Source organism: Antedon bifida, chromosome 11, assembly GCF_963402885.1.
Source record: "Antedon bifida chromosome 11, ecAntBifi1.1, whole genome shotgun sequence".
NCBI lineage: Eukaryota > Metazoa > Echinodermata > Crinoidea > Comatulida > Antedonidae > Antedon > Antedon bifida.
Window position 1 is genome coordinate 2,078,708 of NC_136236.1, and position 240,168 is coordinate 2,318,875.

Genomic DNA, 240,168 nt, shown 5'->3' on the forward strand with positions numbered 1-240,168 from the left:
TAACCGGGATTGTAGACTAATGGCCAATTTTCACAGTAACGGTGATAAAAATATAGAATCTATGTTATTCCTTATACAAGGTACAAGATAACTTTATTGTCAAAACGAAATATTTGAAATTGGTTTTTCTCATGGCAACTTAATACAAAAATAGATAAAGACCTACACACAACGCGGAGCGGACGGGCGGTTTCTGCTCAGGATAGATACAGATCGTACGTAGGACAAACTACGCGGTTTCCGCTTACTGTTACCGCTCGTCTGTGTAAATTGGCATTAAGCATGATACGAGACCACTTAATATTGAATGCAATTTATGTGGAAATAAACTGTACGAAAGATACTGATATATAAAGTACCTGCTATAATTATAATTAAGGTCACAACTATTAAATACAGGTCAATTCCTTACTGCATCTTTCAACATGACGTCGTCCTACGCGCGTGAATCAGCCGGTTGCTGCGGAAGCTTTCGTAATTCAAAGGGACTCCACCGCCGCGGTACTAATCTCCGATGCGACGATTGAATACTCTACTCAGCACCGTAATGCACGACCTATAGTAACCCGTATTTACTAATAGGCCTTTTATTTATTTGCTGGTATATAACCAAATCAGCAGAAAAATAATCACTTTTCCTAACAGAATGCTACAAATATTTATTGGATTTTGTAAATAAGTCGTCGCAAGTTTTCAGTTCAGTTAGTTCTAGTCTTGATTCGCTCTCCAAATGCTTATTTTATAGGCTAGTAGAAGACTAATCAGTTAGTGTTTCAGACCCTGTTCCCGAAACGCGTCCTTTCCTAGTAGTAGTCGATATTTACCCAAAATCAGTCCAAGCAGTACTATAACAAACTATCTACAGGTGTATAGTAATGTTCTACACATACGTATAATGAGGCCTATAAGATCTTTGATACAGTTAGTACTTCATGAGTTGTTTGAGGGCGGTATTATTAGGTCACTCGAATGGTCGATCGTCTGCTGTGTGTTGATAGAAAAATACAACTTCATTCATTGTCAAGTTTTACTGAAGACTGTTTGGTTATAAAATCGTTTTTTCTCGGACCTATTATTTATCCAAGAATTTATTGAGTGTTTTGTTAACGCAATCAAGGTTAACATTTTTGGAACTATAAGCCTATACTGGATATTTTATGGATTTTAGAAATTAACTGTTTGTGTTAGAAATGGATATAACGTGGAAGTTAGGTTTCGTTTGCTTGTTTATGTGTTTATCTGTGCATGGGTGTAATCCTTCACAGAGATTGAAGATCCACCCACAGACACAATACTGTGATGGGCAATTTGGTAAGTTATGTTTACTTTAAGTATGTAAATTTCAAATTGTAGATACATTTAATTACTCACGAGTCTAAGGAAGAAGAAGAAGAATTAAATATAAGTAGTATAGCATCATGCTTAACCTAAAATCCCGGTTATTAAAACAAAATCCGGAGATTTGAACCCTTCTCGCGCGGATTACGAGCAATTATGGTGTCGTGCTACTGTGCCACATTTTTAATACTATAAGGTGTCGTAAAGTGTAGCATGTTGACATAAAAGTAATTAAGTAAAAACGTATCAATTTAAACAACTGCAATGTTAAAAAGAAGAATTATTGGAAAATCACAGTTTGGTTAGTAAAACCTGAATATTATGTAGAAGGTATTACTGTAGTATATAAAGAAGAATAAAACGGAATACCCTTTTATCTCCCAATGGAATTAAAGTAGTTAGTCTTTTGAACAATAACAATATTGAGATAACAACGCTTGTTTGGGAGCAGGTTTTGTGAATTACCGATACTCCTTAAAAAAAAAAGAAGAATTATTGGAAAATCACAGTTTGGTTAGTAAAACCTGAATATATGTAGAAGGTATTACTGTAGTATAAAGAAGAATAAAACGGAATACCTTTTTATCTCTCAATGGAGTCTTTTGAACAATAACAATATTGAGATAACAACGCTTGTTTGGGAGCAGGTTTTGTGAATTACCGATACTCCTCCTTTAAACCAGAGTATGATATCTAAATGATGACCTCCGAATTGGCCAAAGGACCATCAGTTAGAAAGGTATTACGTAATAAATGTATTCCTCGTTATAAAAGATTATTTTATTATAAACATTTGAAGCACTCTTTCCTGGCCTTATTTTGAAGTGGATTTAAACTTCCTTACTTTTAAGTATATACTTAAGTATCTATTATCAATATCAAACTTTTGTAACTAATTATTCCCTTGTTACCAAACCAATGAAATGGTTTTATTTTTATTTTATTTTTTTTCAATTTTACGAACGAACTAATTTGATCAATGTACTTTCACACGGTGGTGCCACTTGGCAAATACTTGTATTCCTATAGCGATTGTTAGGGTTAATCAAAAACTCGTTAAACTTTGGAATGCAACTAAACTCCTTTGATTGCTACCGCCAATGAAGATGCGTTCAAACAAGTCCTAACGCAAATATTTGTGGTCCCAAAACGCTGAAATTGAGCTTGTCTGCTGGAGTCTGTACCGACCGAAAGTATAGGTTGCATATGCATTCCTACGCGATTCTAGTATCGTTGTATTAAGTTGCTGTTTCGTATTCATGATATTCGTGATGAAATCCCTATTTACTATAGTACTTTCTCAAAACATGCTTTGGTCTCACCATCAGGTGAAACTTAACCCATATTAAGAGATATAAATAAATAACCACCAGGATTTTGGCTCAACTTTAATAAGTAAAGTTATATTCAGGCATATTAGACGAGGAGTTTTGATAAACATGATCAACTTGGGAAACAATAATTTGCTAGTTGTTAATGGTTATGCAATGAAGTAAACGGTTATAGTTAAAACAGTTATTTAATATTTTTATTTATTTCATATCATGCATCAGACCTTGGGCAAACACATGTGGTCAGTCTATGCCCAAATGGAAACAGTTTTTTGGGATACAAAGAGGGTTACTTTAGAGTGTTTTGACGCACTATGAATCTATTGAAACGAGCATTTCACCCATATTGAAACTCTTAATTTTAAAATGCCTATATACAAAATAAATCTACGAGGGTAAAAAGAGCGATTTGATATTGGAGGAATGTTTTCCTCGCCACCTGTCGTCGATGTGAATCAGTCTTTGTAGATTTAGTGTTGCTGATGATTGAATACGATACGCCAGAACATCTTTAATGAGTTTTTGTCCCTAATAAACACCTTTATTTATAAGTCAAGGGTGACTTAAGACCTCTTTAAAAGTTGTGTGGTTTCAATTGAAAGGGTAATTTCTTTTACCATCAGTTTGAAGGTAAATTGAAATGCGCAAGAGCGTGTCGTATAAAGCCACCGCATTTTCTATAATTTATAAAACAGATTATTCACGTCCATCATCTCAGTATACACGGAATGATTGAGCAGTGATCATACGCGTTTTTAATTGGTCAATTTACGGTGCGCGTAAGCTACGTCATTCTTGCGTTGTGTCATAGTGTGAATTGAGCTTTACGTCACATTTTCCATCCATGCGTCACTCATGTTTGTTTAAAAACGAGTTAAAGAGATTCATTAGTTTTATAAGAGTCATCGTATCATTAATCAAAATGAAATGTATTTTGATTTAGTTAATAGTAACAACTGAATTCACTAATGATCAGACACTTGACATTAAAGCTTACATTGCGTTTATTTTCCTATACTTTAATCTGCTTTCATAATTCCATTAACCTTTATTAACAAAACAACAAAATAATTGTTGTTATTTTGTCTTTTTTTTTAAGTTCGCAACTGTCACAATTATTATAGCCTACCAAACAAAACTTCTTCGTAAGTAAGTTATTATAGGCCTATGGATTTTATATTAATTCATGTACTTTGATTCGGTTTTTGCTTATTTTGTTCTTTGATTTTTTGTTATAAATGTAATGGTAGGTAGTGACACTATATCTGTATTCCTTTGTTTATTACACTTAATTCGTACTTCTCCCTGTAATGTGAACTTACAACAAACTTCACTATTTAAACAGTATTCAAAATGACAAACAATCCGAGACCTAACATCGTTACCTACCAGGTTGTTAGCAGTTGCAAACGGTAATTAAGTTATTATGGCATGATGGCTTATTGAGTCCAATATAATGTTAGTTCTGCCCTGCTGTTACTCGGTCTCACATTGCCAAAAAGCCTCTGAACATGTGGCGTGCTGAACCACGGACAAAAAATCAAATCACTTTTCACTTCTAAAAGTGCAACTGGCGTACGGAACGCCGAATTAATAAATTTGTAAAATATTCTATAGACGATCGTTAAATATTATGTACCATTGCACGCCATGTGACCCACAATCGTCTAATCAAATGACATATTTGCCACGAGCAACATGCGTCAACAATGTTCTCCAATGCACGGTGTAAACATTTTACGATACAAATTCGAGATTCGAGCCGTGTGTTTAAAAGAGGCATTAAACTGCTTATACTCAAAATTAGTCGTGTTTATCATGTCTTTAATATTCAATTATCAATGCAGATATGATTTCCCTTATCATCTGTGATCTAAATCGATATTTGGCGTACCATAGTCTGTATACTCAACTCTGGTGGTCTATAACGCGTTTAATATGACGTGACATGACGTGTGTCATTCAGATGTACACCCGCAAATAGTTTTATTACGTCCCTGTGATTTAGACCTATGTCAGTAACTAACTTCATTACGCCTTTTTAGTTCGGGATCTGAACAATATGAAACCTTTATTGGTAAACACTAAATTATGTTAAGATCGCATAATGTTACAACTAAGTCTCTATCGTGGGTGGTTTTCAGTAACATTAGTAAATAAAACGTTTTAATGTAAATCAATGGGTTATATTACCAACCCACCTTCAGTTGATGATTTACGGACCAGCTAACTTTATCAACAATGTCGATACCAACATAGAAATTGTTCTTAACTGTGTATATTGTTTTATACAATCGTCTACCATACAAAACACAACCAACCTTGGTTGAGCAAAAATATAACTTGCATAGTCATCTTAATAAAGGAAAAGAAGATAATGTATAATATTATGGTTTTAAAATAACAGTGACGTCACTATGTGTACGTACAAAGTAGTGCCGATGTCATCAACGTTTGTACGCGCGCGTACCGTCAATGCATGTAATTCTTTGTGGCGTAAACGTGTCGCGCGCGTGAAATTTGTAGTCTTTTAACTATTTTAAAACTAATTCGTTAGATGCATCTTCCCTTCTAGATATTTACTTAGTTTTTAATGCCTGTTCAATCGATAACAATCGATGTACATGATGTTTCACGTCACAAAATAATAACATCATTAGTACGGCTATTCACCTACTGATCCCATAGAATAAGTGCTTCCTTACACCTAATGACCAGAACGTTCGCACTTCCCTTGGCGAGAACAACATAACTTGGTGGAATTCTCCCGTTTTGCATGAAATACTAACAATAAAATGTTACTGTCTGCCTCTATGATTTAACACTATTTATTTACGATTGATGTCATCGTACTCAACACGTCAATGGCTAAATCGCCTTTGAATGTTTTAACCGCGCTCGTCTTCCGAGAAGATCTGGTGCCGCTCGCGTCAATCGACATTTTTTATCTTCTGAAATTTAACTTTTTACTTTCTTTTTTTCTTTTGTTGTTTGTATACAGTGTTGCCCTGAATCACTTTTATATATAAATATTATCATTTTTTCATTCCGAAACTATCAATATTAATTTGCAGATGTTGGGTGTCAAACTTGGTCGGGTCAGTAGGCCACCTATGTGTTAATGGAATTGGATTAGCTCCGAGTTATGATATGTGATATACTGTTAGAGAAAAACATGTTTTCCATTGCTCAACGTTACGATACAATTGGCCTACGTACATACATACTGTACAAAAGTGGTCTTATTTTAAACATTATATTATGATGGCTAATTTGTCAGTTAACGCAAAGTGTGTTGATTGCTTCAACAATTCTCGTGTCTTGTGACTTTTGAAGAGATATTATGCTATATTTCAAGTAATGGCTCCAAATGTATATTAGTAATACGCCTATGACTGTATTATCTGAGGTGGTAATACAGTACAATAGTTATAAGAAGTTTCACATTCTCTATATTCTTTATCACAGTTCACAGTAGAAACTTTTTTTTTCGAAATTGTTAAGGAATTTTATAATCATTGAATAAACAATAAAACAAACTTTCTCTTCAATACATATAGTCATCGATTCAACCTATGCTCTCTGTTGTTGACTGATGTTGAACAAAATGTGTGCCTTTCTAGATCTTTATCACAATTCACACTTTTCATTTTTTTCGACGGTTGGGTAAATATGGAAAGTATTACGCAATTTTAGAATCATTGAGTATATAAACTTAAAAAAAAACTTTCTCTTCAGTACACTATACACGTACAGTCACCGATACAATCCGTTGACGGATAGTGAACAAATGTGTGTATGTCTGTTACTTATTTCCTCCACACAAGTACTGCATTCTATTCACGTGAAAGAAGGCCAATTGGTATATTTTATTACATCGAGCATTTTCAATATAAGTTTAAATTAATTCGGTGAGTTTGATAAAGCACAGAGTGTCAACTCATTTTCTTGTAATAACTTTGATACTACAAATGCGAGGTGTTATTTCCTTTCATAACGTGTTTAAGCAATACATTTAACAACTTTAAATTTCTGTCGGAAATATTAAACGAATATATTTGCTTGTTGTATACCAATACAAAAAGGAATACAACACACATCAACAAGTCAAACAAACAAATTTAATTAAGCAAAATACAAGTTAGCATTATAGTTATAGAAGGTATAACCAAATTAAATTAAAACTAATTATATTAGGGCCTAACCGAACTGTGATACACTTTCAATTTCAATATATTCTCAGATAGTTGTCGCGAGGTGTCGAAATATCGACCTCAAGTTTACACAACAATTATTCTTAATACTGAATCATAACTGTATTATATACAATATTGTGTTATTAATCGATTTGAGGTTAAGTGTGAATAGTGTGGACGTGTTTGTCATCGCCTGCGCACCTTGCCAATGTATCACACCTCATATCCCCAGTTCTATTCCCAAATCACAGTTTCAACTTTCGTTCACGCGTTCACATAGCCCAAAGGTGCAATATTGTTGTCTCGACTCTACAGATATATATTTTTATTTTTACTTTAAGCAGAATTGTATTGTAAGCATTGGGCGAGTAACGGGTTTAATGCGTACAATAAATGAAAAACATATAAACAAACCGTCTCCAATAATAGCAAAATTGTATTGGTGTTTTTTAGTAATTTTTTTTTTATACTTTAAGCAGAATTGTATTGTAAGCATTGGGTGAGTAACGGGTTTAATGCGTACCATAAATGAACAACAAATAAACACACCGTCTCCAATAAAGTATTATTTATGATCGGTTAGATTTTATTTGGTGTTTGCTAACATTTCAATTTGTTTTAATTTTTTTTCCCCATGCGTACAGAATTTTTTTTTTAGTTTAGGCCTAGGCCTATAAGAAAAACAAGCAATGCAAAACTGTTTTATTATCTATCGTTGAAATTAAATATATTCATTTTTTGTTCTTTACAGTAATACGAGCTAAAATACTAAAGACAACATCATTGTATGACTACATTCTGAGGCACTGCATAGAGAAGGACACACCCACAACATCAGACGACATGTGGGCCAAGTTAGACGAAGCGGGAAACTCATTTTTAGATTCCCGCGCAAAATCATGTCCTCTGAGCAAAAAATACATCAGAAAGTTTCTCGATAATTTCAAAGAGTTTGGTTTTGATGAAAATACCGAACAGGAAACTTTTGAGGAAGACGCCATGTTGAGTTCTGTAATGGCGGCAACAGAAGAAGGTGTTGATGATGATGACAAGGTTGCCAGGGAAAGTAAACTTTTGGATCGCGTTTTTTCCAAATTTGGAAAGTATGGAAAAGAAGGTTCGTCTGTACATTTGGCGCGTATCATATATATCTACAAAGGTGATGAATTACTGACAACCTCTAAGCTGGTAGAAATATTCTCTACAGACTATAACTTGGATGTAAACAGTATCTATGTTTTATCAGGTGAGAATTATTTTTATTTGTGTAGGAATGACTTCACGTCAAATCTTACTAATTACTGAAACAGTACCAAACAAATTTGGGCAGAACCTAGAAACTCGACCAAAAAAATTACTTTATGGATTAATTCATTTTTATTGTCTGAAGAAACTTTCCAAAAGTTTGTAAACAACTATTTATGATAACTCTATTTAATTAACATAATATAATTGTTTGATTATGATATTTTTCTTTTTAATGCTTCCTTGTTCGAAGAAACTTTCCAAAAAGTTTCATCAACGTTCGTAAAAAGAAAAAGATGATAACTTTATTCAAAATAATATAATGTTTGATGAAGATTTTTTTTCTTTTTATTGCTTCATATTAACGAATATTTAGTTCTCATGTACAGTACTTTTTAAAATGAGCGTTAAAACATTTTATACATATCAAGTTATGTTTATAATAACTATTTTATTTATTCTTTAAATTTAATTTTAAAGGTCACATCGACAGTGACAGTGTTCCAGATTCCAAGTATGCAAATGTACTTCGTACCAAGATGTTCGAAGGACGATTAAACGTTCTCAATGAACATTGGGTCGTCAAATATCCGGAGATAACCCGGCAACAATTTAGAGGATTGAAAGGAATTTATTCGAGTAATTGTAATTGCAAAGTAAGTACACTTATACCGCAGCGGTAGAAAAGTACACAAACGTTTTTCTCAAGTTCATCAATTATAAAAAGTATTGCGTGCATGACTTTTGGTTGATAACAGGTAATGCTTCCGCTCTGAAATTATTAATACTGTAATTGATTTTAGGGTGGTCTCACAATATTAGATTAAGTACATACCACCTGTGAATAAAACTTGAAAACAACATATGCAAAAAGATAGGCCTATATCAACAACTTAAAGATCTGTCCACACTATCAAACTTTATGTGACAAAAAATGTTATGTGCTCATATATGGACATGATGATGTCATATCCCTACCATATTTGGGCATATCTCTACCATATTGGGCACATCACACTTTTTTGTCACATTAGTTTGATAGTATAGACAGAACTTAATCGTCAAATCACAAGTTTTATTTACTTGTTTTTCAGGTTAACGAATATGAAGAAAAGAAAGAATATAATCAAAAATCAAAACAGAAGAAAAAGAACAAAAAAAGCAAGAAAAACAAAAACAAGAAATCAAAATTAAGGTTGCTGAAAACATTCAACCAGACTGAGTTTAGCACGCAGTGTGAATGGACGCCATCTCGTAACACGTGCGCGTACTATTTTGGAACTTGCGTCTACAGAGAAATGGAAGGCTGCGTATGGAAACGACCCCGCGCGTTCAAATCGTGTGAAAGGATGTTTGGACGAGTCCAACCGTACGGCCTGTAGGTTGTGGGCATTTTTCCAATATGGTATGTTTGCTGTAAAAAAAAAAGATACACATACACCATTTGATGTAAATAATGAATCAATCTTCTTTTTTTTTCAATGTTTAAATCTAATTTATCCAAGAAACGGTTTATTTATTTAGTAAAGATATTGTGATCGTGGTAGTATGAGGTTCGAATCGAAAAATTAAGACAGTGCATTTACTTAGGAGTTGAAACACATGAAACACTGACCAGGACCACCGGTTTAAGGTCTCATCCCAAATGCAATGCACAATTAAGCTACCTTAACCCTAGACATTTTAAAATTGAATGAAGAAACTATAGGCTTAATTACCTAACCGTGTAAGATCCTGACCTACGTAAATGTGAGTCTTGCCCAGGCTATTACGTCAGCTGTTACGCCATTAACTTTCTCCAGTGGTATTGACGTAATCGTGTGACATCATGGACTCACTGATTATCTTCAGCTGCAGTTGCAACCACATACAGCGACGCCAAATTACAACATATGTAATAATAACAATAATGTTCTCTTAGGTCGAGCGACAAACTGGTATGAAATTAAGATACAACTTATGATAAAATATTTAATTTAAAAAAAGGTGTAAACTCGATTAAGATATTGAGATAGTGAGTACATTCTGCTATGTAGTTCAAACGTCACTATTTACATTATTATTATTAATCAATATCTCCGTGATGTAAATATGAATCGAGGATTCATAATCAGTAATTCAAAGTACAGAGTCATCAACGATTGAACGCGCGCGTAACTTTTGTGTATATCGTGACGTCACTTGCGAATTAGTAGATGACCTGTAATTATGCTAATTATTCTGGATATTGGTGATGAACCTACAATAAATCTACATATATTTTAATCCGTATAAATTAATGAAATGTATAATATTGTAGAGAATGATTGTGAATATTGTTAATAGATTTGTAATCAGATACGATGATTTATCATCATTATACTTAAGTGAATTTAATAATATATCTATATGTATATGTCTGTTGGTAGTTAAAATGTGACCATCTCAGGAGTACCGGTACAGTACGGTATAAGTGGTAGTGAAGGTAGATTTTGACAGTAGCGGTATGCGGCGTCGAAATTGTTCCAAAAGTCATCTTTGCATTTATTAATCTATTCAAAGTGAAGGTAACACATTTAATATGTGGTACCATTTAAAAAAACAAGATGTTACATTGAGAGCATTCCGCTAACGTGTACCAGCGCCGCTGAAGTCAAAATTTACTGTTAAATATTTGAAATATAATTGTAAACTTTGTTGAAAGATATAATATTATGACAAGAATGCAGCGTTGAAATTAAATACGTTAGCGCATCATAATTCTGTCTGTTCATCTTTGTCAGAGAGCCGTCACAAATGTTTTACTACAGGTATTGACAACGAATTAGAAGACGATAATGGTGATGATGATGTATATGGCCCTGTTTCTGTTGCATATCCTTAAAATACGGTATATTTAATACCGTATATTTTCTGTACCACTGTTTCTGCTAGAAGTAGTTTTTAGGTGGTACTGTTAAAATTTTTCTTTTCTTTGTTTTTACCCAAACTGCAGTTCGTGAATTTTAAAGTTATTTCTCAATAATAATCTGCACAGTAGCACAGTTTAAGACTAACTTCGAAATCTCATGATTTGAGAAGGTATGGTATACTTTCACCATATGTCTTAATGAAATTACTAATAATACTAATTATTCCATATTAGCAGACAGTCAGCAGAGGCATCGGCGAATTCCGAACTCTTCAATATATTGTAAGGTAATAATGTTTGCACAATAGATCTTAATGAAGTTACTAATTTATTAATTATTCCATATTATCAGAGGCAGCAACGAATTCTGAACGCTTCAAGATATTGTAAGGTAATGTTTGTACAATAGATCTTAATGAAGTTACTAATGTATTAATTATTACAGAGTATTGATTGATTGACAGGCTTCTTAAGCGATGCCATAAGGTTAAATGTCTTCGGAAGTAAAGTTCCATGTTTGTTGATGTAAGTGTTTAGAAAGATTACTTGTGAAAAGACACCAGAGGCGAATTCTAGTATCCATTTTCAAATGCTTCACACGTTGTTCGTAATGATGATTATTTTAATACAGAATTCCTAAACTGAATAAACATTGCATTTTATAATGGTGGTTGAATTTGTAATAGTACCATAAACATTAACATTATTCTTACAATTTTATTGTATGTGTGACATCTTGAAGTGAAATTATACGAGGTTTCCAAACATATCCAATTTGATTTTTGATTTTACAGTCAGCAAAAAAGGTGACAGGTATAACTTGGATACGCTCTACGTATGCCTACATAGTTTTGTTTTAAGAATGTCCGTGGGGACATAGTTTTAGTTACTAGACACCAAATTATAATGTAATTATTTAAATTTTAAAAGAAACCATCAAAAACGTTGAACTATACGCGAGATAAAAACAATCGTGATAAATTGTGCTGTGCAGATTTTATAGTCAGCAAAAAAATGTGACAGGTACTTGGATACGCCCTACGTATGCCTACACTGTTTTGTTTTAAGAATGATATATCCTAGGGGGACCTATACGCCTAATTACAATGTAGTTGTATAAATTTAAGAAACCACCAAGAAGAAAATATATGCGAAATAACAACAATCGTGATACATTGTGCTGTCAGGTTATCGTACTTTCTCCTTATTGTTGTTTCCGTTTGAAACCAACTTGTACTATTTCTACTCGACCCGATAATTCAATGGCTTTTTCTTACTGGCCGTACCTACCTGAAACGTTGAGTAAACGTGTGCTAACTTAATAGATAGGTATTGGCCATCAGTATGTAAACGTCTAGCTTATATGAATTCTGCAGTTTAAGTTTTACTTCTCAAATGGCTACCTGTCCGTGTACGTTGCATGTGCAGTAGGTAACGGTCAGTATACCATTGAGTTTTGTAAAGTAATTGTATGATATACAACGTTTGCTTTTCACATTTAAGAATGTTAATATTGATATCTTTATTTTTTGTCATATTTTCTTTCACCCAGGTCTTTACTTCCTGTTTGTTTGATATTTCAAATGACTCAAATGTTAATTTTTTAACCATGCATCTTATTTTTACCCATCTTATTGCTATATCCAGCCCTGTACTGAATATTATATCACCAATGACTCAAAAACGTTTAATAAGACAGGCGCCTGCTACTATGCTTCCGTGGTGTTGATATATACAGTATAAGTTGATGAAAAACAGATTGTTGGCGTGGAGAAGTCATACTCTTACTGAGTACCATTGACGATTAGGATTATTATGAACTAGTTTAGCTAGGCCCTAGATTATTTCCATCAATATGGTAATCGTAACATATTAGCGCAACATATTATCAAAGTTAAACGCAACAATGAACCGGTCGTACTTTCAACTACATTTATACGCGCACGGAAAAGTGTTTACTTTGTTTGCAAGTTATTGTAATATGCATAATCATATTCATAATGTTTGAACTATTGACCAATCAGAAACAACCGTCCATCCATCATGCACCGCGCGGCGGCAGCCCGCCCCCACATGAAAATCAGACGATACACGAGGTGTACGCGCGCTACGATTCAAAAAGAAGTGGAAGAAATTTTTTTATAAAGTTTTAACTTAGTAAGTATGCCTTTTTGTTATACATTTACTAATTATTACTTGTCTAACTTATGATGAGAAATATTTGATTTACTTCTATAGCGTCAGGCATACGTAAATGTTGATATAATCTATTCAATTTCTGGTCTATTTATGTATGGACCTAGGGCCTAGGCCTTAGCCTAGACTTAGTCCATCCGAAGAATACTTACGTACGCGCGAGTACGTTTTAGAGGCGCGAGTGAGCAAGGAACAAGGCACAGACTTAGGCCTAGATCTTAAGCAAACTTTATCGTTTCAAATATAACGAAAACTCACTGAATTAATGTTATCACAACAGTAGACATTTTTAGAAGAAAATAATAAGACTTCTGAGAAATGCAATTAGGCCTACGTAATTGCTTTTTAGTATTAAAATAATGTCTTCTCAGACAACACATAAACTAAAACAATGCAACAAATTAATAATTACTGTATATATTTTATTCAACCAAATTACATGCAGTCAGAACATTGTAGTCAAATTATATATACTTTAAACAAGAGATTTGCATTGTTAATAATTATATTAATTAATTGTTGTTACTGTATCATTGAGAAATACATTACAAAAGAACAGGTGAACAGGGAGGTATAACAATTATGTTTATACCTCTCTGATTTGAATCTGACATTCTCACCACATCATGTATTCAAGTAATTTTGTATTGCACACATATTAAACAAGTTTATCCCACAGGATGTACTAGTATTATAGTTATTAATTAGGCCTAGAAGTTTATTTAAATTTTAACTCAACAAAATAACTTTACTAATTATCAAACTAAATGCTGCAAATAGCATGTAGCAATTACATATTTCTGTAGTGTGAACAGAGGCAATTTGTAAATTGCAAGGTTGAATCAATAATAATATAATAATAATACTATTCCATTAACTACTATAAAATAATTTAATGTAATCAATACATAAACATTAATTAAATAAAATTAATTTTGAATCTTTTTGATTAAAATGAGTTGGCATATAATAAACTATAATTAATCAGGAGAGTGAAATTATAATCTTCCAAAGATTGAAACTACACTCATCCATGATTGTATAGATTAAAATCATCATCATCATCATCAAGTATTGCAAATACAATTTTTAAAAGCACAATAATTTTTACAAAATAAAATAATTTTGGTCTGAAATAAATAAGAAAGTTGTTGACAGTTCCATATATTATTCTAATTATAATTCCACCATTCCTGATGGCAAAGCAATTCTTAGTAATGTGAACACACAGTTGTGGCTTGGTGGTTATGATGCTTGGCTACCACTCAAGGGTCCTGGGTTCAAGTCCCGTCACATGTCAGGATCTAAGAACAAAATTACAACTCCACTCCCAAAGACTTGTAATAAGACTTTGTTCATATAGAGCATCTTGTGTATATGTTTATCGTGTAAACCTCTGAGGGTCCCTAATGATCAGCAATTGCTGGATGGATCACCCTCATTAAATATGGTAAAAAAAAAATATGGTGTCTCTAAAATAGTGACCCAATACTTATGCAATAATAATCCAACAAATCAAAGGTGGATGGAACAGTGGACCAGCCAGAGAAAATAAGACATCAGATTAAGGGCATCATATTAAGTTCAGCACTTAATTTCACCACTTTTGCCCTTGATACCCACATTTCAAAATCCTGGACCCGCCACTGCATGCAAGTCGTTACACAAATGAAACATTATTACTTTTGATTGAATACCACCAACGTGGGTGTGTCCTGTTGTTATTTTTCAGGAAAGGACTAACTGTGGATTTGAAAATGAAGTCAAGGTCACCGAATGTTACAACAGACATCCATGGCGTAAGTCCAACTTTTTAAAACTAACTATTTTGATTGCATCTGACATGTTTTCTTTAGATCACCTTGGCCTGATAATATTTAACATTTATAGTTTTAAAAATAATGAGTAATCAATTTCTTTATCATTAACTTTTATATTAATGACACCTTTGTTAAGAATTTAGTTTTTATGTTTACAATACAACAAAAAAGACTTAATTTTCTATGTGCTTTCATACTTCAGTACAATATTTACAGTTTAAATTTATAACAATATAGATGAAATTTCAACATTTTTTTTTAAGTTAGCAGAATAAATGTTGAATAAAAAGTACTGTACAACTAGTAAATCCATCATTTCGGCAATAATATTTGTGCAAACACCCTTAGGGTGTCCGGACATATAGAAACGTGTAGGCTTCTGACCTACATAAAAAAGTTGACCCTCTAGCCCTGATTACTACACCATTCAATGGTCACTACACAATGCCTGGAAACCCAGGAATTTCCCTCTGGGGCAAACAACCTGTGAAGTTATGTACCATGGCTAGTATCAATATTTACACTTTCAACCACTGATATTTTGTTGAAAGGTATGATAGCTAAAAACAATTACTTTTTGACCATAGGAGTGCAATATTAAACATTTTGGCAGTGACTGTACTGTACTTGTTTGTAGCTGGTGATATTGGTTGACCCAAACAATTTGACACATTCCTAACATTTGTACATTTTATTATTTAATTTTTTAGGAAATATTTTGTCTTTTTGTTAATTATATAACATACAATTGGATGGCAATAATAGAATATGACACAATCAATACCACATCCACATTTTGAAACGTGAAATTCTTGTTTTAAGCTTCTTCTAACTCTGAAAATGATGGTTGCAGGTCGTTCACCTCTTTAGTCTTTAGTACTGAATCCTCACCTAAGATCCTACACAACTCATTTAAGCGTTGCTGCATCCGTGGTATACCAGCTAGTTGCACCTCTAATTTTTGTTTCTCTTCGTTCAGGCCTAGTCTTGTAGCGGTATCAAGCTGTTCTACCCTCCATCCTCCCTCCCCATCAAATTGCAGCAAGTGAGTGTGAAATTTCCTACATGAATAAAAGAATATTTGCAGTAAAAGAGTAAGTTCCTATTTAGGACAATAGTTAGGGCTTTAAATTGAACATGCATAACTGCATTTTGTGCATACGTTAACAATGAATTTGTGGAAAATTGTTTTTGTAAAATGTCTCAAGACTTGTCCTAAAACTTAACCAAAATTATCTTAATCTTGTTTTCATGCTCATCAATCATTCAATCTACCAATCCATAATAATCAATCCCTATGGATCCATATCACACATTTTATATTCAATAACATACTAGCTTCCATATTTAGAATGTACCACACAGATCAAGAAAAGTGATGATTCGACAAGACCATTTCCCAAGAGAATAAATTTATGTACAATTTTAAACAAGCATATATCAATGTAAACTTAGTCACTGACAAGTTCATGACAATATAATATTTTTAACGCCCGTTTAGCAAGTATTAAGTTGGCAACTTAATAATATATAATGAATTGTCGTATTTTGTTGGTCAATTCTAAAGATAGGTCTAGTTTATTTTAGAAGCGGGATTTGATAGATATATTACCATCATTCACTGTCTACAAATAAACACATTTGTCAGGAATTTTTTGACTTATTTGTTGTACAGAGAGATGAAGAATACAATTACAGGTTAGAGAGACCCTACAAATGTTTCACTTGTAATTGTCTGGTATGTTTTATTTTATTAAACAAGAAAGATATAACTTATTTATAAAAATGACTTAATTTTATTTTATTTAGCAATACAATGAAAAAGTTGAACAAGTACAAGTACTTAAAACATTCTACCTACCAGAGTGATGGCCTGTGAGTGATGGTAAGCATAATGATACCAATGTCCTTTGCGGCCTGAAATATTTTACCCTCAACATCAATGCTAACAGCGCTTGTACACTCATCAAGCAATGCTACCTTTGGCCTAGAAAATAAAGAAAAATAAAATAAATAAATATAAATAATAAAGGAAATTAATACATTTATGTACACAAGTAAAGGAAAGTAAGGTAAAAAAGTAGGACAGAGTATTAATAATGGTTTTACTATTAGCCTACAATAAACACTAGGCCTAAGTTTGTCTCAACTTTTATATTAACATCTAGTAGGCTTCTAATTTATTTCTATTTAATTTTATGAATAAAATTCAATAAAAAGGAATAATAGTCAATAAAAATGAATTAAAAGAAAAACAATTACTTTTGATAAAACAGCCTAGCCATTCCCATTCTTTGTTTTTCCCCTCCAGATAAAACGTCTTTCCAGTCACGTACTGCCTCCCAGCCTACAGTTATAAAAGAATACATAACTTTAGCCTATGTACAAACACATGCATTGTATATGAATCAAAGAACTGCATAGGCAGGGTAGATAGACAAAATCACATGCATTGTGTAGCTTTGCACTCAAACGCTGGCCTCCCATTAAATCAACTATCAAATTAGTTGAAATGAAATAATTTAAATACAATACATGTTTACATTATATATAATAAAACATAATAAAGGATAAAATGAAAAAGACATTAAAAAAACAGCTAGTTAGGGTATCTATAATTAGGATAACCCTCACCCTAATTAAAACCAGCCCATTGATACATTTTAATCTGCATCCTATCAAATAGATATCAAAATGATAATCTAATTAATATATTGATGACCAATATCATTAAGGTAAAGTACTCAGGGAAATAATACAGAAAATTAGAATTGATAAGATACTGAGTATGACCTTGGATTGGGAACAATTTTCCTGTCGCTTCCACTTTGTGACCCTGACCAGGAAGATGGAAATAAGTTACAGATGTGGATGACAAATATATCGGGTCATTAACATTAGAAATATTGTGAAAATATTAGAAATTTATTTTATAAATTTATTTATAATTTTACATATGCTGTACAGTAACACAGTCTTATCTCATTCATCATGAATAAAATTGTTAAACTTCAATTTATTGAAAAAACAACTTTATATACAAACTAGTATCTATCAGTCACTACATGGAGTATACTCCATGGTCACTATCATTAACATTATAAATATTGTGAAAATATTATACATTTATATTATAAATTCTGTTTATAGTTTTACACATAACACAAAATGATCTCTTTCATCATGAATAAAATTGTTAAAGTTTATTAAAATAAAAAACAACTTTATATTACCATGGAGGAAAAAAATAATTTTAATTGAATTTTTTCCTCCATGATATTACAAACTAGTATCTATCGTTTATTATTTAAACTACATTATTTGTACTCTACATATACTTTTGCCTCAATAAAGAAATAAAAGTATTTTAAACGAAATAAAAACTAGTGCAAAAAGAAAGAAGACAAAAATCTGGCCGTTTAAAACCTGTTTTCATTGACATAGCCTCTGTTTAATTCTAGGGCATCTGTTTCCTATTTATTATCTTTTTTTTTATGATGATTAACATTTAAAACAATATTTTGATATTAAATGTGTTGAGTGAGTACCATACCCCTCTTTTTGTCCAATTTATTTTCCCATGCTTCTAATGTATGAATAACATATTTAATAATACATTAATAGTTTGAACATTTTTATTTGAACTTTTAAAAGCTGTCTAAAACTTCAGAAATTTATACTGACATTAAGGAACTTGGCTAGCCCCTGCAGACAGCTTTACAAAACATATGGGATGTTTCAGATCTGAAAACTATTAAAATTGAATTGACTTGTTATGAAATAAGCCATTAAAACTTAATTTAAATGAAGGTGGTCTTAAACTGCCATGTAAAGTTATTAACACTAAATGACTTATAAGCCTGTGCTTAGTTTTGTATCCTTGTTATATGTCATCAACCTATAAAATAACAACAGCGCACTGATCTGTATGTCCTTTACCAAAGACACTACATTTATTTCAAGTTACTCTGAAGCATACATACAGAAGTTGTGCCGTTCTTAAACCAATAATCTGATAAGTAAGAGTATTGGACAACCATGGACAATTCCTAGTACTTTACATTGAAATCTGCATGCTAACAATTTATGTTAAGACCACAATTATTAAGCTTAATACTTTGCAATGTGTAACTATTGTAAGTGAGTAGGTGTTTTCCGGTGTACATCTATTCAAGGCCCACCCCACAGACTTGACCTTAGTGCCTACTTGACACTTAGTGGCATAAAAGTAGAGTAGGGATTTCCATAGTTTTTTTTGGTCTAGTCTTCGATGTTGTCAACTCTACATCAAGAATAGCTCTGTCTACACTATCAAATTAGTTTGACAAAAAAAGTGTGATGTGCCCAAATATGGTAGTAATAAGTTCAAATATGGTAGTGATATGACATCATCATGTCCATATATGGGAACATCACATTTTTATGTCACATAAATTGTGATAGTGTAGATAGGGGTAAGAGGGTTGACACAGTCTTTAATTGATCCAAATCATTATGGTATAAAAACAAATAAGGTTTAACAAATTTAAAGTTTACCTCCTTCTCTGGCTACGATATGTTGCAGATGAACCAATGATAAGATAGCATATAAGTCTTTGTATGTAACTTTCTTGTTTTCCATATCTTCCACAGTGTCTGGATATATTACCTGGTCAGCTAGCGTACCCAGTGACATATATGGTCTGCAGAAGTCACAGGTAAAAAAAACTATGTATTCATTTTCATTTCATATTAATTTGGTTCAAGGATTTGGCATGAAACACACTAGTGCTGTTTGACCGTACCACATTGAGCATGAAAATATCTGTTGTCCAGTCAGACCATAGAGATATTTATCTCTATGGTCAAACAATGGATTATATAAAGCCCCGGCTAGAGCATTATCAAAAGAGCAAACAGATTGAAGAAACAAGTTTGAGACTAGAGTGGGAAATAAATCATCTTTTTTAATACTCAATTAATGTTAATAATACATACAGTACAGTACTTTTTCCCTAAAGAGATTGGATGGTTGCAATGCAAGTTTAACTAACCTTTGTGGAATGAAAAGCATGTGCTTAGGGCTAGGCCTGGTCAATTTACCCACATAAACAGGCCAAAGCTCACATAGCATTCGGAACAGAGAACTTTTTCCACATCCATTTGGCCCAGTAATTAACAAATGCATGCCTTCCTCTACCTGACATAAAAAGACAATTCATCAGTCAAACAACTCTTGAAAAAGTTGGCAAACACATAGATAATTAAATTCATATTTTAACTTGAAAAACATCAGTCAGACATTCTCAAGGGACACAATGACAGGAGCTCATACAATTGATTAATAAATCTGCCATTTCAAACTCATGTCCTAAAGTTTTTATGGGCTGAACTCTGACCTAAAGAAAAATTCAATTTAGAATCTATCCCCATCCCTTCAAGATCATAAACAGTCGAGACACAGAGATTGTGACGGTCTAAGATTACAGGAGAAAAATGAGTGATTTAATGGCCATTTTTGCTTCATCTGTGTCAGATGGTATTCAATAGCAATACTACATTGATTATTCAACTTGAGCCACTATTTGATTGGATGGTTCACATCATGTGTTCTCTTTTGGTCCATCTAGCAAAGAACTCGAAATATGGCCCAACATTTGGAATTTCCAATTGCACAAAAAATCTGTATCATCATTGTGTATTTTTTTTAAATATTTTTTCCGATACTGTACATTGGCCCCCTTTTTTTATAAGGTTAACATGACAATCAGCCCCTACCTTAAATGTCAGATTTGACACGACTACATCCCGATTGGGTGTGATGATTGACAGTTTCTCAACCTCTATTATTGACATGTCAGTGTTGAGCACCTCACCTGTAACACATCATATCAAACTTATTAATCATGACATTTAGTAATTAACACCTTCATATTTTAATTAATTTTATTCCACATTTTTAAAAAAAGGAATTCATATGATAAACATCTGTGAGAATGCCATACTTGTGAATTGCTGATACTTGTATACATCAAGTTATTTTGCATAGTGCAACAGAAATTGAGTAAAAACTGATGAAATTTCAAAATAAATGTTAATGATATTTTGGAGCTGTCTATAAACCACGCCCTTCCACATACTACCATCGTCATCATATCTTTTATTAATAATTTTATAACATGTTTGCTTTATTTTCTATCTAGATAAATATTTATGGGCTTAAACATATTGTTAATCTTCTCTATAAACTTGTCATTGTTTCAAGAAAAATCTGTAGAAAGTGCAGTTTATGTGGGAGTCTGTGAGAAATATAGAAAGTGCAGTTTTTGTGGGAGTGAGTGAGCAATATTTTTCTTGGTGTGTATTGTAGAATACAATCATCACTTGCTGGAGAACTGAGCAGTAAGGAACTTGGTCAATTAAAAGATGGAAAATGATTTGTAAGATTTTGTCAAAATATAGTGAAATATTTAGACAGAAGTCAGAATATTCTTGTTTCTATAATTGCATGAAGGAAATGAGTTCAATAAATTAAAGACATACACTTCCCGTCTACTATGATACAATTATCACCTGCCAGACTAATGATGTCATACTTGGCCAAGCCTTAGAAAAACATTGGGCAACACCCTAGAACTGCCCTTGTGCTGTCAGGGGGACACCTTGGGTTGCAAATATAGAGATATATATTAACCATTTTTTGTCTGTTTAGTTTAGTATAAAAACTAACCTTTTATTTCCAATGGACCTTCTATTTTGCCTAATGATGCATGTTCCAACATTGACTTAGTGGCACCTGTCACACTCGTTCTGACGTATGTACCCTCGGACATATCATTGAATACGGTCAACATGTCCGAAACTCTCGCTGTGTACCCTGCCAGTTCAGTAACCTTGAGAAATTAATAATTTTGTTAAACCTTGTTTTGTATAAAAATCAGTATTTAACTAATATTGATAACCATCGTACAGTAGGTAGTCTATGGTATTGTGGCAGGAAAGTAGGATTTGAACCCAGTACTCAACAAGCTAAAGTGCATGTACAAATGTACCTCTTTGTATGATGATAGAATTCTTTCAACTGCATCAGCTGTCGATAGCAACAGTCCCTTAGCAACAGTAAACGCTTCTGTTCTTAAGCTGATCTCTTCAGAACCTGTTATTTCTTCACCATCTGCAAAATAATAGATTTAAAATGTTTAAAATTTAAAAATAGTGCGTACTATTCCACGCCATGTGACCCACAATTGTCCAATCAAATTTATTTAAATGTTATATAATCAATATTATTACATACCTGGCATGTCTGGGGCTGTAGCAGTGATAATAGGAATAGCAACCATTACCAGACCAGTAGCACTCCACACATACTTCATTAGAAACTGTTCCAACATGACATACCAAAGACGTTTACTAAATATTAAACGCATTTGAGATGCCAAAGAATTAAATGCTTTTCTTAGTTGGCTGTGTTCAATCTGAATAAAACAATAATTATTTGTCTTTCATAAAGTTAGTTAAAATGTTTAATTAGAAGTGTTTACTGTTAATCAATGAAACTTGTAATAATCAGGAATTGTAATTTTTTTTTTCATTTCTTTATTCGAATTCAAAACAATATAACATTAAAAACAGTACAGGAACTGATATATTTTTACCTTTTACAGTACAAAAACACTCTTGCCATACAGATACAGATAGTATGAGGATAATCATCATATTAATCAGGTTATTGCAATGTAAATTTATAAATATAAAAACATTGATAATGCTAACCTCATGACCACCATAGAATGCAATCTCTTCAGCATTCGTGATAACACGAGAATGAATAAACCGCAGATGGCCTTTGCGATGAGCTTCCTCAGAAACAAGTCGACCAAATTTCGGGGATGCCATTCGCAGGATTTGAGCAGTGGCTATCAGGTTAGTAACGCCAAGGATACGAGACATACTGGTATGTGCATTGCCTTCCTCCGCCATTCGCATCAAAGCTCCCGACATCAAAATAACATCCAATATCGGTTTGGTTAGATGCGAATAAAGATGCGCCACGGATTGGCAGAACATCGTCACATCCTCTGTTAAATTTTGATCAGCATTTACAAGACGGCTATCTAAATTACTAACGCGATAGTACGTCTGATTTTTAAAGTACATTTTATAAGAATGCGCAACAAGTCGTGCACGAAATGCCAAACTTAAATGATTTTCTAAAAACCGTATTGAACTGTTTATAAAGGTCGCGGGAACGGCCAATAGAAGCCATTTTATAAGGCTGACAGCGAACTCTGTTACATTTGTTTTTACGATAGATTTGACAATGGTTCCATCTAAATTAGCAACGTAAATAGAGAGAAATGTTCTTGTAACCAGGGCAGCAGTATGAAGTACTAAAATACCAAATTCTTTGGTCCACACTCCGGGAATAATAATTCTTAATAATTTTAATAAACGTGAATAAAATAACCGTCCAACAGTTGTTGAAGATATATACCTATTTCCTGTAATTTTACTCTCAGCATTCGATTCATTTTCTGTATCTTTAACACCCTTTTCTTCGGATTTTTTGCCTAGGCCTCCTACAGTAGTCTTTGTTTTCGAAGTGTCCGCGGAGAAAATGTATTTGCTGAGGCTGCCCAAGTCTTCTCTGTTTCGATATCGCTGAACACCGAAGCCTACAGCCAGTGCAATTGCTACTCCTCCAGCTAATTTAGGATTATTTATATGCTTTTTAAACACAGAATTTAACATTCGAGACATTATTTTTAATTTCAGACACAGCTTAGTTTAAATAATTGATAAATACGAATTTATTACGACATTTTTCGTTGACCTTGTGTATCGTGTAGGCTACCACCTACTCGTCTCGCGGAAAAAGTAATAAATATAGAGGGCGCTAAACAATAATAAAGATTCACGCCATCTATCGGCTGGTTCTCGCACACATAACAAACATGGAGTTTGTGAAGCATTTCGAGGTACAAACATTTGCTGATTCTATGGTTTCCTTGGCATTATTTGGAAATGTTGAAAATGCAGAAGAAGTAAAGAAACATATTGGTAGTGGTAATATTGACGCTGCAATTTTATCTCCAGATTTGGTGAGTTTTTATCGGCCTTTTTGATAAGCTAGCTAAGCCCATGCCCGTCCGCAATAACAGAAAACATGTCACAGTCCAGAGGGTAAAAACTGCCCACGTCGGGTGATGAATCAGGCGATTAGCAGTGCTAGGCTTAACTTACTTTGTAAATGTTTAATAATTCAATAATAATAACTGACAACAATTATTTAAACTTGACAGCACTTAAGTCATGACATGTGTAATTTATTTTAGTTTTTAAACTTTTTTTTAACTCAGTAAATATGAATGACTGGTGGTGGTGGTGGTGGGATGGGGTAGTGTTGTTAAACCATGAATGGAGAAACATTTGTTTTTATTTTTTTCTCTCAAGGTGGCAGATTCATTTCAAGTATTAGTGGCTACGAACAAAGCAATTTACAATCAAAAGAATGGCAAGTTAAAAACAAGATCAGTAAATTCTGAGATATTGTACAACATTTCACCAAGTAAAAATGTATGTATAAGCATGGAGGAAATAGGTATAAGTGGCTAACTAAAGCTCTGTCCACACTATCAAACTAGTTTGACAAAAAAAGTATGCCAAAATATGGTAGTGATATACTTAAATATTGTAGTGATATGACATCATGTCCATATATGGGCACCACATCCCATTTTTGTTCACATAAAGTTTGATAGTGTAGACAGAGCTTTAAAGTGATACAGTGAATTACAAAACATGATGAATATAACCACATTACATCTAATACTTTTTTTGTTTCAGATTGGTGAATCCTTCAAACTATTCAGCTTTCAAAATAATGCCAAGTATCTTCTAGTAGTTGTATTAGATGATAAAGAAAATGAAAAACTAGGCATTTTGAAAACAAGGATTGTTGGTGACTTAATTTCTCTTGAAAACCTTGCAAATATTTCCGATACTGACAGAATTAAAAAGGTAAGACTAGTAACTACTGTATTATTAAAATAAAATATGAATTCTATGAATGAAAAGGGAAAAAAAATCTAAAACCACCCAAGAAGACTGGAATAAATAGTAGTATACAATTATTATCCTCTTGTAAGCTTTTGGACTTAAAGAGTAGTTTTAGACCTGAACATAGAATCCTGGGAATTTAGCAAGAACTTTAACCACCAAGATACATTGCCACAAGTTGTAATTGCACAATACAAATCCAATTCAACAAATAGCTTTTGATTTTCATTTATTGCAGATTTACAAGATCCAAGAGGAAGAGTTACAATGTAGTACTTTAGTTGATTCTATAGTGTCAAGAATTGCAACAAAGGAAGTGACATAACATTCATCCACCATCATTCTAAACTTTTTAAACCTAATTATGTTGGTTGGTCAGATTTAAATTTAAATAAAAAATGCTTTTGTTTAAATACCAACATCGATAATTAAAATGACTATTAGAACATAAAATATAAAGTGTACATCATATGACATTTCCAAACAGTGAATATAACTATTAAGTTTTAAGTTTATTTATTTACCAAACATTAGTTGATCATAAACTGTAATGTACTTTTATATTAACATATATTGCTAAATAAACATTTGTTTATCTCATTATTTTAAATTATATAAAAATTACCACACACTACATAATGAAGTACCAAGTCAAGTGACCAGTATAATTATATACATTTTAACATTGAATTTAAATTATAGCAGGTTTTTCCCAAATTATTAAAAAAATATTGGATACAAATTGTACTCATGGTTGAGAAATTATTTAGTATCAAAGAAAGTTCAAATACATAACACTATCAGCTAATTTTGTCGTCAGTTCTCCGTCTTTTTGTTGGGTAATCTATGACAAAAATAAAAATTTATAAAGTAAAAATTCTCAAAAAAAGATAAAACAATAAAAGTAGCATTGTAGAGTGATTGACTTACTACTTTGTAACCTTGATCCTTCTCTACTACTTTGATTCCAGTTAAAATTAGAACGTCTGGAATAGTGTTCTTGTTGTCCCCCATTAATGTTACCTTTCATTTCTATAGCATTCGAGTCTTCCATGGCATCACGGCATGCCTGCGACGCTATCCAGAATTCAGGGTCATCTAAAAATACAATTTTTTGTTTCAGAAATAAATTTCAGTGTAGTGAGCAGTTGATTACCTTATCAAACTTTATGTGACAAACAAATGTGATGTGCCCATATATGGACATCATGATATCATATCACTACCATATTTAAGCATATCACTCCCATATTTGGGCATATCACACTGTTTTTGTCAAACTAGTTTGATAGTGTAAACAGAGCTTAAGAGAGACAAGGAATACCTTCTGCAAGTAAGAGTTCTTCGACTGTAAACCCACCATCAACAACCTTCTCTGTTCTCATTGGAGTTGATGTTGCAACTGGTGACATATTCTCCAAAGGGAGTAACGGAGACTTCACTTCATCTCCATTTTGCTTTTGTTTCAATTTTTCTCTGAACTGTTGTTGCTTCTGTTGCTGTCTTAGCTTCCTCTGTAACAAGTCTTTGTCTCCAGAGGGCGGTACACTAAAAAATAGACAATCACCTTATTAAAAATTGGCTTACTTTGACTTATTTTGTCATTGTCCCACAGATGAAAAGGGATTTTTTTTTCCCTGTATAAACAATTTAAATCTCTCAAAACCTACTTTTCTGACGGTATTGGAGAAGTTGATCTCCTTTCGTTCTGTTGTATTGGCATTGTTCTGCTGGTCACTTTACCAGTATCAACAACAGAGCTGCTATTTACACTGTTCCTCACGACATCCATACTATTTGGTAGTGATATATTTGGTTTTCTTTCAGCACCAGATGTTTGTCTACTAGCAGTGCTTGGTGCTAACTTAGGTGTGATCACTTTGGCTCCACATTCCACTACACTTCTTTTACTTTCTAAATCTCCACTTCCGGAAACTTTTGAAATATCTGTACTTTTAGGCTCTATTTTTTGTTCGGTTATTTTAACGACGTGATTGCTGAGTTTTGAAGTAGCTAGGACCGGCGTGGTAGGTGGCGGCATTGTGTCCGTTGAAGTGCGTCTTTGTAAACATTTCCTCATGTTATTGTATCTAGCCTCGGAAACGTTGGGGTCTTTCTCGGTTCTCTTCATGTTATCAATATCATAAGTTTCTGATACCTAACAAGGTAGAAAAAAATGTTAGTAAAATATAAATAGTCAAGAAAAATAATATAACATTTTGACTGATAATTGACTTACTGGTTTAGGAGCTTTTCCTATACATTTTAAGTAGTTGCGATCGCCAAGACAATTCCCTAAACTGTGTCCAAAACTTCTATAAAGTTGAAAAAGAGAAAGATTTGATTTGATTTAAAGTATGTCATCTTATTTTCATGCATTAAAGTACTCATATCATCGTTTAGGTATTTAAACATTTTTTCTAAATACATACTCTAAAATATATTGCTCCTACATGTAGGAACATAAAATTATGTAATATCTTTTAATGTTATATAAAGCATTAGTATAATTCTCCATTTGGTTACAGTTCATTGCTGTATTCACAAGCACTTAAAAAAAAAAAAAACCATGTGGTTAATGACATTAATGATGTTTCTTACTTTAGCGCTCGTTTGATCCCATCAGTAACTGCCTCTTTACGAGCTTTCTCAATTGACAGAGCTTTTGACCTCATGCCCTCGCTTACGCCGTACCCAACATCCTCATGGTAGACTCCATCCTGTATATAACAGTGTTGCATTGAATGTGTATACATTTTCTCAACATTTTTTAAAACGTATTATCATGAACCTTCAACTTTACTACAGCATTTGTATTATGTTATTGAAAATATTAAATTACACTGGCCCACTTGAGACACACCCTGCCCCACTTGAGACACACCCTGCCCCACTTGAGACACACCCTGCCCATGACTGGAATAAATGGCACAAAATAGTAGGACGCACCATAATGATGATGAAGCGTGTTAATAAATATATATTGAAAGTATTCAGTACTAACTTTTAATTGAACGCGTATGACGGCAGTCACTCCAACATAAAACTTGTTGTTGAATTGGTCTACAAAATCTACTCATAAAAAAATGCAATGATTGTAATTAAAATAACTTTGAAATAAACTAAAATGGTAATGTTATTGTAAGTAGGGCTGAAAATTTATATTTTTTCACCAAGCAAAGAATTTATAATCATAATGTAACCCAAACTTGCAGTAAAGGATAGTAAAAATGACATTCAATATTGATTACCAATGTTTTGACTTGTGATGGAATGTGACCATCCATTGAAACCAAATGTTTCATTAGCCAATGACACAATTCTCCAACCTTCAATATAAGCTAGCTGAAATTAAAAAAAAAACATTAATAATTTATTTCTTTGAGTAGTTTGAAAACAAATGAAAACTATTTTAATAAACTTTGTCTGATAAGTTGATAGATTAGTTATGCATTATGCATTAGTATAGTTACCTTTTGGCCACCTGCGCCAGATCTTTGACTTATAAATTCCGGTCCAAGTTTCTGTGAAAGTGCAGACTGGATGGCCCTGTGCTCATCTTCACTAAAACTTGTCTATAAAATAAAGAATGTATGTCTGAATGTCTAATTTAAAACATAATTCAGTTTCCTTTTTTTTAAAAATAGTTATTTTGGTGGAAAGTAACCAAAGTATTGATAGATGTAAATCTAGGCTTAGGCATAGCTAGGCAGTAGCCAGTACGTAGTCAGTAGGTCACACACACTCCCGGCACAACGCCGTTCATTGTATTGGGCTTGGCTAGCCTAGACAGGCCTACATTTTTAATAAAATATTTAGCGGCGTGCCTATTTAGTTATCATAGTACGAACCTGGCCAAATATTATTGGATTTGATATCTTCATTTTATTCATCGATGATAATAAATCAACATCATTCAAACAATGTTTAAAATACTCTTTGTTGAGCTTGAATTGTTTTGTTTACCTCGTTGTTTTTTAAATTTAAAAATTCCGCCCTCTACATTTACTATAACTTCTCGATTCCGGTAGCCAATCAAAAGTTGTGTAGACGTTTGACAGCCAACACGTGGGTATTTGTTTACCGTCTGGAAAATAAGGCCATCATCACCGTCCATTTTTCAGGGATTGGCTTATGAGGTCCTTTTCATCGATAAATTTCACGGTTTTCTGCTTCAGGTAACAGACAGGTCTTTTAACAATGAAAGACAAGCATAAATAGATTAAAAAGTAATAGTGATTATCTATTGTCTTGCAAATAAGTCTGTTTGATTGAGTATATTAATATCCACAAATGCATAGTCCACGGCACTCGCCTAGAAACTCGAAAGTAAAGCAATCGTCGGCTGGTGTCAGTGAGGCACATCAGGTAAATTCAGTTTCTGCTTCCGGCGGCGGCGGAGGAGCATCATCTTCATCATCTCCTTCTCCTCCACGCACATCTAGAAGCCAAGTGCATAGAACAGATTTAGGTTCATCTTTGCCTATGGAAAATATTCAATCTTTAAATGCTGCTTATAATGCTGGACCTGTGTATATTGCGGAAGGAATAGTGAGTGCCGTGCCTAGTAATTTAATAGGAGGTGGTCGAGCATCTCCAAACTCAAGTGGTCGTTCAAATTCTATGTCCCCTAAAAACTCTCCGTCGAATAGTCGCTCAAGTAGTTTTGGTTCAAGTCAAGGATTTGTTTCGCCAATAATTGAACAGGGTCAAGAAATTCCAACCAACATGGCTTTTTATCCTCCCGGAGAAGAGCTGCGGCAAGTACGCGATTCAATGTTGTTGGATCTCCAAGCGCAGTTGCGAGAGATGCAGCGTGAAAATGGTATCCTAAAACAAGATTTAGAAACTAAAGAAGCTAAATTAAGTTCTAGTATGAACAGTATTAAGACATTTTGGAGTCCGGAATTGAAAAAAGAAAGGGCGTTGCGTAAAGACGAAAGTAATAAACTTGTTACGCTTAAGGAACAATGTCGCACCTCTGTCGATGAGAAGCAGGTTTGTAATATTTTGTTTTTATTCATCATTGTTTTTGTTCTTAACATTGTTTATCTGTTTGTTTATTATTTATTGTTCTAATTCAATACATAACCAACAATACACCATGGAGTAATACTCCATGAATATGTTATGCGCGATTTGAACGATTTGCGCAATTTGAAATTGCGCAAAAAAATCCTTGCGCAATTTGAAATTGCGCAAAGAATTCTTGCGCAATTTGAAATTGCGCAAAGATTTTCTTGCGCAATATTAAATTGCGCAATCAACTTGCGCAATTTCAAATTGCGCAAGAAAATCTTTGCGCAATTTCAAATTGCGCTGCACAATTTGTAAAATTTTCAAATTGCGCAGCAGAATTCTACAAGAATGCGTGCCAACGTCGACGATCGGTTAACAATAATAATTTATTGGAAACTAATAAAATGAAACATAATAAATGCGAAGATAACATGTGTATAATACACAGCATAAATGGTATACACAATTAAATAATATTATCACTCATTGTAACTTGAAATAAATCATAATAAATGTAAAAATAACAAAAATTAATGTAGTGAGTAATACACAACAGAGCCATATATAGAGAGAGTTACGACTTCGAATGGATTAGAAGCCATGTTTGTGTCCAACTATTCCTATGTAGCGTATGGAGTTGAGTCTTTTGTTATCAAAACAATCAATTTGATTAAAGGTTTTTGTTAAAATAATAAAAAATTTATAAAGTTACTGCGAACATGATTTAAAACAACAAAAATAGCAATTTCGGAACGGCTCTGGTTGTGCGCTCCATGCACGCTCTACGCGTGCGCGTTTAGTTTGTACAGCGATTCTCTATAGTAATGCATTGTTTTTACATTTTGTTGTTTAAAATCATGTTCGCAGTAACTTTATGATTTCGTTATTATCTTAACAAAAACCTTTAAACAAATTGATTGTTTTGATATTAAATTCGATATTTAAAGCCTTGTGAATGTTATACATTTTCGAAGCAAATGACTCGACTCCATACGCTACATAGTCATAGTTGGACACAAACATGGCCGGCGTGCACACCACGTGACTTTCTAAAATCCGTGAACGCAATGCCGTAACTCTCTCTATATATATGGCTCTGATACACAACATAGTCTAACGCCACCAACGTTTAGACTTGCTATCAAACATAGCCAGTAGGCTCAAAGGTCTATCTTTGGTAGGCTAGAGTAGTATTAGCCGCCCGCCGTGCCCGCCGGGAACACCACCGCTTCGTTTTCATTCGTCGGGTCTTCGACGGTATGCTAACAATAACAATATTTTCACTACTAAAATAAGGAAATGCGATATTATCTTTAATTTTGAATCATTCTTAGAAATTACTATAAAAATATGAGTGTGCATGATTTCACAATCTGTCGAAAAACCTTGCGCAATTTGCAGATTACTTGCGCAATTTAATACGTTGCTTGCGCAATTTGAAACACATGTTTGAATTCAAATTGCGCAAGGAATTGTTTGCGCAATTTTAAATTGCGCAAATCGTTCAAATCGCGCATAACAAATACACTAATACAAAAAAAACATTGCCATTTAAACTGATATCTCTAGTCATAATAGCTGTTTTGCATAGTGGTTCTGTAATTCGCTTTAATTATAGTACATTATATGTATTTTTAATTAATTTTCTTCCTATTATTAATTATTACTCATACAAAGAAAATTCATCATTGCCATGATCCTAAACCACTATGAAAACAAAAATACTGTATTGTTAATTTTGCTGAGGTTACATCATCAAAGTGTGCATTGTTTTAATTACAAAAACCATTCACTTTCAAACTCGATATGGTTTTGTCACCTGATTGTTAGATCTTATTTCATCCCATGTGATTTGTGTGGTGCAGACCAAAACACTACTACACTAGTCATTTATAAGACAGTTTCACTCTGTATTCTGGTTTTCTAGTGTTGGAAATTCAATTTATAATATCCTATTCCTTTTGTTGTCATTTGTCAATGAATATAACATGCAGTCTGAATTTAATGCAGCATTCATACCATCGTACAACAAAAATGTTTTTAAAAAAGAGTTGAAATAAAAAGGCTCTCCATCATTTAAATTATTCAGAATATCAATCAGAATTATCAATTTATTTTTTTTAAATCCAATAAACACGTATGGAATTCTTTATTAAATTGTTATCATGTTTTAACCAACAGATTAAATTTGTATCTAATTATGATTAGTCTAATGAGAGATGATGTCAAGGCGATGAAATTGACCCTGAGTGGTTACTCAGCTTCCATGACGATGATGATATTTAATTTGAGCTTCTAGTAATGTAATTATTGTGCAAAATCAGACCTCACTAAATCAATGTTTAATCAGTCTCATCACACATCAATACTATTTGAAAATCTACTTTGACTTCAACACATTCTGAGAAATCTTATTTCTTCAGATTGATAACGTGTCTTCCTCTTCTGTTCTTGACATAAAAACTGCCCTTAAGATGTGACCTTTAATAATATTTATAGTAATGATAACTACAATTTTAAATGTAAATATGTATTTGTATGATGTAGTATGTTTAAGCGGATATTGGCCCTTGATAGCATTTGCAGCAATAAAGAAATTAAATTGAATTGAATTGAATACTGTATGTCAACATTTTAAAAGAAAATTCCTTCTTAAATCTTCCAGGAATTGCTTTAGTTTTTATTTGGGTTACCGTTTGTCAAAATTTGCTTTTTAACAGACTAGATTATCTGGGGTATTTTAGATTAGAGAAGATATTTAATTGTTTTTTATTTCTATAAAAGTGAATGTATAGGATTGACATTACTAATCGATTAGAATAACATATCAGAGATAGATCTCCAAGTATAATACTATAACATTTCTCTGTACTGTCCTTCTATGCCACTAACAAAATAAAATTCAATAGAATATAAAGTTAGGATTTCTATGTTTCTGACATGACAGATGATACCAACATACAGTGGGTGGTGTACTATACTTTACTGTACACATCAGACGACACAAATCACTGCATGCCATCATTTTGATGTAGCTTGATTCAAATTGATTAAATAAAGACACATTCCTAAGTTCGCTTGGAAGATTCCATTCTTATCACATGATACATGACCTTGAGGCTTATGAGAGGCTGCCATATAATTTTGAAGTAGGCCGATTAATAATTGAATTGATTATGTAGCACAGTCCTAGTCTATGTTATCATCAGTGTTTTCTTTCGACATTTAATTTCAGCATGGAGCAACTTATTTTGTTACTCCATGATACAGAATAGGCAAGTCAATTTAGTATTAAATCCTACACTGCTGTATGTATACACAGGGTAAATGTCAGTATTAAAAAACAAATGGTTCCAATAAAATGTTAGGATAATAAAAAATTAAACAAATATTTTTACTATTATAATTTCAATACAAAATGTAATGATAAAAGAGCTACAGTATTGTTCACATTTCCTGTCAACAACAACAATTAGCATTTTTCATGGGCAGAATACATCATCATATCTCATGGTCAAATAGCTTATTTAAAAATAGGATGCATAATGATGATAATGGCCATAAAAAATGTTACATGTAATGCTTAAGACAACTTAAGTATGGCATACCAAACTCAAAACAAACATGTTCTAATGTTCAATTGAATAAACATGTATACTTTAATAATACCTCAGTTCCTGCAGCAGCATATATCAAGAATAAAACATTAAAAAATCTGTTATAATACTATATTAAATGTAACATTTAGGAATGTTGCATACCTACCTACCTACCAACCTTAAAACATAAAATAATGCTTGATTTAAGTGTCATAATATTTCTTGCATACCACCAAGCTCAAGAGTTTTTTTAAAACCTGTTATAATGCTTGGTTAAAAGTATAGTAGTATGCTTGTATTCTAAGCTCAAAACCTCATGCTTATTAAAAGTGTAATATTTATTAATGTACTTGCATTCAAAACTGAAAACATTTTTGTTTGGGGCTAGCAATATGGTTTGGTGTTCATCATCTTCATCCAACTAGTAATAATAAGCCCAGTCAGCTACTACTGTATAAAAAAGAAATTAAGAGTTGAGCCTTCCATACATATATATGTTCATGTAGTTAACCGATCAATAGGGAGTGAAACATAAAGAGTTAATCATTCGGAAACCTGGCGTACTCAGCAGCAGTATGCATGCGTAATAAGTGGTAGCATTCAAGTTTAATTTGAAGTATGTTAAATTATTTAAGAATTCACATCCTAAATTTACTTCTATTTGAAGGCCTGGACATTTTTTTTTGTAACTAAACCATGATTCTAGCATGACTTTACGAGCCCATATCATATAGAAAACAGATACTTGTAATATTATTAATTTACTTAATAAACGAATCGTTTGAGTACTTTCAATCTCATCTTTTATTTTGGTTTTAACGACAGTTATCAACAAATACAATACATGTTTCGAGAAGCACTTTGTATCATCAGTGTGAAACTACACTCGGTGCATTTATTTACTCTTTTGCACCGGTATTTAAATATTATATTGCACTGCTGTTCCAGTACATTATTAAGTACTGTAAACTTGTTTAAATACAATTATTTTCAGCAATATTTTTTTTTAACATAACACTGTTTTTTTGCAATTACTGCCTCATAAATTGATCCTGAAACAAATTAAAATCATATGTTTTTGCAGTAAAAAAAAGAATATACTGATAGTTACTGCAGTAACTGGAAACATAATTTTGACATGATGATTCCTAATTCCTAAAACCTGAGCATTATAGTATATTAATCCTAGATTTATAATGTGTGATGCAATTTCATCTGTCAAACATATTGTACATTAGAAAGTATGCTGTTGTTATTAGTAGTACAGTATTACCTATACCTTTCCAACGACCAGATTTTCTATCAGTCTCTGATTAAAATAGGCACTTTATAGTAGGATCTTCTTTCCACTTTAAGCCTTCCTTTAAGTGCTAATTCAAGAGCATGTGAACATGATACTATTAGTCTCAGAGATAGATTTAAAATGTTTATACTTCTACACCCCTATAACAACAATGGATTGGTCCATATGATTCACTATTAATATTTTATACCATTGATTAGATACATTTTCTAATTTAAATTGTACTGTCCTAGATTAGAAAATATATCATCAGTAGTGCACAAGTACTTCTACACCCCTATTTAACAATAGACTGGTCCATATGATTTCAATATTAATATTTTATACCATTGATTAGATACATTTTTTAATTTAAATTGTATTGTCCTATTAGTAGATTAGAAAATATATCAATAGTGTATAGTAGTACTTTTACACCCCTATAACAAAAATAGATTGGTCCATGATTCACTATTAATATTTTATACCATTGATTATTATACATTTTTAAAATTAAATTGTACTGTCCTACAGTAGTTAGATTAGAAAATATATTGATATAGTGTAATATGTACAGTAAACAGATTCATTGAGCAAAAATTGTTGTTGTAAATAAGATTTATACTGATGCATGTTATAAACTATTTTTGATTGCAATTTGCAAAATCAATGCTATTTCCATGGAAATAGGTGATTATTATTATGATCATTGGATTCTTCTGGTCTAACTCAATAAATATTATACAAATATATATTTTAATCTAGTAGAAGACTATATCAAATATTAGAAAGTATATTATATGTTTTTATTTTTTATTATAAATACAATTATTTTGGATCTTGATGGATTGATTCATTCATTCATCAGTGAAAAATTGCTTCCATTATTATTAATATAAATTATATTATATATTATTAACTATATAAATTTATAGTAAATAATTAATAAATTCAAAGGCAAATTACTGAAAAAAGGACAATACTGTGGGTATAATTTTATTATACCAATTTATTTTGATTTGATCAATATTCAATTCAACAAATATCTTCTAAAGTTCAAGATTAATTCAATTTTAGACAAGGTGTTGTTGGGGTTGAGCGAGGCGATATCCAACTCCTTGATGGGTTCCTCAGTGTTGGAATACACAGCTTACACTTATCTACCTATATCAAATTTATTTTCTTCAATTACTAAACCATTTTGAAAAGTGCTTTAGGTTGAATCAGGGATTACGACGTCGTCTCTGATTGCTTGTTAATGTAAATATTCTAGGTTGTCCTGATTTCTTGTTTTTAAGTGATTGTGTGATGCTGATGCAACTACCGTAAATGCATTCTAAGCACGTGTCTATTGGGTGACTTAGCCTAATTCTTTCTAGCACCTATCATAAGAAGCTCAATTTATTTAATTTTTTTTTATTTAAAGACTTATTCTAGGTGATCTTCTATTTTCACTGAGCAGAATACAACTTACAAAAAAAAAACAAAAAGAACACAACACCATTTGCCAGCATTCCAAATCATAATAAATAGTCCCTTGAATTATTATCTCCTACCTGAGCTTAGTAAAACTGAATATTATTTATAACAGCAACCTAAAAATATTTCTGCTTTCAGTCTTTTTAGGACACTGTACAAACTGTGACAAGAAATATCTTTGACTTTAATATTAAATATTATATATTATAATGCTTCATATTCTCACTTGTTCTTATAATTTTTTGTAACTGTGTTAAAGGGCCAACTGAGACAAGTTTACTTCTAGATGTGTTATTTGTATGGCATTTGATGAAAATAAATGTTTGTTGAATTTGACTGAGAAACAAAGTTTTGTCTAACAAACTCTTTTTGCATGAAGGATTGTCAGTGAAGTGAAATACAATCTTGAATTGAAATAAATAAATAATAAAAAAAAATTGTTTTTTTAGCAACTTTCAAGATCTATTCAACAGCTCCAAGAAGAGCTACAGAAACAGCAGTCTGCCTCACAAGTTCTAAACCCTGCGCAGCGACAAGAACTCGAATCGTTACGTTTAGAAAAAGAAAGGCAATCAAAAGAACTCTTCCTCTTGCGTAAAACGCTTGAGGAGATGGAAATTAGAATAGATACGCAAAAGCAAACGCTTGCGTCACGTGACGAAAGCATTAAGAAACTGTTGGAAATGTTGCAAAGTAAAGGGTTAGCTGTTAAGGGTATTGAAGCTAACCATGAGGAGATGGACCATCTTAGAACCAGGCTTCTTGAAGCAGAAACTAAAGTTATACAAGTTACAGGCACTCTAGAACAAAAAGAAGCTGAGATTTCTAGTCTTAATGATGTAAGTATAAGAGTAAGTGTAAACTAATGTCTGTCTACACTCTCAAACTAGTTTGACAAAAAGTTTGATGCGGCCAAATATGGTAGTGATATACCAAAATATGGTAGTGACATCATTTCCATATATGGGCACATCACATTTTGTTGTCACATAATGTTTGATAGTGTAGACAGAGCTTTAGTTAGGATCTAGTCTTCATATTGAACTTAATTATGTTAAGTCTAGTCTGAAAGGAGTATAATGATTTAAACATAGAGACGTTTTAGGTACTGTAACTACTAACTGATTGTACCGCCCACATTTTTTTTTATAACACATCGTTAATTATTTCAGTTAAAATTATTTTTGTCAGTTGTTTTCAACAGCAAATTTAAAATTATTAGTGACCTATATAGTTTATAACCTTCTACACGGAATACAAGAACAAATTTTAGGTCCGCGTTAAATTCTTTCTGAATTCAAACACGACAGTTTTACATCCATGAGTCATTTGCAATTTTAAATTGCTGACATAAATTACCATTCAGCCATTCGAGAAGTATATTTTCCAATTTCTAACAGCACCCGTTAATGAACCGCTGAATGCGTTATTAGTTTTACTAATCCCTGTGAAAGTGTCCTAGTGCTAATTATTGTATTTTGGACACAACATGGCTTCCATCTCATCATGTGATCAAATCCTCTCAGTGTGAAGTCAGTGTCATCACCAATTAAAATGCTCATTAATTATTCACTAGTATTACTGTACACATTTGATTTTTTTATGGATGATTGTCAGAATTTTAATGAAATAGTCAATGTTTATAGACTCATCATTTCTAAACACAAAATGTAGAAAGTAATCAGTAGAGTTAGAAATTACGTTTTAGAAAGTACTACTAATAATAATTGAGTACAGTGTGTACCTGATGAGTAGTTTACATTATTGATGGTTGTGTTTAAAGTAGTGTGCAATTTGATTAGTATTCAAACATACTATAATTTTTGCAATGTTTTACAGCATTTCTAACTCTGCATATGATTTGCATACAAAAACACTTAACTAAGTAAAGTAATGATGTGTAAACTTAAACTGATGAATTTGGAATATTATGCTAAAATGTGCAAATTAGGAATCAAACCACAAATTAGAGCGATCCGAAACAATTTTGGATTTTCTTTTTTCCAATGAAATGGGCAAAATGTGTTAGGCTAAAGCTCTTGTTAGTCTTCAGGTTGAAAAGTGCACTTTAACAAAAATGGCCCAAGAGTGCAAATTAAATGGTATCGGTATGAGCTAAATTAAGTACCATCCCTCCCCTGCTAGGGGGACTTTAGGAAAAGGGAGATTGCAAAGTAATGTAAATTGGTATTTAAAATTTAACGCTAGTACCCACTCTTTGTTAATGCTGCTTCGTCGATACATCAGGATCTGAGAAGGAATACAAACCGCACTGACCGCCTTGAGCGTCAGTTGGGATCTGCTATACATTCAGATTCGGATTCATCTCGTGGCTTGGCTCTGAAGGCGGTTGTTGAAATGAAGGTACAGTATACAGGGGGAGCCGTTCATACTTAATATTTACAGTACATTCCAAGTTTAGTTTAGTTCTACCCAGCAGCGGTAAATCTAACTCTAAGCTTGAACGGCCCCTATCATTATTATTTTATCATTGGCCTATAGCGTTTTGTATTTTTCTTGTAGTCTTCTTGTCTTAATTATGCCGAGCAAAATGAATTTCCATTTTAAAGTGGACCAATAACATTTTTTGAATCTTATATTGTTTAAGATTACAGATATATTAATCATTGTTTATTTAGTGAAATGTAAAATTATTTTCTGTCTCTGCACATTTACAGCATTTTTATTTTGTTGATGATAAATGAAAGAGTATCTAGGTTAAAGGCAAATGTGAATGGCTTTTAACTTTTAACTTTAATCAAACCATGAAATGCATGAAACATGTCCTTTCTTTGTAGTTGAGATAAATTTAATATCCGAAAGTGGATAAATTATTTATAAAAGCTGATTTAATTTCTTTTATAAAATAATTTTTACTTCTGCAAATTATTTCTGACATTTCTTTGCTATAATGTTCCTTAATTTATAAATATAGTGCATTTTCCTTTATAGTACTTTCTTTATTTTTAAGTTCTGCATGTTTTCCTTCATAAGTTTTTTTCTTCTTTGATGTTGCATTTTAAGTTTGTTTAATGTTGATATATTTCCCATTGTTAGTGATATCATTTTTTTAGATATTTACTGTATTATAAATGACCTTCATTTTTTTTTTCAAAACATTTCACATTCCTTTTTTGAATGTATTCTACTAACACTTTAAATTTATGTACATACTTTAATATAACAAATTTATGTTTTAAAATATTTTAGTATTCTACCTACAAAATGTTCCTTAAATCATTCAGTTAACATATTACTAAGTAATCTTACCCATTTTCTTTTCTAATGGATGATACATTAAATTATCTCCTTTTCGTAGCTTAGTTTTGGCGCCGTAAGTCCACAATTCCAGCGCCATTATTTCATTATTTTTATTGTATATAGGACAATAAGATAGCCATTCTGGAACAGAGGTTGAGGGATCAAGAAGAAGAGATAAGTCGATATCGTGCGAACCATAATCTAAGCTCTGATGATTCTGGTAACTATTCCCGGGAGGCTGATGAGTTCAAAGGTCAAGCCAGGCATTTTAAGATTAAGGTAATTTGCATACTGATGTAAATGCTATTGTTAATAATGCATTTATTTTTTTATATTGTTTTTATTTTATTTCAACATCACCATACAGTGACCAAACGTCAACATTAAAAGAGTACCCTTTTTCTATATGTATTCATCTTTAATACCAATATTCTATCAGTACCTGATGATGACCTATGGTCGAAAGTACTCATACAATAAATATTTTATTTTGAGGCAGAAACAAGAAATTTCTTGCTGCCTATGCAGCACCTATTTCTTTCCTAAAATATAATATAATATACAAGCAAAAATTAACACTGTAGGATAACAATATGCCATCATACCAACAATAATATTCATATTAACTTTTTCTCCTTCTTAATTAAATGACATCCAAATGACCTTAAGAAAGACAAAACAGTTATCTTCAATTTAGCTGTGCATTTGGTTTACTCAATAATGCACTGAGATAGTGGTTGTTGTAATCTCACCCTATCAACTGGTCAAAGCTCTAAAGTAAACAGTTACAGTTTTTGTCAACCTCTTTACCTTTGGGCATCGCTTCTAGATAGCGTTCCCGTTAAGGTTTAATTAATCAGAACACATCTTACGATATATTTCATTTGAAATCCAAATTAGAACTTTTGTTTAATTAACCCTTTGCATATTTGTTTGAACTCGCCAGCATCGTGAACTTAGACATATGTACTTTCAATTTCAAAATTAATTTTATTTCTTTTTCTTAATAATGAACAAATAAACAATAAAAATCGTAAAGATATAGAAGTCTACAATATAGAGTTCAAGAATTAGTTTGTTTATGAATACCAAAGCTTAAATAAATTGCTTTAAACTCTATTTAATGTTGATAAATTATATTGACATAAAGATCCTGAGAAAGATCAAAGTATATTGTATTGATCAAAACATCGAGAAATTCAACGGTTCAACGGTCAGAACTAAATATATGTGGTGTACTGCAAACTTTTTATCTACTTATTGATTTGCCATCCAAACTTTCAAACAATATATTTTAATAAACTACTTTTACACTTGTTTTTTCATGAAGGTTGATAAAATGAAGGTTGAGATGACAAAGAAAGATTCCGAGATCCAGGGACTGCAGACACGACTTGATACGCTAAACCACCAAGATCAAGACAGTCAAGCCCACATCCAACTACTTAAGGAATCACTGTCAGCAAAAGAGCAACGTATAGTCATTATGCAGGCAGATGTAAGTTACTGCAGTAATGTTGCTATCTATTGCAACAATGCATTTAGCTCTTAGGTCTGTATTGGTTGAAGGTTGAGATTTAGTAACTAAAACTGGTGGCACCTTGACATGAAAGGAACTTGTGATTTGAGCAATTGGTCATTCGCGGTTTACGTTGTGTCATTTCATTTATTTATTTGCCCAACAAATCATAAATGTAAAATATACAGATTTGGTCAAAGACTGCTATTATGTAAATGAGATTACTATAACTCCAAGAGTCAGCAGTCCCATGTCCATGTCCTAGTGGGAACCAAGCTTAAAGGGAGATGAAATGTTGTATGTATGACCAGAAACTGCAAGACACATGCTATTTCCCCATATCTTTTATTGGATTAGTATTTCTCTTTTGTGGTAGATCGAGGCTTTGCGAGGACGTCTTGAAGAAAAGGAATCTTTAATACAACAGAAGAATGATCAATTGTCCAACATGTCAACAAGTAAGAACAAACACTCGAGTGAAGTCACTGAGTTACGTGAGATGGTGGACATCAAGGACAGGAAAGCGAACGTACTTCAACGCAAGGTTAGTTACGCATCTTATGTGATGTTATAGCCTTGAAATTTATCATTAAATTATCATTTTTTATATCATTTCATCTTTATTATAAATTCCTAGTCCTCCCAAACCCACCCCTCTTTTCACCTTTCCCTTTACTATGGGATATGACTACAAGTTTGCTTGGATTTTATACATGAATGACATTATTTATGCCTGCTATGTACTATTTGCCTTTTTATAGCATGTCCCCATAAAATACCACCATCCTCTATAATCTATTATAAATTCAAGTATCAGATTAATGGAAAAGATCGCTCAAGTTTGAGTACTCTGACGAACAATTTGTAATTGTTTATTTTAACTGGAGTGAAACTTTTTAAATTTTAAAATACTTTAATTTTCACACACAATTGCTTTACAAAAACAACACCATTTCTTTGATAAGTACAACAGCTTCTTTGTACTATTGTTTGTCTCTTCACATGAGCGATTTAAAAACAAAAATGCACTTATCTTTCATCTAAAACATATTTATTAACTATCAAATGTTTCAACCAGCAAATTTTTATTTTTAGAAATTTGTTTTATAATACTGCCTATTCCTGACCTGGAAAAAAAACATTGCTTATCAAATAATAAGAATTTCTGGCACCATTTTTCGACATACCGTAAATTAAAAATAAAAATTGATAATTATTTTTAACAATTTCACGTCCTCCCAGGTCAACAACACTGCATCACTTATTTCAAAAACTACTTGTATTTATTGCATAACTTTTGAGGAATGCAGAATACCCACTAAATACTGTTATACATTGTGTCTATTATTCACTATGCTAATCATTTAAACTTTAATAATATATTCATTTTATAATTCATCATATTCAAAATATATATTATTTATTTATTATTATGCATTATCAATTATGTGTGACATTAATATGCATGGGTTATAAAAACATTTATATAATCTCTATTTACAATTTTTAAATAATTAAATTGCAATTGTTTTTATTTTATGAGTCAATTAAAAAAAAAATATTTCTATACGATAATTTTCTTGTTTTTAAAACGTTTTTTTCTGTTTCTGTGTTCTGAGTACTTTGTCTATGTTTACTTTGTTTTTCACATTTTATGTGTTATCATTAATCGATAAAATATACATGCACATTTTAATATTAATTTTCATCATCATTATTCCAAATTATTGAAATATTTAAACTGTTAATATCTCGCTACATTTTCCTAATATATAATTTAAGTCACATTAATTTTTCCCAATCTCATGTGTACATTATACAATAATATGATACATAAATTAACCACTTACTAAACACGTACCATTTAACCTTTGACCTCTATATTCAACCCCAATAGCTAGCCGACTACACGAATGCATTGGAACTCAAAGATGGAAAACTAGAGTTCTTACAGATCAAGGTGACCTTTGACCTACTATCTCGTTGTTTGTCTAGTGAAACTGCTATGTATATTATAAAACCTATACCTCAGTTTTCTCTTATTGCTTGAGATTCTTAATAGATTTAAGTTTTCTGAATATTTTTGTTTATTCTTCTGTTTTGAATGTTTTTTTTCTGCATCAATGAATGTTCCAACCATCTAATGTTTTGTTTTTTTTTAAAACTAAATATTGCATTTTATTGCAGAATTGAAATTGCAACGCTCTTGAAATTAAATAATTTCCAAATGTCAAAAGGCAGCAACCTCAGTTTCCTCTTTTACCTGGAATTTTGGAATTTTCGCCAACCAACCCACAACAACTGCACCCATGTTAAACGCTACCATCTTCATAATATTCAAGTTGCATTCGGTTACGCAAACTGAATTTGTAAAATATATTTTAATTATAATCCTGATGTATAATTTAACAACTGGTTTGCCTTAAGCTTTGCTCATTCATCAAAGTCATGCTACATTTTCTGAGCATTGAAATATTCCCTATTTAAAAATGGTATAGGAAAAACGCCATGCGCCCATCCATACCAATTCCTAACGCTCAGTTTAAACTGATTTTTAATCTATCTATAATTATTATTATTCTTTCTAATGCATCTTGTATGTTTTTCACATAAAGCAGATTTATTACTAAAATGCATTTGTTTGGAGGATATTAAAAACTAAGAATGCTCCACGAAAAAAGTTTTTAAAAACTATTGGGGGCTTTTGATTTGCGACGACACAGAGGACCTCCTATTGATATTATCATTGGTTGTCGTCTGGGCCTAGAATCTGCCTGGACCTAGAATCTACCTGGACCTAGAATCCGCCTTACTAAAACTTTTGAGGAATCACAGAAGGAAGTCTGTCCCAATGCTTTCACATGTGTACAATGAATTAATGTAAATAGGTCATAGGTCATTGCAATTTGAAAGCTCCGTATACTGCAGATAAAGACAGCGAAGGCAACCTGAGAAAGTTTTCTGTAATATCTAGTAAATCTTCTGTGTCTTTATTTGAAGTAACCAGTTTCTTATTTTAATCAAAATCTTCATCGTTTTCTATACTTCTGTATTTCTATATGTATGTATAGCTAGATTTCCCACTAGGACGCAAATAAATTGACCAATCACAGGTGACAGATCTTCTGAACTATCCTCTGTGATTGGTCAATTTATTTCTTGCGTTGCGTCCTAGTAGGAACCAAGCTGTACTATTGCTTCTACTTAATAATAATCTTTAATACTTTAATATCTTGTTTTGTATTGCTTTGTGATGACAGAGTCTGTTATTGGTTAATGTCAAGATTTTATTTCTTATTCTGTAAAACTTCTTGTCTAATTATTTAGAAAAATATTTTGCTAATTTTCTTTTTCTTCAGATTGATAATTTGACAGAACAGCTAAGTGAGAAAGAAACGGAGAATAACGGAATTAAAGCGAAACTAAGTGCGGTACAAGCGGACCAGACATCAACGGACAGCGCCGTCACAAGCTTGGAAGAAGCGTTGGCCGAGAAGGAACGAATGATCGCACGACTGAAAGATCAGAAAACGAAGGAAGATACGAATAGATCGGATGAAACGGTGAAATATCAGAAGCAAGTGAAAGAATTGAAGTCAAAAGTTGATTCACTTAATCGAGCGTTATCGGACAAAGATGTAAGTTTATGGTAAAACAGGAACAACTTTCATTTTGTGTAAAAGGTGTATCCCTATGGTGAAACTGTCCTTTGCTGTGGTCAGCTTTATATTTGACCTAGGCATATGAAAATTGAATGACATGTTCCCTTTCAGCTATGAAACCATCCTTTAAAATCTTATGAAAATCGGGCATTAACTTTTTGAGTAATCCTGCTAACTAACAAAGAAACAAACAAACACACATGATCGACCACATAACCTCTCTGACAGAGATAAAAAGTTCCTTATACTAAAAATTACAATATTGTCATTTTGTAAACATGAACATAATAGACATCTCAATAATGTATTACATTACCTATTTTAATAGCATTAGATTATACTTAGAAAGCATTAAGTATAGTAATACTATACTTATTGTTACTATTTATGGATTTTTATTGTAAAACTACATTACAAGTAACATTAAATCCTCATATAGCTATTTCCATACAAGTCGTAATCACCAGCTTGCAAGATCATTAATATTACTGAATATGGTCATTGGCGTCACGCTCCAATTCATTTGTTTATTTAGGAGCATACTATCAATAAAGGATGCAACCTGTGTACATTCGTGTTAAGTAGAAATTCATTGATTTATTTATTTGGTTAGAATAACATCAAACAAATTAAACAGAACAGATTATAACTCATTGCATTTTTCAGCAAATGTACATTGAGTATAAATTAAAAATCAATTTAATTATTATTTTCTGATATTATCAATAATAGATATACAGAAAACAATAATAAATATACAGAAAAAATAGTATTTTATCATGGTAGAAAAAGAGAGTAATGGGCATGGATTCTAGTTTGGTGGCCGGATGAAAAATTGTACTGTAGTAGTAGCATTGTAAAGCCTTGTCTACACTATCAAATTAGTTTGACCAAAAAATTGTGATGTGCCCATATTTGGGCATATGGTAGTGATATGACATCATTATGTCATTATATAGGCACATCACATTTTTTTGTCGCATAAAGTTTGAAAGTGTAGACAGAGCTTTAGATTGTTTACATATAAAGCTATGTCAGGTAGAAAAGAATAAGAAATCTGTCCATTTAATACAATCTAGAATCTATCTTTTTTCACGACACATTTAACAAGTTTTATACGCAAGATGTACACCTGTCGGCCTATAGCTAATCAATTCACACACCGTAAACAATTAAGTGTTTCTTCTTCACTCCATTTGACGTCAAATCTACCACAATAGCCACTCACCTGCTCTGTGTGAGTGATGTCATCAAGACAAGAATAGAAATTAATTTTTCATCGGTTTTATTGTGATTAATTATTGTTTTTAACTGTCAAAGATTTTAGATTTGCCTGGTAGCACAGTTATTAGTGTAATTGACTGCTATTCATGAATTACCTTATTTTGCAAGAGAGTTTGAAAACTACTCCTATTGTACTACGACAATAATTTTACAAAATTTGACAAAGTCAACAACCACATGTGACCTGCCAAATTACTTGGATCGGTCATTTTCTTAAATTACAAGAAAACACCTAAGGAACTAATAATAATCATTTCTCTATCATTTTCTCCTTTTCTTTTAGGCCAACTTGATGGACATGAAAGAGCACGCTTCAACAATGGTATCAACAAGTTTAAAGAAAGAATCTAAAATCACAACTCTTGAAATTAACTTAGCGCAGAAAACAGAGGAGCTTGTGCAGCTTGAAAGTGAACTTGAAAAGGTACTTATAATCAATAACTTGTTTCTCAGAATCAGTCACATGCCGTGCAATAATACGGACTATTTAACAATCGGAAACAAGAGCATGGCAGGCATGGCCCGCTTTACAAATAAATTGTATATTTATTCATAAGATGTAGATCTCCTCTAGTTTTATCTGTCTACTGCCCTCTATGTTGTAATCACATTATTAGTGACCTTTATGTCTCAATAGAGTCGAAGGCACCACTGATTATTATAAAAATAAGAAACAGGCAACACACAGAATAATATGTGCAGTGACCAATGTGCTGTATAATGTCCAATGTATACCTACTACTCTTGAAGAGTAGAGGGGCCACCTTCGTTTACTAGCCCTGTCGTAAATAGATAGAGTAGTGCGGGTGGTATACTGTCATGGATAGATGCATGAAATTGCTACATTATAGATGAGAGTGGTAAAAGTGACTGCAGGATGGAAGCATGACATTCATTATATGTTATATTATAATGAGGAGCACTCAATAAATCAATCAACAAATATTATAAAATTTGCAACACAAGCAGATTAATTATTCAAATTATGAATCATGAAATTAAACAAATCTTAAACTTTTACACTAGCTGGAGGGGACATTACAAGTGGTAAGATAAATCAGTTATAATAATCAAATTTGGTATTTTTAATTTGATCATCTTTTCTTCAAAAAGCATATTTTGTTTATCACTCACTAATTGTTGTATTTATTCATGTTGATATGTTTCTTACTGAAAAGTGTTCCATTCATATTTCAAATCATTAATTTTTTTCTATCACTTTTTTTTAAACTTCACTTATAGCTAACAAGTTTAAATGTTGTACTATCCTCTTAAATATAATTTAAATGGAATTTAAACATTATAATTTCTTTAAATGCATGCAATGATATTGTGCACACCTACGCAATTACATATTTCAATACTATTAATATGTAACTTATTATATAAAGTTTATACACTATTTTTTAAATTGCTATCCACTATGAAAAATTGGGAAATTATATTTCATCTATTCTTCTACTTTTCCTTCCTTAAAATTATTTACAAAAACATGTTTTATAAGTGTCTAAATTTTCCCTAAAGCTAATCATTTCTGTGGCAATGTTAAACTTCCAAGCCAAGGTTTTGGATTCCACTCCCATGTACACTCCCAATATTTTTCATACCTAATCAAAAGATAAATTTATTGTAAAAAAATAACCTTTTAATTGTTACTTAAGAATAATTTCACTTATTGCATGTCTTCCTTGTAAATTTTACACTTTATAAAATTATTTTTGCGTGAAAATGTTACAGATGTCCGCTTTTCATTGGTCTTTTATTAGTTTTTTTTAAAGGGTTAATCTGTAATTTTATTTTTATTATTAATTGTGCCAAACATTAACAAAAAATGGGTTTTTAAGCAGTGACAACTCCTTTACTTTTGAACAGTCCATTTATTTACCTATTAGTATTATTTTTTGTAAACAAGTTAGCAATTTAGTAAAAGAATTGTCATCATTTTAGTTTAAACTTTTATACCTTCTTCTCAATTTTACCAATTCCAAATCAGAAATTGCGTAGACTTCACCGGGTAAGTTCTCAAATAACAAACGCTACTTAACAAACGCCCTCTATAATATGCTGCCTGGCTTTTAATACTTCTGAAATGTACACAAGTTGCAGCTTAATTTGCACATGAAAGAGTTTGTGGTATGATGGTCGTTGTACTAGCTTTGTAATATGAAAGTTTGTGTTCGATCTTTATGAATACAAACGTCATTTTGGAAGTTGGGAAAAGATTGTCTATTTATGTAATATAAATGTTAGTTTATAATTATTTATTATAATTTAAAAGTTTTGAATTTGAATAGGCCTCTTGATTATGTTTTTATGTGTCAGTATTTTTTATTAATATCATTGTTGTTTTAATATTTTATATTGTTTTTGTTAAAGTAATAATTTTAACTTGAGAAATATGATGGTTGTTACAGTTCTTGTTATGTTTTATTTGTTTGATTATTGTTTTTTACTTTTTTATGTTAGTTCAGACAAATTAACAAATACATTTTTAAAAAAGATATTACTAATACTGTTTGTATAAATAGCTGGATGCATATAATTCCAGTCAACTAATTTGTTATATTTGGTTTTTAAAAGGAAAAAGTGCAAAAAATAAATCATTATTTCAGTCATTTCAAAACAAAATAACTTGTACTTAAAGATACCGACTGTACCTTCTGTAAAAACCCTCTTATTGAATATCAGATAGGATGGCGATATCAGAGTCTATAGACATACTCTAATACCAAAACATAGTGCATGGCCTGTTGAACCCACAAAATGTAAAGATGCCCACAAATGTGCGTGTTTTCACATTTGTGGGTTTAACAGCAAGCCCTGTAACATGTATCCACAACTTAACCAAGTTGTCTAATAACACTCCTAGTTGACATAATTGTTGTCAATTCTTGTTTTGTAATGTTGCAATATATTTCTTTATTATAGATTAAAAGTAGTAGAGATCACGATGACCGACAGAAGGTTCATGTTTATGAGAATCAAATAGCAAATCACAAGGAAGACTTAAAGAAAACGAAAGCAGAGGTTGACAGATTGCTAACTGTCATTAAAGATTTAGAATCAGAGAAAAACGGAAAAGACGTTAGAATATCAGAATTAGATTTGTAAGTAATACCAAGAGTGTTGATGATGATGATGATGACATCATTATCGTTGATGATGACATCATTATCATTGTCATTATCTTAATCTCCCATCAGTTGTCAACAGACATGTATTTAGGACTACTTATTCTTTTATATTAATACAATATATTCACTTTTCTACTCTTCTGGAACATCTTCTTATCATACAAAGCAGCAGTGAATCCTCAGGGTGAGTATGATGTGTCTTCTTCCCATCCTTACATATGCAGTAACAATGTCTTCTGCCCATCCTTGCAGTAATCACTTTTATTTTACACAGTATAATATGCAACCATTGTATTTCAGCTTTGTGAATAGTTGTTGTACATCATATTGTTTTATTGTGGTAGTATGACGTATTATTTATTTTTTTGTTTTTAATAAATAGCAACGTTTTAATAAACAATTTATTTTGTCATGAAAGATCCAGGACATTTTAATAGCATATCATAATCGCCAACTCCTAGCCTAATTCAAGTCTTTTAGTCTAATATTAATTTTATTTAAGCTTTTCTATTTATATTTTCTTTGTTTAGTATCAAGTACATCTATATTTATATATATTTGTCTTTTTAAAGAAAGTTATATATTATTATTTCTTATTTTAAAGTTGTTGTAGTTTGTATTTGATGTATGTATATTGTACCAAACAGTAAAGTATACATTAGTTGTGATTTCTGTTTTTAACTGTGTATTTACAATACAGATTTACAATTGCAATTTTACAATATTCTTCCAACATTATATACTTCATTTAATTTATCCTAAATAATACAGTAGATGATTGCCGATGGCTTCCATTGTACCGGTTTTATGTTCAGTTGAATTTTATGATTCATTTTTATATAAATCAACAGCATAGTTTTGTGTTTGTGGCATCCCCCTACTAAATGCAGTGCATTGCCAAGGGAAAGTATATTTTGTTTTGGGGAATTCCGCTTTGTTTGGGAAATTCCACCTTCCTTCCACAATGTGGTAGAGATATAACAATATAATTAATTCATCAACAATGTTCATATGAATGATAATAATCTTTCAGGCAATTGAAAGATTTAAATCGTAAGTTCAACGCAATGAAACGAGAACAACAAATGCAGAGGAAGAAGAATGCGCAATTATTGGAAGCGGCAAACAAGCGCGAGGGAGAACTAACGAGTGACTCGCAAGAATTACAGGTAATTTTCATCAAATTCATTGTGTTATTGCTTTGTATGTTATTATCTTTTATGTCAGTATGTAAATTAATGTTATGAAACTTGAAATATAAATACGCTGCAGAAAAGGATGATTTATAATATACTTTAGTACATTTTTTTTTTCTTTTTGTTAGCAATTGATGCGACATAAAGAAGACAGAATAGAAGAATTGGAAGAAGCGTTGAAGGAGAGTGTTCACATTACAGCTGATAGAGAAATAATGATAGAACAACAACAGTATAATATTAGGCATTTAGAAAAACAGGTAAAAAGAAAAGCAATCAGTACAAGCTACTGTATGTGCGGACATGTGTGTGATATATTCTTCACACACATTATCTACAGTCATATTCAAAATTATATAGCAGAAGACTCACTTAAAATCAGCCTACCCTTAAGATCAATCAATCATCATCATCATCAATTCACAATAAAAATAATATGTACAGTGTTTAAAAAAAGGATGAAATGGGGTCTCAGGAAACCAGGAGGTTTGTATGAGCCCCCAAATTAAATTCATAAATTCTTGTCAATTCTTTATGAAAATCTAAAGTTGACTCTATAAAAAAAAGACACATTTTATTGGTACAGTAAAACACAAATATATTTGAATGTATACTCAGAAATGTTGATTCGTTTGATGATCAAAGTTTATCCCTGAAAACGTTTCATACATAATGACACTTTTGATCTGTCTGCAATAACACAGACGTGGGCACATAGCGTACTGTCAACAGCCGTTTCTGCTTGACAAATGTTTGTGCGGTGACTGTACACATCTTTCAATCATGTGGTAACATCCGCCACATACTTTACAACATATTTCTAAAGTAGCAAACGATACTCGTGCCAAATAATTTTGTATGTCCCTCAAACGTTCCCAACTTTATTAATTATTTTGACTTTTATTGTACGTTTTTGTATCGTTTATTTCCTGGCCCTGACTTTAAGGTCTCTCTGTGCGTATTTGTTCCTCTGTCACCCATACATTTCCTGCCTGACTTTTAAGGCCTCCATGTACATCATTATATCAGCCTTTAAGTCATATTATATCAGCCCTGACTTATAAGGCCTCCATGTACATCATTATATCAGCCTAAGTCATATTATATTAGCCCTGACTTTTGCCTCAGTGTACATTTTTAAGCCTCTATCATTCATTTATTTCCTGCTCCAATTTTTAAATTTAAAAATCTAAAGAAATTGTAAAGAAATTAAACATGGCATGTCAATTTAAGTTAAAATATTAACATTTATTGGCGATGTCCTTAGCCCTGTCAGCAGTCCTTTTCCTGTGATCATATCAGTTTGATGTATGATCTTGCCAAATCTATTTTTTTGATATTTAGAATTAATCTCATCTTAACAGGTTAAAAACAAATTTGAATTATGATTTCTGTTGAGACTTCTGGTAGTGGATGTATAAGTATAGTGGAGAGGTCATCTAGTATAGATTACCTCCATCAAAAGAAACTTGGATCATACAGTACCAAAAAATTTAATGGCAGTCTGCTTATAAACCAAATGTTTAAAAAAGTTTAGAAACTTTAAATTTAACATCAATTATGTACCTATATATGGTGATGACAGGTTTCTGATAAGACAAGAAAATAATTATTACAAAAAAAATTATATTGCACTCTCCAGGCCTATACCTATTGCTTGCTCCTGGCAAGATAGTGCTTAATATGTCAAATAGATATTATTCTGGGACAAAATGTGTACCACTGGTAGAATAAGAAGTTAAATTGAATTAATGTACTTTTGTTGTTGTGTAGGTTGATGGTTACATAAAAGAATTAGAAAAATCACGTAAACAGTTATCAAATGTCGATAATGAGTTGCATATGACCAGGGGAAACATGCGTGATAAGGACATTCGGTTAGCAGCGCTGATGTCTGAAAGAAAGAAGCAAGTTAAAGAAATAATGGATATTAAGTAAGTATTAAACAAGGTGCTACTTGTAGGATCCTTAGTCCAAGTATTAATTTTATAAAAGATAGTAATCAATTAATGGAATACGTTGCCTTACATTTATTAAACACAACATCTATATAAGTAGATTGGACAAATTATTTGTCAAGTATTGGTCAAACAAAGACTTGAATACCATTGAGCCATAACTTGTTTATGAGTTTCACAAGATGAACTAGCCTAATTTGTATATACCCATGCCCAATAAATGTTGGTTTATTTGTCCCATACTCTATTTAGTAAGCCTCTCCCCCCCCCCTATTTCAGTGTACTTGTAACCATGTGTACAAAAAATGTTTCGTAATTTCTAATTTAAATTTCTTTTAAATTAAACATTGACGTATTCAATTGATTTTTATTATTGTCCCCTTTCATGTTAAAATTTAATTTTAGTTTGACACGAATACGATGTCCTCAGGGAGATAAGGGGTGCAACTAGCAAGGCCATCTAATTTAAATATTTTCTGAAAGAAAGTTCCAAGGGCAAATATTAAAATATATTTTGAACATTTCAGATACAGGAAATTTCAATCTATGTCATTTCCACATTGCATATAGCGTATGCTTTACATCTGAGACATAAAACATAAATGCACCCCTTCTACCCTCTTTTTATTGATAGTTGAGATTTGTGAATCATAACATTCAAATATTAAATGTATATTGGCAAAAGTTTATCATTACATACAGGACATGTTTTTATAAAGATTATTATTGATATTCAATACCTTTCACAAGCTTCACATTTTTTGTTTTTACAATCTTTGTATTAATAGCAACTTTTCGTTTTGTACAATGCGCCACGTATCAAGTAAAAAAATTATTCTACGTATGCTCATGTGAGAACTTGCGCAGAATTACCTTTTTATTCGATAGACACATAGGCGCATGGCGCGTCATGAATACCAAAAGTCACCAATGACAATTCTTGTACCAACTAAAAGTGAATGCTATAAAAATAATGTTCAAAAGTATGACTGTACTGAACTCATGGCCTTAAATCCCATATGTACAAAGTTGACAGTTGAATCCAAATCCCTTTTTTATTAGAACCATCTACTACGCATTACCCAAGCAGCATTGTTTTACTGTAGGTAGTTTTATTTATGTAGTTATTTCAAGCTTAGTGTTGAATTCACTGTCAACCTTACAGTTGATTGCAATGCAATAGTACCTAACCTGGCGTTTTCCATCTGCATTATGGAGAAATGTTGGAGAAATATTGCTGCTGTCCCTTACTGTTGAATAAAAACACAGAAAGGTTGAACACAGTAAAAATGAACACATTGAATGAACACATTGAATGAACATAAAAAAAATGAACACAGAAAAAATAAACTCATTGAATGAATACAGTAACAATGAACTTAGTAACAATGAACACAGAAAAAATGAACATAGTGAATGAACACATCAAGTATGAACATGGTGAATGAACTTATAAAGAATGAACACAGACACAAATGAACAGAGTGAATGAACACAGAGGAAATGAACACATAAAGTATGAACACAGAAAATGAACACATAAAGTATGAACACAGAAAATGAACACAGAGAAAATGAACACATAAAGTATGAACACAGAAAATGAACACATAAAGTATGAACAGAGTGAATGAACACAGAGAAAATGAACACATAAAGTATGAACACAGAAAATGAACACATAAAGAATAAACAGAGTGAATTAACACAGAGAAAATGAACACATAAAGTATGAACACAGAAAATGAACACATAAAGTATGAACACAGTGAATGAACACAGAAACAATGAAGACATACTGAAGCAACATTAGATTACTGCATTAATATTTTTGACAAACACAAGAAGAATCATTTTATTATTCAATGAATGAACTGCAGACAGAAATTATTAAAATCAATAAATCTGTCATTAAACATAATCCGCAAGGAAATCAATGTAGAAAGGATACTTCCTTTAGGATTATACGGGATCAGACCTATCCAAACACGCGCTTTATTTTATCATCAAAAGTTGTCAATTTTACTAAAAGTTCACTTTCAAATAAATCATGAAAATGTGCTATTTCATAGGCCATAGAGTTAATTAGTCCCTGGTGTAGTTTTAGTTTAATTTAAAATATGGTTTTAATTTACAAAAATAACACCACTTTATCATGTGAAATTAAACAATAGATTGATTTCTCTGACATGTCATCATGCATAAATGTCTAAAGCTCTGTCTACACTCTCAAAGTTTATGTGACAACAAAATCTGATGTGCTTATAGTTCGATAGTGTAGACAGAGCTTTAGACTTGGTGTAGATTTGTTGAATGTTGCTTGGATAAAATAATGCTTTAAAATTCTATTGATTCTTTTAAACTTGATATCCAGAGGGGAGGGCAATGGCATATGTAAATGTCAAATTTCAATTCAGAAACTTGCAGCAAGGTTCGAACCGCATGGAAAGATAAGCATAGAATCAGATTTTCTACAAACATGGAAGATTGTACTGACTTGCTTAAAGCTCTGTCTACACTTTCAAACTAGTTTTACTAAAAAAGTGTGATGTACCCAAATATGGTAGTCATATTCCAAAATATGGTACTGATATGAAATCATCATGTCCATATATGGGCACATCACAATATTTGTCACATAAAGTTTGATAGTGTAGACAGAGCTTAAGGAAGAATAGATTTATTTTCTTGTTCTCCCACACGATTTAAATAAATCTGTCTGCAGCTTGTGATTTACCTGTTGCTTATAATTGAAATTTAAAAAAAAAAGGAGCATGAGAAATTACTTTGATACATAAAAATAAAGTACAGTAATAATTTGTCAAACGTTTTTTGTCCAAGGAATGCTAATTTAAATTCTCTGTGAATGATGGATAATGTTAATGATAGAATAATGAAGAACATTCAGTACAAGTTCATGAGAACTTTCAATACAAGTGTATTGTATTACACAATACACTATGTAGGACATAGAACATAGGAACCCTTTTGCGACAATGTCATAAATTGTTTCATTTTTCAACGTTCATTTATCTTAATTATAATTGCAGTACAGTAGAGGATCAATCAAAACATTCCAGTGCTACAAAACTTTTAAACATTCATTCATCTTATAAGTGTCATTAAAGTTTGATGCTATGCTTATAATGTACAACATTATCCCATAAATATCGTGGACAACGCGCCTGTTCTTGGTCAGCTGTCGTTTTTTAGAATGCCCTTCCAAACTCAGGATTACCGAATCGCTTACCACATTCAAACAACTCCTCAAATCCCACCTTTTTAATTTGCACTTTCTTCATTTATCTTTTGCTCTTTTAATAACATTTTCTGTTGATTTTCAGCGCTTAGCGGCGGCCTGCATTTTGCGCTATATTAAAGTGAACATTATTATTATATTCAACTTTAATTCAAATAAAATTCTTCAGAAAAAAAAAGTATGAGAGGCAGTTATATAGATTAGGTGAATTAGAATGAATGAATTCTCGTGAACAAATGAATGCTTTTTGGTGGTCCTTTAAAAGGGAGATGAAAGTTCACATCTGCACTTAAAACGATTATGAGATTATGATGGTTATATAAATTGTAAAAATGGTTTAATTTTGTTTTTCAGACAGGAGGCGCTCTCTGCTGCCATTGCTGAGAAAGACACCAATATGGCATTTCTTGAAATGCACAAGAAGAATCCAAAGGTGGCGGAAGACATCCGTAAACTCAGTTGGGAGAAGGAAGCACTCGTGAAGCAGTTGAAGGAAGAGGTAATCGGGACATCTCATTTCACTTACTTTTTCTCTCTTTCTCCTCACATCCTTGTGGCCACATTTTCCAAAGTTGGAAAGCTCTGTTTTATTCAACCCCATTTTATTTCTTCTTTTTTTCCCTTAATTCTCAATGTGTTTTACTTCTTCTCCCTTTTTCCTCACATCACTTGTGGCCCCATTTTCCAAAGTTGTAAGGCAGTAGCCTTCAACTATGAAGTTTGCTCCTTAAAATTGAAGAAGAAGAGAAGAAGGCCTGTTTTATCAATCCCATGTCCATTTATTTATTTTTTTTTTAATAAATGACCTCAATTTTGATGGATTTAGGTGGAGGTTGACTTGCAACACTTTTTTTTAACTTGTCTGATTTCTAGCACAGTTCACAAACCCGAAATATATCCAATATTATCCACACAAAATAATAAGAAACATTTGTATAGTCTGTTACTAGGGTATTGTAACATCTGTTACAAACTTGACGTAACTGGTTCAGTCATTTGAATTTGCCAATTTAGGATTCATGTACAACATTATTCTAATGTTCAGGTTGGAATGTTGGGAACAAAACAGGTTTTATTTTACTCTTTATTAGGTTTCGGCTTGTTTGACTGCATAAATGATGTTAATTTTACTTGTTTTATGTCATATTGTATGACAGTAATTTATTTTTGGACATATGTTGGTACATATTTCAAGCACCTGTTAATTCTGAACAGTACTTTCTAATTTATCAAAGTTTTCAATTACTGAATAATTGTACTAATTGCATTGTAAGTCTCTTGCCTAATGACATTTTTCAAATCCATTGGTTTCTGTCTGACTGTGGTTCAAATAATTGTCCAAATTCTTGCAATAATTTGGTTTTACTTTTAATCAATCTTAATCAATCTCTGTGAATTCAATTTCTTTTATACTTTCTTTTAATCAATTCTTTTCAATCAATCTCTTTAAAATCAATTCATTTCAATCAATATCTTTCAATCAATCAATCTCTTTCAATCAATGTACAGAAATGAAAATGGAAGTAATTTTATGTATAAATGTTTTATTTTAGCAAACTTGTTTGAATCTTGTCCAATGACATGTCTTCTTTAATTACATACATTTCAAGGTATTGACAGTGATTTATATAGTTGTGTCTCAGTCACAGAACCACACCTATACACTTGACAGATTAAGTAGATTAACTTGTCACTCAAGTAGGATTAACTTTTAAGATTAGCTCATTGGACAAAAGTCGTTGACCAGAAGGTCAGGCAGAGTTCATGATTGAGAGGACTTAATTCAGCATTAATGAGGTAATTAAGATGATTCCTAATTGGCTAATTAATTAACAAATCAGAAGGGACTAATACCAGATTAAAATCTTGTTAATATAGAGTTCGGTTAAACCCTCCCAGACGTTTATGAATCATAGCCCGCGCCCCTTAGCAAAGGAAATGCACAAAGATGAAAAGTGAAAATATTTCTGACATTATCTAATGATTTACTGATATGTAATATAAATGGATAGAAAAGAATAAACTATACCAACGGCCAGAAACTTGCAAAACTGTAGAGAAAATGAAAAAATGCACTATTTTCTAGAGTGAACACATAAAGTTAACTTAACATCAAGCATTATCTCAATTTTGTTTTCCTTGCATTGAAAGATAGGAGGTGGAGGGGGGGACCAGCTTTTGAATATTTCATTAACAAGTTTGCTGGGTGGGACACAATGAAAAAACAACATGCACTATTTTCTAGAACAAATTAACCTGGTTTTTGTATAATGTCAAGTAATATCTCAAATTGTTTTCTTTCCTCATATTTGGAAAGAGGGAGAGGACATACTTGTTTGAATATTTCATATAATAGACTTATTAGAGTGAATCTTACATTTTCTATCTAACAGTTGATTTATTATGTACATTTACCTTCCTGTCGTAAAACTGATTACCCTATTACATTTATTGTTCACTTATTTTTTTTATTATCAAAATATTTGCAAAATAAAATGTATTGGGTTTTTGACAAGTTTGATAGCATTGTAGGGGGTAACTTCTACTTATAGCATAGAAAGGTATTCAACCATATTATAGTTTATACAGAGTATAGGAATTTCTGAAACATTAATAGACTACCAGGATAATATTTATACAATTTTTTTTTATCAAAATATGTCCAGTGAGATATCAGCCCAGCATTCTCATATGAGTACCCCCTCTATGTATGGCCAATCCGATGGCCTAAACCTCAAAATACTTCAGTATGTTGGCTACAATACAATTACAAATAACACATCATGTTGGTGTTGCTATAGTAATTTATATTGTAGATTTACCCTGCTTCGTTGACCTGAACCTGACCTCTAATATCAAGCAGTCCACACTTTTTGTTGTCACCAATATACAAATATGTTGTAGCACTATTTTACATCATTCCTTGGAAATATGTTGTTGTTGTGTCTGATTAAATTAGAAACAACATTTAATGTGCTAGCCTAATAGGCACCATGCTTGATACATTCAAGATCACAAAAGCCATCAATAACCATAACTTAAGTTCTAAATCATAACTTTCACATATTTATTTCAATATGTAGGAGGAAGTAACCCTAGATTACTCTCATGGGGTCTTTTCTAGCATTTGACTCAAATTCAAATTTACTTTCTATTTTAATCGGCGACCATTATAACCTTGTTGTCTTGTTCGGCTTGATAAAAACGAAAATTAAATGAAATTATTATTCAATAAGATGTTATCAGAGTAGTTTCAGTTAAGATAAAATAAAAAAAAGTAATTTAATCAAATGTAGTTCTTATTTACAAAGAAAAACTTTTGATTTTGCGTACATGCATCTAGTCATACCAATTCAGCTGTAGGTACTAATAATAACATTAATAGATCAAACACAGTCCCAATAATTAACTGAATGGTGCATGCTAGACTTGTCCTCATGTACAGATTTCACAGCTTGCTGTTATACTGTATAGAACATAAGATATTTTTAGAAGTAAATGGATTATTAGAACTTTGAATTCCCATTTTAACTTAATAGATATCAGTAGTACATAGTGTTTAAATAATGTCAATCAATCAATCAATGTTGCCAGTTAACAGCAGGTAATAGATTATATACAAGTGTTGACTTGGCTGGCATGTTCTATCTACAGGTCGAGCCTTTTGACATGTACAGGATGGTAGATTGTGGGACACTGACCAATTAGTAAGATTAGACAACATAAAATGGAAAAGGAAGTGTAAATACTATACTTATTTATTTACTTGACAATTTAAATGGAGACGATTTATAGGGTGTCTGTCACTATAATAGTAATATAAATATTGATTTGATTGTATGAATGAATGATTTAAGCCTATAACATGAGGCCCAGTAAGGTTTATAAGTAATTTTGGATCAAAAGTTACCCTTATGACAGATGTCAGTGGGGAAGGTGTGACATTATTTGCGTAAATTGGTAAATTATTTTGGTGAATTTGAAAAAGAATCACATTTGAAAAGAAAGAGACAACTTTCCAAACTCAACCAAATCTAGTAGGTAGCGTACTGTACAGACTCACCTTCATTTTGTCTTGGTGCATTCAACATCATTTTTGGGATTATTTTTCTCTCCCACCCAGCCTCAAAATTTAATAATTTGTTGTACCATAATAAACCACTAAATCATATTGATACATTCTGTAAACCCACAACATTCAATTCCTCTAAATTAGAACTTTTGAAGATGCCGCTCTGTAGCTATTGTTTATCCTATCTCTGCATACCTATCCCCATCTGCAACTTAAAATAAATCATTGACCTGACCGTGACCTTTCATTCATTTTTAACTACCATCTACTCATAATTTATAAGGCATGCATCTGCTTCTGTTTAGACTAACACCATGCTTACATGATATACAGTTGCTTATTAATGTGTGAAGATAACCATTAAACACTCATCTTAACTTCCTCATAAAAGGTTTGCTTTCTCCTGATGGAATGTCTGGGTCAGGACATAGAATGAATGCTAGGATATGTATTCCTTGTCATTGTCTGGGTCAGTTGGTTGATGGTCAAAGATTGTGTTTATTAATGTCATTAAACACTAATCATCTATCTCATCATTAACTTAATTTGTTATCTTTTATGGATTGTCATTTTTTTATCTGTTTTATAATCTTATTGTAAATTATAATGCATGATATGTATCATCAATCAATCAATCAATTTCTTTTTATCTTCTAACCGGTCCATTGAGAACTTCTGCCTGCTCCGCCGTGAGATAATTTCCCACATGATCGCAATCAAAAACAGTACTGGGTTTGGTCTACTAGTGTTCCTGCTTTGCTGTTTCGGATGGTCAGATTTTGTGCAATTTTTGTCGTGATATAAAGTCTTTAATTGTTTTAAATTTCAAAGGACAGTTAACATTTATGCATTCTGTATTAGCTATTAAACCATACTTAAAATTGTTTAACTGTGATTGGCAGTAATGTGACCTTAATCTGATTCGAGAGGCAATTTTATATCTGGCATTATCAATTAAAAATCAATGATAAATAATAAATAAGATTTATTGAAATGCAGAGGTCAGATAATAAATTAGATGAATTAGAAATTTGTTGTTAGGGTTGTTTTTTAGGGCAAAGATCGTGTCCTAAAACAGACAGGTTAAAAGCATGACAGTGTTTCCTGCTGTTGTATGCTGTGTTGTCCTACATCAATCAACACATCTACTGACAGGTATGTCAGTCTCAGCACAGATGATTGTAATTGATTTGTTGACGTCCAACTGGTCACTTGGGTCATTTAGCAGACCACTTACATATGGATGCAGCTAATTCTCACACAAGTTACCAAAAATGCATCAAATGGTATAATTTGTGGGTTGTAATATTAAAATAAACCTTTGTGATAGGAAGGATGTTACTAAACCAAGCAATAATAACATTTATCTTTTTAAAAAAAGAGTACTTGATCTGAAGTGACTTGATACATACTCTGTACATCTTCTTCATCAATTTACAAAATACATTAGTAGAAGATAGATGTTTTATTTTGCTTATATCGCCCTCTATAATTATGTGGAGTAAATAAGTTAACAATATAAATAACAGAATTTAAATTTATTTAGATTCAAATTATTAAATATAACAATCAGTACAAATTAAAATAATTTATTGATTTTATTAAAACTTTATTAATATAATAATAAAAAGTTTGTTCTTTAATTTTAAATCAAACTACAGAAAAAGTATCAAAGTCTCAAGTTACGAAATTCAACCCCAAAATATTCCTGCTAGTAATATACTTAGCTTAGTTATGGTAAGATTTATTGAGTTACAGTGTGCAATTTCACTCTACAATTTGTTGCATTCCTGTAAAAATTAACTACAATTTGTAACAATATGCAACAAAAAACAATAATTCCCAGTGGATATATGCAATCAAAAATCTTTGATTTTCCTTCCCCCTGTTGAGAAATCATTTTCAGTTGTTTGTTTTGACTGGCCTTCTAGCGTAGCATCGCCGCCATTTTGGACCACCCCATTGAAACCTGCTACAGTACACCTGTACATTGGTTTCCTTCCCAGGTGTTACTGGAAATTGAGTTGCGTTACGGTAAACTCAATTTGAAATTATGTTACTTAGATTACAGGGTTTATACCAGGGGTTGAAAGAATATGATTGAATGTGTAACATTCTGTGTTATATAAATAAACTATGGGTGTAAAAATAGGTTTTATATTCCAGAAATGTTACAAGTTACAAGTAGAATGCCCTTTAGCTGTTGTATTTTAATCAAATAAAAAATGTTGAAAATGAAGAATAAATTATGCTGTTTGATGAGGTATATGAATAACAAATAAAACAAACAAACGGTAAAGAGAAGCATAATAGCTATTAAGTTTAAGATCTTCTTAAAAATTGTCATGTACCGTAACCTAATGTCTTATTTGTCTAGAATTTAGGAAAGTTTATTAATAGTATGCGATAATGATTAATTTTTGAACTAATATTCCTATAGCTTATTCCTATAGTTGTGGACAATTGATCACCGTTTTTAGCAACTCGACACAAAGCCATATGAAAGTTATTGTATGTGACTTCTATTTAATCCATATCTTATGAAAAAGTCCTCTATCTTTCCAAACAATTTTGACAAATTCATCTAGTACTTCGTCATTAAACTCCACCTTAAATTGCACTAGTGAAACATACAAACTATGAATAAATGACTCAGATAATATACAGAATGTTGTTTTATTATAATTTATTATGTACTACATCAAATGTACTACCAAATATATTGTGTGTAGTGAACCAAGTCATCTGAAATGAATTATTTAATTTTATTTATCAGCCAGGATATTTCAGTATCCCCAATTGACCCCATGCATAATATCCGGTACAGGTTCACATGACAACAAGCTGCAACATGGTTGACCTGCAGTACATCTATCTGCTGACAACTCAATCTCTTATTTATTATCTAAGACATGATAATAAACTATCATGTCCGATTTAATGATTAAGTGACATTTTTTAGTGGTAAAGTGACATTTCTGGAAATGTTGTTAGTGATGCATGATAGTGTTGATGTGCTTGGGTACAAATGTCAATTGACTTTATCATTAGTATTCTGACAATATAACTGGTCTTGTCATCATATATAACCGTCAAGAGAGCTTTTTTTTTCTATAAATGGCTGGAATTTTAATCCTTATTTCTATAACCTATCTATTATATTAAAGTAAATAAAACTTGTTGGATCTGGGTGTATACAGCTTTATAGTGAATTGATTGATTGATTGATTGATTGATTGATTGACAATAACAAAAACAATCATCAGAAGACCATTTAAGGACACTTGAATTTTATACTGTATTAAACTACTGCCCCTGTTAACACTTTTCATTGATATATTATACTTTATTTCATCTGTCCTCAACCTTGATGTTGCCTTTATACAAAATCTACTAAATCTTAGATCATGGTTTACTTAACAGATCTGTCATCATAGCATTAATAAGGTATCTATAACCAAACTGATCATGTCAGGAATCACTTGAAATATAAACCTAAACATACAATATTGGCTTGAAAGTAACAGGCCACACTCTATCACTTTACTTTGATTTTATACAGTATGTCTCTTGGTGATCTTATGGTTGTCTCTTGGCCCTTAAAATGACCCCATCAAATGTCATTGTAAAACAGTGCTAATTTTGACATCTCACTGTATAAAATGACAGTTTCATTTCCATTATTTGCTTTGGTAGCAAATCTATGCCAATATATTCATTGTAAATGTATTATTGTTATATGCGACACAAAATATCATTCCAGACTTGATTTATTCACATGAAAATAACAGTTTAATTTGATTAATCTCTAAAGATCTGTATGCACTATCAAACTACTTTGACAAAAAAAAGTGTTATGTGCCCAAATATGGTAGTGATATGCTCAAATATGGTAGTGATATGACATCGTCATGTCCATATATGGGCACATCACATTTTGTTGTCACATATAGTTTGATTCAAACACGTCATATCATAAGTCATAGTGCTTTATTAGATTTGGTATCACGGTGAAATCTGATTTATTAAACCAGAATTTTTTTAATTTTTTTTCCCGTTGCCAATGGTTTTATTTGGAATGCCCACAGTACTTCCTCGTAGTACAAACATTGTCATGAACAATGTTCATAAACATAATTACATTACTTTCAAATGACGAGCACATCACGTTGGGATGATAGATAAAAGTACAATATACTTCAGAGTAATCTCTTGACCATGTGCCAACAAAATATTCATTAATGATTAATTGGCAGGAAAGAATTCTTGGATCCTTCTGTTTACCTTGAAACTCACTCAGATAGCAACAAGTAATTAGTCGAAAGTTTTTTTTATTGCGCTTAGAAAGAAAACGAAACTCGTTTGGCGGTCAGAGAAAAGGGTCGCCTTGAGGGAGAGATGAGTTTCGGCTTATGCCTACAGCTAGAAACTTAGACCGTGATATGTTTCATGATTTGTAAATGCGATACCAAGAACCAGTGTATTTTCTCACCCAATATAAAACTACTAGCACTTTGGTAATATTTCAAAAAGGAGTTTTTATTGTTATTATTAAATTATCTAATTAGATGGTTTTCAATGGTTTTCTTACATTACAAATAATGGCATACTTCATTAAGCTAAAACCTGTTTAGCAAACGTTTCTATACTAATACCAATGTTTAAATCTATTTAAAAGTTATTGCTATAGCCAACACCGTAAACTGACCTTTTCATTCAGTACCATAATATCTAGGCCTATACAACCTGTATTTATAAAAAAAAACGTGCTACTGAACGAGGCCTATTTCCAGGGTGTGCAACACAGTATTTTCTCACAGACTAGGCCAACTCCTCTGGGTTTACATTGGGGTTCGCAGGAGGAAGTTGAAGGAAAGGAAGTCATGTTTTGTTGAAATTGCTTGCTGAAGGATTCGAGTAGACATGAGAGAGCGAAAGAATGTTGTTCATAAATACCGCCATTCCTCGCAATAATTATCAACATTTTCGATTCACCTCGATCAGTATTTTTACATGATTGCTAATTTATCCCATCATCCTTTCCAAAAAGTGGTTAATTTAGTGGGGACGGGATTTCTTTCCTGCAGGCACTCCCTTATGTGTGTATTATATAAAGAAAACATGTTTGACAAATAACAAATTGTAGAACATGATACACTGCGTTTAATCTCTAATTTCATCAAGATGATCTTAGCGTAGCTAGAGACTTGTAAACTGGAATAGCAGGAAACGTGGATGCTGCTATGAAACTAGTGCAGTGAATGTTTTTACCATTTCAGTTGTTTTAGTTTTTGGAGAACAAATTGTTTTCATTCTAAACATACAACTTATTTTATTATTGTATTACTTTTAATTATATCAATAGTAATCAGAATAATCTCAGGAAGTTAAGTTAATAAATTAGACATTTTACTCTGATGTAGGCCTAGAAATATATCCTCAGTGAAAGTATGCTTTAGAAAATATTTTGTTCTTATTTCACTGTTCCATGGTAAGGTGTCTGTATATGCAAGCAGAAAAGTCTGTGTTCGATTCATAAATTTTTCTCTTGCACATTTACACATAATTAATGATTATTATAAAGATATTTTAGCCAATTGTTCCATCTGTTGTACAAAAATGTATAATTTGAGAATCAGGAACTGACTCGCTAATTTTAAAACAATTTTTGATAGCGACAACTGCTTTGAAATGTCAATTGAGTATTATAATTTAGTGAACATCATCGGCCATGTCTCCCCGCGGTCCAGCGCCATTGCCAAATCTCTCCGTCCCTCAGGGTCCAGTTCTTATGAAACCGAAAGTTTTAGCCTGTGATGGGAAGACCCTGTAACTGTCAAAATGTTGTTATCATAAACATTTTTTTTTTTTGGTTGTCTTAGCTTTTTCATGAATGATTCACCACATCACTTTATACTGTCAAGACCAGAGATTTATCAGGGTCTTCAGTCCGTAGAGATTCCTGGTTCGTATCCCATAGGAGTATGTGTTTCCTTCCGTTTTACCATTGGTCGTTATTAGTTTATTAAAGTACATTGGTTTGTGACTTATTTTCTGAACAGCAAAGCGGATATTTGTCCACAAGGGCCATCTAAGTCTTCCCTGTTTATCATGCTTCCCTACCTACTTTTTAACTTTACTGTCTTAAGTTCTGTTTACACTATCAAACTAGTTTGATGTGCCCAAATATTGTAGTGATATGCCCAAATATGTCCATATGGACACATCACATTTTGTTGTCACATAGAGTTTGTAGAGTGTAAAGTGTAGACAGAGCTTAATAGTATGATAGTTTGAAATTCAGAAACTTTAGTGAAAATAAGTGGTTGATTGTTTCTTACTTTAAATTGTCAAAATATCAATAAAGATTCTTGTCTTCAATTTCTAATTTTAAAATAATATTGTATTTTTATTTGCCCCAACTATATTCATTACTTTGACAGAATTGGTAAGTTTGAGGTTACTAACCAAACTATTTATATTCTATAATTTACTATTACTAATATTTTTGGATTTTTTTTTTTATTACTTTTTTCCTATAGACCCAGCGATGTGTTAAACGTTTACATTCCCTGAATGAAAGTGAGAACTTAATTGCACAAGATTTGAAATCATTATCACCAGAACAGGTTTGTACATTTTATTTTATTTTTTAAATAAACATTTATTATTCATTCTTTAAGATGAACAAATAAATGTTGAAATATTGAATCATAATGGCTTGCCTCACTTTTTTCAGAGTTTGTTATAAATATATTTAAATGTATTTATTGCTCTAAAGGTAACACAGCACTGGTATTACACACAACTTTAAAATAAATAGATCAAATGCACAATATTAAGTTGCAGAAGAATTTTGAAAATTCCATATTTTTCGTAAGTTTTGGAAAATGTACTATAAAAGTTTTTACTATTAGTCTCTGATTGAGATAATAATATATAATTTGGCACTCTTGTTTATAACCAGCTTGACTGGATTGTCTTAATCCCACAAAGACTGTAGTATGGTGCGCACAAGAGAAACACAATAGTTTCCATGTTATAAAGTTTTAACATTGTTGCTTGTATTGTATGTTTAGTTTGGGCTATAGCTGTTAGAAGATAAATCATGTAGAAAACAGATGCTATAGGCACTGTGACATTGAATCCCTTGTACCAAACATCAACGTCAATTTGTTCAAGTCTTTATTCTGTTTTTTCATTACACCATACTATGACATATGACCCCTAGAGCAAGTTATCAAGTTTCAAGATTTTGTGTTTATGTTGCCCATGAGAATCAGAAATATGTAAAATAACAGACTTTAAATTTAGCGTTTACAATTTTATATTTTAATTTATATAATATTTTGATCCCTTTCTTTTACGACAAGAACATTTTGTGGTTTATTGTTTAATTGTCACTCGTAAAAAATACTTTATTTCTGTCCATATTCAGTGTTCCATACAAGACATAAAAATCAGATGGTTTAATTGAATTGATTATAATATTTCCGAGTGTCAAATTAGAAAACAGGCCATGTTTGCCAAGCATTATACTGGTGCTAAAGTATATTACTATGTATTTAAATGATGTGTAACAAAAATACTTATGGGTGATTTAAGAGTGAGAAATAAGATCTTTCAACGATACTTTCCGGTTACACTACATGGTTGATAGTACAAAGTACCGCTCGAACGCACCCTTAAAAATGTGGTTTCAAATTGAGCTTAGTAGGCCTACTGGTAAGTAGAAGGCCTTGGAAAAAATATTAAATACAATATCTGTATCTTACAATCGAATTTGATCTAGGATTTCTTACAGGGGTAGTCTGTCAAAATACATCAAACATATTTAATACTGTTATTCCATTTTTTAGCTGTCAAAAAGAGAAAAGCGCTCACCCATAGCATGCTCCCTTCGATTTCATGCTGGATAAAAACAATCAATCATAAATTGATTATACACTTTACAGTAATATTTGCCAGTAGAAACTGTTTTGAAGCCACAAGAATATTATCGTAAATCTACTAATTGTTTGAACTAGTTTAAAATGGCATTGAATAAAACAACAAAGGCATTACGACAGGTATCATTTCAAACTGTTCCCTTACAGCTATAAATGATTTTTAAAAATCTTTGTATATGAGAAAATGCCAATAGGCGAACATCAAAATGACGGCGATAAATGACATGTTTAATAGTCCCTCAGAGGAAGGTAAATGTTCCATTTAATTCCAGTTAACACGATTTCTACCTTGCATTGGCCTATATAATTCCTTTAAAGTAATCTATCAACAGGGCTCTGTAATTACAGTCTTAAATTCTTCTATTCTTTTTATTTACATTGACACAGTTTCAGTTGTAATTTTATTAACATTGTGACCAATTTTTTTTACGCATTTTGTTGTTATTATATTTTTCATTTTTTCTTGCAATATTAATTTTCACAGGTTATTGAATAATAGTTTCAAATGATTATAAATTACAATTTAAATACAATAACAACTACATATTTTGTATGTTACCATTTATATTTACCATATTTTTTCTTTGTTACGCATCTGAACTTTGACCTTCAGGATGACGAAGAAGGCGTATGGGCCTAAACTACTAGAATATCCACAACAGTGCTTCCACTCATGGTACGAATTAGCGATTTTTTGCTTCGCTGTTTTTTCCTTCCCCACCCCACCTGTATGCAAATGTTTTATTATTATTACTATTATTGATTTTAGTCTTTGCTACTTTTGCATTCGCATGTATGCAAATTTTTTACTTTAATATGTAAATTTTGTAGTTTACCTTGACACTATTTTAAACAATTTTCCTGTATGCAAATTTGTCAGTATATTGTACATGTACATTCTGATTTTTGTCGTACATGAATTTTAAGTAGTTTGAGCAGCTTTATTTATGCCCTGTAGGTAAATTGTGTACTGTCTTTTTGCTATAGTTTATGTGTTTGAAAATGTTTTTCTATGCAAATTTTGATGTTCCTTTTGTAACTTTCCAATATAGTGCCTATACTAAAAAAAATAGATGATGCTTGAATTTTAGTTTTGATATAAACATTAATTTTTATTCAAAATGTTTTTAATTTATAATACAAGACTCGCAGTCTGCCTCATTTTTATATTTTACTGACAAACAATCTATCATTTCCACCATATAAATAATTTTGAAATGAGACATTTTAGTTGATTTTAACTAATGTTGAATTCTAATAAAAGACAGATTATGTAGGTCTACTGACTTTTGCAAACCATTCAATTTGGACTCTAGTTATAAGTATGGTAGAATAATAATAATATAATATCTCTCAGCTTAATGTCTTTCAAATGAGACATAAGCTAACCAACATGACAAAAAAAACAAATTTTTTTAGACTTGTTGTACCAAAATCAGCAACATCGACGACATGTCTTAATCCACCTCTATCACAATTCACTGCTATTAAGCACCACTCAATTTAGTTGATTGGTTTAATTTAATTGATCTATTATCCTTGATATGTCATTCATTAAATAAATAAGATTCATTTGTATTATAGATATTAAATAACAATAATAAAGGATAGCCCTGCCATGTTGATAAGAACAGGTTCTTAAAATCATACCAAAGGTCTATAACTTTACCCAATTACGCATAGTGATGTTGCAATTTACATAGGTTAATTACCTTTATGTAGAATGAGAAGAAGTGTTGACCTTGGTTTTGACTTATTCACGCCTGCATGTAACCTTGTATCAATATTAATATAGTTACTCATCATAATATGTAGTGTGCATGTTTATTGTTGTTTGTTATGTGTCAGTGTCACCTCCTTATATGGTATTTATTCTCAAAGTTGCCAGTTTCATACCTTCTGTTTTATATTATGATATTGCTATTTGTTATATTTTGTGGTTTTACTGAGAAAGTTGTATCCTTTGCAGTAATATTGATTTGTTGCATGTTGACAGTTGATGGTCATCTGATTATCTCATTAATTCACATGTTTAGAATTTGATGATGAGGTTATCGTTAACCGAATTGCGAAGAACGAACATTTACCGATTCATCTAAAACAATATACGGGTTAAGTTACAAGTACATTGTCACGGTTCTTGAGCCATGCCTACCTATTTCAATTTTAATTCATTTTGTGGTAAATTGAGAGACAATTTGTGTAGGCAAGGCAGTCCATTTAGACTTTTTAAATTTATTAGCATACATACAGTACATATAGTAGTTGGCACTATTTTTAGCCATAAGAAAAATCCTGGAACTCAACAAGATTCGAACATTGGAATTTCTAAGCCCCAAGCAACTGCACCATTCTTATTGAAATGTATAACAAAGGAGTATAGTTTAACTTTCTGTGTACCAAACAGTTTTAAATTGTACAGCTTTCCTGTGTCTATTTTCACATTCTCAAGACAATGAATTGAAATTCTTTAATTGCAATAAATGTATTTGACAGTACATGTCCTAGTAAATCAATATAAAGGTGCCAAGTATGCATGTTTAGTCCCAGCAGAACACCAACTTTTATTGACTACAATCTTTGCTTGTGAATGGCCAGGAAATTAGGCTACACTTCAGCGCTAACTTTTGACAAATTTAGAACATGAAACCTCGCAATACCGGTAAATGAAACTGACAGTTTTAAAAGCTAAAATCGGTCAATTTGCTGTCTAGATGTAGGCCATACTTTAGAGTTTTCTTCTATAAGATCAAATACAATAAATATAACATCATAACCCATTACACTTTCTGTCCATAAAATATAGATTATAATATATAAATATTGCTGTATTTCTTTGTAAGTAGGGGAATAACGGTTTGTTTGTTCTTGTCTGTATGTAGGCCTACTGTACTTCAGAGTTTTCTTCTATAAGATCAAATACAATAAATTTAATACCATGATCCCAACAAACTGTCTGTCCATAAAGTTATATAGATTATAATATTGCTGGGGAATATTGGTTTGTTTGTTCTTGTCTGTATGTTGGCCATGTATGTTTTCTTCCTTAAGATTTAATACAATAAACAAAACACCATGATCCCAATAAACTGTGTCTGTCCATACAGTTATATATATTTCTTTGTAAGTAGGAGAGTACCGTTTGTTTTGATAATGTATATTTTAAAAGGCAGCTGTCAATTTATTGTACATTTTCAACGGGAAGTTATCACTTGTTATGAAATGTATAAGGAGTGCTTTCTATTAGTCCATATTTACATTATTCTCCGTTGATACTATATATGTATATCCTAATAATGATTGATGCCTGTTGTTTTTGTACTCAGACAATGATTCATAGAATTGCTTTGTTTTACTTGACTTTGTTTCATTCCTGGCAAATGCTTCATGCAGAGGAATAAATTACGACTTTAGCGTTCCCAAATATCTTCTTCATAGAGCATATATTGTAAGCCATACAGTAATATGCAAGGGCAGAATGATATAGCTCTCTGATTTGTTGTGCAATGTCCACATAATTTCACAAGCTGCTATATTATATTGAAAATATAAAGACACTTCACTTGCATTTGCTTCTCTCTACCCAGGTGTACAAATGGGTACTTGATAAGGTCAAAACACAACTGCCATGATTACTGGCTGCAACATTCTAAGAGTATGTTTCCATACGTGTTTGATTCAATGCGGTAATAATGTGAAGCACTTGCAGGATTTATATAAGAACAACATATTATTTACTAATTTTATTAAGTTGTCTTTCAGCAAAAATGCATATAAAGAAATCTGTTTTGTAATTATTGAAAACTCTTTGGTTCGAAACAAGAATATTATTTCAAAACGTATACTTGTTCTATTAATAGATTGTGATTCATACTTTCATTTGGTTAAGATCAATAACTGTTTAGACTAGACCAAGTCCCAGGGAGTGTCCCGTATAGATTGTTCAACCTATCGCTGTTCGTCAACGTTTTACGAGTTGGCGTCTTTTGTCGCGAGTTTTTTAAGCAGCACAGATGTAAGAACATGTACAGCAAGCTCTTTACATGAACTTTAGCATGGTTGTACTGAATCTAACATGTTTTAATCAGGAAATTGGATAAAGCATAAGAGCAGCTGGTTGTGGACAGGAATTGGTGTTTAGCAATGAGCGATGATAGTGTGGATATGAGATATGAATTATGTTTCGGATACAACTTTTAAAACACTCTCTTTTAATGTGTCCTTGTCTTGCCGTCGTGACCACTAGCTGTTTTCTGTTTTGTATACAAAATCATTTCAATTGTTTTTATATTTTAAAAAGTAGACCTTTTTCTTTCTTTTTTTTTATTTACTTTATATTAGTAATCTCATTGAGGCAGGAACACGTTCCTATCACCTGTCATGGCAAATTCACCAACACAAAATAATATTTTACAACCTGTACTGTATAAAGTATCAGTATCTCATTCAATTTGGAATGTCAAATTTATAGGGTTATGATAAGAATGTTAAAAATGTAAAACATATTTGAACTCTGCCTATCATTTACATAGTGTGGTATTAATTATGTTATCGTATTGAGTATCAAAAATTAACATTTGCTAATATTCTGCTCTAGTATCAATACAACTTTATACAAGTCAAGCTAATTAAACTCTTGTCACTTCTATTTTGTCAAGAGTAGAACCTCTCTACACTGCAGAGTTCATGCAATATCTTTGGTATATCTGTAATATTGATAAATTCAATCCCGTTTTATTTATTTGATAATACAGTAATGTGTTTAGCTTTTTTACTTGAATTATGTGTGAAAGAAATAGCTAATTTTGTCCATCTCCACTTTATTACGCTGATTATTGCATGCTATAGGAGTTTTGATGAATGAAATGTTTAGTATGTTTTAATATTGATTCCTTAGATAGCCATCCACCTTTTAAATTATATCATGGATATTTAACCCTTGTTAAGTATTAATCAGGAATGTCCTGTCAGCATCAGATACCACCATTAACGTTATCTAGTATCGCTTTATAAAAAATGATGATGGTACTGATATCGATATTTGCTAGTGTTGATTTTACACAATTATCCAACTCTCTTGAAGATTCCTAACATTCTGATGGTCAATCATGATAAGATGGTCATCTGTTGTTGGACCTTAGGGCATGCAGGTGGACAAAGCGAAGTTTTACTGTCCACTTATGTGGTATAAAGGCTATCTCATTTGCCCTGTGTACTTCACCCTCGCTAGGGAATATTTATTCAAATTAAAGAAATAATAGCAACACTTGTGATAGATGGAGTGAGTTATCCAAGCTGTAGTAAGATTCCTTATTAAGGACAGAGTCTAATTGATAATAATACTGTTCTAGGTCACGAGATAGCGTATCCCCTCTGGTCATTTGGTCAATTCTTAATTGTGGACAGTCCTGTGCTTAAAAGGTAGTTCCGGGTCTAAAATTTATATTGCTTATTACAAAATATAAACCTTCTTTATACCCCACTTATTTTTAGAATGAGCATGAAATTTGGTAAGTTACTAGTAACCCATAACGTGTTTAACATAACATGCTAAAATTGAAACTGATTTATTTCAATTTTATAAGTTACTGGTAACCGGTAATGTGCATATCATAACATGCTAGACTTTGCATTTAATAGTACAACTTCTATGATTAGTTTTACCAGTAACCCATCAAAACCCCATGATTTACCCTATCAGCACCTGTTTTATTAGATTGAAACCATTCTCTCTCTCTACGCCCATGTACGAGTGCCATCTCATTACCCATGTCAAACCTCATAATTGGGTCATTCGCAGCTGTTTACTGTATTGTATTTGTTATCCACCTCTGATGATCTTCAACATCACACTGTCATCACCTGCTGCCATAGCATGTGTGTGAATTACTCCAATGGTATTGAACCCAAAAGCTACACATCAATGTTACTCTATCCTCCTCATCTCCGGCATGATGATGTTACTACTGTAACAGTAACAACTGTTACTTTGCTGTTTTCAGTTTTTGTTTAAACTTTGTTCCCACTTTGACACAACTATGCAACGACGTAGGCGCTATGCAACGGCGTAGGTACAATGCAACTTGGTTGGCCAAGGGACAGTTTGTGTAATCCATCATGTTATGATTGGTCAGATTACTTTAATTGTGGGCTTACGTCCTTGCATTGCATCCAAGTTGGAACTAGGCATTAGTTCAACAAAAAAGAGTTTGCCAATGAGACCGCATATTGCAAAAAATAATATTCTTTAATAATTCTTGTTAAATATTTATTGAAATTTAAAACAAAGTCTGTGTTTTCTTTCTCTTTTTAGAGTGTAGTCACAGTAGGAGATATCCAGAGCGTTACGCTTTAGGCGTGAAGAACTTATCACATAGATAGTAACAAAGTGATGCGGTATCAGCCAGATCACCTGACGCAACATACCTAGGAATAATAATCGCCAACTTGCTTTACGAGAGCTTGATGTTTTGCGATTAAAGGGCAACGGTGTGCATTCAATTGTTCAGTTTTTTTTTACTGTTTTCTCAGACATTTTCATTCATTGTAAATACATTCTAATGTGAATGAATTATGTGCTGATATTATGATGTGATGTGTAAGTGAGAAACAGGGTTTAGAGTGTATGTATCAGTGACTGAAATTCCAAGATAAATTAAGTAAAGTATGGTTGAAATGCTAAATGTGATCCAAAGTCTACTAATTCCTTGGCTTCACAATATCAAGTATGTTTATAACTTGAAAGAAGTATTTTTAAAAAAGCTGGTTTATTACAGGAACATTATTGATGTTAATATTGATGAAAATTATGATTATTATTAATAACTGTCAGCGCAAAAAAACTTTGTTGTATATCAAACAGCAGTTAATCGTAGACTTGTATTTAAAAAAAAAGAAGTAGAAAGAGAATCGAATTCAGCGAAATAAATAAATCATAGTATTTACATCCATACATTACCATATCTCATTTAGTAGTTGTTTGGCTAAGGTTATAAATGGGCAATGTGAAACTCAGGTTGAAATGATGTTCTCTTCCAAAGCATTAATAGCATGTTTCTTATAATTGCATGATGTATTTATCGTTTTAAATATGACACAATCTGGATATTCCCTTACATTGTCACCAATCTGGATAGTCCCTTACATTGTCCCCAGTCTGGATATTCCCATACATTGTCCCCAATCTGGATAGTCCCTTACATTGTCCCCAATCTGGATAATCCCTTACAATGTCCCCAATCTGGATAGTCCCATACATTGTCTCCAATCTGGATAGTCCCTTACATTGTCCCCAATCTAGATAGTCCCATACATTGTCCCCAATCTGGGTAGTCCCTTACATTGTCCCCAATCTGAATAGTCCCATACATTGTCCCAAATCTTGATAGTTCCTTACGTTTTCCCCAATCTGGATAGTCCCATACATTGTCCCCAATCTGGATAGTCCCATACATTGTCTCCAATCTGGATAGTCCCATACATTGTCCCCAAATCTGGGTAGTCCCATACATTGTCCCCAATCTGGGTAGTCCCATACATTGTCTCCAATCTTGATAGTCCCATACATTGTCTCCAATCTTGATAGTCCCATTCATTGTCTCAAATCTGGATAATCCCATACATTGTCTCCAATCTGGATAGTCCCATTCATTGTCCCCAAATCTTGATAGTCCCATACATTGTCCCCAATCTGGGTAGTCGTTACATTGTTCCCAATCTGGATAGTCCCATACATTGTCCCCAATCTGGATAGTCCCGTACATTGTCCCCAATCTGTATAGTCACATACATTGTCCCCAATCTGGATAGTCCCATACATTGTCTCTAATCTGGATAATCCCATACATTTTCTCCAAATCTGGTTAGTCCCATACATTGTCTCCAAATCTGGATAGTCCCTTAAATTGTCCCCAATCTGGATAGTCCCTTACATTGTCCCCATCTCGATAGTCCCATACATTGTCTCCAATCTGGATAGTCCCATACATTGTCCCCAATCTGGATAGTCCCATACATTGTCCCCAGTCTGGATAGTCCCATACATTGTCCCCAATCTGGATAGTCCCATACATTGTCCCCAGTCTGGATAGTCCCATACATTGTCCCCAATCTGGATAGTCCCATACATTGTCCCCAGTCTGGATAGTCCCATACATTGTCCCCAATCTGGATAGTCCCTTACATTGTCTCCAATCTGGATAGTCCCATACATTGTCTCCAATCTGGATAATCCCATACATTGTCCCCAATCTGGATAGTCCCATACATTGTCCCCAGTCTGGATAGTCCCATACATTGTCCCCAATCTGGATAGTCCCATACATTGTTCCCAGTCTGGATAGTCCCATACATTGTCCCCAATCTGGATAGTCCCATACATTGTCCCCAATCTGGATAGTCCCATACATTGTCCCCAATCTGGATAGTCCCATACATTGTCCCCAGTCTGGATAGTCCCTAACATGTTACTCGATACCCTTATGCCCTCTATCACAATATAGATTGTAGCCGTAGTAGTAAAAGTACTAAAGTAACTACAGTATAATAGAATACTATTTACAAAATCCAATTTACATAATACAGGAAGTTATTATTTATGCGAGTATAAATAAAATAATGATTTTGTTTATTGTGTATAAGGTGTGCCTTATAATGTGATCTAGATTGAAATTGTTAATTAGTTGTAGATACTAGGATTGAGAAATGACAACTCTTTATTTTCCTATTTATTTTTATTACAGTATTTGACCTAAGATAATCCTATGCTAAAAAATAATCCCACCCCTAATTTAGATTAAATTCAGAGAGATGATTTAGATATCCATGATAATTTCAGCCCTCTTGTTTATTCCATAGCCAGACCCTATGGCATTTCACTCAATACAATAGTGTAGTTTTATTTCAGTTTAGATGTATCTTTATGTATAGTTGTCTATTTTAATAAATGTAATAAAGATTTGAGATACCAAAGTTTATTCTAAATGTTAAACTAGCAGTATTGTTTAAGTTAGAAGTGCAATTGATTACGGTTCTAACATTGTTGCTATTAACATGAATTTATACCTAGTGTGCTTTTAATTTTAACAAAATAATGTTTTTGTCCTTGTTTAGAACATAGATAAACTGTATAAATGTGCTAAACATGTTTTAACTGAAAAAATAAATTAAGTGTCCCCATACTGGGGATGTCCCCTTAGCCCTTACTGGGGATGTCCCCTTACTGGAGATGTCCCCTTAGCCCTTACTGGGGATGTCCCCTTATTGGAGATGTCCCCTTAGCCCTTACTGGGGATGTCCCCTTACTGGAGATGTGCCCTTACTGGAGATGTCCCCTTAGCCCTTACTGGAGATGTCCCCTTACTGGGGATGTCCCCTTAGCCCTTACTGGGGATGTCCCCTTACTGGAGATGTCCCCTTACTGGAGATGTCCCCTTACTGGAGATGTCCCCTTAGCCCTTACTGGGGATGTCCCCTTACTGGAGATGTCCCCTTACTGGGGATGTCCCCTTACTGGAGATGTCCCCTTGATAGGAGTTGTTCATAGTGCCATGTTATATATTTTCCTTCTTTGTTTATCAGAAAAGTGGCCCTCAATAGAGGTAAAGGTTTTACTGTATGTATTTATTTATTTTGAAGAAAAATGAAACGGATGCCATGGTTGAACAACCAGGAATATGATCTTTACCGGTGTGTGTGTGTGGTTTAAGAAGATAGATACCACCACACTACAGAGTAAGGACTGTGTTAAGAAAGATTAATTACTAATAACTACAGTATAACACACAATTTAAATTACCCGGTATATTTAAACCACAAATAACTAATATCACAACTCTTACAGTTCAAAACACTTTGTGGGTATAGTATTTAAACAACTCAAATTTAAGAATTATATATTTTCAACGATTATACATTTTTGTATGTTTCTCTACATTGTGTTGACTGTCTACTGTTGAAATATCAGTATTATATAATCGAGAAATTAAAATTATATGTACCTTTACAACAAATACTACAGTATATAACATTGGTGGTTTAAATGTATTGACAAGCGTCCTATTCATGTTCCGAATTTTGTAAATTAATTCTACTACTCTGGTATATCTAGAATATATGTTTTTTAATAATTATCTTGCATTTATGTATGGAGCCTACATATATATATATATACCTGAGCTGCACTGACGAGATCTACTAAGATCGAAACAGTACTGTCTGCAGATTGGATATATATATATATATATATATATGACATATATACATGAACTACAACAATATGCATACCTGTAACTATAGGCCTATACTATACATAGTTTTATTTCTACGTCAGTGATTGGTAGATGGTAGGTATATAAAAATGATTGTCATTTTAGATATGTAGCAATACTAAAACATGGTATCTTTTTTATTTTCAAGCTAAATTGGTAAACCAGTTATTAAACTGATTATAAATTGATAAAAACAATAAACTACAGTATATGAATGTTTAATACCTTTCAGTTGCATTATACTTATTTCTCCAATCACCCACAATTTTGTATATAAAAAAACCCCATACTTTTTTTAGTAAGATGTAGGGTCGCGTTGCACGCAACTCTACACATCACTATGTCGGTCGGTCGGTAGGTTGGTCGGTAAATACTAACTTGAGCACAGGAATATTTTTGCACTTCTGCGCATATATGTGGGAATATTTTTGCATATATTTATTCAGCATCATCATATTTATCTATATATGAACATATTTCTACATATAATTCAGGGATTTCCTAAAAATTCAGCAAAAATAATGCCGATATTTGATCAGTCTTTGATTATGCGCAAAAATCGCTATATTTTCGCACTTCTGCGCATATATGTGGGAATATTTTTGCATATATTTATTCAGCATCATCATATCTATCTATATATGAACATATTTCTACATATAATAATAAAAATACAAGTAGCCTACATCCAAGTACAAGTAGCCTATGTCCAAGTACAAGTAGCCTATGTCCAAGTACAAGTAGCCTATGTCCAAGTACAAGTAGCCTACAGTATGTCCAAGTACAAGTAGCCTATGTTCAAGTACAAGTAGCCTATGTCCAAGTACAAGTAGCCTATGTCCAAGTACAAGTAGCCTATGTCCAAGTACAAGTAGCCTATGTCCAAGTACAAGTAGCCTATGTCCAAGTACAAGTAGCCTATGTCCAAGTACAAGTAGCCTATGTCCAAGTACAAGTAGCCTATGTCCAAGTACAAGTAGCCTATGTCCAAGTACAAGTAGCCTACATCCAAGTACAAGTAGCCTATGTCCAAGTACAAGTAGCCTATGTCCAAGTACAAGTAGCCTACATCCAAGTACAAGTAGCCTATGTCCAAGTACAAGTAGCCTACGTCCAAGTACAAGTAGCCTATGTCCAAGTACATCCAAGTACAAGTAGCCTATGTCCAAGTACAAGTGGCCTATGTCCAAGTACAAGTAGCCTATGTCCAAGTACAAGTGGCCTATGTCCAAGTACAAGTAGCCTATGTCCAAGTACAAGTAGCCTATGTCCAAGTACAAGTAGCCTACATCCAAGTACAAGTAGCCTACGTCCAAGTACAAGTAGCCTATGTCCAAGTACAAGTAGCCTATGTCCAAGTACAAGTAGCCTATGTCCAAGTACAAGTAGCCTATGTCCAAGTACAAGTAGCCTATGTCCAAGTACAAGTAGCCTATGTCCAAGTACAAGTAGCCTACGTCCAAGTACAAGTAGCCTACGTCCAAGTACAAGTAGCCTACGTCCAAGTACAAGTAGCCTATGTCCAAGTACAAGTAGCCTATGTCCAAGTACAAGTAGCCTATGTCCAAGTACAAGTAGCCTACGTCCAAGTACAAGTAGCCTACGTCCAAGTACAAGTAGCCTACGTCCAAGTACAAGTAGCCTACGTCCAAGTACAAGTAGCCTACGTCCAAGTACAAGTAGCCTATGTCCAAGTACAAGTAGCCTACATCCAAGTACAAGTAGCCTATGTCCAAGTACAAGTAGCCTATGTCCAAGTACAAGTAGCCTATGTCCAAGTACAAGTAGCCTATGTCCAAGTACAAGTAGCCTATGTCCAAGTACAAGTAGCCTATGTCCAAGTACAAGTAGCCTACGTCCAAGTACAAGTAGCCTACGTCCAAGTACAAGTAGCCTACGTCCAAGTACAAGTAGCCTACGTCCAAGTACAAGTAGCCTACGTCCAAGTACAAGTAGCCTATGTCCAAGTACAAGTAGCCTATGTCCAAGTAGCCTATGTCCAAGTACAAGTAGCCTATGTCCAAGTACAAGTAGCCTATGTCCAAGTACAAGTAGCCTATGTCCAAGTACAAGTAGCCTATGTCCAAGTACAAGTAGCCTACGTCCAAGTACAAGTAGCCTATGTCCAAGTACAAGTAGCCTATGTCCAAGTACAAGTAGCCTACGTCCAAGTACAAGTAGCCTATGTCCAAGTAGCCTACATCCAAGTACAAGTAGCCTATGTCCAAGTACAAGTAGCCTATGTCCAAGTACAAGTGGCCTATGTCCAAGTACAAGTAGCCTATGTCCAAGTACAAGTAGCCTATGTCCAAGTACAAGTAGCCTATGTCCAAGTACAAGTAGCCTATGTCCAAGTACAAGTAGCCTATGTCCAAGTACAAGTAGCCTATGTCCAAGTAGCTCACATCTTAGAATTTGCGGCGATCCATCGAAATCCCAAGTGGCTCAGGTGGTTAAGACCACTGCACTTGGATCTAAAACTTTGTCTGTTTAGAAGGGGTTCGAATCCAACCAGGTACATTTAAATTTATATATAAATTGGGTCAATTACAATGTATAAAGTATCTTAGAATTTGCGGCGATCCATCGAAATCCCAAGTGGCTCAGGTGGTTAAGACCACTGCACTTGGATCTAAACCTTTGTCCGTTTAGAAGGGGTTCGAATCCAACCAGGTACATTTAAATTTATATATAAATTGGGTCAATTACAATGTATAAAGTATCTTAGAATTTGCGGCGATCCATCGAAATCCCAAGTGGCTCAGGTGGTTAAGACCACTGCACTTGGATCTAAACCTTTGTCCGCTTAGAAGGGGTTCGAATCCAACCAGGTACATTTAAATTTATATATAAATTGGGTCAATTACAATGTATAAAGTATCTTAGAATTTGCGGCGATCCATCGAAATCCCAAGTGGCTCAGGTGGTTAAGACCACTGCACTTGGATCTAAAACTTTGTCTGTTTAGAAGGGGTTCGAATCCAACCAGGGACATTTAAATTTATATATAAATTGGGTCAATTACAATGTATAAAGTATCTTAGAATTTGCGGCGATCCATCGAAATCCCAAGTAGCTCAGGTGGTTAAGACCACTTCACTTGGATCTAAACCTTTGTCCGTTTAGAAGGGGTTCGAATCCAACCAGGTACATTTAAATTTATATATAAATTGGGTCAATTACAATGTATAAAGTATCTTAGAATTTGCGGCGATCCATCGAAATTCCAAGTGGCTCAGGTGGTTAAGACCACTGCACTTGGATCTAAACCTTTGTCCGTTTAGAAGGGGTTCGAATCCAACCAGGTACATTTAAATTTATATAAAAATTGTGTCAATTACAATGTATAAAGTATCTTAGAATTTGCGGCGATCCATCGAAATCCCAAGTGGCTCAGGTGGTTAAGACCACTGCACTTGGATCTAAACCTTTGTCCGTTTAGAAGGGGTTCGAATCCAACCAGGTACATTTAAATTTATATATAAATTGGGTCAATTACAATGTATAAAGTATCTTAGAATTTGCGGCGATCCATCGAAATCCCAAGTGGCTCAGGTGGTTAAGACCACTGCACTTGGATCTAAACCTTTGTCCGTTTAGAAGGGGTTCGAATCCAACCAGGTACATTTAAATTTATATATAAATTGGGTCAATTACAATGTATAAAGTATCTTAGAATTTGCGGCGATCCATCGAAATCCCAAGTGGCTCAGGTGGTTAAGACCACTGCACTTGGATCTAAACCTTTGTCCGTTTAGAAGGGGTTCGAATCCAACCAGGTACATTTAAATTTATATATAAATTGGGTCAATTACAATGTATAAAGTATCTTAGAATTTGCGGCGATCCATCGAAATCCCAAGTGGCTCAGGTGGTTAAGACCACTTCACTTGGATCTAAACCTTTGTCCGTTTAGAAGGGGTTCGAATCCAACCAGGTACATTTAAATTTATATATAAATTGGGTCAATTACAATGTATAAAGTATCTTAGAATTTGCGGCGATCCATCGAAATCCCAAGTGGCTCAGGTGGTTAAGACCACTGCACTTGGATCTAAACCTTTGTCCGCTTAGAAGGGGTTCGAATCCAACCAGGTACATTTAAATTTATATATAAATTGGGTCAATTACAATGTATAAAGTATCTTAGAATTTGCGGCGATCCATCGAAATCCCAAGTGGCTCAGGTGGTTAAGACCACTGCACTTGGATCTAAACCTTTGTCCGCTTAGAAGGGGTTCGAATCCAACCAGGTACATTTAAATTTATATATAAATTGGGTCAATTACAATGTATAAAGTATCTTAGAATTTGCGGCGATCCATCGAAATCCCAAGTGGCTCAGGTGGTTAAGACCACTGCACTTGGATCTAAACCTTTGTCCGTTTAGAAGGGGTTCGAATCCAACCAGGTACATTTAAATTTATATATAAATTGGGTCAATTACAATGTATAAAGTATCTTAGAATTTGCGGCGATCCATCGAAATCCCAAGTGGCTCAGGTGGTTAAGACCACTGCACTTGGATCTAAACCTTTGTCCGTTTAGAAGGGGTTCGAATCCAACCAGGTACATTTAAATTTATATATAAATTGGGTCAATTACAATGTATAAAGTATCTTAGAATTTGCGGCGATCCATCGAAATCCCAAGTGGCTCAGGTGGTTAAGACCACTTCACTTGGATCTAAACCTTTGTCCGTTTAGAAGGGGTTCGAATCCAACCAGGTACATTTAAATTTATATATAAATTGGGTCAATTACAATGTATAAAGTATCTTAGAATTTGCGGCGATCCATCGAAATCCCAAGTGGCTCAGGTGGTTAAGACCACTGCACTTGGATCTAAACCTTTGTCCGCTTAGAAGGGGTTCGAATCCAACCAGGTACATTTAAATTTATATATAAATTGGGTCAATTACAATGTATAAAGTATCTTAGAATTTGCGGCGATCCATCGAAATCCCAAGTGGCTCAGGTGGTTAAGACCACTGCACTTGGATCTAAACCTTTGTCCGCTTAGAAGGGGTTCGAATCCAACCAGGTACATTTAAATTTATATATAAATTGGGTCAATTACAATGTATAAAGTATCTTAGAATTTGCGGCGATCCATCGAAATCCCAAGTGGCTCAGGTGGTTAAGACCACTGCACTTGGATCTAAACCTTTGTCCGTTTAGAAGGGGTTCGAATCCAACCAGGTACATTTAAATTTATATATAAATTGGGTCAATTACAATGTATAAAGTATCTTAGAATTTGCGGCGATCCATCGAAATCCCAAGTGGCTCAGGTGGTTAAGACCACTGCACTTGGATCTAAACCTTTGTCCGTTTAGAAGGGGTTCGAATCCAACCAGGTACATTTAAATTTATATATAAATTGGGTCAATTACAATGTATAAAGTATCTTAGAATTTGCGGCGATCCATCGAAATTCCAAGTGGCTCAGGTGGTTAAGACCACTGCACTTGGATCTAAACCATTGTCCGTTTAGAAGGGGTTCGAATCCAACCAGGTACATTTTTATTATATTGAATTGAATTTAATTAAAAATATAAAAATACTGTGGTTCGAACCAGCAACCCTTTAGTCGTTAGACTATGGCACTACCCGTTGCACCACACAAGTTAACTTTCAAACACCTAAAAAAAAAAAATTAAGAACATTTGTATGAATTTAAATGTATAAAATATAAAGTATTTTAGAATCTTTAGTTTGTCATCAAATCCTCAAGTAGCTCGTTGGAGAGTACTAATGTAATTGGATCTGAACATGTGTGCTTTGGCGAGGGTTCAAACCCGACAAAGTACATTTTTTTTATATAAATTGAATTTAATTTACAACAATAAAAGTAAAAAGTGTGGTATCACTGGGACTCGAACCCGTGAACCTCTGATCACTATACTGTAGCACTAACCGCTGCGCTACACAAGTGAACATATTAACTTAAAAAAAAAAAAAAATAAGAACCTTCGTGTTTCGATTGATGCTTATAAAGTTTATGGCGTACAAATTACCTTACACTTTCAGTAAGTTCCTAGGTAGCTCAGAGGGACAGACGTATGGCTGACGTGGTCGGTGGTTCGAGAGCTGTGTTGGGCAAGACGGACAGGCAATCGGATACGGACAGGCAATCGGATACGGACAGGCAATCGGATACGGACAGGCAATCGGATACGGACAGGCAATCGGATACGGACAGGCAATCGGATACGGACAGGCAATCGGATACGGACAGGCAATCGGATACGGACAGGCAATCGGATACGGACAGGCAATCGGATACGGACAGGCAATCGGATACGGACAGGCAACCGGACAGGCAATCGACACGGACAGGCATCGTAAACGGACATGGAAACGGACAGGCAATCGGATACGGACAGGCAACCGGACAGGCAATCGACACGGACAGGCATCGCAAACGGACAGGCATCGCAAACGGACAGGCAATCGGATACGGACAGGCAACCGGACAGGCAATCGGATACGGACAGGCATCGAATACACATCGGAAACGGACACGGACAGGGAAAGAAGATGAGGAAAAAATAATTTAATTTAATTTTTTTTTTTTTTTTTTTTTTTTATAATTTTTTTTTTTTTTGCCCATAGCGGGAATCGATCCCGCGATCTCTAGATCCATAGCCGGTAGCATAGCACGTTAAGCCAAAAATCAACCTGGAATGAAAAAAAAAAATTTTCGAAGTGTTAAACCTTCGGTCAAAAATCAAAAAATTTTAAAAATGTCGGTCCAAACCGCAAATTTTCCATGTTTTACCATCTCTTTTTGGTAAAACATGGAAAATTTGCGGTTTGGACCGACATGTAAATGGTAAAATACGGAAAATAGGCGGTTTGGACTGACATGTTTTTAAAATGAGAAAATGGTAAAACACGGAATACTTATGGTTTGGAACGACATATAAATGGTAAAACACAGAAAAATGGCGGTTTAGACTGACATATTTTCAAAAGTTTTGATTAATCAGGCAAAGACAACGATTTAGACTAACATTTGGACATTAATTTGTATTTAATTTTCAATTTAAATCAAAAAGTATTAAATATATGTATGTCAATTTGTCAATTTCAAATGGGACGGGGTAGGGCCAGAGTAATGGGGGGAGGAGAAACATTATTATATGTATGTTAAATGTTAAATTAGTTAGTTTAATATTCTACGTTTGAAATCTAAATATATTTGAAAATGTTTATTTAAAATATATCATGGCCTATCTTCTTTAACAATTTGTCAGTAGTTAATAAAGTCAATAGTAAAGTAAAGTAAATAAAGTGCGAATTATAAAATAAATGTACATGCAATCATAGGAAAAGCAAGCCACAATGACCAAACAATAATGATAATAAGTTTTTGTAATTGCTAGTGCTTGTACCCAATGAAGGTTCCAATGAAGCCTCTGAAACCTACCAGTAAAATTGCCTGTACCCTATACAAAGTTATACTACGTGAACGAATTAAAAATAGGAACAATGGGGGCACAATGTCGCGACCAAACAGAGGTAATAAATCAAAAATAAAAAAGTTTCCTGACCTACAAATTAAGCTGAATAAGGTCAGTATTATTAAAGTCACGTATACGTGTATGAATTAATAATGGGGCCCTATTTAACATTCTAAGACACAGCTAGAGCCACAATGTCACAAAATAAAAATGATATTAATAATAATATTTAAGTTGCCCTTACAACTAAGTAAGCTAATAAAGTTGCTTGTACCATATAAACCTGTATAAATGCGTGAACGAATCATTAATAGTGCACTATTTACATTCTAAGACACAACTAGAGCCACAATGTCACAAAACAATAATGATATTAATAATAGTTAAGTTGCCCAACTAAAGTAAGCACCTGTACCGTACTAATAAAGTTGCCTGTACCATATAAACCTGTATAAAAGGATGCGTGTGCGAATTATTAATGTTGCCTGAACTGGTACGTGCCTGTACCAAAGCTCCTGTACTAATAAAGTGGCTTGTACTATACCCAATGTGATACCTGTACCAGAGCTCCTGTACTAATACAGTTGGTTGTACCCAATGAAGGTGCCTGTACCAAAGCTCCTGTACTAATAAAGTTGCCTGTACTCAATAAAGCGCCTGTACTAATAAAGTTTGTTGTACCCAGTGAAGGTGCCTGTACCAATTAAGATCCTGTACTAATAAAGTTGCTTGTACCCAATGAAGGTGCCTGTACCAAAGCTCCTGTACTAATAAAGTTTGTTGTACCCATCGAAGGTGCCTGTACCAATTAAGATCCTGTACTAATAAAGTTGCTTGTACCCAATGAAGGTGCCTGTACCAAAGCTCATGTACCAATAAAGTTGAATGTACCCAATGAGTACTTATACCAATGAAGCCCCTGTACAAATTCATCTGTACTACGTGTACGAATTACGGATGAAACCTGCAGTACTACTACCACCAATTAAGCTGTACTAAAAACGTTGCTTGTACTCAACGAAGGTACCTGAGACCAAACGTTAATGATAATATCGTAATTAGTTGCTTGTACCCAATGAAGGTACCTGTACCAATAAAGCTCCTGTACTAATAAAGTTGCTTGTACCCAATGAAGGTACCTGTACCAAAGCTCCTGTACTAATAAAGTTGCGTGTACCCAACGAAGGTACCTGTACCAAAGCTCCTGTACTAATAAAGTTGCTTGTACCCAATGGAGATACCTGTACCAGAGCTCGTGTACTAATACAGTTGGTTGTACCAAATGAAGGTACCTGTACCAAAGCTCCTGTACTAACAAAGTTGCCTGTACTCAACTAAGATCCTGTACTAATAAAGTGGCTTGTACCCAATGAAGGTACCTGTACCAATAAAGCTCCTGTACTAATAAAGTTGCGTGTACCCAATGAAGGTACCTGTACTAAAGCTCCTGTACTAATAAAGTTGCGTGTACCCAACGAAGGTACCTGTACTAAAGCTCCTGTACTAATAAAGTTGCGTGTACCCAATAAAGGTACCTGTACCAATAAATCTCCTGTACTAATAAAGTTGCTTGTACCCAATGAAGGTACCTGTACCAGAGCTCCTGTACTAATACAGTTGGTTGTACCCAATGAAGGTGCCTGTACCAAAGCTCCTGTACTAATAAAGTTGCCTGTACTCAATTAAGATCCTGTACTAATAAAGTTGGTTGTACCCAATGAAGGTACCTGTACCAATAAAGCTCCTGTACTAATAAAGTTGCCTGTACTCAATTAAGATCCTGTACTAATAAAGTTGGTTGTACCCAACGAAGGTGCCTGTACCAAAGCTCATGTACAAATAAAGTTGAGTGTACCCAATGAGTACTTATACCAATGAAGCCCCTGTACAAATTCATCTGTATGATCACTACGTGTACGAATTACGGATGAAACTTGCAGTACTACTACCACCAATTAAGCTGTACTAAAAAACGTTGCTTGTACTCAACGAAGGTACCTGAGACCAAACGTTAATTATAATATCGTAATTAGTTACTTGTACCCAACGAAGGTACTTGTACCAATAAAGCTCCTGTACTAAAAAAGTTGCGTGTACTCAATTAAGATCCTGTACTAATAAAGTTGCTTGTACCCAATGGAGATACCTGTACTAAAGCTCCTGTACTAATAAAGTTGCCTGTACTCAATTAAGATACTGTACTAATAAAGTTGGTTGTACCCAATGAAGGTGCCTGTACCAAAGCTCATGTACCAATAAAGTTGAGTGTACCCAATGAGTACCTATACCAATGAAGCCCCTGTACAAATTCATCTGTATGATCACTACGTGTACGAATTACGGATGAAACCTGCAGTACTACTACCACCAATTAAGCTGTACTAAAAAAGTTGCGTGTACCCAACGAAGGTACCTGTACCAAAGCTCCTGTACTAATAAAGTTGCGTGTACCCAATAAAGGTACCTGTAGCAATAAAGCTCCTGTACTAATAAAATTGCTTGTACCCAATGAAGGTACCTGTACCAAAGCTCCTGTACTAATAAAGTTGGTTGTACCCAATGAAGGTGCCTGTACCAAAGCTCATGTACCAATAAAGTTGAGTGTACCCAATGAGTACCTATACCAATGAAGCCCCTGTACAAATTCATCTGTATGATCACTACGTGTACGAATTACGGATGAAACCTGCAGTACTACTACCACCAATTAAGCTGTACTAAAAACGTTGCTTGTACTCAACGAAGGTACCTGAGACCAAACGTTAATGATAATATCGTAATTAGTTGCTTGTACCCAATGAAGGTACCTGTACCAATAAAGCTCCTGTACTAATAAAGTTGCTTGTACCCAATGAAGGTACCTGTACCAAAGCTCCTGTACTAATAAAGTTGCGTGTACCCAACGAAGGTACCTGTACCAAAGCTCCTGTACTAATAAAGTTGCTTGTACCCAATGGAGATACCTGTACCAGAGCTCGTGTACTAATACAGTTGGTTGTACCAAATGAAGGTACCTGTACCAAAGCTCCTGTACTAACAAAGTTGCCTGTACTCAATTAAGATCCTGTACTAATAAAGTGGCTTGTACCCAATGAAGGTACCTGTACCAATAAAGCTCCTGTACTAATAAAGTTGCGTGTACCCAATGAAGGTACCTGTACCAAAGCTCCTGTACTAATACAGTTGGTTGTACCCAATGAAGGTACCTGTACCAATAAAGCTCCTGTACTAATAAAGTTGCGTGTACCCAACGAAGGTACCTGTACTAAAGCTCCTGTACTAATAAAGTTGCGTGTACCCAATAAAGGTACCTGTACCAATAAATCTCCTGTACTAATAAAGTTGCTTGTACCCAATGAAGGTACCTGTACCAGAGCTCCTGTACTAATACAGTTGGTTGTACCCAATGAAGGTGCCTGTACCAAAGCTCCTGTACTAATAAAGTTGCCTGTACTCAATTAAGATCCTGTACTAATAAAGTTGGTTGTACCCAATGAAGGTACCTGTACCAATAAAGCTCCTGTACTAATAAAGTTGCCTGTACTCAATTAAGATACTGTACTAATAAAGTTGGTTGTACCCAACGAAGGTGCCTGTACCAAAGCTCATGTACAAATAAAGTTGAGTGTACCCAATGAGTACTTATACCAATGAAGCCCCTGTACAAATTCATCTGTATGATCACTACGTGTACGAATTACGGATGAAACTTGCAGTACTACTACCACCAATTAAGCTGTACTAAAAAACGTTGCTTGTACTCAACGAAGGTACCTGAGACCAAACGTTAATTATAATATCGTAATTAGTTACTTGTACCCAACGAAGGTACTTGTACCAATAAAGCTCCTGTACTAAAAAAGTTGCGTGTACTCAATTAAGATCCTGTACTAATAAAGTTGCTTGTACCCAATGGAGATACCTGTACTAAAGCTCCTGTACTAATAAAGTTGCCTGTACTCAATTAAGATACTGTACTAATAAAGTTGGTTGTACCCAATGAAGGTGCCTGTACCAAAGCTCATGTACCAATAAAGTTGAGTGTACCCAATGAGTACTTATACCAATGAAGCCCCTGTACAAATTCATCTGTATGATCACTACGTGTACGAATTACGGATGAAACCTGCAGTACTACTACCACCAATTAAGCTGTACTAAAAAAGTTGCGTGTACCCAACGAAGGTACCTGAGACCAAACGTTAATGATAATATCGTAATTAGTTGCGTGTACCCAACGAAGGAACCTGTACCAATAAAGCTCCTGTACTAATAAAGTTGCTTGTACCCAATGAAGGTGCCTGTACCAAAGCTCATGTACCAATAAAATTGAGTGTACCCAATGAGTACCTATACCAATGAAGCCTGTACACGTTCATATGTATGATCACTACGTGTACGAATTACGGATGAGACCTGTAGTACCACTACCACCAATTAAGCTGTACTAAAAACGTTTGGAAGGTAGACCTGTACCAATTAAGCTCCTTTACTAATAAAGTTACCTGAACTCAATTGAGCTACCCGTACCAATTAAGCTCCTATATCAAATAAGCTGTACTAATAAAGCTTGTACTAATAAAGTTGGTTGTACCAAGTTAGCTACTGTACTAATAAAGACAACGTTTACCAATTAAGCTACATATATACCAATTAAGTTGTACTAATACCCGTAACACTACGTGTACGAATTAATAATAGGGCCCTGTTGAAATGAAATTCACAATGCTAGCTTCAATGTGACCAACAATAATTATAATAATAATAATAGTTAATTGCCTGTGCAGTACAAATAAAGTGGCTTAGGTGACCCGTACCAATTCAGTTCCCTCTACCCTACAATGTAATTAAGTTGCCTGCACGAATTTACCAATAAGTTAACTTTACCAAATAAAAACCATTTTGCATTATGGAAATATGAAACTTTAAAAATTGATTGATTGATGAGATTTAATTGCAATCCACACATTAAATCTACTCAAAAAACTTCTTAAATAAAGACAGATTGCTAAAGAAGATGTCTAATTAAACAATGTTTAATCTCCAAATAAATCCGTATTAAGACCAATTTGTTTGACTATACCTATGTTACCCCAATATTAAGCTATATCAACCACGTGCTTCCTATTGGGAGGAGTTGAGGCTAGTTTGACTCGATGCTATAGGCCTAGCCAACTACCGGGCTTTTATTAATAACATCTAAATCTATATTGTTTAAAACTATTGCTTACCTTTAAAACATCATTGTTTCACGTCCTAAGATTTTACGCTAGCAAATGTCCTTAAATTTCTGTTGTCGACGACGTGCAGAGCCAATATTATTCCATGTTTGTTGTTATTGTGTGCGGTGATGCATTGATATTTAAATGAGCTATTCCCAGACAGACGTGACGCGGCAATCTTGAATATGCATGTGCTGCTGCAGAAAATACTATTACGATCATCATTACCGGTGTAATATTAATGTGATATCGCCTTGTATCCCTTGTCGACCGGTCGACTGCTGACATTACAATTAACTCTTTCAATAATAGAAAATAAACACACAAATGCAAAACAAACAAAAGATCTTATTTTATCATTACAAAATTAACATTCGGTAAAAACAGTAATTGATAGGTGAAATAAAAAAGGTCTGTAAACGGAATCATTTTCTTATCTCCGCAAAACATTATTTTGTTTTTGACTCGATTTCGATTCGATTTGTTATTTGTAACTTATAAATAACAAAATATGTATTGGTGTTTTTTTTTCATTTTGTATCGGGAGACAAATAAAAGAAATGATGTTTCTTGGATTTCACTTCAAGATATATACAAGATTCATTTTTTGTACAATATCACTGAAAAACGGAAAATATTTAATTTAATTTATACTTAATTCTAACAGTATATTCTTTAAAACATTTTAAAAAGACAATTCGTCAAATAAAGTATTGATTCAGTATTATGGAAGGCAAAATTCGTCAAACAAAGTTTCAGTAACGATTGATGCTTATGTTTATCGGGTACAAATTAACTTAGACTTCCAGTAAGTTGTTATGTGGCTCGGAGAGTCAGACGTACGTAGGTTTGCTGTAGTGGTTGGTGGTTCGAGAGCTGTGCTGGTACCTGACGACATGGACTTGATGATGATGGAAGCGCGCGATTTTAATCGGACAGGCGTCGAAACGTACATGGATTTAAATCGCCATGTAAATGGTAAAACATGGAAAAATATAAACTCAGATTGTGAATAATTTAATATTTTTATCATTTTTAAATATAAAATAAATAGTGTTAACTGTTTAGTAGAGTAAATAAAATATGCATTCAGAATTTAATTTTACCGGAATTGACTAGGCCTATACACAGAAAGCACGGGAGCGATATTTATTTTTACTTAAACGACATAGTGAAAAATTAGTTTGTAGATAAATAGATTGAATTTAACATAATAATAAAGCATCGTAACCAGTGATTTTAAAGTGATCTTTAAAACTTACTTAATAAGAATAGAATTATGTACAAGCGGTTGTCTGTAGCGTTTGATTTAGAGTGATCATAATATCATTACAGAAAGACGGATTATTTTAATTTGTATTAACTACTAAAGTAATATAACGACAATAACGATATTAAATTATAGTTAAACATCACATCATTTAGACATAAATATACGTTAAATTAGTTACTTTAACTACGTCGAAAAAATAATCTGTAAATAAACGTTCAATTAATCATTTTAAATAGAATGAATGCCTCATTGTGAAGACAAAACAAGCTTCCCAACTTTTAATTTATGATTATTTTATCTTGATATTAATTAATTTTAAACTTAATTGATGTTTACATTTTAAAATAATCAATCAAATAAGTTCATTTGAAGAGTGGAAAATAAACGAAATGAAAATAAGTGTATGAATTTATACGTGAATAATGTCGATGATTGTCTGTAATATTCTTTAAATAATTTAAATAATATTTTGGATTGCAAAGTGTTCAATGTTATTGTCTTCTTTGTATGCATTGATACATTGATTTAAATGATTTTGATGATGAAGGAAATATAAAAACCACAATTCAATTCTTACAGACTCACTATAAATAACATTTAAAACACATCAATGGAGAATGGAGATTTCAATAAAAGATAAATTATTTTATTGACGTTAGCAAGTGTTTATGAACGAGTTATTAGAATGTATTATTATTTTCTTTTATATTGTAGTTTAATCTTCTATGGCAACAGATCTTTTCATCTGCTCGTCTTTGGAATAATAATTAAAGAGGCAACATCAATCGATTATTTAGTGGTTAAGCAACATCTCCTTCCTTCTTTTTGAATTTGAATACTTGTTTCGGCGAGCTTTAAAGTGCTCTGCTTTACTTATTTTTTTTTTGTCGTTATTTTGGGATATTTTATGGATCATTTTTGTTTGTGTATAGCACATAGAAACATTGTATTAGGCGCTATATACTAAAAGGGCTCTTATATTTTAATTTACCGATGTAAATACTCTACTACCTGTCTTTTCAGTTTCTGGAATTACTCTACTACCTGTAGTAATAAATGTAATGTGATATTACATGGAGGTAAATTGAGGTACATACAATAAAACAAACCGGCCTTACAATAATTATGTAGGCCTACTTATACACTTTTTAAAATTGGTTCTTTATTTATAATATGAAATCATTTCGGTTCTAAACAAATGGACAACTTTTACCAGACATTCACACTGGATATTTTTTATTAAAATAATTTACAAATATGAAATAATGATAATAATATTGTGATTTTACAAACGTTGATTTATAAATCAATTTTTGAGCAAATCTTGCAGTTAACATTGTCAACAATTTAATCTCAATTATAAATGGAAATATTTGGAAAATATTAAATATAGGCCTATAATAAATAATGTTAGAATAAATTTTTATTTTATTAAAAAATAAAAACAGCAATAGGCATAAAGTATTCATAATGATATTGGATAATATTTATTAATATCAATCAACAAGTATAAATATATTTATGTTTAGTTTCCCTGATCAATAGACAATAGTTATTATAATAGTTATCAATATTACAGTGCTGTTAATATGAAGAAGATATAAAGTGAAATGATAGTAAAAAATTAGCTGGTAACACACAAGTTTAAACAATAAGCGGACATGTAATGGTATCCTCCCCTATTTTACCTGGACTTACTTACATAGGACTTACATACATGATCTACTTACATAGGACTTACATACATGATCTATTACATACATGATCTACCTACCTACCTGGACTTACTTTCTTACTTACACTTACATACCTGGACTTACTTAAACTTGCATACATAGGACTTATTTACATATCTAGCCTACTTACATACCTTACCCACAAGCTAAGAAAGGTGATATGGAGAGGGATATAAAATAAGAAGAGGGATACCATTACATGAAAGCCAACAATAACAAGTAGTAAAAACGAATTAGTGAATTAGAAAAAATGGAGGAAAAAATGGTTAAGCAAGTTAGTATAGTTGTATTGATGAATTATTGACATTTTAAAGTGTTTACTTCGATTAAAATAAGATATATTTTTATTTTATCATAATTGCAAAATTAGAACACAATATATTTGTCATCGTCTGCCTCATTGACCGTCAATGCTGTCTCGTACTTTGTCCGCTTCTTGCCGTACTTTTCCGGTGTTGTCCGGTTCTTGTCACGCGTTGTCCGGTTCTTGTCGCGCCGTTGTTCGGTTCTTGTCGCGCCGTTGTCCGGTTCTTGTCGCGCCGTTGTCCGGTTCTTGTCGCGCCGTTGTCCGGTTCTTGTCGCGCGTTGTCCGGTTCTTGTCGCGCCGTTGTCCGGTTCTTGTCGCGCCGTTGTCCGGTTCTTGTCGCGCCGTTGTCCGGTTCTTGTCGCGCCGTTGTTCGGTTCTTGTCGCGCGTTGTCCGGTTCTTGTCACGCGCTGTCCAAGTTCTCAATCTATACAAAAATATAATAAAATACAGCAATTATATGCCTAATGTCCACATTTCCTATGCATTGTAGATCACAAATGTCTCAAAACATTAAAAACAAAATTGTTTATTATAAAAGTGGACTCTACATTGTTGGTCTTATTATTATATTGTCTTAGTTTGCAAGATATTAAATGTTTTAGTAAGACGTACCTACCTATGGTATAATGTATTTACGTGGAAACGTTAAATTTTATTGGTACAAAAAATATCTTCAATCTCTGAAAAGATAAAAATACATTTGATTAACCTGAAAAGAATAAATATTGTTAGTCGCACATTATGATAACTGGTTTGGGTTGGAAATTATAAAATATAATTAATTTTATTTGCACCATCATCAAATTGATTTAGGCCTACGAAGAATTTCTACGTAAATGGAAATAACATCAAAATGGGTCCAGTTACGTTTCTTTTAAACGGTTACCAGATTAAAATAAATAGGCCTACAAGTAAGGTAACCAATACTATGAACATTTATAATTGCATTTTTATAAGTTGTTTATTTAAATGTAAAAAAGAAAATCTCTAAAAGCAAAACTCCAATCTCTGAAAAGATAAAAATACATTTGATTAACATGAAAAAGAATAAATATTGTTAGTTGCACATTTATGGGAACTGATTAGGGTTGGAAATAATTCATTTCTACGTAAATGGAAATAATATTTTTATGGTACAATCGAAATGGGTCCATGCCAGTTATGTTTTGTTTTTAAATGGTTACCGTTTATTAAAATAATTAGACCTACAAGTAAGGTAACCAATTTATAATTGCGTGTTTATAAGTTATTTATTTAAAGGTATGAAAAGAAAATCTCCAAAAGAAAAATAGAAAAACTCCAATCTCTGCAAAGATAAAAATACATTTGATTAACCTGAAAAAGAATAAATATTATTAGTTGCACATGATAACTGGCTGTGTTGGTAATTATGAAATAGAATTATTTTATTTGCACCATCATCAAATTAATTTAGGCCTACGTAAATGGAAATAATATATAGATGGTACAATCAAAATGGGTCCAGTTATGTTTCTTTTAAACGGTTACCATTTATTAAAATAAAGAGGCCTACAAGTAAGGTAACCAATACTAAGTTATTTATTGAAAAATATAAAAAGAAAATCTCCAAAAGAAAAATAGAAAAACTCCAATCTCTGAAAAGATAAAAATACATTTGATTAACCTGAAAAAGAATATTGTTAGGTGGGTCCAGTTACGGTACGTTTCTTTTAAATGGTTACCGATTAATAAAATAAAGAGGCCTACAAGTAAGGTAACCAATACGGTACTAAGTTATTTATTGACAAATATAAAAAAAAAGAAAATCTCCAAAAGAAAAATAGAAAAACTCCAATCTCTGAAAAGATAAAAATACATTTGATTAACCTGAAAAAGAATATTGTTAGGTGGGTCCAGTTACGTTTCTTTTAAACGGTTACCGATTAATAAAATAAAGATAAATAAAAAGAAAAAAATAAAGCCTGCAAGTAGGGTAACAGATACTACATGACAATTGTAAATTTATAATAGCGTTTTTATCAGTTATTTATTGAAAGATAAAAAAATAAAATCTCCAAAAGCAAAACTCCAATCTCTGAAAAGATAAAAATACATCTGATTAACCTGAAAAAGAATAAATTTTGTTAGTTGCACATTTATGGGAACTGGTTGGGGTTGGAAATTACGACATAGAATTAATTTCTACGTAAATGGAAATAATATTTTTATGGTACAATCAAAATGGGTCCAGTTATGTTTCTTTTAAACGGTTACCAGATTAAAATAAATAGACCTACAAGTAAGGTAATCAATACTAAGACAATTTATAATTGCATTTTTATAAGTTATTTATTTAAAGGTATAAAAAGAAAATCTCCAAAAGAAAAATTCAAGAGTCTCTGAAAAGATAAAAATACATTTGATTAACCTGAAAAAGAATAAATATTGTTAGTTGCATATTATGATAACTGGTTGGGGTTGGAAATTAATCCATCGTAAAATAGATTTAGGCCAACGTAAAATTTCGCCACGTAAATCAAAATATTATTTATATTAATCAACAAAAATGGGCACAGTTAGGCCCATGTTTCTTTTAAACTGATACCAGTTATTAAAATAAATAGGCCTACAACTAAGGTAACCAATACTAAGTTATTTATTGACAAATATAAAAAGAAAATCTCAAAAAGAAAAATAGAAAAACTCCATTATCTGAAAAAATAAAAATATATTTGATTAACAAGAAAAAAGAATAAAATTATTAGTTGCACATTATGATAACTGGTTTGGGTTTGAAATTAAGAAATAGAATTTTATTTTATTTGCACCATCATCAAATTGATTTAGGCCTACGTAGAATTTCGTCATTAAATGGAAATAATATTTGTATGGTCCAGTTATGTTTATTTTAAACGGTTACCAGTTATCAATACAAGGCCATATACATGGCTGCAGTCGCGTGCTCAGGTTAGTGTTTACCGACCGACCGACCGACCGACATAGTGAGCTGTAGAGTCGCGTTGCAAGCGACTAATAAATAGACCTGCAAGTAAGGTAACGCAATACTAACTTTATAAATGCGTTTTTATAATAGTTATTTATCGAAAGGTATTAAAAGAAAAGCACGTAAAATCGATAAAACATAAATACCTTACCTCGACATTATCGTGTTTTAGTCTCTGTATCGTTTATGCTGTACAGTATTACGATGACGTAGACTACGATGACCTACGATGACGTAGACTACGATGACCTACGATGACGTAGACTACGATGACGTATGATGACGTAGACTACGTTGATAATCATTCACAAACAAGAATAATATAATCATTCAATGTAGCAGGTTAATATTTTTTTAATTTACGCTAAAAAATGATTTATTTATATTGATGGCTTCCGTACCCCTGAGTTTGTTAATAATTATTATATTATGTAAAAATGTGAATAAAAATGTGAATAAAAAGAATGAACGCGCGCGGTGCACCTCTTCTGAACCTGAAAAACAAACCAATATTATTAGATGACGTCATGATTGATGAAAGTTAGGCCGGCTATGATTGGAAAAAAAAAAAAAAAAAAAAAAAAGGGTACGGAAGCCATTCAAGTCACGCTGCGTTTATATTTTTAGTTTTCAAGTTACAAAATCTAAATTTGCTAAAATCTCTGCTTTGCTAATCAATCTCTGGAAAGACAAAAATACATTGATTACCCTTAAAAAGAATATTTATTGTTAATGTACCGTACATGTGTGACTGTGGCTTAAGAATTACTGGAAAATGGATTTACTTAAAATCTAAATAATGTTTAAATAGGCCTACATATATTTTGGTAAAGCTTTGCCTACAATATCAAACTTTATGTGACAAAATATGTGATGTGCTCATGGACCTCATGATGATCACTACAAAACTTAGGAATATCACTACCATAATTGGGCACATCACACTTTTTTTGTCAAACTAGTTTGATAATGTAGTGGACCGGAAATTGATAATTATTCGCCTCTTGGATTAAATGGTGGTCAAAATGGCGACTACATTTTCCACCATTTCATTCGATATACAACTTTTATAATAAGATATCAAATAACTGGAATTGTATTGGGAAACGTGTCCTTGTTGGCTTAGGCCCTTACATATCAAAGATAACCGCCGACGACGACGGGAGACCAAACAGAGTGAATTCCAAAACAAGCAATAGTCCTAGCTACTGATAGTGTAGACTATTAGTAATAGAGGTGGTTAGAGGCTTCAATATATTCTTAATTCGATTCAGGGAGTGAATATAGACTATTAAAATTAAAAAGTGGATTATTTAGATTAATATAATTTATCTAAATGTACAAAATGATGTTCTGTTACTTACCCACACTGCAAATCCCGTTCCGCTAGACCGGTGAATGACGTAGCCTACAGGTGCACGTACGTCACGCGGCTATTCAAAAACTGAATTGTTAACGATTTCATTGGATCCTTCGCTAATATATGCAACTATTTTAATTGTGCGGCATATTTTGTTTGCAAGGTTTGAGTTGTGTTGTGTTTTTAACGAACGGCCATTTTATATATTATCCATTACCACTAACTTCATTTATTTTGCTTCAACTAATTTGTCCTATTAGAAGAGGCGCCTAAATCTCTTAACACGCTGGCTTATTTTATCTATTCATTTGTTTAATAAAACAATCAAATAGTAGTTTTATTGTGGAAAGTAATAACAATAATACTCACAGTTTTACCAAATGATATTTTACATTAATTTTCACAGTTATTATTTAGTATAGAGAATGCGTTCATCTATATCGGTTGATTTTACTGTTTATTTTTTCTGGAAATAAGCCTACGGTTAATCTTGGATCTCTGCAGGGTGAAGTAGTGTTTATTATTGTGCAAACTCAACACGTTAGTAGTAACAGTATATAATATCATTACTATGTGATCCTCTTAATACATCTTGACTTTATAAATACACCCAACCCAATGGCACGTACATTATTTTATGTACTGGTTCTCACTTTGATGTTACATCATCCTGAAATAAAAAAATTAGTAAAACACTTTCTCTAAAAAGATAAAATACACATAATAATATTAATAATAACATAATAATATTAATAATAACATAATAATATTAATAATAACATAATAATATTAATAATAACATAATAATATTAATTTCAACCGTACTCAACTACACTAAAGAGGACAACACTACAAAGACGCGCGCGTAGAAAAGCTGTACAATTATTATCGTATACCTATTTAAGCAAAGAATGTTTATTCCAGATGTTGTAAAAATGTAAACAGAAATTACAATTGTATTTCTTTGTTTTTCTAGTTTTTTTTCACGTTAATGTAAATAATTACTTTCAGCATGAACTCAGGTGGCACGTACATCAGTCTCCAGGCGTTAATCGTAGATAACTCATGCCTCCTTCCTTGCCTTGTTGTCAAACGGATATACAAAATCATCTTTGTTCACATTTATTTTTGGTTTGTTACGATAACAGATACATTTTAAAGAAATCAACATAAAAAAAGGCGATTCTCGTACGGTACGTCAAACGTTTATAGAGATAATAAGCGGATGCTTATTTACATTCGCACGACCCATCACCCACAATACCCCACCCCCTTAAAAATTTCTATCCCATCAAATTTCATACAAAAATAAGTGTGAAACGGATTCAACTATTGTCATGTAAAAGAAATGTTTCGATGACGTAATATACAAGGGTCGTTCCATTGATACTTCAGAATGTCCCTCCTCATTGAATATCTTGTGACCAATCAGAGCCAAGCAACAGACACGCGCGTCTTACTGAGGCAGACGACAGTATTCACTTGACAGCAGCTAGCTTCCACCTCACTCAGCTCTGGACTTACTCGGTTTCGTGCTTTTTATTTTAATTTACTTCGAGTTACGTAAGTATTCGTATTATAGATATGTTCTTGTGATATTTAATCATTATCTCCTCTATAAATTCTAAACATATAAATGTCTTAATTACCTATATATTATAAACATTGGTGGCGTTTAACTGCAATTTCGTTTAAAAAAACTTGTGTTATTGAGACTACTGATGCGTAAGGCTGTGTGTTCTCAATTAAAAATAATAAAGTTATAGCACGGTGCGTATGGTTATTGAACCTTCCAATTTCCATGGCCCTCGTCTCATCTTACTCCAATTTGTTGTATTTAGTACTTATTAATTTGGCTCTTGTTTCTTTACCACTAGGAAGTAGGCCGCTACCAATTTTAACCTGGACGATACCGATGCGTTTTAAAGTCATGCTGCGGTACTCAACATAACTTTGGACACTGAAGCTGAAACTGTTGATATATACTGCTGTTGGGGGATGCGAGTATATTGACAAATCAAACGTCTATTTGCCTAATCATTCACCTCACAAAAGCCTCAATTTAAACGTGTGTGCATACGTGTCTGACAAGGTACAATTTCGGGGATATTACGCTTTTGTGCCAACTTGTTTTTGTGGACTAGAACCTATCTACTACTCACTTATTAGTGGAATATATTATAATTAACATCATATCTACAGGTAAGTTAGTTAAGTTTAGAACAACACCTAGTTTAACAGTTGTCTATTCCTACCATATAATTCGATGGGGGAGGGGTTTCAGAATCTGTAAGGAGAAATACAGTTTAATTATTATGTACATGTGTACATTTTAGTAGAAATTATTTAGTATTATTCCGTCACAATATACGGTACCATACAATATTCAACAACAACAATATAGGCCTACCTATACTTCGAATAAACAGACAGAAATGATATTTTTGTTTTTCCCCATAATGTGCTAGGTCTACTAATATTCAGTTTCCAAGTATAACTGAGTTATAAAACCTAATCTAATACTTAAGTATAACTAATCCTTTATAGGTTAATTGTACATTTTTTAGCCGTTGATAGAATAGCTGATGAGTTCATACTTAACCCTAAAAACAATTTCTTCAAATGATTGACAGAAATGATAGTTTAACATGTTAATAGAGAAGGAAGACTGGCGACTTGTTGCCGATTGTTAGCTAAATGTTCACGAGCTGTCGAACGAATTAAAAACCATAAAAAATGCGCGTTTATTTTAAAAATCATACAAGTAATGACTTCCTCTGGTTATCAAAAAAATACATAATTTTCCTATCAAATCAAATCTATATAATACCAACAACAATTTACCACAAAGTGTTGCTGCAAACTTATTTAAATCCAACAGTTTTTATGCTACATTTACAATTGTCTTTGGAGATTAAAGGGGTTAGGATGCCTTAGGAATTGCATGACCCCGGCCCGTGCAGCGTGTCATATTTGAATAATCAAATTTCCTCTACGGTTTACTTGAAGGAGTGGGCATATACATAAGTATATTTACTGTAGGCATAAGCCTTCAAACTGGGAACATTCATCATGTTAGATTTGCGCACTATTTATGCTTTATGTTTTGGTAATTGGTTGTAGGCATAAACAGGCCCACAGAGCCATGGTACCCCGTCAATATTGTTAATATTAAGTACGTGCTTAATACACTGGGTCAATAGTAACTTCAATGATTGTAAATTTATGACCCGAGATTTACCCCCTCTCAAATAATATAAATTACGTACTGATGCGTTGGTTTAGAAATAGGATATAAGTCCACGTGATACCGACGACGGCTTAAGCTCTGTTTACACTATCACACTTTATGTGGCAAAAATGTGATGTGCACGGACACGATGTCATATCACTACCATATTTTAGTATATGACTGCCATATATGGGCACATCACACTATTTTGTTAAACTAGTTTGATAGTGTAGACAGAGCTTTACAAAAACAAACCAGTCTTAAGTTAAAGGACCGTTGGTGAATTGAGCCCTGTGACGACAGAACTCACGTTATCTGTTACTTTAGAAACTTGAGACCTTTTAATTACTTTCAATTTTACGTTCAGCGTGACGTAATTCATATCTTGGTGTGTGAATGCCAAATTCAATATTCGAGAAATCTTTTATGAAATTACCTTAAAGAACAATTTAAATTTAAGCGAAATTACAAATTGAAATCATAAAGTGAGGGCGCCTGGCATTTAAAATAAAATAACTGTAAAAACATTTGAGCATATTATAGGAAATCTCGTTGTTTCTTTCTTATGTAATCCGGTTGCGTGTTAGGGTGGTCCAATTAACTTGCCTTGATGTTAATATCGTGTTTCTCTCCATTTATAATACTCGATTAACAGTTAATTGATAATTTGATCAAGTAGAACGACACATTAATAGACCGTGCTAAAGTCTTCCCTACTGGAATGTCTTTACGATAATTATTTTACTGCGGCCACCACGGAAAATCAATTTCCATTACCCTTAGCCTATTCTATGCGTGTTTTTCACGTTTCATATTGGTCATTAAATAAACCTTTGGAAAAAGAACAAAATATCTATATTAACAGTATTACTTACTATGTCTTTATAACATCATAATACGCAGAAAGACACACAAAACGCAACATATTCTATTTATAATTATATATAAATTAGCAATTGTCGCTTTGAATGTGCGTAGTTCGCAACAAAACATAAAAAGAGGGGAAACCCCTAATGTTATGCTAAGTGGTGATAAGCGCAACAAGTTGCAATACGTCATCTTGATAACGCAACTAATATTGTCAAGTTCCATTATCCAAAATGCCATCGTACTACACAATACCTATTTAACGTCTGATAAACTAGATCAACTGGAGAATCTATATTATGCAATATTTAATAATATTTTCTATAGTTACTTTTGAGTGAAAGTAGCGTCGTGTCAAACTCTCAGTCAGTGAAGAGACAGGAATAGCACGCGAGCGTGTAAAAACCATCGCGTCATTATTATCAAAATTTGAACGCGCAATTGCTCGTGGTGTCACATTGAAAATGTTACGTATAACAAGCCTTAAACAACTATAGGCCTATGTACTACAGTGATGCATGTTGTTATGTTGCTAACGAAAAAAAACTCCCTTCGATAATCACTCATCACATAATAATTATATCATAAAAATTGACTTGGATTTACATGTTACAAATATTAAATTTCTGTGTATTTTGGAACGGCTGGCCAAGTGTAGACAGGTGAACTTAAATTAGGAATGTTTCCGGCGTCATAGTGTTTGCGAAACTTTCTCATGTACGTCACAAAGCGCATGCTCAAATTGTTGTAATTTCCAAATTAATGCAATGCACGCACCGATTGTCCTAATTTCAAAATGATACCCGTTGTGACGTCATTGACCCGACTGGATTGTGTCTTCTTCGTACGACATGAGTGACCTACGTATTATCTATATACAAGGTACAAAACAAAAAAATATATAAAATAAATGAAAGTTGACGCGAGTGGGTATTTTTATCAACTTTTAAACGCGCGCGTCAAAAGTGACATCTCGGTGTAAATGACAAACTATATTCGTCAGTATTATTGCATTTTAAATGTCATGTCAACGTTGTTTATTGAATTTGTGACCGTCACTTAAACTGTTCGCCATCGGCGGTAAATCCTCAAAGAATATAAGACAAATTAGCAATATTGCATCCCTTGTGATTCTTCTGTGTACCTCCCACCCTGTTGCTGGATATAGGCAAAGTGTTGTTGAAGCTGGCTCGGCGCAGATCAGTTTTAATCGGGCGTCAGTAGCCCGTCGTGATAGCTCATTAATCAAGGCCTAAGGCGTAGCATTCCTATCACCATTGAGATGTGGCTAACCTGTGCTTCGATTCACAACCAGGGTCGCTCGTATCTGATACACTATTGAATCTCAGTAGTAATCTCGATTCTTAGATAGCAATCCTAGATCAGATATTTGATCACATTTTGACAAATTTACCTGTTAAAGTTTTCTACTGGGATGCAACGAAAAGGCGCGTAAGCGCAACGCAAGTGAGATGACCAATCTCAAGCGACAGTTCGGATAATCCATCGCTTGTGATTGGTTAAATTGATTACGTTGCGTTTACGTCGCTGCATTACGCCCTAATGGGAACCAAGCTTTAACCATGGACCTATAAATTAGGTCCATGCTTTAACTGCCTTTGATGATTACCCAGAAACAACATCTAAGTGGCAATTCAATTAACGGAAAATATATATTAAACCCGCTTGTGGCATGAATAAGAGAAAATCATAAAAAGATAACAGAGATAAGTGTTCTGAGGGCGAAGGGGGTAGTAAAGGAGATAAGTAAAGCGAACAAATGTAAAATGCCATATAATAACAGACAATATAAGGATATATCATTTTCTACTGTAGGTCTGATGTTGTTAGAAAGAAATCACGCTGCGAAAAGTGAAACCATTGTTGACAATGTGTATTAATTATTTTGAGTCATAAGTGAATTTGTTAAGCAGGTGTTCATCTCCAAGACCTCAATGTAAAGTTCACTTTCCTTTTGCTGTTTTCTAAACCAGTCCTACCAACAGTATGCTGCGTTTAAATCAGTTACAAACTTTTATGTTTTGTGGTTCCCGTTTGACCACCAAAGCTTGATTCTCACTAGAACGCAACACAAGGACGAAAGCGCAACGCAATAAAAATGACAAACAAACTAGTAAATTGTAAATGGTCAACTGACTTGTAATGTGCATGCATAGGCTACATCGTTAATTTTGCGTCCACGTAGTTAACTTTATCAGTTATATAACGAGATTCAGTACTTTTTTTTAACTACGAGAACACTTATTTTCCACATTTCCCTAGTGTCCCAAATTGTCCAATTTGTCGTCATTTGCTGTTCCGTATCTAGTCTTCTTATCCGGTACTAGTCTACCATGGAGTAATTACTTCATAGTAAGTACCGGTACTATTTTCACGGGCCGTTTAACAACAGTACAGTACATTGATACTGTATGGGTGGCCTGCATTAGTTTTTAAATTGTACGGTACTGAACGAGAATTCATCTTTAAATTTTCGTCTGTATGCATGTGTGAGATATGTTCGAAATTGTTTTCGCTTGGGGTACCGTAGTTTATCATATTACTAGAGTTACATCTGAGGTACATACCTATGTTTGAACACATGTAACATAGGCCTAGCTAGCAATTGTGCGTCGCAACAGTTACTGTTTTAGCCACTGGGAATGCTGCTAAGTACCACCGCTGTTTGTCAAAATATGTTGCCTAAGAAAGAACAATATTATTTGTAGGCACGAACGTGCTTTCCAAAGCCAGATTCAAAAATATTTACGTAACCTCACTGCGCGTCTGAGAACTGGAAGGAAGCTATGTATAATTATGCTTCAAGTGAGATTTGAAGAAATACGGTTAAAAAACGATCAAGATTCTTTAGCTTTGAAAAATTCTGTTGTGACGTATGTTGTTAAAGATGATGGTGCCTTGCTTATAAGTTGGTTATGGTTGCTTCTGTTTGTTATAAGGGTTGCTTCTGTATGTAGTGGTTGATTCCGTTGATGGTGGTTGATTCTGTTGGATGTGTGGTTGTCTGTTGGTTGTGGTTGCTTCTGTTAATTGGTGGCGGTTGCTTATATTGGTGGTGGTTGCTTATGTTGTGGCGTTTGCCTCTGTTTAAGGTAGTTTCCTCTGTTGTTGTTGTTGGTGGTGGTTGCTTATGTTCATTATGGTTTATTCTGTTGGTTGTGGTTGCTTCTGTTATTGGTGGTGGTTGCTTATGTTCGTTGTGGTTGTTTATGTTGGTTGTGTGGTTGGTTGTTTTTGTTGTGGGTCCGTTAATGTTGCTGTCGACGATTATCATTATTATTATTATACATTATTATGTCGTACCGTCTGTTGGTGGTGGTAGCGTTTGTTGGTAGTGGTTGCCTCTGATGGTGGACGTTACTTTAGTAGTTGGTGGTATTAGTTTCTGTTGTACGTTTGATTATGTTCCCGAGTATAACATTAGAAAACAGATAATATGAATCTATCGTCATTCAGGTTATGTGAATTGAATGAGAAAAGTTATAAGAAACTGACACACTAGAGGGCGGACTTCATATATATCTAAGTGACTTCAGATTAAGGATGAACCTTTTCGGATAAGAATATTTGTGTTTAACTATGATAGAGTGCAATATATTTATGTCATGAGGTAGTTTCCATTACTGATAACCATGCTGTTATGCCAGTATAAAACACATATGCTTATTCTAGCTTATACCCAAGTCATATATATATTATACAGATATTGCCTGCTTAAATGTTAAATATAAGATTTGACATCCCCGAGGGAATGATATTTTGTTCGAGGGAATATATATTTCCCGAAGAGCTAGCTGAGTGAAATATATTTCTCGAGAACAAGTAAAGCCTTAGTGTTGCTTTACTTACCTATTAAATAGGTTCCATAGATAATTAAATTTTATTATATAATAAGTATATTATATTTACTTTTATACTTCTTTATGATTAGGAATTTAAAGGTTTGTTTCGATAAACTAGGGTAGCACTGGGTAATAATTCTCCACGAGGCTTAGTTTAGGCGTACGTCGTAACTTTTACTATGGTGTGTGTAGGTATTACCACAATATACAACCCGCTCTCTCATCACCACATATTATTTTACAAAACCTATAGATGCAAAAAAACTGTTTTTCCTGGTGGAACCAGTGTTAAAGCTACCTGAGCTTATTTGGTTTCTCCAGATACAACGCATAAACAATTTGCTACATATTATGATATCATATTTTGAATTTTGCTTTGTGTACATACAATGAATGTACAACGTGTAACTACATTATATAGATATAAGGTTTCTGCCACCAAAGCAATGTAAATAAACATAATGATATATTTGTATAAAATTCTATTCAAATCAGAAAATATCATAGATTCATCAACGAACTGAGCCACAGCTACCAAATGAATAACAACATTTGCTTTACTTATGTTGGACTTTAAAATACTAATACAGTATGTAGTAAAAATATCTCTGCTCAAAGTATTTAACAGCAGTGCGCCCTCATAATATGAATCTTTTTTTATTAATCCAATTTCTGTACAGTAAGTCAATCAAGCAACTGTTACCCCGGTTACAATTAAGTAATGAATCCCTCAGAGACGATAGATTAATTTCACATCCTGTATGAGGCTGTGGATACAATTTTTTTTCTTTCGCTGAATGACCGAATTTAAAACGAAAACCGCAATACGGAACAAAATACAGAACCATGGAGTTCTTAAACTAAAAATGCATATTAGGTTTCTAAAACTTTAAAAGCTTCTAATTTAAAGGCATTTAATGACCAGTTATGCTATGGGAAATTCCCCATTTCAGAATAATATAATACAACATGTTGTTTAAAAATATTATTATCCTTAGCCTGCCAAAAAAGTCACCGTATAAAAATGGCTAAAAAATCCGTATATACCGCTAACTTAAAGGGATATATATAGCGATTAATTTATAACCCCTACTCCTTTACGAGTTATAGATCCCTATATTATAAACGTCATGTATGTTGTTATCACAAGTACATTACAAGTGAAGGTGTCACTTATTCGTGTAAACGAATAATATTTTGTTATAAAAGTCCAAAACTAATGCAAAGCGGCTTTTAAAAAACGAAATCGCGATATTTTGACAACCTTTGTGTGTTATTAACCGTATTCCTATTATTAATAGTTTTGACCAATATCTAAGATTTTTTAACAATTTAGATCTATTAAATGTGCATAATACTAGATGGAGACAGCTTAGAGAGTGCGTGTTTGATAGTAAAATCATGACTAATTTCTAAAAATTAATGTCAAATCTAAAAGATTTTTCCAAATTTATCATCATGTCTCTTTATCACTTCATCATACGAATAAACAATCAATAATGTTACGTTTTAAACTGGGAATAGACATGTTAACACAAGTTTATACCTACCTTTTGTTTTACTGTTTAAGGGCCCCCATTCGACAGTGATTTGTTAATTTTATTATATATATTTTTTCATTTTGTTATTGAAATGTGTATACATAAACACAACAACATACATAATATACTAGGCCTACACAAGACATAATTACAAGCCTCGTATATTCATAGTTTTGTTTTTAGTATGTAACTCAAACAAAATGTAGGCCTGATGCTAATTGTAATATTACGGTTTATGTATTTACGGTTTATGCCTACAGATTTAAAATATAAATGAAATCTGCAACAACTCGCATTGTTAAAGTGTTAGCAGTGAGTGCCCATGAGAGAAACACATCTCCCCTTCTAATGGACTCTACGCATACAACCATCAAAACTTTTAAAGAGAATATTAGAATCTAGCCTAACAAGATAATTGTGTACAGATAAAAGCACTCAAATGTTATGGACACACATTACAGCTTCAAGCGGCTGATAATATTATAATGGCGGCGGCGGCTCACATGTACCGCCAAGTATTATGTTTTATTATAGTCAAGTAAAATATTATATTGTGTATTTTATGGATACAAGAGATTTTTAAAGTCGCTGTCTGACATTTTTTTTAAACCAATTGATAGTGATACCTTCAATAAACATACAGTTACAAACACAGAATTCATATGCTAAACCGAACGTTTAGTAAGTCCAACATTTTTTTTCTTCTTCTTGACAAAATACATTATTATTATTTCACCATTAATCTTGTTTGTTATTTTTAGTCTTCTTTACTAAATTTTATGAAAATATTTATCATAAAACACGGTGTTGCACGTAAGCGATGACGTAAGTAAAGGTCCAATTTTTCAAGTCCTCTGATGTCGTATGTTTTCTGTTATTAAGAGTTGTGAGTCAACAGTCAGTTAGGACAAAAGAAATTAAAAGGGCCTGACTTGGCTAGTGAGGCCCAGTGTATAATTCTATAGTTGGATTTACTGAAATCATGCCAATTTCCGTTTCTTATACGATTAGGTATTAGGCCTATATGTAGTGTTGTGGTGTTTGTGTATCAATATGTTATATATAGTATTATCTCTATATGACAGTTTTCTTATTTTGGCCCTAATTGCTGCCCATAGTGTCCTGTATAAATTGGCACTAATGGTTACCAATATAACTTTTCTGTATAATTTGGCCTTAAATGCTGCCCATACTCTCCTGTACATCAGTGGACACGTTTTCCAAAATCTGGGGTGTCTACTCTCCTGTATATACTCATATTTGTTGACGAATATAACTTTTCTGTATATTTCATAATATAATGGCTGCCCATACTTTCCTATATAGTTTGGCCTTGACGGCTGCCCATACAAATTTCTTTCTACTACAGATTGTGATTGACGCAACTAGAAAAAAAAAGTCGAATGATTTATTCCCCAAACGTTGTTCTTTTCTCTTTAAAACGAGTACAAACATGTACGAGTTATTAGTTTAAAATTAAATTTGACATATCTGACACTCAATGTGTAAGAATAGACTACTTCAACACCTCAGCGACGAACGTGGAAATATATTAGCAATCGAAATAACAGCGATTGGTTAATGTTGTAGTACTTCAACCCACGTCTATCTGAAGCCATAGGGCTAAAGCTCTGTCTACAATATCAAAAACAAAAAAGTGTACCCAAATATGGTACTGATATGCCCAAGTATGGTAGTGATATGACATCATCATGTCCATATATGGGCACGTCAGATTTTTTGTCACATAAAGCGTAGACAGAGCTTTACACTAATGTACAAAATACATTTTCATTGTTTTTAATTTTTGTGAAATAAACTTTAAAAATCTTGTTCCGGATGTTTTCTTAATAGGACCCCTAATACCTATAAAACTTATTTTTAGCAAACCCATTCTATTTTGGAATGTCCAAAACCAAACTAACAGATGTGTAAAAGTATTTTAAACCGCATTTTTTTTTTCAAACGGAAATGTAATGTATAGGTTTATTCTAAATTAATTAATGGAAAAAGAGGCATAGCACATTACAATTTGTGGACATCATCAAGATAACGCACCGCGCGTTATATTGTTGATAAGAATTACACGACTTCAGTACGCGTATCTGATATCTGCACTAAAGGATATTCTATGCTATGCTTACACCTGCTTCAAAATTCGTAACAACCTCTGAAAATTGCCAAAATAATCGGGTCAATATTATGTATCGATGACCTAACGTCACCGCTGGTGCTTGGGTAATATCAAACTTATTCTGGAGTAATGAACGTTATCTGTGAGACCAGGTGTACGAAGGCCTGCCTAGAATACTCTACCACACTAGACACGCCAGCAGGAAAGGCTTGTCATCCTCCATTTACTCCGGTATCTACCTACATTTTGCAAGGATGTTCTGTGGCCTACAACTGTTTAACATTTACGTTGTTATAATGATATCTGTACATTTTGAATAGAAACTCAATTTCTGTATTGAAATAATATATGACTATATGTATACAATACTAGTTATAGGCTTACTGTACTGTAGCATTATTCAGACTAGAGTACAATAGAACACCTATTAAAGGGACACATTTGGGACCCACAAAGTGCCTCATAAAATCATGTTTCGCCTGAAAAATAAATAATAATAATATCCTAGATTTATAAAGCGCCTTGTGAAACCTTTAAGCGCTGTACAAAACAATTTAAAAAGCTAAACCCACACACCCTCGTCGCTAACCAGGGGTGACGTTCCAAGAAGGAATTCAATCTTCTTATTTTACTCTCAATATAGGTTGAAGTGTATGCAGAAAGAATTGAAAGAGGGTATGGCAGGCCCACACAAACAACATTATAGGCCTACATTGTGGGCCGTAATCACTTCGTTCACGCACACGTTCAAAAAAAGGCGCTGCGTTTGCACGCACGCGTTTAACGTTTCGTTTGTGACGGTGCTATTGACCGGTGAATGAGCGACGTGAGTTTTTGATAAAACATGATCCAGCAACGACGCCGTGATTTCTAGACGGATTCATAGAATATTTAAATATCATTTCTTAGTGGACATTTACAACACATCTAAGTTATAATTTCGTATCTGAGATATTAAATCATCCGTATATTAAATGATAACAATCATGCCATCTAGTCGGATTACAAACTCATAGATTCATCTTACGTAACATATCTCTTATACTCGCCACTATTTTACAAAAACGTCATCCGACTAAATGCACACGTATCTCAAGTTACTTTTCAAAAAACATTTCGACTCTGTTTTCAATTCACCGTTTCACTTCTCAATGTTTCAGTTCATTTTTTTATGTTATTTATTAATTTTTTTTTTTGGTGTGTTGTTTTTTTGTTTGTTATTTGTTATTAAAATAATATTATATTTGTATTTATAAAATAAATATTGTTTTCATTAATGACGAGTTGGAACAACAACTGATGTATCTATTTCTGATGCACATAGTCTTATTACGGTGGTTAGAACAACAGTGACGTACCGGGCGCGTTTTCATAAACAACTCTCTCTATTTAAAGCAGCTAATATGGTTAAGCTTATTGACGTCGTCGTGATTTTGATAAACCACATAGAACATCATGGATAAATAATACAGTATTTAAAATACACCGCAAGAGTAGACTATATATCGCGACTCTGATCATGCTTCTCATTCATTCTAATATAATTACGATATACGAGTATGAACCCCGTGCCTACGTAGTACGATACATTACCTATCAGACTTGTTTACGTCGGGTATAAAGCTTGGTTCCCATTTGGACGCAACGCAACGACGTATCGACGCAAAGTGTTGTATTGCGTAATCACAAGTGGGAACCGACGACGCAACAGTACTGCGAACATCGCAGGTTTGATTTCACGCAGGCAAGGGCAAACACAATTATTAGAAGGGCATTTTCGTACTTTGCGCATTGCGTTACGTTGCGTTGCTAGTGGGAACCAAGCTTAAGATACCGTGATTTCTTGTCCACTTACTATACACATGGTATACGATCGTGATATCGTGCACGAACACGTATGATACCCGTATACGATATGTGGCGTCTACGATACGGTATGGTGTTTATATCGTACGGTATACGACGGACGCTATCGTGCACGAATATAATAATGATAATACGATATCGTGGCTACCGTGCATGCGTAGTACGATATTTGCATTATTTTACAGCAAACGATTTTCAATGAGCAGACAGCGGTCGTTGTCTGTCTAAGCGTGCGTTGATAGATTTACAGCGAGTGGATTTAGCAAACGTCCTTCGAGCTAATGACATGCAAAGGGTTTTGCTACAACCGTACTAATATCATGTATGAATATTATAACCGAAAAATACATTAAAACACATGATTCAGATGACTGTATTCTGTGAGAAAAGGCCACGTCGGATACGGATTTCCGACGGTCCCCTGTAGTTAGAGGAATGTGTGGGCCCCTCTCTCCACGGGAACCGTCAATGAAGAGAAACAGAAATGTATACGGCTATCAATAAAATATTCCGATATAAAACATTAAATTATAATGTACGGAATAGTTATTAAACTACAATATCTATATACTATATATCTTATCAGAAACTATATACAATATATGCGCATATCAATATGTATTTCGATACAAGGCCTACGTATGTACGATATTACCGTACAGTATACAGTACATGCACACGCAATGCGCGTTGATGCTATAATGATGGCGTTACTGTGGACTTACGTTATTACCATCTCTAATAATATTATCATTTAGGCATATCTCAGAGACATATACTTTATCAAAACATGTAGGCCTATAACACTATATCGTATGTACATTTTTGTATATAGGCCTAACATTAAGTCTACTATAACATTCAGTACATCATGTTATTAGAATGCTCACATATGACGTAATAATATAAGCAAAATTATGCTTAATAGTTCAATAATCGATGCATTGACTGGGGAAAGGGAATGTTACCCTTGTGATCGTGTGGCGTAGTGCGCGCTGGTTCCAGTTAAGTTGCTTACCTTCAATGAATGCTAGGCCTATTCCCTATAGTAACTATTTAAATGAAAACTATGCGGTTAGTGGAGTGAATGTACTATAAATTAGGCTAAATCATATCGAAACTGCAAGTTTTGTAACTTTATATATAGATTTAATATCAAATCTTCGTGTTGGGGCAAACCACAATGTATTTGGTGAAATTTAAAAAATACAATCAATATACAATATCGGCTATCCAATCCGTAATTATTAGCATATTTAAACCGACTACATCATAATAATAAACGTAGGCCTGATACTGACTCAGCCCACGATATGGCTAATCCATTTACTAAAAGTAAAACAACAGTTTGGCCTAAGTCACAAACGGCCGGCCATGAATACAAATATTAATATTGTAACAAAGGCATATTATCAAATGACCGATGACGTTTGGTCAGACGCTCTGAAACAACAGATGATAATATGAATATCGATGGGAATAATATTTCTCCATAACAAAACATGAAAAATAAAGATAAATATATCAAGCTTGTATACAATATATACCATTAAAATAAATTGAATCTTTTTTGGCCAAAAATTGTAATGATTTCGCTTATAAAAAAGACTAAATAAACAGCTAAATTCAACCAAAACTACCTTGTTTTCAGACTATATGCTTTTTAAAAAAAATTACGGTAAATAGCACATTAATGTTTGGTTGATTTCACAGAATTCCACAAAATTAAAGCAACTAAAAAAACGAAACTAAATTGTGAAAAGTACCTTGACACTTACTTGTGAATAATCGAGGTCAAAGGTTACCCCATTCATTGTCTAACAATGTGGCGATTACAAACTTATTGGTGTGTTAATTACAACAAAAGTCTTTAATAATGCGAACAAAACTTAGAATAATAGCAGAGGGAATTTCAAAATTGAGAACGTTTAGTTCAAACAAAACCTATTTTATTTCGTCAATACACCCTACCCTACGCCTTTTATATTGAAAAAAAAACAGGCCTATAGCTAGCCAGCGTAGCTATAAATAATCTAAAACATGGAATTTCGTTTTTAAAAATTATATTGTTTTATAATTTCTATTTCAAATAATAGCAATTCATTTTAAAATTAATCATTATTTCAGATATACAAAATGGTTCAAACAGAGCCTAATATTATTTCTTTGTAAAATGATGATACTCGAATTACTACTACAGTATGGAGGCCGATTGTGCTGACGTCACAATAATATCATTTTTCCTAAAGAGCTTCAAATCTCTGACCTCGACGAATTAACAAAACTCGACCTAACATCATCAAGAATTTTAAATTCAATTTCGTTCAGGTTACCAGGATTTGTCAACAACTTCCTGCCTTGGATATGATTAACATTTTTTCCAAAAATCAAAGGGGGTAAAAAAACCTTCGTCATTCGTCATAAGTAGATCATGGAATTATCTCCATGTTCTGGGGAAAAGAAAAACACGAATTGGAGGCGCGTTGAAAAGTTGAAGTTAAACGCGCGCGTGCAATAATGATGTAATAACCACGTAGATAGAATTTTGATAAGACACATCTTATTCCTAGTGTACAGTCGGCTAATAAAGCATACAATCGAGAAATGTGTTAATCTTACTGAATCTCCACATGATGCTGTAGCATGTGATACATAGGTGATACTGTATTACAGAATGTTCCTATGATACTGCACAAATTATATATACAGTACCAACTATTCATTGTTACTTTAAATGAAGCAGAATTTAACTGAATGTTGAAAGGCGACGATATTACCCAATGTTTCACTAGGACCCATGGCACACACATGAATATCATATATAATAACGAATATTATCTGTATATTTGAAAGCAGATGTTACATAGATATCACACAAAATTGAGAATTAATGGAGCCAAGCCTGTCCGTTTCATAAAACGTTTACAACACTGTAGAATACAGCTTGTTACTAATTTATATTAACCACCAACCAGTGTAATATTTTTGTTTGGCTTAGCGGCCTACGACCAATACCATACACAACTTGTTATGATAATAATCATAATCGAGAAAATCTCCTTCTTTAAAAATATTAAAAATAGAACCAGTAGGTGGTCTACTATAAATATCCATTTTAAATCTCCGCCGATAACTACGTAAAAATACGTTATCAAATACAGCGTATTTATTACAGAATTTGATATGCTAAGTTTACGAATTATAAAATTATTTCTCGCAAACTGTATTAAAGAATCTCCCACCGAATATTGTCAAGCAGTAAAGTCAAGTTTGAGGAAAAAATCTCGTGCACACTGCATTTGTCGATTTTTTTTTTTAAAAAAAGCATAGTATATGCATATCTAAATACGAAGTTTCTTTTATACAAATTATGTTAGTAAGCCGATAGATACACCAACAAAATACTAACGCAATACTTGTCTCATTTTTGGTTGTCACAGACGATAAGAACATTAAAACGTTCAATAGGCAATTATAACTATTGAAATGCACGAAAACCCTAAAAAGGTCAGCCATGTTACTCCATTTGTTGATTTTAAGTTTTAGCCCTATTGACCTGACAGTTGTACAGGAATGTTATCGTGCTTGACGCGTATGGGGCTTGGTATGTTGTCTCATTTAAGTTTGCAGATTTCTGTTCCAGATCAACTAGTTTTTCACCCAAAGCATTTTTTGTTTAAGAATTTGTTTCCAATTACTGTAATATACGAGAGAACATACATTATACAATATCCCACTCGTGTTTAAACTCGCATAGTTGTAAATAACATTAATAATAAAATATAAAAATTCCAAATGTCATATATTTTTATTGAAAAATTAAAACTTTGGTCAGAGCTTTGGATACATTTCCAAAACGTTATAATACAATACATGGCATCAAATGCCATTTTACATTACAAGGCTTCAAATTAAATTTTAGATGCAAAAATAATAATATATGCACTTATTCTCGCCAAGTAATAATTTATAAAATAAGAAATTAATTTATATTTTCGAATCTAACCTTTCAATTTCAACCCCCAAATCCAGTTTGGAGTTAATTGTTCTTTAAATCCATTTATTAACATTAAAAATAATAAAATTGTATAATTAATCTTTTTGGAAGAACAATATATGGATATTAATTATTATTATTACGTCAAAATTATGATACTACATTTATTTATTGCAGTAACATGATTTTAGTTTCTTTCAACAACGTACAAGTTTATGAGAGGCACTAACTGCAATAAAGAGTGTGTACAATAACGGTTTGCTTAATTATTGCATATACAAGGCTAAATGTGGTAGTTAATGCAGTACAATAATATTGGCATGGTCCCTTTATAGAACTAATAGATACCAGCCTCATGGTAATTACTGTAATCACAATGTTTGTATGATGCTTGTTCTATTCATTTAAATACTTCTTAAATGACTCAATGGTCCACACTACTTTGTTAAAACACACTCACAAAAGTGTGCTGAATGCTGCTAAAGACTCTTTTATATTCTCTGCTATTATCAAACGAGCCCTTTTTGTCCTACCACCTTTCATAAGATGAATAGGTCATAGGTCAAAACAATGCCACTGATACAGGTATTTACCATGCTTGAAATACTGTAATATTATAAGGTCAAGTCTTAATATACCATAACATTCATGAATTGTGTGTTTAAAATTAATAATTATGTTTTTAAATGTACAATATTGTAAATAACCTAATCGATTTACATTTTTACAAATATTAAATACAGGATATAAACCCTACTTTAAATACTATAAACTATTTTGCATCATCAACTGATTTCAGCCTATGCTTTAGTTAGGCCTTGACCTATGACTGTAGGGGATCTAGCATGGTTTGCTAGCCTCAAAATGCACTTTGCATGCTCTATTATTTCCACTCCTCTGCTATTTGATCCCCGAGGGTAAAAATATCAGAACAACTATGTATACTGGATTGTGATCACTACAATTAGATGTAAAGCCATAGTAGAACATAAAAACCTTTCAAAAATCCATTCACTAAAATATTTCAGTATATTCTTCAAACAATAAGTTTGTGTACCCGCTTAATATATCCTCCTTTCAACAAATCTGTGTTTCTTTTTCTACCGTCTATGCCAAAGACCGAGATTCAAAACAGATAAGCAAGGGAGCTGCATAATTTTTTCCAAACCGACAGTTGTAATTTTTGTACAGCCGTATAAATCAATACATTTCAATTGTTTTAAATACTGCGCAATAAGAGCAAGACCACGGTCGCTGATCAATCCACATTGTCCAATATTCAATGTTGTTATTTCTTGTAAACTTTTAACAAGTCTCTCCAAACCATTATCTGTAATTTGGCACGAACTAAGACTGATACTGTTAAGATTCTTCATCCCTTGAGCGATATGATTTAACGCCGGATCTCCAACTTTATCGCAAAAACTAACGTCGATAGCGTTGAAATGCGAGCCAGATTCAGCCAAATGTGCAATTCCCATATCGCTGATATTATCACAGCTGCGGAGGTTGACTTCTCGTAGGCTAGGCATTCTAGAGAGGTCCAACATACCGGTATCTGTAATACCGCAACAGAAACTTAAGTTTACACTGCGTAGACGAAGTAACCCCCTCGCCACGCTCGATAATGCTGAGTCTGTTAACTTTTGACAATCTTGCAATACAAGTACTTCCAACAATTTATTCCCTTCGCTTTCATTCCCACTGACACCAGCAATGTGGGCAATTCCCATGTCAGAAATGTGTCGACAACTCCGTAAATTTAAATGTTTCAATTTTGGTAGGCCCCATGCTATCCATAACAGTCCTGTGTTTGTAATATTGCTACACCCGGCAAGATCGAGATATTCAAGGCCTTTCAGATTTTGTGCTATTCGTCCTAAACTAGAATCTGTAATTTGTTTACAAAGACTTAAATTCAAAACAGTCAATGATGGTATCAGTCGTGTGAACGCATGTCCTAGTCCATTATCAGTTAAATTATAACATCCACTCAAATTCAAGCATTGGATATTAGGCATTCCTTGTACAACATAACTCAGGCTTCGTCTTAGGCTCAGGATTTGAACTCGTTGAATACCACGGGCGACTAAGCTAGGAAACAAAGACGGGTTCGCCCTTCGTAAGTGAAGCTTAGCTTCTACGCCTCTCCAAACGGACCGATGGTAAGCAGCGTCTCTCCAAGCCCGACACACCTGGGCAGATCTACCTTTTTCACGTACATCTAAATAGCTAAATATCATTGCCAAAATCTCGGGAAATAAACATGAAATGTGTATTTCAGCGGACATTTTAAACTGAGCAATCCACACACACGGCCCACCAGCGGCCTGCGACGCGGCAGCTGAAAAACATTCACTCTATGATGTCACGTGGTTAGGCATTTTTCTGGGCCACGTGAGTCTCGTACCGGTCTGTGATTGGTTAAGTAAAACAACAACTGGTTTACATTACCATCAGTGGAGGAACTTATGGAGTGGATTTACATTATATATTATCGCGTTTGAATAGATTTTCCTTAGAGTACAAATACTCAAGAATTGTTAATAGTTATTGGTTGATAAACTTATCTAATTTATGTAGCGATTATTTATAGACTTTTAATCAAATAACAATTTGCTTTGTATTGAAAATTAGGCGAGGAAGAAGTAGGCCTCTGTATACTTTACTAAACTACACTATCAAGAACCAGTAGATTTTTCACCAAATTTTCTTATAATTTAAGCGGTTTTAGCCACAAAATGTTCTTAATTTGGTTCTTAATTTATTCATTGGTGAAAACACTTTTAAAACATGAAAGTCCTAATTGACTTTTTAACCTAAAGCTGTAAATACAGTATATATTTTTTTATTTCACAATTCGCAGTTTTCTTTTTCTTTCTTTTTTTTTATTATCAAATATCAATGTTAACATTTTCCACGTCTTATTTCTTCTATTTTTATTTTTTTAAATCTTATAATTTATCTATGTTGAAAATGGCATTTATGTTGCCAGCCTATTTTAAAGCGCTATTATTTCTAAAAAGCGTTCTATTTTTTGAAAAAAAGATCATCATTACCACCTTTTTGGTCGGGAAATTTATATTTACTATGCCTTATTTCAATTCCAGTATTTTTGTTAATAAATATGACGATTTTTCTATAATATATGTAGCTCTTCACAAAATAATAACAATAATAACTTAAACCCAGGTTCTCAATTTCAGCTACAAAATCGATGAAATACAGAATTCCAATACAAAATGCTTTTATTAATTATAACACAACTGCTTACTTTTAAAACTCAATACTAACTACCCAGATCTGACTCATCTATCCAATTTCACAGTATTCTTAGATAACACAGGCTATAAAACTTTCTTATTCCCCACCACAAAACCCACAAAATGGACCAGTTGTTATGGAAACCTAGATAAAGGAGGTACCAGTCTTAATTAATTCAGAGTGTGGAATGTGTAAAATCAAACTAAGATATGATCATTGAGGATATACAAGCTACTAAGTAAATATGAACTTAAATACAATAAGATAGTAATACTGCTTTTAGAGTATCGCTACATCCACCCCTCCTTTCTCGAACGTCGTCCACGATGTTCGCCTGCTTCAAAACCGAGGGAGACCTACCGAATAGTCTAGTCTTATTATACAGTACTAAAACTACAAACTCTATTACTCTAAACTATTAAAAATGCATAATATGAGGAAACATCAAAATCAACAAAACTTATCTATGATAATATGAAACATACCTATTAGTAGTGCTGTTCATTAACACCTGAAACAGTAACATATTACCAACCATGGCAAACTGTCTATTATTAACTGTATCATTACATCATGAATACTATACAATATAAGATACATTCCATTCTAAAATGAAATTGTACAGAGCAGTACTTGCTGTAAATACTTTACTTTAGCATATCGACTATATATGAAACGACAATAAAACATTAGGAATGGCTTAAATAAAACTACTACAATACCATCACCATGGGTAATCACTTAACTACAGAATAATACTACTGTTGCTATGCTTTATTTATTAATTTTTTTTTTTTTTTAATTTACGTAAAGTATCTCCAATTAACTTTAATAGGCGATTGGAAGGGATGACATCTCACTCACCCCTCCCATCTGAAACGTCGCCCCCGACGTTAATTAAGTAGTTCATGAAAATACATAATATATAATATAAGTTCAAACAATTACATGTCATCATAACAGTCATATGAAAGTGTCAAAAAAATGCAGTGAGAAAAATAAAAAAAGTGTTCCAGTGTTCACTTCAATCCAAGTCATATTCAAACATAATAGTCGGTGTTAGAGAAAATTGAGGTATGGGGCTACTATCCAATGTATCTATATTATTTACAAACTGTTCATTTGACGACGTCGATACAAACGGAGATGCGTATGGGTTAAGCGAAAGACAATGAGATGGTACTATGTTGCTGGTGCTGGCATCGGCATTTGGTGAGGGTGGGGCGCTTTGGTCTCGGGTGGGAGTTGATAAATCCAATGGCAAAAACATACATGGAGTCAGTAGATTTCTATGTAACGTCCGTTGACGACCATCCGCGTTTTCAACTTTGTATACCGGAATATTTGGATGTTTGAACAACACGACATATGGGGTTTCCTCCCATCTGTCTATGAGTTTTTGCTTCCCGATAATATGTTTCTTTTGCACAAGGACGCGATCGCCCAATTCCAAAGGAGCTTGAGTTGTCTTTTTGTCATACTCACGTTTCTGTTTGTCTTTGGCTTTCATGGAAGATTTGGCTGCTTGGTCATAGACCAGCTTTAATCGTTCGCGAAATTGTAAGACCAACTCATCATAATCATCGTCATCGCTATTATGATTATCGCTATCAAGTCCAAACATTACATCAATAGGTAGATTGGCATGTCGGCCGAACATTAAGTAAAATGGTGCATAACCTGTGGAATCGTGTTTCGTACAATTATATGCGTGTGCCATATCGCTAACGTATTCCTTCCAGTCCTGTTTACAATCAAGTGGGAGTGTACCCAGCATGTCGATTAGTGTTCTATTAAATCTCTCCGTAGTTCCGTTACCCATTGGGTGGTAGGGTGTAGTACGCGACTTAGCTATTCCGGCGACTTTGCATACAGATTTAATTATTGCGCTTTCAAAATTACGCCCTTGATCGGAGTGGATACGTTTTGGGAAACCATAATGTCTAAATACGTTCTGAAATAGTACCTTGGCAACAGTTTCAGCCGTCTGATTTTTTGTTGGGTACGCTAAGGCATATCGGGTGAAATGATCGGTAATAACTAAAACATTCTCATAGCCTCCTTTCGACCGTTCCAGACCAAGGAAGTCGATGCATAGTAGTTCCATTGGTTCGTATGTGTGAATATTCACGAGAGGCGCACGTTTCACATTTGGTGAAGTTTTTCGAAGACAGCACCGTTGACATGTGTCACACCAGGTCTTAATGTCAGATGCCATCTTAGGCCAATAAAACCTTCGCCGAATCATATCGATGGTTCGATCATAACCCAAATGCCCGATGTTGTCATGCAGGTGTTCAAAAGCAAGTTTGTGTTTAGACGTTGGTAATACAAGCTGATTGCATGCTTCTCCAGTGTTGATATTGGTGGTCCTATATAATATGTTGTTTATGAACTTTAGGCGATTCCATTGTCTGAGTAAACAGATGACATTTGGATGTTCACGTCGACGCTCTGCTGCTGATGGCTTTTGATTGCGCTGGAGGAAGAATATCACACGGTCAAGCACATCGTCTTCCCCCTGGAGACGTGATATGTCCGCATGAGAAAGATTTGGGACGGACGCAAAACCATGATTTGTGTTAACATCAGGGGCTTGCACTGGGTCCCCAGCAGCATCAGTGTTGTCGATACGAGATTTGCTTCTGGTGTGAGCCTGACACTGTACAATTTGTGGTTGGACATACAGACACGGATCCCCAGGGGCAGATCCTGAGAGAACAGCAGTGACCAGTTCACACGGTACGTCTTTCCTGCGAGATAACGCGTCAGCTGCTGCGTTGCTTTTTCCCGGGCGGTACTTTATATCAAAATCGAACTGGCTTAAGGCAGCCACCCAGCGTTGCCCAGTCGCATCTAATTTTGCTGTGGATAAAACGTACAACAACGGATTATTATCAGTCAGTACTGTAAAGTGATTTCCAATTAGGTACTCTCGAAATTTATTAGTGACGGCCCATTTTAGAGCAAGGAACTCCAATTTGTGCGCCGGATAGCGAGATTCAGATGGGCGAAGACTACGACTCGCGTAAGCAATGACTCTTGGCGTGCCATTTTGTACTTGTGAAATAACGGCTCCCAGGCCGATACCAGAAGCATCCGTTTCCAAAAGAAAAGGCAAATTGTAATCGGGGTATGCTAGGATTGGAGCATTTGTCAACAGGTGTTTAAGACGTGTAAATGCTTTGTCGCATTCTGAAGTCCATACAAATGGTGGTGGTTTGGCATTCATTGCCTTTCTTCCATTCTTTTTCTTTCGTCGTGGGTCACCGCACGTTAGGGCATATAACGGTGCAGCTATCTCCGAATACTGGCTTATAAACCGTCTGTAGTAGCCGGTAAATCCCAAAAATTGAAGAACTTGTTTGCGGTCAAGCGGGGTGGGCCAGCTGTCGACTTGCGCTGTTTTAGCAGGGTCGGCATGAATCCCCTCGGCTGATACAATGTGACCCAAATAATTAACCTCAGATCGAAGGAGGGAGCATTTTGAAGGCTTTAGCTTCAAACCATTTTCTCTAAGACGTTTGAAAACAGTTTCCAGTCGCTCTAAATGTTCTTGAAAGTTATTAGAAAAAATAATGATATCGTCCAAGTATATTAACAGAGTAGAAAAATTTTGGTCACCAAAGCACGACATCATCAAACGTTGAAACGTGGCCGGTGCGTTTTGGAGCCCAAATGGCATTCGGTTGCACTCAAATAAACCCATTGGTGTTGTAAATGCCGTTTTTGGTTTATCTTCTTCTGCTACCTCTACCTGCCAATAGCCGCTAGTCAAATCTAATGTAGAGAAGATTTTGGCCTTACCCAGAGCATCCATAGCTTCGTCTATCCTGGGTATTGGGAACGCATCTCTTACTGTTTTAGAATTAAGCTTTCTAAAATCGATACATATGCGCATTGACCCATCCTTCTTGCGAACAATCACCATCGGTGAAGCATATGGGCTTTTGCTTGGTCGAATAGCGCCAGCCTCTAACATACCATTGATATGCGAGCGCACTTCTTGATATTGCGATGGTGGGATGCGGCGAAAGGGTAGTCTAAATGGCTGGTTGTCAATAAGTGGTATATGGTGATATATGGCCTTAGTATGGCCGAAATCGTTTGCGTCCTTCGAGAAAACATCCGAGTATTTGTCTAACAGTGATTGTAGTGCTATGTGTTCAGAGTCCGTTTTAATGTCTGATTCTGAGAGATCTGGCAGAACAGTTTGTGATGTGATATTAGGTTGACTCATACCTGTTGGTGTAACATCGTATGTGTCCAAACTTGCAATTTGAGATAGAGTCGCTACTGTGGTGTTGTGGTGCAAAAACATTGGTTTGTCTGATACATTGCAGATTCGCACTGTAACGTTATTGTTTCGCCGGATGTGGGATACTGAACGACCAACAAGAAAGTTTGTAGTACTTCCAAATGGCTCAACAAGCACAGTTGATATTTTTTCTTTAGACCACACTGCAGTACATTGTATATCAATTTGTTGATTTGGGTTTATGCGAGCAGGGTGTCTATTAAAGTAGACCGCTCTGCCAACATTTTCTGGTTGTATATTTTTCTCCATTTGCGCAAATGCTGCTTCAAAGGCTGCATCTTTGCATTTTATGTTGCATTTGTCGTCTCTCTGTGCACGCAGAACATTGGTCCCAATCAGTACGGGGATAGTTTGGCGGTATTTACTGTTGGGGACTACAAACACGGGAACAGCGAAGTATGTTTTATTGAGTATATTGATGTCGCTATTAATAATTCCATAGTATGGGACACTCTGGCCATTTGCCGCTATAACTTCTATTGTTGAGCGTTCCATAACTTGTGATTTTAATTCTGGAATTTTGTTATACAATTCAATAGTTATAGTTGATATCTGTGAGCCTGAATCAATAAGTGCGTTACACTTTACTCCATGAATTGATATTTCTGCTTGATTAGTTGGCCCGACAAGATATGTCTGTCCTTTGGGTGTCTGCTTTTCACCACCAACCCACCCTACTGTTGTGGTGACCTGCCGTTTCCCGTCGACGCATTTGGGCAAAATCGTCGAATGTGTCCAATTTGGCCGCAGCCGTAGCATTCCAGTGCCCTAGGTTGTGTAGTGTTGGGCCGTTGCTGCGCCGCTTCCTTTGCCTCAAGTTTAGCGGTAAGAAAGCTTATTTTCCTCTCCATCTCCGTAACTAATCTGTGCATCGACGCATCCTCCCCGGAACCTTTGGCATTTGTCGGCGTTATGGGAGGGGCTAGGTGTGGTGCGCACGGTTGTTGCTTTCGTTCCCGTTCTAGTAGTCTTATCTCTGATAGAACAGAACGAAATGTCATAGACCTCGGCCTCATGGGCGCTATTCGTCCAACTACTTCTTGGTCGTACATTCCCCGCATTAATTGTTGTGTCAACATTCGATCCCTTTCATACATAGGACCTCGCCCAAGTTTCTCCTCCACATTTCGTAATACTGCATCTAGTTCAATGGCATAAAAACTAGCAGACTCACCCTGTCTTTGTGTTCTCTGGTAAAAATCAGATAAGGGGTCACCAGAGGACAAATTTCCGAATTGTTCTTTCAGTTCTTTAAATGCTCTTTCAGGTGTCTGACACTCTCTCGGTAGGTTCAACACCAGCTTCCGTGCAGTTCCTCCCAGATTTCTCACTATTGTTGAAAACTGTAGGTGACTAGGCATGTTGCTACAACTTAAGATATGTTGAACATCTCTGGTCCAATCCTCAATCAGTAGGTTGGATGATTGTCCCGTAAATATTGGTACTCCTTTTAGTTGGTGTGCCGGGGTGTAAATTTGTACTGATTTTGGCACCGGTAATAATGGTTTTACCGCTGTATTATACCCCTGAACTGGTCTTGGTAATCGAGGTTGGCCTGGAGTTTCTAGGCTTTGAGACACATCCGGTCTCATCGGGGTAGTATAATAACTATTTCTCTCCCATAATGGCGAATTTTCTGGCTGAACAGTTTCACATCGGGTATCTTCATATCCTGTCATATCCAATACAGTATATTCCATTGTAGATTAAAATTTGTTTAACAAAAAATCCTGGTCACGGCACCAATTGTAGCTCTTCACAAAATAATAACAATAATAACTTAAACCCAGGTTCTCAATTTCAGCTACAAAATCGATGAAATACAGAATTCCAATACAAAATGCTTTTATTAATTATAACACAACTGCTTACTTTTAAAACTCAATACTAACTACCCAGATCTGACTCATCTATCCAATTTCACAGTATTCTTAGATAACACAGGCTATAAAACTTTCTTATTCCCCACCACAAAACCCACAAAATGGACCAGTTGTTATGGAAACCTAGATAAAGGAGGTACCAGTCTTAATTAATTCAGAGTGTGGAATGTGTAAAATCAAACTAAGATATGATCATTGAGGATATACAAGCTACTAAGTAAATATGAACTTAAATACAATAAGATAGTAATACTGCTTTTAGAGTATCGCTACATATACATCGACTGGTTATCATTATACTGCTGCACTATTGTATATCCATGATAATCAATCGTGACAGAAAAGATATGGATCGAATACATGATGACTTGGCACAACTAACGAACATTGTAAATAAATTATTAAAATATTTGCTCCAAGTTCGAAAAGCCTTCCTCGATTTAGATCAGCGATAAACAAAAATAGATGATGAAAAACAACGGTATCATAAATAAAACATTACAAAGACATCCTACTTCGATTATCCCAATGATTCCTAGATTATTTATAGCCTAAAGTTATGGATGTTTGGGAATACAAACTCCCAGAGTCATGATGCCGTGCTAGCGGTAAGCTGAAAACCCCCTTGTTTCTTTTTGAGGCGGATGTGGTTATGATTGGCACGTATATCATGATATTTTAATGAAGGTGAGCCATCATTACCGTTCCATAATGCCATTTTGAAACTATATCGATGTTATTAAAGATAATAAAATGTTAAACCTGTATCATATTATAATGCACGGCTCTTTAAACAATTATGCTCCAAAGTCTCTTTCAAAATGCGTGAAATAACATTAGTTCACGCGCGCGTAAAAATCTGTTTAAGTCGGCTTTATATACGCCGTGGATATGATGTAGGCCTATATAGACCGGTTACATCGCAAGATTGGTTACGTGAGTAAATTCTATAATATAATAATGTCACACAAAATGGCACAAGCCTGAAAATTAAAGGTCCCCACCTGCCACTTTGCTCATTTTGGGGGTTATCCTGTCTTAGGCATGACCATACGGTAAAGCAGCATTGGAAATCTACAGGCCTAGTAATCACAATAATTAGATTATTTGGGACGAAATTACAGTCAGGAAATTTCTGCTCAAAGACTAAATGAGTTACGCTTTCAAGAATGATGCGGCAAGATTTAGAATTACGCAGGCGCGAAACCTGCATCACAAGATAATACGTTATCGGGCTAAAATATCTACCGTTATAGGAATTAATTTGTGACTTGCAAATTTGTTTTAAACCTATTATTTTTTTCCTTTCTTTTTTAATTTTCTTGTTTTCTATAGTATTCGTGTCATTGTTACACATAGCCTATATACAATACAGGTATAACCGATCGGACTGAAATGTAGGCCTCCTCATACCGTCATGGACCATAACTTTACCACTTTAACTTTACACTTACTAATCTTACCACCTAAATAATAGGCCTAAAGGACTCGAATTTTTTTTGCTCATTGTCTATGAGATCATTCATTAAGGAATCGCCAGTAGGTAGGTAGTATATTATCGGTAGGGAAATGCAATAATAATGTATTCCAAACCCAATGAGTAATGGGGGATATTTTGTCTATACTATGGCTCTGTTAAACTATCTTGAAGACTTCTTGTAGGCCTACACAAATTCACCCGCTCGAGTTTCACACATTCTCATCAGTGTCGATCGCGCGCGTTTGAACGTACACGCCGCGCGGCGTTGAAACACTTCCATGTGTGTACCGGTATGTAGGGTACTCCTCAAATAAGCGTCTCATATCATAATAGTGCTTTTTAAAACTATTTTATTATACGCCATAGCACGGAAGAAAATGGTAATACCAACTGGATGATGTAGATTAGATGGGATATCATATTCAACATGGCGCGTGTCTGTTTATTGATCTGGGTTCCCCTTCTCGCCTTAAAATATTGATATGCAATAAGTAGTATTAACCTACTACGTTTCCGTGGCTTACCACACACTTCAAATCTATGCTAGCGTTGTTCTTAGGTAGCAGACAAGAAGAATTTTAGCTGAGTTTTTATGACACATTTAACCACAACATAAAACAATGAGCGGTTTTGCTCTTTTTAAAAATTATATTTTGGACATAAGTGACTCAGTCGTAAAATTTGTTCGCTTAAAAAATTTTTTTTTTCAAATGGTACGTAATCACCAGGTTACGAAATATTTCGATATTTATAGTTAATAGTTAGGCTAATCAACATGTGCTAAAAATGTTACTTTTTCTTTAAATCTTCTTTTTAAAACCACGTTTGAATGGGAGTATTATTATAAAACACTGTATGTATATTCCTATCTAGGCGTTTACAATTTGTTTTATTTTTTTGTCAAAGGCCATTTTTATTACCGAGATCGGTTTCACAGGTCGGGGAGTATTGCCAATTTATTAATTTATCTTAATTCTGATTGACAACAGTGTCTGGGTTTGGATACGGAAGTTATATAATTCGTTAGAGGTTGTGGGTGGTGATGCGTTATAAGGTTAGTGGAGTAGGTAAAGGCTATCACTAACCACGCATGATATACCGAGAGGTTGTGAGTCACACGGGTGCTCCCCGGCCAGCAGCCATTCTCTGATAAATGATCAACAAAGATATGGCTGAGTCAATCTCTTCTCCCCCAAAATGTCTTTCTAGCTTCTTATTAATCTTACAAATCAACGATAATAATGTCATGCTGATTCAGGATGGAGTGGGAGTATTAAATTATTACGGTTTATTTTTAAAAATTTGAATTTTTTTTTTTTTAAATTAAATAGCAAACATGTCTTCAAACTTTATATTGCTCTTTCAAATACGGTACTCATTCTGTTTGATCACCAGTGTTTAGGCCTAATGCATCCATGTTCTATCAAGTTCGTGAAATTCCTTCAGTATGCCCCCCCCCCCCCTCCTCTGCCCCCACTTCCACAGTAATGTTCTTTCTTTTCGTGTTTTATTCTTCCATAATAACCGTACGATTGACTAAAATAAATCAACCTTGAGATATGTTTCATTTTCCTCCTGGATCATCATCAAGATTCTAATAAACTTTCGAGTTCTCAGAATGTGGAAAATGTACTCGAGGGCAACAGTCAAAAGTAAAGTTAGGGGTCAGCCAACAAGCTTCGTGCCGGTGATAGATAAGCCCTTACAAGATTGCTTCCAGACCATGTAGGCCAATGCTATTTCATGAATTACGAAATCATGGTTCCTGTATTGTGTGAAAACCTAACTACTAAGCGCACATATTACGTAACCTGATACAGTAAAGTTGGTTACTATTATTAGGACGTAACGCAACGACGTGAGCGCGACGTAAGAAATTTAACCAATCACAGCGATGCATTATCCGAATGTTTGCTTGTGATTGGTCAACCAAGCTTAACGTACTCCTTTCGTTTTTATTACGTCGGCTTATTATAACCGACGTCTAACACGTTGCGTGAGAGGAGTCGAGTCTGTATACATTAGTGAAATAACGAATTAGGCCTACAGCAGCACTGGGTGCAGAGTGCGGAACATCTCATGGGATTTTATTAGTCCAAGTACGGTCAAATGACAATAGGCCTACATAGTGCTTCCAGGCCTGTGGATGTAAACTATAGACGGAGACTTATAAAATAACGTGACACCTAAACGCTATCCGTTTAAGGTAAACGGTATGGTACAAACATTTAAAAAAAATGTTTTACCAACTGTGAAACATATTACAAATGCTGAAATTAAGATAGCACCAAAATATATATATATATAGGCTGCGTCACATCCCTCCTCTGATTTTCGAGCCGCCTCTGGATTTTTTTTATTCAATTTTTTTTTAAATAACCAAAAAAAAACACACCTAAAATATCAATTGTATTGCAATAAATGTTTTTTTGAAGTTGAAAATGTATGTAGCGAATCATTGTTCATGTTTTAAAGAGTTGGTATCACTTTATTTCAAAATGGTAGCATAAATCAATTAAAATATAGTACATTAGGGAAAAAATATTTTAAAAAAATCATTCAGGGTAACGCTTAACATATATATGTTTTGTTTTGTTTTTTTTTTGACCTAAAATCTAAAAATACAGTCTTTCATCGTCATAACTTACCGCTATCAACGTGTGGGAGTTTCAACATTTCTGACATTGAGGGCAGCATTCATTCAAACATACTTTTCGTACATCGACTGACAGGATTTCCCTGGAAAATACAAACATGATAGGTTTTTAAATGTTTTATCACACCTCTGACAGCTATAAAATGAATCGTCGCGAGGGCAAAGTTCAAAGGTTGATATATATGTGCGTGCGGTCAACAGCAGAAAATTTTAATTGTAAAATACATATATCAATGTCAATTAAAATACTTGGCTAAAACTTAATTGTTAAATTTATACCGATGACGTATGCCTGCGTAGGCCTAACAATACAGCAGAGAAGTGGAATAAAAGAGTTACAAGTTACACCCCTCCCTCCTTCCCTCCAAGCGTCAATTTATTTGTATTGCGTCTCAGATGGTGAGATTAATGTAAATCAGAAATGCAGACGAAACGGTATCATGAGGGGCTTGTGGTGGTGCGTATCTCTCTCAGCTTCTTCCTATCCGTTTTATCTTAAGAATTGTTTTTTTTTAAACAACATTAAAATAAACACAATTCAACGTATACAAATGTAAATGATCGTACCATAATTTATCAAAAAGATAAATAAATAGAACATTGATAACTGAAAATAAATATTGATTCATTGACCCATATACACAATCTTATCTAAAGGGAGTTAGGTCATAGTACGATAAACACAACATATTAGTATTGATAGTTTAAAGAAAAATGTTGATTTTGTATTGTTATTAGTATTGTATTAATTTGTAGGTCTAATATAGTAGTTCCGGCGTGGAACAAGCAGTATAGTATCTATATCGGATCCAAAGGTACTGGCTTGTCCTCTCATAGGAAATAATTAAGTAAAAACCTAAATCAAAAAGTTCACATAAAGTAAACGTACAGCTAGAGAGAGGTGCCACATTTTCGGAAAATACTACTCTTTCGGCGTCCGGTGCTAATATTTATATTCACAGTTTAAAAAGCAGTCAAATAAATTTAGTTTATAACTTTGAAGAATTTTTAAAGAGACACAAATTACTGGCCACAGACGATCATGTTTGTTTTTTCTGCAATTTAGTTAAATGTATTTGCCGAACGTATATATTGTATATTGATGTTAAGTCAAACTTATTTGATAAGTTAAGTATAATACAGTATCCAAACAACTTACAACACAGATACCAAATACCCATTAACACGCAGAGGTACACAAATCATCAGAACGCCACCTATGTTTGCGACATGTTTATTGACGTAAACCTCTGGACGGAGAAGACTAATTATGACGTCATTAATCTTTCAGAGTGTGCAGCGGCAGCAGTAACCAAACGGAACTGGGGGACAGGAATTGTCATTGAACGTGTTGTGGGATTATCACGGCGACGGAGTAGCTACAAACGAGGATTTATACAAATGCACTCGTCATAAGATTATTGACAGTCGAAGGATTACAGAAAGGAAGAATTATAAAAAAAAAATATGGCATCTGAGCTGGCCCAGTTTCTGTGGATATTTATTATCTTACTTTTCCCTCAAAGCCACACTTCACAAAGTCTGGATGCGACGTGGTGGTAAGTATAACATTACTTAAGTATGGGTTCTTTTGTACTTTGTCAAAATCGACACATAAATATACTATAGCAGCTTTTTAGGTGTAACATAAAATAGAAAAAATAAGTGCGTATCGTAGTAAAACTTTCCTAAATAAATTTTAAACCCATTTCAACGAAATATGCAAAAAACAGGACTCATCAAGTTAAGTTTTGAAATCGTACCCGCTGTCAGCTCATATAGATATTAATATTATTATGTAATAATTAAATAGGGCTATAGGCGGCTAGGCCTATATTAAATAAGTAATACTGTAAGCCTGTGATGAGTAGGCCTATTCTAAAAGAAAGTAAGCAACCATTACTAAAGTCAGTTAGGCGTTACCAGTGCATTGTTTATATTTCAATTGCTCTCTTTTGTTTCTAAAAACACAAAAGAAAGTTTATTAATGTCTTAGAATTGACAGTTGTTATTATGTGAGATTCGTACAGTACTGTTGTAAATGTTTGCTGAAACTATTTCTTTTTTTCCAGTTGTTTAATTGGTGGAAATGTATGTACGGAGAATTTTTCTTGTTTCCATAGTTTCATCACGGACCTCCATGGGTTTTTTTGTAGGCCCTAATTTGTATAACTTTTAAAGTTGGGTAAACCATTGAATGATGTGCCATTAATAGGCATACGAGGTGAGATTCCCTTGAAAAAATACACAACCGATATCCGGGACTGATATTCAAACAAAGTAACAAAAATAACAATCTATAAAGAACATTTTGGAAAAACGGACAGTTAAATTACAACATATAGAAAAGAAATCTCGCTTTTTTGGAAACAACATCGTGATAACAACAATAAACATAGCAAGCATAGCAACAAACATTTTATTACTGAATGTGAAGTATAAAACAACAAAACATGATTGGTAAATAATGTACCACATGACGTAGTTATAAAGTAAAGCCCGAATAATGTGATCATGTATAGCTATTGTGTCGGAAAACATCAGATTAAAATCTGTCAGTAAACGATTCTAATAATAACTAATCACATATAAAACAAGAGAATATCACGTTTTGCTGTTTCAAAATGCCAATTCTGAAGCGTTAGTAAACACAAGTAGAAACCTGCGAAATTATTTCACCACAAAGGTTACATACACCAAACATTGTAGGCGATTTTTGTTCTTCTAAGTTAATATTGTTTTAAAAAATAACTGTTTTCTTTCTTCTTTTTTTTCTCCAAACATCATGGGCAAAATATGTCTATACTTAATACTCGCTAGATTACCCCCTGAACAGTAACTATTTCACCAACAGTAATATTTTAAAGCAACACGTCTTGATATTAACAAGTTTGACATCCAACTTATAGACAGTAAATAAGACACCGTTGACAGAGACATTAGCAAGGTGAGATAATACACCAACAAAATCTAATCACCGGAGCCTCGTTTTCATCTTTACGAGATACCATAAACGTCTTAATACTTTAGAAAACATAAATTAAACGTTAAGCAGTTACTAGGCCTATACAAAAGTAGAATGGGAATAACAAAGCTAAAACATTGTATTTGGAAACTTTGTCGGTAAAGAAAACAGGCCTAATAACATACACTGTATTCAATTTATCAAATAAAGTTAAAGTACAGTATGCGGTCTATTGAGGAATCAGTTGCAAAAAAAAAAAACTTTAAAAGCAGTACATAAGTAGAATGAGAATAACAAGGCCTAAAACATGTATTTAGTAACTTTGTATCGGTAAAGAAAACAATACAAATGCTCAGACCTAATCAGATATAAGGTATTCAATTGATCAAATAAAGTTACCGTTATGCGCTCTATTGAGGAACCAGTTGCAAACAATGATTATACAGGTAGGCCTAGCTGAAAACATTTTATCAATAATGTGGGCTGGCATACTAATTCGTGGGTTGTTTGATAGACTTTGTGAAACCCTTTTCGGTTTCCAAAAAGACAATAGGCCTACAACAAGACAAATTTAACTGAATTAGTACATACAGGTCTACTATCGGTAACTAGATGCTTTTGTGTCATGTTTTAAAAGCTGAATCGGATTAAGCCTATCTTAAGTACTTACTGTAAATAGTTAACCAAAGACTTAATGGAAACACTATTAACATTTAATTAAAACTGACTAAACTATAATTAATACTTTAGTCATTACTTAACACATGTCCTTGGTATCATCGGCTAGACACAGACATGTTTTTTCTAGATCAGTATCCCACGAGTACCCATAGTTAATTCAATTCAGAGGAGAGAATATCACATTTTTAAAAAAACAGATTAAAATGTTGGTAGATTTTAGCCGTAATGTCGTTGACACCTATTACTTAGGGTTGTCACTGTACTACTATTTATATATTTGGACTGTTTCTGAATTGATAGAAACACGTTTTGGTATTTCAGTGTAAGCCTATATATCCATTTGGTCGGACTTATTATAGAGTACTCCATGGGTAAAACAACTTAAACAACTCCTTGAGTAAAACAATAAACCATTAGAAATGCAGTGTGAACGAAACAATAGGTCCACCCATCATGATTACTAAACAATTATCTTAGCCTGGTTACAAAATGGCAATCTTTGCACAATCTTGTTTTGTTGTTGTACTAATTATATTTATTTTACATGTTGAAAGGAAGTGGATTGTTTACCAAATATCTTGTGATCAACTTTAAGCATAAACTTATCTAGAATTAGCATGTACAACAGAAGAACCGCTTAGTTTATTCAACTTGCAATACACTCGTTTGTATTGTTTTACTTTACTGTTTAAACTACAGCTTAACACTTAAATTATTCAAAGATATTGACTTTGTTCACCAACAACAAATATTGAGGTTATTTGATTGACATTTGTGTTGTAGAATCGTGAGCCTTTTCTATGAATTTCAGATAAACATCAATGGTAAAATATTAGACAATTTCAGAAAACCTTAAAACGTCAATTTTCAACTTTCAAACTGTGGATTCCTTAAAGTGCTGTATTTTAAAAGATAATGTTTGAAAGATTATTCCTTAAAAGAACATTTTCAAGAAATATTCTGTGTATTTTTTAATTACAAAATACAGTACAGTCAGTACATCTCTAGCAGTCTGTCTCCCCAACACTGAACTCTGAAAATAGGAAAGGAAGCCCACTCAAAGCCAGCATTTATTTTCCAAAATTTCTTTTTTAATCATTAAAAATATATTCGGAATATATTGCACCACCAGCATTTCTGGGAAAACCAGGGTGTACTGTACAATATTGTGGAGTTGATAAAATCAAAATGCTTTTTCAAAAGCGGCACACATCACGACGTACGTTCGTTGTAAACATTTTTATTCTAAGTTGGATAAATCCCCCAAAAAACATAGGCAAAATAACGAACGCCTTACATATTGTAGGACATCCTGACCTATTGACTAGGTGTATTGATTGAGACCTGAACGACACTTAAATATATCGATTAACTTTTAGTAACATAAAGTAACCCTATTAAATATCGATTACTTGTCAACAATAATTAGTTGAAATAATTAGCCATATTTGGTCACAACTTGGTTTATACTTTAATATAGAATTGTCTTACGGAATCATATAGCCTACACTGCGTACGTGTCTGTGTACAGTACCAAGTGTGATAAATATTTTATTTTCGTATATACATTCCTGATATATTCAAATACAGTTCCAAACGTTAGATCATGAATTACCTCTTCTTATTTGGAGATAAAATAGGCCTAAGTATCAATTTGTTACTGTAAAGTATACAGTGAAACATTTCTCGCCGGTTCAAAGTGGGTTCATCCACCATTTGTTAAAATAGTAAGCTCAATCCAAGTGACAAAACTTATACATAGGCTAGAAATTGAACATAAAACAAGTGAGGTAAATGAGGGTGGTTCAAGGGGCAGCTAATTTGTCAAGTATGGCATTCGGCTGCTTGTTGAGTGTTAAAAGTTTACACAGGCAAGAATGTAACCACTAAGGTACTGTACATTACATACAGACATTATTTTAAACATTATACAGTACAATCAAATTAATGTATTAAATTATTATATTTTTTATAGGGCACTTGGATTGGAATCATCATCCAATCAATATGAAGCTTTACAAAATCCAGATCTGCTTATATTCGGTGCGCAACAGATGTGTACGCAGTTACCTGGCTTATCACCAGGGCAACGGAAGCTTTGTCATCTGTACAGTGACCACATGGGTCCGATTGGTGAAGGGGCTAAGGTGGGCATCGAAGAGTGCCAGTATCAGTTTCAGGATCGAAGGTGGAACTGTAGCACGTCAGACCAGGAGTCAGTTTTTGGTCGAGTAATGACAATTGGTGAGCATTCTTTTTTACGTACATTATGGTCGGTGGTGACCCACCACACAAACACAATTTACACGCCCGCGTACACAATGTAAACGCCCGCGTACAAAACACGTTCTATATTATCCACGTTTGAACGCGCGTTTCAAAGTGTGTGTCTCTACCGACACAAGCTGCACAATTGTACAGTATGACGACAGGTGTAAACTATTTTGATTAGGGGATTAATTATTTGTTAGCCTTAATTAAAAAGTGTTTTTCTCCCACGTAGAATTCTATTCAGACCCTTGTACGGTGTTTAATCCTTGCTCTTTTACATTATAATAATAATTGATTTAAAATTAAAGGGATGTCCTGAAGTATTATCTGTATTGTTATAAAAGACGTGCCATTACTTGTTAATTAAACTGAATGGATAATAATTAATTCGAGGTCCTGTCTGATGCTTCGTAAAGGCATTATCAACAGTAATTTATCACGATTAATCCAATTTTAAAATCCTCAAAACATTGATTAGGCTCTTTTGATGCTATTTGTAGAAAATGAACAATCGTGACGTCTGAATACAGTTATATTGGCATACCATGGCATGGGTTAGTCTTACGTGTTTCTTGACCTTACCAGATCGTGCCTAGCCTTACATTGTAAGGATTTAGCGGCTAAGTAAAGCATGGTTTACCAACATTCTATCAAATATATTTACTTCAATGTTATTTTCTTGTTTAAGGGTTATTTGCCTGTTATAACAATTCGATTGTTCTTAATAGTAATTATATTGAATGATTACACATCCCTGCCATGCATTGAGACTTAAATATCCAGTACTGTCAATCGTATTGTTATTTAAAACACTATTCATGACATTGTAGTAAATAAAAGTTATAATACTGTACGGTACATTATAAATATAATAAATTATAACAGGGAGTTGTAATGATTATAATTTAAGCCGAAAATAATTATCCAGTCGTTTCAGGGTCGGAGCTTGAAAAGTTGCAATAACTCATGTTTATTATGGTATTTAGTGCTCCTTGTTTTAAGAACCAAATTAATAACCAAGGAAGCGAAATAATATATTTCAGACCTATTTAACACAAGTCTATTCATTTAATACACTTCTCTTCAGTATGGCAACGTTAGAGTTACCTTACCCAACGTACTGTACTTCACCTAAAATGAACAAATAAGGGAGAGAGAGGGGATAGACTACTACTGTAGGTGAATCTAAAGAGCAATACATTTTAATATTGTAATTCCCCACATGTGAAACGCTACGAAATGTAAACCACCTCGAGGTAGTAATGTGTTACTAAAGAAAATCTCCAAATTATCCCAGGCTGCTTTCTACATAAGTGGTCACGTTTCCCCCAAGTCGTTGCTTGTGTAACCGACTTAATCTTTTGTAGTGATCAATCTAACTTGCCATTGTTTGTAGTCAATGTCAATGAATAATTGATGGACGGACACACTACTACCAAAACTCCACAATCCAATTATTCATGAGTTCTATCAAAAAGACAACTTCGTTTCCTTCAATTTCATAGTTTTCTCGACGTGCTAAAAAAAACTACATTAAAGGATATGAAACAATATTTGTATAGAGTTGCAATTTAGTAAAATATTTATCTTTTGAAAATGTTTTTGGAACAATTTTTGTATAAAAATAATTTTTAACTGATTAAAAACGCATAATTTTCTCTATACTGAGCCTCCAGCAATGTTCAGTGAAGCGTGTAAAAAGCTGTGACGTAACGTTGTATCTTTTGTTGCGGAAACTAAGCCATAGCTGTCACCTTTTCACTGAGCTAACGTTCACCGTGTTAACCCCTCACAGCAATTTGTTTCTTTACTCCACTGGGACCCTCTCACCTTGACAAATATCAACTGGGTTTTGTTTAGTAACTGTTCCCTCTGAATCTTGGTATTTGTTCCCAGTACAATGACTTTCTTGTTCAAAATTATTTCATATATTTTTTTCGAATGGTAGATATAACATGATACGACTATAACTTGCAATGTCTTTATGTAGGCTTATCAAATTAAATAGTATAAATTGGCAATCGTCAAGTGGTCATTTGTGAAAACTTCAAACGAACAGGACCGACGGTGCCATGTCTATTTACAGTTCCTCATCATAACCTATATATACTACTTTTGAAAAAATACGATTGCAACTTTTATAACTATTTATACAGTAATAGTGAAAATTGATACATCTGAACGGTTACATGATAAAGTGCAGTTATTAATGGGCGCAGAAAAATAGGATAGTGATATGGAACGCCGAAAGGCAAATAAATTAAAAGTAATTTATTGACTGGACAGACAGACCGACAGACAAACCGACAAGTTGTAATAATGCCTAATCAACCCTAGACTTGCTCCAAGTAGTTATTTCGAGGCTTTTCGATGTTTGTCTGAAATACAAGCTCAAGTAGTATACGTATGAAACGTCATATGTGCCAAAATATTTATCTTTTTACTTAACATTAAGTCAAAACTCCGTCTGGAACCTAGACTAAATCAACCCTTTAATCCTGTCTTCTCTACAGCTAGTCGAGAAGCAGCGTTCACACATGCGGTTTCAGCGGCTGGTGTCATCAACTCAATCAGTCGAAACTGTCGAGAAGGCAGCTTACAAACGTGTGGCTGCAGCAGAGCTTCTAGGCCGGACGATCTCCCTAAAGAATGGCTGTGGGGTGGTTGCGGAGACAACGTTGAATACGGGTATCAATTCAGCAGGAATTTTGTAGATGCCAAAGAAAGGGAGTCAACTCCAGAACGTGGCTCAAAAGAATTTAAACGAAGAAAAATGAACCTGCATAACAACGAGGCAGGACGAAGGGTAAGGGAATGTGCTGTACATTTATTACATGTTTTCATTATATATAAATCACTCAATAACATATTTTCTTTTGCTTAGGTAAAAAAACACAAACATTTTAGATACCGAAAAAAGGTGCGATAACTTGCACAGGCAATAAAAAACATTGACTACACAATGTCTTGTGAATATATATAATAGTACAGTATTACTATGATGACCACATTCTATCTCTACTTTTTAATGTTTAGTTATATTAGTCAACCAGTCGGCTTTTTGATATTTGTCTGAATTACGTATGAAACGCCATATGTGCCAAAATATTTATCTTTTTACTAATACCGGTATTAAGTCAAAAACTCCGTCTAGAACCTCGACTAATGCAATTACAAAGAACAACATACTTTAATCATTAGTTCGTCCATCTTTCTACATGCAAATGGGATTGCTACAAAACTTGAATGTGTAACATTAATGTGTATATAAGAAAGGGAAACAATCCAGTAAGGAATGTACCATGTTTACTTGCCAAGAGATGAACCTGTGTGTGAGGGAAGTTCCTGTACGTTTTCTTAACCCGTTGACATGTTCATCATCAGGGCGATGAGAAAGTTGCGTGACAAACATTTAATTTGGTTACTAATTCTTGGAATTACAACAAACAATACCGGAATAACCAATACAAATAAACAACGTAAAGAAGTGTTACTCTGATGGGAATAACATACGTAATAGAGATTGGTTAAATACGCACAGTAAAAGCTATGTTCACACTACTGTAAGTCTGCATTTACACACTAAAGCTGGGTTCCCACTAGGATGTAACGCAAGGGCGTAAGTAAAAAAAGCTACGTTCACACTGGGCCTGCATTTACACACTAAAGCTGGGTTCCCACTAGGACGTAACGCAAGGGCGTCAGCAAAACACAAGTAATACGCACAGTTAAAGCTACGTTCACACTGAGCCTGCATTTACATACTAAAGCTTGGTCCCCACTAGGACGTAACGCAAGGGCGTAAGCAAAACACAAGTAATACGCACAGTTAAAGCTACGTTCACACTGAGCCTGCATTTACATACTAAAGCTTGGTCCCCACTAGGACGTAACGCAAGGGCGTAAGCGAAACGCAAATAATACGCAGAGTTAAAGCTACGTTCACACTGAGGCTGCATTTACACACTAAAGCTTGGTTCCCACTAGGACGTAACGCAAGTAATATAACTCCTTCCAAATATAAACCGGATCCACCCAGATATTTTGACCGTCTTTACATTCGCGTGACTGTCTAGGACAAAACAATAGTTTGTTCTTTTTTTAACATATAGAATTCCTAGTTTATCTTAAATGTATTTTTATATTAGAATGTAGGCGATAAATCATTGTATTAGACATACAATGCTCTCTGTACAGTTTGCAATAAATTCCCTAGCGGATCGACTCCATTTCATTCAGTAATGTAAAACTTTGGGTTTTATTTCTCCATTATGACAATAATGATTACTAATATCTCGTATCACGCGCTCGCTTCTCACTATATTTTCTTTGTGTCTCGATTGTGCTTATAATTAACTTGAATTTATATTTAATACTAATCGATAGATAGTTACATCATTCAGAATGTTTTCTACAATAATACAGTCGGTTGCCATAGAAATTTACCACGATTTAAATTGGATAATGGGTTTATGTTTTCGAACAGTAAGAATTCGAATAATATTCCTTATATGCCAATGCAGCAAACAGCTTAAAAAATTACTGTATCAGACATTAAATTTGCTTTTTATTCAAAACGAATTCTTACATTTAGAGTAGAACCCAGGATCTTGGAATTGGAATGTATGTGCGCCAATTACCAGTGCCACAATATACATACATTAATGTCTAAATTTGATACCGTAATTATTGTATTAGGGTCATCGACCCTGGTTTGAACGACGATTAAAATTAAAAGTAACTTGTGAATAGCTGCTCGCGACTGTGTACATATCTTGTCTCTAGAGAACTTACTTTATTGTATATACAGAAAGCCTATAACGCAGTGATGTAAACCCAATGTTCCACTATCTCATTGTAGTATATAAATGGTAAATTATATATGAGACATTTTAGCCTATTAAATTTGTTTTAGTAAAATACCCACTAAATGCAATACAATTTCATAATACTGTTTCATCAGGTTTGACGCGCGCGTTCGAAAAATGATTAAAACGCCACAGCTTTTGTACGCACGCGTCAGTTTTTTGTAGTGTTACGATAACAATTGCCCATTCTCTGACATTTGAAAATTGGTATAGCGTATCATACATTTATCATGATCATTGGTTGTTTATTATTGTACCGAAATGCATCAGTAGGATGTGACAGGATTTAGCCCGTTTAAGTGGCCTGAAAGATGCGCCAATGAGTGGGCGATGTTACATTTGTTTATCTAAACCCATGTGATAGATAGACCTGTCTATGGAAAGCAACATTTTACGCGAGTATTATTTGTTTAAAATTCGATTTTTACAGTGTTTGCCTTTCATACTTTTTTTTTCTAATTTACAAATTTCAATCATATTTGTTAAATTCCTTTTTTTTTATCTTACTTCTAGAATGTTTCAGGTTGCTTAAACTTTTTTTCGCGATAAAAAGTGGTATACTTAATTATCTTATATTTAAAAGTCGTATAGTTAGCTTATATTTCTGTAGTGCCTACTTGTTACAGTACAGCTACTGGAAAGGATCTATATACTGTGATTTCGTATCTGCCTTCTTATGTGTCCCCATTATGGTATATTGAGTAGATAATGCTATATTTTAGTAGGAATTTGCTAAGTTTGCTTGTGTCTTGTAAAAAAAATGTATTCCTTCACTTAATCTACTGTCTGTATTACCAGTTATCTCAGACAGTTCTTTTAATTTCTTTTAAAAGATACGGTACGGAAAGCAACATCAAGCAGAGTGGTTCGCGTGTTAACAAACGTTCAAAGTACAACATAAATACTGTCATAAATCATAGTGATAACGCAATAATGTTGTAATAATTACGATAAAGTAAAAGATGTGTTTGTGATACGTGATATTATTTATAATAATGATGATGACTCAAGAGAATCAAACAGATAATAATTATTATTTTGACAGCTGTATCGCGTGTATACTAACACGGCAATTGCCAATTATATAGTAACCAACTACTGTATCCTCTATTTTTAGTAACATAACATACCGTATAAAGTCTGGATCATTGTAGGCCTGGTCTACTTCCTTTTTTAGTTTATCATTACTTCAGAAAACGGTTGTAAAAACATTCTCAATTTTACTTCATTTCTTTTTGGAAAAACATAATGTAACGCAAAACTGAATTTACTAAATTTCTTTTCGTTATTTTTCAGGCTATCTACGCAAAGACTGACATCCAGTGTAAATGTCACGGAGTGTCTGGATCATGTAGTCTAACAACATGCTGGCTACAATTACCGTCGTTTCGTATGATTGGAAATATCTTGAAAGAAAAATACGACGGAGCGTCGAAGGTCCGCGTCAACAAGAAAGGCAAGATGGACATTTTAGAAAAACGTTTTAATCGACCGTCTGAAGAAGATTTAGTTTATCTAGAAGATTCGCCGGATTATTGTCTTAAGAATCCAAGAACGGGGTCGTTGGGAACGAAAGGCAGAGAATGTAACAAAACATCGTTTGGGACTGACGGATGTGATTTGATGTGCTGTGGGAGGGGGTATAACTCGTACCGTGTTGAGCTAGTCGAAAGGTGCAATTGCAAGTTTAAATGGTGCTGTTATGTTAAATGTAAACGATGTAAAGTAATAAAAGATGTTTACATTTGTAAATAAGCAGGGTATTACGTCATCATCTAGTTGTACATATTGTTATCATCTCTACAGCTCATCTTGTACGCGAAATACCGGAGACGCGTGAGTACGGGGCGCCGTTTGGGACACGATTAATTATGTCACCTTGATGCAGTTATGTGACACAGAAATAATTTTATTCGGACACAACGTGAGTCACATCAAACGGCGGTTGCTCTATCCTTGTAATAATTTTACTGCAGCATCAACGATAGAGGGGGTAATGATTATTTGCGATTCTTTAAGGACAATTTCTATGATATGAGATGAAATTTTAAATATTAAAAAAAATATAAAGCCTCATCAGAAAAGCAGTGATTCATAATAGTTGTTGGTAATGTATGGCTCACGCTCAATCTGATATTTATCTAAATTAATTTGAACATTGTTTTGAATGTTTTAATAGATGTAAAAAGATAGAACATATGTCAATAGACTGTGTCCCTTCACAGTAACTATGTATTTATTATGAGTGGTTAAGGGGACAGCACACGGCCATGTTTAGTATCATTTCCATAACAAAGGTCGTTATTGTTTGTAAATAGTAGTTTTTGTACAGTTTGATCGTTTTCTTAAATTGCTATTGTGTAAAATCAGTGTAGTTAATATTAATAATAAAATATTTGTAAGATGTAAAGAAGTAAAACATATCGAAATTACATTTGAAAATTACTTTACTAATAAGCATCTATCATTTATCTTGGAACTGCGTACGTACGTCAGTGAGAAATAGAACGCGATGCGAGTGAGGCGCGCGTGTGAAAGATGATGATACAATAGTTTGCGTGCGTTAAGTGTATGTCTCTCCCTAAGTAATAGTAATGGTCTAGATGATAATATTTTGTTTTCGTTATATTTTTCGATTTTTTTGTGATTACCGTTTACATATACGAATATCTTCAGGGAAGAAAAGTAGCTATATAATTTACATAGAGGTTTGGGACTCAAAGACCATTTTATCTTACGACAGTACATAACGTTGTAGTTTTAACCAACAATTATATAAAACTATGTTAAATAATTTATTATCAAAAGTGTGATTAATATTTTATTATTTACTAGTATACTCTATATGTTTAATGGCTTTTATTTATATATACATATATTTATATTATCATCACAGTGTTCTTATGATAAATAGACATATCAATTCCTTGTATAACAACGTCATCATCAATGACAATACGTCATCATAAATGACAAATACTTCATCGTCAATGACGTCAGCATGAAAGAAGTTAATAACAAATAATGAAAGTATAACAATAAAATGAAAAATTAATTTGTAAAGTTTTGATACATAAGAAAAGCGCCACCTAGAGTTCTGTGAATTTTAATGAAAAAGGTTCAAAATAAATATAGATTTTAAAAAGCTATTATGTTGATATATAATTTCGATGAAAATATCAGTATTAATAAACTGCGATTTATTTCAGTTCCACACAATCTGTGTAATTTGCATTATTTTGACGTCATTATGAATATAAGAAAGAATCTAACACACAAAATAATTAAAAAATACTTGACAAACGTGGACGGACAGACAGTTATAAGAATACATAATTAGTTGTCTCTATTTACCAATCAAACTTAACCGAGCTACTTCGCTAAGTATTTCACATAAATATTTAAGGATTTCACCTTACTGGTATTTAGATAGGAGAATGTTAAATATTAGCCTAACCTCATTGTCAACAGTCAGAAAACAGTCATTGTAATCCATGGTAAGCACAACAAAAATACGTAGGCCTACATAATTAAGATATGTGGATTGGACTCAAAATACAGTGTACAGTAAATCTGATCACGATAGACGTGTGAACATACCCCACCTGATGGTGACGCATTCGTCGTCACAAAAAGCTCACATATACGTATTACGCGGTACACGTTACAAGAATTGCGTTATACTAAGTTGGTTAAACTTTCTATAAACGGTTCTACTCTGCAACAAACAAATGTTTGTGTTATGGAAAGAAAAGAAGTTAGAATCTATGTTCTGATGTTTCTTAAAATACACTTACCGCCCTCTATAATGTTCGTTCATAACGACTTTCAGTGTAAATACAACTAAACATTTTTTTTTTCTACCAAAAAAATATAACCTACTTTTTCTTCCAAAAATAAATACAAAATGCCCCTGAGAGAGTAAAACATAATCAACACAATGTGCTTTTAATCCCCATAAGAAAAATATTTAGCTATTGGTGCGGCAGAAGCAAAAGTGCATATCATTCATGGTACAGACAATCTGCAATTAACAGAACTGTTTATACTGCCTACTTGAGTTAAAGTTGACGCGTGTGGACGTTTGTTGACGCGAACCAGTTCGTTACAATGTTACTGTGCGCAATCATAGTGATGGTAGGTTTCCGATGAATCGGCAGATTTTCTTAAAGATTTTAACTTGGCCCGTAAGTTACCAATTTTGATAAACAGAGATAACCAAATTATCTATTGAATACGAGCAGTGTGTTCTTTAGGGAATGAATTTAATTAAATCAATTTTAAGTTAATCCTTAAGTTAAATACTTAGTACTTAAGAAGCTATCATCCTGGTAATTTAGTTAAATTTTACAAAAAAAAGCACCTAATGGTACGGTGAGTATACTATCCCATGCAATGAGTACAACAGTACATTTAAACATTAAGAACACATTTGTTTCAACATAACATAGTAATTTAACATGGGGACTAAACTAGTCGATGTGCCCAAATATGGTAGTGATATGACATCATATGGCCCAATCCCGTCATGACAGACGATAATCTCAGGTCCAAAAAATTATTCAATTAAGCTAAGTACTTCTCTGCTACGGATGAGTTCTGTTGGGTTCATTTATTTGTTACAATATTTGTATACAGTAATTTATAAACATCTGCCATTAGGTTTATAAACTACTCTGTTGGTGACGTGACGAATACTGCGAAGCCTTTCACATTCAGCAACATATGCATTGGCAGATAATTGGTGACCAGTTACCAATTTAGAACGCCATATATGGACACACCACATTTTTTTGGTCACATAAAGTTTGATAGTGTAGACAGGGCTTAAGTTTGGGTTAAGACCAGCAGGCGGTACATATCATGCGTTCCAAACGTGTCCTGTCCACCATTATATCACATGACTAATTTTGAGTAATATACTCAGTGGACTAAACTCACAAAGTCCATGTGTTTATCAACTCGAATTTTTATTAGAAACAACTTAAAACATTAACGGTACAACAACAAGTTGTTCAATAACATTACCCTTAACCCGACTGACAAAGTACGAATTGACGAAACACAAAGCATAAGCACTTGGCTAATTTTAAGAAAGAACTTATATATTAGTTAAAGAAGCACCTGTCGACGGTGTGGTGGGTGAAGGGCCGGTGTTCGTACAACCTTAATTAACAATGAATGAATGCAAAAATTGCCGACTCATTATATAGTATTTTATGCATGACCCAGAAAAACAATATTCACACATTTAGTGATACATATAAGGTCACACTGTATCTATCACAATTGAGACTCTTAATCGTCGATGGTACCATGCATTCTACTGCTAGTGACACAACAAAATTAAAGGAAAGAATGAGAAAATTAAGATGATTATGACTGTATAGGACGTTAACAATTACAGGACGGTAGAACCCCACCTTTGGAACAAACCTATTCAGGTGACACCCCTACTAATAGAACATTTTCCAGGACAATGAAACTAGATGATATATAGGTCAACTCCTATTCAGGAACACATTGTTGAGTCCCGAAGATATCCTCTTAATAGATGATTTTACTGTATAATTTTGGTGAATCTTATTATTAAACGTACATTAAATTTAATTAAATTGGACTCCAAAGATGATCTACCAAGCGCAGCTTATATTTTTGAAAGAGCGCCCTCTTTTGTTTCATAACTTTCTTAAAAGAGTCACGTGATCAAAACTTTTTTCATCAGTAAGTAAAAATACAATTTCATTGTAATGGTCTACTGACAAGGTTTCTGGGCCTAGGCGTAAATTTACGTTTTCCTTTAATATTTTTCCAGTAAGATTGGCGCTGGACTAATATAGTTAAAAAAAGATATTTAAGATTGGTATGCCTAGAACTTAAGTAGGTTTATCAAATAAACTATTTAAGTCAACTATTTTAAAAGCGGCTGACATGCAGAAATTGAACAGAAACACAAGTCCTGCATTATAGCAGTTAACGGAAGTGTAGGAATTTAAATGTGTCTGTTATTTTCAGGTAATTGGGTCTAAGCCTATGTAAACTTAATAGAGAGTTTCCGGTCGGCCGTGGACTGACCACTTTTAACGTAAACGCATGGACATCGACCCCCTTGTCCAGGGCTAGGCCTAGGATATTGGACAACATGCCACAATTGTCATTTGTCCCACGGGACGTGAACCTGTACATGTACAACAAGTAAATTAGATGATAACCTGATAATTTCCGCCGCCTAGATCACAATTAGTTGTTGTACCTTTTCTGTGTCGCACCATTTTGCTTACTTAGTTTCTAAGCTCAGTATACTTGTTTCTTTACTTATTACCAAGATAATTTGTTACTTGTTATCAAGATAATTTGTTACAACATTGTGGGGATTTTATAATCAAGTATATGTCTTTGTCCCCCGGGAGGATACGGGTCTTTGACTTACGAACCACATGAGATTGCATGAAAACCCACTTTTACCAAACAGCTTGTTAAACAAGACTTTGGAGGACTGGAGTGGATTAAACGTGTAATTAGATGTACACGAGCAATACTTGGAAAATATAAGGCGGTGTTTAGTCTGATTCGGATCATAATACGACGAGACATTTGAAGATTTTATCTTCTATTCTTCAGTATCATTCTACAGGAGGTCTGGTCTGAAGAAAAAATAAGTGTGACGAAACAATGGAAATAGTTGTGTAAATGTTCGAAACGCGACATTGTACAACTGGTGTAAATTGGGCAACATTTCTCTTTCAATAGATTGCTTTGACGTGTTTTCTCCTGGGACTGAAGACAACGTGCTCGCGACGGCTTGCGTTTGATCATAACTCTACACGGGGTGAGACGCCTTTTAAGCCGTACGATCATGCTCTGTGAATTGGGTGTATATGCCTAGGGATATAGAACGTTTGATCATTGGTTAATCAAGTCTATATCTATTGGTCAATAAATAAACGGCATGACCAAAGCAATAAGTACAAACTTCAACTCTACTGTTTAAATTCTAGAATTTATTGGTGTTCAATCATTGACATAATTATCCAAAAAAGTATCACACAGTGAAACGCATCGAGGGGAAAGCGTAACATGGTAACACATTGTTAACACACACGTGCGCTCCTGTCACGTCGACGACGAATAAAGTAAATCACCAACATTGTGGAAAGTTTTATGACATTTGTTCGTACATGGAATTACAATGTAGAAGACAAACATTTTCCCCGGAACTAGTTGAAGCGTGGGTTTGCGTTTATATATCGTCTTCACTAATGGTTGTATAAATACCAACTGTGATAATTAATTTGGATTTGGTCTACCTATGTTTATAACAAGAATGCAACAAAACTGTCAGATTTCTAAAAATCATTGGAGAAAGAACTCGTAACCACGTCAGGTGTACAAATTACTAACCTGTTGAATTTAACATCGCCATTTGGATTTTATTGTTCAAAATGTTGTCAGTACTCGGACGCTCAATATATCGATCATCAATAGTTATCATTTTAATCTCAACTTATATCAGGTAAGATTTTAACTGTTTCGAACATTTTTATATTTCTATATATGGTCAGAATCGTTTAAATTTGTTGTTAAAAGTTATTTATAAGTTCTTCAAAGTGTGATTCTATTGTATTTAAATGTCAAAACAAAACTTCTTTTTGCTTAGAATTAGAATGTCCTATGTTTTTGTGGAGTCATGATTGAGATACTCACTTCCCATAGGAATAGTTTTCACAAAACTTTAGAAATATCTAATGTACTCCTTTGTGGCTTTAATCACCATGATACTTGGTATATTTCATTTCATTTCATTTCATTTATTTGGTCTCACATAATTATAACAAAAAATAACAAACAATAGAGAGAGACAGGATTCCCAAAAGCGAACTAAATCAAACTATCAAGTGGGTATCCAAAGCAAAACATAATCATCCAACAATAAAATACAAAATTACAACATTTAAAACAACGTGAAGATAAAAAAGTACAGAATATCTATACAATATGTGGAGATTTTCTTTTATTAACCAGTTTACTACTCTGTACCATGTGTGTGAACATTTTCTATTAACCAGTTTTACTTACTTCTCTTTATCGCGTGTGTTAGAAATTAAAGATAGATTTACTGTATGTGTATTTCTATATGTGTTACATATCCTAATTTGTAACTCATCAAATCAATAGCACATACCATATTAAACACTATCGACACATTTCCAGAATTCTCAAAACTGGCAAAAAAAGTAAACACACAGATGACAACGTAACAATTAAATTTCATGTAGGAATAATCAAGAGTAATAACTAGGAAAGCAAGTTACAAGAGAAGACAGAATTCTTCCTTGTAGCAAGTTATAAAGTTTTGAAGTTAAACATAATCGTTAATGTTCATATAGGGTGCTGTAGCAAATGAATAATTGGGAATTTCTCAACCAATTGACTTGACAAAAAAACTTAGGATAGTAACAAGTTATCAACAGTCTCGTTATTCCTCAGAATAGGTTTGTGAACGTATAACATATTACAACAACATCCTATAATGGGCCATGAGGCAATTACTTAAAAGTAAAACCATTAAAAATAGATCACTAGATGTGTTAAGATGGGCACTATTTCGTGTTTTTAAAATCAATTTTAATTACTTAGAACCACGCCTAATTCTCGACGGACACTGATATTCATATAGGGCGTCATCCATCCTCTCAATTTGAAACATCAACTGCACATTGTACAATCAATAGTGACAGATTATGAACTATTTCTTTAGATAAGGATAAAACCTGAAATGTTTAATACTCTGTGATGTCCATTTTCATAGTTGAAATTTCCGTTTCAAACATTCTCCATGTTAAACCTTGACAGTTTGTTCTAGTATAGAAGAAAATAGAAAACACCAACAACACTCTCCCGCCACTTGACAACCTTGACCAAATTTTCGAAATGTGTTTGTGAATTTAATCATTTTCAATCGTTCAGTACATCAGTGTTATCTGTAACTGTAGATGTTTTATCGAAAGATAAACAGACTGGAGCACGAACCAACCCTTTACTCCTTCAGGACATCTCATTTCCATAGCTGTCAAATCAGCAGTGACGTTACCAAGACACAAAATCGACGCGCGCGTACACAAAACTGTACGATTATTAACAGCTTTTCAACGCGCGCGCCAAAAAAAATCGTTATCAAACAGTCAATTTCATTGTGATTCTACATATGAACGTGAATCTTATTTTCTATTTTATTCTACGTGTAAACGTGATTCCTACTTTCTATTCCACTCTACGTGTGAACGTGATTCCTACTTTCTATTCCACTCTACGTGTAAACGTGATTCCTACTTTGTATTGTATTCTACGTGTAAACGTTATTCCTACTTTCTATTTCTTTCTACGTGTAAACGTTATTCCTATTTTCTAATTTATTCTTATGTAAACGTGATTCTTACTGTTTATTCCATTCTCATGTGTGAACAAACTTTTGACTACATAAACGGTAGTCAGATCTTAAAAGGAAGTTTAATTTAAAATATTCATTATAATATTAATACAATAATATTGATATAAATAAATGTTATCAAGTCAGAGAGTGAAGTACTTCCGTTGGAGGTTTGCATACAGCCAACAAAAAGTGAAGTGTGCGATTTAAGAGGTGCTGTATTGTCTATTATAAAATCAAACGAATTTATCTTAAACATATTTATATTTAAAAATGTAAACGTATTTTATCACCAAATAAATACTTTCACAATGACACACTGATTATAGACGATTTAAATAAGCATTATGAATAGGCCTTTTACGTTTAGTAAGCCTACCTGAATAATGTTGGTACCGGGTGACGAATAAATCTAAAACCCTAGAAAATGCATTAGGCCTATGCTTATCAATCAACCATAGGCCTATAGTTTGGGCTTGGTCAAAAAGAATTGCAACCAAAAACTCTTGATTAATACAATACAATACAATACAATTAAATTTAATTTAATTTTTATATCTAATAACGAAATTTGGCTTATGACAACGAGAAATTCAACAATGCAAATGCACCATATCAAAGATTTCATCGAAGTATTTGAAACTTATTAAATAAGACCATGACAAATGTATTCTGCAAACTTAAAAACATGGAAATGACATTATTTAGTGGCAAATGACATTCGTATAAGGGTAACACGAGATACATTGTGGCAACTACATTAAAGCGAGAGAATGAAGATCAGCGTGTGGCAATAGATAACACGTTATGTTATGCCCTCGATTGTGTAACGATCGAATTATGCGTTCACAGAGAATAACATAACAATTTAAATACAGATAAAATATGTAAATTTCCACGATGTAGTTATCTTTTCATCGTATATTAAGAAGGAATCTGACGCTATTTTAAAATTAGGAACAACCGACAAAACAGTTGCAAGCACAGTTAGACCCGAGCAGGTGTTAGTTAATTTTGTCACATCAATTAATGCGGCGGTAAAAAAGACGAATCTCCCGCATAGGTTAGCAAAGACTTTACATCTACTGTCAGCCTAGCTGAGCTGACTCTCTACAAGAAATTCAATGGGCGGTTGACCACCTTCTGTGTTGAAGAAATATATACAGTTACAAACTATGAATGTGGATTTGTGAAAGCAAGCCCGGGCAGCGATATTTCTTTTCGTACATAAGTTGAGGACCCATCATGAAACGTCACAAAATAAACATGAATATTCATTAGCATATCCATAAGGCGTGACTGGGTGTATCTTTCACAAGAAGTCCCAACTTATGTACGAAAAAAAAATCGCCCCGCGATATTTCTTTTCGTACATAAGTTGGGTACCCTTCATGAAACGTCACAAATAAACATGAATATTCATTAGCATACCCGTAAAGATGGGTGCAGGTTCGGGGTGTTGTAAAGAATGTCTCCGGCATACATTTGGTTTTTCTTGATAGCTACAAATAGGCCATTAATTGTGCAGAATAATGCTCGTTAATGAGTGTTTCTTGGGTGGATGTTTTGTGGTGATATTAGTCGTGCTTAATTTCCGCGATGACGTCACCCTATGACATTGAACTTGTAGAAAGAAGTCAACGACCGTCACTTTAAATTGATTACGTCATCAAAAGTGAAACTGTAAATTCAAATAAAAGAAGAACTGCAGAAATGTATCTATTAAAGGGGAAATAGTTGGAATGTCAACGAATAAATCAACATTAGATTCATACTAAATCAGCATTGCTTTTCTTGAGGTCCATCCTCCTATATTCTATAAACAAATCAATTTGCCTTTAAGTAAGATAAACTTTTCTAATCATAATCGTCACTAGGTGGCATTTAATGGAAGGGATGTTGTACTCTGATCATAAAATCACACCAATGGAGCCTACCCAAGTAGCCCTAATCTACGCTAATAAATATCTTGTTATAATAAATAATAAGCAAATATAAACAATATTGAAGAGATACTGCAGTGCCAATCAACAAGAAAATACCATATACAAACATTATTTAGACACGTGTATTTTATACAGTTATTTGTTTTTTTCTAATGGAGAGATTTTATTCAGTATATACGGGCCACTATTTTTAAAATATTGCCTTGATATTGTCTGTATGTTATTCCTAAGTAATACACACTTTACTGCATTTTCTTTTGGCTGGGTCTAAAAGAATTATAGGCCTGTATAACAATATGAGACACGTATACGCATATAAGTTGGACCTCTGTACGGTGATATAATAGACAATTATTTACAGACACGGCTGCTGTTATAATAGCTTATACATTGAATATAACATTTCACTATTACCTTTAGGGTAGAATAGAGTTTATTTTTAAAGTAATCTAACAGTAAACATAGTGAGTGACAGACGGCAGCTTGGGATATTCGACATGCTTCCAGGCATGTACTACTTAATATGACGTCAATTCCATCATGTTTCTCTTTTTCCTCTTTATTTTTACATTATTTCTTCGTTCGTTGTTTTTATTTTAAAAACAACTGACCGATGGAGATCTAAGGAAACTATAGACAATGTACCATCTAGCGAGATATGCACCTACTAAAACAGACACAAAATAAAGTATAAAGGCATTTGAATACAGCAGAATTTCACAATAGTCTCGAAAACCGACAAACAACTTGTTCCAAACCTAATAGACACAACAATCTGACAGTTTGAATTAAAGAGACGTGTAATGTGTCTTTAGGCGGGCTAAAACATCGAACAATTAAACATTAGCATATCCTAACAACAAGTAAACTAGCCACAGCAGACACGCCGTTTGTCGATCCACCTGCTAACACACCTGTATCCTCAACAAGACAGAAATCTTGCTTTTATAAATTAACATGATTTTATCAAATGTGAACATGCTACAAATGTAGATAAATAATGTTTGAGTCATTCAAATTGAACATGTACAAATTCATGTCCAATTGCGGAAATATTCACAACCATTGACAGCATCCTATACAGTCTGTATTAATCAATTACCAATACGTAATTATCACAATATAATGTATATGGTGATTGAACAGTTAAACTACATTATTATTGACTTATTATATTGCACATATACAACTGATTGATCAGTTAAAATGAATACAGATACTCTTAGAAATTCAGCATTCAACAAAAGTTCTTCGTTTTACCATGGAGTAAAGTTTTTACGTAATATTATTGTGCCTTCCCTCAATTTTAAGTATACTTAAATATTATTTTATTTAGGGAACATTGCCGGGGTCTATCATTCGCAATTTTGTCCTGATAGGCTATACAAGTGCCAATCTATTTACATAACAAACATACACACTCTCTACATAAACAAGGCTTTGAAAGTGGAATTGATGTCATACAAAAACCCCTAACATTTCACATGATTTGAACCAAGAACTCACGCAGCGATCGTTAGCCGAGCATCTAAACCACCAATCTACGTACAGTACAACTCTATAATCTCATTCACACTGAACATTCTCTCTCATGTTGAGTACTTTCTGAACTTGAATCCTAAAGCTCTGTCTACACTATCAAACTAGTTTGACAAAACAAGTATGATGTGTCCAAATACGGTAGTGATAAGCCCATATATGGTAGTGTTATGACATCATCAAGTCCATATAAGGACACATCACATTTTTTTTATCACATACAGTTTGATAGTGTAGCTTAAAAGTCAATCTGTGTCACTTGTATTGTTTTCAGGATGTTATTACACAAGGTCGTTCTGGTGAAGTGAACGTAGTCCAAAGGAATTACATTTTATTATTATAAGCATTCAGCAACATTCGACGTGGTGTATGGTTAAGGCTAAACATTAACATTATGAATGTCAAACATATTCTTAATGAAAGACTGAACATGAAAACAAATCAGACAAAACTTATTGGAAATAACGCAACCAAAATTCGGGGGAATGACAGTAGATAAACTTTATAAATTATGTTCAGATCTGGACTAGCGCAAGCTATTTTCCTATCTTGTTTTCACTGTTGTGTATTTGTTCACCATGGTTTTGGTGAAATAAATAGTAAACATCACGGTAAAATCTTGGTTGGGCAAATTTCGAAGAAAATGTATGGAATTTTTAAAGGGACTCTTCTAATATTTTGTTGAATAATTGTTTTTGAATGAAACGAACAAAAATAGTAGAATTTTGTAAAACAAAATTATGTTGGAACACAAAATTTTGAAAGATTTTGCCATATCAAACTATATGGTTTAATGTCTTTAATAACATTGAGGGCTTTGAGAACTGTTCAACACCGTTTGTTTTTAAGTCAGACGTGTCTACCACACAACATAAGAAACACGCCATGATGACTAAATCACCGTACATAGCTCATCAACAAAAGAGAAGTTATAACTTGTATCCAGAAATTCATAGCACACAAGAGTAACGTAACACTTTACGAAAACACTAGTAGACGATTAATTTGACCAGCATCATTATGTCGACAATCTGAGGGGCTACTACTACTTTAGATAGACCCGAAGGCAAACATGTTTTGCTTACCGATATTATAAGCGATTGTTTTCAACAACCATTCAGAATTAGCGATCAAAGTTTCAGCAACACTTCACTGACCAATCAGATGTATTGTTTGACTTTGCGATTGTGAGGTTTTTAAGCACACTAGTGCTGGGTAATGTAGCAAAGCGTGAGGCTTACTAATGTGCAAATCTTGGACATTAAGCCGGCCACACTGGAATAATACGCATTATAAGTTATTACTTAGTCGGCGGTTAACATGCACATAAATAGTGCATTCTTCACTGTATTTCTTAGTCTTCTCATCCTAAATTCGCTCTACGATTTGACGTAAGTAGGTTTCAATTGATTTAAGGTTAAAATTAGTCCTAATTAGATGAATATCTCAGTAGTGTTGCTGCCGGTGTACATTACTGGTATAGTAATGCTTACCTATTTAGCCTATTTTACATCAAGGTTGGAGATGGGGTTGATATAGCACGATATAAGAAACATTTTTAATAATCAGTCGACTTTCAATGCTTCCACGTTAAGTTTGTTCATAACTTGACTAAAGTACGCATAGCAATTTCGTAAAATTATAAATTCGAGATGGAGTATAGACAATTTAAATGCAGTTATAATTACTAAAAAAGGCCCTACTATGAAATTCATTATTAATAAAATGCATTTACTTCCTTCGTTTTAACTCTGGTAAAATCCCGGGAGTCAGTATCGACATACGCTATACAATGTTCTAAGTTATTGGCTGAAACATAGAGTTTATTTGCATCAATTCTCTAGGCTGTTGTTGATCTAACCTAGCAATTAGCACCCAATCGTCGACTCAATTTCTGGCTGAGAATTCGCGCCTTCGGTCGTGCGTAGTATCAATCACACGGCGCGGTTGGATTGCCTCGTTTTCGGACGATAACTTGAGAAAACATCACAACCAACACATTAAAACTGCTACATAGCATTATGAGAATCGTGATGGTACTAAGAGAATAAACTGGGTCATCGGAAACAAGATTAATTTACTGATAAAAAGCTCATTTTGATGAAGAGTACAAAATATGAAGAGCAAAGGCAGCAGGATAATAGTGTTATTATTGACTGTTATCGGTCGCACAAGGTAATTCAATTTACTCAACTTCTTCATTTCAAGCAGAGAAGAGATCGGAATACAATTACTAATCAACAGATGATAAATTGGGATTACGGACCTGAGAACAAGTATACGCCTATAGAACCGACAACCAAAATGGTATTGTCTACAGCTCAGTAGTTTATTCACCTAAAATCAAAAGTACCTATAGCCTAAACAGATTTTACCATGACTGAATTTCACTTTTTACCTGGAAACCGACTGTTATAAAGAAACCCTTTGTTGTGGAAACAGAACTTTATAGGCCTACTGTACATTGCTTTGTTTTTATCATAATGTTGCCATGTCTAATGTGTTTGTTCATTTTATGACGGTCATTAAGCTTGCCTAAACTGTGACGATATTAAATTATTTTGACTGGGCTCGAATCCTAATTTCACACACACTCTTGTTATTATGACCTTGTTTACTATTTCAATTGTCGAACAACGTAATATTCGGTGCAATGCTTGCAAATATTATAATAATAAAATAAAATAACATTATTTTGCAGGGCCTTGTCATCTGTAGTGGCATTGGGTGCTAACATAATATGTGACAGAATACCAGGATTAGATGAACGACAAAAGAACATATGTCAAAGTCGTCCAGATGCAATAGTGGCCATTACCGAAGGTATCAAAATAGGGAAGACGGAGTGTGAGTACCAGTTTAGCAATGGCCGATGGAACTGTACGATAGTCGGCGATAAACGGTCATTGTTCGGCTACGAACTTCCAGTCGGTAAGAACATTTTGAAACTACTGTAGGCTATAATAGGAACATTCAGTAATTGAGTAATTACAGAATCTTATGTGTATCACATTTGATGCCTGTATCATGCAAATAAATATTGAAATAAACATTTATTTCTTTCATTTAAAATGTTAATTAATTCTAAGGTTATTTATAGTGTACGGTGCTGTATCGCGATGTTTTCCTATACTAATGAAAACAAATTAGTCTGAAAATAGTCAGACAATCATCTAGCTATAATGATAATCTATCAAGTTCTTTCTAATAAATTGTCATCATATTTAACAAGTATAATTAATATCCAGCACAATTACAGTCTAGTCGTAAATAAAAAATAAAACAGTTGACCAACTGCAAACTTGGTTGAGTAAAAATAAGTTAACCGCTAAATCCATCATTAGTATAAGTATAAAAATATTTGTTATGAAATATTGCAAACATGAAACATCTGATTACTATTAGTATATAAGTTATTTATGGTATTAATGTGATCGGATAAGTTTGTTTTTCAAGACTTTACGTTTAAATCCAATTGAATTACGAAGGATTAAACCTGGATTTACTAGTGATATTATCTTGGTCGTATTAATACACTAGACTTGGAAATAGACATACCAAGACTAAACAGGGTATAAACAAGGGTAAAGTTATATATATATTACTGACTTATCATAAACACATGTTTCAATAATTAATGTACGTAAACAAAAATATGGAAAATGGAGCTGCGCTTGTTTATACGATATAGACTATTACTAATACTACTTCATTCATTCATTTTATTTAGTCACAATCATTGTCAACCATGTAAGACCAGAAAAAGATGACAAGCAATTAATGTACATAAAATTTATGAAATTTAAAAAATGGTATAAAACTCCAATAAAACGTTCCTTCATTTTATGAATAGTGAAGGAACTCCATACATAGTTTTAAGAACAGAATTCATGACAGTTGTAATACCACAATCTAACCTGCATTATTAGCTTTGGTACATATTGGTATTTTTAGGAAATTTTAGGTTGTTTTTGTGGAAGTTGCTATTGTTAATTTCCTGATGAAATTTTGTCTGTTTTTGTTGTGTATGTTTTGCATAATATTGATGTACTATCCGAAATAAAGGAAATGAATTAATTAATAAAAAGAAAAAAAAGAGTTAAAATATAAACAAATACAATTCCGATTCCAAGAATATTATAGCCATATAACGATTACTATGAACTATATTGTGTAAGTAGCAAATCCCATCCTAAGTCTGACTCAATGTGGATGCATTGGGAAGGGACATTGTGACTTAGTCAACGAAGCAGAACATTAAGTATCCCTGTGGACTAACCACACGTTATGAACATGTGAACTGCCTTCCACGTTCTACCAATTAATATCATTTTACCGAATCCAGGGTAAATGGAAAGTTTTTTTTAAAACAGCATTGTTGTGCGACGGAAGAACATTAATGAATATGAAAATAATGATTATCAGGATTTCAACGCGCGCGCGCGTTCTAAATGTCACTGACGAATCAAATTCATTGAAAATCATCAATTAAAATTTCAAATGTTGTACAATATAACTTAAAATACGCTATATAATCTACAATTTATCAAAAGTTGCAGTAGATATATATTAACCAAATTGTCATTAATGATGACATCATTGGACAGTTACCAGTTCATATAAGCCTAAATAAGGTCAAGTAAAGGTCATATCAATGGTACCACGTGGTAAAATAATGTTCTTTGAGGGAGGTAAAATGTGTTAAACATTACATAAGGAGCATTAATCCAGGGTAACGGATGTGACTAATCATTTTTTCAAATTAATCATATATTTTTTATTAACATTTGAAACATTTTTAGTTAGGGTCATGATGAGAAAACAGACTGTGTTGTACCTCAAACCAGATTTAATCAACCGTAACAAATTAGAAAAATCCTACTTAAGTTGCCAAAAACGCTCTTTTAAGCTTAATAATTAAGCTTCAAGTCAGATTTAATGTATTTCACGTGACTTAAACATTTTGCAAGTTTTGAAATGAAACAGGGTGTGGACACACTTTTTCCTTGAAACATTATTCATGACGTAATGCATACACGCACAACACAAATAATTTGACCAATAGCAAGCGACAGTTTGATCCGCCGATGCGCTATTGTGATTGGTCAGATTTACGCATTGCACACGCGTCCGTGTTACGTTACGTGCAAATGCCGAAATAATGATCGCAGCGAAAAGAGGTATATTATGAACTTTACACGTTCGGCCCCCACGTTAAGGGTTCATTATTAACATGAGACAAATATTCTAAATACACAAGAATCTATGTGGTTGTTTATCATGTTCGACTAAAGACCGTAGGCATAATGTGTACTGTTTGAATAAAAAAAGTGTTGATGACTTGCAACCAGTCGTTTTTATTTAATGTATACTTTTATTTTAACCCGTGATTCGGTTCTAGACGTCTTCATTATCCTCGGAGTTTGTTGACCTATTGTAATAAATACTGTTAAAATTTGTGAATGATATTAACTTTCCTTGTCAGAAAGTTATGTTGACAAATTTCGTCTAACTCTGTCGAGACCCAAGACAAATCTAATGTCCCTTCGGGCAAAATCCTAGGATGAAAAACATCAAAAATTGCATTTAATGAACAAGACGAATTTAGAGAGAAAATAATCAGAGTGCCTGGACGGCGACGTTTAGTGGGGTTTAGTCGGAATGTTCCCAAACATATTAGCACCTCCCTAGGGTGAACTGATCCGATTCGAGTTGACATTAAAGCCTATGTTAAGATATCAGTTAAACGTGAAATAAAAGCCTAGGTTGAATAGTTTGAAATTCTACATGAATAAGGTTATTTTTATTGCGCAAACCACCTAACTATTTTTGGAAAATGTCTATAGGCCTACAAGTTTAAATGTTAACGTACACTACACTTGGTTTACACTATAGCAACGAACGACAAAGACGTATGACGCAACGTACTTGCGTTGCGTTACGTCCTTTGTGTTGCCGCGTCCTCGTCTTTAGCCAAATGATGTTTGCATACTGTATGATTATATGTGTGATTATAAAAACATTTTATCTTTCTAATAGGCTACAAAGAAGCCGCCTACCAATACGCCATCAGTTCAGCGGGTGTAACTTTCGCCATTACGCAGGCGTGTAGTCAAGGGAACATGACGAATTGTAGCTGCGACCGAAGTAAAGAGACAGGCGTCCTAATGGACGGTGGCTGGATGTGGGGAGGGTGTAGTGCAGATATTAATTATGGTATTCGATTATCAAAGTTGTTTGTGGATGCCAGAGAAAAAAGCAGGACAGCAAGATCTTTGATGAATCTGCATAACAATAACGTTGGGCGTAACGTACGTAATAAAATTAAGTTCATACTAAAAATGGTTAAGTGTACTAAACCACGTAATAAGTTAATACTATTTGCCCGGTTCTTAAATACGCTGTGCACATGGTGGAATTTAATTATTATCTCAATCTCATATATGGATTCTGCTTTGACTCCAGGATACTCTAAATTTATTGTTTTTAAAGAATTTGATCTGAAATAGGCCCAGGTATATCGAGACGAATCCTGCAGTCCTTTAACTTGGTGTTAGCCAGTTTCTTACTTTTTGGTGTTTGCAGATCAGGTTTTAATTCCTATCACTTAATTTCTATTTTCATTTCGATTTCAGATTCTTAAGAACAGCATTAAAACAGAATGCAAATGTCACGGTGCATCTGGGTCGTGTACAACGAAGACATGTTGGACAACATTACCACAATTCAGAATCATCGGAAACAAGTTAAAAGACAGGTTCTGGAAGTCAAAACACGTGGAACCAGTTCGATCTCGTAAAACACAGTTACCAGCATTTTTACAGATAAGAAGCTCAAGTCGGTTTGAAAAGCCACGTAAACTGGACATGGTGTTCCTTCATAAATCGCCGAATTTCTGCGAGAATAATCGCAAAGAGGGCAGCCTGGGAACGACCGGGCGAGTGTGCAACAAAACTGCTACGGATACTAGCGACAGTTGTAATTTGTTGTGTTGTGGAAGGGGATATAACACGCATCAGTACACGAAAAAATGGCAATGTAATTGCAAGTTCTTTTGGTGTTGTTACGTAAAGTGTAATGAATGTAGCGAAAGAACTGAAGAGTTTACATGCAAGTGATCCACTCAACATCATCTCTGTCCACACCATGGATGACAACAAGGGCCGTTAAGCTACGTTCACATTGAGCCCTCGATTCTGGTGGCCGGATACAAATGTGAAAAGAGTGTTCGCATTGACGCATTCTGGATTTTGAAAAAAATGACGAATTCCGTACAAAACCGGAACGAATCCGGACTCAGTGTGAACGCATATTAAGGCAAACGCAAATACACAAAGCACAAAGAACCCATCTTTCACAACATGGAAAAAAATATGCATCTAATAAAAACAATTTAAAACAGTGGAAACGGACGTTGTTCAAATGATAAGATGAATTTAAAATGCAAATGAAATGAAGGACTGGCCAAAAAACATTCGACCTATGTAGAGAAATTCTATTTATAAAGTATATTAATATTAGTGTGTAAATATAAGATAATGTATATATTTTGCATATCCAGTAGACTACTGGATGTAAAGGCTTCCAGAATAAGTAAACTTAGTGTATATATGGACTGCTAATTTATATCCTATGAAATAATGTATTATGTAAATTACTGCAAAGCAGACGTAAATAAAATTGTATATAAAATGATGAAATCAAATCTCTCTTTTCTTTCTTTGTTTCCCCTTTTTTTTGTGTATATTGAGCCAAAGTGATAAGAAGGAAACCTGACGAATTCTAAATAATTTACAACATTTACATTCAAATAACACATGTTTTTAATTTTAAATGAAATTAAACAAAACAAATTTCCAGGTCATATATTTTTTTTAAATATATTAAAAACAGACGGAAATAAATTTAGGTTAAAAAGGAAGATGACATTAAAAATCACAATTAACCGTTATCTGCAAGTTAAACATTCTATAATGCCAAGGTTTCTGAATCGAGGTTTGTCCCCAATTTACGGGAGCGCTTATTAAAACAGCCTTCATTTGCCAGATTGTAGTTATTTAATCGTGTTGTTCAACATTTGATTGTATTATCTGCTTCTGGAAAATAAATAAATTGAATTGAATGCTTAGTTCCCACCAGAGACACAAAGCAAATACGTAAGTGCAACGTAATTCATTTGGCCAATCACAAGCGATGGATTATCTGAACTGTCGGTTGTGATTGGTCAACTCGCTTTCGTTGCGTCTACGTCCTCGTGTTACGTGGAAAACAAGCTTTAAGAGCTTCAGTTTTCATAACGTGCTATTTGACTATCTGGCCAGTAAAATATTAATTCTGCGCACTCATAAACATAGACCACACGTAAAACGACTTTCTTGCTACAGGAAAGGTTCCAACTGTACTATTCATAATATTGATCTATTTAGGCCTAGGCCAAGATCATTTTTATTTTCCATCTCTAAGTTCAATTATATCCTGTAGTTGCTGCCCACACTTTTTAGATATTTCAATAGGCTATTATATTACTTTGATTTTGTTTTAACATATTTTCCATCTCTAAGTTAAATATCCTGTAGTTGCTGGCCACACTTTTTAGATGTTTTAATAGGCTATTATATCACTCTGATTTTGTTATAACATATTGCCTATCTCTCAGTACTGTTTAAATTATCATCCTGTGGTTATTGCCCACACGTTTTAGATATTTTAATAGGCTATTATATTACTTTGATTTGTTTTAACATATTGTCCATCTTTAAGTTCAATGATCATATCCTTTAGATGTTTTAATAGGCTATTAGATCACTTTGATTTTGTTTTAACATATACTTGTCCATCTCGTAGTTCCGTTTCAATCCCCATATCCTGTAGCATAGAGTTGCTGGCAACACCTTGTACTTTCATCTCCTCAATAAAACGTTGATTTTCCAAGTTATTTTCACACACGTTACGGATGGCCAACGTCGCCCATTGACTTATAACTAGTTACTTCAATTAAGGAATTCAATATAATATAATGTATAGTTATTACTTTATTTTTATCTAAAGAGAGGATTAACCCGTGCATGTTTTCATTACAAACAAAATGATAGGGTCCTCTTAGAACTAATATTATGGGGTCCTCTATAGAAAAGATATTATGGGGTCATTTTCTATAGATAATATTACGTGGTCCTTTATAGAACTGATATTAAGGGTCCTCTATATACATGATATTATGAGGTCCCGTATTCAATTGATTTTCATTGTTTTTGAAAAAAAAAATTATTTTGAATTGAATCTAAAGATTAAACTGAAGGTTAAAGTAATCTATTACTGTATCATTTCTGAATTTTGAAATTCTTTTTTATTGCCAAATTCCATAATTGAGACACTTTTTTTTCCTTTGAATTATCCAATCTAAAAATAAATGATACATCAGTTTGGCGTGGTCTTATAACAGGTGTCCGAAATAACCAGTTGTGCCAACAGTTGTGTGTTTTATTAAGAAGTTTCTTGAGCCACAGATATAGGCCTATAGTATAATATTTTGTATCTTTAAATCGTCTTTACAACACTAAAAATTTATTCAACAAGACAGAATTAACTTCAAGTTACTTCTGGTTCAAATATGAGGATTTTTTCTTTCTTTTTAAAAAAACATTATGTTAATTTTAAATAAAATCAAATTAAAGTAACATGTGAGTGTGTTCGTTCCATAACATGCAATGTATGATGAATAAAGGAATAAATAATATATCCTCAAAATTTAAATTAAATTAAATCGCCATGAACTAAACAGATATCACCTTGAAAGATATCTAATGTGACAATGAGTGACAAATGTGATCCAAAGTGACAAATATTGAAAGTGACAGCAAGAAATGTCTTCTTTCAACCTAATGCATGTTTCTATCAACAGTTTCTTGAAATTGAAATTCATTTCAAAAATATTTTTGTAGTTTAATACATTTATGATTATGTATTTATAGCAGTAGTTTGTGGAAAAGATGTATCAGATTTTAAATATATAATGAATTAAATTTTTCGGAATTGAAATTAATTTAAAAATGTGTGTTGTAGTTTAATATCTGTCATCTATATATTCATAGCAGAAGTTTGTAAAAAAAGTGTTAAAAAACAAAAAACGCAATAATGTGTATGGCACAAGGGATAGCCTTCTAAATCCCCAAAAGGTGATTTATATCCTGAGGGGTCGCCAAATAATACAATGACAATGTAATCTTTATTTGTGTTAATTCATTGAAGTCTCCCTGACATGTAGGCGACAACTTCAAATACAAGTAAGGTTTAGCTCAAAAATATTATCATTATACATAGCAGTGTTTGGCTTTCATACTTGAAGATATCATAATACTATATCTTTGAAAATAATTATTTTATGTGTGGGAAAAACCAACAAACCAAGAGAGTATAAGTGAGAAATTTAGAGGAATTTTATCTGAAATTGTGTCATAGATCAGAAAAAGAAAAGTTTACTTAAAAGATGGAATAAACTGAAGGATACAGGGGTTGTGAGGATCAATAGAGCAGTTATCCAGAAGCAATGAAATACCATTTAAATCTCGAATCTGAAAAAATAAATTACTTTATTTAAAATATCATTAACAAGCAGTTAATAAAATCGCATGCACATCAAATCTTTATTTTGTTAGTATTAAACATTTCTTCATGCAGTAAATGTCTTGAGAAAACCATGCAAGCAGGCATAAGCATAGGAAGAGTATGGAGCAACAAGTACAACAAGCTCCATGGGAGAGATTAGAGGAAAATAGGGGTGTATGTAGGGAGATGAAACAATGGTAAGTGTGTAAAGCTCTGTCTACACTATCAAACTAGTTTGACAAAGAAAGTGTGATGTGCCTAAATATGGTAGTGATATGCCCAAATATGGTAGTGATATGACATCATCATGTCCATATATGGGCACATAAAGTTTGATAGTGTAGACAGAGCTTTAGAATGCAAGATGTTTTACTCTCATTACCTTGTCCTTCAGACATAGATCCACTGGTTATGTGTGTATAAATGGTAAGGTATTAAGGAAAGGAATGGGTACACTATTTTTTTACAGAACAACACACACCAAGTGGAGGGAGTGCAATAAGTAATTACACAGGCCCCTAAGGTAACTTTCACAATTTAGGCCGCAACAACGTGATTAGCACCAGCTTATCCGACAAGACTAAATGGCAGATTAGCATGCACATGGACATACCTGGGCCCAGAGGAAATCTAGAGACTTTACTGTACTGTGGATACCGGCAGCTTAGCCGACTGCACTGTATACCAGCTTAACATACACACAGTACCGCTAAGTCTAAACTCTACATCAAAAGAGAAGTGCAAATAAACTAACAGTACAGACATGGCAAAAGCGGCTATTTAGGGATTAGTCCAAGCGCTAATCGATACTCTAGGCAATTCTACACATAATATTCTAAAAATACATATTTCAGATACCTTAGAAGCAATTTAACCTGGATAAAATAATGAAGATCAACGGTGAATATCAAACAATCTGCTTCAGTAATCTTATGGTAATGTCAGGATAGGCATAATATTCTAAAGCCCATATGGGAAAACAAGAAACAAAAGAATTGAAAAGTATTTTATAAGAGGTATTAAAGACTGTTTTTCTTGAAGTTGAAAAAGTAAAACTTGAATTCATTGGATATTATATAACAAAATTAATTGGTTAAGGAGGACACACAGACAGAATGAACATTGTAACACCAGAGTTAAATGATACCTCATTGTAAGGTGTTAAACACTAGTTAAATATCTACTATTCTAATTGTACACTAATACAATACATTTAGCAAACTGAGTGAGGGAGAATTCCCTCCAACATTCTAGAAGTAAGTAAGTAATAAGTAGTATTTATTGCTTTCCAAGAACAGTACAATTTATAAAACAGCATAATATTTGAATGAAAATAAATAGAAGAATAATACAAACATTAAAACTTGAAAAATTAAACATGGAAAGCTGGGGATAACCCTTTAAGCCAAAAGTCTTGTTGTTTACAAAGGGTCCCCAACAAGAGAAACCTAAAAAGTACATTAAATATAAACTTACTTTATGTGTAGAGGTTCAAGTAGCTAAGGCAAATAGTAACGTTATAAACTGATCACAAAGTTAACAAAAATTGCAAAATTTATGACTTAGGACAAACATTAAATGCATTGTCATTAACACTTGAGGTATTCATGGCTAATGTCAATATATCTCCTACTGACTTTTCTCTGTCTATATTTACTTTGTTATTTTGAAAGTTATTTCCAACTTTAAAAAGTTATATTCTATTATTAAACCATTATGGAGAATTAAACTGCATCATTTTAGTGAATAAAAATATTACTAGGTAATAATATAATACTCTTAAACACTACACTGTTGTATAACATTACACTACAGTATTATATTTATAGTACATAATAGCTAATGTGCTATTTAAACTAAAGTCATAGTAAACACTATACTCTAAGTCTGTATTAAACTATATAGTTATATAAAAATAATTGCTATTTCATTCATAAGGTCAAAAGTTAAAATCCTGAAATATGCAGTTTGTTTATTGAACTTTCTATGGAAAATCTATGATAAAAATGAAGATAAAATAAAAATCTTTTATTGATTATGAATACAATATTAAACAATTTATACTAAAGTTTATATTTTCTAAAAAATGTCCTTTATTACAGTAGGTGGGATGAACACTATACTTCATTTAATTAGCAATTTCCCACTGAACATGTATAATTAAAATACCTATATAAAAAGGAAGTTAATTGATCATATACACCTGTACATTCTCTTACAAAAACACCCTACAACATCCTGAAAAGTACCAGAACAAAGCCAGGAAAATAAGTTTAAAACAAGTGAAAAGACTTGATAAACACTAAAACTGAACCGCACATATATTAACCATACCATCCTGCTGTGATATATACCTCAACGCAATTAATTATTCAAGCGGATCTCGACAACGATTTTGAGCCACCCAGAAATGCGATCACTCACACGGTATATACAGGATATGTCTGTACTATTTTCTGCAAGTATCATTAGCATGGTGTTGTATTTACCTTAAATAAGCTAAGTTCCGTTGCTATATTTCAAGTTAAGTATGAGCAGCTTTCAAACAATGTTTGATAAATGATACAGTTAATGATCTTGTTGTAGCAAACAAAAGCAACACATACATCAACACAATCATTTCCGTTAAATGTAGGTATGCAACAAGAAAAGATTCTTATGTCTTTGACCTCAGGTGTAATAGACTAATCACGCAAGCCAGAAATGAAAAAGATTTTAGACTAAAGGTGCTATAGTTTAAATGGTATACTAAAATCTAGAGAGCAAGTAGACCTATCCATTGTGTGATAAGGGAGAAATGAGAAAGATTTTAAAACTAAGGTGCTTTAGTTTAAATGGTATACTAAAATCTAGATAGCAAGTAGACCTATCCATTGTGTGATAAGGCAGAAATGAGAAATATTTTAGACTATGGTGCTATAGTTTAAATGGTATACTAAAATCTAGATAGCAAGTAGACCTATCCATTGTGTGATAAGGCAGAAATGAGAAAGATTTTAGACTAAGGTGCTATAGTTTAAATGGTATACTAAAATCTAGAGAGCAAGTAGACCTATCCATTGTGTGATAAGGGAGAAATGAGAAAGATTTTAAAACTAAGGTGCTATAGTTTAAATGGTATACTAAAATCTAGATAGCAAGTAGACCTATCCATTGTGTGATAAGGCAGAAATGAGAAAGATTTTAGACTAAGTTGCTTAAATGGTGCTAAATCTAGACAACAAGTAGATATACCCATTGCTTGATTAGGAAATTCATTATCAAATAAAATCACACAAATTTACTAGTTATTATTTACATTTTCATTCAATATACAACCTAACCATAAACCCATCATAACCACATTTGAAGTGAACAATACACGTTGACTACAACTCCCAAATAAGCTATTATCAATAATATCTTACAGATTCAAAAACATTTTCTGGTAGTGTGAAAGGGGTCTTACTGTACTGTCAAACAATCGTCAAGTCACCTTGGTAAAACAACACAAACAAGTTAAGTATAGAACTAAGCAGATTATTTGTAAAAAGGCTGATAAATTCCCTAAATAGATTGCTTTAAACGATGAAGAATGATGGACATTCATATATTCTTAAATGGACATTCACACATTCTTAAACGGACATTCATAGACTCTTAAATGAACAATTCAACAAGTATATTTCAGTTAAATCAGTGCCATTCAAAGCCTCTGGTCAAAGAATTAAACAATTAGACAAGAAGAGTTCTTGAGAATAAAGTAAAGTCAATTGTTTATACTCGTGTGATCCAATATAGAAATAAACAATTATTTGAGTACTGTACTGATGCAGGTATAAGCCCACCCTGGGGCATAAGCTATGAATTAGTACAGACCTATAAAACACTAAATGTCCAGAACAGGGATGCAAAATATGGAAAGCTGCAAAATATGAAAAGTTGCAAAATATGGAAAGTTGCAAAATATGGAAAGTTGCAAAATATGGAAAGTTGCAAAATATGGAAAGTTGCAAAATATGGAAAGTTGCAAAATATGGAAAGTTGCAAAATATGGAAAGTTGCAAAATACCAGAATAGGGATGCAACAAATACCAGAATATGGATACAAAAAATGGAAAGTTGCAAATAACAAAAGTTGAGTTGTTTCTATTCGTTAAGTCAGTGGAAAATGGTGTGTTTGTTAAAAATATGTTTTTACAAGTGTTCCGAAATCTTAAGTTATGTCTCCCTTAAAGATTAACAAATACCAACAAATTGCTGGCAATAATGAAGACAGACTGCATTGTGGCCAAAGGCATGAGATCACAGACTGATAACACACGTCATCTGGAGGAACGCAAGAATAAATTTATAAAAAGTTATTACAGTAAGTAAACTAATCAACAATAACTAGTATTTATTTAATATTTACATTTTTATAAAAAGTTACGACAATTACTTGTATGTAAAAATTAATTCAATTATTCATGAAACTATGAAACTTATTTTAAGAATTTTAATCCCAAACCTTAATTTATTATTTTTACTTAATTACTTAACCATTGGTGGTCTAAATATGAGACATAAAACACAAAATGTTCATTTATGCATTGTGGACACCAGAAGGCTTATTATGAACATGATCCTAACAACTTAAAATAAACAATTGTTTGGAAAAAATAATTACAGTAAACTTAAACTTATTCTGAAACACAAAACCCTTTGAACATGTATTTTCACAATTAAAATATTGTTACATTTAGCTGTAAGTATTTTGATAGTAAAGTTTGTTTAATGTCAATCAAACGTAATGGGTAACCTTATGTTTTTTTCATACACCTGTATCATTTTTAGGTCATGCAAGTAATTATTTTGATATAGGTGAAATGTTCTAAAAATTCAATATTTAATTTGATATATGTTCAATTTATAACCGTTGGCTGTTTAAATTGACATGACCCAGTCCTCAAAAGCCAAGACATTCACAACATAATATTTATCTAAAATTATAAGCTAGGCCTGCTGAAACAGCGAAGGCGAACTAAAGGTCAAAAGACGCAGGTAGCAGCCTGGTCGTACCAGTGTTTTGCAACTGTTACAAATTACGGCAGGTGGCCTAGAGCTAATAGCCTGCGCTATATCTGAGCAAAGTTTGTAGTCGACTTGTAAACAGCCGTAGGGTTTACTGAAACTCCCTCTAGTTTGGAAGTCGCTAAGGAGAACAAACATTGTTGATGAGGGTGGGAATAATCAGGTGATATTAGGTGATCATGTGACCTTGATTGTGATTTTCTGATTAATGTGTAATTTATTGACTATAGACCATTTCCGCAAGCCTGTGGTATCACCTTAGGGTAATCTTCATCTTTTGAACTTTTTTCAACTTTTATCTTTTACTCAATCTTTTTATCTTTATTATGTATCAGATTCCACATGAGATTTAACATTTTTTGTTACAAATTCCTACAAAATTGTTTAAAAGAAAAACAATTTGATATTAAAATTTAACAGTCTCTCTCTTTCAATGTACAATGTCGGTTACCAAATTGCCTAGTAACAAAGAAAAGATTAAACATTAGAACAAAGGTACAAAGAAATAAACTAAATCTCATAAATATAAAATAGAGTTATGGTGACTCATAGGATTTGAACACATGATAATGGTCATTGAAGGTGGGCATCTTACTAAAACAATCAATTGAACTACATAGTGGGTTTGGTGTATGGATACATTAATCCATGATTAATCAAGACAGTTGATATTCAATACAATGTTGGCGCCTAGATATATTAATATTAGAGGAACAGTCGATATTCATAAGTCTACAAACATAGAGGGCACAATCATAACGTTTTGCAAAATTCTAAATCGGTGGTTTAGAAAGGTAATAATTCAGATGCAATGTTTTAGTTGAATTACAACAAACAACTAAAAAGTGATAAAAAGGTGTTGAAATAATGATGAAGTCGTTAAAAGTAAATTTACCTATAAAATGTCTAACAAAGTTGTGATTAATAATGTCATTAGAGTGTATCCATTTAATGTTTATTGTTTTATGGATCCTCATTTACAATTATTTCTAGCACCTGGTACACAGAGACTAATTAACAACATTAAATCCAGTGATTTATTAGTTCATTATAAATGAACATTGTGTTTCGAAATCACACGTAACCAACGCACGTAGTTAAATGCAATTTGATTGGTTGATCCAAATGAAGGAGATACATTGATGAATATCAGGAATGCAGATGATGGGTGACTTTGAAGCATCTTTAGCGGTAAAATTACTCATTCATTGTCTGTATACAAACATGTTGATGTGCCTATAGCTCTATCTAGATTTCAATCACACTAAATTAACTAGCAAAATCCTAAACTGTATATTCATTGTTTATATCTGTAATTTTTTTTATGATGAAAATGAAATACTGTACATCAAAATCAAATCAAGACATTCTTTGAAACTGTCTGTAATGCATAATTTTTAAATACAATAGGGGGCACCTTTGTTACCCATCAAAGTGTCCTCTTAATATGGGTATCTCCTGAATAAGGGCTGGTTGCAGGGTTAGAACATATAATTTCACTTTGTTTATGGGATAATGTCCCCTTAATATCGGTGTCCCAAAGAAGGGGTTCTATACTTTTACTTATATTCACAATTTCATCAACCATTATGTAATGGCAGAGCCTACAAATAAAAGGCAGTCAATCATCACACATTATTATGTTTTGTACTCTCAGGTTCCGAAACAATCTCATTTCTATTAGGATTTTAAATTGAATAATTGATGACGAAATTAGTGTTGACTCAACATGAAGTTCAGCCTAGAATTTTGCCAGATTCTCAGCATATAATTCACAACATAATTCTTAAAAGATTTCACAAAAGATAAACCAGTTATTAACTTAATTGGAAAATAAGGTAACTTAATATTATGCTTGGCTCAGATGGGTAGTTTAAACATTACCATATTAAATCTGAGGGGGTAATGGAATGAGATAGAAGAAACGTTCTCTTGCTATCTTTTTGTGTATATAGCATGGTATAAACGTAGATCTGGAGTACACCAGCAATGAAGAAAACTGATACTAAGTATCCTTCAATGACAGCCATGTGTCTTCAGAAGACAGGCTACAAGAACAACAACACGAAATAGATTGGTTACTTTAACGTACAGATAGATCAAAGATTCCATACTGTAAATTGTGTAGATACTTTTTACTAACACAACTATATAAAATAAATGTTTTTGACAGGAAGTAGTGGGCGAGTTGTTCATAGTGACCCAGGTGGGCCACCGCAGTAGCCCAGGGTCTTGACAATGTGATACACAGATGTGGGTGGGCTCCTACTGTCCTCTCCTACACATGGCATTTAAGCATACTTTGCTACAACTGTAAACAACGCGGTACTAATCCCTAACTCCATGGTTTTTAACACTAATAATTAGTATCAATTAACACAAATACTATCAAAAGTTCAACCACAAATTGGGAATGAAACTAATTTAGTGTTGAGTTGTAGCAACGAAAGTATTAAACATTTTCTTTCTACCTTCTGTAGTGTAGCAGCGATTCATTCTCAAGTGTGATGGTTAAAATTATATGATGCACAATAAACAAGACAAGTACTATTATTGTGTATTGTATTATTATTATTTTTATTATTATTATTTTTATTATTATTATACTGAATATTTTTAAAATTCATAAATCAGTATTAAAACTGAATGTAAATTATGGGCAATGTTATTGTTATACCAATTCCCTACAACTAACTAAATCATTCAGCATAATAAATTGCGATTCAATGAATACTTTGATTACCTAATAAGGATTGTCTAGGCTAGCTACCTAATAAGGATTGCCTACCTAATTATTGCCTAGACTGATTACCTAATAAGGATTGCCTAGACTTTTGTAGATTGGCTACTTAATAAGGATCTCCTAGACTGGCTACCTAACAACAACTGCCTAGAATGGTTACCTATAAGGATTGCCTAGATTTTTCTAGACTGGCTACCTAATAAGGATTCCTAGACTGATTACCTAATAAGGATTGCCTAGAATTTCCTAGACTGGCTACCTAATAAGGATTGCCTAAACTGACTAAATTATGATTGTGTATACGGTGTATATGTATACTGTATCTAGCTAGGCCAGTACAAATTATTAAACTTACAAATGCGTGTCCTACTAAGGGAGCCTAAACAAATAAGAACGTACTTTGAATTCCAGTAGTAAGACTGTACCTAATGGTTGAACTGGCTTCTTCTTGTAACTCATTATACTGTAAATTGCATCTCCAATGAGCAACTAGCTATAAATAAGCTAAGCTACAGCAACGGAGACTTAATGCGCATTAAAAACTAAGTCTGTGAGAGAAATCAGGCAGAATTGGGACACTGGAATTGGTGGATACATTTCGCGAGGAATGGATGAATAGCTCATGAGCAAGCATATGAACAGCCATGCAAGGAGTGGATTAACAGCTCATGAGCAAGCATATGAACAAGCATGCAAGGAGTGGACTAACTGCTCATGAGCAAGCATATGAACAAGCATGCAAGGAGTGGACTAACTACTCATGAGCAAGCGTATGAACAAGCATGCAAGGATTAGACTAACTGCTTATGAGCAAGCATATGAACAAGCATGCAAGGATTAGACTAACTGCTCATGAGCAAGCATGTGAACAAGCATGCAAGGTCTTACCTTATTCTGGTTATCTTTATGTCTAAAACACATGTTGCCAACCAATCGAATTAAATCTCTTTTGAACCCATGTTTTGGGTGGATATCAGTTTGGCTAAAATGGGATGATGTAGTTTTTTCTGTTTCAGACATTACGAGATGAGAACTTTGAAGAAGACCTATTGAGAAAGAGAAAAGCACAACATTAAAATGAATACAACAAATTCAAAATCAATTTATAAAAATTCTACATGATATTTCTATTTACAACAAGTCAAGAATTATTTGAGATTGACATGACAGCTATGCATATAAATCTATTTATTTTAAGTGTGAGGTTTGGAGTCAGGAACCCAACCGAGTGGAATTCGATAATCAGACACTGTTACAAATTAAATCCACACGGAATCCAACAGAGAAATATAACCCATTACATGGATAAACGACGAAATATCACAATAAAGATGCTGTTGTCAGGTAATGTGAATTGACATATAATTTTACAGACATGGTATTAGGTAAACTTGCAAGAGATGAAAACATACGTCTCGTTGGAATGTCAAATTAAAGATGAAATTGTCAATTTTCTAACAATTTTGGGTTGTTTTACAGATATTTTATTATAAAATTTTAGTCCTTAATTAGAAGTTATTTAATTTACTTGTGACCTGTTAATATACAAAGATGATACAGTATTCTTTTTCTTTTTAATTGTTCATGATAAATTAAAAAACTAAGAATATAATCATTTCATATTTTCATTTTAATTTATTCATTAATCGTGAATTTGTTATATTGTAAACATTGCATTCAGTATGGCTATTTGCCCACAAATTTGATTCTTGTGGATTTTATGGAAATAAAATAGGAATTGTTTATAAGTTAAGGATTGAGAGAGCATCCTTAAGGTGATGGGTGTACGATGTTACCTGGGAATGTGAAATAAGACAACTATGTGTAATGTCATTTGCCAACACCTGTTCACAACGTGGTAAACACCTTGTGGAATACTTTACAAGTGAAACTTTATGTTTCTTTAGAATTCACACCTGAAACAATTTGCCACTTTAAGTAAATCATTTTCAGAAACCAATTCTATTTGCTTTAAATTGAAACATTCCTAAGATATGATTTTCTATGAAGAATACATAATATGGGATTATACCATGAAACTAGTCATGTGATCATCGGTTGCAGGTTTAAGCTATGTTCACACTGAGATCAGATCTGGTGTCTAGAATAAAAAATCTTGAAAAATGGGTGTAGTGTTTAGGAAAGATCTGTCTACAAACAAACTACAAACTAATTTGACAAAAAAAGTGTGATGTGACATTATCGTGTTCATATTTGGGTACATCACATTTTTTATCACATAAAGTTTGATAGTGTAGACAGAGCTTAAGATTCTGATTCATTCTGGATTCCATACAAAATGTTGTTGTGATTCCGGTCAGTGTAAATAGAGCTTACAATTAAAAATCCTTTTTTTTTTCATGAAAGCTAATTGAGCACTTTTAATAAACATGTTTCTATATTTTAATATCATTTGTATAAACAATTTTATTAATGTTTTAAAATAGACATTTATTTTTTTAAAGATTAATCAGAATAGACACCAATGCGAAGTTAAAAACAAATTTATATTTCAGAATGACTTGGCTATAAGAACAGGTTTGGCGCATTTGAATCAACTTGGTTGATGCGTAGCCCAATGAATCCCATATGAGCCATCATTAGTTACACATGTACGATAGGCTATCAAAGCATGACATTGCACAATTGCCTTCATTTAACCACTGTGATAATTGCTTTTCAAAACATGAAATAATTACTGATGTATTGTGGAAAGTACAAGGCATAGTGATTATGTGGAAAATGATTAATTTGCAAATTGAACTTGAAACTTTTCTGTAAATTAATAATGGTGGCAAAAGGTGAATTTAGCTTTATCTACAGACACTCGTTTCTATAATATAGGATAAATAATTTTTTTTATATATAAAATTAACAAATCAATTCATTGCTCAGATATATTCTACAAGAAAGCTACCTTTTTTTTTATTATTTATATTTTTGTATATGTAGTGACAAATTTGAATAAATAAATTGTTGAAAGCATCCTAGACAGAACCTAAAAAAAGATTCAATAAAACTTTTGGTTGCCTTTGCATAATTAAAATCATACTATCAATCGTCGTCTGAAAAAATCGGCAATTTATCTGTTGGCAATTGTCCCACTGTATAGTATTTGGCCGATATTTTAGTTATACGTGCCAAATAATGATTCTAAAATTAACCACCAATTGGAAAATTACAATTCGTTTTGTTGTTAAAATCTTTGTTTCTGGCTTATAAAGATATTCTATATTTGCACTTCATCTGTTGATAAGTGGAGGTTTAATTAAATGTGGCATGACTTGGCTTACTATTGAAAAACAAATGAAAAGAGAAATTTTTACAATAGATATATAACCAAGAACACAACCAGTAACTTGTTTTATCAGTAGCAGCAAGCTTTCATGTGGGAGGCAGATTTTATAAAATTCTAGCAAATAATGGTTGACCCTTTGACCCTACCTTACATCACTTCTGATAATAGTATATAAATTTGATGATAAAACCCAGTTGTAGCTTAACTCACCTATTGCATGCACAAGTAACGAGGTTCTATTCTGTAGAGGGCGGTAGACATGTAGATTTGATGTTGCAAGACAAAGAACTTTTAAAAGAAGAGGTATTTGCAAATACTGAAAAAAAAACAAAGTCAGATACAATAACTGCTTCAGAGTTTTTCTTATAGGAGGTTAATGGATGAATTATCTGTTGCTGCTAATGTAACTATTTCACTTACATTGATTTAATGAGAATGAAATTTAATTATGCTTAATTGTTGAAACCCATATCCAAACTTTTTTTTTTTTTTTTCTCAATGAGAATAAAGCTCTTTCGTGAACAATGACATGGTTTTCAGGGGTGTATCCAGAATTGTTTAAACATGTTTATTATTATTATTAATAGTCTGTCAAAAAGAGATATCCTCCTCTAGGAGAAAAACTTCCTATCATTGATGTTCTTTCAACTTACTATATCTTGTTTTGACTCAGTACTGGAATCAGCTGAAAACCCTGTTAGTAACGTCATTTCAAATGTTTCTGCTAGAAAGTCAATAGATAATTGTGGAATCTTAGTATCAAACTTAGTCTCTTCCATCTGATGATCATTTGTCGCCTCTTTTACAAATGGCTGACAAAGCAACGAGTTATCTGTATCATTTGAAAGCAAAGCTGATGTGATGTCAAGAAGAGTCACTTTGGAATTGTCATTGAGGTTGCCATAGCATTGTAGAAATAGGTCAGGTGACTTGAGCAGTTCTTCAAGGATCTGTAAGCTTTAAATGTACCATTACCAGTAAGAAAATGTTCATCAATTATTTTAACACATTTTACTTGTTATATAGTGTAAAACTAAACATTGAATCATGGCTTCCTTGTTATTTGGAGTCAGTTTATACTATGTTATTTAAACATAATCAGTGCATCGATAAAGATAAAAACTAGAAGCAAACAAACAAATTTCTTTATATTTTTTATTGAACTGAATTCTGGATAAAATTTATATTTTAGTGGAGCTGTAGCTTAGTGGTTAACATGCTTGCCTTCCAATCCCAAAGTCCAGGGTTCAACCCTGACCTAGTGCCAATAATGAAATCATTTTTGTTTAATATTTGCAACTTTTGATTTCAAGGAATTAAACAACACTTACCACCAATCCTGTTCAGTTTCTTTAGTAGAAAGTTCTAAAATAACTTCAACAAGTGGTATACCAGGAGGTTGCATTATTTGTAATCGATTCACATCAGAGGTCATGGAATGGTATATTAGCATACATGTGTAATTCTGTACCTTACTATCAGGACACTTTAACAATGTTCTGTAAGACAAAAGGAAAAAAAAGTTCAATTTAAAAAAAGACTGAACAATCAACATAAAAAAAGAGCATAAGAATAATGATGAAAGTGCAAATTAAAGAGGTATGTACTGCGCCTATAAACAATCATTGATTTGATATGGCATGTTGTAAATGCTTTTATTATGATTATATTATTAAATACTCACAGTAAAGTGTCTGGAAAAATAGCATTCCATATTATCTTTTGTGTTGGTATGTTACCACTTCCAGCATTGCTAAAGACTTGAACCGCACATCTGATGACAGTGTCTTGGTTTGTAACTTCTGGATGGCTTGTCAGCATCACAATTAGCTTCTTGATATTTTTAACACACTCAGAATTACTAAAGAAATGAGTTTTAAAATGAATCTATACTTATGCAATATTTGTATGTACTTTTGTAAATATTAAACATTCCACAGTGCAACTTTTAATCTTTGTGTGGCAGATCGGGCCAGGATCTTGAAATAGATTGCCCAGGCAGGGCCTAAATAATGTAAAACAAAGTGCTCAACCTATTAAGGTTCTATCACTAGCATTGCAATTGTAGGGGAGGGGAGATTTGTCGGAGGACTTGGTTTTACCTTTATAATTAATTTGTGCCGCATAATGGTCACTTAATATTATCCACCCATCCTTACCAAAGCGTGTTCTGGTTACGTTGACACTCAACACAGGCATTTCGTAAACATCTCAAACATTCCACAATAATATCATGGTGACTTTTTTCTAATTCTTTACTGCCATCTTCATTTACAGTTACAATGTCTTCATACTGCTTATCCAGACATTTTGCAAAAAAAATAAAATGCTGGGGATCCAGCAACTCTCTGAAATTAAAAAGAAAAACACAATTAAATAACATGTAGGTTAGTGCAGTGGATACCATCCCATCTATTTAATATAAAGTTTATTACTATTTGGAATATCAATTTTGACCTCTACCATAGCCTAGGCCTAGCTAGCCTAGGAAAGTATGGCATCCCCGCCGAGTAGACTGTTGGCAGAAGCCAGACCAGGCAGCCTTCATAAAAAATATACGGTACCGTAATGAACCTGGCTAATTAACCTGTTTTTTAATTCTTTAAGGTTATCTGTCATGTTCTTGAGTGTTTCCAGCAACTCGTGCTTTGTTTTGTGGCTGATTGTTTCCATGTTAAACAAGAATTTGTCTACTATTTATACATTTCTAAGCCCTATTCTTCTATCGTCCGCATCTCCCTCGCGTCATCTTTTTTCATCGTCGTCTGGAGCTATATTGTGTAGTCGTTTTTTGATAACTGAGAGCTATCAGTGTGTATCATCCTCGTATATAATTGTTTCTTAGTTGTAATAAAGATCACATTATTATAACATCTAGCATATTATTATAATATATAAATTTATAGGTACCAAAACTAATATTTTTATTTAAAAAAAAATTCGATAAGTATTTTAATAACACTGAAACAACATTCTTAATATAACAAATGATATGTAGTACTACTAAATCAATGTCTAATTGCATAGGACTATGTGTACAGTATTATGATCAGTGTAGTCAGAATTTGATAACTGAGCACGCATCTTTTAATATCTACCTCATCAATAATTAGCATTGATATCATATATCACATTGTTGGATATGATCAGTGTAGTCATAATTTGATAACTGAGCACGCATCTTTTAATATCTACCTCATCAATAATTATTATTAATAATCTATATCACATTGTTCGATATCATCAGTGTAGTCATAATTTGATAACTGAGCACGCATCTTTTAATATCTACCTCATCAATAATTATTATTAATAATCTATATCTCATTGTTCGATATGATCAGTGTAGTCAGAATTTGATAACTGAGCACGCATCTTTTAATATCTACCTCATCAATAATTATTATTAATAATCTATATCACATTGTTCGATATGATCAGTGTAGTCAGAATTTGATAACTGAGCACGCATCTTTTAATATCTACCTCATCAATAATTATTATTAATAATCTATATCACATTGTTCGATATGATCAGTGTAGTCAGAATTTGATAACTGAGCACGCATCTTTTAATATCTACATCATCAATAATTATTATTAATAATCTATATCACATTGTTGGATATGATCAGTGTAGTCAGAATTTGATAACTGAGCACGCATCTTTTAATATCTACCTCATCAATAATTATTATTAACAATCTATATCCCATTGTTGGATATGATCAGTGTAGTCAGAATTTCATAACTGAGCACGCATCTTTTAATATCTACCTCATCAATAATTATTATTGATAATCTATATCACATTGTTGGATACGATCAGTGTAGTCAGAATTTGATAACTGAGCACGCATCTTTTAATATCTACCTCATCAATAATTATTATTAATAATCTATATCAAATTGTTCGATATGATCAGTGTAGTCAGAATTTGATAACTGAGCACGCATCTTTTAATATCTACCTCATCAATAATTAATATTAATAATTTATATCACATTGTTCGATATGATCAGTGTAGTCAGAATTTGATAACTGAGCACGCATCTTTTAATATCTACATCATCAATAATTATTATTAATAATCTATATCACATTGTTCGATATGATCAGTGTAGTCAGAATGTGATAACTGAGCACGCATCTTTTAATATCTACCTCATCAATAATTAATATTAATAATCTATATCACATTTTTGGATATGATCAGTGTAGTCAGAATTTGATAACTGAGCACGCATCTTTTAATATCTACCTCATCAATAATTAGCATTGATATCATATATCACATTGTTGGATATGATCAGTGTAGTCATAATTTGATAACTGAGCACGCATCTTTTAATATCTACCTCATCAATAATTATTATTAATAATCTATATCACATTGTTGGATATGATCAGTGTAGTCATAATTTGATAACTGAGCACGCATCTTTTAATATCTACCTCATCAATAATTATTATTAATAATCTATATCTCATTGTTCGATATGATCAGTGTAGTCAGAATTTGATAACTGAGCACGCTTCTTTTAATATCTACCTCATCAATAATTATTATTAATAATCTATATCACATTGTTCGATATGATCAGTGTAGTCAGAATTTGATAACTGAGCACGCATCTTTTAATATCTACCTCATCAATAATTATTATTAATAATCTATATCACATTGTTCGATATGATCAGTGTAGTCATAATTTGATAACTGAGCACGCATCTTTTAATATCTACCTCATCAATAATTATTATTAATAATCTATATCTCATTGTTCGATATGATCAGTGTAGTCAGAATTTGATAACTGAGCACGCATCTTTTAATATCTACCTCATCAATAATTATTATTAATAATCTATATCACATTGTTCGATATGATCAGTGTAGTCAGGATTTGATAACTGAGCACGCATCTTTTAATATCTACCTCATCAATAATTATTATTGATAATCTATATCACATTGTTGGATACGATCAGTGTAGTCAGAATTTGATAACTGAGCACGCATCTTTTAATATCTACCTCATCAATAATTATTATTAATAATCTATATCAAATTGTTCGATATGATCAGTGTAGTCATAATTTGATAACTGAGCACGCATCTTTTAATATCTACCTCATCAATAATTAATATTAATAATCTATATCACATTGTTCGATATGATCAGTGTAGTCAGAATTTGATAACTGAGCACGCATCTTTTAATATCTACATCATCAATAATTATTATTAATAATCTATATCACATTGTTGGATATGATCAGTGTAGTCAGAATTTGATAACTGAGCACGCATCTTTTAATATCTACCTCATCAATAATTATTATTGATAATCTTTATCACATTGCAATATATGATCAGTGTAGTCATAATTTGATAACTGAGCACGCATCTTTTAATATCTACATCATCAATAATTATTATTAATAATCTATATCACATTGTTCGATATGATCAGTGTAGTCAGAATTTGATAACTGAACACGCATCTTTTAATATCTACCTCATCAATAATTAATATTAATAATCTATATCACACTGTTGGATATTATCAGTGTAGTCATAATTTGATAACTGAGCACGCATCTTTTAATATCTACCTCATCAATAAGTAATATTAATAATCTATATCACATTGTTCGATATGATCAGTGTAGTCATAATTTGATAACTGAGCACGCATCTTTAAATATCTACCTCATCAATAATTATTATTAATAATCTATATCACATTGTTGGATATGATCAGTGTAGTCATAATTTGATAACTGAGCACGCATCTTTTAATATCTACTTCAATAATTAATATTAATATTAATATCACATTGTTAGATGTGATCAGTGTAGTCAGAATTTGATAACTGAGCACGCATCTTTTAATATCTACCTCATCAATAATTATTATTAATATCTTATATCACATTGTTGGATATGATCAGTGTAGTCATAATTTGATAACTGAGCACGCATCTTTAAATATCTACTTCAATAATTAATATTAATATTAATATCACATTGTTAGATGTGATCAGTGTAGTCAGAATTTGATAACTGAGCACGCATCTTTTAATATCTACCTCATCAATAATTATTATTAATATCTTATATCACATTGTTGGATATGATCAGTGTAGTCATAATTTGATAACTGAGCACGCATCTTTTAATATCTACTTCAATAATTAATATTAATATTAATATCACATTGTTAGATGTGATCAGTGTAGTCAGAATTTGATAACTAAGCACGCATCTTTAAATATCTACTTCATCAATAATTATTATTAATAATATATATCACATTGTTGGATATGATCTGTGTATTCATAATTTGATATAACGCATCTTTTAATATCTACCTAATCAATAATAATTATTAATACTTAATGTTGGATATGATCAGTGTGGTTTTGTTAAATTTACTGTATACGAGAGATCGAGTCGATGGGTTTTGAAAATGTGTTATTCTTTTGTTCCTAATCACCCTATTGATTTGTATCCGTTTGTTGTTTAAATTTATACTTTTAAGAACGCATCGTTTATGATGAACGTGTGCCGTTGTAAAAATAAAAATATTCCATATCTTTTTATGTTTCATATGTATTGGCTTCTATTGAGGGTCCCAGTTCTTCTTAACAGAATAAATTTGCAGTGAATGAATAATTTGATAAATGAGGACGTGTGTTTTAACATCGATCTATACAGACCGTATTAATACTCTTCCAGAAATGATATGTTGCTATAATAGGCCTATGACGAATTTCCATTACATTAATAATTCAATTAAAAAGGAAATGTGTCAGAAATACTAAAGAATCCAGTAATCTTGTTGATTAATAATTAGTTGTACCATTTCTGATGAACGAACAGAAAACTAAACTTGCAGCCAATCAAAAAGCTGCTGTACTGTATAAGTAGGGAATTTTAAGTAGGAGTTGTTTAAATGTCATTGGTCTCGGCTTTTACAAGCTTCTGACCTAGTTTGTGTTTTAAAATGTCAATTTTGGATAAATTGACAGATTTTACCATGTAAACTGTGCAAACTTAATGCAAACTTTAATAAAAACACCCCACAAACATCATTCAAATCACTTAATATTGATTATACTACTGCTAGAACTATAAAAGAGGACAATTTATGAAATAATTTTATTGAAATAGCTCTAGGTTTGATTTTTTAGGGTGAAAAATGTCAATTTTGGATAAATTTACAGATTTTACCATGTAAACTGCATAAACTTAATGCAAACTTTAAAAAAAACACCCCACAAACATCATTCAAACCACTTAATATTGATTATATCACTACTAGAACTGTAAAAGAAGACAATTTTTTAAATCAATTTATTGAAATAGCTCTAAGTTTGATTTTTTTAGGGTGAAAATGTCAATTTTGGATAAATTTACAGATTTTACCATTTAAACTGCGTAAACTTAATACAAACTTTAAAAAAACACCCACAAACATCATCCAAACAACTTAATATTGATTATACCACTACAAAAACTATAAAAGAGGACAATTTATGGAATAATTTTATTGAAATAGCTCTAGGTTTGATTTTTTAGGGTGAAAAATGTCAATTTTGGATAAATTGACAGATTTTACCATGTAAACTGTGCAAACTTTAAAAAAACACCCCACAAACATCATCCAAACCACTTAATATTGATTATACCACTGCTAGAACTAGAAAAGAGGACAATTTATGAAATAATTTTATTGAAATAGCTCTAGGTTTGATTTTTTAGGGTGAAAAATGTCAATTTTGGATAAATTTACAGATTTTACCATGTAAACTGCATAAACTTAATGCAAACTTAAAAAAAACACCCCACAAACATCATTCAAACCACTTACTATTGATTATATCACTACTAGAACTGTAAAAGAAGACAATTTTTGAAATCAATTTATTGAAATAGCTCTATGTTTGACTTTTTAGGGTGAAAAATGTCAATTTTGGATAAATTTACAGATTTTACCATGTAAACTGCATAAACTTAATACAAACTTTAAAAAAACACCCCACAAACATCATTCAAACCACTTAATATTGATTATACCACTGTAGAACTATAAAAGAGGACAATTTATGAAATAATTTTATTGAAATAGCTCTAGGTTTGATTTTTTAGGGTGAAAAATGTCAATTTTGGATAAATTTACAGATTTTACCATGTAAACTGCATAAACTTAATGCAAACTTAAAAAAAACACCCCACAAACATCATTCAAACCACTTAATATTGATTATATCACTACTAGAACTGTAAAACTGATCATATCCAACAATGTGATATAGATTATTAATATTAATTATTGATGAGGTAGATATTAAAAGATGCGTGCTCAGTTATCAAATTATGACTACACTGATCATATCGAACAATGTGACATAGATTATTAATAATAATTATTGATAAGGTATATATTAAAAAATAAACAGATCATATCCAACAGTGTGATATAGATTATTAATATTAATTAATGATGAGGTAGATATTGAAAGATGGGTGCTCAGTTATAAAATTATGACTACACTGATCATATCCAACATTGTGATATAGGATATTATTAATAGTTATTGATAAGGTAGATATTAAAAGATGCGTGCTCAGTTATCAAATTATGCTCAGTTATCAAACTATGACTACACTGATCATATCCAACATTGTGATATAGGATATTATTAATAGTTATTGATAAGGTAGATATTAAAAAACTAAACAGATCATATCCAACAGTATGATAAAGATTATTAATAATAATTATTGATGAGGTAGATATTAAAAGATGCGTGCTCAGTTATCAAATCCTGACTACACTGATCATATCCAACAATGTGATATAGATTATTAATAATAATTATTGATGAGGTAGATATTAAAAGATGCGTGCTCAGTTATCAAATTCTGACTACACTGATCATATCGAACAATGAGATATAGATTATTAATAATAATTATTGATGAGGTAGATATTAAAAGATGCGTGCTCAGTTATCAAATTATGACTACACTGATCATATCGAACAATGTGATATAGATTATTAATAATAATTATTGATGAGGTAGATATTAAAAGATGCGTGCTCAGTTATCAAATTCTGACTACACTGATCATATCGAACAATGTGATATAGATTATTAATAATAATTATTGATGAGGTAGATATTAAAAGAAGCGTGCTCAGTTATCAAATTCTGACTACACTGATCATATCGAACAATGAGATATAGATTATTAATAATAATTATTGATGAGGTAGATATTAAAAGATGCGTGCTCAGTTATCAAATTATGACTACACTGATCATATCCAACAATGTGATATAGATTATTAATAATAATTATTGATGAGGTAGATATTAAAAGATGCGTGCTCAGTTATCAAATTCTGACTACACTGATCATATCGAACAATGTGATATAAGATATTAATAATAATTATTGATGAGGTAGATATTAAAAGATGCGTGCTCAGTTATCAAATTCTGACTACACTGATCACATCTAACAATGTGATGATATTAAATAATAATTATTGATGAGGTAGATATTTAAAGATGCGTGCTCAGTTATCAAATTATGACTACACTGATCATATCGAACAATGTGATATAGATTATTAATAATAATTATTGATGAAGTAGATATTAAAAGATGCATGCTCAGTTATCAAATTCTGACTACACTGATCACATCTAACAATGTGATATATGATATTAATATTAATTATTGATGAGGTAGATATTAAAAGATGCGTGCTCAGTTATCAAATTATGACTACACTGATCATATTGAACAATGTGATATAGATTATTAATAATAATTATTGATAAGGTATATATTAAAAAACTAAACAGATCATATCCAACAGTGTGATATAGATTATTAATATTAATTAATGATGAGGTAGATATTGAAAGATGGGTGCTCAGTTATAAAATTATGACTACACTGATCACATCCAACATTGTGATATAGGATATTATTAATAGTTATTGATAAGGTAGATATTAAAAAACTAAACAGATCATATCCAACAGTATGATAGAGATTATTAATATTAATTAATGATGATGTATCTATATTAAAAGATTTTTGCTCAGTTATCAAATTATGACTACACTGATCATATCCAACAATGTGATATAGATTATTAATAATAATTATTAATGAAATATATATTGAAAGATGGGTGCTCAGTTATAAAATTATGACTACACTGATCATATCCAACAATGTGATATAGATTATTAATAATAATTATTGATGAGGTAGATATTAAAAGATGCGTGCTCAGTTATCAAATTCTGACTACACTGATCATATCGAACAATATGATATAAGATATTAATAATAATTATTGATGAGGTAGATATTAAAAGATGTGTGCTCAGTTATCAAATTATGACTACACTGATCATATCGAACAATGTGATATAGATTATTAATATTAATTATTGATGAGGTAGATATTGAAAGAGTCGTGCTCAGTTATCAAATTATGACTACACTGATCACATCTAACAATGTGATATAGATTATTAATAATAATTATTGATGAGGTAGATATTAAAAGATGCGTGCTCAGTTATCAAATTCTGACTACACTGATCACATCTAACAATGTGATATATGATATTAATATTAATTATTGATGAGGTAGATATTAAAAGATGCGTGCTCAGTTATCAAATTATGACTACACTGATCATATCGAACAATGTGATATAGATTATTAATCATAATTATTGATAAGGTATATATTAAAAAACTAAACAGATCATATCCAACAGTGTGATATAGATTATTAATATTAATTAATGATGAGGTAGATATTAAAAGATGCGTGCTCAGTTATCAAATTCTGACTACACTGATCATATCCAACAATGTGATATAGATTATTAATATTAATTATTGATGAGGTAGATATTAAAAGATGCGTGCTCAGTTATCAAATTATGACTACACTGATCATATCGAGCAATGTGATATAGATTATCAATAATAATTATTGATGAGGTAGATATTAAAAGATGTGTGCTCAGTTATCAAATTCTGACTACACTATCATATCCAACAATGTGATATAGATTATTAATAATAATTATTGATGAGGTAGATATTAAAAGATGCGTGCTCAGTTATCAAATTCTGACTACACTGATCATATCCAACAATGTGATATAGATTATTAATAATAATTATTGATGATGAAGATATTAAAAGATGCGTGCTCAGTTATCAAATTCTGACTACACTGATCATATCGAACAATGTGATATAGATTATTAATAATAATTATTGATGAGGTAGATATTAAAAGATGCGTGCTCAGTTATCAAATTCTGACTACACTGATCATATCGAACAATGTGATATAGATTATTAATAATAATTATTTATGAGGTAGATATTAAAAGATGCGTGCTCAGTTATCAAATTCTGACTACACTGATCATATCGAACAATGAGATATAGATTATTAATAATAATTATTGATGAGGTAGATATTAAAAGATGCGTGCTCAGTTATCAAATTCTGACTACACTGATCATATCGAACAATGTGATATAGATTATTAATAATAATTATTTATGAGGTAGATATTAAAAGATGCGTGCTCAGTTATCAAATTCTGACTACACTGATCATATCGAACAATGAGATATAGATTATTAATAATAATTATTGATGAGGTAGATATTAAAAGATGCGTGCTCAGTTATCAAATTATGACTACACTGATCATATCCAACAATATGATGTAGAGTATTAATTATTGATGATGTAGATATTATAAGATGCATGCTAAGTTATCAAATTTTGACTACACTGATCATATTTGATATTGTGATTGATGATGATATATTCATATAAAGAGTTTGTTCTTCTGTACAATACTCACAGTATTTTTTAATCCATCCACATGAAGAAGAGACACAAGAAAAGTTGTTTGAAATTGTGAAGCCTCACAACCTTACTAATTGTGATGACATTTAATATAATATTACAGCCATACACAAACAGTAAGGTAGTTAGGGTCACTACAATCTATTAAAATAATTAACATTAATTAACTGGAAACATTGTTAATTATCAGTTTGAGTTTGACTTTTGTCTCTTTTGTTGTAGAATTGAATCTCTCTTTATCCATTGTTTTCAACCTGAAAATAAACAGGCCTAATACCTTGCCATTAGCAATGAAATCAACTTACACACTAATATTTTATATAGATAGGCTGTCTATGACCCCCAGCCTACCCCTAGCTAGGCCTATGCCTCTCTATACCATTCTGCTGGCTAGCTAGCAAGGCCCTAGGCCTAGTCCTATAATTAATAGCACAGGTCTCATATAGATAGGCCTAGAGTGTTTAGACTGAGCCTGGTTATATGCCTATTTATTTAACTAGGCCTAGGCAGGCATAATCAGCCTAAACTAAGGCCTAATAAACTAGTCTAGGCCTAGGCCCTAAAAACTAGAATACATAGAGCTAGCTAGTTAGGCTAGCCTAGCTACTTATTAGCTAGTAAGTAGGCCTAGCTAGCTAGCCTACCAGTTCCCTAGTAGGGCCTAACCAGGTGGGCCTACCCTAGCTAGGCCTAGTAGTAGTAGTAGTAGTAGTAGTAGTAGTAGTAGTAGTAGTAGTAGTAGTAGTACTACCCTGTAGTAGCCTACTAGGCTAGTACTACTACTAGGCCTACCTAGCTAGACTAGCCCTAGTAGTAGGCCTAGGCTATATGCCTAGTAGTACTAGGCCTACCTAGGCTACTAGCCAGAGTAGAGAGATGCTAGCCTACCTAGGCCTAGCTACTAGGCTAGGCCTACTATACTATAGGCCTAACTAATCTGCCCTTTTTGGAGGCTAAAATATTGTCTAAAATAAGCTATGACCTACAAACATAGCTTAACTATCTGTTAAGGGTGACACTTATGATGGGTAATCATTAAAATATGCTTCTAAATCTACCTTTTTGGCTTGCAATCTTAATATCCAGTCTAGCCTAGGCCTAGGCCTGCACGGATCAGGTAGCGAAACGAACGAAGTGAGAGCAGAGGAGGAGGAGACCTAGCTAGGGCCTAGGTTTCAGGCAGAAAAGAACATCTCGTGTTTGTGAAATTATATATCTATTTATAGTTATTTAAAAATATATCCCTAACATTTCAAAAATTATATATATTACTGATAATTAATTATAAGAATGATACTCTACCTAATGATATAATCAATTAAATGTGTTTTTCGTACGAAATTAATTATATACGAGGATGGCATAAGTGATAGTTCTCTGTTATCAAAAAACAACTACATAATATACCTGTCGTCTGACATGTGGAAAAGGGCCGGATGTTGTGAAATTGTGTTGTTATGCTCGCACCGGGATCACACAAATGAGAGCTTTGTGCTGATAGGTTGCTACAAATGAGCAATCATATGATTGGTTAAAACTTTAGGTCAGGTCATTTAAATGCCTACCCTCAAAAACCACGCTTCAGTAAGCTGCTTGGAAGCGTTTTCTTTAGTTAGGCCTACTTATACCTAGTATTTCGGCTATTTCTATAATGTCATCAATAAGATCAATGAAGGTAAAACAATTTGCATTGTAGAAATACTACACTAGCAGGCCTATATAACAATTTATGATTGCTACTTTCTTTCTAGCTAGGCCTAGTTAGCTAGCTACGCCTAGCCTAGGCCTAGGTTAGTATCTAATCTGCTCTGTAGTGTAGTAGGTAGTAGCATACTAAGCTAGTGGACCTACAGTAGGCGGCTAGCCCTAGCTAGAGCTACTACAGGCTAGGGCCTGGCTAGGCTATTCAAGTTATAGTAGGCCCTAACTCAAATCGTGATCCTATAAACTTTATTGATTTATAACTTGTCTGTGTCTGAACAACCAGAAATTTCCATTTGAATATAAAATATAAATATTCATAAATAACAATTAATTTCCTTTCGTTGCAGGGTTTGGTTGGCCTTGTGACTGGCGGTGCATCAGGTCTTGGTAAGGGAACAGCTACCAGACTTGTCCGTCAAGGTGCTCAAGTTGTGATTGCTGACCTGCCTAACTCACCTGGCAAAGATATTGCTAAAGAACTCGGAGAGAACTGTAGATTCGCTGCTGCAGATGTATGTTTCATTTATAAAATAAAGTTTATGAACATCTGTCAAAGAATCATTTAGTCCCAATAATTATCATTAGCTTAATATAGTGCTATTTCATGAAGATCAGAGCGCTGTGGACTTAGATGTTACACTCTTTCAACAGCATTCTTCTCCCCTAACTAATGGTCACATCGTGTCATCGGCAGCTAACTATGGTGCCATTACGTCTGTCCACGACAGTGTGTGTGTGAACTAGAACACTTATAAATCGTTACCCCGGTGTACTAGTACATCACATCCACTGATCATAACTGGGCCCTCTGGGAGTCCAGTCTTTGACTGAAAAGGTCACCCAATAAAACTTTCTTTCTGATGCTTTTGAAAAATGATCTTACTTTAAAAAGGTGATATCCATGATGCAAATAATGATCTGTACTTTTGTGCTGTAATTTTATTTTCAGGTAACATCAGAAGAGGATGTGAAGAATGCTATTGCCTTAGCGAAGAGTTCATTTGGAAAGGTTGACATTGCAGTTAACTGTGCTGGAGTTGGTATCGCAGTGAAGACCTACAATTTTAACAAAGACCGAGCACATCCATTGGACGAGTTCCAACGGGTTTTATTGGTATATATTCAAAATATCCACCTCCAAAGATTGTAATAAGACTTTGTTTATGTATGTATGTTATGTTTGTTTTGTGAACAGGATTGCCACCTTTACCTCCATCCTTGAGAAGAGGGCCATTCACGACAAATTATTTTATCTGTACCCGTAGAACATGAGATATGTATGTAAAGTAATATTATGTAAAGACACAGGTTTAAAAGACCTCTTATGTTTCTTCGTAGGTGAACGCAGCAGGCTCCTTCAATGTCATTCGTTTGGTCGTTGGTGAAATGGGTAAAAACGAACCAGACGCTGATGGGTTACGCGGTGTAATAGTGAACACAGCGAGTGTAGCGGCGTATGATGGGCAGATGGGACAGGCGGCTTACTCGGCCTCTAAGGGTGCTATTGTTGGAATGACCCTACCAATTGCTAGGGATTTGGCAAGTCAAGGGATACGAGTTAACACTATAGCTCCAGGTAAGGTCAAAGGTTGCAGTACCAAATTCATATTTGTGATTACTTTATTGACCAGGTCACAAATGAATTTATTGTCGTAACATTTTCAAAGCAATAGCTCTAAGCTAAACATGCTATGAATTATAAAGCAAATACAAAAAGATTTAGAATGAGTCTCAATTAATTAATTTTTTTTCAGGATTATTTGATACACCCTTGTTAGCAAGTCTTCCTGAGAAGGTGCGAACGTTTCTTGGACGTACTGTACCCTTTCCCAGCCGCTTCGGTAGCCCTGAAGAATACGCACACTTGGTAGAGAGTATAGTAGCTAATCCAATGATGAATGGAGAAGTTGTACGACTCGACGGAGCGTTACGTATGCAGCCTTGAGAACGTTTGACATTTAAAATAATAAATAAAATAATACATTTTGAAATTAAAGATCTAGCTAATAAATTATGAATTACCAAATAGTATTGAGGTTAGTGTCAATATCATCATTAGTAAAATGTTTCTCTCTTTTACAAGAGAATGCATTGGTGGCTTAAAAGGGGCACTGGATAGCATGAGAATAGGGGTTGGTTCTTTTTTTACATATCTTCTACTACAGTATAACTAGTTCAACCATTCTATAACAATTTCCAGCGTTAGGTCAAACATTACTGTCAAAGCTAATACAGTACACATATGGTATAATAGACACAAATACAGTACTATAGTCTATAAGTTACTTGTCCATGTTTCAATGAAATAGATGAAAAACAAATCATGAAAAAATAATAAATGATGTATGAAAATAAACGAAAAATAAAAAGAAATGTGGTTTTTTTTTCACCCTTGATATAGCTGTCAACACCAGATTCCACAGTCTTTCAACAAACATCACATAATACACAAAGGCATATTTATTTATCTGTAAATTCTCATGCCATGTTTTAATAATTTACCTGTTTTTTTTACAACAATGTGATACAATAGTTAGCGCAAATACTTTGGTAATTGTGCGTATATAATCTGAGTAATTGACCACCTACAAATCACTGTGCATGCTGTTAATATAAAATTGAAATATACTACAAAATTGAGATGATGTCTTGTGTATGTTGAAGATTTGATTACTGTGTGTGTCCAGGAAAAGAATGCAGTGTGCTGGTCATTTAGATGCTGCTCTCTGATCTGCCATGGATTAGGAATCTTGTGCCAAGAAGGAATTACTAAAATTTTGAGCTGTGGGCTACTACCAGTAACCTTGTGCCGACATGGGCTACTACTAAGAAGCCCATTCCGACATGGGCTACTACTAGTAATCTCTTGCCAACATGGGCTACTACTAGTAATCTTGTATAGCGGGCTAGTAATTGGGCACCATAAGTTATCATAAGTATATTTTTTATACATAATAGTAGAAATTAAAACTGAATTCATTTAGCTGAATTAAGAAAGCTGGGCCACTCAACAAGGAATCGAATTGTCCATAATTTCTGTTTCATCCAGTATACAGTAACAGGAAAATAAAGGCTTGCTGTCACACCCATGTAATAGAAAGTCATTCTTACACTCATGTCATAGTGTAAAGTTCACCCACAAGTTGACCTTCAGTCTCAAACGCATCATAAAAGCATTCCTTTAAATTGAACATATTTACATACATGAATTTACAATTTAAGAGACATTCTGGTGGAGTCTCCAGATAGGTTTCTAATTTACAATGAAGAATTTTATTTGCCGTTTAATTCCATCACATAAAATCATACTCGGAGACGTGAATACTGATCACGGCAATGGACCGATAAATTAGCGCCATCGCTCGGTTGTATGTACTCATTTCTAGTTTTATTTCCGTTTCATATGGACCTTCAACGGCTTTTACAAGATACAGTGTTCCTGAAACAGAAAAAAAAAAGATTGTTTGGTTGATATCTTAAGCTCTGTCTCCACTATCAAACTTCATGTGACAATGTGTGGTGTGCCCAAATATGGTAGTGATATGCCCACATATGGTAGTGATATGACATCATCATGTCCATATATGGGCACATCACATTTTTTTGTCACATAAAGTTTGACAGTGTAGACAGAGCTTTATGTTATTCTTTTATATGAATAATTCAATTTAACTTGTTGGGAGGATTTTAAGTGAGTTCCAATCCTGACCTAGTGGCATGTTTTTTAAGGAATAGTATTAGTGGTAGCTTGGTGTTTAACATGCTTGCCTTCCTAGGTCCAGGGTTCAATCCTAACATAGTGCCATGGTTATAACTCATGACTGGTCATACTCCATCCCTAAGCCTCAAATGAGACTTAAATAATAAAAGCATTTCATTTATTCATCCTGGAATTGGCGAGTTAGGTATGAAATTTAAAAAGTGCGGTTTTAAACTTTGCAACAACTAACCTATGGTTCCAGCTTTAATAACAGCAAAGTATCTTTGATCATTGCCAGAAACAATTTGATAAAACACAGAACTAGTACTGGACAGTGACGTAGGCTGCATACTGATAAGGCGAATTTGGTTGCCAGGTCGTAGCGCTGGGATCGACGGCAACGCCAGGTAGTTGTACGAGATGACAGACGTTTTATTCAGGAGGCACGACACGTCACCTTGAGGGCAGGCTGCGAGATTACGCATACATCTTTGGACATCTCCATATCCAGCACTAAATATAAAAAGACAATTATAAAATAGTAAGTAAAAATATTAATTTTGTATACAATACAATATGTTGTTCATGCTGGCATCATACAAATTTTAAAGAGAAACAAATTTTAATTTAAAAACATACTGGTTATACATAAGATAAAATGCTTTGCCAATGGGTCAAATTCATTGTACAATACAGCGAAGAAAGATACCAAAGATGGTATCTGTTTGGCAATAAGGAGAACTTACTCTAACTGTACTTACTCACTCTAACTGCAATGTACTTATTCTAACTGCTGTACTTACTCTAACTGCAATGTACTTATTCTAACTGTACTGTACTTACTCAACTGGTAATGACAGTGAAAGTAGTGACAATGGTGAAAGTGATGATGATAATAATGATGCTTGTGTAAGTACTTTTAAACAAAAACTGACAAAATTAACATAAAACAGGTTGTGAAAGTACCATTTATTCAAATTCTCAGGTACACTTAAACATAAATGATATCTTAGCTACAACAATCATAATAATAAAGCTCTTTAAACTTTAAGCTAAATATACAACCTGGTCCTGATATTTCTGAATGTACATTTTATTAAACGTCTAATTCCTATATTTCAAGTTTTCATATGGTCCTAATGTGCTTATAATAATAATAACAAGATTTTTATAGCGCACATACCACTCAAGAGTGCTCAAGGCGCATTTAAAATAAAAAAAACATCTTATTTATTCAGAGTGGCTGCCTTGCCTCTCTAAGCAGCAAACCAGTAGGCCAAGTTCCTTCTAGAGACATCTACTCGATCTAGTGCTTTATTGCCGGTAAATTCAACATTGAAATGTAGAAAAGTTTCATAAATTTTGGTAAGCAAGCTAGAAAATTAAACGTATATTCATTTTCTATATAAAATGTAATAAATATTTACATAATATCATTATGTTTTTACAGCTAATATTACCACAATTTTTTTTTATTATTATTTAATTAACCCTGTTAGTAAGTATATTCTGAAACATAAAGGAATATTTTAGCAATATTTCTGCCTCGTAATGTTCCCATAAAATACATGTTTAATTCCAACTCCAACTCGATTTCTCTAGGACCACGAATTGACGTAATCATATTCAGCGTGCCGACGTTGTACAACGACCGTAATTGGAACTCGTTTCTTTCGTTGCCTTTCGTAAGAGTGAATTCGTACGTGTAACCAGATTGCGGGGTGGCTGTCAAACGGTACACCATGGCCGGTACTTGAGGCAGCGAATACCATGAGATGTAGGTGTGAGTAATGGATGTTGGTTGCCTGATGCATTCTGGGTCATTAATGCCACAAATCTGCCGGATACATTTACTAAGAAAAATCAAATGTGTATGAAATTTAATTCAGGGCAAATTCATAACCTTGTTATCAAAAAAATAATATATGTACTTTAAAATAGTCTGAAATTAATATTAACTAATATTTATATTATTATTACAGTACAGTAAATTCTTCTTCTAACCAGCTGTTAAAGTATGCAACTTATCTATAGACTAAGGGTAGGAATGATGAGTTGAGGAACATCAAACTTTAGCCTCCATTTAAAGCATGCAATGGATGTAGGTGGACAGGAATTATATTATTATTAGGAATTATTGGTAAAGGAACTAAAAAAGGAAGTACAGCTATAAAAACTCTGTCTACACTATCAAACTTTATGTGACAAAAAAATGTGATGTGCCAAAATATGGACATGATGATGTCATATCACTACCATATTTGGTCACATCACTACCATATTTGGTCATATCACTACCATATTTAGGCACACTTTTTTTGTCAAACTAGGTTGATACTGTAGACAGAGCTTAATACTCGTTAAATAAAACAACTCTTACCTTTGCGATAGTGTGTAAGCTTGCTGAGATTAGATGCTGCAGTTTTGTTATATCTTTGCCAATGACTACTACTTATATGAAGCGACCGTTTGTTAATGTTGAAATCTATCATGCAAGCCATGTTATTCAAAACACGTTTGTACTGAATCCTTTGCAGTGTTCACACCAAAATGATATGCGTGTACAGATTAGTTTAAACTACAGTAGTACTCCTATAAGTGGGGGGGGGGGGGGGGGGGGGGGTTACCTTAGGGACCCAACAAAGTGGCAACTTATAGAGGTTGGCCATAAAGTTAACACATATAATAACCACCATTGATTTCACAGGAAAGGGTAGGGGTGTCCCCAGAATAGGGAGTGTCCTCTGAATAGGGGTAGGGGCTGTCCCTGAATAGGGGTAGGGGATGTTCCTTGAATAGTGGTAGGGGGTGACCCTTGAATAGGGCGTATCCCAAATGAGGAGTTCTACTGTATTAGGTAATTTAGCTATAATGTTACTGTAAAGGTTGGATGGGATATTTTTTTTGATAAAGTTAATAAAATATTATCACAGTAAAAAACACATGGAACATGCTTTAAAAATTAAAACAGTCTGCAGGCAAGCAAATTAATAACTAGTATTGAAAGGTATTAAACAATTAATGATGTCACTCGTAAACTTAAATGTAAACAAAAAGTTATTTTTATTTAAATTGACCTGAAAAAAATTGATACCTGTTTCACATTACCTTTTAAAAAAGTCTGAAGTTTACACACACCGGCAATGTGAAAGGGGTATTAGTCGCAAATTTTCAAGAACCAAAATATTATGCTGTGGTTTTGTTTGACGGTAATACATAGTTTTCAGTTTGACGCAGTGACATGTTTGTTCCAAGACAAGGTTTAAAGCTCTGTTTACACTATCAAACTTTATGTGATATGTGATGTACCCATACAAACTAGTTTGATAGTGTAGACAGAGCTTAAGGTGAATGAAGGGAAGGTGAGAGAGAAGAAAAACTTATCACATTTTTTAATTAACAGCCTTTGAAAGTAGCATTAGTTTTATGGATTACTTTGAGCCAAGCACACGGCATGCAAGACTTACCTGTTATCTTTAGTGAAATAATTCGGACACTGTACATAATTACACTTGAAACTTCCACCAATGTTGAAGCATGTGTGCTCAGACCCGCAATTGTCAAGACCAAGATCACACTCATTTTGGTCTAAAAAACAATAAAATTAGTCAAATTATCAACAATTAAGAATTCTAAAAACATGGTAGAATAAAAGCTAAACTAACAGAAAACATTTTTTTCTACACCACAATTGTTAGATTGTGCACACTGGCAGAAGGAGTGAAGCACATTGACGGATCCAGGATTTTTCAATAGGAGGCCCAGGCTTACAAATTCAATTTCCTTTTATTTTTACAAGATACATAATAATCAGAGTTGTAAAAATAAGTAGACAAATTGTAACATATTTTAACAAAATCTAATGGTCTATCTTTTGCATTGAAATTTTCAAAATTTAGAGGCTTTGGATCCACCTACGGAGAAGTCTAAATTAAGTTAAGTGGTATCTAGCTAGGTTGAAAAGTTTATTGACGATAGCCTGGAACATTAACCAAACAATATTTTTCTATTTTTATAATTAAAATATCTCACCTTTACAAGTTCTACGATCAGATTGCAAAGTGTAACCAGGAGGGCAGCGACATTCATATGATCCAAGTGTATTGTAACAAATACCACCACACAGGCGCCCTCTACCAGCAAATAAACTACATTCATCATTATCCACGCAAGTTCCATCCTCTCTTGTCCTATATCCCCGCTCACAATAACATCTATACGATCCGTACGTGTTCATACATCGCTGTTGACATGGTGATGAGATAACACACTCATCCAAATCTTGCGGAAGCAAAATAAATTTTTAAAATGTTATAAAACCCAAAACAGATTCAAGATTTTGTCAAACATAAAAATGTTATAAAGTGGAGTTACTTGACAGAGTTTAAAAAAAAAATCTAAAATCAATGTGCACCACTGTTCAATTCTTTACATGATTTTTTTCAATATTTACCAAAGCAGCGTTCATAAAACGGTGCAAGTGTGAATACACCTTGTAGGCTAGAAATTGTCTGTGTCTGATAGGAAGCAGAGGTTATTTAGAACATAGAGATGTGTGAAAGGGGCTTACCTTTACAAGTCCTGCCATCGCTGTTAAGTTCGAAGCCCTCATTACATGAACACTGAAAACTACCAGGCGTGTTTGTACATTTATGTTGACATACACGACGCTGGCACTCATCAACATCTACAACAAAATATAATAAATGAAATATTCCATCAAATATATAAAACGTGGATTATATGATTTTAGTTGACTCTTATGACAGATCCTAGACTATACCCATACCTTCACATCTTCCTGTTAGTCTGTTGGCGTTGTATCCTAGAGGACATTGACACGTGAAGCTTCCTTGTCTGTTCACACACGACTGTCCAACCAAACAGTTGTGACTTTTCTCTGAACACTCATCCACATCTGAAAACAAACAGTTTAAGGCTCTGTTTACACTATCAAACTTTATGTGACAAAAAAAATTTGGTAAATGTGATGTGCCCATATATGTGCATGACGATGTCACTACCGTATTTAGTCATATCACCACCATATTTGGGCACATGTAGCTTGGTGGTTTAGATGCTAAGCCACCAATCCCAGGCTCCTGGGTTAAAAAACAACTCTACTTCCAAAGACTTGTAATAAAACTTTGTTTGTGTAGGGCATCTTGTATGTTTGTGATTGTGTAAGAGGGAGGCTACTTTATTAGGCCACTATCTGACTTTGCTAGGAGAAAATAAATATTGATTGTCTTACCAATACATGCTTGTTGTACTTCATCATATTTATATCCTGTAGGGCACCTTCTCCTACATTGGTATCCTCCTATTGTATTCTGACAAATAGTGTTGGATCTACACGCATTCACTTCCTCTTCACATTCATTAATATCTGCAAATAGATAATAAAAACTTTAATAAAAACTGTCTCTATACTTATGCAAGATGTTTCCATTTTTCAAATGGCACATAAAGCTCTGTCTACATTATCAAACTAGTTTGACAAACAAGTGAGGGATCATGTTATATGTGGAGCTGCTGAGAAACAAGTATTGGGATTATTACCAATTGTACACTGGTTGCTTCCGTCAACTTTAAATCCTCGTCGACAATTCTCGCACCTGAATCGCCCTCTGTAGTTTATACATCTTTCTTTTTGATTACATGTATGTACACCGAGGGCGCACTCATCGATATCTACCACATAAAGAAAATAATATTTAATAATGATACCATCAAAATAAATAAATTCGCACAAATGTATTTTTAAGTCTCAATTCACATGCAGCCTGTTAAATTTATCAAATAATGTGTAAATTCAATTATATTAAATGTATCTTGCTGACTGTGGCTTTATTAGTAATCCTCTTGCATGGATGAAAACATATTGTATTGTTGTCCGCAATGCATGTGTTTATTCAATGTAAATACTAGTTGCACTTTGCTGTGTTGTTACTTCTTTCAACATTATATTAAGTTCTACTTTATTAAACAACTATATTATCAATATTTTATGGTTCAGATGCAAAACTAAGGGAAGAGGAGGGAAAAAAAGAAAAGTTAGGTTTTACTTCTATTGTTACAGGATTATTAGGATTAAGGATGGAAAAGAAAGACTAAGCGTAATAAAGGATTACTTTGAATTAATCCTAATTTATAATTATATTAGTATTAAGTTAATCTAACCATCACAACTCTGCGTTACAGCATTCATCGTATAACCCGTTCCGCATGGCGTGATACGAGTACACTTATAACTGCCGGGACTATTTTCACAGCGAGATCCAGCAGAACAGGCACCAGGATTTTGTACACACTCATTAATATCTGAGGAAAGAGAACTACATTAATCGGGTAGGTATACATGCATGTAAAGTGAGTAATTAGGAATACTAAGAATTAGTTGAGTGCCATCTTCTGTTGGAAAAAAAAGTTTTGTTAGTCTCCAAGATACAGAAACAACAAAGTTAAAATTTGCTGATAATGATTCATTGTTATGCAGTCATTGCTAATTAGCGGAAATCTTAAAAGTTAATGAAGTATAAAGCTAGCGTAATTGAACTGTTGTCTGCTAATTAAAAACTAATTAGTGTGAGAAGAATCAAATTGATTGGAAGTCAGCATGGGTAGTGTAATGATGTTATACTGTTTATAATTATAGCTTTCATTAAACTAAAAAATAGTACTATGGTAGATATTAATATACTGCATATATTTACATGAACTATAACAATGTACTATCTATTGTAAAAAACTAAAGAAATAAATGTTTTCATGCAACATTAAATGAACAATGTGAAACTACCTTGAAGCTAAAATAATCAATTGGATGAAATGTTGAGGACAAACATACAGAACAGCATCAATGTATAAAGAGTTTACTGTTGATGAATAGGCCTACAATTAATGTAGGCAGAAGTATACATTTTAACAGCTGCCACAAATTCTTAGGCTCATTATGATTCTAAAGCTTACAAGCTAATTACACCACCCAGGGGCAGACCCAGGGGGAGGGGGTAGTGCTTGGGACAAGCAGCCTCTCCCCTTTTGACAGCTACAATGACATTATGAACTACTTTTTGATATCTACATTTGATAGACTAGTATATGTTACGGCTCTCACATTAAAAAAAATCCTGGATCTGACCATGTACATTTGTAAATTGATGTGTTACTGATGTATCTTTGTCTATTTACCAATTGTCACTTTAATCAAATTAGCTTTGTTAGGAAAGAGAAAACGGGAGGGGGAGGGCAGATATTAAGTTTGAAATGAATAGTTAGAAATGTTTCTATACTACAGCTACTGCAATTCTAAATGAAGGGATGGGGAGCGTCTACCAGGCTATAGAGGCTAATCTTGATACCTCTGCAAGTTCCTTTGTAAACCTCATAGCCCTCGCTACACTGCTTAGTAGGGACATTACGGTCAACACATTGGTAGCTACCCACTCTGTTTACGCATTGTTTGAGGGCACAAATTGTTGGATACAACAAGCATTCGTTTATATCTGAAAAATGAACGGTGTATTCTTTTTAATTGATTGTAGACCGACAACTTCCCAGAAAGAAACTTACACATCAAATAAAAAAGTTAAATTTATAGGTAAACTCTAACCCGCCTGGTGATAAAGTAATAAATGGTGAAGATGAGAACATCTTTTGTTGTATGCATAAAGCTCTGTCTACATATATCAAACTAGTTTGACAAAAAAAGTGTGATGTGCCCAAATAGGGTAGTGATAATCCCAAATATGGTAGTAATATGACATCATCATGTCCATATATGGGCACATCACATTTTTTTGTCACATAAAGTTTAATAGTGTAGACAGAGCTTAAGATCTGCATTGGTTATTTCTACCTCACATTGCTTTCTTCTGGATATGATTTTTAGAATTGAATTGAATTACCTGTACATTGTTGTGTGAGGTCATTATATTCATATCCCGATTCACATCTAATAGCTCTCTGACACGTATATGCTCCAACTTCATTGATACAAGTTTCACCAGCTTGACAAGGATTCCCTACACGACATTCATCCACATCTACAACATAATAATTACATAACATTGTTGATATAAAGTTTGCGGTACACCACATATATTTAGTTCTGAAAAGAACTGTTGAGTAACTATATTTGATTTCGTCATGCAAACCTTCAAACAATTACATATATTTAAAAATAAATGTTAACTTTTTTGATAAACCAGTTGCCAAGTACTTTTTAAATAATCATTTGAAACCAGATGAAATTTTTTGAGAATTACATGTATTATTATTAAGTTTTGTGAAGCAAGCATGTTACAATGATATTACCATATATTTTATAATAACTCTTTTAATGTCTTTTGTGAGATCCTTACATGTACAGACTCTACATATTTTTCTTTTTTTTTTTGGTATTTATATTTGGATTAGGCCCTCCACGGACCAACGGCAGCCACCAGTACAGCGCATACCAGATCATCACACTGTGAATAGTGTACCAAGTTCTTTAACATGCACTATGTACACAGGACTAACAGCTCTATGTCCCATCCGAAGGATACCAGAGAGTTCTCACTCAAATTAGCTTAAGTACACTGAAATAAAAATGAATTGAGCATACCATTACAAGACCTTGAATCAGTATGAAGTTCATAGCCTGAGTCACAAGAACAGATGATTTCCTCACCGGTATCAGTACACTGATGCTCACATGGTGATGATATCGTACACCTATCACCCCCAGCTACAGAAGCAAGATAAAACAACAAATTATATTAAATAAAGCTTTGTCTAAACTATCAAAAAAATGTGATGTGCCCATATATGGACATGATGATGTCATATCACAACCATAAGCATATCAATACCATATTTGGGCACATCACACTTTTTTTGTCAAACTATTTTGATAGTGTAGACAGAGCTTAAGAAAAACCATTCATTAAACAATATTTGATTCTATAAAAAATGGATCCTATTTAATATTTGTTGAATTGACCATTCAACCTTTTAACTCATGAAAACATTCTCCATATATTCAACTAAAAAACAGTCATTATTTGTACGACATACCATGTACGTATACTGTTATCAGAGGATCATAATTGAAAGAGAAATAACATGACTTAAATAACAGACTTTAATTGCAGGTTATTATGAACAAAGAAATGTAAAAAGGAAAGATTTGTCTGACCTTTACACTTCAAGGCTAAGGACAAGATAATACACCAACAGAGTTCAAGTTAAATTGTCAGAACAAGGCCAAATTAATTTTGTTCCTTTTGCTTTATTAAATCGCTATTACAAATTATCTTTATAATAATGCATTTACATGTTGTTGAATCTAGGGATAGCTTTGTTTAATAGCCTACTTAATTTTCTGGTATAGGTTTGATTTTAATATTTGTCACATGTGTACTCTATGTTAAAGTTATCTAGGTATTGCATGAGTAGACAAGCGGCTATCATGTGAGACGTTAAACTAACCAAACACCCTTGTTTAACAATCAACGACTTCCTAATACTCGGGCGGGCCAATTTACAGAAGCAAAAGACAAAACATCCTTGTCCATTTTCTGTAATATGATTCTTCCTTTTTATGTTTTAAAATATTATTAACACATAACGTATCTTTCAGTAGGTTTAAATGATCTATGAAATGATTTAGCATATTTTACTGGATAAAATCTCCAAAAATGAATAAAATAAGAATAGATTTAGTTTATTTTCCACTAGACGAATCTGTTTACATGATTTGTGAGCTTTAAATGGCTGCATATTTTTTGAAACGATGGAAATATGAATGTGCACAAACCAATAATTTGTTTGATTCACTTAAATATATTTTAAATGGAACGTTCCTTTACCTGGGATGCAAGTGATTCCGTCTGATTGTAGGATATATCCAGGATTACATTCACAATAGTAGGAGCTGGGCGTATCAATGCAGCGATGCTGACACACCCCTGGAGTGTTACACTCATTCACTCCTAAAAACATACAAATAAAGATAAAGCTATAAAACAGTTTAGGGTAGGTTCCATACATTAGGGTACAGTTTAGGGTACAGTAGGTTCAATAAAATTAGTGCATCTGAAGATCCCGCAGGGTGGGGTACTAAATGAAATTAGTTGGGTGGCCTTGCTTGAAATATGAGGCGTAAAAATATTGATAAAATTTAGCCCTGCTCATGTCGAATGATGTTGTGCATCCCCAAAATATATAATTTGTTATATGGATTTTAAAATATTGTTTACAGTATGTGCCACGATGTGCAAGGTTTCACGTGCGTGTTTGTCAACCATCCCACAATGCAATGAGCAAAGTTGATTCATAGATTGCGCAATAAGAGAATGAATCCAACAGCTTACCATTATCAACTGTGGTAGCAGTAGGACTTGGAACGTTACCAGCCCTTCCAGAACTATCAAGGCAGCAAGTTAAGAAGGAGCTTTTACAAAGTGTGCCTAAGTCTGGTATTTCAGCATTGCAGTCCATTCCTTGTTCTCCTGCATTTGAACCCAGTCGACAACACTTGCAGCATTCCTATAAAATTAAATAAACAAATTAATATTTAAGAAAGAGTAATAAGTAATATGAGAATCCATAACTTGTATAGAATTATTAAGACATGATAGTGGGGCTTTAACAACAACAACAATTATAGACGTATATAAGTCAAAGATGCTCTCCAGGTGGATGAGTAGTAATAATTAGTACAGTCTTGTTTATTTTTAATTAATTTATATGTAATTTTATTTTCTATGGATCAGAGATTCCGAAATAAAAGATGGAATGAATGAATGAATTAGATCCATAATACTTCAAATTGGGTAATAGAGAAGCATGGAATTTGGTATGTCAACTCGTATCAGAAATTCGCACCTTTAAGATTTTAGGCCATCTAAAATTTGGCCTTTGACCTCAAATAATGTCCAATTCCTCATAACTTATTCTTTATTTAAGATTAATTTATAGAGTTGTAGTAAAGTAAAGCATCATAAAGTATAAATATTATCATTTCGTTGGTGGTATATTTCTTGCTAGCTGTGTACATCGCATCGCCATAGAAACCATGTGATTGACAGGTCACACACAGGTTAAATGACACATGTCATTGTCACCTGCTTTGTCAAATTAAATTATAAAAATAGTTGTACAGTGCCACCTGGAAGATGTGTATTCATAGGTGTGGAGTTCAGTTAAAAAGATATCTCTTCTTTTTTTGTTTGTGTACGACCTAAAACTTAAGCTCTGTCTACACTCTCAAACTTTATGTGACAAAATATGGTAGTGATATGACATCATCATGTCCATGGGCACATCACATTTTTTTGTCACATAAAGTTTGATAGTGTAGACAAAGATTCCTAGAACACTATGCTGAAATTAATAATAAATCAATAATCTCCAATTTGAAATTTAGAATCAAATTTAATTTTTAAGCTTTTATATCCATTCGAACCATGACGAATGACAGAACATCATGTCAACGTCATTTGCGTGACCAAGGCTACTGAAAATAGCCGAAACGTAGCAAGTAAGTACTTGACAACTGGTTTAACAAAAAAATTAACATTTATTTTTAAATATCCATGACATTTTTTGAGAATTTATTATTATTATAATTATCATTATTATCATTATACTGTCTTGAACATATTGACAAGATCTCCAGAGAAAGCTGTTTAGTATTATTCAATATCATGTCATGCTTGTTTCAAATATTAACATAAAAATGTTAATCTTTCATATCCATTCTATCTCAAAAACTATCTATTTTAATACTCTTTGGCATGGTAATGAAAACACGGGTTAAATTTGAGTGTGGTGTGATTGGTTGTATTCCAGCAGAGACCTACAGCATGTACAAACAGACAAAGTGAGCAATATACAGTGGTACATTCCAGGTGACATGTCACCCACGGCTAGACTGACAGTGATCGACGCCAATTGGTTGGCCAACATGGCTGCCACAACTGAAGATGAGCACATCAATGACAACAAAAGATGATCTCAGTGACAGCTGATTACGACCACCAACGTTAAAACGTACGATAGGCAGCAAATTCACGGGCATGAAACGTCCTACAGCTACAAAATATTGTCATTAAACATGATTGTAATAGCTGACAATAAATAACACAAGTATGCAATACCTAGCAATGTTAAATGTCATTAAACCATTTGTTACTCTACTCCTATCTAAGAGTAAGACCAAACTTAATGTTTATGCTGATATTAAGTAGTTACTTGTAGAGTAGTAAAAACTAGTGAGCAATCAAACTTCTAATAAATGAATCTAATAATTTTATCTAAAAATGCATATGATAAAACATCCTCTTGCTGGATTTGAACCTATGACCTCTCTCTGGATTTGAACCTACGACCCCTGGCTTACAACACATTCATACTGAAACATGACAGGTATTATTAATGTGGAAATGGCAGTAATCTGTGGATGTCAGTATCTTCCCTAAAGCATATTCAAAATACAAACATTATTATAGGAAGTTGATAATGTTTGTGTAACAATTCCTTTCATAGACACTATTAGACCTCCACCATAGCTTTAAAATTAAGTATACAGTACTCTCAAATTGCCCCTAATTGTGGATAATTGGTGAGGCGGCTAAACATTTTGAAATGTTAATTATCAATAAGTTCCTAGAAGCTAAGCAGGGGAATATAATTTCTTAGAACATTTACAGTAGGAGATGATTAAGTTATTGTAAAATCAGTTTCTCTGTCTACAGAGAAAATTACATTGTCTTGTACAACCATACATAAATGAGAATTCAAGTTTAGGAAAGAGTTGAACTTGCATAGACTTTTGGATTCAGAAAATAATTTCAAAAATTAAAGTGTTTTTAAAATGTTGGGAAGTGAAGCAAATAAAAACATTACTATAGCTCTGTACTACACTATCAAAAAAAATCAATCAAAAAGTGTGATGTGCCCAAATATGGTAGTGATATGGGCACCCAACATTTTTTTTCACATAAAGTTTGATAGTATAGACAGAGCTTTAGCAAAACAAATTTTGTTTAAAAGCCTCTTGAGAAAGAAATTAGAAGATTACCAACTTCAAAATGTTACAAGTAGAGTATAAAATGTATTGATAACATTTGACACAAATTGGTATAGAAAACTTGGCAAAAGATTGACTTTTGGAAATCTGGGATGGGGAGTAAGGACGCTGAATAGATTACAACAAATCATTTAATCTTATCAAGAAAGTGCCTAGGACTTTGCTCAAATCCTCTGCTAATGCTTTTATAAGGATCACTTTCACATCAAACTAGAACATACATAGTGTTAAACTTAATCTTAAAGGGTGAAATGTTGCACCAAGCTCTGCTATAGTTTCACTTTAATCTAACATCATATGATTCAACATTTTCTTTGATTAGCCTTGGAGATGGCAAGAGCAGACACCTTGAGACGTGGCTGCTAGCGACTGATAGGAGAAGGTATCAATAGATCTTGTCACTATGAGTCAAGTTATACACGATTCAGAGGATACTAAGCATTTACATTCTGACCTTTTCGTAAAGTTTAAATAGTACAACAAGATTTCACATAAGTTAGTTTATAATAAAATTTGCGAATAAATTTGAAACACTAACTGAACAGCAATTAAGTGATTGCTTTTTTATGTTCGTTAAGAGGGTTGATAAGGTGTTTTTTTAGGTCAAAGATTAATTGGGAATGAGACTATAATGACCAAACATTCAAGGATATGAAAAAATGTTTTTTTATTTTGTATTTATTCAGGCCTGTTTTCCAAAGAATTTCAAATAGTATGGTTGTAATAAAATACATTCTCCCATAATTTGGGTTATCATTTGGGTGGTGGAGGTGTTTTGGAGAGGGGTTGTGCAGCCTAGGTGTGGACCTCTAGAAACAGTGGGCCTCTCAACAGGCATCAGACAAACGAATCTTATTCTCTAAAAATTATAAGTAAAAATCATAACCAGAATTGAACCCACACCTTTGAATCGGTAGGCGAGCTCCAAAACCAGCAAACCACTTACCTCATCTTGAATGTTGAAGCAAGACGCTGATAGCATTCCACCATACACACACCGTTTAATTGTGTTATAGTCTCTTATTCCTCGATCACAATAAGCAATTTCTATTGATCTCTTACAACACGAGCTGAAAATATTTTCACAGTCTATGCGATCTGATTCTGGGATTCCAACCACACTTTCGTACGATTCACAATGTAAATTTGTTGTTCCAAATTCTTTCCCGAGAGTACAACATCGGCTCATTATACTCTGAATAGCACCTAAAAATAAGCAATTTTAATTAGTAAAAGGCTGGTATATTGTATGAAAGTTATCTCTCTCAAAACGGGAAACCCTTGTGCTGGCCTAAAATGTCTGTGGTTGTATTCACCATTCACACTAGGCTAAGGGAAACACTTATTACCATTAACATTAAAAAAATCTCCTATCTAAATGAATACAATCAATACAATACTTAAATATTTATTAAGTTAAGTGAAATACTTAATATTTAAGGGAAATATTTCACTTAAGTGTGATTGGTAAATACAGCCACTGGTTTTCAATAAATTCTGGTACAGTATTCCGAATGTTAATAATTATTTTGCGACTACTTGGAGAATTTTATATTTTTCAGAGAGTATTGTATGCGCTATTGGGAGAGTGAACCTATTTACACATTATAACAATGTTTAAACAGTGACCTCAAATTTACAAATTGTGGGTCACTGGCCTCTGTCTTTATAGAATTAAGTTTTTTGAGAAAAAAAAACTCAGGTATAAACAAAATCAGGGGAAACAATTTCCCTTGTGTAATGCTTAAAATTAGTTAATTATTCAAATGACATGCGTTTGAATAATCTGTTTTATGTTTTACTAAATTTAGCGCAAGAAATTTTTGTCAAAACTGTGAGAACATTTGTTCCTATGCACGAGTGTTGCGTAAACTTAGCAAACTATTTCTATTAATATTCTGTTTTATGTTTTAGTAAATTTATTAGTGAAACATTTGTGTCAAAACAGTGACAAAGTCAGTTCCCATGAGGGTAGTGTAAAATTAGTAAATTACTCACTTTAACCAATTTTACAGTTTTATCGATAATTCTACTTAAAAACGAAATAAATTTGAGATAAATATTAGGTTGCATTTGTATTCAATATAAATTTAAACTTAATTAAACACATCCTGGACTTCATCCTGGGTAATTTATAGGACTAATAATTTTATACCATAGGACGACGATTTTATTTATCTTTTGTTCGCCTCAAATCAGCTAAAGTAATTTAAATTAAAATTGCAATTGTGAGTCCCACTATAGAACAGCATCTCTTTTTAATCTCAATTATTTCTCTAAGATAAATCTTTCCTACAATTTCTACCAAATTAAATCCTAATTTTTTAGATTATTATTAGAAAGAAAAAACACAATCTCATCATGAATCTAGTATTTTCCAAAATTAAATTTATCAAAATACAAAATCTAATGTTTTAGCTCCCAACAGTCTTTATATATATTCCCAATTGATTATCAACAAATGTTTAAATTGAATGTTAAATCCAAAATAAATGCTCATGTGTTACTATATAAGGTTCAAATTTGATTTAATTTGGGATTCATTTAAATTCTCCTCACAAAACAATACAATTTCTTAACCACATAATCATAATGTGATCAGATCTTAATATACCATATGTTAAACATGTGTGAGTTGTACTACATATGGTAGCAAAATGTGTTCCAGACAATATCAAGTATAATACTAAATTCCATATTGCTAACTCATATTCCATACAGGGATAGAAAAGGCTTGGGGCGAGTGCCAAAAGTTTTAAGGGTGTAAGGTTTTTAAACAGATCTTAGGCTTAGATGGGATCGTCATCACATCTAAGTAGAGAAGTAAGATGTTGAAAAAGATGTTAACAGGAGTCCAGTGACTGTGTTAATCTCAATAAAAATTGCATTTAAATGTTTTCTGAATAAAGTAAATATTTTAAATATCAATGTGATAGTTAGAAAAGAGTCTCAGAGGTTTATTTGGGAGATGACATAAAAAGCTTTCCAAAAAATGTATTTACAGCATTTGTCACCAATTTGACAAAAAACTGGACGTGGACCAAAACTAATCTGAAATACTTACAGGTAACATAGAATAATAAAAAATTATTATCTAATAATTTATGTGCATGTTTACATTCAATTGGCTAGATCCTGTTTTCAAGTGGTATATTTTATTAATGTTAAGTACACAAGCCTTATGAGACTAAACATTAAGATACTTTGCGGTCTGCAACAACATGCTCCTTAGATTATCTCTGATACTGTGCTTTAACCTAAACACATGTATTGTAAGCCATTTAAGCCAGTTAAGGTGGTTGAGATTTATTTAAATGAAAGACAATTATTATTTGATAGATGACGAATGGTGGAATGTAGAACAAGACATATTAATATGGAGCTTTCGAGTTTTCGAAGACCTATAACTTACGCATTGATGTGTCGTTGCCTAGAAACCACTAAAACTGTGTCAAGGAATAGTGAAAAGCTCTGTCTACACTATCAAACTAGTTTGACAAATAAGTGTGATGTGCTCAAATATGGTAGTGATATTCCCAAATATGTCATCATCATGTCCATATATGGGCACATCACATGTTTTTGTCACATAAAGTTTGATAGTGTAGACAGGGCTTAAGAGACAAAATCCCATCTTCACTGCACGGGCAGAATGATTTTTAAATGACTTCACTTAAAGATCAAAATCGATAAATAATTTTGCCATTTCTAGGATTAGTAAAAGTAAAGATGGGGATGAAATGGTTCTCAGACATATCTTTCAATTAATGAGAAATATTAGAATGTCATCCTTGGCTTTATCTTTTTGATTCAAGATTTAATCAGACTTCGATTTATTGACAACACTTGAAAAAACATAATTTAATTATAAAAAACACAAATCAAATGTTTTTTTAACAGAACACAGAAAGGTCAATGTTTGAAATGCAATTATTTGAGAAAGAGTAACAAACAAATGGTACAATAACCCTGGTGAAATGATCAAATGTCTTCATCCATCACTTAGTATTGAAACTCTAGTTCACACACCACCTCCAGTCATTCTGTTGTTATCTGACAATCAACATATTCCAGGATCAAATGAATTTAAGAACGTGCTTTGACGGAAGGACATTGGTGTCAAAGTGCGAACGTAACAAGTAGATGGCGAGTAGAATTATTTACACACCTGACATTCGTAGAAAAAAAAATGTTGCATGAAGATAAAACAAATCTAATTGTATAAATAAAACATGCAACATTTTTTGTGAGAATTGAGAAAATATTGACATTGAAGGTCAAAGGTAGGATGACCCGATAACATGTTCTTGAAAACTATCTTAAGAGAGGAAGAGGAAGAATGGCCTTCCTGTATTGGCCATATCATATCTAAATTACTATGGTAGAACCACTATAATAAAGGTGACACCTCTAGGACCCAACAAAGTACCTAGAGGGAATAGGGGTGTTCCCGATAGGGGTTGGCCGTAGTGTTAAAACATCCCATGTTCATTTGTCAAGCAAAGAGTCCCCTTAATAGTGGTGTTCCAAAGGAGGGGTTCTACTATAACATGTTGTATGATAATAATTTGTGAAATTACGGTATGAACTTGTATTTGAATCATTTTAATCTCTTAATTTGAACAGTTTAAGATACTGAACGTATAATAATGCCTCTTCTCAACATGTACGGTAGAACTCAGATCTCTCATAGAATAATTATCACCGACATTAATTCAAATTTTAACCACAATCTGAATGAATTACATGAAGAAAACAACAGTAATAAAACTAAATCCAATTGCTTTGTGGTTTTTGAACATTTGGTTTGCAGATTGCAACCTTGGCTGGATGGTAGCCAGTGCACAGTATGATGTCCTCTCAGAAGCAAGCGAGTCAACACGTCAACATATCACCCGCCATAAGCGAAACAAGATAACGAGTGAAAATCATATGAGGCTGTATATATAACCTTAAATGTTGTTGAACTTAAATGTTTACAACAATATCAGTTTTGCCGCACCGCGTCAAAATTTAAAACTGTTAAAACATTGCCTCAGAGAAAACTTCTTCCCAGTGAAATTATCAATAAACCAACAATTTTATGTAGGAAAGTAAGTTGTTGAATGTAGAGCTCTGTCTACACTATCAAACTTTATGTGACAAAAAATGTGATGTGCCCATATATGAAATGATGATGATGTCATATCACTACCATATTTGGGCATATCACTAACATATTTAGGCATATCACTACTATATTTGGGTACATCACACCTTTTTTGTCAAACTAGTTTGATAGTGTAGACAGAGCTTAAGGCTAAGTACAGATACAAAGTTTATTGAAATAATCAGCTTTGGCAATCTCGTCAAAATATCACAGACAATACATTTGCCCGGGGGTAACCCCCGAAAAAAAAATCTGTTGCCACCGGATACTTTAATGTTCATGAAAACGATACGTACTTAAGGCATTCCTGGCTGTTAAGTTGCAATACAGGGGTAACCTTTAACCCCTTCTACACCAGCAACAGAGAATTGAAAGATTAAATTTGGTAAATGTGACATGCGCACCCCCAAAGGGGTTAATAGGGTGACATCTTTCTCAAATACATTATTGAAAAAACATGGCTCAGGCAGATTTGTGTTTATATTACATTATCATTTAAGTTTAATATAAATTAAATTATGTTTATAATGATGTTTTGATGACTTGCAGAACATTAACACCATTTTTTTTTAAAGTTTGAACTAACAGGTTTCAAGGTGTAAAATGTAATGCAAATATGTACAGTCAACTCTCCCAATACCGAACTTTCTGAAGGGAAAACCGGAAACTTTCCAAATTTATTTATTTATAAAAAACACATTCTGAATACCAGATTTGTCCGGCATATAAAATTAAAGAACATGAATGAACACACTAATTGTAATTGTTGTAATTTTTAACAATATACTATAACAAGTTATGCAATAACAGGATATTTATGCTTTGTTACAAAAAATATTGATTGTAGGGTTAGGAAGTGGGAAGAGGAAGTGCTTTCTGTCTACTACAATACACTACAGACAAAACTAGAGAAGCATATTTCAGAATAGAACCCAGAATTTTAAGGTTACATTCATACATTGCCATTGTCATCATATGCTACTAATTAGGATTATAATTTGCAAAACTAAAGCTCTGTCTACACTATCAAAGTATTTTGATGTGCCCAAATATGGTAGTGATATGCCCAAATATGGTAGCGATATGACATCATCATGTCCATATATGGGCACAGAACATTTTTTGTCACATAAAGTTTGATAGTGTACACAGAGCATAAAGTACTGATCTTGTGATGGTGCAACTTTAAACCTATTATACCAATTAGTACTAAGAAACTGTACTAACTACTGTTCATTAGTACTACTGTTCATTAGAACTACTGTTCATTAGAACTACTGTTCAATAGTACTACTGTTCATTAGTACTACTGTTCATTAGTACTACTGTTCATTAGTACTACTGTTCATTAGTACTACTGTTCATTAGTACTACTGTTCATTAGTACTACTTTTCATTAGTACTACTGTTCATTAGTACTACTGTTCATTAGTACTACTGTTCATTAGTACTACTGTTCATTAGTACTACTGACATCTGTTCATTAGTACTACTGTTCATTAGTACTACTGACATCTGTTCATTAGTACTACTGTTCAATAGTACTACTGTTCATTAGTACTATTACTACACTGTATGTCTGTTATGAATGCTGATTGGTCCAAAGCAATGCAAAACTGTAACTTGATAATTTCTAAGCTACAGATCAATAAGATATTTTTATTTTAAAAATTCAAATAAATTTAATTACTTTCAAAATGTTTAGATTTAACTGTATATCGTGAAGGAATTATTTCCTGCGGTTAAGTTATTTATGATAGTTCAATTAAAAGAAAAATTCTCTCTTTCCAAATGTAATTTAAGCCTACAAATTGATAATAAAAAATCCAAACATTTTTGCACAAATAAAAAATTCTATATTATAGATTTTTTTTAAATGACAAAATCATTTTATTGTTATGCATTTAAATACTGTACAGTACTTTAAAATGTGCAATTAATAAAAAATGTTTTAATTTTTATTTTCACAATATTGACCTGGTGTTAGTGAATAAAGTAGTAAACTACAAGCCTGAACTAAGCTAAAAAGTTTAAGCATGCTGTCCTGACTAACTAGCTCACTTACTCATTTCTTTACCTTCTCCATAATTCAAAAAAAGTCCAAAAACCACAAAAAGTACTCCAAATCGTTGCATTATGTATCAAATATCGTGTCCAATTGTGGATAAAAAAGTGTGATAAAATCACAAAATTATTATTACTGTGAGAGCAGCCCTTCTTACTCTTACCACCCCTAATCCTTGACTGTGAATCATAAGTTTATAACTTCTGCTATCAACTGTCAATCACACGCATGAGCGATTCCACTGGGCAGATTAAGAAAAGTCACTTGCTGAGTTCCCAATGTCAAAAACTTGCACCGAATGATCAACTCCCGGGAAACGAGCCCCAACTACGTCACATGCCTCAGATTACAAAACAGATATGCAACGTGGTGAAAAAACATACCAATTATACCACGCTTGTATAAGAAGATGGCTAATCTAACCCATCGGACAATGACCTTACCTGTAATTATAATGGAATAATCCAAAGTATGACATCATCATGTACAGGGTATGTTCAAGAAGACAGTGAGGAAAACTATGATGATGAAGTTAACATGGAGATGACCTTACCTGTAATTATAATAGACTGATCCAAAGTATGACATCATCTTGTACAGGGTAAGTTTTTTAAGACAGTGTGGAGGTACAATGATGATGTTAACAAACTTTAATGGAAGCATGCTGGTTGAGAGCTCAGGGGCCATTAACAACCTTTCAACATCAATATTTAAACTGCATCTTTCATCATTTGACAGTGAACTCATGGTCAGGGGAACAAACTCATCTTCAAATAATTCCTAGCAAGACATAAGAAAACATCAGCAAATATGTACACAAATATTTTAATGAGAATTTTTAGTTTTAATCTAATTTAAGATGTTGCGGACGACTGCCGTTATGTTTTAGCTCGGCAATAAATAAAACAGCAAGGAATCACTTAAAGACTTTGCTTAACATCAAATTTGATTATACTTTGCGTTTTGATTTAAAAACAGACATATAAAATAAATAAAATACGTTATCTATTTGCCGGATTTATCCTTTCATTTATAATTGTGGTGATATTTTTTCGTTGGCAAGCAGTCTCTTGGTCAATTTAACAATAAATTTAATTTCTTAAAATGTATTTCTTGGTATTCACATTCTTTGAAAATGAAAAACAGTTGCTTTATTACCATTACCACTTCTTTTGTTTGTATATATGCTTGCTTACTTACCTAGAGTCCTGGGTCCAAATCCTGTGGATAACTTAAAAACACTATCACTACCACATCCCACTTGTTTACAGAGTGTAGGTTTAAGACGTATCCTTTATTGGCAATCCCAGCTGTTGGATGTGGCTGAAAAAGTAAAACATATTTTTTTGTTTTTCAGAATTGTTTAGCATAAAAACAATAATTCCATGAACGCTTCCGTCCCTTCTGTTCTACAACTTCCATTATTGGGATTGTTGTGGCTAAAAATCCTAAATATAAAATTAATTTTAGAATAACCTTTATAAAAGTACCTCTTAAATCATATAAACATTCCAAACCACATCCAAGTATTTCAAAGAACATGTTTATGGTAATATTATGAGGTTTTAAAGTGTTACAAGATGATACCGGGAAATGAGTTGAATTACTCTACCAAGAAATTGATATATTGGTGGGTGTAAAACTCCAAAAAGACTACATAAACACCCAAAGTAGAGTGTAGTTGATCAAATAAGTCCTCTGTTTCGAGTTTTTATGTGTTTCATTTTCATCTCTTTATCAATTTTTTTTCTGATTTCTTTCTATTTTTAACGATGATGAATAAAGTATATTTTATTTGATTTGATTTGATTAAGATCTCTTACTTTTGACGGCTCTCAAGCTGAATCCTGTATGGGGGTCTTTCTTAGCAAATTCATCTTGAAATGTAGAGCATCTAGGATCTCTTCGTTCTTGTTTGTCCTGGGCAGATATAGAAACTGACAGTAACCTTGGTGGGAAAAAAGACATTTTTCATTTGGAATTATAGTTCACCAACATAACGTGATAACACATAATTAAAAGGAATAGCCGTACCTTACATATTGTGAACTACAGAATCTGCTCAATCTGAACCGAAAGCGCTGTTAAGCCATCTAGAACTCAACAAATATAGTTGCATCATATCATAATAATCAACATTAAATTTAATAGAAGAGTAACAGTCATAGAGTTATCTCTGACAATACCAGGCACCTTTGGGCTGGCTAGCCTAATGTGTCTGCTTTTCCAGAAATGTTGATATTATGAATGGTTTAATAGTTTAAATTAATTTGAGGGCATATTGGAAAACTGGAAAAGTTTGGTTTGGGAAGTTTCTGAATTTTATAGAGTCCGGTATTGGGAGTCGACTGAAAGAATTATGTAAATTGTTTATCTTATCAATTCTTATTATCTTGTAATAATTGTTTATGTTGGACAATGAGTTTCATTGGCTTCCTTATCAAAGGTCATAGTATCAATTATTTTTGACGTTTGATCGACATCTATCAACTCATCAATAACATGAATTAAAAAATTAATCAAATTTATCATACCATAGGGTAAAGCTCTATCTACAGTATCAAACTAGTTTGACAAAAAAGTGTGATGTGCCCAAATATAGTGGTGATATGCCCAAATATGGTAGTCATTATCATGTCCATATATGGGCACATCACATTTTTTTGTCACATAAAGTTTGATAGTGTAGACAGAACTTATAACACGATCTTACTAAAAAATTATTATAGAAAACATACTCCGTTACAAACATGAAAAAAAACTGTTAAATAAGAGTAATGACAAATTATGTGTCACTTTGTGTGACAAAGCTATTCGACAAGTGACATTTATTAAATAGTTACACATTAGTGTCAGTCTTAATATTCTATAATATAGTGTTCTTACAGCTGTTGTTATTGTTAATATTTCAGTTTTAACGCCTTTGGACTTATAAGACTTCATAACCCGACACGTTTTCTAGAAGTGTAACACCATCTCATAAAAGTGACTTTTTCTGTTTATAGTCAATTTAATTTGATTTAGTTCGCAGACAAAAGTGTCTGTCATTCCCAGAAACAACTTTTAATAACTTGTTTCAAGAAATATTCCAGATTCAGTATAAAAACACACTTTATCCAGAAGCATATTTTGCTTTTTACCAAATACACTACTGTACATTTTGTGTGAAATTATTGACTGTAAGTAATGTCCAATACACTACCAATATTACAATTGAAAAAAAAGAAATAAATACACATTTTTTGTTTCATTTTAATCACTAAAATGAAACAAAAAAAAATGTATTTTTATATTTATATTTTTGTATTTATTTTATTATAATTGCAATTACAAACAAAAAGTAATGCTTGTGGACAATTTTTTTGTTTGTCCACAAGCATACTTTTTTTTCCCTAAAATTATGTGTGCAATTATTCACTGTGTGGATGTCAGTAATGTTCAATACACTACCAATATTACACAAAATTGTTTTGGTTCATTTTAGGGATTACATTGTCCACAAGCAAACATTTTTTCCACTCAAAATATGTCAAAACAAAAAAATCAAAACAATTTTTTAAATAAATGTGCTATTAATATTTTAACTATGCGCGACAAAACATAAACAAGGAAATGATAATATTATGTTGGTACTCCCTCTTCTAATTTCTCATTTCTACTGCTTCATTACACGATATTCAGCCCCATAGGGCCTAGAATCTTACCATTTAACTCAAACGTTCTCTCCATGGCCTAAATTCTTAGAATATCTACCCAGCAGTCGGTATATTGAATGGCTAGCCCGCTTGTCCCCAAAGCCTTCCAACTCGTTTGCATACCAGGCTCGGCAGACATCACCACCACCACGGCCTAAGGTAGCTAACATCTCCCCAAAAGGTGTGAAAAATTCTTTGATTCACACCGGTAGAGCAAATAGAAAGAAAACAAAATTACACGATGATTCAAGATAGAAAATTTAGTGTTAGCTTTGTGGGTTTTAAACTGAGAAATTCCAAACATTATTGGGCTGGCTCAGAGGAGGTAGGATGGATAGAGGTGAGGTCTAGGGTTGATGCTACCAAGAGACAAAAGACCTCCACTGCCAATTAAAAATTTACTATATCTAAATTTAACCAACCTCAAGTAGATTTACGTAATGTTTGTTTTATTTGGTACATACATACATAGTGATGGAGTAAGAGCAGTTTTCTGTTTGGGCTCATGCCTATTACTTGCTCCTGGCAAGATGAAATGTAAATTGTCAACTTTTGCCGAATAAATATTATTATAGTTTCTTCATCTTGTTTGTAATTTACAAACTTGAGATGGTTACTAAAATTAACTTTGCAAATAACTGAAATAAATACCAAACATCAATCAATCAATCAATAATAATAAGAAATGAAGTGTTTAGGAAACTAATTGGTGAATCTAAAAGCTACCAAATCCACTCAAAACCCATTTAAGCATATCACTACCATGATATTTAGGTACATGTGTAGATAGAGCTTTAGGAACTTCAAAATAGTAAATTCAATGCTGAAATAAATCGGATTTGTCAATGACTTTGCTTCAACTGTGATGTTTACAAGTTTATCAAAATATATGATACGAATATTCCCTGGAGTTAATGAACCACCTAATTGCAAATGAGCTCATATTGGATTAAACCACCTAAATGCAAATGAGCTCATATTGGATTAAACCACCTAAATGCAAATGAGCTCATATTGGATTAAACCACCTAAATGCAAATGAGCTCATATTGGATTAAACCACCTAAATGCAAATGAGCTCATATTGGATTAAACCACCTAAATGCAAATGAGCTCATATTGGATTAAACCACCTAAATGCAAATGAGCTCATATTGGATTAAGCGCTGTACGATATTGAATGTTTGGAGGTTTTGTCATAATTGTGCCATTTACATCTGTATATCTTAATAATAACCACTAATTTAAAATAAATTTATAACTAAATTTACAAATTGATTGAATATGAATTTTATGAAATTGAAAATTAGTATTTGTGAAAACTTAATAAGGTTAAACTTGTGCAGGTGAAAAATGAATATAAAATATTTGTAAATTTAGTTTTAACACTGTTACTCTGTGGCCACCTGCACAGGTGGACATAAGGGTCAATTTCTCAATTCACCTGAATACCGTATATAATAGGGTCACATAGTATGACCTAATATTTAAATATGCGACCTTTAAATTCTTCAAATTAATAAAATAAAACTTATTAATGCAATTTAACGGGACAAAAGAATAAGGTCACGGCTGTGATATCAATGGAGCAACGAAACTAAAGAATATCACATATTAGAGTCTCATTTTGCAGTAAATGTGGAGCCGTCAGCTGTGTTTTTATAGGTCATTTATCATGGTGTGTACGAGTGACCTAGATATTGACCCAGTACACTGCTGATTGCTACGTCCACATACAGCACCATCCTTACACTAACACATCTCACTGTGTGATAAAATTAGCGTTAATTTAAGTATACTGGGACGTAGTTAGTTGTGTTGCTTAGAGGAGGTGGTTAGCAATTATACAACACACCACACAAGTTGAAAAAGAATTTGCACTTATTTTAATGTGAATACATTGTACAGTCAAATGAATACCCTGTACAGACAAATTAATAGAAACCCACCAAATCTTCTACCCCTCCTCCATACAGGGAGTAACTTTATCCCATGAGGTTTCATCAGCAACTCCGCTGTAGTCCTCTGGTATAAGCCCACCCTGTAAGCTGCCCTGTAAGCCCGCCCTATAAGCCATGGGATTGGTTATAGCTTATAGCTTGTTAGGAGACTGAACCGTCCATTTATCAGCTTTTTTTATATAAATTCTTACAAATGTTTCTTTCCCAAATAAGGTAGTGATGTGCCCAAATATGGTAGTGATATGCCATCATCACATCCATATTATGGGCACATCACATTATTTTGTAACATAAAGTTTGATAGTGTAGACAGAGCTTAATATGTAAGTCACCAATTAACATACTTTACATGAACTATATATGTTAAATTTAGATTGTTCCACCACAGGGAATAATGCAGCAATTTATTTCTGTGTACAAATATTTCTCATGCCAATTTCTTACAACCGATGGAGTACAACAACCCAGGAGAATTCAAGAATAAATCCGTTTATTATTATTATCCAGCCCAAGAGATGAGTGTTTTAACCTACTAATTTGGCTATTACTCAAAGAAGGTTTATGGTGAATTTACAAACCCAAATGTTCGGTATTTTTAATTAGAATCATTTGAATGAGTTTTCAGGTTTTAAGAAGGCAAGCCAGGGGAAATATTCGTCACAAGCAGGGCTAGTATGCCTACTTAATATCACTTCTGCTATTGGCTGTTCTCTTGAAACAAGCACTACAGGAAAAAGGGGGTTTCAAACTCCCTGGGTGGCTATGGGCTTGGACGGTTTTCCTTTTAGAAAGCGCATTACAAATCAAAATCCTTTATCCAGTAATCACACATCTTTGTGTCAACTTCTAAGACATAACTTAAAACAAAGGTTACAGTTACAGCATCGGCAATTCACAAGTTGTAAATATATTACACTTTTCCTGTATTAGTTTCAAACAATGGAGAGTCTTTGATGACAATTTCCTTCCCAATTAACTACAATAGGAAGTGCAAGAAGGGTAATAGCGGATGATACTGATACAGACTATGATTACTATCGCATTCCCCCCGAGACAACTTGTCATAAACCTAGAAAAATTGACCACAAAAAAAAAAATTGTGATTTCAACTTCATGGAATTTACTTTCCTATTTTAAACATTATTTTTTACATAATTTTATTAAGTAAGCAAAACGGCATTGGAATGTAGCTATCCATATGGAATGCCCGCTTTAAACCGACCTTAATAATGTAATTTTTAACTGTAATTTTGTTTTTATAGCAATCTGAATTTAATGCCTTTTGGATGTGCTTTCTACTATTTCTTCTTATTTTAGTATTTTGTATTTGTTGTCTTGTTTTGCCCTGCATATGCTTGGTCCTCCAAGCTGTGACCTGGGATGTCTGTTACATTCTTATGTTTTTTTATTTGAAATAAAGGATGATTTTACTAACTGAAATTAGTATACATATAGTTCATTGTATACTGCTAATCGTGGTTAGTGAGTGAGTGGCCGAGCGGTTAAGACAGTGGAACCGTAATTACGTAGCCATAACATCGGCAGGGGTTCGAGGCTCACTCACTCCATGGTTCTGGTGGTAGAACGAGTCTTCTCGGATAAGGACTATAAACCGTAGGTCCAGTGTACACATCTAGCTCATGTGCACTTTAAAGAACCTAGTACATCTTTCGAGACGGTTACCCCGGTGTATTAGTACATCACAGCCACTGATCACCAACTGGGCCCCCTGGGAGACCAGTCTTTGACTGAAGAGGTTACCCAGTATAAATATTTATTTCAATCAATAACTTTAATATTTCTATGGATTGTTTTTGTGTGTGCAACATGCTTAGAAACATTGTATTAAGCGCTATAAAAGACACCATTATTATAGAGGTAAAAAATTGTACAAAAAAATCACAATGACAATATCTTTTATTTTCATGCTTTTTAATACAATTACAATTGTAAAGTCTACAAAAACATTCTAATTCTGTAACACTAACATTTATAAGCTTCTCCATTGGCAACCCAGTGGCCAATTTTGTGCCTGAAAATAGTAAAATGTTATTAATAAGAAACTTCACACCAGTCTAAATATTTAATTTGCAGGATCTAGTGAATTATTAATTTTATACATGTTAATACAAATGTGTATTACTAATAACTTGAAAAAAATCTGCAAAATTAAAACATAACTTACAAGAGAACTTTTTTTCATTATGTACAGTTGACGCTATTTAACAGTTACTTGTCTGTCTGACTTTTTTAATTCCTCAGATAGATTTAATGTTTCAAGTTTGAAATAGACCAACTTACTAGATGCCACTTTGAGGACATAACTTTTTTTACAAGAGAACTTATTGGACATTATTAATTATATACAGCTGACTCCAGTTTACAGTTCGTTTTGTACAAGTGAATAAAATATCAGAAAAGAGTGTTGAGGTGAAAAGTAATGAAGAATATTGAAAAATCTGTAACTACAGAACACAACACTGTGCTATATTAGGGTGCTTTTGATTTGCTATGATTGACAACCTAACTAGGTCAATTGATGTGCCATCGGCCATTGTCTGGACCTAGAAACATGGGAGCATGTCCCAATGTTCTTGCATGCGCACAAGATTTAAATAAAACATTAATATTAGCCCTTGTTTACTTTATTTCTTTTATATAGTTGTTGTTTCTTTCTTATTGAATTATTGTTGTTAGATCAAAATTTATGCATTTTGACTAATTTATTTTTTTGTGAGAGGAGTCAATCCTCGATTAGCAAAAGCTATTTTTGGCTCCTTTTCACATATTGTATTGTTTGTATGATTTGAATAAAGTTGAAAGAAGAAAGAAAGAATTAACACGACATAGTTTGGTTATCGCAAATCAAAAACTCCCTAATATGTGTAGAGTGTAAGATCAATCACTGAACAAATCCTTGCGCATCAGTTAATAACAATAAAACTTTTAAAAAACAATTTACAACATTATTTTATTTCCATCAAAACATGATGGAATTTTTTTTAAAAACAGAAAACAGTGAACAAAGTAAAGAATGGACTGGCCTGGCTTCTTGGAACAATCTAAGGCTTAGCGTGCTCCGGTGGGAGAGAGTGGTGCATCAGGGTACTGAGTTAGATCAACACTCAAAGTGTTACTTATTGTACATTCTCCTTGCTGCAAAAAAAAATTAAGATAATTATTTGATTATCAAAAATGGCTGTGGTCATGTTACAAAGTGAGTTAAAAGTCAAAACAATATCGTATAAATTAACCACATAAAACTCCTAGAAAGTAGGAAACCCCTATTATATGTAATACAGTATTTAGATATTAAAATAAATAAAAGTATTTTTGTTGACAAATGTATAAATCAACATCATTAGAACAATCCCTGGTTAGCGACGAAGGCGTATCCCCTTAATTCGGTTTGGTTTTTTTTTTTGGCATGGTGGGAATCTCTTTTATCGTATTAGTTTTTCTACAGCGCGTAGAGGTTTCACATTAGGAGCTATATAAATCCAGGATATTATTATTATAATCAAAATACAAACCTCTGGGAAGATGCCGATAAGAGCATCGGCACGGTTGTAAAACTCTTCTTTGAGCGAAATGACGACGCACTGGAAGTGACCATGTGACTGCTCCATTATGAAATCGGCAACTTTGCCGATGTTTGTGTTATCAAGAGCTGCATCGATCTCATCCAAAACAAAGAAAGGTGCTGGTTTAAAGCTGAAAAGAAGAATTTTAAATAAATGACAACATCAAAACATAAAAATAAATAAAACTGTTGTCTCTAGTCTGTTCACACACAAATACACAAATGTACGGGGCAAAAATACAACCAACTACATGGAGACAATTGTATTTGTCATCATCACGAACGATGAAAATCTGGCGACATAGCGCACATCACTAGACTTCTCCATTCAGAGCAATTATTGTGCATAGACTTATTTATTTTTCTTCTCGTATCAAATATTTGTCATAATAAACAAAAAAAGACAATTGTTGGATTTCACAAATGCAGAAACTTAGATTGCTTCAACATACAGTGTTTATCCAGTTACTATAGCAACACAAGGGAAGTCTTTGATCTCGATAGTAACGCAAGTCAAAGAGGCAAAGTGTTGCGGAATAATAATAGGGAGCTTTCGCACGAGCACGCAAACTTTAACGGATGCCGTCAACATTTTACTCATTTGCATAACAGCGTAGTTCAGCAAACAGTTGAGTTAACATACTTTACAAAGTGGCCAAAGTTAGAACGTTGCATGTTGGGAAATTTTGTTAAAGTTAACATGCTTCTGTGAAAGCTCCTTAATAATGCTGCTCAAAACGTATGACACACGGCGCTATCATCCAGATATTACTAACCTGTGTATAGCAAAGAGTAGGGCGAGAGCTGCGACTGTTTTTTCACCGCCAGATAAGTTGTCCATCGGCCTGAATCGCTTTCCAGGAGCAACACAATTATAATTTAAGCCGTCCAAGTAAGGTTCCTCTGGGTTTTCTGGTCCTAAAAAGGCCTGAGCACTCTGGTTTCTGGACAAAGCCTACAAACAAAATCACAAATACATTAACAAAAAGTAGTTCACCAGGAATAAATAGAAGTCTATATATTCCTGATTTTTTTCATGCATAATTTTTAACATTTTTAGTAACCATGAATCTACAATGTGTATCCTACCCCAATATAACTTTTATACAACTACCAATAGATCAAAAGAAAAAATACTTAGTAACCAATCAGACTATTAATTAATAATTAATTATTCAAATCAGCTAACCTTGTAAATCTCATCAATACGCGTAGATACATGTTCAAAGCACGCATTAAAGCGGTCGTAACGCTCCTTTTTGATCATTTCAAAATTCTGTTTAGCCTTCTTGGCACGTTTTCTCGCAGCCTCAAACTCCTCAGCAGTGTGTTGGAAGCGTTCTCGTACTCCATCAAGCCTGAAGAATAAATCATTTATATTATTGAAAGAAAACTGGGAAAATGTGAAAGAGGCTCACAGCACTAATATAGAACCTTAAAATAGAGAGGCAATGTTTTTGAATACCGTATATATTATCCTCTGGTATAATCCCAGCCTACTAGAACATGAAATTGGGCCGAGTTCAGAAAAAAAATTATTGGTAAGCATTTCTTGTAAAAACTCATGCCTACAGTACATCCAGACCAAAAGTCAATACTGGGACCATACCCGGGGATATGCCTGTTTATGAAATCAGACATAAAGTAGGAGGTGGGATTAGACCAGAAGTGGGATTATACCCGAAGATATACGGTAATATAATGGGTTCTTGTTATACACATTAAACAAACAGCAAGAAAATTGCAAAAACATATCTCAAACATTTTTTTTTCTTCTTTGATTGGTTTAAAATTTACTATCAATATTATACAATGTTAATGAATTTGTTGGCAGACTTACTTTTGAACGGCTTTCATGTTAGGAGCAGCGATACGTTGTAATGTTGCTTGCATGTTGGTCACCTCAGCTGTCAACTTCTCACCCATTTCACGCACTTCTTCGTGAGTATCAAGCTGAAATAAAATAATCAAATTAAAATAAACAACTACTTTAAAATACTAATACAATAGAAATAAATTACATATGTTGAGGGGTCACTTTTATTCATGGGACACTCTTATTCAGAGGGCATTCCTATTCAGGGGACACTTCTATTCAGGGGACACACCTATTCAGGGTACAATTTGTTGGGTCTCAGAGATGTCCTTTTAAAAGGGGTTAAACTATTACAAAAATGCAAAACAAACCTCTTTGAGTTCATCTCGAAGGTATTTGTAGTTGAGCACAATGTTTGCTTCCTTGGCGTAAATGGTTCGAGCCCCTTGACTACTCATGCTGTCCAAACCTGTGATTGAGTCATCATTCTGACTTGATGACTGAAAACAAAATCAACAAAATATTCAATAAAAAATATTATTTTGCATTTTTAATATAAAAATATTGGATCAGAAAGAGAACATAACACTTCATTAATTTGATACAGATGAACTAAAAAAATGATATTTACATCTGCTTCTTCCGTGATGTCATCCATCGTTCCTCTACGCATGGGTAGTTTTATATCCTCCATCTTGCATGCTTTTAACAAGCTATGCCTATCCGCACGTTTCTGTTCTAGCTTGGTTTCTGTAGCCGTGGTTTGTTTCTGAATGGCTATAATAAATAAGTCCATTATATTATCAAAACTCATGTATAAACTAAACGATAGACCCACTGTAGCAATGTCATACAGTGATAATACAAGCATTAATACTAAAGCTCTGTATACACTATCAAACTTTGTATGACTGAAAAATGTGATGCGACCATATATGGACACGATGACTTCTTCACATAACTACCATATGTGGGCACATCACACTTTTTTGTCATATCAAGTTTGATAGTGTAGACAGAGCTTTCCTATTAATGCATTACAGTGTCATGATACTAACCAGTAATTTCTTTGTTACACTGAGCCATCTTCTTTCTTATCTCCTCTACTTCTGAGTTTTTGTCCTCTATTTGGGATTTCTTGGTTGTTTTGGAGAACTTTAGCTTCGTCATCAACTCAGAATCTTCATCTATAAGCTGAAATGGAAAATATATTATATATAATATATATAAAATATGCTATGTATATTTCATTTCTGATTACTATCTGTAAACTCTGTCTACACTACCAAACTTTATGCGACAAAAAAATGTGCCTATATATGGACATGATGATGTCATATCACTACCATTATTATTCGGGCACATTTTTTAGTTAGCCTTCAAAGCAGTTTATAAGATGTGAGAACAAAGTTTCTAATGTTAAGTAAATTATGCAGTCCTATTACATTAGTAGGTCAAAGTTCAATATAATGTGTTTTTTGGGATGTTAATTAGTTTCTCTTACCTGTCTTTGGTTAGCTTCTTCTTTCTTCAGTTTCTCCAACTCCTTTTCATCACTTGCAACCTGTTTTGTCCATCGCTTTACAGCATCTAAACAAAATATAATATATAATTACTTTTACTAATAATCTGCACTTGATTATTATGTTACATATATGAAGACCAAGTCTTTAGCTCTGTCTTCACTATCAAACTAGTTTGACAAAAAAGGTATGATGTGCCCAAATATGGTAGTGGTATGCTTAAATATGGTAGTGATATGACATCATCATGTCCATATATGGGCATATTTGTCACATAAAGTTTGATAGTGTAGACAGAGATTTAAGAAAAGAAAGGTATTATTAATAATATCTTACCTTCTGTATTTCTTGATTTCTCATATTCCAACTGGTTCTTAAGTCGAGACACCTGGTTTTCAAACTCTAACCTCTTCTTTGCTCTCTCCTGCTGCGCTCTCAATTCTTTCTCCTCGTACTGACGGATATTCTCAACTCCGATAGAGGCGCAGAAGTTAGTGAAGACTTCATCCTCGACAGTGTTCATGTTGGTTTTCAAGGCATTTATTGATTCTGAGCGCTCAGCTATCTGTTCCTCTATTGCTTCTATACGAGGCTGTGAAAATATATTTGTTAATGTGGTATATGGTAGGTAAGTTTCTTCCACCCAGTCTAAGTTTCTTCCACCCAGTCTAAGTTTCTTCCACCCAGTCTAAGTTTCTTCCACCCAGTCTAAGTTTCTTTCACCCAGCTTAAGTTTCTTCCACCCAGCCTAAGTTTCTTCAACCCAGTCTAAGTTTCTTCCACCCAGTCTAAGTTTCTTCCACCCAGTCTAAGTTTCTTCCACCCAGTCTAAGTTTCTTCTACCCAGTCTAAGTTTCTTCCACCCAGTCTAAGTTTCTTTCACCCAGCTTAAGTTTCTTCCACCCAGCCTAAGTTTCTTCAACCCAGTCTAAGTTTCTTCCACCCAGTCTAAGTTTCTTCCACCCAGTCTAAGTTTCTTCCACCCAGTCTAAGTTTCTTCCACCCAGTCTAAGTTTCTTCCACCCAGTCTAAGTTTCTTCCACCCAGTCTAAGTTTCTTCCACCCAGTCTAAGTTTCTTCCACCCAGTCTAAGTTTCTTCCACCCAGTCTAAGTTTCTTCCACCCAGTCTAAGTTTCTTCCACCCAGTCTAAGTTTCTCCCACCCAGTCTAAGTTTCTCCCACCCAGTCTAAGTTTCTTCCACCCAGTCTAAGTTTCTTCCACCCAGTCTAAGTTTCTCCCACCCAGTCTAAGTTTCTTCCACCCAGTCTAAGTTTTTTCCACCCAGTCTAAGTTTCTCCCACCCAGTCTAAGTTCCTTCCACCCAGCCTAAATTTCTACAACCAAGCCTAACTTTTTACCACCCAGTCTAAGTTACTCCCACTCATTACGCCTACCACAGTAAATTGTACAATTCTTGATATTTACCCCAAAACCTTCTAACTCTTGCAAGAGCTTTTGCTTTGTCTTCTGGTTATTCATAAGAACCTTATTTTTCTGTAAGAACAGATTTAGAATAAATCATTATATCATATCATTATCATAAGTACACAAAACATAAAATTACATCGTATCAGGCTGATAAAACAATACAAAAAAATTAATTTCTGAATACCAACCACTCATTAATAGATTTGATAGCAGAAACAAAATTTTTTTTTTATATTAAAATGCAATCTTTTTTGTCTTACCGTGTTCTCTCTGTCGTTTACTGAATATTTCAAGCGCGACTCTAGGCCACTGATCTGTGACCTGATATTGTTCAACTCAGACTCCTTCCTTTGTTTCTTCTGTACTTCTTTTAGCTCCTCTGTCAATTCGGATTTCTTGGACTTTAGTGAATTCAGAGACTTTTCATCCCATCTTCGTGCTTTTGCCTTCAAATCACTAAAAAGGTAAATTACACTTGTTTAAAAATGTTTTCTGAATAACATGTTATAAGGCCTTGTCTACACTTTCAAACTTTATGTGACAACAAAATGTGATGTGCCCATATATGGACATGATGATGTCATATCACTACCTCATTTGGGCATATCACTACCATATTTGGGTACATCTCACTTTTTTGTCAAACTAGTTTGATAGTGTAGACAGAGCTTAAGACTTAATAGTGCCCTGACAAAACTACACAAATTGCAGAATATATTACATTGTCAAAATAGTCTTAAAGCAAATTACCTAGCACCTCCGGAGATGATTCCAGACTTCTGGAACATCGTGCCGTCTAGCGCGACAGCCTTGTGGCGTTCTCCCTTACCAAATGCTATCTTACGAGCATCCTCTACAGTCTCGCACACTAGAGCGTTACCGCAGGCATACTGCAACGCTTTCTTGATATTGGGAGGATCGTAACGAATCACATCAATTACAAGCTTCACTCCTCGTGGGTCACGGATTTCTCTGAAAATTAAATTTGAATAGAACTGGTAATAATTGACAGCTCTCACAATTGGTCTCATTTACTACTTAGCCATCCACACCCAAAAAAACATCTTTAAATTGTGGTTTTATTCAATGTTAATAGAATTATATTTTACAAATCTTATACAGTAAACTCTCTCAACACTGGACTCTGAAATCCGAGGTTAAAAAGGTTCCAAATTTGTTTTTACTATTAAAACACATTCTGAATACCAGAAAACCAGTGCAGTCTAAGGGGCCGTCCAAAAACTAATTTTCCGCGAGTTCCGCGATTTTACCTTCATAGTTCATTGAACCTCATTTCCGCGGAACGTGCGATACAAAAATATTCATTCGGAATGCTCGCGGAACGCAATTGATGAATATTCATATAAACAATCAAAATGTTGCCGCCCACATATCGCGAGTTCCGCGGGGAGCCTAATTAAATGTTTACAATTTACCAGGAACTACGACTAGGCTAAAACGGAAAAACATTACATTCAGAACTAATGAATCAACTAGGTCCTTTTACGACGATAATCTCGTATACAGTAGTATCCCTCCTAGGCCCAGCTAGCCGATATGTCAGCTAGCCCAGTCTAGTTAGTAGTACCCACGTCATACAGTAGTATAATAATAATTATTATTGTTTTGGCGGCCTACACTATAAATGATTTAATCCTACCTTTTGTTAGCGAATTATAAAAAACAACGACACCTAGGCTAGGACACCAACAATAAAATATGCAAAATAAATATATATTCCATGTTAAGATTTAAGATAGGCCTTTTAATAATTATTAAATACATGTGTAAAGAAAATGCCCGACTAGAATTTGGATGGAGGGAAAAAAACATGTGAATCGTGGGAACAGTTTAGAGCAGCTAAAAGAGTATTATATTACGTTTCATGTCATGTGACACAAAATCCAGGTACACGATCTTAATTAGCCACCCCTCCTACCGAGTTGATAAACAGAGAGTATCGTGTTTCATGCCATGTGACCAAAAAAAACTAGGTCTGTATAATTACGGTCTTCTGTCGGCAGTCCTTTTGAGCGACCGACTGAACGTTCTGATACTATATTTAGAATGAATTGTTTACGATCTTTTTTGTCGGGATCGTTTCTGGATCGACTGGACGTTCGCTATATTATTTTTATTAGTTGGCCTAGTTCATTGTGTTGGATCGTGTCTCTACGTTCATTTACAACGTGGGAAATTTATATTCGCCGTTGAGTAGGTATAACACGCACGAAGGAAACGAATACGATTACAAAATATTATATATTTTTATGATCAAAGTTGCTGCGACTGAGAGTGGATTCTGTGTATTGTGTACGATAGTTTATACCATGCATTGTACTTATATACTATATCGTTCTTAAAATAATTGTAACTACTGTAAAAATAAAAGATTATGCTTTAATACCTTCAAACTGTTTTGTTTTTTCTTTTGTCAAGAGTTCACAAAAATATTTTTGGTTTTTTTATTTTTTTTAAAACTTTTTATGGAGGTATATTTTTTGCGCGATGGACGTTTTGACGAAACGTCAAACTTTTAAAATGCGAAACAGAACAAAATTGACTATGTATGAAATATTATTGCCGATGACAAAATTGAGTTTTGTATTGTTTATATCCAGACGTAATTAAAACATTAAATTTAATTGCCACCGAGCGAAATTGTAGGCCCTAGGCTAACTAATCCGTCCAAGCTGCTACCCCCGCCTCACTCATCGGCCATGGTCCGCCGTTTCTCGCTCGACTCATCTATCCAGGAAATTCCCTATTCTATCGCGAGAACCATGATGTTGGTCTCAATAATACTAAACAGTGGGCTGATTTATAGTTTGAAAACAGCTTACGGCATTTCTTAAGTGAATTTTTATTCAACGTATTCATTCTTCTTTGATGAATCCTTTGCCAATTGCTGTGTAAATCAGTATTTAAAGTTGTGATGCGAAAAGTGTGTGTAATTATTCCACAGGTAAACCAGGCTTAAGAAAACCCATCGCCCAACAGGACCTCGTGGTGTGCCGATCTCGAGATCATCGTAAACAAAATTGGTAGAGTCCATTATGTATGGGGTGTTTCCAATTTACGAACCTATAAAAAACGCGCTTCGACCACTGTGTAGGCAAACTATTTATTTCGTTAAATCCCTAAATTGATAATCGCGTATTCTGTAATCACGTGACTGATGATGTAATCTCAGCGACGTACTAAATGCACGTGATTTAATGTGTTGGGGGAAAAGGCTTGCTGTTTAACACATTACATGATTCACGGTGCTATTCGCGTTTTCTTGACGTAAATCGGCGGCGTGTAAATGAAACAATTGTTTTCACCAAATTGCCGTTGTCGACATAGAGCGATCGGCGGCTAGCGTAGCTAAGCTAAAAAGTACGTATTTTTCAAAAATTACACTAGCCCAGCAAACATATTTGCTAGTTTTGAAATTTCAACTAGCAATTATGAAGAATCTACTAGCAAAATGCTAGTTTGCTAGCGTGAATTTCGAGCCCTGCTCTGGAGCTGGGCCGGGCCGCTGAACTTTCCGTTGTATATGGGTAAAAAAAAATAAAAATAAAAAGAGAGGCGGCTGGATAATCAGGAGCGGGCGGTGACGCTTAACAAGTATGTTTTTTTATTTGGCCTAATTGTAAACAATATTGAAATACAATTATTTGTTCTTCCGTAAAAATCAAGCGTACAAACGAGTTAACACTATATTCTCCAGTATCGGCAATACTTCCGCGAGTTCCGCGATATTGCAAGGCTTCCGCGAGTCTCGCGATATTAATTAATATTCATGAGTTCCGCGAGAAAATCAAGCTTGAATGATTTTGCCTCATTACCGCAAGAGACGTTCACTTTCATGGTTGAGTAAGTAATAGGGTATATAATCGCGGAACTCGCGGAAAATTAGTTTTTGGACGGCCCCTAAATGTATCCGATATTGGCAGAGTTGACTGTAAATGTTATTGATAAAAAAAACTATAGAATCTTGTAAACATGTTTGTTAACGTACCTAAGCTTCTCATTGGTCGGTCTGACTTCAATGAAATCAAGCGGCAAGAATGTTTCAGGGTCTGTGCGTTGTTCCTTCATGTACTGGATACAATCCCTCGCAGTCTTTTCAGAATCTACAATGATCGCGTCAATGTTTTTGGCAAGAACCTTTGTGATTGCCACTTGGTATTTCTTCTGACTTGGTTCACATAAATCAATCAATCGGCCGTACTGAAAAGAAAAATTAGGTCAGAGTTCAAACACACAAGAGTTAATTTTGATGACCTTTGCAGCGAAAGTTCAATGATACTTTGTACAGGTTTACTTGAAAGGTTAAAATATTTATGTCATTGTGAGCAAATTGTGTCCAATAAAAAAGAAAATTATCTTTATTACTTTCATGACTTTTTAATTTTTGTTTTCAGTAACCTGAAGGGTTCAAGGGTCAACTCCCTCAAAACCAGATTCTTGGTACAAAATGCTTTCACTGTTCAGTGTCCATAATTCATTCCTATCAGTAAGAAAGAATTTGGAATTTCTGTGAGTTTAGAGATCTGTCTACACTATCAAACTGTATGCAACAAAAAAATGTGATGTGACCATATATAGACACGATGATATCACTACTATATTTGGGTATATCACTACCATATTTGTCAAACTAGATCGATAATGTAGACAGAGTTTAAGAAACGGTTTTGAAAAACACTCACCACACCAGGAAACAATCGTTTTAAGTTTTCTGTCAGTTCGGCTTTTTTGTTTTTGCGGTTGCTTTCATGTTTGTCAACTTTAGCTTCTCCGAGCTGTTCCACGATGGTCGTCAATTCTTGGTTGATCTCTTTCAGTCGGTTGCTGCCCGACTGCACCTCTTCTTCTAAGGTTTCTTTCAGGCGCTTCTGATCTTCAACCGCCTGTTCACTTGTTCTGGATATAAAAAAGAATAAAATAAAGAAATTATTATTTATATTTATTATAAGATATATCGTCTAAATTTTCTGATTTTATTAATCTTCATTGTTCATGTTTTTGGGGGACAATATATCTTTAATTGTTACTGCGATTGGTAATCTCTGCAGTGTTCTCCCTATAATTGAGCTCAAGCACAATAATTTAAAAAATGTAAGCCCCTGATTGAAGCACTGCACTCACTACATTATACAATAATACTTGTATTACGCCTACTATTTAATATTACTATATTAACTGTATGAAAATTATATTCACTTAATAAAATAAACATGTTGATTAGTACTTGTTCATAGTTTTTAAATTTCGACTTCATTATAACTATTATTGCTAGTAGATATAAGTTTCTTTTACTCCTCCATAAAAAAATATAGTAAAAAGCATCAAAATATCAATATAATAGAGTGAAATATAGACAAAAAGGAAGGGGAGAAAAGGCAACCTTTTCTATCACATTTGGAAGCTATAACATGTTTTTGATTTCATGTAAATTAAATATTTTGGCAAATATCTAGTTCCCAAGTCACATAACCTCTCGCTATTCTGGCGGATGTAATAAACAAACGTACCGAATATACTCGTTTAGTTTCTCCAATCGCTTGTGGTTCTCTTCCATCTCATGTTCTTTCTGTTTTATCTTCGCTTGCAATTCGCTTCTTCTGTGTTTCTCGCTGTCCAACCGATCTTGATCAGACTTCTGGTTGCGATTCAGCTTCTCAAGTTCTTGTAGCAGTTGAGCTGCCCGTATACCAGCCTTTTTCTTTAAGCTGTGGTACTCAGCAACCTAAAAATTAAATATCATCATAATTATCGATAGCATAAGGTCATTAAGATTTTGGTTTACTTTTCTTGTTATTCAATGGTGGTCTCAAGCTCTCATGGTGTAAGAGAGCACATGTTCAGCACATCCACAACATATTTGTTTCACATACAAGATAGTTTGTTTTGTCACAAGAATAAAAAAACCTAACAATTGACACTGAAAAGCATAGGTATGTAGGAATTGGAATTGGAAGTGGCTTGAAAATTGAATGAATTCATGACAGCAAGCATGGTGTAGACAGTAGAAACTTGCATGTGACTCGACTGGATTCTTCCATTTAAAATAATAAAATATGACATTTAGGCTAGACAAAGGGTGTATGGTTTTGGGAGAGGGTGAACATTACCTGAGAGGGTGAACATTACCTGAGAGGGTGAACATTACCTGAGAGGGTGAACATTACCTGAGAGGGTGAACATTACCTGAGAGGGTGAACATTACCTGAGAGGGTGAACATTACCTGAGAGGGTGAACATTACCTGAGAGGGTGAACATTACCTGAGAGTCTTCTAATGTAAAGTCTCGGCCTTGACTTTGGCTTTCTTCTTCCAATCGTTCTTCCCATTCTTCCCTCGTTTTTTCCACCGCACCAAACTCCTCTTCCAATTGGCTAATCTCAGCTGAGTGAGCCTCATGGGCTTTCTTAGCACTTTTCAGTGACTTTCTATTGACAAAAGGTAGTAGTATTAACAAACAAAAGAAATGTATAATCAAATATAACATAATAAATTGTCAAAATTATCTATGGGTCTGTTCTCTGGGTAATCATACTTATAATAACAGTGACTGCATCATAAACTTATACATTGGAATAAACTAAAATCAAGTTAATGCAGTAAAATGTAGTTACTGCAGTAACATTTTGTACATGACCACTTACTTTGCAGTTTCCAGTTTCTTTTGGGTGTGGCTTGTCTTCTCCTTTGACTTTATGTACAAAGGTCGTTTTTTGTTTAGCTCACTTTCCTGTAACAAACAAAGTAACCAAAGCGTAGTTTTCAGTTTATTATAATTATTTATTTTTTTTATTTTATGTAACCTTATTTATAGAGGTTGACCCTAAACAGAATATGCTGACAATCAAGGGGCCTTCATGATAAGTGTCTGTGACAGTGTGTGTGAGTGTGGAGTGTGTGTATACTAGTACACCGGGGTAATACTCTACTCGTCTTGAAAGATGTACTAGGTTCTTTAAAGTGCACATGAGCTAGATGTGTACACCGGACATACGGTTTATAGTTCTTATCCGAGAAGACTAAAATATTTGTATTGCACATTAAACACGGCCAATCACAGTCGTCTAATTTGACTTGGTCCACCATTTGAATTTAGGAGGTGAGTCTGTGTCACAGAACTAACATGCAGTAGGTCAGCCTAGAACCTGTGTCATAGAACCAACATGTAGTAACTCAGCCTATACCTACAAGGACCATTTTACATAGAATTTATTGCAACTTTGAGGCTGAGAATGCAACCACTACTTACCGTTTCTCTCATGTCCTTTTCAATTGCTGCCAATTCTTGTTGCAACTGTCCAAGTTCCCGCTTCTTGCCTTTCATCTGATCTTCTACCGATTCACGTTTACGCGTAGCTCGGTCTAAGTCGCGTGCTTTATCTTTCAGATCATCTTGATATCGATCAATGTCTTGTTCGTTGTGGTAGAGCTTGAACAGTTGGTATTCCTTCTGACGCTCAATCTGACATGTACATAATTCATTTAGAGTATTCAGTATTAGTCCTAATTATATATATATAGGCAAATTGCTAAGGATAAACATAAGCGAATTCATTCACTATCCTTCTTAAAGGGGGCAATCAAACAACCATATATGCAAGATGCTCTACATAAACAAAGTCTTCTTACAAGTCTTCTGGAGTGGAGTTATAATTTGTCATAAAAAATCCTGACAAGACTTGAACCCTGCACCCTGGGATTGGTAGCCAAGCATCATAACTGACCAAGCCACAACTCCACTTTTTGTGTAATATCTACATGCATATTCTAAATAAATATGTTTTCATTTTTAGGATGGTCTTGGACACTAAATGGGCGTACTATAATCAAGACGGGCTTATAATCAAGCAAAATTTCATACCAAGTCCTCTTTAAGTTTCTTATACCGATCTGCCTCATCTTTCTCTAGCTTAGCCTCTTTGCGTTCTGCTGCGATTCCTTTCTTTTTGTGGTAGTTGAACTGCGTGTCTTCCTCAGCTTTTATCATTCCAGCTTTCCTTTTCTCGTACTCATCCCTCAGCTCACCTGAGTTACTTATCTCTTCAAATAATGCTGTTCGTTCTTTAGGGTTTTTCATAGCGATTGATTCAACTGCTCCCTGAAAAAAGTCAATATTAAAGTCATGTTTCATAGCAATTGAGGTAAGGTGGAAAGAGCAATACCATACTACGAAACTAAACTAGTTTGTTAAAAAAGTGTGATGTGCCCAAATATGGTAGTGATATGACACCATCATGTTTTTGTCACATAAAGTTCATCATGTTTTTGTCACATAAAGTTTGATAGTGTGGACAGAGCTTTATACATACTTGGAACACAAGGAAGTTCTTGGCCTTGATAAGAATGCCAAGTTTCTCCAGCTCCTGTGTATAGGCCTGCATGGACACCACCTTGTTGTTAATCCTATACTCACTTGAAGCGCCCATGATTCTGACAAGGAAAAAATTGTTATAAATACAATTGCCAATTATGAAGTATTTTTATTGAAATAAAAAAATATTTTTGAATTTTGAGTTACTGCAGTAATAGAACTTACATCCTTGTGAATCTTATTTCGGAACCATCTTCTTCTGCGTACACGGCTGTCACGGTGGCGCGATTAGAAGCCGGTTGATTGATTGGAGCGCCGTGTATTAGATCTGATAGTTTCTTCACACGAAGGTTTGATGTTTTCTCACCGAGCACAAAGCTAATAGCATCCATCAAGTTGGATTTCCCTGAAAAGAAAATGCTTAAAATATCAATTTATGTCTGGAGGATGTATTTACTTACAAAATGCAGTATGCTACAATACAAACAAGTGTCCGGAGTGCGGTTAAATTATGCAGCAATTTAAAATTACGCAAGGATTTCTTATATAGGCCTAGGTATCTAGTTTTAATTAATTATTATGTACACTCACTGCACTGTATGTAGGCCTTCAGTTTAATTTAAATGATTTTGCTAAATAAAGCTAGTAGGGCAAGGCTAGGCCTAGGCTAGCACTGCAGCAGTAAATACTTAGTACTGTTCCCTAAAATTACGTTCATTATTTAGTTACGGCCTACCTACTTAGTACTAGGTAGCATCGACCTGTCCTGGATAAGTTTACTAGCCTAGGCCTAGCCTGACATAATAGGCAGGCCTTGGCGCTAATCGCCGCGGCGGCGTACGTACCTGCTCCATTTGGTCCAATAATAGCAGTAAATGGCTTGAATGGGCCTATCGTTTGTTTGCCACGGTAGGACTTAAAATTATCCAATTCCAGGAGTTTTAAAAACCCCATTTTATTTTGCAATCTCAAAACACAATTAAGACACGTTATAGATATTTTATAACGTGAAATATATTGTAAAACTGCACAATTTATATCGGAAAAACAAGTTTTTCATAGAAATTATTTACTACACAGGCGAGGGAGGCTGACCAAACGAACAATCAACATGGCGAGAGAGGGCGCGGCGCGGGAAAACAAAGCTTTTTTTATCTTAAAAAATACAACTACCCCCTCTATTCGTAAATCATGGTTCAATAGTTCCCGTCGTACCACATAGCTCTGATATTAAATTAATATAAGTTTGTGTCTAAGCATAGACATTTCTCTATGGTCCTAGTTAAGATATATCAATATTTAATTTCTTTTCATTCCTTAAAATATGCTAGTCTTTAATCAAAGTTTGGTTTAAACCTTCATAAGTCATTTTAACTCTATCATTTTGTTTCAAAAACGCAGTGAATAAAATTTGAGAATTATACCCCCTTCTCGTTTTACATCATTTTTCTTTATTAAATTAACAACATATCGATAATGTATGAACGGTTATTAATATTTAACGAATATATTAGTATAAAACACATAATACTAACAGTTTTAATCGCGAGTTGATAGTTCCTCCTTTAAATTTCTCTAACTTCATTTTTTTGTTAAATTTTCGAAAAAAAATAATATTAAATTAATTTTTTATTAAAAATATGGAACGCTTCACGATTTTGCGTGTCATCCTTGCGCAGGGGCCATGCTAATCTTCTCTGTATCGTTCCAATTTTAATATATGTACTGCCGAAGCGAGTACATTTATAGCCAAAATATTAAATTATATATGTATACTGCCAAATTTTCTATTACAATGAATGTATGTCGATTCCAGTGAACGATTTTATATTAGGTAAAAAACACATCGAACGAATCGTTGTAAAATTCTCTATAAGCTTATCGCATCATAAATTTAGTTTATAATACATCTGACCATAATATTTATGATTTAATAATTATTTATAGTGATTTTTGTATCTATTATGTTGTTGAAAGATCATTTAAATATGAATACTAGAATTAACAAAGGAAACTAGCTTTCAAGGCTAACCATGCACTTGGCTTTTCTTTTGTTTGCTTATTTTTTGTGTGCATACGATAACAATTGTTTCTCTTAGAAAAGGAATCAATTTCATTTATATAACCTTTTAAAACTTATATTTGATATATACTTTTACTGTTAATTTTAGTTGTTTTTTATTTTATTTAACCGAACCCATACAACTTTGTTGTTTCTTTTGTTTTTAACCCTCTAAATATCTCTCTTTCAAAATAAAAGAAAAACAATATTAATTTTCCATTTAAAAACAAAATATCAGTAGAGGTTCGAACCCACTCTAGAGCTGAGAGCACTTAAACCTGAGCATTACCCGTTACGCTACAAAGTACATTACATGACATGGGTCAAAGAGAGAAACTTACTACAAAGAATTGATAACTAAAGTTAAAAAATAAAATAGAAATAAAGTCACTAAATTTTAATATCTTTTTGTATGTTAATACAATGTGCTCAAGTGGACCCAATTTGGCCCCAGTGGAGCACAGTGATATAAAATAGAAATAAAGTCACTAAATTGTAATATCTTTTCGTATAAAACACTGTGCTCAAGTGGACACAATTTGGTACCAAGGGAGAAGTGATATAAAATAGAAATAAAGTCACTCAAGTTTCAATCTTTTCGTATGTTAATACACTGTGCTCAAGTGAACCCAATTTGGCGCCAGTGGATTTTTTTTATTTTGTCTTGCTAGCGAAGATAATTATTTCTTTTTTTACATTAAAATTGAGGCCGATCAAATACATGTAGCGAAAGCCAAAAAAAAGAGTAAAAATTGTGCTCTTCTTGCCTCAGATACCTTTACCTCAGAACCCACGACATACATGTTGTCAACAACACGACGCTCAGGCGACTGAGCTTACTGATCATTTTGGTTTATCAAGGTTAATAGGATATTTATGACGTAATGATGAATTACGTAATACACGCAAGGTACTTCCATGTTGAACTTTTTTTAAATCAGAAACAAAGTTGCATGGCATTATTTTCCATTAAATAGACTACCATAAAACCTCGAAAAGCTCCTTCATTTTTAGTACTCTTAGGTGGGCTTCTTTTCCACAAGGAGTTCTTTTCGAGATTACTTTTGCAAACTAAACGAGGGGAACTGCTAGCTTCTCGCCCGGAAAATATTTTATTTACATGATCTTCTAATGTAAATATTAACAGCATCAAACTTTAACATTGTTTCAGCGTGTTCCGCCATTGTTGTTGCTGACGACAATTAGACATAAAGCCTTAAAACACGCTCTTTCACTATGTATTTTATTTAACATAACTAGGCCAATACGATAACTTTGAATTCACGTCACTTTGTTAAAAGTAGACCGTACCGGGATTACCTTGCTTCAATCGGGGACTCCCCCTCCTGACGTTCGCAAAGAATGGTACCCCTACTCAGAAAAAAGGGAATTAGAATTCTCTTCGTTACGTACGTGTTTAGGAAAGAATTTATATCTCATCGTAGTTTGGTATGTCGGCGTTGTTATGCAAATGAGTTTGTGCAGGTGTAGTGGGAAAGATGGTATTGTATGGTCATCGGTCAACACGCCATACTGTTAAATGTTTGTGCTAAACATAACATTTACAACATCAAAAATGAGGTGGCGAAAGCCTCAGAAAAATAAAAGATGTTATAGTATGCTCTCTCTATAAGGACAATGAAGCCAAAATGTGCTCTTTCTTTTTAGTACTCTTGGGTGGGCTTCTTTTCTAGATGGACTTCTTTTTTAGATTCCTTTCAAACTAAATGAGGGGATCTGCTATGTTCCCGTCCGTAGAAATGGTTTTTGCATGATTTGAATAATCTTCAATGTAAAGATCATCAACATTTTCAACAGTGTGGCGTGTTTACCGCGAATGACTAACAATGCCATCTTCCCCATTACACCTGCACACACTCATTTGCATAACAATGTAGGGCTTACCAAACTGTTTAAAATAACTACAAGGTCCCAAGAAATGACACCTATAGTATTTTGAAACATGATATACAAGAGTCTTCACTACCCCACCGTGATTGGGGCTGAGCAAAGACAATTTTGAAAGAAATATTTATTGAAATATGAAATTAAATAATAAGTCTCCAGTTAAGCTCACCATGGTTGGGGAAGAGCTAAGAATGAAAGCTTATTCCCCGGAAATTATGAAACGAAATATATAAGTGTTCAGGACCAGCCATACAAAGGTGATTGTTTCCCAAGTGTGAGACATGCAATGCACGCGGCCGTGGGTAATTCAACAAAACAAAATTATGAAATACAAACAGAGCTAGCAAACAAAAGCCTACTAATTTTAATATTTCTATAATTTAGAAAACAATTACAATTATCACCTTTGATATTTATAATGTTAAATTTCAACTATCCAGATGTGAATTTTAGGTTGGGTTTTAAAAAACTTGACTTCATATGCTTCAATTTCGAAGATCTGCTTAAAACATATTTATTTATTTATTCTACCATAAACTTTTATTCACAACATAATATTAGTAGGCCTACAATACAATATCTTGCATGAAACGGATATTTAAAAATACACTATAATGTGTAACGATAGAATTATAATTATAATGTAAAAGATTAACAAAATAGTTGATCGCGAATAACTAACAATACCATCTTTCCGACAGCACATGTGCACACTCATTTGCATAACAAACGCACGGCATACCAAACTACGATAAGATAAAATTAATTCTCTTCTAAACGCGTAACGAAGAGAATTAATTCCCTTTTTTTTACATTAAAATAAATTGAGGGCGCTAAACATAAAATTTAAACCATCAAAGCAGTTGGCGAGAGCCAAAAAAAAAAAAAGATGGTAAATGTGCTCTCCCTGCCTCAGCACTAAGGCCCTGCCACAGCCTTTTGGGGTCGTTTCCACCACATCACCAGATGCATTGATGTTGTCGCCTCATGATGTGTGGTGGAAAGGGGGACGTATGATCTGTGAACCCCAAACACAGTGGCCGCATGCCTTTAACTCTATTCCACCGACCAGCGTGGGAATCGAACCCACGACATACGTGTGTTAACACGACGCTCAGACGACTGAGCTAACTGATCATTTTGGTTTTAGCAAGTTTAATAGGATATTTATGACGTAATGATGAATTACGTAATACACGTATAAATAGACTATTATCAGCTGTTCAGTCATGTTTCAGTTTGTGGCTTAACGGGTAATGCTCAGTTTTGGGTGCTATCAGCTGGGGTTCGAACCTCGACGGATATTTTTTTTATGAATATTGTTTGTTTTTTTTTACATTTTGTATGGCATTCACTTTTCCATTATTTTCAACGGGTAAGATTCTTTTC

The 240,168-nt window shown here is 33.4% G+C and overlaps 12 protein-coding genes, 2 long non-coding RNA genes and 1 other non-coding gene across 28 annotated transcripts; 7 read left to right on the forward strand and 8 right to left on the reverse strand.

Moving 5' to 3' along the window:
* The first annotated feature begins 1,029 nt into the window (after nt 1-1,029).
* On the forward strand, nt 1,030-10,849 carry LOC144855521 (uncharacterized). The gene is made up of 4 exons (XM_078713408.1): nt 1,030-1,311; nt 7,617-8,111; nt 8,591-8,766; nt 9,205-10,849. The coding sequence occupies exons 1-4, from the start codon at nt 1,191-1,193 to the stop codon at nt 9,490-9,492; spliced, it is 1,080 nt and encodes a 359-aa protein (XP_078569534.1). The 5' UTR covers nt 1,030-1,190; the 3' UTR covers nt 9,493-10,849.
* A 2,269-nt stretch (nt 10,850-13,118) lies between these two features.
* On the forward strand, nt 13,119-19,692 carry LOC144856027 (uncharacterized). Its single transcript, XR_013614897.1, has 3 exons — nt 13,119-13,157; nt 14,929-14,995; nt 19,649-19,692. It is a non-coding gene; the product is annotated as an uncharacterized LOC144856027 (long non-coding RNA).
* On the reverse strand, nt 15,203-23,845 carry LOC144856022 (ATP-binding cassette sub-family D member 2-like). Its single transcript, XM_078713998.1, has 10 exons — nt 22,772-23,845; nt 22,293-22,473; nt 22,048-22,169; nt 21,726-21,888; nt 20,774-20,871; nt 20,050-20,195; nt 19,553-19,698; nt 17,279-17,363; nt 16,878-17,003; nt 15,203-16,077 (listed from the first exon to the last, which is right to left on the reverse strand). The coding sequence occupies exons 1-10, from the start codon at nt 23,756-23,758 to the stop codon at nt 15,834-15,836; spliced, it is 2,298 nt and encodes a 765-aa protein (XP_078570124.1). The 5' UTR covers nt 23,759-23,845; the 3' UTR covers nt 15,203-15,833.
* A 97-nt stretch (nt 23,846-23,942) lies between these two features.
* Nucleotides 23,943-25,601, forward strand: LOC144856026 (EKC/KEOPS complex subunit TPRKB-like). The gene is made up of 4 exons (XM_078714001.1): nt 23,943-24,099; nt 24,452-24,574; nt 24,845-25,018; nt 25,296-25,601. Exons 1-4 carry the CDS (start codon nt 23,953-23,955, stop codon nt 25,380-25,382), a joined length of 531 nt encoding a protein of 176 aa, XP_078570127.1. The 5' UTR covers nt 23,943-23,952; the 3' UTR covers nt 25,383-25,601.
* Nucleotides 25,602-25,621: 20 nt separating this feature from the next.
* LOC144856024 (uncharacterized) lies at nt 25,622-29,037 on the reverse strand. Its single transcript, XM_078713999.1, has 10 exons — nt 28,909-29,037; nt 28,531-28,632; nt 28,309-28,402; nt 28,062-28,129; nt 27,659-27,777; nt 27,297-27,372; nt 26,728-27,215; nt 26,382-26,605; nt 25,988-26,155; nt 25,622-25,901 (listed from the first exon to the last, which is right to left on the reverse strand). Exons 1-10 carry the CDS (start codon nt 28,948-28,950, stop codon nt 25,858-25,860), a joined length of 1,425 nt encoding a protein of 474 aa, XP_078570125.1. The 5' UTR covers nt 28,951-29,037; the 3' UTR covers nt 25,622-25,857.
* A 159-nt stretch (nt 29,038-29,196) lies between these two features.
* On the forward strand, nt 29,197-78,220 carry LOC144856021 (ELKS/Rab6-interacting/CAST family member 1-like). 7 transcript variants are annotated; one of them, XM_078713992.1, is made up of 19 exons: nt 29,198-30,055; nt 36,886-37,275; nt 38,684-38,800; nt 39,821-39,976; nt 41,028-41,195; nt 41,593-41,760; nt 43,114-43,176; nt 44,576-44,854; nt 46,446-46,586; nt 47,189-47,209; nt 49,091-49,269; nt 49,466-49,480; nt 50,330-50,465; nt 50,621-50,752; nt 52,266-52,426; nt 56,064-56,208; nt 66,324-66,410; nt 68,344-68,406; nt 74,044-78,220. In XM_078713992.1, the coding sequence occupies exons 1-18, from the start codon at nt 29,351-29,353 to the stop codon at nt 68,368-68,370; spliced, it is 3,090 nt and encodes a 1,029-aa protein (XP_078570118.1). In that variant the 5' UTR covers nt 29,198-29,350; the 3' UTR covers nt 68,371-68,406; nt 74,044-78,220. The 7 variants fall into 7 exon arrangements, with proteins under 7 accessions (XP_078570120.1, XP_078570118.1, XP_078570117.1 ...); XM_078713991.1 differs by lacking the exon at nt 68,344-68,406; XM_078713994.1 differs by lacking the exons at nt 47,189-47,209; nt 68,344-68,406 and having other exon boundaries at nt 29,197-30,055.
* A 15,222-nt stretch (nt 78,221-93,442) lies between these two features.
* LOC144856036 (uncharacterized) lies at nt 93,443-96,286 on the reverse strand. The gene is made up of 3 exons (XR_013614898.1): nt 94,622-96,286; nt 94,171-94,429; nt 93,443-94,129 (listed from the first exon to the last, which is right to left on the reverse strand). It is a non-coding gene; the product is annotated as an uncharacterized LOC144856036 (long non-coding RNA).
* Nucleotides 96,287-98,527: 2,241 nt separating this feature from the next.
* LOC144856032 (ataxin-10-like) lies at nt 98,528-177,582 on the reverse strand. 2 transcript variants are annotated; one of them, XM_078714012.1, is made up of 9 exons: nt 177,414-177,582; nt 176,986-177,174; nt 176,511-176,687; nt 176,158-176,325; nt 175,480-175,783; nt 175,037-175,142; nt 172,417-172,574; nt 129,424-129,514; nt 98,528-99,000 (listed from the first exon to the last, which is right to left on the reverse strand). In XM_078714012.1, exons 1-8 carry the CDS (start codon nt 177,497-177,499, stop codon nt 129,473-129,475), a joined length of 1,230 nt encoding a protein of 409 aa, XP_078570138.1. In that variant the 5' UTR covers nt 177,500-177,582; the 3' UTR covers nt 98,528-99,000; nt 129,424-129,472. The 2 variants fall into 2 exon arrangements, with proteins under 2 accessions (XP_078570138.1, XP_078570137.1); XM_078714011.1 differs by lacking the exons at nt 98,528-99,000; nt 129,424-129,514 and adding exons at nt 160,935-162,109; nt 163,636-163,699.
* On the forward strand, nt 100,208-143,429 carry LOC144856033 (protein Wnt-5b-like). Its single transcript, XM_078714013.1, has 5 exons — nt 100,208-100,532; nt 130,723-130,990; nt 135,053-135,321; nt 137,862-138,154; nt 141,513-143,429. Exons 2-5 carry the CDS (start codon nt 130,899-130,901, stop codon nt 141,969-141,971), a joined length of 1,113 nt encoding a protein of 370 aa, XP_078570139.1. The 5' UTR covers nt 100,208-100,532; nt 130,723-130,898; the 3' UTR covers nt 141,972-143,429.
* On the reverse strand, nt 115,632-118,163 carry LOC144855700 (F-box/LRR-repeat protein 14-like). Its single transcript, XM_078713618.1, has one exon. The coding sequence runs from the start codon at nt 118,119-118,121 to the stop codon at nt 116,931-116,933; it is 1,191 nt and encodes a 396-aa protein (XP_078569744.1). The 5' UTR covers nt 118,122-118,163; the 3' UTR covers nt 115,632-116,930.
* On the forward strand, nt 147,091-160,811 carry LOC144856587 (protein Wnt-7a-like). Of its 2 annotated transcripts, none has more exons than XM_078714611.1 (4): nt 147,091-147,729; nt 155,830-156,059; nt 159,168-159,439; nt 159,764-160,811. In XM_078714611.1, exons 1-4 carry the CDS (start codon nt 147,659-147,661, stop codon nt 160,244-160,246), a joined length of 1,056 nt encoding a protein of 351 aa, XP_078570737.1. In that variant the 5' UTR covers nt 147,091-147,658; the 3' UTR covers nt 160,247-160,811. The 2 variants fall into 2 exon arrangements, with proteins under 2 accessions (XP_078570737.1, XP_078570738.1); XM_078714612.1 differs by lacking the exon at nt 147,091-147,729 and adding an exon at nt 154,335-154,519.
* Nucleotides 177,583-188,421: 10,839 nt separating the features above from the next.
* On the forward strand, nt 188,422-190,764 carry LOC144856034 (3-hydroxyacyl-CoA dehydrogenase type-2-like). Its single transcript, XM_078714014.1, has 5 exons — nt 188,422-188,448; nt 188,825-188,989; nt 189,427-189,591; nt 189,816-190,053; nt 190,232-190,764. Exons 1-5 carry the CDS (start codon nt 188,425-188,427, stop codon nt 190,420-190,422), a joined length of 783 nt encoding a protein of 260 aa, XP_078570140.1. The 5' UTR covers nt 188,422-188,424; the 3' UTR covers nt 190,423-190,764.
* A 72-nt stretch (nt 190,765-190,836) lies between these two features.
* LOC144856030 (uncharacterized) lies at nt 190,837-213,085 on the reverse strand. Of its 6 annotated transcripts, none has more exons than XM_078714008.1 (16): nt 213,026-213,085; nt 206,205-206,464; nt 202,539-202,713; nt 202,035-202,157; nt 200,789-200,911; nt 200,088-200,225; nt 199,542-199,685; nt 198,361-198,501; nt 197,740-197,871; nt 197,432-197,566; nt 196,967-197,095; nt 196,748-196,864; nt 196,210-196,458; nt 195,645-195,765; nt 192,428-192,690; nt 190,837-191,916 (listed from the first exon to the last, which is right to left on the reverse strand). In XM_078714008.1, the coding sequence occupies exons 2-16, from the start codon at nt 206,445-206,447 to the stop codon at nt 191,771-191,773; spliced, it is 2,379 nt and encodes a 792-aa protein (XP_078570134.1). In that variant the 5' UTR covers nt 206,448-206,464; nt 213,026-213,085; the 3' UTR covers nt 190,837-191,770. The 6 variants fall into 6 exon arrangements, with proteins under 6 accessions (XP_078570134.1, XP_078570130.1, XP_078570132.1 ...); XM_078714004.1 differs by lacking the exon at nt 213,026-213,085 and adding an exon at nt 212,473-212,855; XM_078714006.1 differs by lacking the exon at nt 213,026-213,085 and adding an exon at nt 212,485-212,854.
* A 7,967-nt stretch (nt 213,086-221,052) lies between these two features.
* LOC144856581 (structural maintenance of chromosomes protein 1A-like) lies at nt 221,053-235,922 on the reverse strand. Its single transcript, XM_078714604.1, has 23 exons — nt 235,655-235,922; nt 235,035-235,215; nt 234,808-234,928; nt 234,360-234,596; nt 233,748-233,960; nt 233,143-233,228; nt 232,761-232,926; nt 232,009-232,223; nt 231,184-231,397; nt 230,490-230,701; nt 227,231-227,452; nt 226,741-226,936; nt 226,478-226,546; nt 225,387-225,642; nt 225,032-225,117; nt 224,586-224,721; nt 224,159-224,304; nt 223,899-224,027; nt 223,552-223,664; nt 222,901-223,069; nt 222,488-222,666; nt 221,662-221,842; nt 221,053-221,284 (listed from the first exon to the last, which is right to left on the reverse strand). Exons 1-23 carry the CDS (start codon nt 235,761-235,763, stop codon nt 221,198-221,200), a joined length of 3,723 nt encoding a protein of 1,240 aa, XP_078570730.1. The 5' UTR covers nt 235,764-235,922; the 3' UTR covers nt 221,053-221,197.
* Nucleotides 235,923-236,443: 521 nt separating this feature from the next.
* Nucleotides 236,444-236,550, reverse strand: LOC144856599 (U6 spliceosomal RNA). Its single transcript, XR_013614946.1, has one exon. It is a non-coding gene; the product is annotated as a U6 spliceosomal RNA (small nuclear RNA).
* Between the last annotated feature and the right edge of the window lie 3,618 nt (nt 236,551-240,168).

Coding starts and splice junctions, on each gene's coding strand:
- LOC144856022 (XM_078713998.1), bottom strand. CDS start 23,758: ATGTCTCGAATGTTAAATTCTGTGTTTAAAAAGCATATAAATAATCCT. Junction 22,474..22,771: donor CATTCTATGGTGGTCATGAG/GTTAGCATTATC, acceptor TGTTTTATTCAG/ATTGAACACAGCCAACTAAG. Junction 20,196..20,773: donor TGTCAAATCTGACATTTAAG/GTAGGGGCTGAT, acceptor TTTTTATGTCAG/GTAGAGGAAGGCATGCATTT.
- LOC144855521 (XM_078713408.1), top strand. CDS start 1,191: ATGGATATAACGTGGAAGTTAGGTTTCGTTTGCTTGTTTATGTGTTTA. Junction 1,312..7,616: donor ATACTGTGATGGGCAATTTG/GTAAGTTATGTT, acceptor TGTTCTTTACAG/TAATACGAGCTAAAATACTA. Junction 8,112..8,590: donor CAGTATCTATGTTTTATCAG/GTGAGAATTATT, acceptor TTAATTTTAAAG/GTCACATCGACAGTGACAGT.
- LOC144856032 (XM_078714011.1), bottom strand. CDS start 177,499: ATGGAAACAATCAGCCACAAAACAAAGCACGAGTTGCTGGAAACACTC. Junction 177,175..177,413: donor CTTAAAGAATTAAAAAACAG/GTTAATTAGCCA, acceptor TTTTAATTTCAG/AGAGTTGCTGGATCCCCAGC. Junction 176,688..176,985: donor CGTAACCAGAACACGCTTTG/GTAAGGATGGGT, acceptor TCATTTCTTTAG/TAATTCTGAGTGTGTTAAAA.
- LOC144856026 (XM_078714001.1), top strand. CDS start 23,953: ATGGAGTTTGTGAAGCATTTCGAGGTACAAACATTTGCTGATTCTATG. Junction 24,575..24,844: donor ACATTTCACCAAGTAAAAAT/GTATGTATAAGC, acceptor TTTTTGTTTCAG/ATTGGTGAATCCTTCAAACT. Junction 25,019..25,295: donor ATACTGACAGAATTAAAAAG/GTAAGACTAGTA, acceptor CATTTATTGCAG/ATTTACAAGATCCAAGAGGA.
- LOC144856021 (XM_078713991.1), top strand. CDS start 29,351: ATGCATAGTCCACGGCACTCGCCTAGAAACTCGAAAGTAAAGCAATCG. Junction 39,977..41,027: donor CCAGGCATTTTAAGATTAAG/GTAATTTGCATA, acceptor TTTTTCATGAAG/GTTGATAAAATGAAGGTTGA. Junction 43,177..44,575: donor TAGAGTTCTTACAGATCAAG/GTGACCTTTGAC, acceptor CTTTTTCTTCAG/ATTGATAATTTGACAGAACA.
- LOC144856024 (XM_078713999.1), bottom strand. CDS start 28,950: ATGAATAAAATGAAGATATCAAATCCAATAATATTTGGCCAG. Junction 26,606..26,727: donor TCTCCAATACCGTCAGAAAA/GTAGGTTTTGAG, acceptor TCTATTTTTTAG/TGTACCGCCCTCTGGAGACA. Junction 25,902..25,987: donor AGGATCAAGGTTACAAAGTA/GTAAGTCAATCA, acceptor TTTTTGTCATAG/ATTACCCAACAAAAAGACGG.
- LOC144856587 (XM_078714611.1), top strand. CDS start 147,659: ATGTTGTCAGTACTCGGACGCTCAATATATCGATCATCAATAGTTATC. Junction 156,060..159,167: donor CGGCTACGAACTTCCAGTCG/GTAAGAACATTT, acceptor TCTTTCTAATAG/GCTACAAAGAAGCCGCCTAC. Junction 159,440..159,763: donor ACAATAACGTTGGGCGTAAC/GTACGTAATAAA, acceptor TTTCGATTTCAG/ATTCTTAAGAACAGCATTAA.
- LOC144856581 (XM_078714604.1), bottom strand. CDS start 235,763: ATGGGGTTTTTAAAACTCCTGGAATTGGATAATTTTAAGTCCTACCGT. Junction 234,929..235,034: donor GAAATAAGATTCACAAGGAT/GTAAGTTCTATT, acceptor TTTCCTTGTCAG/AATCATGGGCGCTTCAAGTG. Junction 226,937..227,230: donor ATCATCTCCGGAGGTGCTAG/GTAATTTGCTTT, acceptor TTACCTTTTTAG/TGATTTGAAGGCAAAAGCAC.
- LOC144856034 (XM_078714014.1), top strand. CDS start 188,425: ATGTCATCAATAAGATCAATGAAG. Junction 188,449..188,824: donor CATCAATAAGATCAATGAAG/GTAAAACAATTT, acceptor CTTTCGTTGCAG/GGTTTGGTTGGCCTTGTGAC. Junction 188,990..189,426: donor GTAGATTCGCTGCTGCAGAT/GTATGTTTCATT, acceptor TTTTATTTTCAG/GTAACATCAGAAGAGGATGT.
- LOC144856030 (XM_078714004.1), bottom strand. CDS start 212,542: ATGCAACGATTTGGAGTACTTTTTGTGGTTTTTGGACTTTTTTTGAAT. Junction 199,686..200,087: donor CCTCACACAACAATGTACAG/GTAATTCAATTC, acceptor TTCATTTTTCAG/ATATAAACGAATGCTTGTTG. Junction 197,096..197,431: donor AGTACAACAAGCATGTATTG/GTAAGACAATCA, acceptor GTTTGTTTTCAG/ATGTGGATGAGTGTTCAGAG.
- LOC144855700 (XM_078713618.1), bottom strand. CDS start 118,121: ATGTCCGCTGAAATACACATTTCATGTTTATTTCCCGAGATTTTGGCA.
- LOC144856033 (XM_078714013.1), top strand. CDS start 130,899: ATGGCATCTGAGCTGGCCCAGTTTCTGTGGATATTTATTATCTTACTT. Junction 130,991..135,052: donor AGTCTGGATGCGACGTGGTG/GTAAGTATAACA, acceptor TATTTTTTATAG/GGCACTTGGATTGGAATCAT. Junction 138,155..141,512: donor ACAACGAGGCAGGACGAAGG/GTAAGGGAATGT, acceptor GTTATTTTTCAG/GCTATCTACGCAAAGACTGA.